Source organism: Peromyscus californicus, unplaced genomic scaffold, assembly GCF_007827085.1.
Source record: "Peromyscus californicus insignis strain IS unplaced genomic scaffold, ASM782708v3 Scaffold_15__1_contigs__length_86483966, whole genome shotgun sequence".
Classification (NCBI taxonomy): domain Eukaryota; kingdom Metazoa; phylum Chordata; class Mammalia; order Rodentia; family Cricetidae; genus Peromyscus; species Peromyscus californicus.
Genome location: NW_026294447.1, coordinates 70408679 through 70683162, shown reverse-complemented (window position 1 = coordinate 70683162; position 274484 = coordinate 70408679). Strand labels below are relative to the sequence as shown.

The following is a 274484-nucleotide window of genomic DNA, read 5'->3' as shown; positions in this document are numbered from 1 at the left end:
TGGATGGCTGACAGACAGAGGGGGACAGAGGGGGACAGAGGGGGAATAGGAGTCATTTCTTCATGGCTAGGGATGTCTGTCCTTCCGGGGTAGCAAAAGTTTTGAATAAAGAGAAGTATTGGTTGTACAATGTTCCGAGTACAGCAAATGTAAATCGCACCCTTACAGGGACTGAAGAGATGGCTCAGTGGTTAAGATCACAGTGATCCTGCAGACGACCCAAGTTCAATTCCCAGTCCCCAGGAGATCCAACACCTCTGGCCTCTAAGGGCACTGGCACACACATACACACATATACACTGCTGAATGCCTTTATTCCAGCATTCTCCCTCTGCTAGGGAGGCAGAGGCAAGTTGATTTCCAAGTTCGAGGCCAGCCTGGTCTACAGAATGAGTTCCAGGGTAGCCAGGGCTACACAGAAACCCTGTCTCAAAAAAAAAAAAAAAACAGCTGGGCTGTAGTGGCATCTGCCTTTAATCCCAGCACCCGGGAGGTAGAGGCAGGCAGATCTCTGAGTTTGAGGCCAGCCTGGGCTACAGAACAAGTTCCAGGACAGTTACGGCTACACAGAGAAACCCTGTCTTGAAAATCCAAAACACCCCCCAAAACGCACCCCCCAAAGCAAACAAACAAACAAAAAAACCCACACATACACACACACAATTAAAAATAACAAAAATAAAAAAATCTTTAGAATTTGTCCATTTTCAGATGGTCAGTATCAACTATATGTTACATTTCAGCTCAATTTCAAAATATATCTGGTGGGGCCAGAGATGTAGCTTAGTGACGGAGCACTTACCTGGCATGTGTGAGGGCTTAATCCCCAGAATTTTGCACACACACACACACACACACACACACACACACACACACACACACCCCGCAGCTGCATTCCTAGGGCCCTTACCCAGTCCCATGCCTCATTTTCCCCTGGTCCAAAATCTGAGACTGCTATCCTGAAACTAAAGAGTATGAGCACATGTTTATTCCATGCTTAGTTCCTAAGTAAAAGATAATGTTCCTACCAAGTGGGGACGCGGTCCAACATCCAATAAAAGTCCCTGTCTCTGTTACTTCTCTCTTTACGCGGTCAAACTCCCTGACAAAGGCAATTCAAGGAAGAAGGGCATGTTTGGGCTCTCAGTACTGTCAGTCCATCACAGGAAAGTAGTCTCACCATGTCAGCAGTTGATTAGCTGAGAGAGGTGAATGCTGGTTCTCACCTTGGTTTAACCTTTTTATCCAGTCTGGACCTCAGCCTACAGAATGATGTTGCCCATAGTTAAGGTGGGGTTTCCCATCTCAGATAACCTAATGTGGAAAATCCCTCACAGTCATGCCTAGGGGTTTTGTCTCCCAGTGATGTAGTTCTTCCAAGCTGACAGTTAGCATCATCTGACACTCACACCCTAAAAGCTCTGTCTGGAGTTTTTGGGAATACTGGGAAACAGAAGCTCCCCAGGCTTCTTCCCTAGCTGCCACTTGGGTTCTCTTAATGATCAGGGACCAGCTATGGGTCTGCTGGTCCTCAGGCTCTGCAGTGTCTGGGTACCGGCCCAGTGGCCCGGATACACTGACTGTGATAGCAGATAGCGTTTACCTTAGAAGTCTGTGTGAAGTGGAAGACTTAATTAAAATTAAATTAAATTAAATTCAATAGAATTAAAGATTCCCAGGGGAGGGAGGTAGCTTCTAGATGCTGAAGAGGAAGAATTCATCAGAGAAAGGGCATCATGGGTTCAAACCACCCAGAACACAGGGAAGGAGATATTTGGCTTTGGCAAAAACATGGGTGTGAGGGCAGGGAATAGGGTCAGGGCAGGTAAGGAATTTAGGCCCTTGTCCATAGGCCACAAAAGATTAAGGCTGTAGGTTTTATAACCTGGGTGCCTCTCAAGGCTATGAGCCTGGCTGGAAGTTGTGTATCCTGTTGGCAGAGTTGGGTATGGTGGTATACCTCCGTAATGCCAGCACCAGGAAAGTGGAGGCAGGAGAATCAGGGGTTCAAACTTAGCCTTGGCTACATAGTGAGTCTGAGGCCACCCTGGCTCAAATGAGACCCTGTCTCAAAAGTGAAAACAAAAATCATTAAGGAAAAATCCTCCTGTTGCTTTCTCCCAAACTTCTGGGTGTAGTGCTAGCTGCAGGGTGTGTGTGTGTGTGTGTGTGTGTGTGTGTGTGTGTGTGTGTGCGCACTCGCGTTTCCTGGCTACCTATTTCCTGCCTCCATCATCACACCCTGGCCCAGGGATTTTGACACCAGCAGCCCTTCCCCCTTGGGCCTCTGTCAGTGCCTGGAATCAGCCCGCTTTCCTGCTTGACAGCCACACCTACTGCCTCCCCCTCTAACAACTGAGATCTCCTTCACCCTTTCCCTCTCCTGAAGCAGCACTCAAACATCACTGATGAGTGATGAGCGATGTCCCAGGTGCCAAATCTGAAGTCACCTCAGGGCACCTCCTCCTCCTCCTTCTCATCTTATGCAAAACTCCCCCTCTCAGCCGCCCCCACATCCGGGGTCTCCCGCGCCAACCCTCTGCTCCGTTGTCTTTCTGACATTGACGCCTGTTAAAAAACAGCCAATGCAGCCGGGGCGGGGTCTCGCTGAGTAGCGACAATCCTCCTGTCTCAGCCTCCCACGTGCTGGGATTGCAGGGAGGCACCAGCTTGCCCAAGCCTCCTTGATGTTTATCAGCTAGTTCCTGATTGTGGATCGTGTGTGGATCGTGTACCCTGCAGTTTTGCTGAGTTCCGAGTATCCGTTCTAACAGCTTGGTGATGGTCTCCAGTTTTCCTGTATGTATAAAACCACGACATCCTGCAAAAATCCACAGTGGGACTTCTTCCTTTCTAGTTTGGATGTCTGTCATTTCGTTCTCTTCCTGGTTGCTCTGTCGAGAACTTCTAAAAAATGTGTGTGTGTGTGTGTGTGTGTGTGTGTGTGTGTGTGTGTGTGTGTGTGTGTGTGTGTTTTAACCTAAGAGAAATGGGCAGCCTTTGAAAGCCTCACTCAGGAAAAGCTGACTCTATTGGTGTTTGCCTCAGGAAAAGTTTGTTTAGGGGCTGGAGAGATGGCAGTTAAGAGCACTGGCTACTCTTCCAGAGGACCTGGATTCACTTCCCAGCACCCATACGGCAGTTCACAACTGTCTGTAACTCCAGTTCCAGGGGATCTGACACCCTCACATGGACATACATGCAGATAAAACACCAGTGCACATTTAAAAAAAGGAAAAGGAAAGTCTGTTTAAACTAAGTGGAGGCCAGGGAGAGAAGCAGGAGAGTTGTCCTTCCCCAACCCATCACTAATTAAAATGATCTTTGAGACCAGGCAAGATGACGCACACCTTTAATCTCAGCACTCAGGAGGCACAGACAGTCAAATCTGTGTGTGTTCAAGGCCAGCCCGGTCTATGTAGGGAGTTCCAGGCTAGCCAGGGTTACACAGTAAGACCGTGACTCAAAAAAAAAAAAAAAAAAGAAAAGAAAGAAAAAAAAAGAAAAGAAAAGAAAAAGAAAAAAAAATTGAAATGAGGTTAGAGATGGGCCTGATACTACAGTCCTATAATCCCAACTACTCAGAAGGCTGATGCAGGAGGATTAGAGTTCAAAGCTAGCCTGGGCTACAGGAACAGAGAACAGGCTGGACAGATTTATCATCACATTAGAGTTTTACTTATTTTTTTTTAAATTTTATACACATTGGTGTTTAGCCTGCATATATGTCTGAGTGAGAGTGTCGGGTCCCCTAGAACTAGTTAGTTACAGACAGCTGTGGGCCGCCATGTGGGTGCTGGGAATTGAACTTGGGTCCTTCAGTAGAGCAGTCAGTGTTCTTAACCAATGAGCCATCTTCCCAGCCCTGAGTTAGAGTTTTTTGTTTTTTGTGGGTTTTTTTGTTTTGGGTTTTTTTTTTTGAGACAGGGTTTCTCTGTGTATCCCTGGCTGTCCTTGAACTCTCTGTAGACCAGGCTGGCCTCGAACTCAGAGATTCACCTGCTTCTGCCTCCCGAGTGCTGGAACTAAAGGTGTGTGCCGCCGCCGCCCGGTTACATCAGGGTTTTTGTTGCTTGTTTTTTCCACACAGTAAATTATCACTTTCTCTATGCTCTTTTTTTTTTTTTGCTAAGAAGTCAGGTATGGCTAGGTCGTGGTAGCTCATACCTTTAATCCCAGCACTCAGGAGGCAGAGGCAGGTAGATCTCTGTGAGTTCGAGGCCAGCCTGTTCTATAGAGCAAGATCCAGGACAGCCAGGGCTACACAAAGGAACCCTGTCTGGAAAAAACAAAAAAGAAAAAAAAATCAGGTTTAATGGCAAATGCCTATAGATCTAACCCCTCTGAGTTAGAGGTGAGAGGATCAAGAGTTCAAAGTCATCCTTGACTATGCAGTGAATTCCAGGCTAGCCTGGAGACCCTGTCTCAAACAAACAACAGAAAAGTTAAATCCACACAAGGGGCTGGGGAGAGGGTTCAATTGGTAAAGTGCTTGTTCTCAAACACGTGGACCTAAATTCCACCCACATAAATCCACATAAAAATCCACTAACATCCACATTAAAAGTGGGGTGTGGCCGGGCGGTGGTGGCACACGCCTTTCATCCCAGCACTCGGGAGGCAGAGCCAGGCGGATCTCTGTGAGTTCGAGGCTAGCCTGGTCTACAAAGCGAGTTCCAGGAAAGGCACCTAAACCACACAAAGAAACCCTGTCTCGAAAAACAAAAAACAAAAAGAAAAACAACAACAAAAAGTGGGGTGTGTTGGCACACCTGTCTGTAATCTCTGCTCTGGGGAGGCTGAGACGGTAGGATCCCTGGGCCTTGTTGGCCAGTCAGTGTAGTCAAATTCGTATGCTCCAGGTTCAGTGAGAGACCCTGTCTTAGAAAATGATTGAGAAAAGACAAACATTAACTTCTGGTACACATGCAAGTACACACACATACACACACAAGTACACACATACACACACAAACACACACATATTCACATACACACACACACATTCATGTACACACATACATACACACACATACATACACACATACACACACATATTCACATACACACATACACACACATATTCACATACACACACATACACATACACACACATACACACACATGTACACACATACACACACATATTCACATATACACACATACACATACATACATACACACACACACACATACACACACACACCACACAAGTTTTATAGTCTGGTTTTTATCTTTTTTAATATCCTAGGAATTGAGTCAGCCTAATTTACACTAGGCACTCTCCCACCGAGCTGTATCTTGGGCCCTTTGCTTTTCATTTTGAGAAATGACCTCACCAAGTTGCCCAAGCTCGCTTTGAACTGTCCGATTTCTTGCCTCTGCCACCTGAGTGACTGGAATTATGGGCCTGTGCCACCAGGCCGAGTGCTTTTTTGATCTCATCCGTGTAAACAAACACTTTCCTTTAAAGAAATATTTTATGCCAGGTGGTGGTGGCTCATGCCTTTCATCCCAGAATTCTGAGTTTGAGGTCTACAGAGAGAGTTCCAGGACAGCCAGGATGACACAGAAAAACCCCCTCTGAGGCGCGCGTGTGTGTGTGTGTGTGTGTGTGTGTGTGTGTGTGTGTGTGTGTGTGTGTAGATGTGTATGTGTATGAGTGTTGTGGGTACCTGTGGAGGCCAGAGGAGGGCAGCAGAGTGCCCTAGAGATGGAGTTATACAGGCTGTTGTGAAATGCCTGGAATTTGAGTGCTGAGAACTGAGCTCTGGTTCTCTACAAGAGCAGCAATTGCTCTTAACCCTTGAGCCACCCTCCAGCTCTGATGATCTGTTCCTGTGGAAGCTCCACCTCAAGTCCCCTCCCTCATCTCTCTCTGCCATTCCAGACCCCCACCCCCTCAAAGCCCACCAAAAGCCAGTCCCTCCTTGAGGCTGCTCAAGACCATGCCTCCCAGGTACTTAAGGCCTGGTAGCCATATTTGCCATGTGACCCTTCCTCTGTGACTCTTCCCCTGTCTTCCCAAGGCCCCCCAGGATTGCTTTACTTATTCAACCTGGATTTATTAATTTGGTTTGATTGGCTTATTACATCAGGGGTGGCGGCGGAGGGAACCCAGCAACCAGGGATTTAAAACTTACCATTATCCTTTTCTCTTTCTCTGTCTCTCTATCTCTCCTTTTTGAGACAGGGTCTCTCTGTGTAGACCTGACTGTTTTGGAACTCACTATGTAGTGTAGACGAGGCTGGCCTTGAACTCACAGAGTTCAGAGAATTCACAGAGTTCAGAGAGGTGTTGCCTGCCTCCAGCTCCCAAGTGCTGGGATTAAAGGCATGCACCACCACACCCAGCTATTATCCATTTTTTTTTCCTTAGGGCAAAGTTCAGCAATATTAAATATATTCATGTTGCTGTACAACTGATCGGCACCACTTTTCATCTCGCAAACGGAGCTGTCCTCGTTAAGCATGAGCTCCCCGCCCGTCTCTCCACTGCTTCTGGCAGCCACCAGTCCGCACTCTGAGTCCGAGCACTCCGGAAACCTCATACAGGTAAACATACAGACGTCGTCTTTTTGAGATGTCCTCGCACAGCATCCTTGAGGCTCATCTATGTTCAGCACGTGGCGGGACATGTAGGGCGCTTTTGCAGGCATCTGAGTGGATGGAAAGGAACAGAATCAGGGAGCTTGGGAGAAGATCGAGTCAGAAGGAGCGCAAGGAGGTGAGGTATGGGGTTGGAGGGAGCATGCTCCTGCTTTGGCCTTGCTTTCAGATAAGAATGTGGAGGCTTGTGGCAACCATGCTTGGAGACTCCTTTGGAGAATGGGGCCCGGAACGGAACAGGGGCGGAGCTGTGAGTTGAGGACATCCTTATCCCAGGATCATCCAGGAGACCAAAGAGAGGCAAGCAGCCACTTTTAACTCTTTTGTCCCTGTTTGTGTCCTGCAGGGTGCAGACTTCACAGCACCAGGGGGTGGCCTTTGTGGCATCCCAGATGAAAGGCAGAAGGAGTGCAGACACCACTAGGCTGGGCATTCCAGGGGTCTACATTGTTATCTCTGGGGTCTCTTCACCCTCCCAGAAACTGTAAAACCCTTCCCGTCTAGAAGTCCCTTTCCGGACTCCACAGATGGCTCACAGGGCGAGTGAGAATGTCTACTGAAGGCAGGCTGGAGCCAGATCTGGTGCTGAGTTCAGAGGCAAGTCCCACCTTCAGGAGGACCACGCTGTGCGGTAGCTGGCAGTCATGTCAGTCTGAACAGATGTGGTGGTGGCTCATAAAAGAGGCTTGGTAAGGGGGAAGGGTGGATTTTTGGAAAGTGCTGCCCAGAAGAGATTTTTGCACCATATCTAGGAAGAATGGAGGCAGATACCGGCATTCTAGGCTCAGGGAGAGACAGAGCAAAGTCCAGAAGATGAGAACCAGGCTGTGTTCTTCAGAGGGACCTGCCCAGGAATCAGCAGAAATCTGGGCAGCCAGAGCTTGGGTTTAGTGTCTCTGGCTATGGAAGGGATGGGATGGGAAGGGAGAGCTCTAGCATGGAGGCCATTTGGGGAGATGCCTGCTGAGGGTGGGAGGGGTGGATTTTTTATTTTGTTTTATCTTTTTGAGATAAGGTCTCCTGTAGCTCAGGCTAGCCTCAAACTTGCTCCTGTGTAGCCAAGGATAATCTGGAACTTCTGATGCTCCTGTCTCCATCTTTTGAGTGCTGGGACTATGGGCATGTACCCGCTTCCCCCATGTGGTGCTGGGATGGAGCCCAGGGCTCCATAAGCACTCTGCCAACGGAACTCCCTCCCAGTCCCTAAAGAAAAAACTTCAAACGATAGTGCCAGGCAGTGGTGGTGCACATCTTTAATCCCAGCCCTCAGGAAGCAGAGGCAGGTGGATCTCTGAGTTCAAGGCCAGCCTGGGCTACAGAATGAGTTCCAGGACAGCCAGGGCTACAAAGAGAAATCTGTCTTGAAAAATCAAAACAAAACAAAAAGTTAAGAAATTTCGTACAGTGTTTCCTTTCCTTTCCTTTTCTTTTGAGGCAAGGCCTCAGTTTGAAGTCTAGACTGTCCTGGAACTCTTGTAGACAGCCTGGCCTTCAACTCACAGCCCTCCTCCTGTCTCAGCCTCCAGGGTGCTGGGATTACAGGTGTGCATCCCATCCAACTTAGCACTTGGTACTGCTGTAGGAGCCATATAAGTATTCATTTACATACAACACATAGCCATCCTTGCAGTCACCAGAAGAACCTCCCATCCTTTCTGGGTTTTTTTTTTTTTTTTTTTTTTTTTTTTTTTTTTTTTTTTTTTGAGATAGGGTTTCTTTGTGTAGCCCTGGCTGTCCTGGAACTCATTCTGTAGACCAGGCTGGCTTTGAACTCACAGAGATCTGCCTGCCTCTGCCTCCCGAGTGCTGGGATTAAGGGCATGTGACACCAGTGCCCCGCAGGACCCCTATTTTTGCAGATGGGAAAACATCGAGGAACAGCTTGCCCATAGTTGCACAGGAGGAGGGATCTGACTGGAGCTGGGGAGTCTGTCTCTAGGAAGATATGATCTCAGCCTTCCATTGTTCTGTATCCCTGCCCACCTCTGAGTAGAAGTGTTACAAACAGGGCCGGGAGTAGACGCAGCCAGAAATTGGCTTCAGACAGGATGTAGGCAGTGGGTCGTGCTGTAGGCTCCCAGAAGCTGTGTTTCCTTTTACTGTGGTACAGACTTTGCTAGCCTCAGTCTCCCTGTCTGTAAGATGGGGACAGGAACAGGCCCCTCTGTGGAAGAGAGTTTCTTGGAAGGTCCTTTGTGTACTCGAGGATGCCATGTGCCCCCATTTCACTGTGGTGCGAACATGTCCATCATCCCTTCGTTTCCTTCTGGGATGCTTCTGGGGAGACCCTGCTCTCTGGGAATCGCTGCCATTTCTCTGCAGAGCTGGAACTGGCTCTGAAGTCAGCTTCGCTCTTCAGAGAGAGAGTGTGTTTTCAAGGCACAGAGGCTGGAATGTTGGAAATTCAAATGAGCCACATGAACACCTTTTATTTTTGTTCGAAACATCTGAGTCTCCCTGCGGGGGACTCCTCGGCCCAGAGTAGTTTCTCCCTTTGTGCAAGAGAGGATGTGAGAACCCCCCCCCCCCCCCCCCGGGAGCAGACTGAAGCAAGGTTATCAACCTCTCACCCACCCTGGGCCTTGCCACCAAAAATAGCAAGGGCCAGGGTGTTAGCCCTAGGGAGGGGGTGGCTGGGGAAGCCTTTGAACCAGGAGATACCTGGGAGCTAAGGCTGGGTTTGTTAATGTGCAGGAAGGTAGCAGTAGGTGGCCCTGGGTTTTCTTTGGCTCCAGGAAGGCTAATATCATCAGCTCCAATCAACAGCACCAGGGCCTGGGAAGTGAGGCCAGGGCTTAGCTCATAACCTGCTGTATGACACTGGGTAACTCATCTCCTTGCTGAACTTCTGTTCTTTCTTCCACAGCCCGGTCATCTGCAGCGTGGTCACTTACGGATGGATTCCTTCCTCCCGTGGCCTTCCTAGATTCATGCCCTAGAAGTCTTGCTGTAGTACTGATCTTCGCCCCTCCTTGGAGTGGGGTTCAGGCCTGGCCAGTCTGTGACCTGGGCTGAGATCTTTAAAAAGCCGCAAGACTACGTGGTCTGTGAAGACGGTGGGTTTCCTATGACTCCCTCCTGAGGGAGCTGCTTTAAGGAGGGGAGAGGCTGTGAGCATACAGACAGACCAATGGCGCCTTCATGGCCAGGGACAGGTAGATGTTTAACCATCAGGGCAGCTCAGACATGGACCTACGTATACATTTGGGGAAGGGGCTACTGCCCTGCCTGCTAACTCTTGAGCTCTAGGGTAGGGGGAGATCTGGGGCCCTGGGCCTGTAGCCAGGGAAGAGCCTACTTATTAACTGGTATGGAAGTATGTCACCATTTTGACAGTCTGTGTGACCGCATGAAGACTTGGTGTCCATCAGCATGCTTGTGGGGAGGGTAGATTAGAGAAGACTGCTGGGACCTGGGACCAGGTTTCTAGTCATCAGAAAAATGCCTTCTCTTAGAGTGAGGACAGGTGCTGGTCTCAGTTGGCCCAGAGCCCCGCCCTCCTGCCTGTTCTGGGGGTCTGGGGGGAATGGCTTTCTCACCCGGGCTGGGGTGCAATGAAAAGGCACTTCCCCTCTCCCTCCTTCCCACACAGAACCCTTGGCTCAGGGGTTGGGGATTTAGCTCAGTGGTAGAGCGCTTGCCTAGCAAGCACAAGGCCCTGGGTTCGGTCCTCAGCTCTGACAAAAAAAAAAAAAAAAAAAAAAAAAAAAAAAAAAAAAAAAAAGAGAAAGCAGAACCCTTGGCTCTGTGGCATACTTAGGGCAGGAGGTTGCTGGGCAGCTGCCAACCACAGGCCAGGTGGCCTTAGCCCCGGGATCCTCGTTGTCTCTTTATTCAGTCTTTTCTCTTTCCTTCCCAGCATGGCTATCCCCCTCTGCCAGAGACCTCATCCGCTAAGCAAGGACTCTTCTTGTCTTCTTCCTTCCTGGCCCCCAGAAAACCTCGAGATGGAATTAGAAGGTTGAGGGGTAGTGGGAACAGGTGCAACTTAAGGGCAGCTGGGGGGGGACGTTGGATTCTTGGTGTGGGGGGCCCCTGCACTGCCGGCTCCTCCGACTTCCCCGTGCAGCAATTTCAGTTTCTATTTTAAACAGTTTGGGTTGGTTGCTTCTCTGCCTTCCTGCTGGGGGTTTATAGTGAGGAAAATAATTGGTAATATTTGCACAGATGTGCTGGCACCGCAGCAGCTCATCACAGGCACCTTTACCCAGGGGACTGCCCCAGCCCCAGCCCCCAGTCTCTCTGCCAGCCAGAGGAACCAGCCTGAAAGGGAGGAACAGACAGCCCCGAGCCTAGGGCAGGAGGCACAGGCGGAACAGGGAAGCGGGAGGACTGAAGTGCCCCAGGCATGCCAGAGGCAGGTCTCATCCGCAACAGGGGAGTGTGATTGCCTGTGCTCCAAGGACTCCAGGACAAGCCCAGGCTCCACAGAACAGGCCCTTCCCAGCAGGGGGAGTGGGAAGCCCCCAGGGCCCTGCCTCTCATCCCACTATCTTTGGTAGAGCCTAAATTTGTATCGGAGGGTAGGGATGGAAGTGAAAAGGACGGGAAGAGGATGTTTGTGTGGTGGGAACCAGAGACTAGGGTTGAAAATAGTAAATCAAACTAGGTAAGGGTGGTATGTGCCCATATGAGGCAGCCTGAGAGACATATTGAGATTCTGTCTTGAGAAAGAAGGGAAGAGAGGAAGGAAAGGAGGGAGGGAGGGAGGACATAGGAAGTCAGTCATATGGTTCCTTTTCCTTCTTCTCAAGGCCTAGAACAGCACACTGGAAGACTGGGAAGGAAGTGAGCGCTGTCTGGGCTGTGAGGCAGACTGCCTGGTTAGGACTGGGACCTTGTACCAGCCAAGAGAAGGAATGCTACCTCAGGGTGAGCAGAAATGGAAGAGAGTCTTCCTAGCTCCATCCTCGCCTCTGGAGCGACCACGTGCTGTGTGCGGTCTGCATGGGCCTGTGTGTAGGTGCGTGTATACGCAAATGTGTGCACATATGGTGCACAGGCATAGGTATATGAATGTGCAGGTGTGTGTCTGGGTTTGGGTTCCCTCAGAGCTGACCCCGAGAAACACCCAATGGGGAGCTGTTTCAGGCGGTGCAATAGAGCAATTGGGAGGAGAGGGAGGGAGGGAGCCAATGAGGGCCAAGCTACCAATGAACTGCTGCAGTGAGAAGCAGAAGAGGTCCTGCTGGGGAGCCCTGAGAGCCAGGGGGTGATATGCCTCACCTTCCATCCAAGGGGCAAGACATCAAAGCTACTTATCCACCCATTCCCATCAGGCATTGAGTGAAGGCAGCATCACCTCTCCAGGACTGTGAGCTGGACCTGCCTCTGGCCATCTGTCACCTAGTCACAGTACGCAGAGAGGGCAGAGGGATCCGGGTGGATGCTGGCACATGTGCTTAGTGTGGGGATGCGGTGATGTGACACCCCAGGGACCTTCAGGTGGCTCCCTTAGGGGCTGGCCTCAGCGGAAGAAAACTGGCTCATTCAAGGTCACACTCCTTTCTGGGTGGCCCAGTGACTGATAGATGAGAGAGCAGCAAGATGTGGCTCATTGCCCTATCTTGTGTCAACCCTGAAGAGCACCCTAGCTCGACTCTGGGTTGGTCCAGACGGTCATCATGGACTACATGGCAGCCTGGCCTCTCGCTATTCCCAGACCAGCCACCTCCCTTCCACAAACACACCCTACATACTAATTTCTCTTCTAAGATCTCTAGCTCACGCAGTACACATGGTTGTGTGTACAGATACACAGAGCTGAGTCTTATATATGGACGTCCATAGGGTGTGGGGCATGCATAACACAATTCCCCAGGACCTTCTAGACACAGTGACTTTGGTGCCAGGCTAGCTCCTCTGCTAGGGGCCTAGGACTAAGAGGATACTGGGGATTTGGTGCCGAGGCTAGAACCTGAGGCACAGATGACTTCCTCTCCACATTTCCCAGGAGCAGCTCTGGGGACGGGAGATGTGGAAGAGCCAAAAATGGATAGCAGGGGGATGGGACCATTGGCATGCTGTACCCTGTTTCTACCCTTGGTAGTTCCAGGCAGCTGTGTAGAGCACAGTCACACTGGTTGTGCTCTCCCTTCCTGCCCCCTAATGCTCTTACACATAGGAGAGCTTTTTTTTTTTTTTTTTTTTTTTTTTTCAGGCCTGCGTCTTATCTCACCTCGCCTTGCATAAGTCAAATGCAATCCATCAACCTACATCCCGGGTACCCCGGGTCGAGCCGTCTGAGGGCAGCATTGGCCTCTGGCCCCTTTTCTTGAGGCCCATATGGACATGGGGTGATGGAGGTCAGCACTGGAGGATCATGGGATACAAGCACAGGACAGCAAGAGGCCTAGCTGGCACCAGGTATTACAGAAAAGTTTATTGTCAGGATAAATAAAGACCGTATGGGGACATTAAAACCGCCAGTGCAGGGGGTGGAGCGTGGACAACACCTGCAGTGAGGGGAATGGGGAGGGTGTGGGAACCAAGGACAGTGAGTGGTAGAACCAGAGCGTGGAAATGGCCAGGTTCCCCAAATCGTGCACAAGAGTCCTGCAGGCTGAATCCCGGTGGGCCTGCCTTCCCGCTCCTCCGAGTCCTTTGCTCTTGATGTCTCTGAAACTGTCATTGCCTTGGGGTGGAGGGGCTTGAAAGCAGTCCTGAGTGGCAATTATCGGTGAAGGTGCTCAGGGGCCGTTACCACCATTACCCCATCGTCCAAAGATGGGAAAATGTCGTGGGTGGAGAGAAAGGCTTGGCCTTCCTGCTTAGGTTGATGGAGGGTTTAGAAATGGCTGCACAAAAATTACTCCAGACTGGATAGTCCAGGCAGAACCCTATTAGCCTGGGAACCTCCATGGGAGGCTCTTACACACCCTTGCCCACCAGCATGGAGAGTTACATAGAAGTAAATCCCTTAGGTGGATTCTGCTAGTCCTCCTAGACTTTGCTCAGGGGACACCTCCTCCCAAGCACTGCTGACTGCGCCACCGTTCACATCTGTCCATGTCCCTCCTCTGTCTGCGTTTCCCACCTCCCAGAGTCCCTTCTCACTATTGTCCCATAAGCCTGGATCCAGGACCCTGCCCTAGCTAGGGAGTAACAACACCCTTCTCAGTCTCCCCTGCTGTGGGGTACCATCTCAGGGCCCTCCCAGCAGAGCCCAGAAAGGATGGGAGAGTGAAGAACAGGGGCAGAGGGAGGGGGCCACGTGGTCCTGCGGTATCCCAGGCCTCCATCCTCTCTGGCACTGCACTTGCCTTTTGTGTGGAACAGAAAAGCCCCCAGCAACCTGCTCTTAGCACAGAACTCACCAGTGCCATCTCCACCCTGGGAGATGCCGCAGAGTATCTTCCACGCTAACAAGGGAGTACCCAGAGTCAGAAAGAGCAAGGGATGGCTGGGGCCCATGGAGCTCTTTCCTGATTGGTGGATCTTGGGCATCATGGGGGGTGGGGTAGCTGCTCAAGATGTGTAGAGGGGAGAGCCCCATGGGCTGAAAAAACTGGCCACATCCTTTGTTTCTCGGGCACTCCTTTTCCTCCCCGGAAGCTCCTGCTTTTTCTCTGTGGGGAAACTGGCAAGGAGGAGAACTGAGCTGCCTGTGAGACCGAGGCCCTGTAGGGAATGGGCAGCCTAGGCTGGGCTAGGCCTGTTGGACAACCCTGCCTCTCCTGCTTCCCATCCATACCAGGCCTGCTCTGGGACGGGGAGTAGTGGGCAAGAGGGCTGTGTAGGCTGCAGAATGGGAGACCTCCCCTCCACAAACACAGGTTCACCTCAGGGTCAAGGCTCTCCATAGAGCACACAGTTCCAAGCCTTACACCTTCCTCTGGCGGACCGGGAGAGCCAGGATGAGGATCCTACTGACCACTAGCCATGGCCATTCTGGGACATGTAAGCAGCCAGAGCCACCACCACAGCCACATAGAGACCGGCCCCCACAGCGATGGAGAGGGTGGCCAGGAAGAGGGCCCGGCGGGAAGTGGTGCTGGCCAGGCGGAAGTCCCCTTTGGAGATGGCCTTGCTGGTCTAGGGAGACAAAAGGTTGACATAAGGCAACATCCTCAGACCCAACAAAACAGCCCAGTCCACCAGGCCCTTCCCGTCCTGCAGGTGAGTGTCAAGTCCTCCAGCTGAGAGAGTGGCCGGCCAGAGAGGCACCCCGGAGTCCCCTGTACACTTACCCCCTGGGAGAAGTAGAAGGCAGCGATACCCAGAGGCCAGAAGCAGCACAGCATGGAGAAGAGAGTGAGCCCCAAGTGGTCCCTGGGAGGCAGGGTGAGGAAGGTGTCTTCACTTTCGCTCTCCGTCGAGGTTGCATCACTCTGAGAGAGAGTGGGGTTTGGTAGCAAAAGCCAGGGTCTCACAAACCCTGTCAGACTGAGAAGAGTTAAAAACACACAGTTCTTTTGCCAGCCGCTAATCCCTGGGACCCAGAGGTGGAAGGAGATCATTGACTCCCATAAGTTATCATTTGACTCCCACACCTATCCTGTGACCATACATCCAGTAAAGTAGAGCCAGGTGGTGGTGGCGCACGCCTTTAATTCCAACACTCAGGATTAGAACTCTGTGAGTTCGAGGCCAGCCTGGTCTACAGATCGAGATCCAGGAAAGGCACCAAAACTACACAGAGAAACCTGTCTCAAAAAAAAAAAAAAAAAAAAAAGAAAGAAAGAAAGGAAAGGAAAGAAATAGATAGATAAATAATGTAGGTTTTGTTGTTTTGTTTTATGCAACAACAGAACAGGGAAACAGGCATTATCCAGTGGGCAGATACAGAGCAAACTCTGCTGTTGAGAGCCAAGGCTGGTCTTATCACACCGTGTCATGTGACCTGGTGAATGGTACCTTTCGGAACTTCTCGCCACGGAAGAATGCAAGCCTCTGAATGTAGAGATGCTCATCACAGGACAGAGACTGGCGAAGAATGGAAGATGAGAGGCCTTCTCAGGGCCCAAAGACCAGGGGATCAAGTTAACAAATGATCGAAGGGCTCACAGTGAAAGACCCTGTCACTTTACAAATCACCTCGTAGAACATATTAAATTACATGGAAAATCAGGTTATAAAGCCACATACTTTGTGGGAGAGAGGCAGAGAGGAAACCTAATCAGCCACCAAAATAATCACATTATTTTCAAGTGATTAATAGTCACTATTTACAATGATTGCTATTTATCACTTGGGTTGATAAATAGTTAACTCAAATGAGTGTCTTCCTCCTCCTTCTTCAATAGCATATCATGTAGCCCAGGCTAGCCTTGAATTCACCAGGTAGCCAGAGCTGACCTTGGACTCCTGATCTTTCTATCTCCACCTCCCAAGTGTGCTTTCTTTTTTGAGACAGGGTCTTACTGTGTAGTGCAGGATGTCTTTGAACTTTATATAGACCAAGTTGACACCAAATGCCTCACCTTCCTGCCTCTACCTCCTGAGTGCTGGGATTAAAGGCATGTTATCACGACCAGTTTAGAATCTACATTTAAAAAAAAAAAAAACACAAAATGCTACTTACCTCCTCCTCCTGGCTGTCCTCCTGGCCCTGCAGCTCCTCTTGAACTCCATAGGACACAGTGTGGATAGTGACATCCTCCTCAGTTTGACCAGGTTCTGAGCCCTGTTCCGTGGGCCCCACTGGGGGCTCCCTGGCCTCGGTGAAGCTGGTCTCACAGCTGCCTACTTTGGGCTCTTTGACCTTGTCCTTCCCCAGGAGGCAGCTGGGCCGATACCAAGCCTCCACGGCCAGCTGTAGGGACCCCGGGTCTAGGAGCTGGTGGGTACGAGAGGGACCAGCACCTCCTAGGAGGTAGGAATAAAGCTTCTCTTGGCAGGACCAGCTGGCTGGGGCCTCCGTATAGGGGTAGGGACTGTGGAGGTGGGTGGGGCTCCTCGGCAGCAGGGGGTTCTGTAGTTCACTCAGGCTCTCCATGGTTCTGCCTGCAGTTGCCAGGGCGGGGAGTCTCAGTCCACCACTCAGTCCTCACGGAACCTGTTAGGAGAGCAAGACAGGTAGTCACTGGATACGTGGCCTGGAGTGGTTAAACCTGTGAACATCTGTGTCCCAAGTTGGCCCTAAGCCCGGCTTTGCCATTTTCACTGGTGGGACCTTGAGCTCGCTATTGCTCAGAGCCTCAGTTTCTCTGTCTGTGAAGTGGGGATGGTAGTGGTACTCACTTCCGAAAGATGATTCACTCATTTTCTTACTTGGCACGTGATTAATCAGCACTAGCTATATGCCAGGCTCTGGAGCAGATGCCGAGAATACAGCAGTGAAAGAAGCAAGTCTGGGTGAAAGGGAGAAGTGTGTCTGCCTGTCTTCAGGGGTCTAATCCGGGTGCAGAAGACGGCTGTAAAACAACTTGTCTATCCCGAAGAAGGACAGCACACGGCGGCACACAGACTTCACTGCAGTGGGCAGAACCGACGGGGAAAATTTTGTCTTGAGATGTGGAGAAGCCAGCTTACAAGGTGAGGGGAATGCTGCTGTAGCCTGGAACTGAGTGCCCCCAAAGACCTAGGCGTTAAAGCAGTGATTCTCAACCTGTGGGTCACAGCCCCCTCACAGGGTCGCATATCAAGATATCCACATAACAATTCATAACAGCAGCAAAATTACAGTAACAACGAAGGAATTTTATGATTGGGGGTCACTACAATATGAGGAGCAATATTAAAGGGTTGCAGCATTAGGAAGGTTATGTTAAAGGCTTAGTAGTCCTTTGGTGTATGTGAAGATTGAGGAAACCTTTAAGAGGCGGGGCCTAGTGGGAGATTTTAGGTCATGGGGGTGTGGCCTCGAAGTGGATGGCTGGGATGCTGGTCCCTTGGGCCCACTCAGACTCCTGACCTCTATAAGGGAAACAGCTCTCTGCATTTTAAGCTCGTTGTGATGCTGGCAGCTTCAGCGCACGCGCAAAGCGTCACTGTAGATTTTAAGCTGGAACCCCTGAAGGAGTCAAAACAGGCCTTTATTCCTCTTAAATCGATTGGGTATTTTGTTGCAGCACCAGAAAGCATATTTCACACAGAGGGAGGAATATCTGCGGAGGTCCTGTGGCTGGACAAAGGACGGCGGGGATGAGGGTCAGAGAGAGGGCTGGTGTGGCTCAAGGTGCAGGCGGAGGGCTGAGGGTCAAATGTGTAGCCTTGCCGAGGTCTAAGGGACTGTAGAAATCAGCGGGAATGATGGGTGAGATTTGGTACCCTAAGTGTTTTTCTATGCTTCTCATGCAGGGTGCATTGGACAGGGTCTAGTCCAACCGTGAAAGCATTATGATGCTTTGTGTATATTAAATAATTAAATATTTATTTATTTATTTAGAGACAGGGTTTCTCTGTGTAGCCCTGGTGGTCCTGGAACTGGCTCGGTAGACCCGGCTGGCCTCAAACTCAGGTATCTGCCTGCCTCTGCCTCCCGAGTGCTAGATCAAAGGCTTGAGCCACCACTGCCCAGCTTTAAATATTTAAGATTAATATTTACTGTCTTTTACTTATGTGTATGTATATGTGTGTGCAAACACACAAACCCTTGAAGAGGCTAAAAGAAGGTTCTGGATCACCTGGAGCTATAGTTACAGATAACTGTGAGCCGCTGGATGTGTGTGCTGGGAACTGAACCCTGGTCCTCTGTAAGAGCAGCAAATGCTTTTAACCACGGAGTCGTCTATTCAGCTCTCTCTCACACTCCCTGCTGCCACCCATTTATTTATTTGTTTGTTTGTTTTTCAAGACAGGGGTTCTCTGTGTAACAGTCCTGGCTGTCCTGGAACTTGCTTTGTAGACGAGGCTGGCCTTGAACTCACTGAGATCTGCCTGCCTCTGCCTCCAGAGTGCTGGGACTAAAGGTGTGAGCCCTCATCACCCAGCTTTATTTATTTTTCTTTTCTTTTTTCTTTTTCTTTTTTTTTTTTCTTTTTGGTTTTTCGAGACAGGGTTTTTCTGTGTAGTTTTGGTGACTGTCCTGGATCTTGCTCTGTAGACCAGGCTGGCCTCGAACTCACAGAGATCTGCCTGGCTCTGCCTCCCGAGTGCTGGGATTAAAGGCATGCACCACCAATGCCTGACTCATTTATTTATTTATTTATTTATTTTTATTTTTATTTTTTTTTTTGTTTTTCGAGACAGGGTTTCTCTGTGTAGCTTTGCGCCTCTCCTGGAACTCACTTGGTAGCCCAGGCTGGCCTCGAACTCACAGAGATCCGCCTGGCTCTGCCTCCCGAGTGCTGGGATTAAAGGCATGCACCACCAATGCCTGACTCATTTATTTATTTTTAAGACTGGGTTTTATTATATTGCCTAGGCTAACTTCGAACTCACTGTATAATCCAGGCATAGTGGCTTATACCTATAAACTCAGCGCTCAGGTTTGTGAGACCTTGTCTCCAGACAAAACAAAGCAACAATAAAACCCACCCCCAAACAACCAAATAATTAGAAACTCACTATGTAGCTGAAACTGGCCTTGAAATCTTCCTGCCTCAACCCCCCACTTTCGGGGTGTGCACGAACACTCCTGGCTCGTTGGTGGGTGGAGTTTACTGTGTCTCTAGGTAAACTGAGGATACTTGGAACTCCCTGATGATACAGGCCTGTAATCCCAGTTATTTGGGAGGCTGAGGCAGGAGGGCTGCCAAGTGCAAGGTCTGCCTCAACTACAGAGATACTGGGAGCTCAGTGGTAGAGTTGGAGAGACGGGGACAGGCGACGTTACCAGGTCTTGGTAGCAGATGGGACTGGGGGCTGAAGGAGAGCTTATTCTCAAGTCCCACCACCCCACAAATGTAGTTTTAAGAAGTGCACTTCAGGCTAATCTGCCCTCAAGGTAAACTGTGAGCTTGGAAAGTTCCTGCAAGACCTAAGGCACCCAAGGGTACTGAAGCCTGCATCTGTACACTCCGCTGAAAGTGCACACATGTGGTGATATATTGTGTACCTAATAAGTTTGTCTGAAGATCAGAGAACAGAACAGCCACTAGATTAAACATAGAGGCCAGGCAGTGTTGGCACACACCTTTAATCCTAGTACTCAGGAGGCAGAGATCTGTCTGGATCTCTGTGAGTTCAAAGCCACCCTGGACTATATGAGATTGACTCCGTCTAGGAGAGAAACAGACCCAGGCAGTGGTGACACACACCTTTAATCCAATACTTGAGAGTCACATGCCTTTAATCTGAGCACCGGGAAAGTTGAGACAGGAAATGATATGAGTGGGCGGAGAAAGGTATACAAAGTGTGAGGAGACAGGAACTAATGTCTTTCAGCTGAGGAAAGCTCTCAGGCTGAGGAGTCCTAGAGGTAAGAGGTGGCTTGTTCCTTTGTCTCTCTGATCTTCAGGCAAATTTATTAGGGTACACAATATATCACCACACACACACCATCCATATGCACGGATTAAAAATGCACTGAAGGGGGCTGACTTCTGACCTTCAGCCAGCTGTCTATCTGGTAGCTGGAAGGTTGGCTGAAGGAAGGAGAAGAGCCACTGAATATATCTGCAACAGATCCACACACTCAGGCAGGGAGGGGCAGGTATGGAGAGAGTGGGCTGAATCGGCCTCAGGAACTTCTGTGAAGTTGCGGGGTGGTTTGGGTGTAACTTGCCCTGGATTTTGGTCTGCAGATTTGGCTTTGATGACTCAGGTTAACTTCATGACCCCGATTTTCATCATCTATAAAGGCCAGATAATGCTGGTGGTGACGCACACCTTTAGTCCCAGTACTTGGGAGGCAGAGGAAGGCGGATCTCTGTGAGTTCAAGGCCAGCCTGGTCTACAAAGTGAATTCCAGGACAGTCAAGGCTACACAGGGAAACCCTGTCTTGAAAAACAAAAAACCCAAACAAAAAGCAGATGATATATCCCATGAAGATCTGTCTTGAGGATCCAAAGAGGTGGCTGAGGTGACATGTAGATGATACATGAGGAGAGGCTGCTGTCCTTTAAAAAATTTTTTTTGACTTATTTATTTTATGTGTATGATATGTATACACGTGTGTAACATATGCATGCCTGGTGCCCACAGAGATCAAAAGAGTGTGTCAGCTCCCCTGGAACTGGAGTTATGGATGGCTGTGAGTCACCATGTGGATGCTGGGAACCAACCTTGGGTTCTCTGGAAGAACAGCAAGTACTCTTAATCACTGAGCCATCTCTCCAGCCTAGGAGGCTGCAATCCTTATTTCTGGGCTGCAGAACTTGTCCTCACCCACTAGGCCATTTCTGATCTCCCATGATCTCCCAGATGCCACTCTGCTAACGATAGAAGGTAAGTATGGGGAGAGATTTCTGTTCCCAGGGCTGAGTTTACTGGATCCCATGCCCGGTTCCCGCCCCATCAAGCATTCGAAGTCAGTGCCTGGAAAAGGGTCATTTCTGCTTCTGCCCCCAAGGGACATGGATGGATTCTAGAAAGATGGTTCCGAAGTAACCCAAGGCAGCATGACTCCAGGAACAGGTAGCAGACAGAGAGGGAGTACCTGGAACAGAGGGGCATCTGGACGGGAGCAGGGCACTGAGGGCATGTCCAGAGGATGCTAGGTTCCCCTGGCTGACCCACCCATGGGGAGGACATGGGCTGATGTCTACATGAGGGCAGAGGAAGGAGGAGAGGTTGCCATGGTGCTGAGTCCCTGGGAGTGGCTGCCTTGGACCCGAAGCTGGAGGAATGCCTCATGAAGGATCCCAGAGTGCAACAGACAGGGCCGTGTGGCCCAACAGTCCACCTCCCAATGCAGAGAGAGCACCAGGGATGCAGGGCTGCCTCGGGGCCCTGCTTACCTGTCACTCTGCTATGATTTCCATGTGGTTGCCACGCAGCTGCGACAAAGGTTTCCTAGTGTAGCGATGGGGCATGAAGCTTGGGCTGGGAGGCAGGTTCGGAGCACAAAGGCAGGACCTCATCCTTCCTCCCTGGGAGTCCATTCCTGCTCTATGGGCCTCTTCTGGCCTCTCAGTTTCCCTGAGGGGTTTGGAGGAAGTGGCCACAGAGGGCAACTGTGGTATTAACATTTTATGATTCTATAGTGCCATGGAGCCCCAGGAGGGGGCCCCTCTTTGAACGCTCTGTCAAAGTAGAGGAGGGATGAGCACACTCAGAGCCCAGTGAGGGACACCATCATGATTCCCTGCCGTTGCCCAGTGGGCAGGTCCAGTGAGGCGAGGGAAAGGCAAGGTCTCTTTTGGGGAGGTAGGCAGCAGAGCCCTGAAGTTAACTCAGACTTCCCAGCTCCACCTGTACGACCCTGGTTCCTGCCTTAGGCCTACCCATCTCTCTGGGAACCAAGGACAGAGCTCCCAGAGGACCCTCGGTCTCTCTTCAAATGTTCTTAATGGATAGCCTCTGGATCTAGGGCCTCCAGGGTGTCCCAGCCAAAAGCAGTGTTGTCACTCTCTGTGAAGCTGAGGTGTGCAGGGGCCTGGAGGAGGAGTGGGCAGCCCCAGGGCATTTAGAGCAACTATATCTATCAAAGTCACCCCTGCCCTAACTTCTACCTCACCGGGAGGCCTTGGCAAGTCTCTGCCCTTCCCTTTCATGCCCCGCCCCCACCCCCTTCAAAAGAGATGGAGAGATGCCTGGAAACCATAGGGGCATTTGTAATTCCAAAGCAGGCAGGAGCAAGTGACCCCAGCTCGTTCCCTGAGACAGGAGTCAGCCTCTCTAGTTCAGACACCAGCTGAGTCTCTGCAGTCCGGGTCACATCCAGCCTTGTCTGGACTCCCTCCTTCCTCGTGCTCTGAGGGGTTTCCTCCCAGGCCCCCCCCCCCCCCCCCCCCCCCCCGCGCGCCCCCACAAGCAAGGCTTTGCAACCCTTCAATCACAAAGATGTGTGGTTTCTATACAGTGGAAAAGCGAGAGGTCGTTTGACTGTCCAAGAACTGGAAACAAGTTCAGTAAATGATGGCACCTGATCCAGGGGTACAAGGCCTCTGGACAAACAGGCTCACAAAGAATAATGACTTGAGAAAATGCTCATTGCCGCTCCAGTGAGAAGGGAGAAAAGCAATCGGTGCATGCAGTCATCTCCACTCTGCCAAAGTGTCAACAGGGATTAGCTCCTGGGGTGGAGGCCCGGGAGCCTTCACATTCTTCTTCATGCCCTCTTTTTTCTGTTTCCCACGTTTATTTATTTATTTACAATGAGCATATACTTTTAAAAACTACTTTAAATCAGAACAAAAATAATTAAGGGCTTAGATTTCTTCCTAGCCAGATTGCCGAAAATCCATTGAAAGTTGTGAGCTCTTGCTGGTTTTGGTGGCTGAGCGCAACATTAAAGCCTTTCCCTGCCCATATTCCTGCCTATGTATACTTCAACTTTTGAAAAGTCCCTGGTGGGTGGTTGCAGCCAAGAGTCACAGATCTTTATACAGGTCCTGTCTATGCCTCTACCCCCACCCCTCAACTACAAGGTCAATAACAGAGCTCATGGCCTCACCCCAGGGACCCTACTCTGAGTCCTGATTGGGAGAAAGGATAAGTGGGTCACCAAGTCTTCTGTGCCATTGGCCTGGCTGGGCCTTTGGGCCTGATTTTTAGATCTGCCTCCCCAGGTTCTTGTTCCTCAGGGTGGGAGACCAAAGCAGTGATAGGTCAGTGGCCATCTCAGCTACCTGGTCTTCCATGGGCTGTGTGTGCCTCCTCGACTCTGGTATGGTTGCTTGTGTACTTGTGTGTGAGTGCGTGCATGTGTGTGTGTGAACATGTGTGCTCTGCTCCAGAGGACAGGCTCAAGAAGGCCTGGGATTCTGAAGTCCCTATAAATGACACGGGTGGAGTTGTGAGTCTGAATCCGCAAAAGAAGAGTTGGGGAGAAGGTGTCTCTGAGAACGCCAAACCCTTGGGGTGTCTCCTGACTGAGGACTAGCTGAGCCCTGAGGTTGAGGCTTTGCATGCACAGACCGAGGACAGGAAACCATCCAGGGATCCCCCAGAGTCCAATTACAGCCTCCTGTGATCACACAGAGCAACAGTAGACCCAGAAAATGTACGGCAGAGCTAGGAGGGGCTGACGAACAACTCAGCTCAGCCGCCGCTCCCTGGAAGAATTCTCCTCGGGAGAAGAACAATAACTCACACTTACTGAGCTTTTTAACCACGTGCCAGGAACCAAACAGCTCTGAGTGCTCATTTTGACTCTATAATTCTGATGGGAGCATATAACAATAGGGGGTGGTGTCGGCGGAGGGCTTTCTCTTCCAGCTGTGACAGCCTGTGAGTGTCACGTTAAACTGCCAACTAACAATAGCTGGGAAAGCTGGGGTGGAGGGGCAAGAAGGCCTTGAAGAATCCCCAAGGGTACCAGGATTCAAAGGGTCTCAATACCAAGATTCTGGGGGGAAAAGGGCACCCCAGAGAAGTGAGCCTGAGCTTCACTTTGGGGCCCTTCCTGCGCGCATGCGCATTGCTAGCTGCTCACCAGTAGCCTCAGGGTATGTCAAAGAAGGAGGGGCCTCAGTGAACAACCTACATTTTCAACTGGCAGCTCCATTGGAAAACACTCCAGAAACAGGAGCAAACCAGAACCAGATCAGCCCTCACGAGGGCTGAGGCCAAACTTGGAATCGGCCACCCCTCACTGGATGCTGGTGACCACCTGCCCAAGGCATTGCTGTCTGTCTGGGCAACAGCTGTCCTTGGGCAGTGGTTCTCAGCCCTCACAGTGTGAGACCCAGTATTCTGCCTCCATTAATTATGGCTCTAGAATGGGGTGTGGCCAGTTTATGGGGTGCTGGGAATCAAACTCAGGGGCTTGTGCTGCTAGGCAAATACTCCGTCAAGTAAGCTACAGCCTTAGCCCTAACTTTATTTTTTTTTTCATGTAATTGGAACTTGAACCTTAAGCATATTAGGCAAGTACTCTACCACTGAGCTACATCCCCAGCCCTGTATTTTTTTTAAATTTTGAGACAGGGTTTCTCTGTGTAGCCTTGGCTGTCCTGGAACTCACTCTGTAGACCAGGCTGGCCCCAAACTCTTGAGATCTGCCTGCTTCTGCCTCCTCAGTCCTGAGATTAAAAGTGTGTACCACCACCATCTAGCACTCTTTTTTGGGATCGTGGGTTCCCCAGGCTACCCCTGAACTTTCCATCCTCCTGCCTCAATCTTCTGCAATAGAACAAAACTGCTCACAAAATAACAGAGACAGCCATGTTTTAGTCCGTTTCGATGAAAGTCCAGCTGGGTGAGGTGGGAGATACCTGCAGTCCCAGCACTTGGGAGAAGTAAGTAGGAGAATCAGGAATTTATGGGCATCTTCAGCTACAAATTGAGCTTAAGGCCAGCCTGGGCTACATGAGACTTTACCTACCCCCCCTCCCATCCCCAAATACCCAAAATTCTAGAAAGGCCAACACTGTAGAGAGCAGATCAATGGTTTCTAAGGGCTGGGAGGCAGGGGGAGGACATTCGGAAGGGGCCCAAGGACTTTTCGGAGTGACAGGACTGTTTCTATCTTGACTTAGGGGTGGTTATATGAATATAACATTATATAATATAATATAATATAATATAATATAATATAATATAATATAATATAATATAATATAATATAATATAATATAAAATTCATATGCAAATATAATTTTTAAATTAAAAAGAGCAAATGCATTATTTAAAAAAAGACAACATAAATTTGGTGGTGTATGCTTGAAACCCCAGCATGAGTTCTAAACCCTTGCCAAGAGCTTCAAATACATCAACTCATTTTACTATCTTATACATGGGGAAACTGGGGCCCAGAGAGGTTAACTCAGATCACACAGCTGGAGAGTGGCAGAACCTGCTAAATCTGTCTGACCAGAGTATGTTCATTTAACCACTAAGAAGAGATACATATGTGCGGTGTGTGTGTGTGTGTGTGTGTGTGTGTGTGTGTGTGTGTGTGTGTGATCAAGTTCTCTAGAATCTGCCGCAGGGCTGTGGCCTGCAGGAGGCTTGCTTAGTCACATGATGACTTCTTAGGAGAGGTGCCCTAAAGGACAGTGTGATTAGGAATTGCGACCGTCAGGTTGGGGCCAACCTTCATCAGAACCATGTAACCTGGTGACATCTAGAGTTGACTTATCTTAACCTGAGCAGGTGTTCTGTGTACTTAATTTTGTTGTTTTTAAATGTTTATTTCTCTTTTTGGTGTGTGTATGTGTGTCCATGTATATGTGAGGACATGTGGAGCTTGGGTGCCAGTCCTCACTTTCACCTGGTTCACAACAGGGTCATTTTATTGTTTCCTGTTGTGTGAATCACACTAGCTGACCCTGGAGTTTCCCATGACTCTCCTGTGTCTACCTCCCACGGCCCTGTAGGAATACCGGGGTTATAGACGTGCACCACAACATCCAGGGGTACGTAACAGTTCTGGGTTCCAGGGATTTGAACTCAGATCCTCACTTGGGCGGCAAAGAGCTTTATCCACTGATCTACCTCCCAGCCCCTGTTTGTTTTTGAGACAGGTTTGGATATGTTGCCAAAGCTGGCACAGAGCTTGCAATTCTCCTGCCTTTACCTCCCAAGTTCCACCAGGGCCAGTTCTATGAACTTTATCTTAAAACCTTACAGCAGAGCCAGATGTGGTGATGCACACCTGTACTTGCCACACTCAAAAGGCTGAGGCAAGAGATTCTTGAGTTCAGCGCCAGCCTGGGCTACATGGAAAGACTCTACAAACAAAGCAAAAAGTAACAAAGCTGATTATTATTGCTCCCCATGTTTCATACAAGAAAACAGAAACCCAGAAAGGCTAAGGAACAGCTAACAGAGTGACCAGGTCTGCATTTGAACTCAGGTTTGATCCATTCCAAAGCCTGGGCACTACTGGACATACTTATCAGGTAGGTTCCCCTGGGAGGCAGGAAAATAAGATTGGAGGGGGAATTGGTTTTGGAAGGGTTAAAACCAGAGTCCTCTGTGAAGAGGAGAAATGGGAGCTTTAAGAAAAGATGAGGAGCCAGGTGGCACACGCCTTTAATCACAGCATTTAGGAGGCAGAGGCAGGTGGATCTCTGAGTTCGAGGCCATCCTGGTCTACAAAGTGAGTTCCAGGACAACCAGAGCTACACAGAGAAACCCTGTCTGGAAAAACCAAAAAAAAAGAAAAGAAAAAAAAAAAAGAAAGATGAAGAGATTTGGGTGACTTGGCAGCCCAGGGTGGCTAGCCCTAGGAGGCCTGGATTCCAATAAGTACAGAGCCACTGTGAGAGTCCTGAACTATCAAGCACCTCTCAGGGCAGCAGGAGAAACGCCCTGGCTCCCCTGGAATTTGCTTTGTAGACCAGGCTGGCCTCAAAACCACAGAGATCCACCACTGCCCGGCCGAGAGACACTTTAAACCAAGAGATCAAAGCTAGTCAGGCAGAAGATTAAATTTAAGTGATTACAATCCGGGGATAAGGTAACATCTTAACAGGCACCAACCATACCATCTTCCAGACAGTAACGCATAAACCGTGTGGCCAACGGTGAGCGCTGTGACTTTGGTCGCGGGTGGTACGAGGTTTAGGCTGGATTCATGATTTTTGGCCTGTGAGCAAGAGAGTCCCTAACTGAGCTTGTCTGTCATTAGCTGCAGCTGGCAGAGAGGGGCGAAAGCCAGGCATGGGGACAAGGGCAAGGTGGGCGAGTCACGGAAAGTCGAACACGGCTTTTCGTTTGTTTCAGCTCAGCGCTTAGCATAATTGGCCGTCGCCATCACGACTGTCCCCGTCGGCCCCTCTCTCTTCACAGCGGCCTTTTGTTGTGGTGGTGGTTTGTGTCTTGAGGGGTCTCACATGGTCCAAGCTGACCTTAACCTCACTGTGTAGCTGAAGCTGGCCTGAAAGGCCTTGGGTTTCCACCTCCTGAGTACTGGGAATGTAGGAATGCACCACCATGCCTGCTCCTAACAGTTCTTAAACTGTGGCCTCCTCCTCTTGAAAGCGAAACTGGGGGATGGCAAGATGGTTCAGTGGGTAAAGGCAATCGCTGCCAAGTCTGATAAACTCCGTTCAGTTCCCGGGACCTACTTGATAGGAGAAGAACAACTCCTAAAGGTTGTCATCTGAACCCCACACATGAGCTATGGCAAGGGCATCTTTGCCTCCCAACCCCAATACAATTAATATCGTAAAAACTTAATCAATCAAATCAAAGAGCTGCGGATGTGGTTTGTTCATAGGGCGCCTGCCTGGGTTTCATGACTAGGTAATCGATGGCTACATGTCTTTCACCTTCATTTTGCTCACTGGAATACTCTCTTGGAACCTTGCGCTGTCCTCTAGTAGTTGGGCAGAGAGGCCATGTGTGATGTGAGCAGGGGCTCCAGGAGATAGAACCCAAGGCCATCCTCTCAGTCATCAGTGAGGTGCCAGCGGCGTGAATGAAGCCGTCTCGGGCTCTCTGTGTCTGCCCATCTGCCGCCAGGTGAGCTCTGTCAGTACCACATGGGGTGGATGAACACACAGCTAGCACCGTCTGAGCGTCTGACCCTGCAAAGTCACGAGTACGGTGAGGTGTCTTCTGTTTAATCCACTGTGTTTTGGGGGTGGCTTAGGCAACAACAGATTATCAAGGACATCCTTCTCGGTGCCTTTAATGCCTTTCAGCTCCTGTTCCCGTCTCTCCCCCACTTCACAGCCATGTTTCTGGGCAGCGCCACTGACATGCTTTAGCTCACAGCTTAAAGGCCACTTCCTTGGGGAGGCTGTCCCTACATCCTCAGTTTAGATTTTGGTTCCCTGGTTATCTGCACTCCACTGCTCCACGCTCTTCCTCTCAAAGTGCTTATCACAGTCTCTATTTATATATGTGTGATTCCTTGATTAGTGTCTTTCTCCCTCACCAGATTGTGAGCTCCAGAGGGGTGGGGACTGTGTGTGTCTTGCTCATCCACACAGCCCCTTGCTTGGTATATAGTAGGCACTCAATAGATAACCTTATGAATGAATGACAGAATGCGCTAGCTGTCCTGTGTATCGGAGGCTTCCTGGCAAGAAAAGACTTTCCAGGGCCATAGAAATGCCTCCGTGATTAAAAGAACTAGATGCAGCTGAGCATGGTGGCACATGCCTTTAGTCCCAGCACTCAGGAGGCAGAGTCGGGCAAATGTCTGAGTTCAAGGCTAGCCTGGTCTACAGAGCTAGTTTCAGGATAGCCAGGGCTACACAGAGAAATCCTCAAAAAAATAAACAGACAGACAGACAGACACACACACCACACATGCAGAGAGAAAGAGAGAGCGAGAGACAGACAGACAGACAGAGAGAGACAGAGAGAGAGACAGAGAACTAGATGCTTTTCTGGGGGGCCTAGGTTCAGGTCCCAGTGCCCACATGGCAGCTCACAACAGTCTGTAACTCCAGTTCTAGGGATCCAATGCCCTCTTATGGCCTCTGTGGGTACCAGGCACACAAGTGATACACAAACATAAATGCAGGCAAAACTTAAAAGAAAATACTTTCTAGGATCTGGGATGGAGGGCATGCCCCTGCTGGAGACACACTCAGCTCTGTACAACAAACATGTCTTGGGCAGTCACTTCAGGTCATTTCTCGAGATCCAAAAACAGACAGGGAGTAGCACCTGCTATGAAGAGGGTTGTACAGTACAGACTAACAAACACAAGGTTCATATGGAACGGAGGATGCTGTGCAGCTGTGTACTGAGGGCAAGGGACGGCTGTCCTGAGATGGTGGGAACGAGGGAATGCTGTCATAGAGGGTGACGTGGGCAGTGAGTCTCCCAGGTTGATGGGAGTCACTTAGGTGAGACAATGAGGGCAGTTCGTTTCTCACAGAGGAAACAAACAACACCATGGATGGTGGTAGGGAGGGAAGCCAGCAGGTGTGGCTGATGGAGTAGCAGGGGAGGTGAGAAAGCCTCCCACACCTACAGGCTGGCAGCAAGGAGCCAAACATGGGCATACCAGGGCACACCATGGCCTGGCCTGTGCTTTAGAGCACTCTGGATGGCAGCAGAGAGGAGAAAGGAAGGAGTGGGGGGAGCTGGGTCAGAGTGGAGGCTAGGAGCCCTGTTGAGAGATGATTGGTGTGGGCTGGAGAGAGGGCTCAGTGGATAAAGAACACTCGCTGCTCTTCCAGAGAACTGGAGTTTGGTTCCCAGTACCCACAACAGACAACTCACAAAAAACCTCATGGCTTCCTGTAACTCCAGCTCCAGGGGAACTGACACCCTCTTCAGGCCTCTGTTGGCATCTGCACATACAGACACAGAAATAAAAAATAAATCTTGGAGGGGAGAAGACTGAAACTATTGGGCTGGATGTAATGTACGCCTTTAAGTCCAGCACTAGAGAGGCAGAGGCAGGTGAATCTCTGTGAGTTCAAGGCCAGCCCCAAATACATAGCAAGTTCTAGGCCAGCCAGAGCTGCATAGTGGGACCTTGTCTAGAGAAAAGGTGGAGGGGTTGACTATTGTGGCTTTGGTTTTAGTCAAAATAAATAAGATATTAAATCAACCAACAATGAATACATGAAGAGAATATGTTATATAGCTGGGTGTGGTGGCTCACGCCTGTAATTGTGTTATATAAAATAAGCCAGACAAGAAAGCTCAGAAAACCAAATATTGCATGCTCTATCTCATATATGGAAGCTTAAAAATGGTTGATCTGAATGTAGAGTTAGTGTGCTTATTAGAAGCTGGGAGGGGTGGGTAGGGGTGAGCTGGATAATGGGAACCAAAGGCAGTCAAGTAAGGGGGAATAACTTCCTATATTTCACAACACGGTGGGATGAAAGTTCATAATAACCCATTATACTTTCTATAAAGATCTGGAAGAGAGGGCCTCCAAAGCTCCAGACAAGAAATGATAAGGAACACACACGGAACCCCAGAACAACATGTTAATGAGAAAGGAGGGAGAGGGAGGGGTGCAGATGTGACTCGGCAGCATGAATGGAGAGGAAGTCCTATCTGAGGAGGGGTAGTTGTGAGGCTACATAGGTAAGAGTTGTGGTTAACCAGAAGAGAGGGGGGCGGGGAGTCCAGAATAACTTCAGGTAAGGAGCAATGTGAACAACTGAGACAGAAAAGCTATGGGAACACCCCTGGTTCAAAAGGGCAGCCTGGGCACACAGAACATTTCTGTTTTGTTTTCAGCCTGAGGGCCTGGAGAGATAGCTCAGTGAAGAGCTTACTGTATTTGTATCAGGACCTGAGTTCAGGTCCCTACCCCCCACATAAGGAGCAGGGTCTAGTGGCGTGTCTGTAGCTAAAGTATAGACAGACAGGTCCCGAGAGCTAGCTCACTGCCAGGCAGCCTAGCCTAGCCGCTCAGCACCCGTGAGATAACTTGCCTCACAAATAATGTGGAGATAAACAGGATGGCACCTGACATCAACTCATCAACTTCTGGCCTTCTAGCCTCCACAGGCTTTTGTGCACGCCCTAACATGCTTGCATGCACAGGCATACCACACCCATGCACACACAGAGGCTTATTCAGATAGCTAGATGTGTGATTTTAAAATAACAATAAAAGAAAAGAAAATGTTAATGGAATTCTGCCAAGACAGAATGAAAAGACAAAAGCAAAATGGCACATATATAAGGAGGTCGGGATGGGGAAGGTGAGTGTCAGGTCTGATGCCCGCATAACACGACTTTGTGAAAGACAGAACGAGAGGAGAAAAATATCTGAAGAAGCACCACGCTGCCATAGGAGCATCGTGATCTGATCACTAAAAACTCAATTAAAAAATATAGCCGGGCGGTGGTGGCGCACGCCTTTAATCCCAGCACTCGGGAGGCAGAGCCAGGCGGATCTCTGTGAGTTCAAGGCCAGCCTGGACTACCAAGTGAGTTCCAGGAAAGGCGCAAAGCTACACAGAGAAACCCTGTCTCGAAAAACCAAAAAAATAAATAAATAAATAAATAAATAAATAAATAAATAAATAAAAATAAAGATGCAGAAGAAGAAAGTGTTTTCTGAGATAAAACCAAGAGAATATTTGGACTGTGAAGACCTGCTCTGTCCTAAGCTGGAGAAAGTGGGTGGGGAGAAGTTGGGTGAGCCTGGTTTTTGGAAGTACCTTGGGATACAAGGATAGGATTCTGCCTGTTATCTGATGTATGAAATGGAAGCCCTGGGTAGTGGTCTGGGCTAGAGAGGTTCAAGACCCATCCAAGGACTTTTAGAGAGAGAGAGAAGGGAGCCGAGGAAGGGACAGGGAAGGAGAGGACGGAAGAAGAGCAAATGAAACAGCTGGGGTGCTGTTTTCTTCTTCCGTGGGAAGTGTCTTTGCTGTTGTCTTCCAGGGAGAATCAATCTAACGTTCTGGGCTCCTATGGGCGAGACTCTTCTTCCCTCAACGCACAACCCACCTTGCGGCTGAAATGGGAAGAACTCCCTGGGAAGGCTGGATAGGGGCTCTGCTCTGCCAACGAGTCCATTTTCAGGTGGAAATCAAATCTTCATTCTTGACGAAACAACCCGTCTCTCCATGTCCAAACCTCTTAGGAACAAGTGGCATGTCTAACGACGGATTATAACATCCTTAATCGTCTCACTCCCTGCTAGGTTGGCTGCGGGGCGGAAGTAGGGGTCTGGGGTGAGGGAGGCAGTAAAGGAGAAAGAGAAAATAGAAAGGAGACATAGAAAGAACAGGGACATGGTCCAGTCTTTATTGCTCCCAGCTTGCCAGGGGGGGATCGCCATGTAGAATGCCAACTGAACATTTGAGAGAGAACGTATGCTAGGACAATGAAAGTTTTATGAATTAGGATGTTACTATTTCCCTAAACAAAGCCTGTGCCTTTCTGATTCTATCTCACCTTTCCAGGACCCAGAGATGAATTGGCCTTTGGATTGGAAGGTGATTAATAACGTGCGTGTCCACAGACCTTCTCTGACTCTGCCATTTTTGAATGTCATAGAGATGAGACTCGCATGTGTGTCAGTGTCTCAGCTTCTCTTGCACACACACACACACACACACACACACACACACACACACACGCTTTTCTTTTTTCCTCCTTGAGACAGAGCCTTGTTATGCAGCCCAGACTGGCCTGGAATTCACTGTGTAGCCCAGATTGGCCTCAAGTTTCTGATCCTCCTGCCTTAGTCTTCAAAATGCTAGGATTGCAGGTGTGGGCCGCCTGATTTCACTTTGTATACCCTATTTCTTTTATTTAAAACATAGTCTTCTTTTTATTTAATGTGTATATGTTTTGCCTGCATGTATGTGTGTGCCTCGGGTCCCCTAGAACTGGAACTAGAGACAGTTGTGACTCATTGTATGGTTGCTGGGAACTGAGCTGGGGTCCTCTGGAAGACCAGGCAGTGTTTTTAACCACTGAACTCTCTCTCCAGCCCTCTATACCTGATTTCTTAACAACCATGTTTGATTTATTCTTCCCCCTCCCCAGCTCTCCTCACCCCTACCCTAAATAACTAAGATCACACACACACAAATATACCATTGCTGACTCCCATCTTCCCTCTGGGGGCCTGCAGAAGGGCCAGAGTGGGAGCATCAGCAAGGAGGGAGCAGAAGGGAACACAGGAATTGGGTGAGAGACAGCTTTCCCTGGCTGGAAGAAACAAGGTATTATCTGCCTGGATAGCTAGAGAACCCCGGAGCCCTGGTGACCCTGGGGTAGGTGTGGACACTCGCACATCTGCAGGTGGAGGGCCACAGTATTTCCCTCTGTCTATGAGCAGGGCCGGTTTCCCCGCAAGCCAATCCCATAGAAAAGAAAAGCCCCTTTTTGTGTGCGTTGCTGCTGCCACTGTCACCTTGTGATGGGGGTTAGTGACTGTCCATTAACTCCAAAGAGCTGATTTTTGCCAGTGCCGCACCAACAGCTGAGAGCCAGGAAGCGCTGACGTGGGGAAGGGGGGCTGGTCCCCCACCCTGGCTGGGCACTCAGGGGAAGTCAGGGAGGTCACTGGCATGGCTTACTCAGCTCTACCGAGTGCCAATTAGCTAAGGTTTTTCTGAGCATTGGCTGTGCCTGCCACAGTTGAGGGAAAATGATTGTAAGAACAGCTCATTTTGGTTTTTGGCTTTTTTTTTTTTTTTAAATAAACTAGAATCCTCTCTACAGGGATGGATCTTTCCCGACTGTTTTCTCTTCCAGTCTTCTCCGGGAAGAGAGGGTCAAGACCCTGGTCCACTGCTCCTGGGTGGGGTAGTTTCTGGCCTCTTGGCTTGGAGGCTAAGGTCCTACCACCTTGTCACTCTCTATATACTGCGGCTTTCCTTGAGAAATGAGGAAAACGGGAATGTCAAATGTACAAGTGGCCTTTTCTGCTTCCTCTAGGTTCTCCCACTTCATTCATAAAACCCACTTCATCACAGAAAGGCAATTTAACTTATTTATCACACCAGGATACTGAAAGTGGGACCCTGTATCCAAGAAGAACTAAGAGGTTTGTGGTGTGGGACAGCCTCAAAGAGTTCCATAGAGCACCAGGCCCTGAGAGTCTTCAACCTCAGCGGTTTCCAGTCTCTCCTGTCATGAATAAGAAAGCCGAAGGGAAGGCACCTGCCCAAGACGGGCGGGGGGCGGGGGGCAGACCTGGAACCAAACACCTGGCCCCTGATTTCCAGTCTAACCCTTAGACTCTGATACATTTTCACAGTTCATTTCTGTGTTTTTACACGCAATTACTGAGTCCTTACTATCTTCCAGGTGCTGTGGGGGAAGGGGTGTGGAGGGAAGCAAGGAGATGAAAACAACACAATCCTTGCCTTCAAGGAGCTGTTTTCCCTAGATCTGTGGTTCCTGGGGAAATATAAAAACAAAAACCATGAGTCAGATTCTCGCCCTACATTATCTCCTATAGGTGTCGATGGAGGAAGGGGCAAGAAGTCCTTTTATTTCCTCAAAATGATAAGTTTGACTTCACTGTTTCTGGGACCCTTTGGAGGCTTCAGGCAGAAGGAGCCATGGCTAATCTGCAGCAGGGGTGAAGATGACGATGACCAGATGATCGTCTGCAGGCCTCACTAGGGGATGTGAACACTGAGAGTCGCTCACCGTGGGGAGATGTGCCTCCGAAGAATTCCGTTGCTTCAGGGAATCTCAAGACAGTTCTGAGGGGGGCAGATGCCTAGAGTTCTTATCCTCACTGTAGGAACAAGGAGACTGAGGTTCAAAAGCTTGGATAACTGAGGCCAGCCTTTGGAAGCTGCCGACCGGGGCTTTTTCTACCCTTGATGGTAGGAAATTGAGCTAGGTCGGAGGGTGGCAATGAACCAATATGAAGCCAGTGGTCAGCCCCAGTAGTGAGCTAGTCTTCCTCTACGCAGTTTATTTCCATCGGTCCATTCTGCCACTCACAGAACTCTGCACTCAAGAACTGGAAGCACTTTGCAGGCCTGAATGAGCTCATTCAACACACTCTTGCCAGAAGGAGAGAGAGCACTCCAAATGGAGGCTCTGTCCAGGGTCATCAGCATCCAGGCATATAATAGAAAACCAGACCCAGCAGGCTCCCCACTTTATCCCCTGAACCAAGCAAAACTGGCCCCCTTTCATGAGGAAGAGGGCCGCAGGATAAAGCTGAGGTACCTTCTGGCACCAGTTCTCTCCTCAGAGAAATGGATTAAACAGTCCTGAGGAGATAGACACCCCCTCCCAACTTCCTTGTCCCAAAGGCTATTTCCAGGGCGAAGAAATCTAAGAGCGGAGAGATCACGGCCTCTCCAGTCCCCCTGGTGACCAGGTTTGGATAGGAGAGAGGAGCTGAGTGAAGCCCACTCAGATTTTTTACCAATGTCATAGAATCTTGGTGGAGACTGGGGTACCAGGGAGTCCCGGAGACTCCATCAGCGTCCCTGCAACCAGTAGGTAAGGTGTTTCAGAGCTGTCTCAGATCGGGGTCAAGGCCTGGCGGTACAGGGTCAAGGTGCACAGGTGCCTACCACAGTCCGGGTCCCTCAAGTCCCTCCCAGCGTCACCCTGCAGGGAGGTGAGGAGTGGGGATAGACCTGGCCAGAGCTCTCAAGGAGCTCAAGGACCTGTAGGGGGTTGGAGCTTCATCGCTGGGAGGGCTCCCCCAGCTCTTCCCAGCTAACCGGTGCCTAGCTCTGCGCTCCCGGTGCGCCCCCAGACGGCTCCTTACCTGTCGCGCTGCGGACCGTCCCGCCTCCTCGCGGGGCTCGGGGACCGGGCATGGGCCGGCGAGCGACGGCGTCCCCGCCTCGCAGGCAGCCGCGGTGGAGCTTCCAGGAGAGCTCCCTGCTCCCGGCCCCGCGTCCCTGCCGCTGTCGCCGCCGCTGCTTCAGCACCGCGGACAGCTCCCGCCCGCCCGCCACCGCCCCGCGCGCCGGCCACGGTCCCGGGAGCCCCGCATCCCGGCCCCGCCGCCGCTCAGCGCTTAGCCCCGGCCCGGGGCGGCTCCGTGCCGACTTCAGGGAGCGGCGAGGAGGGTCCCCGCCTCCCCGCCTCCCACCGCCACCGCCACCGCCTCCCTCTCGCCTCCGTGCTCCGTGCTCCCTTCCACGCTCCAGAATCAGCCCACCAGGCACTCCGGACCCAGCTCCCGGGAGGGGCGGGGCGGGGCGGGGCGGGGCGGGAAGTCGGGGAGCCTGGAGGAGACGGCGGCGGCGGCGGCGGCGCGAGGGGCGCGCAGCTGGCACCGGCTTTTCTGCTTCCTGGGGCCAAACCCTCTACCCCAGCCCTTCTCCCCTGCATGCATCTCCCCGCGATGCACGCGGCCCTTGGGCTTCTTAGAGCATTTTGGAGCTCCTCGGCTCCCAAGCTCTGAGTTCTAATTATTGATCAGCCCTAAAAGGAGAAACAAACAAAAAGCATTTATTGAATGCCTACTAAATGCCAGACACCGTGCCAGGTTATTTATTTATTTAGCCAAGATAATCTCATTTAATTTTCTTAACAATTTTCTAGGCACCCTCTGTCTCCCAAATATGGATGAGGATGCTGAGCTCAAGACAGCTTGAATCTGTGGATTTGGCGATATCGGTTCTGTGTTGGGGAGCACATAGGCTTCAAGGACACGCACGGGTCCAAGTTTTGGTGACAGCTTGTTCCTCTCACTGTGTGACCCGGAGGAGGTTACCAAACCCGTCAAATCCCCCAGACAGAATCCACCTATGAGGGGTCATGTAAGGACATGTGTGACACATGCCATCCCATAGGCCCGATGGGTGAGCCATCTCTGCAGTGCTCCCCGGGGGAGGCCTGAGATCTGACCAGAGGGTTCCGACTGACGTGTGTTCACCTCTCTAGGGCTCTTTTTCTGGGCCTCCATTTCAGTTTCTTTCTTATTTAGAATGGGGATAGCTCTCCCATGAGGGCTGTGAATGGAGAAAAATCCTTTTCATGCCCTCCCCTCTACTCATGACAATGTCTTGAGATTCTTTGTGGTACCCAGAGGTTAGGAGAAATGCTTATTCTCATCAAAGGAAGGCAAGTAGGGACAAGCAAAGGAGACTCCAGAGCAGGGGTGGTTGAAGGACCCTGGGAACCGTAGTCTGCACTGATCCCTCCTGTCTCCCATCCAAGGATGCCGCGGAACACTGAACGGTGAGATGTGGACCATCTATGGCAGTTCCCTTTAGCTCCCAGCATGCAGAGAAAGGGCCAGGATCTGGACCTCATCATTAACGAGGGGCCTGGGTCTCATTCCCTTCAAACTGGGCAGAGAGCTCTCTTGGTCAGGGGTCTGTCTCAAGTCTTCCTGCCTCTCCCCACTAGAGTTATGCTAGGAAGGCTGTTGGGCCACTCCGGTGCACACATGCCCTCCCCCCCCTCCCCGCAAGGCATCCTCTCTTGTGTCACTCTGCTCATGTCTAGTCTCCCTACCATAGGAGCATAGGACCCCCTACTTGGCTTGGGCCCTCCCTCTGCTTGTCCCCTCCCCATCCTGGTTTTGCTGAATGCCTGGGCTACTTACTGAATTACTAATTGGAAGGGCAATAATAATAATAAGAAAGCCAGTGAAGCAAAGACAGCATATAAATTTCAAATACTAGCGTTAGTAATTATGAGCTGTTGTCTGGAGGGAAGGCTCGGAGAGAGGACTTTGGTTGGCGGTAAGTCAAGGGCCACGGCCTGGGCGCCAGGAAACCTTAGGTGCTGGGCTTGCTCTGTCACAGACTGTAAATGCAGGCAGCTGCCTGATCTTCCTGTTCTGTGCTTCCTTAGAACTCTAAACCCCTCTGTAGCTTTAAGGTAACTGTAAGGAAAATCAGCATTGTATGAAATTTGCAATGAGGAACAGTTGGCTAATGCAGCAATAAGAACTTCTCCGGGGGAAATTACCTTCTACTACCTAGAAGGTATAGGCGGGACTGAGACTATATCTCTGTAAGTCTCCATTGGATTTTTCTATTTCCTCTCTATATCCCTCCTTCTTTCTGCCTTCATGCAAGGCGATGAAGTTCAGCACCTGAGAATGTAAAATATAAGCCCAAGTCCAGACCTTGGAGGGAGCCACACTGAAGAGTTTTAGAAAGATAGACATGTTGGTCCGTAATCGACACATGGACACAAATGCTATCATGAAGTATATGGAAAGTGCTCTTTGCCTGGGAGAGTCCTAGAGTGCTTCCTGGAGGTAGTGACATCTGAGCTGAGTTTTACTAAAGAATAAGGCATTCTCAAGGCTGGCTAGAAAGGCTGGAGTCAAGAGAGGAGGTATGAGTCAGACAGGAAAACGATAGTCCACCAAAGGGATGATGAGAATTAGAACAAGGCTAAGTCAGTGGGATGGGGAGCAAGGAATGGGTTTATGACACTCAAGCAGAAAGAAGCAGCTGACTGTGGAAGGCCGCAGGAGAGAGGAAGGAAGATCTAGGATTGAGAGGGAGGAGGACACTAGGGGCCAGCCACACAGCCAGCCATGGTAAGATTTACAGAAGCTAGAAAAGGTAAAAGCCCAGAGGCAAAAGGTAGATGGGATAACTTAAGAAAAATCAGCTAGCAACAAGCCAAGCTAAGGTTGGGCATTTACAATTAATAATAAACCTCCGTGTGTGTGATTTATTTGGGGGCTGGGTGGAGGGCCCCCCAAAACAGTAAAAACAACCAACACAGGAATTAAGAAATAACAGTGGGGCTTCCTGCTTCTGGGAAATTGGTACGTTCTGGCAGAGAGCCTCAGAAGGGTAGAAAACTCTGCGAATGCTAGACGATGTTTTGATGGGCTATCCACCCCAGAATTAATAGATTTTCACTGTCATTTTTAATTCATTTTATTTATTTATTATTATTTATGGTTTATTTTTATTATTTTTTTAAGATTTATTTTATTATGTACACAGTGTTCTGTCTGCACACCAGAAGAGGGCACCAGATCACATTACAGATGGTTGTGTGTGGTTGCTGGGAATTGAACTCAGGACCTCTGGAAGAGCAGCCAGGGCTCTTAACCTCTGAGCCATCTCTCCAGCCCCTATTTATGTTTTTTTTGAGACAGGATTTCTCTGTGTAGCCTTGGCAGCCCTGGAACTCACTCTATAGACCAGGCTGGCTTTGAACTCACAGAGATCCGCCTGTCTCTGCCTCCTGAGCGCTGGGATCAAAGCCATGCACCACTATGCCTGGCAATTCACTCTCTCTTGAGTTTCAGGGAAATTTCTTTATGCTCAAACCTTTTCTTCTTGGGCTGGGGAGAAAGTTCAGTGGGTAAAATGCTTGCTGTGTAAGCACAAGAACTTGAATTTGGATCCTCGGAACTTGAATAAAAAGCTAGTTATGGTAGCCTATATCTCTAATCCCAGAGCTGGGAGCTAGAGACTGGAGGATCCTGGCAGGAATGGTGGTGAGGACTCACTGGCCAGTCAGTCTAGCCGGGTTCAGTGAGAGACTCTGAAACAAAAAGAAAAGAAAGGAAGGAAGAAAAAGGTGGAATGTGATAGAGAAAGGGATTCATAATTCGTGGTCTCTTTGGGCATCCATGCCTGCGCACACTCACACACACACACACACACACACACACACACACACACACACACACACACACATGCCCACCACCTGCCTTTCCAACTTATCTTGTCTTTATGGACAGGTAAATGTCCTGGTGTAAACCAGGAGAGGTGAATGAGGCTGAAGAGCTCTAGAAGTCTCTGGAAGGTGAGAGCAGATGTCCTCACCGGGACAGGAGCAAGCAAGGTCCACAGGAAGAGACAGAGGAGCCACAGAGTGAATATCTGGGAGGAGGTGGCCCTGTGTCTTGTTCTCCCTCCACCCCTCTGACAGTCCCCAGGAGAAATGCGACACTGTTGGGCTCTGATTCTGTTGGAGTCAGCTAATCTCTTTCCACCTGGGGACTTCCTTTCACAAGCGTTTTCATGCATAAACGCTAAGTTCTATTTACAAGGGGGGGGGGGGATGTCTTCTCACCGGTTCCCTGGGGAATGTAAATCAGCACCAAAAGCAGGGAGACCTGCCACACTTGCTCTCCAACAAACCACACATTCAGGGAGATGCTCCCCTAAGGGGAAAGGCAAGCCCTGCCCCTGCCCAGTGAGCTTAGCTCCTCCTAGATAAGTTCATGATCAAGGTTATGTGTGTGTGTGTCCTACAGGTCCCGTGGTGATGAGAAGGACAGACTGGAAGAGGACAGGAACAATGGGCATTTGGGCTGTCCATTGGCCGAGTCCTGTGCCCATGGAATGGCTCCAGAAGGACAGCTCTCCTAGAAGGTACATTTGTAGGTGCAAGCAAGTAGTTGGAACTAATTCCTGAGTCTGGACTCAATAGAGAGAACTGGTAGCCCTCACTCCTTCAGAATCAGGTCCTGTGGTTAGAAGCAGACGCCTCAGCAATTGTGTCTGAAGCTTGTCGCTGAAACCTCTCATTTGGGGGCTTTGGAAGTATGATACCAGCTGCTCACTTCCTCTCTCCATGGGAGATCATAAAGCTGAAGATGAGGCCATTTCTTTAGAAACACAATGATTCATTACAGGGAACGAAGATGGGGCGGGGTGTCTCAGTCCCAGGTCTGCCCAGCCCGCCACTGGCCACTGTCCAGCCAAGCAGTGCTCCCTCTAGCCTGGGGAAGGGAGTGCATGAAGCAACCCTGCAAGGCGGAAGAGGAGCATAGCTCACAGTTACAGCCACAGCAGCCTGCACAGCACAGACCTCCAGCACTCCCTCTGCCATCCACGGGCTGCCTCGGGCTATGGAAGCATTTGTTCTGGCAGAGAAGCCGCACTGTTGGCACTGTCTTGCGTTTGCAGAGCAGAGATGCCTGTGTGGAGGCTTGGGGTGTTCGCTGGGTGGAATGGTGAGCCACCAGCTGACCGAAGGAAGCCCTGGCAGGGTGAAACCCTAAGGGAGAGCAGGGAATGCTTCTGATTTTGCCTTGCACTCTGCAGTCTGAGAGGCGTCTGTTTAGCCACCATCCCATTTGATTCTCGTCAACATGCATCACTGATCACGTAGACATGAGGAGGCCAACAAGTCCTAGAAGTTACTCCCAACTTGGAAAAACAGTCGAGATCAATATCAGGCTAAAGGAGAAGAAACGGAATGGATGTGTGGCTGCCCTCCCTCTTCCTTGAAGCCGGAGCCGGACTGCAGAAGCCGGCTTTGACTTGACTGACAGTCCTCTTTGCCTCGGCCTTGAGCAATGCTGAGTGGACCGCAAACTCCTCTCCTAAAAGACCCTGGAACCCTCCGAAGGGCTGACACTCTGTGAAGGAGGAACCAGGGCTGCTCCTGTGTGTATGTATGTATGTATACTTATTGAGATTACAGGTATGTGACACGAGGCCTGGCTTACGCAGTGTTTAGACAAGGCTCACAAGCGTTAAGTCGATATGCCAGCACCATACACTCAGGGAATGGTAAGCAAGGTTGGGAGCCAGCCTGTCTGATGTCAGAGCTGATTTCTTCCCCAATGATTCCTCATAATTCTTCTCACCCTCATCATCGTTTGAGGGACTGGGACATTTAAAGATGGAGCAGGAGGAGAAACAAGAGGAAATAACCTTGAAGTGTAGACGGGGCCTCTGGCCACACAGCCCAGTGAATAGGATGGCACAAGGCCTTGTGTTTTCTACAAAGTCAGGATCCTATACCGGTTGGGTCAAAGGCTAGGGATTTCTTTTTCTTTTCCTTTTTCTCTTCATTCTTTTCCTTTCTTTCTTTATTTCTTTTTCTTTTCTTTTCTTTTTTTTTTTTTTTTTGAGGCAGTGCTTCTCTGCATAGCCCTTGCTATCCTGGAACTCACTCTGTAGACCAGGTTGGCCTCGAACTCACAGAGATCCGCCTGCCTCTGCCTCCTGAGTGCTGGGATTAAAGGTGTATGCCATTACCACCTAGCCTTTTTCTTTTCCTTAAGATGAGGTCTTACTATATAGCCCAGGCTAGCCTTGCCCCAAATCTGAGATCCTCCTGCCTTAGCCTCTGAGAGCTAAGTGTGCCACTATACCCAGTAAGGCTGAAGATCATGTGTGGAGACCAGAGACCAGAGACCAACCCTGAATGTGGTTTCTCAGGCTTCACCCAACTTGTCTTTGTATGTTTTGAGACAGGGTCTCTCATTGGCCCGAAGCTCAGTGACTAGGCTAGACTCTCTGGCCAGCAATCTTCCTGTCTCGGCCTCCTCAGCTCTGAGACTACAAACCTGACCTATGTAGTCAGTCTTTTCAGGTGCGTTCTGTCAACCAAATCAGGTCCTCATGGCCAGTACTTTGCCAACTGAGTCATTTTCCCAAAACAAAGCTGTGGATTTTGATATACTTTCTTTGTGCCTCTTTTTGGATTTTCCCTTGGTGGGTACCCACCTTACTCTCCCAAGAGTAAGAGGATGAGGCCGAGAGGAGCTGTGGGGATCCACTTTCGGGCATACTGACACTTAGTGAGTGACTGGCGTGGACCAGGCACTGTTCTGGCTGCTTTAGGTCAACTGTCTTATGGAATTCTGGCCACCCTGTGAGGCGGATCCTCTCATTATCCCTATTGTGCAGATGTGAGAGCAGAAACATCACTTGTCCAAGGTTATATGGTGTCTGAAGGCAGAACCCAGATTCCAGCTCTGTGCCTCAGTCTTCCACACTGCACCATACTGACTGTGTAAACACTGCACAAAAGACTGACCATCATCTCTGTGTGGTGGCACACACCTCTAGTCCCGGCACTCAGTGGGCAGAGGCAGGAGGATCTCTGTGAGTTTGAGGCCAGCTTGATCTACATAGTGAGTTCTAGGACATCTAGGGTCCTCATAGAGACCCTGTATGCAAACAACAACAACAACAACAACAATACCCCCCCCACAAAAAAAGAAAGATAAAAGAAATAAAACTATCAAGTGGTAACTCTTACAACAGAAAATTTGGAACATAGTAAATGTACAATAAGCCGGGGGATGGGTTTACACAGCTGGTCTGTTGTTGTTACTAAAGTTTTGAGTAAACTGAGATCCTCCTGCTTTTAAGTTTTCTGAGTGTTGGGATTACAGATGTGTGCAACCTCACTCAGCCATATGTTGTTTTTTTTTTTAATTTTTTATGCTACAAGGTCTTACTGTGGAACCTGAACTGACCTGGGACCTGCCACAATCCTCCCACGGCAGTCTGAGTGCTGAGAGAACAGGCGTGAACCACCACAGCCACCTCTAAATGACATTTTACGAGTTGACGATGCCAGAGCCAGGAATGGTGGGTACATTTGCAATCCCAGCACTCAGGAGGATAAGGCAGGGTGTGATATCCAAGAAACAAGGGGGCAGGGTAGGAGGAGAGACTCAGGGAGAATTTCCAGTACCATGAAGGAATTGTTCATGGAGACGGTGAAACAGTTTACCAAATTGAGCTTATACTGTAACTGTAAGTACGCAACTAACACCCTCCCCCCCCCAAAAAAAACCCAAAACTTCGAGGCATGAAAACAATATCCCATTAAGGGTTGTCTCCTAATGGAAGCATCTACAGTTCATCTAAAGAATCCTTTTTGCGTTTTCTCCATTCTCTGCAATATGCCTGCACTACTTTAAAATTATCTTAAAGCTGAAATAATATTCAGCGAGTGGATGGTGGCAACACTAGGTACCCTTGAAGGACTCATCTCTTCTCTCAATAGCTTCACTACCAGCGGGGACAATGACGGGGCTGGGAGGTGACCTCTACCTCTGGCCTGCCTCAGTGGGAGAATTATATTAATGAGGTCATATTTCTAAAGGATAATGCTCTCCTTACGGCCCTAGTGATCCTCATTGGGAAAAAAAATAGAGAAGGCTAAGAGGAAAGCAGTGGGGAGGAGCAGAGTGGGGACATAACGGCAGGAAAAAGGAGGAGGCAAAGGAGCTGGTGGGGAGGGATAGGGAGGAAAAGAAACGGAGCCTTCAGAAGGGTCAGGGAGCTGCAGAAAATGAGGGAGTGATGAGGCTAGAGGGGGAAAGGAGGAGGGGAGGGTGGAGAGAGAGAGAGAGAGAGAGAGAGAGAGAGAGAGAGAGAGAGAGAGATCATAGCAAACTGGTGAGAGATTTAATTTTTTTCATTTGCCACGGTTCCTGCTAAGCCGCAGTGCATTGCCCCAATATTACAGAAACCGTTTTTCTGCAGTTAAATGTTGCTTCCATTTAGGGGAAGCCTTTCTCAGGACTTGCAACTCCAGTCTCTTTCCCAGCAGCCTGGCCTCACTCCCCAGCCTTCACTGCTCCAGCCAAGGTCCTTTCTGGACCACAGCCACTGCAGTCTGCCAGGGACAACTAGATCTATGCTCATCGCAGTCCCACCAGCCCAAACTGGGAGCTTTGTTACCAATGGACATGAGTCAGGACATAAGCACTGTGATTGATGCCCAGCTGTCCCCAACCACAGTACACAAAGCAGGCGTATTTAAAGCTCCCAGGTTCGAAACAAAAACATTGATAAGATGTCATGGAATAATGTGAGACCTTCAAGGGTCATTTTTTTTGTTTGTTCTTTGTTTTTGTCTTTCGAGACAGGGTTTCTTTGTGTAGCCCTGGCTGTCCTGGAACTCACTCTGTAGACCGGACTGGCCTTGAACTCAGAGATCCACTTGCCTCTGCCTCCCGAGTGCTGGGATTAAAGGCGTGCACTGCTACTGCCCAACTTTCATTTCTGAGGTCAACTGTCAAGTGAAAAATGAGGATCAGAGACAAAAGACTTGGCCACAGCCAGTGTGCCTGGCTTTAGGAGGTCTTACTAAGCTCTCTAGAAGGATATTGTTCCATGTCTTCTGGGGCTTGTGGGATGGCACTCACCCTGCTTCCATTCTGAGGGTGCGCACAGGCAGAGGACACCCATGAATAAGCTCTGCTTTTAATTAAAACATTTATTTCTCATTATGTGGATGTATGAAGTGTTTGTGTATGCTCACACCACATTGTGTGTGTAGTCATGTGTGTAGAGGTCAGAGGACAACTTTGGGGAGTTGGTTCTCTTTCCAATTTTTTTGTTGTTGTTGTTGTTTTGTTTTTTGTTTTTTGCTTTTTTTTTTTTTTTCCAGGACAGGATTTCTCTGTGCAGCTTTGGTGCCTGTCCTAGATCTCGCTCTGTAGCCCAGGCTGGCCTTGAACTCACAGAGATCCGCCTGGCTCTGCCTCCCGAGTGCTGGGCTTAAAGGTGTGTGCCACCACTGCCCAGCCTCTCTCTTTCCATTTGGAGTTTTGAGGCTCGAACTTGGGTCATTGGACTTTCATGACAAGTGCCTTCACCCGCTGAGCCATCTCTGGGGTCCTCTGTTTAAGAGGGACCTCACCCAAGCACCCCTGAGCTGATGTCTGCTGGTTCTGGGGCTCAGGCCATGTCTTCTCAAGAACACGGACAAGGGCCTTTCTTGCTCAGCCACGTTCCTCGTGGAAAATTCCAGCCACGGGAACACAGGAGCAATTTCAATGTCTGCATCTTGCTGGAACTTTCAGGCCAAGTGTCCTTGGGGCAACGCAGCAAATATTTGAGGTGTACAGAGTGGGTCCACCCAGGTTTCCACTCTCATGTGCTGCTTCTCACCACGACGTCATCCGCACTGCTTCCATTCTAATGGGTAAGGCCCTCAGCCGGTCTTCATGGGTAGTCACTGATTGAGCAGACAGGGAACAGGGCAGGAAGACCCAAGTCAGGGCCCTGGTCATCAGAGAAAGGAGTGTTTTAGCTGTGGGTCAGAGCACAGTGTAGACACATAGAGGGTAGTGGTAAATCTGGGTCTCCTCACAGTGTTCGGCCTTTGCATTGCTGATGCTTTCCCCTAAGGCCCCTGCTTCAGACATGTGTCTGTCCCCAACTCTTAGCTCAGGGATTTCTTCCTCAGCCTGGACGGGCTGTCCTTTGTCCAGCATCCTGTCAGCCTGTGTTTTCATACCATAGCACTCAGTGCACAGAACTCTTATACCTGACTTCCCCCAATCGACTGGGCATTTGGTAGAAGAATTGGGCTATATCCCCAGTACCTTGCTGATGTCTGATGCAAGTTGACACTTCACAGTTGGTTGTTGAGTAGGGAAAAACTGTATACTATGCTACTGCCTAAAATACATAAGCTCTGAGTAATTTTGTAGCATTCATTCACTTATTTTAGCTCATGCAACCCAGGCTATCCTAAAACCAGGTATAATGGTGGATGTCTTTAATCCCAGCACTTGGGAGGCAGAGATGTGTAGGTCTCTGTGGGTTCAAGGAAAGTCTGGTCTACATAGCAAGTTCCAAGGACAGCCAGGACTACTTAAAGAGACCTGGTCTTACCCTTCCACACACACAGTTCCCCCAGGAACTGCTCTGGAACTTAATAAATAGCCAAAGATGACCTCGAACTTCCAATTCTCCTGCCTCCACCTAAAAGTACAGGCATGCTCCACCATATCTGGTTTACACTGTGCTAGGGATTGAGCCCAGGGCTTTGTGCATGCTAGGCAAGAAGTGTTCTACTAACAGAGATACAGCCCAGCCCATGTACCAGGACTTCATGCTCACCATTTGAGGAATGTGTTTTGGTGTCAAAAGGTTCAGTTTCACTGGCCATGATGGTGTGTGCCTTTAATCCCAGCACTTGGGAAGCAGAGACAGGCAGATCTCCGTGAGTTCGAGGCCAGCCTAGTCTACAAAGCAAGTTCCAGGTCAGTTAGGGCTATACAGAGAAATCTTGTCTTGAAAAAAAAAAAAAAAGGCTCAATCTCCTTTCTTCTTTTTTGTTTTATTGTCCCTTCCTGCCCCTTGGAAGGCTCAGTCTCTTAGAGGGAAGACATGACTTCACTTGGCACTGAAGGAACTGCCTTGCTGTGCCTCTCTCTTCTCCTCCAGGATCCACTCACCGCTTGAGCATGTCTCTTTTTAAAATGACTAGAACAGGCAGGAGTCCTTTGGGAATGTCCTGCCCACTCATAACCTATCTTATCCATTTACCTGGTTGCTGGGCAGGTGAGGCTGGGAAAATGTAGTGGCTAGGCAACATACAACACTTGGGAAGGGAAATTAGCCAGGAGTATTTGCAGATTAAAATGGCAAGGAAGCTTGATGGAAACAAACATTCGAAGTACCTGCCAGGCTTTTAATAATGTCAAAGGAGAAGAGCCAGGAACCAGCTGGTGGAAAAAGATAAGAAACACATTTATTTCCTCTACTCAGGCCACATTAACTGTCCCCCAACCCCCACCCTAAGCCTTGTGTTTTACTATTCGAAAACAATCGGTTGCATTTCCCCGGCAAGCTTCCTTGTGTAAGCATCTCCATAGGTAGGAAAAATAGTCCAAGGCATTAGCAAATTCCTTTGGCAGCTTCCCAGGGGCTGTGTCGCTGTCCGTGGTGCTGATGTCCTGATAGGGCCTCCAGGCCTCCGAGTCTTAGGCTCATCTGTGCCCACACAGGAAAGACACTGTGAGAAATGATAGGAAAAGGCTGAGCTGGCGACCAGGGAAGCCTGCAGTCCTCTGGAAACATGGGCTTCCAGTCTCTTAACTGAACCCCTGGGGTTGGATACTTTACAGGATTTTTCAAAATTTAACAAGGTGTTACGGTATATTGCATAAAATCCTTAGTGAGGCCTGGGGACGTACCACACAATCAAGCAGGTCAATATTTCTCCAGGAAAATGTATGAGCGGTCTCTCCGGTGTAATCAATAAATATGTTAAACACCCTTACGGCTGCTTAGGTCAAGGTCTTCCTCCAAGTGAGCTCACCTTAGACTCGGGAATACAATCGATCTAGATCTCTCTCCTTCTCCTTCCCTATCCCTCCTCCTCTTCCTCCCTTCCCCCTCCCCTCCCCACTTCCTCTCTCCCTCCCCTCCCCCTTCTCCCTTCATGCTAATACTAAACCTAAGACTTCAAGCACACTGAGCCACTAAGACACATCCTAAACTTTGGATTTCAGAATTCTGTTTAAGAGTCTGCAGGTCAGCCGGGCGGTGGTGGCGCACGCCTTTAATTCCAGCACTCGGGAGGCAGAGGCAGGTGGATCTCTGTGAGTTCGAGGCCAGCCTGGACTACCAAGTGAGTTCCAGGAAAGGCGCAAAGCTACACAGAGAAACCCTGTCTTGAAAAACCAAAAAAAAAAAGTCTGCAGGTCAATAGAAGTTCTAACCTTAAAATGGGTCAAGCTGACCTGTAACACTTCCTAAATTTGTATGAAGCAAAACAAACCCTCCCATAAAAGCAAAAATAACATTTTTTATTTTTTTTTTTTTTGTTTTTTTGAGATAGGGTGTTCAGCCCAAGCTGTTCTCAGGTTCCCTGTGCAGTTGAGGGTGACAGTGGGTTTCTGATCCTCCTGAGTCCTGGGGTTATAGGTGTGTGGCAGCACAGCTACCTTATCTGGTGCTGGGGATAAAACCCAGGGCTTTGTGCATTTCAGGCAAGCACTCTACCACCCAAGCTATAGCCCCAGACCCAACTCTGTCTGTTGGTCTTTCCTTGTTTATTTGCTTCTTTCTTGCTTTTTTTTTCTCAAGACAGGGTTTCTCTTTGTAGCCTTGCCTGCTGGAACTCACTCTGTAGACCACGCTGGTCTCAAACTCGAAGAGATCCACCTGCCTCTGCCTCCCAAGGACTGGGACTAAAGGCGTGCGCTGCCGCCGCCGCCGCCGCCGGCGCCGCCGCCGGCGCCGCCGCCGCCACCACCACCACCTGGCTCAAACAACAACTTTCTAAGCTTGTAAATACCCTAGCTAGGAATTGGAGGCAGAGGATGGGTGAGATGAACTAAACCAAGGGAGAGCAGCTTGGGCCATGTAGTCCTCAAGCTGCCCCACCCCCAACACACACTTCGAGAGCCACAGTATAATTTCCCATAAGACAAATAGTGGCTGGAGGTCCCGAAAGCTTCCTGAGTGGTACACAGATTGAAAAAGAAAAGGCCATTAATCCTTCCTTCCACCTACAAGCCTAACAGCCCCTGTCACCGGGTAAGCCACATCTCTCATCCCACAGGCATGAGCACAGCTGGAATTACCGTGATGAGGGAAGGATGTTTTCTTCTGAGTGCATAAAATCATACCGACTGGACAGCACCTGTGGTGCTCTGTAAGCATCAGATGACCTGACCTTTCCTTAGACTACCCCATTAGCTGGCCTTGGCCCGTTTCATATCTGAGAGACTGAGCGTCAGAGGGGAAAAGGAAGCTGGTAAGTGGTGGAAGCTGGGAATGGGACCTGATTAAACTGCCTCACCTTTCCCTTGCATTGGCTTCGTTAGTGAAGGCACCGAGTTGAATATGGGTGGGGACTGAGTCGCTACTTAATCTTGGGCGGTCAGTTTTGTTCACAGTGGCTTTTGAGTTAGCCACACAATAAAATCATAGCATTTTTGCATCAGTGGTGTATCCTCAAACTTTAAAAACTCAAACTAGCTCAGTTAGATGCCGTAGTGTACATCTGTAATATGGACACTTCATAGGGTTGACCATGTACCGCACTTGGTAGAGTACCTGCCTAGCATGCACCCGGCCCCCGGTTGATCCCCAACATGGCTACACTGACCACAGGGACACACACTTGGATTCCAGCCCTGAGGAGGTGGAGGCAGGAGGGTCAGAGAGGATAAATAACACACCCAGTTAAGAAGCAGTGGAATCAGTCCGGGCGGTCGTGGCGCATGTCTTTAATCCCAGCACTCAGGAGGCAGAGCCAGGCGGATCTCTGTGAGTTCAAGGTCAGTCTGATCTACAGAGAGGGTTCCAGGACAGCCAGAACTGTTACACAGAGAAACCCTGTGGGTAGCCGAGACAACTTTCCTTTCTGATTTCTGAGCCATGCCTACACAGCAAGTTCAAGGCCAGCCTGGGCTATACAAGATCCTGCCTAAAAATGAAGGAAGAGCAGGAGGAAGAGAAAAAGTATCAAGTGTTTCGGCAGTAGCCAGATGTATGACCTTGTGGTTTCTCAAATTAAATGCATGGGAATGGGAGTGTAGTTTGGCACTTAGCATTCTCAAGGTCCCAGTTAGCAACCCAGCATTGAAGAAATGAAATGGTGCCCATCTCAACAACAGTATCTATTGCTTTGGGTCCACTCATCTAGAGACAGTTGTTGAGTGCTCACTGTGAGCCAGGCACTGTGCTTAGGCGCTGGGATGCATTATGAGGGAAGCTACCTTAGAGGTTGATGAGGAACAGAAAAGAAAAAATGGCTGAATTAAACAATCATACTAACAAGTGAAAGTGTTGCTGACAAGTCCTACTAATAACGACAGAAAGGTGTCACCAGAACCAGAACCTGCAACAGAGGGGGTCCGAGGCAGTTTCAGGTCACACTGACACTGAGGACTAAAGAGGGGTGGAGGAGATGGCTCAGCAGGTAAGGGCATCCGGTATCAAGTCTGAGGACCTGAGTTCAATCCCTGGGACCCATATGGTGGAAGGAGAGAACAGATGTCTCCTGCACGTTGTCCTCTCCACATGTGTACTAAGGCCTGTGTGCACACGCTCATGCATGCACACACACACACACACACACACACACACACACACACTTTTTAAAAAATGATAAAAAGAATAAAGATGGCAAGGCAAGAGTCATGGTGCGTGTCTTTAATCTCAGCACATGGGAGAATCAGGCAGGAGGTCCTGAAGTTTAAGACAAGCTTATGCTCTATATTCAGAATATGTCTGGACCAAGAAACAAAACAAAACAAGGAAGTGTGAAGAGACCTAACTAAATAAACAGGAAGTGCATATAGCAGGGGGGACCCTAGGATGACTGTGGCTTATAATAAGTTTTGGTTTTACTCAATTACTGGGCAAACCTCAATGAAACATTTCATTATTTTTTTTTTTTTTTTTAGATTTATTTATTTATTACGTATACAGCATGTAAGACTGCAGGCCAGAAGAGGGCACCAGATCTCATTACAGATGGTTGTGAGCCACCATGTGGTTGCTGGGAATTGAACTCAGGATCTCTGGAAGAGCAGTCAGTGCTCTTAACCTCTGAGCCATCTCTCCAGCCCCGGAACATTTCACTATTAGGATAAGAATTTATACTGTATCAAGCTGATAACAGAAAAATAAATAAATAAATAAAATGACTAAATAAATAAATAAATAAGCAGGAAGTGGAAAAGTCCTGTGGTGGAAAAGAAGCCCAGTGGGCAGTTGGAAAGAAAATCAAAACAAGCCAGGAGCTGAGTGCTGGAAGGGGGTAAGCAAGATCCAGGCCATATTTTGTTTTTATCCTAAAACCACTTGGAAAGTTTAATAAGTAGAGGCCTGGTGTGGTCCGCTTCACCTGTAGATCCCTAGCTGACAATAGGTTTGGGGGGAGTAGTTAAGTGACATCAGCTAGGAGGCCGCTGCTGTAGCCCGGATGAAGTAATGTGGCAGCCCGGGATGGAGTAGGGCCACAGTTAGGAGGCAGCTTCAAGAGCTAGTTAGGGAAGATAAAGGACAGGGGTTGGTAGTAGGTTTGATGGGGCAGAGTCGGGGACAGCGGGAGAGGAGTGTCAGACAGGCCTGGGTTTCCTGTTTTGTCAGCAACAGTGGACAGAGGCCGGCACTCCTGGACGCCACCTGCAGCTGCCTGAGCTCTTTCTGAGACCTCTGCTGCAGGTGAAGCAAGGATCCTTGATTTCACCATAGAAAGGAATTTCAGCATGAGTTAGTATGAAGCAGAGTTGGAGTTTATTGAGAAAATATTGGAGGGTTAGGAAGGTGGCTCAGGGGCTAAAAGCACTGGCTGCCCTTCCAGAGACCCAGGTTTAATTTTCAGCACCCCCCACAGCAGCTCATAACCAGCTATAACTCCAGTTCCAGGGATCTGATGCTCTCCTCTGGCCTCTGTGGGCACAGGGCATGCGCGTGGGATACAGACAGGCATGCAGGCAAAACACTAATATACATATAATCCTAATTTTAAAAGATCTGGGTTGGGGACAATGCGTCAGCAGGTAAAGCACTTGTAACCACGAGGACCAGGGCTAGGGTCCCTGGAACCTATGTAAAAGCTGAGTGGATGTGGCAACCACCTGTAACCTTAACACGGGAGGTGGAGACAGGGACTTCCTGGAACAAGCTGGCCAGCCAGACCAGCTAAAATGGAGTGGCTTCAGTTGGGAGATCCTGTCTCAGTATATAAGGTGGGGACGGATCAAGGAAGACACTCAACCTCAACCTACACACACATGTGCATACACATGCACCTGTATCCACACTCCTGTAAACACACACACACATACATAAGGAGAAAGATAGAAAGAAAGAAAGAAAGAAAGAAAGAAAGAAAGAAAGAAAGAAAGAAAGAAAGAAAGAAAGAAAAAGAGAAGGGGGAGGGGAGGGAGGAAGGGAAGGAGGGAGGGAGGGAGGAAGGAAGGAAGAAAAGAAAGGGTTTTGCTGGCATGCATACCTGTTACCCCAGCACTCGGGAGGTGAAGGCAAAAGGATCAGGAATTCAACGTCATCCTTGGCTACCTGGACTACAATCCCTGTCTCAAAAGAAGTGTGTTTGGAGGGGTTAATATACACACACAGACACACACACACACACATTTTTTTCTCCCCCCCCCCCCCCCAGACAGGGTTTCTCTGTGTAACAGCTCTGGCTCACAGCTCTGTAACTGTCCTGGAACTCACTTTGTAGACCAGGCTGGCCTCGAACTCACGGAGATCTGCCTGTCTCTGCCTCCTAAATGCTGGGATTAAAGGTGTGTGCCACTACAGCCTGGCTGTTTTAACGTATTTTTAAGCAGGGTGCTAATAGAAAGAGGCATTTAGGGAAAAGAAGGTTCATGCCCAAGTGTGGGCATGGATTTCTGGAGACAAATCACCTTATATGTCTTGGAAGTAGCCATTTATACAATTTTAGTGTCTTCTAAAGTTAAATGCAGACGGTTGCTAAGGAACTTCTTCATTTTTGGGTAAATGTGATAACAGGGTGTTCCCTCAGGTGCCTTGAACAACATTACAGTCTGGTGAGGTAAAACGTACAGTTCACAGAGGCACCAGGGGCCTAAGGCTTGCCTTTTACTGTAAATAGTTTATAGTCTTCCTTAGGAAGTTCCTAGCGAATTGCAGGCTTAGCTGGCAAAAAAGAAAGGCCGTCCTTGGTCATATACGCTTAGCCTTCAGTGTGGCTCACTGCTACCTTAACACATTTCTACATTAGAGGAATATTGCCTCGACATAGACAAACCTTGCAGCCAAGCGTTAATTGTGCTGGAATTCCTCTCAGCTGGTGAGAGATCCTAAACAGACTCAGGGTAGGGGGGCTTTTCCTTCTCATGCCCCCTTAATTCTCCTTGTCTCTCTCTCCTGCCTCGGTTTGAGTAAATGGGTGGCAGACAGTGCCATTTGTGAGGGGGACTCCCAGAAAAGCAGCAGGTATCAGGCATGCACCTGAGTGACTTTAGCCCTGTCGGCAAGCGGTGACTTTGAGCTACGCAAGTTGATTGTGTACTAGGCAGCTGGGTATGTGGTCTTACGTAGAAATACAAACTTGGGGAAAATTAGCAGAGATGGGAAACAAAGCCGTGCGTATGAAGGCAAGGTCTGGGAGTAGGTAGAGTTAGAGAGGAGGGGTCCCAGCCTCAGGGACCCCAGCATGTAACTGTTGGGCGAAAAGATCGAAAAGGAAGTGGAGGCCAGACCAAGCCGAAGACGAAATCGATGAAATCGTGGGCACAGATGGGAAGGGAAGAGAGATTCATGAGAGAGGGAATGCTCAGATGTGGAAATAGGATGTAAGGTTTAAAAAAAAAAAAAAGAGAGACCAGGGGCTGAGGGATGGTTCAGAGGTTAAAAATTTACTGACTTTTTTTTTTTTTTTTTTTTTTTCGAGACAGGGTTTCTCTGTAGCTTTGGTCCCTGTCCTGGAACTCACTCTGTAGCCCAGGCTGGCCTCGAACTCACAGCGATCTGCCTGGTGGTGACTGTAGGGGGAGCTGCATTTGTGGAGCGATGGAGAGAGAGGGAAAGTCTGCATTCGCCCAGAGCTGTCCCTGCAGGGAGGACCCGGCCTTCATCAGAGAGTGCTGCAGAGGACCTGGTGTGGCTGGAGAATGCTTACGTAGGATGGGAAGGGGTGGAACTTAGGGGCCGGGTGTTTGCTGAGCATGTACTAGGCATTGGGCTTAATCTCCAGCATTGAAAAAAAAGAAAAGAAAAGAAAAGAAAAAGCAACTACTCAGGACGACATGTTCCCCAGGATAAACTGGACTGAGGATGTTTGCCAAAGACCCGGTTACCTGACACTGTTGCTGTCACTGACATGACGGGGGCTTATGGACAAATCTGGAAAAGGAGGCGGGGCGGACAGCTGAGGACGCAGGGATGAGGTGGAAGCTACCTGCTTCAGGCCTCACATGGTCCCAGCACACGGTGAATCTGTGACTGTGTGCAGGAGTGAGGGGCGGGGGAGGAGTGACTCCAGTCTGCCTTCAGGGCTGTACTGCTCCGTGGTGTCGAGGGAAGCATCCCCTGCAATCACTCACATCCACTCCTCGGGCACTTAGAGCCCTTCTGCGATAAACCTGGCAACAAAGTGGTATTTGTGAGACAGAATTTACTTTATAAGTTCAATTTTTGTGCTATGTATGATCAAATCGGTAAGTGGGGAAAGTGAGGCTATGCGGATGTCGCCAAAGAAAAAGTTCCCTCGGCTTCCGGAACCAACGCGTTCCTTTCATTTCCTTTGACTCTGAAGAGAAAAAAACTCACCCAGGTAAGTACTTGCAAATAAAAAGTTTTACTTTGCAATTTGAGATTATTCTTTTCTTATTTATCTCTCTAGGTAGTGTGCTGTGGGAATCGGTTCTCTCCTTGCACCACATGTGTCCTGGGGACTGAACTCGGGCCTGGCGACCGGCACCTTGACGGGCTGAGCCACCTAGGCAGCCCAGTGTTCCTTTAATGAGGAAGAAGCTGGAGGCTCGGAGGGATTAGGTAGGCCTCTATTTTTGGAAACATGAACGTCTGGTGTGAAAGTTGACAGAATCAAAGTGGTGTCACTTGTGTCGAATCTGGAAAAAAAAAAAAAAAGAGGAAGAAGAAGAAGCGCAGCCTGGGGTGTGAAGGAGGGAGGCCCCACGTGCACGCGCCTGTGAGAAGAACTATTATAGAGACTCTCCGAAGGGCTGGGACCCACATGCCTGGAACAGGACTTTCCAAATTGCACATGCCTCTCGTCAAGGACTTTCCAAATTGCAGCTTGCTGCATGAATCACGAGGACGGCTATCCGGAGGCAGGAGAATTCGTGCCTGACGCACTGTCTTTACTAATGAATTGATGTCAACTCCTGAGATAAGACCTTGTGACTAATTTTCTCTTTGTTGCTAAGGTTTCTCTCTTTTGTCTCTATTTACTTTTTTTCTTAACCCGGGGATCCAATCACTGGCCTCACGTGCTCAGCACATGCTCTGCTACAGAGCAGCCCGCCCAGCAGGGAGTAACCCTTCTCTACATTTTCACTGAAAGAACTGGGTTAGGCATGGTGGTCCACGCCTGTGACCTCAGCATTTGGGAGGCTGAGGAGGGTTGCTATCTTGAGTTCACGTCCAGCCTGAGCTACATAGTGAGTTTGAGGTCACCCTGTCTCAAATACCCAAAACAAACAAACCAACCAACAAATAAATAAATGAAAAAGGAGAGATACACTTAGTTAATGAAAAAGAAGTCAGGAAAAACAAAACACAGAAAAGATGGGCAGGGGCTGGAGAGGGGCCCAGTGGTTAAGAGTGCATACTGCTTTTGCAGAGAACCAGAATTTGATTCTAAACACCCGCATCAGCCGCTCACAACTGCCTATAATTCCAGTTCCAAAGGCATCCAATGCCTCTGGCCTCACTGGGCACTGTCCTCGTGTGCATAAAACCATATTCAGTCACACGCACATGCACATAATTCTAAAATAAAATCTTTAAAGAAACAACAAATGGAATGTGCAAGGCAGAAATGATTCAATATGTTATTGATTGCACTTATACTAAATGTAACTGGATTAAGTACGGCACTGGAAGATTCTCAAATTACATTACAGAACTAAGAACCAGGGCTGAGGGTGTAGTTCATTTGGTAGAATGCATACATGAAGTTCCAGGGCTGTATAAACCAGGGGTGATGGTGCACACCTGTAACACATGCAATGCATGTAATACATGAAGTTCCAGGGCTATATAAACCAGGGGTGATGGTGCACGCCTGTAACACATGTAATACATGTAATACATGAAGTTCCAGGGCTATATAAATCAGGGGTGATGGTGCATGCCTGTAATCCCAGCACCCTAGGAAGATAGAACCACAAATTCAACCCATTCTCAGACAGGAAGTTGGGGTCAGCCTGGACCAGAGACTCTGTCTTAAAAAAAAGAAAAGAGAAAGGTCTAATTAAATATCTAATTAAGCCAGGTGGTGGTGGCACACGCCTTTAATCCCAGCACTTGGGAGGCAGGGGCAGGCGGATCTCTGTGAGTTCAAGGCCAGCCTGGTCTAAACCAAAACTACACAGAGAAACCCTGTCTTGAAAAACAAAAAAACAGGGGCTGGGGAGATGGCTCAGAGCATTGGCTGCTGATCCAGAGGACCTGAGTTCAATTCCCAGTAACCATGTGGTGACTCACAACCATCTGTAGTAAGATCTGATGCCCTCTTCTGGCCTGCAGGCATACATGCTGTATACATAATAAATACATATTTAAAAAAGAAAGAAAGAAAGAAAAATAAACAAACAAATCTAATTAAATAATCAGCAAAACATTACCAACTTAATACCATAGACTCAGAGTAACAATTATATGACTAAAAGGGAAAACCCACAGAAGTCCACTGTTGTAGTGGCAGATTTGAACACTTCTTTCAGTGACTGATAGATTAAGTAGACCAAAAAAGAAAGAAAGAAAGAAAGAAAGAAAGAAAGGAAGAAAGAAAGAAAAAAAGAAAGAAAGAAAGAAAGAAAGAAAGAAAGAAAGAAAGAAAGAAAGAAAGAAAGAAAGAAAGAAAGAAAGAAAAAGTGGGAACACATAGGAGATTTGGAAAACGCAAATAACAAGTTTGGTCTAAATTTAGAACACTGCATCCCAAAGTAGCATCCTGGTGAGTCTGAATTAACTTGACCCAACCTAGAGTTGCCTGGGAAGAGAAGCTCAGCTGAAGAGCTGCCGCTGCCTCTGTCAGACTGTCAGTGCACTTGTCTTGACTAATGATTGACATGGGGGGCTCAGCCCAGTCCAGCCCACTGGAGAGATGTTTCAGCAGTTGGAAGCACTGGCCGCTCTTGTGGAGATCCTTGTTCAATTCCCAGTACCCACACCGTGGCTCACAGCCACCTGTAACTCTAGCTCCAGGGGATGGGATACACTCTTTTTTTTTTTTAAAAGATTTATTTACTTATTGTGTATACAGTGTTCTGCCTGCATGTATGCCTGCACGCCAGAAGAGGACATCAGATCTTGTTACAGATGGTTGTGAGTCACCATGTGGTTGCTGGGAATTGAACTCGAGACCTCTGGAAGAGCAGAGAGTGCTCTTGACTGCCGAGCCATCTCTCCAGCCCATATACACTTTTAAAAAAAATTTACTTTTACTTTATGTGCATTGGTGTTTTTCCTGCATATATATCTGTGTGAGAGTGTTGTATCCCCTAGAAGTGGAGTTACAGACAGCTTTGAGCTGCCATATGGGTGCTGGGATTTGAACCTGAGTCCTTTGGAAGAGCAGTCAGTGCTCTTAACCACTGAGCCATCTCCCCAGCCTCCAGACCACCCTCTTCTGATTTCTGCAGGCACCAAGCATGAATGTGGTGTACATTATAAATTCTAATAAAAAATATTAAGATGATCATTTAATCCTAACCATATAATAATATTAAAGATAAATATTCTAAACATTCCTAATAAAGACAAAGATTATCAGATTAGAGTAATAACAAAACAAAATCTAATACCCAAATATATACTGTTGACAAGAAATATTCTCCAGCTGGTCAGTGGAGCACATGTCTTTAATCCCAGGACTTGGGAGGCAGAGTCAGGCAGATTTCTGAGTTTGAGACCATCCTGGTCTACAGAATGAGTTCCAGAATAGCCAGGAAACCCTGTCTCGGGAAAACCAAAAAAGAAAAAACAAGAAAAAAGAAATATACTCTAAGCTGGACCAGGTGACACAGGCCTGTAATATCACAGATTCTCAGGAGTCTGAGGCAGGAGGATTGCAATTTAATGCCTGGTCTACATAGCAAGTTCCGGGTCAGCGGGGGCTACATAATGAGACTCTAGATGAAGAAGGAGAGGATTGTTGTGTTGCAGGAATCTCTCTAGATAAGCATTCTAACACCAGAGTGGGAGAGGGGAGATGTCACTGTGGGCCAAAGCCAGGACAGCTCCTGAAGGGCCTCAAAAGCAGGTCCAGTGTTCTCACTGTATATTCTCAAACCAAGAAGTAGGACGAGAAAGCAAGAAAGATGGGTCAGGGTGTTAAGGGCAACGGGCTGTTGTTTCGGCGGCTTCTCCGTGTCATTCTGTTCCAGGTAGCCAGTGACGTCATGCTTAGAAATGAGCAGTACAGGCAGTGTTTTAAGTAAGTCACGAGCTACACCAGCAAACCAAAAGAGTTTCTAGTCATTGGTCTCTTTACCTTATTCTACTTTAAGAGGAGGAGGAAGATGAAGAAGAGGAGGAGCAGGAGGTTGTCACCATCCAGCATGGGCAAGTTAGTGAGGACCTGTCTCAAAATAAAAAGTAGGAAGAGGGCCGAGGACGTGGCTTGAAGTTCTGGCTTAGTAGGTGTGAGATCCTCGGTGCAATCTCCAGTCCTGCAAGAAAAGAAAAGGGAGGAGCAGAAAAGGGACACAGAATGCAAAGGTATCCGTAGGGTAAAATTCAAGGATGAGCACTGGAGAGACAGAGGCAGGAGGATCGTGAGTTTGAGAGCACCCTGGGCAGCACAGCAAGTTCAAGGCCAGCTTCTGATACACAGGGGTGTCGTAGAACGTTATTCTAAGGTGTGTTACTTTTGTTTATGTTGCATTTGTTTTACTCTGTGAAGCTGTGTTACTCTGCCTGTGTAAAACACCTGATGGTCTAATAAAGAACTGAACAGTCAATAGTCAGGCAGGAGAAAGGATAAATTGAAGGAGAAATCTGGGAAGGGGGAGATCAAGGAGCCAGAGAAGGAGGAGGCTTCCAGAGGCCAGCCACCCAGCCACCCAGCCACCCAGCCACCCAGCCACCCAGCCACCCAGCCACCCAGCCAGCCATGGAGTAAGAGTGAAAGTAAGATATACAGAAGCAAGAAAAGGGAAAAGCCCAGAGGCAAAAGGCAGATGGGATAATTTAAAGTTAAGAAAAGCTGGCAAGGGGCTGGAGAGATGGCTCAGAGGTTAAGAGCACTGGCTGCTCTTCCAGAGGTCCTGAGTTCAATTCCCGGCAACCACATGGTGGTTTACAACCATCTGTAATGAGATTTGTTGCCCTCTTCTGGACTGCAGGCAGAGCACTGTATACATAATAAATAAATAAATCTTAAAAAAAAAAAAAGCTGGCAAGAAACAAGCCAAGCTGGGGCTGGACGTTTATAACTAAGAGTAAGCCTCTGTGTGTGATTTATTTGGGAGCTGGGTGGTGGGTCCCCCACAAGGGCAAAAACAACCAACAACACAAGGGAGACCCTGTCTCAGAATAACAACATTGTCAAGCCTGATAGCATAGACTGTAATCTCAACTGAACCATCTCGATAAAAAAAAAAAATTTTAAGCCGGGCGGTGGTGGCGCACGCCTTTAATCCCAGCACTCGGGAGGCAGAGCCAGGCAGGTCTCTGTGAGTTCGAGGCCAGCCTGGGCTACCAAGTGAGTTCCAGGAAAAGGCGCAAAGCTACACAGAGAAACCCTGTCTCGAAAAAAAAAAACCAAAAAAAAAAAAAAAAATTTAAAAAAATCGTGTTTTGTTTTTATTCTGTTTATGTGTTTGTTTATCGTGTGTATCTCTGTTGTATAGATGCATGTGGTTGCATATGGACATGCATATGTGGTTCCATGTGTGCTGTGGAGTACATCAGGAAGGGAGAGGATGATCTATGGAAATTCTCTCCCACTACGTGGTTCCTGGGGGTAGAACTTAAATCATCAGGTTTGGTGACAGATGTCTTTACCCACTGAGCCATCTTGCCAGTACCCCAAATTTTTAAATTTTTATTTTGAAACAGGGTCTTGCTAAGTTACCCAGGGTGAACTAACTCACTCTGTAGTGCAGGCAGGCCCTGGACTTTTTCATCCTCCTGCGTCAACCTCTTGAGTAGCTGGGATTGTAGGTTCATTGCCTGGCCCAGTTAGAGAGACTGTATACATAAAATATGTCAATCCAAGAGCCGGGTGTGGTGGCTTTCCTTGTTTGCTTGGCTCACAGTTCAAGGGAATGTAGTCCACCAGGGCCAGGCAAGAGGCATGGTCCATGAAGCCAAACAGGAAACAGAGAAAGAGGGAATGCCAATTCAAGACCGACTTTTTCCTGTTTCCCTTTTTATCAGCCCAGGACTCCAGCCCACATTCAGGGAGGGTTGTCCCTCCCCAGTTAAGTCTCTCTGGAGAAACTCTTACAGACTCACCCAAAGCCATGCCTCATCAACACTCCAATCAAGCTGACACAGTTAATCATCACAATTGGGGAAACTGAGGCAGGAGAATTAAAGATTGGAAGCCAGTCTGGGCTGTTTAGTGAGACTCTTTCTCAAAAGAAGCAAATAAACAAACAAACAAAAGAGATGAATTAGTTGTGGAAAGAGATTTAAAGAGATTTGAAGTGTGCAAGCTGTCTGAATAAGATGTTGTCAAAGAATGATCAAGCTGGTGTACTGGTTGGTTTTGTGTGTCAACTTGACACAAGCTAGAGTCATCAGAGGAAGCAGCCTCAGCTGAGGAAATGCCTCTTTGAGATCCAGCTGTAAGGCATTTTCTCATTTAGTGATCAATGGGGGGAGGGCCCAGCCCATGGTGGGTGGTGCCATCCCTGGGTTCTTGGTCCTGGGTTCTATAAGAAGATGGGCTGAACAAGTCAATAAGCAGCACTCCTTCATGGCCTTTTCGTCAGCTCCTGCCTCCAGAATCCTGCCCTGCTTGAGTTCCTGTTCTGAGTTCCTGTCCTGACTTCCTTCAATAATGAATAATGATATGGAAGTGTAAGCCGAGTAAACCCTTTCCTCCCCAACTTGCTTTTTGGTCATGGTGTTACATCCCAGCAATAGAAGCCCTAATGAAGACAGCTGGGTTTCAATATTTCTTCAAGACAAAAAGATATGGATTTTCAGTCCATGACTTGCAACTAATAGAAAATTCCCTCAAAATGGGTACCACAGGGTCTGGAGAGATGGCTCACCAGTTAAAATATGTGCCGCTCTTGAAGAGTCCCCAGGTTTGGTTCCCATCACCATGTAAGGTGTCACCATACGACAGTCTGTAACTCCAGCTGCAAGGGGACCGACCCCAGGCCCTCTTCTGGTCTCTGAGCTCACAGCATGCAATTGGTGCACATACATACATGCAGGTAAAACACATACAAATGAAATAGAAACAAATAAATCTAAAAAGAATGACTAGAATTTTTTTTTTAAATTGGGCTTACAAAGACTGACCATGAATGATTAGCTGGGCTTCACACAACAGGAGCATGAAGTGACATACTCACCTTTGACCCTTGCTGATTTCAGGCTGGGGGTGCAGGTCAGTTGGTGAGTGCTCCCCTGGTGGGTGTGATCCAAACCCACTGGCATGAGCTGAACATGGTGGTGTGCATCTGCAATCCCAGATCTCAGGAGGTAGTTCAAGATCAGCCTCCTGTACATAGGGAATTCGATGCCAGGCTGTGCTACATGAGACCTTGTCTCAAAACAAAATGCCAACCAAAACCAAAACAACAAAAACTAGAAAATTTGCCCTTTCTTCTTTCTTCTCTTTCTTATGCATGCATGTATGTGTGTGTGTGTATATGTATGTATGTATGTATGTACTGGGACAAGGTTTCACTATGTAGCTATATGGCTGTCGAGGAACTCACTATATAGTATAGACTGGCTCAAACTCACAGAGTTCCACCTGCTTCTGCCTCCCGACTGCTGGGAGGAAAGGTGTGCACTACCACACCCAGCTAAAGTGATTATTTCTTAAAAGTTAAGTATGTTCCTGGCAAATGATCTAGACTTCCATTTTTAGATATTTGCTTAGAGAGAGAGAGAGAGAGAGAGAGAGAGAGAGAGAGAGAGAGAGAGAGAGAGAGAGAAGAAATAGATGAAAACTTGTAGAAGTCAATACAAAGGCTAGCTCTAAACTGGACACACCCTAGACATCTATCAGCCAGTGGGTAGATAAGTCAGGGTTCATCCTCAGGAGGAGCTACTAGCTAGCAATAAGGTAGAATGAAGTACTAGTTATAGAACATGGGTGAATTAAAAAATTCATGAGTGGGGGAGACAGATGCCCTCCCCCTAAGGAGTACACACACCATTACTCCATCTATTCAAAACTCTAGAAACTGCAAGATCATCTGTAGTGACAGAAAGCAGATCCATCATCTGGGTAGACACTGGCATGGGAGAGGAACGGGAAGGGAAAAGACAAAGATGAAGCCATTTTGGGGAGTGATGGGTACGTTCATTACCACGATGAGAGTTTCATGACTGTGTAGGTTGACATGCACCAAACTGCTTAGTTTAAATACATGAAATGTGGCAGCTATGGCAAAGTAAAGTCGTTTTTAAGAAAATTTAGGGACTGGGAGATGCATCAGTGGGTAAAGTGCTTGCCATACAAGGGTGAGGACTGGGGTTTGGGTCCGTGGAATCCACGTGAAAGCTGGGTGGGCATGGTGGCCTGCTGTGGGATGTCTTTCTGTATGCTGTGAATATGTGTTGCTATGATTGGTTAATAAAGAAGCTGCTCCGGCCTATGGTGAGTCAGGTTATAGCCAGGCAGGAAATCCAAGAGAGAGACAGGAAGAAAGACAGAGGCGGGAGAGAAGCCAGCCCGCCACCCAAGGAGCAACATGCCAGCAGACTGGTAACACCATGGCCACGTGGCAATACATAGATTAATAGAAATGGGTTAATTTAAGATAAAAGAGCTAGCTAGCAAGAAACTTAAGCCATTGGCCATACAGTTTGTAATTAATATAAGCCTCCGAGTGATTATTTTATAAGTGGTACCACGGGGCTGGGTGGGACCGGAGTAACTTTCGACTACAGTGGCCTCCCTGTAACCTCAGCTCAAGGAGAGTGGAGACAGGGGTCTCCGGAGCAAGCTGGATAGCCAGACTAGATGAGTCTGAGAGTTCTGTGAGAGGCCCTACTTCAGAGAGTGACGGAGGGAACATCCAATGCACATACATGGGTGCTTACACACATGCAAACACACACACTTACATGTACACACATCCAACATAAAAAGGAAAAGTTAAAAAGAATAACTGAGTAGAAACACAAACAAGAAAGGTCAGCTGCAGATGTCAATAAAGTAAAGATTGTCCAGGGTCCCAGTTACTGAAGAGCGGAGCTGGCCCACATCCTAAGCTGTCTGATCCTCAGACCTGTGTTCTCTACTTAAAGTGATGTTTCTCAGCTCTAGGTGTGAGGTACCTACCACCTTCACGGTTTTTGTACAACCCACTATTGTATTTATTTATTTATTTTTAAAATTTTGCTTTACTTTTTAGGGATAGGTTCTTGCTATGCATGTAGTACTGACTGAGCAGGCAGGCTTCAAACTTGTGGCAATTTCCTACCTCAGCCTCCTGAGTGCTGGAATTGCAGGCATGAGCCACTCAGCCTGCCTTTGATGGTTAGTTTTATACATCAGTTTGGTCAGGTTACAGTACTCAGTCATTCACTGGGGCGAATTAGCATGATGCTGTTCTCAAGAAGAGATTAACATCTATATTCCCTTGACTTAAAGAGATTGGCCTTGGTAGTGTGGGTGGGTTTCATCCAGCAAATTGGAAAATCTCAGAGAAAGAAATTCTGCCTTAAGACTGTAACAGAGGGATCCCAGTCTGGCGGGTGTGTCCTACAGGCTGCCAGCTCCTACAGCTGTGTGAGCCAACTCCATGGAGCTGATCTCTCAACATGTTCATATTTTATGGCTCTGCTCCTCTGGCGAACCCTGACTGGCACACCTACGAATTCTCTTTGAGGTAGGATAAGAAGGAGTATATCTCAGCGATTGAGTGCTTAGAGCACTTGCCTAGCATGTGGGAGGCCCTGGAGTCCACCTTCAGCAACACCACGCGTGTGCGCACACACACACACACACACACACACACACACGTACACACACGTATACACATACATACACACGTATACACACACATACATAAACACACATACATACACATATATACACATATACACACACATACACATATATACACATACACATATACACACACATACACACATACACACACACCCATATAGACACACACCCATACACACACCCATACACATACACACACCCATACACACCCATATACACACACATATACACACACACACATACACACATATACACACACACACACACTCCAAGGAAACTAACAGGAGGTAAGAGGAGGCCCACAGGGCCCTCCCTCTCTGACGTCAGAAATGGAAGTGCAAGAAGCAGCAGAACAGGCCTCTCCCCTCTGAAAAGGGCCCATCCACTTGGAGGAATGGAAAGGAGAGAGGAGAAAACAGTCCCCAAAAGAAGACATTCCCAGCGTCACAGTCCAAGAACCAATAGCTTAAGATCCTGGGGAGGACGCTACCGCCTCACGTAGAGGAACCCGAAGTGGGAAAGCACTCGCCCCAGAACTCACAGGCAAGTGGGGGGCAGAGCTGAGGGTTCCCAGTCTTGCTCTCCAGTCAGGGAGTCTCCCACGGACTGTTGTGGGCCCTAGGAGTGCACATAGAATTCTGCAGGATGGAGACAAGCATCGGTTTTCACTATTTGTGTAGCGCGAGTGCACGTGTACATGCATGCGCATGCGCGCGTGTGCGTAGCTCAGAAGACAACTTGCAGGATTTAATTCTGTCCTTCCACCTTGTGGATCCTGGGGAGAGGAAACTCAGGTGGTCAAGCCTGGCAGCAGGCACCTTTCCTCTCTGAACCAGGTCCAAGGGTCGGTATTTTTTGAGACTCTTAGGTGGCTTTCCACTGTGGCTGGTCACGTGAGAGCCAGAGTGGCCTGGGGTTGCATTTCATTTCATTCCCGGCCTCTTCCCCCTCACTCTTACTTCAGTATCCATTCTCAGTGTTCTCACCCCATGCCTTGACAGGGCTGAAAAGTCTAGGTGAGGAGCACTTATCTCCCTGCACTGCCCAGGAATCTGGTGCCTCACCATCTCCTCTAGAGATCCTGCCCAGTGGAATGCAAAAATGCCAGGACCTGGGGCTAGAGAGAGAGCTCGATTGATAAAATGTTTGCCATGGAAGCATGAAGGCCTGAGTTCGCTCCCTCGATCCCACATAAAAACCCAGGTGTGGTGGCAAGCACTTATAATCCCAGCCCCGGGAAGACAGACAGGAGCATCCCTAGACCTCAGCAGGCGAGCCCCGGGTCCCGGGGAGAGTCTGAAAAGTCGAGGTGAATGGCACCTGAGAAACAACAGCTGAGGTGGAGGACCTCTGGCCTCTACATTCGTGGGCACACAGGCGCGCACACACACACACACACACACACACACACACACACACACACACACAGATCCCAGGACCCCTCTTCCTTCTCCACCTGGCCAGATTCTCCCCCCTCCTCTTCCCCCTTCAGTCCTTTAGTGGAGGCTCTGAGCTCCCTCCCAGGTATCCTTCCTTTCCTCTGGCTTTGCAATTCTCTCTCCCGTCTGCAGCTGAATGGAGCCCTCTGTGGACCTGTTCTTTCTGAAAAACTGTTATGACAATGGGACCCCTCTCAGCAGGGCCTCAGGGACAGCTCCCCAGAAGCGCATCTCCTGCTGAGGCTCTGCTCAGCATGTAGTGTCACGGCCTCTAGACTTGCAACCGGGGGCAGCCTCACCCCTGTAATACGGGTGATGTTCCCTTCCTCCCCCTCTGCTCTTTGAGAAACTCCCTAATGAGCCGACTGTGGCAACAACCATGGGGACGGAGAATTGCTCAGTGACATTTTCCGAGTATTTCGGAATTTCCTGTGAGAAGGTCCACTGTGTGCTGCAGAGTAGGTGAGAAGGAAAAACAAAGATGGGGTGGAGGAAGCCCCTCATATTGTTAGTGTCTGTTCCGTACCAGGTCAAGATGCCATCTTTCCACAGGTGACTTGAGAGGGTGACCAAATGCCACGCGGGAAGTACTGTTCCCCCACCCACCGTTATTTGGATGAAAGTGAGACAAGCAAGGTTTAATCACTTGCGGAAGATCACACAAGTGTGGAGTGGAAAAAACCAGGACTTGCCGGGCGGCGGTGGCGCACGCCTTTAATCCCAGCACTTGGGAGGCAGATGGATCTGAGTTCGAGGCCAGCCTGGTCTACAATGTTAGTTCCAGGACAGCAAGGGCAGTTACACAGAGAAACCCTGTCTAAAAAAAAAAAAAATAAATAAAAAAAAGGAAGAAGGAAAGAAGGAAGGAAGGAGAGAGAGAGAGAGAGAGAGAGAGAGAGAGAGAGAGAGAGAGAGAGAACCAGGACTTGAGGCCAGGTTGTCTTAATCAGGGTTTCTATTGCTGGGATGAAACACCATGACCAAAAGGCAAGTTGGAGAGGAAAGGGTTTATCCAGCTTACATTTCAGCATTGCTGTCCATCACTGAAGGAAGTCAGGACAGGAACTCAAACAGGGTAGGATCCCGGAAGCAGGGGCTGAGGCAGAGGCCATGGAGGAGAGCTGCTTACTGGCTTGCTTACCATGGCTTCCTCAGTCCACCTTCTTATAGAACCCAGGACCACCAGCCCAGGCATGGCTCCACTCACCATGGGCTGGGCCCTCCCCCATTGATCACTAAATGAGAAAATGCCTCACAGCTGGATCTCAAGGAAGCATTTCTTCAACTGAGGCTGCTTCCTCTTAGGACTCTATAGCTTGTGTCAAGTTGACACGCAAAACCACTTAGTACACAGGTCTTCAGTTTCTTAATAGTTTCAGTTTCTTCATCTAGCTCAGGCTGGTCTTGAACTCACTTTGTAGCCGAAGATAACCTTGAACTCTTAATTCTCCTACTTTCATACCCCAAGTTCTAGGATTACTGCGCAGCACATACCCAGTGTGACTTTTTAAAATGCCATTTTCCCAGTCAGTTATATTTCCTCCCTGCCAATCTTGTAAGAAGCCACTGGAGCTTAGGAGGAGTGGGTCACGTAGCTCATTCCCTGCCAAGTGAGAGCTGGAACCTCCTCCAGTCCTGCAGCCTGGCACATTGTGGCTCCTGGCACCTCAGTCAGGGCTGGCTGAGAGTAGTGGGTCTGGACAATAGGATTCTAGGGAGCAGAGTTATGCCCCTCCCCTGCAGGTGGCCCTTGGGAGAAGTCACCTAGTCTATGCCACGAGGCCAGATTGAAGGAGAGAGCACAGCCCAGAACCGCTCACCGTGAAGCCTCCCACAGTGGTTCACAGTTTTGACAATGGCCCTGGGAGAGATGCTATCAGGAGGCGTATTTAATGGGTTTGGAAATTGCCTAATTTTGTCGCAACAGTCTGAGTGTTGTCCGATGCATGTTAAGTATCTGGGGCTTGAGTGGTCTTAGGAGTAGGTCCAGGGTGCCCAGGGCCTTTCAGAGAGACATGGCATTAGGAGGGCAGGGCAGGGTGCCAAAGAGACTCTAGGTACCCTGAGGCAGGTAGGTCAGGTGCTGGGTCAGTGTCCTGGCCCTCTTTTTCAAAGTGCCACCCCTAGCTGTCTTCCCTCCTGCTTCCTTAGCATCCATCCTGCCTTAACTGTGTGGGGCCCCTCTGCCCACTCTGGCCACAGCCCTTTCTCCTGCCCTCACCTGAGGTCCCTGTGCCAACTCCCCATGTCTTGGGTCCACAAACCACCCGTATCCTGCCCTGAGGAGCAACTGAGGCTCCTTGCATGCCTGATTCTCCCAAGAGCTGCTCTCCCACCCTCCCTGGGCCGCCTGTGAGCTCTCTCCATTCCCCCAAATGGCCCTTCCTCCTCCAGAGACACCGGCCATCCATCAGCGCTCTGCCTCGCTGCTCACATTCGCTTTCCCTGGCTGTCTCCGGCCTGGTTGTTTATTTTCTCCCTGCTTCCTACTCCCTTTCTCCACTTGCTCCCGGCGAGTTCTTGCAGGCTGTTTACCGGGGCTGTCCTGCAGTGGAAGGCAGGAAAGATTCCCCCAAGCAGAATCCTTCCCCACGCCCCAGCCTCCATACCCGTCACCCAGTCACAAAGAAGACTCTCCATTCCCTCTAAAATTTCCCATCCTGGAGGCTAGGGACTATAGTTTCTCTCAGGGGCAGCTGAGGTCATTTCAAGGGTTCATGGTGTTGTAAATGGTTCTGTTGGAACCTCGAAAAGGCCCATTAATCTCTCTAGGCCACACTTTTCTCACTTATAAACGGAGCTGGGGAGACTGAGGGAGGAGGAACCAGCCGGCATTTCCTGAGGATTGGCTGTATGTCAGGGTCCGTCCTTGCCTAGCGCTTTCGGATACGAGTCCATTTAAGCCAGTTCACATGCTTTGTGCTCGGCAAATGCTAGCTGTACAGACAAGCCCAGACAGCTACGATTGCATCTCCCTGGCTCTCCTCCGAGCTCAGACAATAATTAAACGGGCACTTTTGAACTGCTTTGTCAACAAACATTTCCCACATATGTTCTTGTTTTCTTTTCTGAGACAGGGTCCTCTTGCTGTGAAGCTCCAGCTGGCCTAGCACCCTCCATCCTCCTGCCTCAGCTTCCCTAGTGCTGAGATTGCAGGTGTGCACCAGGCCAGCATGCTTTTTATTTTATTATTTTTTTAAGGTTTTATTTTGGATTGTGTGTACATGTGTCTCTCTGTGTGTATACAGACCAGAAGAGGGCGTCAGATCTCCCGGAGCTGCAGGTGATGGGTGGGTTTCATCCACCTGTTACAGCGCTGGGAACCAAACTCAGGTCCTCCGGAAGAGCAGCAAACATTCTTGCTGCTGAGCTGTCTCTCCACCCCACTGGCTGCTCTGTTGTTGGAGACAGGATCCAGTATGTGACTCAGGTTAGCCTTGAACTCGTTACGTGGCCCACACTGACTCAACATTACAATCCTCCTGTCTATGCCTCCAGAATGCTGGGATTACAGTATCACCCACCAAGCCCAGCTTCATCTCATTGATTTACACGGTTTTCTAGGAAGCAAGTCAGGCTCTGGGGAGCTCTGCCTACTTTCCCCATCCTTCAATCTTCTACCGTGGACTGGACAGCGTGCCTGTCCTTCTCATGGTCAGCAGGGGGCATGGACAGTGCGTGTGATTGCCTTTGGATGGCATGGGTGGTCAGTGTCTTGAGGATGGGATGAAATGTCAGGTGGAGAAGTTACCTGCAGCCTCAGGGTAGTTCTCAGGTGTGCCTCAGGATTGTAGAATCACTACTTCTTAGAGGGAAGAGGGCATGGTGGGGACAGCTCCCAGGCTCACTGCTCTCAGAAACTAGCCACGTCAAAATCATCCTGTGTGAGCCAGGAGTGGTGGTGCCAGCCTGTGATCCTGGTACTGGGGAAGTGGAGTCAGATAGTCTGGAGGAGCTAGAATCAGAGGTGTGTGTGTGTCAGCACAACCAGCTACATTGAGCTTCTAAATACGAGGCTCTGAGCTAAAAGGTCTAACAAGAACAGGTTCATTACTGTCCACTGACCTCAGACCTGCAGAATCAGTTACCCGCCAAACCATATTTCCTACTTCGGTCACTCCTCTAGCCCCTCCCAGGAGTAATGGTTTAGGTCTCAGGTAACTAACTCTTCACATTGTCTCTTCTTGGAAAAGAATGTTCTTAGTGTTGTACAAAGAAACTACCAACCAAAGTCAAAGGAACCTGGCAAGGCAATTTCTTGTTGTAAAAAGGGTGTATCATGACCCAAAAAGGGCTAGCAAGCACACCTGGGAAGGAAGTTCACTTCGTTCACAGGTGGTGACTGTGTTTCCCATTGGCTGGAACTTCATCTCACAGTCTGATGTCATTAGCTAATTCATAACCAGCACAATGAAGGGAGGAAGGGAGAGGTCATCAAGTTCTAGGAAACACAGCAGAACTTTCCGTATACAGACAGTATACCAGGTGAGGGAGATTAAAAGATTGCCATAAAGGTTTTACAAGGTGGGGCAGCTTCATGGAACATCATTCCTAGGCTGGCTAGCTACGGATGCCTTCCTACCCCTGCTCCGGTTCTGCCAACCCCAAGGCATTTGCCCCCTCCCTGCTGTCACGAGCTGAGGGTCAGCCCTCAAGGCTACTCTTTCTCTGGCCTTGTATCCCTCAACTAAAGAAGGAGGAAGCTGATCATGGAGGCACACAGTTGTAATCGTAGCTCTTGGGAGGCTGAGGCAGGAGGACTGCAGAAAGTTCAGAGCCAGCCTGGGCTACGTAGTGAGTTCCAGGCTGGCCTGAATTACAGTGTGAGACCACGTCTCAAAAAAAAAAAAAAAAAAAAAAAACCCAACCATTAACACAGAGGAGAAGCGGAGAGGCCCTGAGAGGAAGGAAGGCTGAAGTGGTGAGTTAATTGCGGAAATGGAGATTTATCAGCCTCAGACAGAGAAGCTGAGGGTTCCTGGGTTACACATTTCAAGTCTAGGAAACCCCTTGTTTGGAAAACTATGACCAAAAGCCCCATTCCTCCAAAGACTAAAAAGAGGGTTCAATTTAGTAACGACAGATCCAGGTTAAACAGAGAAGCGTTAAATGCCAGGAGCAACATGAAGTCTGATGAGCAGATTTTAAAAGTAGGCTAGTGTTTTTGCACATAGGAGAAGATTCCTGGGTGGAAGGGCTAACCTGTGATGCTCTAGGGTCTACATGGGCCATTGCTTGGTAGTGCAAACCCAAGGTGAGCCAGGCTCAGAGCCCATCCTTGCACACGCCCAGCAATGGAGTCTGGAGTCTGACTCTGGCAACCCTTGGCATGTGTTCATTCTGGTGTGGCAGTCTGGCTCCTGCTCCCTGATTGCTCCAGACCTGAAAGAAACCAGAGTAGGGTGATGTTAGGAGAGGGGCGAGGAAGGTCACAGGTGGGTGCTGAAAAGAGGAACAGAGAACAATCTTGGTAAAGGACCTGTCGGTGCACCCCCTCTTCGGGAAGTCCCTCTGCTATCCCAGGCTTGCTTAGGGCTCCCCTCTGTGTCTCCACGACACCCTATGTTATCTCACTCCTTAAGTGAGTTCAAGATGATCTAAGGGCTTTCCATCTGGCTTCACTGTGAGCCCTCTGATGGAAAGGAATGCTTTCCTGAACGCCTTTAGCCTTAGCTACTACTCAGGGGCCTGAGGCAGAGGGATTGCTTGAGGCCTGGAGTTTGAGGTCAGCTTGGGCAACAGTTCTCCCTCCCACTCCACCGTGAGTGTACGTACGTATGTAAGTGCTAGAGATTGAACCCAAGGCATTCTACCACTGAGTTACATCCTTGTTTTTCCGAGACATCGTCTTGTCGTGTAGTCCAAGCTGCCCTGGAATTTGCTTAACCCTCCTGCCTCTGCTTCCCGAGTGCTGGTCTTCCTGGCACACACCACTATGCCCAGCTGAAACCCCATCTCTTAAAACCAAACCAAGCTATGCTCTGCTAATGGCTGTCTTTGTGATAGGGTGTGTATCACGGGATAGAGCTGCACACATGGGTCTTTGCCAGCTCACCTAGGGAACACATGTACTGCTTTGGGGGACTTTGTGCTTACACCATCCCCAGAAGGGACCGACAAAGCACAGCCTAACAAAGCTTGGCTTTTTGGAACCACTTGTCAACAAGACACCTGGAGCAATGACCCAGGGAAACCTCAGCCTGGCTCCACTCAGCCATGGCTTAGCAGTGTAATTGGCATGGGGTAGGGTCTAACATTCCTCTCCCCATGCCTCAGTTTCCACATCTACCAAATGGGGGTGATGATCCCACAGATGCACAGGGTTGTCTTGGAAAAATCAATTGAGCTCTTAGGTGCGCAGGCGGTGAAACATCTTGAGAAAGGTCTCTAAGACTTAGACAGAGGTAAGACGTTATTAATAGCCTCATTATTATTCTTACCCAGAATGCCCAGGGAAAAGCAGCATGTGGCAGCCCCAGCCCCCGCACCCCACCCTTCCATACTATTTCTGTACCTGGAAAGCAGGTTCTTGGAGTGTTCTTCCATGTTGTGCCAGTGTGGGGGCAAGAGAGTGAGTACTGGGTAGATGGACCTCCTCAGGCTCTCCAGCCTGCTGCTCCTTGGGGGCTCTCACCAAACCCTTGGTTAGAAAGCATATCTGTCAGGGGTACTTCAGTGTCTGCAGGGTGGTGGGTGGCATCCTGTCAGCCGCGCCATTTGGTACTGGTGAGGTACGGAGGCGGCCCCTCCCCCTGGAAGACCTGGACAAGTCTCTGTTAACTCACATAAACCCCCAGGGCAACCTGAACTGAGCCTCCCCGGGAACCTCTAACCTACCTTCTTTACATCGGCTGGGTTCAGATTCCAGTCAGACCCAGACATACAAGGAAGCTGCTTTCAGTCCTCTGCATTTCTGAGGGAAAGTGAGCAGCCCAAGGTAGCTCATCTCCCTCCTCCCACATTGCCCAAACCCTGCAGCTCCATCATCCCCTGAAGCCCCCCATACCTGGAGATGGAGAGCCACAGCCAGAGGGGAGTACAGCTCATTTTCTCCCCCCTCACACCGCTCATGTTGATGCTGTTAAACTTCCATGTGCTGCTATCCGCCGGCCCATCCAAGAGCAGGGACGAGAAGCAGGTTGCCCAGAGATGGGCAAGGAATCCAGATGGGTATGATCTGATGGTGACCCCATGCTGCCTCAAGGGCTACAGGCAACATCTGGGTTCTATTATGCTCCCCCACACCCCCAGCCCCCCTCAGGTCTGAGTAGTGCAGGCCTCCCAGCAGAGGACCTGACTCCTCCAGCCCTGGGTCTCATCTTCTAGCCTTCCTAAGGAAGCCTGTGAACACCAGCCTGAGGGATGTGGACTTTCATTGTCTGTGGGAATAACTAAAGCCTTGGGTCAGAGAAGCGGTGTGAGCAGAGGGTAAAAAGCCAGAAGAAAAATCTCTGAGGTCAGGGAAGACTAGAATGTGGAATGAGGTGTCGTGGTGAGGCCCTACCAGCCCTACGCAGGTCTCTACCCACTGGAAGAAAAAACAGCAGCAGCCTGTCTCCCGGGAACAGCCCATCATAGAGAAACACAGTAGCTGCTTTGAGAGGGTCTGATTCCCCAACCCCATGCTCTCCCGGTTTGGCTTAGCTCCCCATCCCCACTTGGCCAGACAGGTCTGCCGCTGCCGACTTAAAACGCTGCCCTCAATTCTATCTTTAGCTCCGGCTGCTGGGAGCCTGAGTGACAGGAAGGGTGGGGGCTTGCGCCGGGGTGGGAAAATTTTGCGGTTCCCGGGTTTGCTAGGAAGGTGGTACCGACTTCGAGGGTCAAGGCCTGTGTAATATTCATCGATGCATCTGTGGTCCGCACCGTGGCAGGTCCAGTGCTCCATGGATGCTGGCTGGCTGGCTGGAAGCCCTGAGGAATGGATGAAGGCAAGGTCAACTGGTCCAGAGACCAAGATATGAACCCTAAAGGAAAAGTGCATGATCTTGGGCATGTGACGGCCCTCTCAGCCTCAGTTTCTTCACTTGTAAAAGGAGACCCGTGAAGTGTCTTCTGGTCTACCTCCACTGACAGCACTGATACTTTTATCTCGTATCCTTGCACACCACCCCCACAAACAGGCCATGCTGTTGGTTTGAAATGGAAGAAGGGAAAGTATTGGCCTTGTAGCGATCTCCTACCCCTTCCTTCATTGCTGAGCTATAACCAACCCTGGCTTTTTAATTTCATGTCTTTATTTGGGGACCGGATCTCTAGGCCTGACTGGTTTCAGATTCACTACATAGCTCCCACTGGTCTTGACCTTGTGATCTTCCCGCTTCCGCCACCACACTGACTCCGATCCTGAATGCTGACCTTCTCACAGAGAATGGCACTAGACAAGGCTCCTGTGGGGACGGAGGGGACAACTGCCGGACTAAACATCTGTAAAGGATTCCTTGCGATCTGTGGAAATGTTTGGGTCGTGTGGTTCTCTCTGGGGGCAACTGCAGAGTTACTGTAAATTCTCATGGAAACAGGAGCAGCAGAGATGCCTGGATTATCTCTTTCTCTCTTCTCCCAGAAGTCTCCTCAAAGCAGAGAGAATTCTTTGAGGAGAACGCTTCCAATGATCAGCTTTGGCCCTAGAGGCACATTATAGTTGTCTTACACTTTTCTCATGAATGTGATTTCCTTTTAGAAACTCGAGTGTCTCCTACTCTGCCCTTCAGTCTAAGAGTCTCGACTTTCAGAGGGATGGAGTCAGGGCCTCTAACAAGGGCTGAGCAGGCCTGGTGCCCGTGTGGGCCCATTTCCCATTTGCTTCTCTTAGTCAGAAGCCCAGGATTTGGGGGCCAGAGGGGTGGCTAAGTGAGGACGAACGTTTATTGCTCTTACAGAGGATCTGAGTAAGTTTGGTTCCCAGCACCTGTGTTTGGCGGCTCACAACCTCCTGTAACTCCAGCTCCAGGGGATCTGATACTCCCTTCTGGATTCTATGGGCACCTGCATTCAGGCTTACACACAGCCATCCCTAGCTCCCCATATACACATTATTAAAAATAAAATAAATCTTAAAACAAACAAACAAACAAACAAATCTGTGGTACAACCACAGAAGAGTCCAGGACTTTTTCCGCCCTGTGTGAGGGACAACAGTCTGCAAAGCTGTTGCATTTGGTCTCTTGGGGAAATGCAGTTCCCGAGTGTATTCAGACTGGGCGGATGAAATTGCCTCTCACAGCAGGTGTCAAGAACAGCCATCAACTGCCTTCACTAGCACTGATATGAAAATCCTCCCTCCGAACAATAGAACACAGCAAGCTCCCATCCAGTCTATTGCTTTTTTTTTTTTTTTTTTTTTTTTTTCCAAATAAGAGAACATCTTCCAAGGAGAAATGAGAAAGGGCTGGGGGGGATTTCACTGTGGAGGTACCCGTGCTGATGTGGAGCCTCGAGGGGACTTGAGGGTCAGCCAGGAGAAGGAAGGCAGTCAGGATCCATGCCTCTCCTGCCAGCTTTGAGGTGGGAGGACCCTAGGGCACGGCAGAGCCTCTATCTGAGGTCCCAAGAGGGGACCTAATGCCTAGCCTGCTGGGAAGCTGCATGCCGCTTCTGTGCATGCCCAAGGTCACTGGCAGGTCCAGAAGGCCGTGTAAGGAAACCCGGCCCACCAAAGTCCTCCTCCTCCTCCTCCTCCTCCACGCTATCCTGAGAGAGGGTGACATGTGTTGGGAGCTTGGGCCAGTTATTTTCTCCACTCTGTGTCTCCATTTCCTCTCGCCCTTCTCCCTGCTCACTTTGCTGCGGTGATCCGATCAGAATGGTGGTAGATGGAAAGGGATCTCTTTTTCTCTCCTTGGAGAAATTTTAATTACATTGGATAATGGTTTGTTGTTGTTGTTATTTATTTATTTTTGCATATAAGGCATGTAATTATTTATTTATTGAACTTCTTTTTTTTTTTTTTTTTTTTTTTTTTTGGTTTTTTCGAGACAGGGTTTCTCTGTATAGCTTTGCGCTTTTCCTGGAACTCACTTGGTAGCCCAGGCTGGCCTGGAACTCACAGAGATCCGCCTGGCTCTGCCTCCCGAGTGCTGGGATTAAAGGCGTGCGCCACCACTTCATTTTGAGTCAGGGTTTCAATGGAGTACAGGCTGGCCTGGAACTCAGTTATGTCGCTGAGAGTGACCAGGTGACCCTGATCTCCTGCTTCCTCTTCTCAAGCGCTAGGGTTATAGAGATGTGCCACCACACCTGGCATTGTTTGTTTGTTTAGAGACAGAATTTCATGTAGCCCAAACTGGCCTTGAACTCCTGGTCTTCCTGGCTCCCACATGCTGGGATTGCAGGCACATGCTACCACATCCAGTAAGGTACTTCTTTCCGAACACTGAATCGTCTTCCTGAGACAGAAGTGCTGATATTCAGCTGTAAATCCCAGTACCAGGGATCTCCTGGGGGAAGATCGGGAGTCCCAGGACAGCCTGGGCTATAGAGCAAGATCCTGCCCCAAAACAAAGTAAGTCCACAGGAATATTCAATGGGCAGGGGGTTCTAGTTGGCAGCCTTCTGCTTCTTCTAGGCTCCTCTTCCTCCTGCTTTTGTCCAGTAAGGCCCCGGGCCACACCTCTCCTTTTCCTGTGGATTTCCCTACTTCCTCCTGGGGAGGACAAGGACATTGCCAGCTTACCCTTCTTTTTTTAAATTATCATTATTTTATTTTATTTAATTTTTTTGCAGCCTATGCTTTGGTCTGCTGCTGGGCTCCCAGTGAGGTGGCAGTTCCCGTTTGGGCCCTGTGCTCCAGCCCAGTCTCCAAGCTATCTGGGATGATTATCCCGCTGTGTGCAAACTGTTATAGGTTTAGGTATGCATCCTACATTATGCCTGACTTACTCATCCGGCGCTTGCCTCGGCTCACTCTGCTCCAAGTGCCGGCCCCCGCTGTAGACAACAGCTTTCTGCTTCCTCCTGTCTGCAACCCATCTCTGGGCCCAACACCTGCAATACCCTCCCTTCCTCTCTGCTAAATCAAGTAAATGCCCTTTGAACAATGTGTTAACTCTCTCCCCTCCTCCGGGAAACCTTCCCCAAATAACCTGTCAGCCGTCTTCCCCCTTCACTCTTAACACCTTGCGGACTATAACAGGATTGGCCTCTCTGCTGCATGTGCGTGTGTGAGTTATATGTCTGTGGGTTTAAATGATAATAATAATAATAATAATAATAATAATAATAATTGTGTGTGTGTGTGTGTGTGTGTGTGTATGTGTGTGTGTGTGCTACAGAGCACACATGGAGGTCAGAGGCCAGTTTGTGGGAGTTAGTTCTCTCCCTCCACCATGTGCAACTCAGGTCATCAGGTATGGCAGCAAGTGCCTTTACCTGCTGAGCTATCCTGCCAGCCAGACTATGGCTGTTAAGTCCTCTAAAGGTCATCCCTTCCAGTGGGACCATGACGCTGGTTCCCAGTGGTGAGTTTGGCATGGGCTGCGGACCAGCTGGCAGCCTGATTGTGAGGAAGATCGCCAGGTCAGGCTTGGTGTATAGGAAGTCGGGACAGCATCAGGTGTGGAGGCTGCGCTGAGCTTATGCAGGGCAACTCCATGGAAACATGGCCCCTTCTAACCCTGCTCTACAGAACTTACCCCCACAAGCAGGACTTGTAGATGAGTTACAGACATGGTCACTGTCATCCCCAGGGCAGCTTAGAGGGCCCGGGGTCTGCGCTGCTGAGGGATGAGGCTATTTCAGTGTACACATTTGGTTCAGAACATAGTCCTGGACTGTTTTGTGGTTTTCACATTCAGAGATGCCAAGCTGTGTGCACATTTGCTGCTCAGTCCGGCCATTAGGCCCGGAGTAACCTTTAGGTACCTCCTGGCCCAGTAATTTCTTTGTTTATTGTTCTAGTTGGAAAATGAAAATTCTTCTCTGCCAGCAACTAATTTACCAAAATAAACAAGATTTCTGCTTTTTCATGACAAAGACCGTCCCTGAATGCCAATCTTAGGGCTGCCAGATTGTGGTTTCAAGTGGGTGCAGCCAGAGGACTCGCAACTTCCAGGTGACAGTTCAGGAAAGAAGAAAACTAGGTCAGGAGGGAGAGGAGAGACGCGGTTCTGGGAGTGCCTGCTTCACCCTGGACTTCTCTGCCGACAAGTCTTCACGCCCTTGGCTGGATGCTTTCCTTGTCCTCACAGCAAGCGATTCTTGTTTTCCCTCTGTCCTCTTTGGTTTTTCTTTCGGCTTCCAAACCATTCCAGTGCCCAGCGGATTGTTTACTATTTCTAATTTTTGTTTACTTATTACCTTTAATTATTTATGTAATGTGTATGGGCGTTTGTCTGAGTGTATGACTATACACTCTCTGTGTGCAGTGCCCATAAGGGCCAGGAGAGGGCGCCAGATTCCCTAGGGCTGGTATCACAGGGTTGTGAGGTACTGAGTAAGCGCTGGGATTTAGAACTTGGTTTCTCTAAAGAGTGCTCTTAACCACTGAGCCACTTCTTTCTTTCTTTAATAAATATTTTTATTTTATAATTAATTTAATTTTACATATCAGCCACAGATTCCTGTCCTCCCTCCTCCCACCCCCCTCATTATTTATTTTTTGAGACAAGGTCTCACTCCACAGTTCAAACTGGACTAGAACTCACTTTGTTAGTGCGGGCTGGCCTCCGACTCAATGGCAATCGTCCTGCCTAAGCATCTTGAGTGCTTAAGATTACAAGTATGAGCCACCATACCTGCTTAACAAAATTTGGACTATCATATTGCCTGCCTGCTTGCCTTCCTCTCTCAGTCCCTCCCTCCCTTCTTTTGTTTACTTTATTAAAAACAACAACAGCAACAAAACAGCCAGGCAGTGGTGTGGCGCACGCCTTTAATCCCAACACTTGGGAGGCAGAGGCAGGCAGGTCACTGTGAGATCGAGGGCAGCCTGGTCTATAGAGTGAGTTCCAGGACAGCCGGGGCTACACAGTGAAACCCTGTCTTGAAAAACCAAAATAAAGAGTTATTTTATGTGCGTGGGTGTTTTGCCTGCTGCAGGTACTGTGCAACACACAAGGATCTGGTGCTGGGGAGCCTGAAGAGGGCATCAGGTTCCCCGGAACTGGAGTTATAGAGGGTTGGGAGCTGCCATGTGGGTGCTGCGAACAGAACCCAAGCCACCTGCTAAAGCAGAAAGTACCCTTACATGCTGAGCTCTCCTTTCTTTCTTTCTTTCTTTTTCTTTCTTTCTTTCTTTCTTTCTTTCTTTCTTTCTTTCTTCCTTCCTTCCTTCCTTCCTTCCTTCCTTCCTTCCTTCCTTTTTTTTTAAAAGATTTATTGCATATACAGTGTATGTACGCCTGCAGGGGGCACCAGGTCTCATTACAGATGGTTGTGAGCCACCATGTGGTTGCTGGGAATTGAACTCAGGACCTCTGGAAGAGCAGCCAGTGCTCTTAACCTCTGAGCCATCTCTCCAGCCCCCCTCCTTTTTCTTTCTAAGTGCGTTTATTTATTGTTTTAATTTTTGAGATTATAATATAATTAGAACATTTCTTTCATCCTTTTTCTCCTTCCAAACACTGCCATATACTCCTTGCTCTCTTTCAAATTCATGGTGTCATTTTTTTATTGTTTAATGCATACATATATGCTCCTAAATATAACCTGTTCAGTCTGTATAATGTTACTTATATGTGTTTTCAGTGTTACTATTCTGACCCGCCCCTTGAAGTCCCGCCCCTTGGCACTGCACTGCGTCCTGACCTAAAAGCCTCATTTAAAGGAAAAAACCCCTCCCCTTCCTCTCTCTCCCGTTCCCCCCCCCACTTCCTCTCCATGAGGTGCGCACACCTCCGCTTTCTCTCTCTTCTCTTTCTTCCTGTCCTTTTCTTTCCCTATCTTTCTCTTTATCTCCCATTATAATAAACTCATTTCCGCGAGGATGCAGCGCCTGGGTTGTGAATGAATGTCCACCTGCTGCTGCCGCCACCACCGTCATGCCCACATGGCATGTCTCGCCTGCCGCCGCCTGCCACTGCATCTGCCCAGCATGCCAGCATGTTTTCCCCCATGTGTGGGACACCCAGGTCCAGCCAGCTGGGGGTCCCCCCCACCCCACCCCGTGCGCTGGCAATATCATAACATCCAGGACTGACCATTTGGTATTGAATAACCCACTGAGGTGCTCTTCCCATTCTCAGCATCCCTTAGTTACTTCCCTTGTGGCTCCCCCCGCCCCACCCCTCCACTTCGGCATGCCTCTTGGTATCCTCCTTGCTCAGCTCACATTTGTGTGTCATGTTGGTGAGATTTTATGGGTGTCGTTCCTGATATTACTAGGAGACACAGTCTCGCAGCAAACTCCCTGATCTTGTAATCTTTCTGTCTCCTCTTCTGCAGTGTACCCCGAGTCTTAGGTGTGGGCGTGTTTTGCAGATGTATCCATTAGGACTGGGCTCCACAACTCTGCATTTTGATTGGTTGTGGTTTTCTGTAATGGCCTCCATATATTGTGAAGAGAAGTTTCCTTGATGAGGGGTAAAGATTGCACTTACGGTTTCAGAGGGCACGTCCGTGACCATGATGGCTGGGAGCGTGACAGCAGGCAGAGGCGTGGTGCTGGAGCAGTAGCTGAGAGCTTACATTTGATCCGCAAGTAGAAGGCAGAGGATGTGTTCAAGAAAGGTTGATTTGTATGTGTACGCATTTGTGTGGGTGTATGCCACGTGTCTTTGTTAGGGTTTCTATTGCTGTGAAGAGACACCATGACCACAGCAACTCTTATAAAGAGAACACTTAATTGGGGTGGCTCGCTTACAGTTTCAGAGGTTCAGTCCATCATCATTATGGCGGGAGCATGGTGGCATGCAGGAAGACGGCAGCTGAAGAGTCCTACATCTTGCAGGCAACAGGAAGTCTGACTGACACACTGGGTGTGTGTGTGTGTGTGGGTATCCTGAGCATAGAAAACCTCAAAGCCCGCTCCCACAGTGACACACTTCCTCCAACAAGGCCATGTCCACTCCAACAAAGCCACACCTCCTAATAGCATGCCACTCCCTATGAGATGAGGGGAGCCAATTACATTCAAATTAACACACCAAGCATGTGTGGGTGCCTGAGGAGACCAGAAGAGGGTGTTGGATTCCCTGGAGTTGGAGTTACAGGCAGTAGTGTGGGTCTGATGGTGGGTGCTGGACGCAGAACTCAGGTCCTCTACAAGTGAGTGCGGGGTGGCGCCAGCTAGGGACCATGAGAAATGATGTTGGGGAGTCAAGAGCAGAGAACACTGTCTCCTTCCTCCCAGCCCCTGCTGGGAGCCAGGCTCTGTGGTCACACTCCTGTCTCTAGGAACCTCTGTGGTTTAGGTCCCTAGTCGGCTAGTGGATTAGGAGATAAGTGCCCCTCCCCCAGGCCTCACACACCTCTTCCAACTCCTTGTCTTCTCCGCCTGCTCCTGATGGCTTTGTTGTTTGGGTATCTCTCACAGGATTTTATCTATAGGTATGTTATCTCCTTAGATCCCGGGCCAGACAGAGAGCCAGCACTGTGTATGATTTTTTTTTGTTGTTTTTTTTTTTTTTTTTTTTTTGTTTTTTTCGAGACAGGGTTTCTCTGTGTAGCTTTGCGCCTTTCCTGGAACTCGCTTTGGAGACCAGGCTGGCCTCGAACTCACAGAGATCCGCCTGGCTCTACCTCCCGAGTGCTGGGATTAAAGGCGTGCGCCACCACCACCCGGCTGTGTATGGTTTTAAGGCGCCTCGTGTTAAAACAGTGAGGGGCTCATGGTTGCTCCTGGGGTCAAGGAAAACACAGGTAACACTGGAAACACCAAGAGAATCATTTCCTCATGGACAATTCGGGAAATTCCATTCTCTGTATTCTGCTTTCTTTCCACTCTCGTCCCTCCTGAAGTTCCCTCCTCCCCCATTTATCCTGGAATAGTTTGGACACAGCACCTCACGGTGCCTCTTTATCTAGATGCTTCCCAGAGAGACCAGGAAGTGGCTTCCAGTGTCTCTGGAGTGTCTAGGCGGAGGGAGGAATCTAGATGAGATCTAATTAACAATTTACAGCCTAGACTGTGTTGTTTGCTGTGGGCTCGGTTATGAACCACCATGCAGACTGAGCACTATGCGGGCTTTTTTAGTGGGAGTGGCGAGCGGTACAAAATGAGAACAGCTTGCCCTCCAGAGTGCCTGTTCTCTATGCATTTCTGGTATTGCCTGAGCTCTGGAACTTCAGGCTGTTTGGAGTCCTCTGGAATATAGTGATTTGAGGTGCTAATAGAAATAAAGTGGGAGGTGAAGACTGATGCCCACACCCACTCACATACACTGGCACACACACAGATGTCTACATGCACACGCCACACATATGTATCACACACACACAGAGAGAAGGGTGTGTCTTAAATTACCTGTTGGAGTCCTGGCATTAATGTCTTTGAAGAGCTCACCTGAGCTTTCTGGAGATGGGATTTCATATAACCCAGGGTGGCCCTGAACTAGATATGCAGCCCAAGCTAGAACTTGAACTCCTGATCCCCCTGCTTGTACTGCCCAAGGGCAGAGATTACAGGTGTATGCCACGTGGCCCTCTTATCTGAGTTTTGATCATCATAAGACATTTACATTCTATTCTATAGAACTATAGGGTTTTTTATTCATTAAATTTACTCATTTATTTTACATCCCAACAGCAATTTCCCCTCCCTTGTCTCTTCCCATCCCTCCCCCACTCCCCAATCCACTCCTTCTGCCTCCATTCAGAAAAGGGCAGGTCTCCCATGGGCATCAACAAAGCATGGAGTATCAAGATGAGGTAGGACCAAGCTCCTCCCCCTGTATTAATGCTGGGTAAGGCAACCCTGTATGAGGAATAGGTTTCTGGAAGTCAGCTAAAGTGTTAGGGCCAGGCCCTTCCACCACTAAGAGTTCCACAAGTGGCCAGGTGGTGGTAGCGCACGCCCTTAATCCCAGCACTCAGGAGGCAGAGCCAGGTGGATCTCTGTGAGTTCGAGACCAACCTGGCCTACAGAGCAAGATCTAGGACAGGCACCAAAACTACACAGAGAAACCCTGTCTCCAAAAACCAAGGAAAAAAAAAAAAGAATCCCACAAGTAGATCATGTTAGACAACTGTCTGTTACACATATGTAGCAGGCCTAGGGTGGCCTTCACACACACACACACACACACACACACACACACACACCCCACCCCACCCCCGCCCCCCCACCACCACCAAAGTACAGCTATAACAGGGAAACAGAAAGAAAGTGGGTTCATGCTAATGCTATCCCTTCCTTCCTCTGTCTCTGTCTCTCTCTCTTTCTTGTTTTGGTGTTTTTCGAGACAGGGTTTCTTTCTGTGTAGCCTTGGCTGTCCTGGAACTCACTCTGTAGACCAGGCTGGCCTTGAACTCACAGAGATCCGTCCACCTCTGTTTCCCAAGTGCTGGGATTAAAGACGTGCATCACCACCGCTGCCCAGCTCATGCTATCTCTCTTTCTACCCGATCTTCCTGACACATTTATTTACACTCAAGGGACACAAGTGTCCCATGTGTCACAGTTACACTTACTGCCTGTTTCGTGAGTCTAAACCCAAAGAAGGTAAGAGAGCAGAGGTCCGAATTGTCCCCTCTTCTCAGGCACCCTCTACCCCTAACCTTCCCTGGCAGTTCCAGCCTATCAGGACCTTCCACGTTTTAGGCCTCCTAGTCTGGGAATTCCTCTCTCAACCTCCCTTCTTTCTGAGCCTTCCTTAGACAAGGCACACGCCTTTAATCCCAGCACTCGGGAGGCAGAGGCAGGTGGATCTCTGTGAGTTCGAGGCCAGCCAGGGCTACAGAGTGAGTTCCAGGAAAGGCGCAAAGATACACAGAGAAACCCTGTCTCGGAAAAACCTAAATAAATAAATAAATAAATAAATAAATAAATAAATAAATAAATAAATAAATAAATAAATAAATAATTAGCCAAGACTAGGAGCTCAGAAGAAGGTAAACTCTTTCTTATAAATATTGTAGCCAGGAGTGGCAACAAATGCCTGTAATACTAGTACTCAAGGGCTGAGGCAGGAGGATTGCCAAGAGTTTGAAACTAGACTGGGCTACCTAGTAAGGTCTTGTCTCAACAAACAAACGCCAGGGCTGGGGAAATGCCTGCCATGCAAGTGTGAGTGTTCTTGGTTGTTTTTTTACTCTTTACTCTTTTGGGGTCCCGCTACCCATGCTCCCAAATAAATACACGGAGTCTTATTATTACTTATGAATGCCCAGCCTTCGCTTGGCTTATTTCTAGCCAGCTTTTCTTAATCTAATGATCCCATCTACCTTTTGTCTATGGGTTTTTATCTTTCTCTATTCTATATATCTTTCTTTCCTTCTTACTCCGTAGCTGGCAGGGTAGCCGGGTGGCTGGCCCCTAGTATCCTCCTCTCCTTTTTCTTACTCCTCTTTTTCTCCTTCTATCTATCCTCTCTGCCTGCCAGCCCTGCCTATCCTTTCTCCTGCCTTGCTATTGGCCGTTCAGTTCTTTATTAGACCAATCAGTTGTTTTAGACAGGCACAGTAACACAGCTTCACAGAGTTAAACAAATGCAACATGAAAGAATGCAACACATCTTCGCATCATTAAACAAATGTTCCACAGCACAAACCAATGTAACACACCTTCAACTAATATTCCACAACACATGAGGGCCTGAACTTGGATCTCTAGCACCTACATAAAAGGTATTTGTGCCAGGGCAGTAGTGGTATACACCTTTACTCCCAGCACTCAGGGGTAGAGGCAGGCGGATCTCAGTGTTTCAGGCCAGCCTGGTCTACAGAACAAGTTCTAGGGCAGCCAGGGCTACACAGGAAAAAATCTGTCTCCAAAAACCAAAAAACAACAAACAACAACAAAAATATTTGTAACCCCAGGGCTGGGGAGCAGGGAGATCCCTGAACCTTATTGGCCAGTTCAGTGAGAGACCTTGTCAATAAAAAAAAAAAAAAAGTGGAAAGTGGTAATGGAAGGCATCCAATGTTGACTTCTGGTTTCCACATGTATGTGCACAAATGTGCATCCCTATATACATGTGTACCCCCCCAACACAAAAAATAAAAAAAAAACTTAGAGGACAAGAGGTAGGAACGGGCTGGAGAGATGGCTCAGAGCTTAAGAGCACTGGCTGCTCTTCCAGAGGTCCTGAGTTCAATTCTCAGCACCCACATGACAGCTCACAACCATCTATAAAGAGATCTGGTGCCCTCTTCTGGCATGCAGGCATACATGCAGGCAGAGCACCATATATATACATATATATACGTATATATACATATACATATATATATACATATATATATAAAATAAACAAATCTTTAAAAAAAGAGGCAGGAACGGATTTGTTGAATGAAGGACTGGCTAGATGATGCATGGATAAATATTAGATTCAGTATTACATGTCATATTTCCCAGCCATGCTCCAAGCAGAAGCCCAGCCTAGCTCCTTCTCTCTCAGAGCAAATAAATCACCCACAGTGTTCTTCTTTCTCGTTGCCATGGCATTCTGAACACTTGACTGTCATGACCCTGTTCCATTGTATCAGTGATGGCTTGCTGCTGATCTTTTTTCCCTGGACTCTGATCTCCTCCAAGGCAGAGACTTATGTACGATTTTTTTTTTTTTTTAAATCTCCAATACCTAACACAGTTCATGGCACGTCAAAGGTGCCCAGTAAGTATTGGTTTGAAAAACCTCACACTGTCCTGTCCATACAAATTCAACTAGACTGCATGGCAGTCAAGACGGCTGAAGGATACAATTGCCTGTGACTTCTGTGTTCTAAAAAAAAGGTTTCAAGAGGATTGGCTATGTCACAGGTCTGCTTTACAACAAAGTGTCTAGCCCGGCTCTGTGGATTGTAATTCGCCACTGGGTAGGCTGAGGTAGAAGGAGCAGAAGCTCACAGCCTGACTGCGTAGCAAGTTCTAGGGCAGCCTGGACAACTTAGCAAGATCCTGACACTAAAAGAGGGTTTAACTCACTGACAGTGCTTGCCCAGTATATCCAAGGTCCTGGGTTCAGTCTTCAGCACCGCTGAATAAAAACCATTTTAAACTTTACTTTTAATGGTGTGTATATGTATGTCTGTGTGTAGTGATGTGCATGTGAATGATGATGCTCTCAGAGGGGAGAGGTACCCAATCAGCTCCGGTGTGTGCTGTATCCAGGTCCTCTTCCAGAGCAGTACACACTTTTAACCACCGAGATGTCTCTCTAGCCCTTCAACATCTTGATTCCCGAGGTGATGGAATCTAGGTCATTGTTTTTCTTGTGTGTTTTTCAGATTTCTGTGGGTGTGCTCAGCTAGCTCCTCTAATCAACAAGACCCAAGGAGAAAACCCAAGAGACCGAGTCCTCAGGACTCTTGTTTCCAAGCGACACGTGCACAAGCATCCTTTGTTTTATCCATAATGTACTTCAGTGAGGAGTCAGGTGGTGGTGGCGCACACCTTTAATCCCAGTAGGCAGATCTCTGTGAGTTTGAGGCCAGCCTGGTCAACAGAACGAGTTCCAGGACAGCCAGGGCTACACAGAGAAACCCTGTCTCAAAAAACCAAAAACAAACAATACTTCTGTGAGGCATTTAGCTAAAAGGTTAAATGATTTACACAAGATCACACAGCACATGGGTCAGACCCAGAGCCTCTCCTTTACCCTCCTCTGCGGTATCCCCTAACTCCAGGCTTTCTCTGTCAGTCACCTAGAATGGGGACAGTTTTGGGCTTCGACAGCCTAGGCCAGAGGTTCTCAAACTGGGGGTCGAACGATCCTTTCACAGGTTCGCATATCAGATATCCCGCATATCAGATATTTAAATTGCAATTCATAACAGCAGCAAAAATTACAGTTATGAAGTAGCAATGAAATAATTTGATGGTTGGGGGGTCACCACAACATGAGGAACTGTGTTAAAGAGTCGCAGCATTAGGTAGGTTGAGAACCACTGGTCTAGGAAATGCTCCGAGCTCTTTGGGCTCTGTTCCCGCTAAGCCATGCATTGGCAAGCCTGGTGGGAAGTTGCAGGGCTGTCAGGGGCTGCAGACATTCAATACGCCACAGGGGAGACAGCTGCATGAGCCAGATGTGCTTCCTCTCACCCTCTCAGAGATGCGATATGACTTACAGCTATGGAGCCAGGGACATTGCAACACCCCGGATGGAAGCCACATGGAGGGGGGGCTTTGTGTACTGAAGCTGGCGGGGGGGGGGGGGGGGGGGGGGGGGGGGCGGGCAGGGGGGGTGAGGTGGGGGTGGGGAGGTGGGAAGCTGGAGCCAGGGGGCCTTTAAGCCAGCTGGAGATGAGGCTGTGATGTCAGTGAGTCCCAGATGCTGATGACTGGCTGCCTTCCAGAAGATGTGAGCCCCGAACTTGCCTACCTGGGACAGGGCACTTTGGTGTCCTTCTTCACGAGAATGAAACCAAGCCAGCTGTTACTCTTCCCTTCACTTTTAGGGACCAGGCTGCTATAGAGTTAAATGGTCCCATCCAAATGTCAAAGAAAATAGCACTTGACTCCCATAAAGACATTTATATAAGTAATTCTGTGTGCCAGGCATTATGGTGCATACCCGTAATCCCAGAACCTGGGAGATGGAGACAGGAATATTAGAAGTTCTGAGTCAACCTCAGTTACATGGAGTACAAGGACAGCCAGAACTATATGAAACATAGTCTCAAAAAAATAAATAGAAAAAAAAATGCTGGGCACTGAGTTCTAGCCATTTACTCAAAGACTGAATTACAGTCCGTATTTTCAAACTGTTTATAATCAGTAGGAAGGTTAAGCTCACACACACACATTGTACCTCAAAAATAATGTGGTTAAGTGTCTGTCTTAATGGAGGCAGAGCAGAGCAGGCTCCGGGAGGCCGTGGAGCTTGAGAGGTGCCCGGGGTTAATCTGGAAGCCAAAATGCAAGACATGTCCAATGATTCCAGGCTTCTGAACAGCTTCTATGGCTGCAGCCTTCCTTCCCCATCCAGGACAATAATGGTACTAATGTCTGTAGAGAAAGGCCATGGGGACTGAGACTTTGTTAAAGCCAAGGAAGCTGAGGCCCTATGAGGTATCCAAAGTCAATCAACTGCAGAGTTGGCAGGAGAGACAACAACCCAGCTAAAACCCAGTCTGTAAGCAACGACTGCTTCCCAAAGTGAAGTCCTTTCCCAGAGATTCTGGCGGCATCTGTCTCTCCGGTGCTGGGCTGCTAGGCTGTGAAGCCCCTTGGGAGGGGCTGTGACCACCAAACTCCAGTCAGAAGGCCAGGTTAGTCGAAAGAGCACCACACACCTCAGAGTCCTGAATAATGAGAGGAAAGTTCCCTCAACCAAACATCTGGGAGGTGACCCGTCAGTCAAATGTCTTCTCGGCCTTAGTCTCAGTCCCAAGCTTCTCTGGATTCCTAAGGTTTTCCTCACCCTCACAGGTAAATGAGCCATGCCAGTCTGTCCATCACACTCCAAGGCCCAGTGAACCACAGGCGGTTCATGCTCAGAGACCTGGAGGTGACCTTATTGAATTCCTCCAGTCTCTACATTTATAGCGACGGTGGCTAATGACACAGCCACTAAGAAGTGTCCTCTTTGTTCTCCCTTGCCAGTGATTTGAGAGTCTCTTCTCTTGATTGTGAAACACAAGAATATATATATATATATTTTTGGTGGTGGTGGTTTTTCGAGACAGGGTTTCTCTGTGAAGTAGTCCTGGCTATCCTGGAATTCACTCTGTAGACCAGGCTGACCTCAAACTCACAGAGATCTGCCTGCCTCTGCCTGGGATTAAAGGCGTGCACCACCACCACCTGTCAAAACACAAGAATCTTTTTTTTTTATTTTAAAGATTTATTTATTTATTATATACAGTCCTCTGTCTGCATGCATGCATGCAGGCCAGAAGAGGGAATCAGATCTTGTTATAGATGGCTGTGAGCCACCAGGTGGGTGCTGGGAATTGAACTCAGGACCTCTGGAAGAACATCCAGTGCTCTTAACCGCTGAGCCATCTCTCCAGTTTGAAACACAAGAATCTTGTGACCATTGCTCAGATACACTGAGAAGCCCCATCATATTGTGGCTTTTATACTTTGATCCACCTGGCAGAGGCATGAGGGTGCTCGGGGTGCAGAGAGCAGAGCGACACATTTCTCTCACGCTGAGAACAGACCGCTGCCACTGGCCTGCCCTGCTGCTTTTTGATCCAGTACAGCCAGCATCTGCCACGTTCAAGGCCAGCAGCCATCCATTTTGCCTGCCAAGTCCCTCAGTGGCCTGACCTGCTGGCAGGCAGAGTTAAGCTGATCCCTTCACCTGCTGGCTGTTTATCGGGGACATACGGTTTGTAGAGAAGGGCCCGCCAGAGAGAGCGAGATTTTCCCTCTCAGAGCTCCTGGGGCGGAGCGGGGGGGGGGGGGGGGGGGGGGGGGGGGGGGGGTAGTGCTGGTGTGGCAAGACTGCTCTAAACCTGTGCCCTTACTGTCCACAGGGACAAGCACTGTGCTCTGTGACCACTGAGGGCAGCGGGGAGACAGGCGTGGGACACTGGAGGAGCTGGCCAGGCTCTCGCACACATCACTCATCCTCTGGTGGGACCCTCACTCACCCAACGCAGCTCCTCGGTTCCTCTAGGTCTTTTCAGCGACCAAACCCCTGGTCTGGAGAACATGGTAGGTTCCTATGGCAATGGGCCTTTTAGCTGTTTCTATGGCAACCAACACTCAGACGGTCTAGTTGCTAGTCAACTGACAGCTGTAAGTGAATCGGATTCAGCTTACACAAGCTGAGGGTCAGGCCCGGGGATTCTCTGGAGAGGAAAAGATACAACCACCCCAAATGACTCAACTCCTCTCAAGACTTTTAGTCAATATTTGGGGAAACCACAGGCACTTTCTACCTTGAATCACCCAGCACTATCCATCCGCATTTCCAACACACACACACACACACACACACACACACACACACACACACACACACACACACTGAGTGTCTCAGCCTTTCAGCACGGCACACACTAATCTCTATTCCTGCTTCTGTCTCCCCTCAGAGGGCTGCCGGGGGAAGCATTTGTTTCAAATCGTGTTCACCCTACTGACTTTTTGATACACAGCTCCACGCCAGTGTTGCTCTTAGGTACCACAACTTTGTTGCCAAGCCAACCCATCGTGGAAGCACTGTTCTTGGATTCTCTGAAGAAAGTGGTAATCCAAGATCATCTTTTCTTAGCTGACCTCACCCACTTCACGTCCGTTCCTCTGCCTGGGCCGTTCTCAGGGACCATTCTGCTTTATCAGTCTCTGTGGATCATTATCATATTTTCTCCTTTCTTTCCTACCTACCTTCCTGAGACAGGATTCCATGTAGCCCAGGCTGGCCTTGAACTTGCTATGTAGTCAAGGATGACCTTAACCTTTTTTTTTTTTTTCAGAGCTGAGGACCGAACCCAGGGCCTTGCGCTTGCTAGGCAAGCACTCTACCACTGAGCTAAATCCCCAACCCCGACCTTAACCTTCTTATCCTTTAGCCTCTACTGTCTAATGCTAGGACTCTGGGCATGTGCCAGGCTTGGATTATTACTCATTATTATTTGGTGAGGACATCAGCATGCCATTGTCCTTGTGTGGAGATGACAACCTTGGATGTCAGTCCAAGTTTGAGACAGATCTCATCTGCCACTGCATACAGCAGGCTAGCTGGTATAGGCATGCTGGGATTATCGCCAGCATGTTTTTCAAAGTAGTCTTTCCCCCTCATTTTTATTTTAGCTGTGTGTGTGTGTGTGTGTGTGTGTGTGTGTGTGTGTGTGTGTGTTTTGCCGGTATGGTAAGTCCATGCACCATGTGTGTGTAATGCCTGAAGAGGGCGTCAGATCCCCTGGAACTGGAGTTAGAGAGAGCTGTGAGCAGCCTTGTGGTTGCTGGGAACTGAACCCCAGTCCTCTAGAAGAGCAGCCAGTGCATTAACCACTGAGCTGCCAGGTCTCCTGCCCTCCATCTAGCTTTTTAAGTGGGTCCTGGGGATCAAAGGTGAGATCCTCACACTTGTTCGGCAAGCATTTTACCCATCAAGCCATATCCCCAGCTCTCACTGTTTCTTAAAACACACGCACGTGATTTCAAAATCAGGCCCACAGGATTTGAAGATATCCTACCCTTGTTGGTTTTTATTAGTATGAAGATCAGACTATAACAACTAGAGTCCTGAGATTTACCTGCCTTGGAGGCACGTAAGGCAGTGGTTCTCAACCTGTGGGTCTCGACCCCTTGGGGGGGTCACCTATCAGATTTACAGTATGATTCATAACAGTAACAAAATTACAGTTACAGAGTAGCAACAAAAATGTTTTTATGGTTTTTTTGGGGGGATCACCACAACTTGATTAACTGTATTAAAAGGTTGCAGCCTTAGGAAGGCTGAGAACCACTGATGTAAGAAGAATTTCTCAGAAAGTCGGAGGCTGGCATTGGAAAGTGTAGAGCCCTTTGTATCCCTAGGATTCAATGCTTCTGTGTTAATGACGGTGAACTTTCTGTAGAGATGACCTTTCAAACTAATCCTCCCATGGGAACCCTACCTATCTCCTAACTGCAGGCTCCAGCGAGCCTCCCAATGGCTGGTTGGCAAACAATCCTAAGCTGTTGGGTTCCCTCCTGCTCCGATTATAAGGACACAAGGACATGCACTAACAGAGCTTTTTTTTTTTTTTTTTTTTTTCTTCTAATTTTTTTCACATGAGGGCAGAGGAGTATGAAATTTGGGGTTGGGAGCTGTTAGCGTCTATGGAGCTAAAAAGGCAAGAATATTTTGGGAATATGGAGTCGACAAACACAGAACTACATTTCTCTTTCCCCTGGTCCCTCAGCAAGTCCTCCCCCTAAAGAGGATAGCTTTATTTTTTCTGAGGAGACACATTACCTACCACCCATCAGACTGAACCTCCCGATTTTCCTATTTCAGGACCAAAAGCAGGCTAGCACAGAGCCTCACGTTGACAGAGTGTCAACTACATGCCCTTACTCATGGGAGTGTTCACGTGTCTCATTTCACTTCATACCCACTGCACCAGCATTGTCCCTGGTCAACGAGTGAGGAAAATCAAACTGAAGCACAGAGAAATGAAATCATTCAAAGCTCACATTCATAGCTCATTAATCGGCAGAGCCAAAATTTAACTACAGGCAGTTGGAGGTAATGACCTCAGCAGGTAGCTGCTTTTGCGGTTCACAGGATTCTGACTCACACAGCAGCTACATGGGAAGATAGGGTGGGTGGGCTCAGTGTGAAAGGATACACAAAAGACATCCGACAGTACAGCGGGTGACCCGCTTGCCGTCAGTAACTTCATTACTGACCCATTGCTGCCCCCTGGTGGCTTGCCGGGGAAACTCACAGGCGAGGAAAGTCAAGGACCTAGTGCTGTTGGGATTTTATGTATGGGAGTGCACACCTGCATCCCAGCACTTAGGAGGCAGAAGCAGGAAGATCAGAAAGTCAGGGTTCTCGGATACATTGCAAGTTCAAGGCCAGCCTGAGCTACACCAGACTTTGTCTCAAAAATTAAAAGAGTACATGGATTCCATACAGCAAACTGAGACCCACGACCAGACTAGTCACTTCAAGATTTAATCAATGAACTATTTATTACCTGCTATGATGTTTTGTCTCTATCTCTTTGAGACTGGGTCTCATTTAGCCCAGGCTGGCCTTGAACTCATTATGTAGATGGGGTTGGTCTCAAAACTTGCAGCAATCCTCCTGCCTCTGCCTTTTAGTGCTGAGATTATGGGTGTGAACCACCAAGCCTGGATTTTTTTTTGAGGGGGGGAGGTGGGGGTAGGGGTGGGATGATGGGTTAAGTACACAGTTCAGGCTTGTCTGGAGCTTATGACCCTCCTGCCTCTTGTGGGCTAGGCCTCTTTATTTATTTGAACAGGATCTCAGTATGCTGCTCAGACTGGCTTGAAACTCACAACCCTCCTGCCTCCTCAAGCCACCACCTCCCCTTTTTACCTTTCCGTTTCTAGGCTTCCCTGTTAGGGCAGATGATGTCCCTGTCACCACGCCCCTCTGCTCCTCTTCAGGTGTTGCTGTTCACTAGGGAGTGTTTGCTGCTTCAAGCGTGGTTGGTGGTGAACGATTGTGTGCAGTGAAGCAGAAGACCAATGTCGCTTTCTACGGAGAAGGTCTTGCTGGGGATAGAGAGAATGAGGAAAAGGGCCGTTTCCACTGGCTGCCTACCTGCTGTGGACCTGTCTGGAAGAAGCCAGTGACCACAGCCTGAACACAAATGCAAGAACGGCAAGGTAGTATTTATCGGAAAGCTCAATCTCCAGTGCAGAGAGAGGGTACAAGTTAATACTGTGTAAAAACCAAGACAAGACAAGCCCCTGCAGCCAAGCATCATCTTTAATGAAGACTTCCAAAGAACAAGAACCAAGAGCTGACCACAGAGAAGCAGCTAATCAGAGCTCAGTTTCTGCGGCAGAACACCTCTCGGCCAGTGTCTGGACACTGGAGAGTTTGATCACTATTGCTGAAGCATTGGGGCTTGAGGACACTATGGAGACTCAGTAGACCGACTGGCCAGGTGCATGGGACTCAGGAGGCACTTAAGAGACCAGGAACCTGTAGAGGTAATACCCCCAGCTAGAGGGGAGTCTCTTGGAGGCCATCCTTCACAGTGGATCCATAGCCCTGGGTCAAGTTATCTGACATCCCGAAGCAACCTCCTCCCATCCCTACCGACTGTAATCCAACAGCAAACAGCCATGGAGACTACGTTACTCCAGTCTCCCTCCCCCTTCTGAGGCCTCAACAAAGGCTATCGAGAGGGCAAGAGCTTGAGCTCTCAAGAGAGGGTCGCAGATACGTTTTTGGAGGTCGAGAGGCATCAAACAGCAGTCTTGAAATTCTGTTCATCTTCCGCACTGGTTCAATTTCAGGTCTGATTTCTCTTCTGTGTCTTCTCCTCCCTGCAGCAGCCACGGCCCTCAGCCCCCCAGACTCGGGGTGTCACAGAGTCTAGCCTTTGATCGCCACGGGGATCTCCCAGCAGAAGATCATTTGCTTTTTGTCGTCCTGAAGTTCCCACTTCACCACGAGCTTTATCTGGAACAAGACAAGGAAGTGGGAAATGAAACCGGGACCCGATTTATCACCGTCAATCCGAATTCTCTCCTTTTAACTCACCTCATCAGGAAGCCTGATTAGGATATGGCCACTATCGGTGGCCTTAACTCTGAAGAGTGAACCAAGTCATACCAGTGATGTCATCCAACCGAGTCCAGTCTGTCAATGTAAATTTTCAAGTGTAATATTTCTTCCCTCTCTCCTCTTTTCTAAATCTTATTTTATGTGTATGAACGTTTGCCGGAATGTATGTATGTACATTACCTGTATTCCTGGTACTGGAGTCACATACGGTTGTGAGCTGCTTCTTGGTGCTAGGAATTGAACCCAGATCCTCTGTAGGAGCAGCTAGTGCTCTTAACCACTGAGCCATCTCTCCAGCTCCTCCTTTAAGTTTTCTTTTTTCTCTTTTTAATAAAAACAATTTCTTTATTTTTATTTTATGTGCATTGGTGCTTTGCCTGCATGTATGTCTGTGTGAGGGTGTCGGGTCCCCTGGAACTGGAGTTACAGACAGGTGTGAGCTGCCGTGTGGGTGCTGGGAAGTGAACTTGTGCTTTACACTACTAAGCCATCTTTTCAGCCCCCTTCTTTTTCTTTTTTTTTTTTTTTTTTAAAGATATAGTCTTCATAGCTAACCCAGATTAGCTTTGAACTTACTATGTAGCGTGGCCCTAAATTTGTAGTAATCCCTCGACTTCAGCCCCCTGAATCCTGGGATTTCAGGTGGACCACCAGACCTGGTTATCAAAGGTAGCTCTAAAACCCTTCTCTTCTTTCCTTTTTTCTTCCCGCCCTCCATTTGTTGAAACAGAGTTTTTGTTACACAGCTTTAGCTGACCTAGGACTTGCTCTGTAGCTCAGGCTGGCCTCAAACTTCTGGTCCTCCCGTTTCTGCCTCCTGAGCGCTGAGGTTACAAGTGTGCACTACTGACTTCACTCTGAGATCACAGGCATGTAAACAGAGCCTTAAAAAATAAGTTTTACATTTAAGCCAGATGTTGGTGGCGGTGGTGGCGCACACCTTTAATCCCAGCACTCGGGAGGCAGAGGCAGGCAGATCTCTGTGAGTTCGAGGCCAGCCTGGTCTGCAGAGTGAGATCCAGGACAGGCACCAAAGCTACAGAGAAACCCTGTCTCTAAAACACAAAAACAAAGCAAACAACAACAACAACAAAATTTAAATAGCTTCTCACTTATTTGACAAACTTCTATAGGCTTTTCCCCTTGAACTGTGAAAACAGAAAATAAAAGCTCTTAGATTCTTCAGTGTAAAGAGACTTTCTTGTTAGCTAGAAATAAAAATGCCAGAGCACAAAGGATGGTCCAAAGCAATGGTTCTCAGCCTGTGGGTTGTGACCTTTGGGGTGGAGGGTCAAGCGACCCTTTCACAGGGGTCATCTATAACCATGGGAAAACGGATATTTACGTTGTGACAGCAAAATTACAGTTATAAAGTAGCAATGAAAATAACTGTATGGTTGGGGTCACTACAACATGAGGAACTGTGTTAAAAGGGCTGCAGCATTAGGAAGGTTGAGAACCGCTGGTCCAAAGGCATGTGTAACCGGATAATTTAAAGGACAACCACCATGTGTAGCAACGGAGTTTAAGTTAACTTCCTCGAACTGTCCTCCCCACCCCCACCTCAATGGCCTCTCCTCTCCCAGACAGGCCTGGAACTCACTGTATAACTCACTGTATAGCCCAGGTTGTTTTGAACGCACGTCAGCGCTGCCTCAGCTTTTCAACTGCCTGGAGTGCACATGAGCAGGCACAGCTCTTATCCTAAGCTGATTCTGGATTATAGATCTCACATTCCAACCATGAGCTGTGTGGTTGTGACTGTTTTGTCTCCTGAGACACAGTCTCACTTTTGCATCCCAGGCAGCCTAGAACTGTGGAACTCACTAGATAGTCTAGGCTGGCCTTCAACCCATAGCAACCCTCCTGCCTAAGCCTTCTAAGTGTTGAAGTGTGAGCCATTGTTCTTTCTAATTTTGTAATTTTTTAAAGACAGGCCTCGCTATGTAGCCCTGGCTGGCCTTGAACTCAGAGATCCCCCTGTCTCGGCCTGCTGAGTGCTGGGATTAAAGATGTGCACCAACACGCCTTTTTTTTTTTTAAAGATTTAATGAGCCACCAGGACCAGCAGTGTAGTTTTGTCTACAAGTATTTGAGCACCATGTGCATGCAGTGCCCTAAGAGACCAGAAGAGGGCGTTGGCACCCCTAGAACTGGAGCCATGGGCAGAGTCATCCAGGAGCTGGGAATGGACCTGGGTACTTAGAAGAGCAGCAAGTACTCCTAACTGCTGAGCTAACTCTCTGGCCACCCACTTCTAATTCTAATAAAGTAGTTCTTTATTGAAGGGGAAAAAGCAATTGCTTTACTTCCTCCACCTTTCTCTCGATTCCTCTCTAACGGTGACTACTCCTGCTCCCCTGCAGAAAAGCAGACATTCTGCCTGTCATTAGTACTACCACTGTTTGTCACTGCAACTGTCTTCACAGCTTGAGACTTGAGGAACAGTACCATGCACATTCCTGAGAACTTGACTTTGTTTTCACGACTTGTAAATGCTACTGTTCAACTTGGTGTGTAAACTAACAGCTTACGCTGTTTGTCAAGCTAAATGCAAAGCACCTACTGTGGGTCGGGCTCTGACACACACTCTGCATGCTAACTGAGGCTGTGAACTGGTTAGCCATCTACACATCTTTACCATCTCCAACAACCCTTAAACCAGTGGTTCTCAACCTTCCTAACGCTGTGACCCTTCAATACAGTTCCTTGTGTTGTGGTGACCCCCAACCATACAATTATTTTCATTGCTACTTCATAACTGCAACGTTGCTACTGTTGTGAATTGTAATGTAAATACTGTGTTTCCCGATGGTCTTAGGTGACCCCTGTGAATGGGCTGTTTAACCCCAAAGGGGTCACGACCCACATGTTGAGAACCACTGCCTTAAACATAGACTGCTGGTAGTTTTCTTAGAATGTCTGTTACTTGTTACCCATTTCTAGAAAAGATTGCATCTGGATTCTACTTGGCTTCCTTAAAAAACAAAAACAAAACTCCTGCTAAGATCGGTGACACATGTCTGTAGTTCCAGCCCTTGGGAGGCTGAGGCAGGAGGACTGCCTGTTTGTCTCAACACAAACAAACAATTCCAGAACAAAACAACAAAGTAGCTCTTTATTTATGGGAAAAGAGCAATTGCTTTCCATAGTCCATTTTTCTCATGGTTCCTACCTGAGGGCGACCACCCCAGCACTGCCTGCAGAACAGGAAGTAGGTAGAGCAAGGCTGTGGGCTGAGGGAACATCTCTCCAAGGAAATGCTACTGTGGCCCTAAGGGCTCCCGCTCTTTTGTCAAGAGCATGGAGAAACCAGGACCCTGAAGATGCTGTCAAGAAAACTTAGACCTTTTACTATTTGCTAGCTGGCTAAAATTGTTTAACCCTGCACAGGCTTTGGACTTAGGAGCCCTGCCTCTAAATCTAAGCACCAAGACTTCTTGGTAAATCAGACTTGGACTCTGTTTGTAGTACATAACATCAGAGGCTTACAATTCTTCACTTACAAGCCAGAAATATTAACACCACTCCACAGGGAGCTCCTGGGGATTCGGTCTACAAAAAGGGCATTCTTGGGTCCCTCAGGCCTTTTCAGCTTCACCAGAAATGACAGGCCCTTTGCCCCAGTCCCTGCTTCTTACTCCCAGCCTCCGATGTCTGATCCAGCCCCAGGGCCTCCGGTTTGATCAAGTGTCACTTACAGAGGGGTATTCACTCTTCACTGGCAGTTTATTCAGGTAGTTGTAGACCTTGTCTTTCTGGATGGGGCAGCTGATCCCACACTTACAACCGTCAGGCTCAGGAATAGGGAAGAACACTGGGAATCCTGCCAGGATGCCGTATACAGAGGCGGAGCTGTTCTCAGACTGAGTGCCTAGGAAGACAGAGAGCAAGACCGGTGAAGGATTGTGTATCTGCACATCTAAGTCAAGTCATCCAATATTCTCAAATGCTGGATGGCTACTGCAGCAGATCAGAGTCTCTTCCTTCTGGCGTCTCCATTTTCATGCATAACCTGTAGCACCTAGCCCTGGTGCATAGGTTAGAAGGAGCGTACTCCCCATCAAGGGAATCAGACTACCTGGACAAATAACCTTACCTACCAGGACCACTGACTTCTTCTGTCAGTGTGCACTGTGTGTTTTAAATGTCACAGGTTAGCCGGCAGTGACGGGTAATCCTTTACATACTGGGTAAGATTAAAAGAGACCGTCATTTCTTGGTCCCCTCTAGCCTCTACACTGAAGATAAGCAGGAGGGATAAAATTATTATCAGATTAGGGCAACTAGTTATCACAGTTCTCAGGCACGCGTGAAGAGGTTCTAAAGAGGCCACTGCGCTCATGCCTCCGACTATCAGGCTACTGAGACAACGTGCCCCAAGGAACTGGAACTGCCCCTGGAATTCTTCCCGCAAAAGAAGGAACTTGCCATGCAAGAAGGTCACAGGGTTCTGATAACTTGGAGACAGGTCAGGAGCTGAGCTAACAATGGATTACACTTGACCAGGATTGCGTACCTCTTGCCTTCTATCTGAACCTAACCCACCTCGACGCCATCAGGAACGGCGAAGGGCTCACTAAGCCTCTTGATTAGTTCCTCTTCCCAGTGTGACCATATCCAGCAAGTTCCCTTTCTCTGTATTTCACTCTCACCTGTCTTTTTAATTAGAATATCAAGGAGGAGGCTGGGCCTCCCCTGTCAGGCCGCCAGGGCCCAGACCTGTACCCCCAAACCTCCAGTTAATGTTACACGCTGTTGTGGTATTTTGGAGATCCAGGGTACTGGCTGTATTTCATCCTTTTAATTTTTAAATAGCAATTTTTAAAAAAAAGCCTAAAATCCATGTAGCTAGTGGGGGAAGGGTGTGAACATGTTACAGCACAGGTGTAGCGGTCAGAGGACAACACTCAGGAGTCAGCTTTCCCCTTCCACTGTGTGGATTCTGGGGTTCAACTCCAGGCTGTGAGGCTTTGGCAACAGGCACCTTTAGCTGCTGAGTCATCCCACGAGCTCCCAATTTTATTATGCTTTTAATTTATTTATTTTCATTTTCATGTGCATTGGTTTTGCCTGCATTAGCATCTAAATGAAGACATCAAATCCCCTGGAATTGGAGTTATAGACAATTGTGAGCTGCCATGTGGGTGCTGGGAATTGAACTCGGGTCCTCTGCAAGAGCAGCCAGTGCTCTTAACTGCTGAGCCATCTCTCCAGCCCCTTAATTTTATTTTTTTTAAAACGCATTTCGTCAGCATCTTGATCAGACTTTTCATGATCAACAAAACAGCTGAAGAAAAGTATGCATTAGAAACCCTTCACAGGGGCAGAGGGTCCTGGAGAGTAAGTCTGCCAGGTAAGAATACTAGTTACTCTTCTGGACGACCCAGGTTCGATTCTCAGCACCTACATGGAGTTATCCTGGAACTCACTATGTAGAGCAGGCTGGCCTCTGTAGATCCTCTTGCCTCAGCCTCCTGAGTGCTGGGATTAAAGCTTGTGCACCGCTAAGGTTGGCTAGGAGACCCTTTCTAAGACATGCTGTCAGAGAAACGACAGCCTGCGGCCATGCTTCCTCAGCTCTTGTATAATATTAGAGGGACCAGCCTTAATATTATACATCCCAGGGGCTCAGGAGACGGAACTACGAACGGCGAGGACTGTTTTCGGGAAATAGAATCTCAGCACACCAAGCTCTTTAGTCCATTCGCTTTAATTCATCATTCAGTCTCTAGCTTTTTTTTTTTTTTTAAAGATTTATTTATTTTTATAAATATATTATTTATTTATACAGCATGTGTGCCTCCAGGCCAGAAGAGGGCACCAGATCTCGTTACAGATGGTTGTGAGCCACCATGTGGTTGCTGGGAATTGAACTCAGGACCTCTGGAAGAGCAGTCAGTGCTCTTAACCTCTGAGCCATCTCTCCAGCCCCCTCAGTCTCTAGCTTTACAGTTATATACCCAAACAATTACAATCCTCCCCTCCACCCAGGTCACCCGGCCTGAATTCCTGTGTGGTCATAAAGGCAGGTAAGAGTTTCCTCAGGCAGTGATTGTCAGGCTTCCAGGGTCAAATGGAGGGGAGATAAGAATCACATAGAGGAGCAGTAATTGTTAATTATCATTTGCAACCCAAAGGGGAAGTGACTAATGAATTAACTGAAGGCTAAATTTGGGTAATATCTAAGAAGAGGGATCTTATGTGCTCAACTATAATCTTAAATGTGATTGGTAGAAAATGTTAAAAATCTATAAGTTAGCCGGGCGGTGGTGGCGCACACCTTTAATCCCAGCACTCGGGAGGCAGAGGCAGGCGGATCTCTGTGAGTTCAAGGCCAGCCTGGTCTACAGAGCGAGATCCAGGAAAGGCGCAAAGCTACACAGAGAAACCCTGTCTCGAAAAACCAAAAAAAAAAAAAAAAAAAAAAAAATCTATAAGTTGCTAGGTCAATGGGAGAAAATAAAACTGTCTTCTTTTTTCCTGTGGCTCATATCTGTCCAAGCTATCTGCCGGTTTTTTCTGCAGGGTGGGGGAAAAGTGTACTTGGTTGCTAGGCAACCTGTGTACAGCTAGATGCCTCTGGTGTAAAGGGAGATCTGGAACTAGAGGTAAGATTTGGGAAAGGAGGAAGTTAAGCTTAATTGGCACATCTGTCAGACCTTCTCAAACAGGTAGCCTGGATGCTTAAGTCTGTTCTTAGAGAGTACAGAGGTATCTCTGATAAGGTACTTTCCTTCAACTGGGGATGGATCTGGCCGGATGCTGCCAATGATAATTACAGGGAGGCTTGAACTGGGGTTCTGGCTGAGCATAGCTGTTAGCACACAGGTTATCTAAATATTCCTAGAAGTGGTTAGGTAAAGAGTTAGAGGTCTATAAAGTTAGTAAGGATGTAAGAAAGGAGGGTCCGAGCTAAATTGTGTAAAGCTATTACTTAACGTCCACCTGACCTAGGCGGTGTCTCCTTGTGGAATTTACCTTAAATCAGGAGACTTTCGTGTGAACTGTTATTACTGCTAGTCCTTGAAAGTGGCTAGGGGAGATATCTGATTCCAGAAAAAGCCTTTCCTGAGGCTGTTCTCCAAATTCCTGGAATGTGTATGTCCAGAAAGTGATCAGTCCACACTGTTAACTCTTCTTAGGGAAAAATCAATTGGGAAAACTATGAAGGCACACATGATTTTCATAACAGAAGACAGCTGATATATAACAAGCCAAATAACACCAAAAGCTCCTTGGAATTTGGCTTCCTCTGGAGGAATTCCTTGATCCCTCCAGGTAGTGACTTTGCCATAACCAGCTGAGTTCTTATGATATATTCCTGCGGCCCGCAGCACTCAGCCTCAACAGAAAGCGGTCCTTAAACTTTTTTTTTTTGTTTTTGTTTTTTTGTTTTTTTTCGAGACAGGGTTTCTCTGTGTAGCTTTGCGACTTTCCTGGAACTCACTTGGTAGCCCAGGCTGGCCTCGAACTCACAGAGATCCACCTGGCTCTGCCTCCCGAGTGCTGGGATTAAAGGCGTGCGCCACCACCGCCCGGCCCGGTCTTTAAACTTTTTGTGTAAGAACGTGTGTGCAAGTGTTTGTGTGTGAACACACGCCTGAGGCTGCCTCAAGATGCCGTGCGCGCGCCTTGTTTTTTGAGACCGTCTTCTTGGCCCAGAACTTACCGATTTGGCCAGGGTTGGCTGCCAGTGAGCCTCGGGGACCTACCTGTCTCCACATTCCCATTGCTGGGGCTAGGAGCCTGTTGCCAGGACAACCATTCCTGGCATTTTACATGGCTTCTGGAGATCCATCTGAGGTCTCTGTGTTTGTATGGCAAGCATGTTACTGACGGAGCTATCTCCCCAGCCCTCAATTGAAAAAAAAATTTTAAGTGAGGCATGGTGGCTCCTGCCTTTAATCCCAGCACTAGGGAGGAAGAAGCAGGGTGTGTGGGGGGGATCTCTGTTAGTGTAAGGCTGGCCTGGTCTACATAGTGAGTTCCAGGCCAATTAAGGCTACAGGTGAGACCCTGTCTTTGAAAAAAAGAAAAAAAATTTTTTTTTTTTTTTTTTTTGGTTTTTCAAGACAGGGTCTGTCTGTGTAGCCCTGGCTATCCTTGAACTTACTCTACAGACCAGGCTGGCCTCGAACTCACAGAAAGGATATTGCTATTTAATCCAGGCGAGCTTTGAATTCTCTTGCTTCATCCTTCATAGTGTTGTGACTATAGGCACCAACTACTACATGTGGCTGTTTCATTCTTTCTGTGTGGGGTGGACACGGCTTTCACTGACAAGGCTGTGTGTGTGTATGTGTGTGTGTGTGTGGTGGGCATGGCTTTCACTGACAAGGCTGTGTGTGTGTGTGTGTGGTGGACACGGCTTTCACTTACAAGGCTGTGTGTGTGTGTGTGTGTGTGTGTGTGTGTGTGTGTGTGTGTGTGGGGTGGGCATGGCTTTACAATGCCATGTGTATATCCACAGGTGCATACACAGGAGACCAGAGGAGGACATCCTGACTTCTGCCCTCTTACTCTCAGATTCTCAAAGGAGTACTCTGAGATAAAGTCTCTCACTGTGCTGGCTGGTCTTGTGTCAACTTGACACACAAGCTAGAGTCATCTGAAAGGAGGGGACCTCAGTTGAGAACATGTCTCCATAAGATCTGGCTGTAGGGCATTTCTTAGTGATTGATGGGGGAGGGGCCAGCCCACTGTGGATGGAGCCATCCCTGGACTGGTGGTCCTGGGTTCCGTAAGAAAGCAGGCTGAACAAGCCATGTGGAGCAAGCCAGTAAGCAGCACCCCTCCAGGGCCTCTGCATCAGCTCCTGCCTCCAGATTCCTGCCCTGTTTGAGTTCCTATCCTGACTTCCTTCAATGATGGAAGTGTAAGCTGAATAAACCCTTTCCGCCCCAACTTGCTTTTTGGTCATAGTGTTTCGTTTCAGCAAAAGAAACCCTAAGACACTCACTAAACTGGAGCTAGGCTGGTGGCCAGCAAGGCCCCCACTCCCCACCATCCTCCAGCCTCTGTACTCATAGCACTGGACTTAAAGGCATGTGCGCAGCCACACCCAGCGTTTTATGTGGGTGCTGGGATCTGAACTCAGGCCCTCAAGTTTGTGCAGTAAGTGCTCTTACCCAACTGAGCCAGCTCCCCGGCCTCTATTGTTTTTGTTTTTTTTTTAAATAAACAAGCAGAGGGGATAGGGAGGATTAAGAAAGAGAGAGCTCATTCTCTGAGCTTTGAAGCAAGCAGTGCTGAGAACTCTGGCTTCTAGATAGTTCATGGGAGAGTAAACAAAGGAAGCGTTGAAGACAGCTGCTCTGTCCAGGAGAAGCATTTTATACTTGTCTAGATTCTTTAAATTTTTAAAAATTTTATTTTCATTTATGTTTATGTGTGTGTATGTACACATATGTGTGGGTGCCTGTGCAAGCCAGAGGAGGGGCATTGGATGGCCTGGAGCTGGAGTTCCAGGTGGTTGTGAGCTGCCACGTGGGTACTGGGAATCCAACTTAGGTCTTCTTCAAGAGCGGCAAGCTCTCTTAACTACTGAGCCATCTCTATCTGGTGCACAACCTCTGCCTTTAAAGTGTGCGTGTGCGTGTGCGCGTGCGCGTGTGTGTGTGTAGTGTGGAACAATGCACTTGTAGGAATTAGTTTTCTCCTTTGACCATGTGGGTTCTAGGGACTGAACTTAAGTATCCAGCTTGGTGACAAGTGCCTTACCCACAGAGCCATTTCACACATAACCTTTCCTCTCTTTTGAGATAAGGCAGCAGTTCTCAAGCTGTGGGTCGCAACCCCTTTTGCGGGTCAAACAACCCTTTCACAGGGGTTGCCTATCAGACATCCTGAAGAGCAGCTGTTACAATTCAAAACAGCAGCAACAAACAGAACTGCATGGTGGTGGTGTCACCATGACATGACGAACTGTATTCAAGGGTCGCAGCACTAGGAAGGGTGAGAACCACTGAGATGAGGTCTCTCCGTGTGGCCGTGGCTAGCCCGGAATTTCTATAGTGTGAGGCCGCTCCTGGGCTCATGATTCCTCCCCTGCAGCCTGGCTTGAACGAACACTATGCAGAATGTTAGCATTTGTGTCTGTCCTTTCTCCACCTCTCGCTGTCTCGGTCAGGTCCCCAGGGCTGCACTGGAGGCAGCAGGAGCCCAGGATGAGAAGGGTGTCTCAGGACACAGTTGTGGCCCTGGGGGTTTCCTGCTGGGAGACAGCAGACTGCTACCCTGGCTTCAGAGAGGCGCTCACACAGTCCTGACTCACAGCTAAAGTCGGCACAGCTCCCAGCTTTTACGACATCCTTTTTATACGTTGTGAAACTACTCTGAGTTTGTTTTTTGTTTTCCCCTCCCTACTTCCAGCCAGAACTGTAAGTTAAATATGCTTCCTTTTATCAATCCAGTCCTCCAGGTTTAATGGAGAGTTATGGACCCAGATTCTGTCCTGTCCAGCAAAACAGTGAATTCTAGCTTTGTGCAAGTCAGAGAGGAGGCTGACAAATTCTTGACAGCCAAGCCATGGTCCCCTACATTCCTATGCTCATTCCAACGCCTCCCATTTCTACTATGGTTCGGCATGAATTGGAGGTAAAGTCACCACATTTACTCACCGCTAGCGAAGGTGACATTGACGCTGTAAGAGTGGCCTTTGTATAGCTCACAGGGCTGGTTGGGACATGGACTCACATTCACTTCCTTTATAATTCCCACCTTAGAGCCTGCAAAAAAAGAAAAGTGAATTTAAATAGGAGGGAAATTACATCACTGAGGCTGACAGCACCTCAGAAGTGCGTTCCTCTCTCGGGGTACTTGATTTTCTTCTGACTGGCAAGAATTCGGGGCTGGGGAGAAGGCTCAAAAGGTAAACGAAGCACTTGCTGCACAGTATGAGGGTCTGAGTTTGAACCCTCAGAGCCTACGTAAAGCTGGGTATGGCCATGTGCATTTGCAACCCCAGTGTTCTTACAGAGGCATGGAAGTAGAGAAAGGTTAACCCTGTTAGCTTTCCAGTCAGCTAGCCTGTGGGATGCAGCCAGTATAGTGGCGAAGAAACCCTATTTCAAACAAGGTAGAGGCAAGGACCCACATCTGAGACTTCCTCTCATCTCTACATGTGCATATGCACCTCTCTCACACACACACACACACACACACACTCAACACACAAAATAATGCAAAAGTTGAGAATCTTGGTACTGCTAAAATCAATCCTATAAACTGAATGAAAAGCTAGTTGATTTCTTAGCAAAGAGAATACTAACTTATCTAATTAAGAAATATAGTGAGACCGTGTTCACATAACACTGTATTAAAAAAAGCCAGGCATGGTGGCCCACACCTTTAATCCCGGCACTTGGGAGGCAGAGGCAGGCGGATCTCTCTGAGTTCCAGGTCAGCCTGGGCTACACAGAGAAACCCCGTCTCAAAGAAACCAAAAACTAAAAGCAAACAACAAACAAAAAACCTAAAGGCTCCTAGATTCTTGTCTTGCTTTTTCCCTTTCTCCCCCCCTTTTTTGTGGGGATACTTGGGAACGGAACTCAGGGATCTTCATATCTTATCTTAAATTCCTTTAAAAAAAATTCATTTATTGTATGTGTATGTGTACATGCATATGTGCCACAGTGCATGTGTGAAGATCAGGGGCAAACACTTTTAATCTCAACACTTGGGAGGCAGGGGCAGGCAGATCTCTGAGTGTGAGGCTAGCCTGGTCTACAGATCGAGTTCTAGGACAGTCAAGGCTACAAGAAGAAACCCTGTCTCAAAAAAACAAAAAACCAAAAACCAAAAAGAAAAAGAAAAAAAGAAATAAACAGTTGTGTTAGTGGTCTGGGTTAGTTAGCCAAACTTGGTTTTTTAAATCAGTGGTACCTAAAACCCACTGTCTTATGAGTGAGTGGCTTATAGAATTTAAGAGGAACCACCATCTCAATCCTCAATAGAAGAATGGTCCTGAAAAGAGGAAACAGTTCCCTCAAGAGTGGGAGGACCGTCCCTTAAAGCTGAAGTTCTCCATAGTACTTCTGCTTTCCTGTTGGTCACGTTCTCCAGAGCAGGATATAGGAGGCTCACTCACAGAGTCATGAAGTACTCTGGCTCTAACAGGCAGGATCTCCAATCCTAACTAAGTCATTAAACTTTGACTTTTCCCAGAACCAAGCAGAGGAGGAAGAAGCCGGAGGTCAAGACCCTTACAGCTTCAATCCACTCAGGGTCCGGCTGGGACCAGGTTGGTCGGTCGGTACATGCAGCACTTGGACGGCTAAGGCGGCAAGAGCAGAGTTTGAGGTCAGCCTTGTTTCAAACAACAGACACATAAAGAAAAAACAAACTTAGGTCCCAAGCAGGGTTGACTCACCCACTCAAGATGGACGAAAGACCAGCTACACCAACAGGTACAGTAACCCTTCTAGCAGAAGAGCAGGTATTTGAGATACTGCGCTATGAGACCACTCCAACAACGGACCCCAATGGCTTGGGCCAGGGGCCGTGTGCCACGCTGGTGCCAGCCAGATGAGAGACCTGCTTCCCAGGAAGAGATTTCACAGTTCTGACAACTCGTCAGACCACCTTGCAGGACAGACCTGAGCCGACTACCTTATTATTCATATCTCTTGCCCTCGATTTCAATATGAACCTCTTAGAAGTACCTGGAAGATTGATGGGTGGTTCCTTTGTATGTTCTTTCCAACATGGCCACACTGAATAATCTCCTTTCTAGGCTTTTCAGTGTTACTTGCTCTTTTCAAAAAAAAAATTTTAAGATTTATTTATTTATTTATTTATTTATAGGCAAGATTTATCTGTGTAACTTTGGCTGTCCTGGAACCCACTCTGTAGACCAGGCTAGCCTCAAACTCAAGAGATTCGCCTGCCTTTGCCTCCTGAGGGCTGAGATTAAAGGCGCACGTCACCACTGCCTGGCTAGGTTTATTTATTTTTGTGTGTGTGAATGTGTTGCCGACACATATGTATATATTATACATGGTACCCATGTAGGTCAGAAGAGGGCATTGTATCCCCTGGAACTGGAGTTATGGATGGTTGTGAGCTACCAGGAGTGCCGGGAACTGAACCTGAATCCTCTAGAAGAGCAACAAAGTGCCCTAAACTACTGGGCCATACCTCAGGCCCCCTTTACTTGTCTCTTTAACTGGCCTTTGAAATGTGTGGCCAGGACTAGCTTGTCAGGGTGGCCAGAGCCCAGGATTTTACCCTACACACCTCCTTCCTCTAACAGTAGCAGTTACCAGTTATGAGTGCTCCACCCTAGATTTCTTTTCCTCTCCAGTAAAATTATTCAGCTAAGGGCTGCACAGTTACTAGAAATAATATACTTGTAAATACTACTACTTATGTTTAAAAAATAACGGTCAGAAAAGCAAAGGTAATTCAAGCCCCTGCCTGCCACTGGACAGCAGAACGGGAGAGAATGAGAAACAACAGTGTCTGTGACAGGTAGGGTGGCGGTGACAGGTAGGGTGGCGGTGACAGGTAGGGTGGCGGTGACAGGTAGGGTGGCGGTACTTTTCAGCTACTGGAACTGAGGGGGCAGACTTAGGCCTATCACCTGGGTTTGGAGTCTAAGGCCAACTTCTTACTGCATAGCCTCAAGGCAAGTTTAACATCTGAGGCTTGGGGCTGCCCTAAGGGTAGTGAGCTAACATATCCTCGGATCTGGAACAAGTCGTACCACTGAAATCATTGACTATAATCATCATTATTTTTGGGTTCGGTCCAGGAACTGAAACAGCTGCTCCTGGGTGGGGAAGCAAGGCCTCCTCTGGCATGAAAGCTAAGCTTCTCACCTTAAATACACTTCACGGACAACAGTAACGTTTACAGCCAACAGTATGGACTCTGGTCATAAGTTGTGGCTACATGGCCTGCTATGTAGTTTCCAGGTTAGCTTAGAACTGGTCATGGAGAACATGAAATGACAAAGTGAATGCGCTTGACTTCCTCTACCTGGGCTCGCCCTCAGCTTGGAAGGGTCCCTTGAAATTCCCTCTATCATCAAACCCGATTGATGAGCTAGTCCCCTCGGGGTCTGTAAGTGACACTTTGCAGTCCCTATCTCCCAGCTTGCTGCACAGGGTCCACGCTCTTGGCATCCTCTCACTGTGTCCCATGACTGGAGGTCAGGAAAAATAAAGTTGAACATCCGGTGCTCCTGTGGCAAGGCTTCAGTGTCCAGCTCTACCTGCTTCTTCTAAGTTAGGTCACGTGATCTCACAGGATCAAAGTAAAGGGTACTTACAGTTCTTTTGTGTGGTTTTTTTTTTCCCCTCCCCCTACCCCCTGACAAGAGGTTCCGGGACTTCGAATGTCAACAGAACAAACCCCTCAGTTCCCACTGCAAATATTGCATAAGTAAGTAGTTCACTAGCTTCCAGGTCTCACTTGAGTTAATTCCACCCCAGGAGAAGGTGGGCACAGAACGGAACGCAAATCTTTTCATCGGGGTGCTGAAATTTTTACCTTGCATTTCCTAATTCAAAATCTGTCATGGGAACCCCCCTTTCTTTTAAGTTCTTTATGTCTGAGAGTAAAAGTACTTGCTACCAAGGCTGACAACCTGAGTTCAATTCCTGGAACCCACACAGAGAAAGAGGAGATACGATTCCTACACGTTGTCTTCTGACCTTCACACGTATGATGTGCATGTGTGGGTCCTCCTACATACACACACACACAAATAAATAAAATATGAAAAACAAGTTCTTCCCAGAGGTATATACCTGTCTTAAAAAAAAAAAAAAGTAGGCATGGGGGTACATGACTTAGATCCCAGCATTTCTTTTCTTTTCTTTTTTTTTTTTTCTCCTTTTGGTTTTCTCAAGACAGGGTTTCTCTGTGTAGTTTTGGTACCTGTCCTGGATCTCGCTCTGTAGACCAGGCTGGCCTCAAACTCACTGATATCCACCTGGCTCTGTCTCTCAAGTGCTGGCATTAAAGGCGTGCGCCACCACCGTCCAGCTGATCCCAACATTTCTTAATGTAGAGGCAGGCAGATCTTTTTGAGTTCAGGCTAGTCTACAAAGCTGTCTCAAACAAACAAAAACCAACTGCAACATGGGCTGGTGAGATGGTTCAGGGGTTAAGAGCACTGACTGCTCTTCCAGAGGTCCTGAGTTCAATTCCCAGTAACCACATGGTAGCTCACAACCATCTGTAATGAGATCTGGTACCCTCTTCTGGATTAAAAATGTACAGATAGAGCACTCACATACATAAAACAAATAAATAAATTAAAAAAAAATACTGAAGGCCAAAATGACTGAAGGCCAATAGGTCAGAGACTTATCAATCAACCTCCTGCTTCGCTGTAGGATTTTAGACAAGTCAGTCTATGTGCTCTGGTTTCCTTCCTCTGAAACAGATGTTGAAGAATGAGTTAATAAAATTGATACAGTGCCTTCATCTGAGTGCTGGGCCTAAGGCTGACAAAGGACAGGTGGGAGGGAATATCTCTGTGGATAAAGTGCTTGTCTTGCAAGCAGAAGACCTGAGTTCCATTTCCAGAATCCACACGGAAAATGCTGCCCCCCCACCCCCCAGCCCAGCACTTGGGAAGCAGAGTCAGCCTGGTCTGCAGGGCAAGTTCCAGGACAGCCAGAGCTACAGAGAAACCCTATCTCCAATAAACAAACAAACAAGCCACTCATGGCAGCTCACACATGGAGGACCACAGAGCTCCCTGTCTAGCCAATCTAGACTAACTGGTGAGCCGCAGGCCAGTGAGAGCCACCGACTCCAAAGAAGTGGGTGGCCATGTCTCTAAAGAAGTAGATGGTGTTCCTGATGATGATAGCTGAGGGTTGTACTCTGGCTGCCACATGCTTGGGTACACATGAACACACACACATCTTAAAAATAGAATAAGAAGTAAGAAGTTTAACAGAGGGAAAACAGCCACTTTCAACAAGCCTCCTAGTTCAGTGAAATGGCATCTGTGAAGTCCTACCAGGCAGCGGTCCTTATTAATCAACCCAGTTTCACACGCCCACCTTTGCTTTTGCCTCAACAGGAGGTTTGATAACATCTAAGACAAAGTATGAATTCCCTTTAATAAATAAAAAGTATTTATTGAGTTGTTACTGAGTATTGCCTGGATACTGGCTACAAAGAAGCATACTTAACTTGGTTCCCCATTCAACTGTGTGACTTTAGGAAGGCTTACTTAACCTACCCCACCCCCACAGCCTCAATGAGGGTTATCTGAGCGTGTGCCTGTGCCTCTGAGTGCTGGCACCAGAGGCATTGGACTCCCTGGATTTGGAGATACAGGCAGTTCTGAGCCACCCAATGTGGATGCTGGGAATTGAACTCTAGTCTTCTGGAACAGTACGCACTCTTAACCAATGAGCCATCTCTCCAACCCGACCTAATGACTCTTTAATTCAATGATTCACTGTGATCTCCATGTTTCTTTCCCTCCTGCTCACGTATTTTACAAAATCAGTTTTTGTCTTTCACATATCTCTACGCCTTTCCAGCTCTAATCGCCACCCCGCCCCCAATTGCTTCAGCAATTAATTGCATAGGCTTGACTGGATGAACTCGAGATTTCTACCCTCTGTTGTATTTTTTTCAACAGAGTCCCGCGGCAGCGTTGGGAGGAAGTTAGGTGTCATATCACTCGAAATACGAGTTTTATGGGAGACAACAGATCAAGAATCACGAAATTCATTAGCCCAACTGAAACCCTACTTTGTAAATGATGAGAACTGGTTTCTGTCTTGTCAGCAAGAGAAAGGAAGACAAAAAAAGCTTAGCTGGCCAAACTGGGCTACAAAGTGAGACTGCCTCATACCGCCCCCCCACCCCCACCCCCACACCGAGTTTTCTTCAAACGAACAAAGGGGAAAGGTAAGAGAAGATACAAGGAGTAAATCAAAAGGAATTCTCTGCCCATCCCCTCAATTTGTGTTGGATGCAGACCTGCTGTCGACCCTATTGTTTTATGGTTCCACTACACTGCCCAAGCTAGCCATGAATTCGCAACCTTCCGGTCTTCTCCCCGTCCAGTGCTGCGACTACATGCCGGCTTGACTGATGTCCACCCAACAAACTTCAGAGAACTTCAGCACAAGGTTCACCTTGAGAGTGTAAAGATTACCTCAAAACACGCGTTGCAAGGAGAATCAAAGTTGTGCGGGGATGGGGATGGGGGTGGGGGAGTGTTAAGTTTCATCAAGGCTGGTGGTACCTTCGGACTCAACCCATCCCGTTCCACCCTGGGTCCGCGGCTGAGCTTCCACGTTCTACGAACCCGCCCCAATCCAGCCCCCGGGCTCAGGGCTCACCGCAGTCCTGGAAGTGCAGGGGCTCGGCCTGGATGAGGGCGACAAGCGCCAGCAGTAGGATCGTGGCGGCCAGGAAACGCATCGTGGATAAGAAGGCTCCGCCGCAATCTAGGAAGGAAAACGCAGCTGGGGCAGTCACAAGATAAACTTGTCACGGCGGACTGAGGGAGGAGCCGGGTCAGGCCACTTGCGACCAGTAACCCGCGAAGGCCCGCCCGCTCCCCGCCCGGGGCTCCAGGGCGCCTGGCCAGCGGCTTGCCCTTTATCTCCGCCCATCTCTTCCGCTCCCAGGCGAGGCCTGCCGAGATCCCGCTCTTCCTTGCCTGCGTCCCAAGCGATTGGTACCGCCCCGCGTTGGCAATTGGAAGCGTTTTCAGCCAATCAAAGCCCTCTGATCTCATTATCCAATAGGCACACTTGGGGGCGGAGACTCAGCGCAACCCCGCCCCTGCCCCGTCTCCCCGCCTCCCGATGCCCAGGCCAAGGCGGGGATTTGGACCATGCTAGGGGCGGAGCTTACGGGGCAAGATGGCGGCCGCCAGGTCCTTGTCGCTAACGGCCGCGGCGTTCAGGGCGGTCATTCCCTGGCGCCGGGGCAGGTACCAAGGGTGGAAGGTCACTTAGGAAGGGTCTTGGGTTCTGCGCCTCCGGGACAGATGCGAGACGAAAGCTCACGGTGGGGGAGGTGAAGGTTTGGCAGTTCAGATGAAGGTGTCGCCTGGTTTGGGTGCGAGACGACCATGGAGGCTCATCAGGTGCCACTTTGGCCCCTGGACTCATCCTCCTTCTCCGCATCGCAGGCTCCTCGCGCCCTCTCCCGGACTTTTGACCCGGTGGGAAGCGACGTCCTCCATTCCAGAGGCTGGCGAGGGACAGATCCGCCTCACGGACAGCTGCGTCCAGGTAGGAGGCCGATCTGGTCGCGGGGCGGCGGTGCCCAGGAGGGCTCTTAAAGAGTTCCCTTTCATCCACCCCTTTATCACCGCTTGCTTGGCGTTCTTGATCCCCTTTCCTACATTTCAGAGGCTTCTGGAAATCACCGAAGGGTCAGAATTCCTCAGGCTGCAAGTGGAGGGAGGTGGATGCTCCGGATTCCAATACAAGTTTTCACTGGATACAGTTATTAACCCCGACGACAGGCAAGGAGGACGGATGGGTCGCTAGAGGCTGTATAAGAGGGATACAAGTGACCCCAGTTTAAGATACGCTTTTATTCCAAACTTAAAAGCGTTTAAGGATGTTCAGCAACCAATCACCCTCCCCATACTGTGAGGATACAGCAAAGATTTGTCCTCTTGTTTCAAAATAAGGACGGACATTGGCTTACTTAGAGTCCACTGGGTCGTCAGTTGAGAGAGGCTGGACTCGGTTCAGGCCAAGTCCCTAACTATTTCTCCTATTCATTACATTGAGTCTTTTTGCTTCATGTAAAGTCAGCACCTGAAAGAAGTCCTAAGCAATATTTCACGTGTTGGAGAACAGGATGAGCACCTGTGGTCTCGGGGTGTTGTTGGGTACTTGGCGTTTGTGATATTCGTCATTAATGCTTTCCTCTTGTCTTTACAGGGTGTTTGAACAGGGTGGGGCCAGAGTGGTGGTTGATCGTGATAGCTTGGCCTTCGTGAAAGGGGCCCAGGTGGACTTCAGCCAAGAACTCATCCGAAGCTCATTTCAAGTGTTGAATAACCCCCAAGCCCAGCAAGGCTGCTCCTGTGGGTCATCTTTCTCTATCAAAATCTGACCCAGTGACAGATGACCTTGGGATTGCCATCAGTTGTACCAGTATGAAAAACCTGGGAACAGAATTCTGGAGATTTCTTTCTTATCATGTCCCATTCTCACTTTATTTAATTTAATCCAGGAGCGTTTTATTTTACCACTATTAATTATGGAACATGAAGCTTTTACTCTTGGCCACAACACTCTCCCCTTCCCCGGCACAATGTTAAGGCCAAGGCCAAATGCTGTTACCTCAACTTTAATCACTGGTTGGAACCCAGTATAATCTGTAGCACTTCCAAGACTCCAAAGTTTGGAGTTAACTTCTCTACCTTCAGAATTGTTTGTATATATGTGTATAGCTATGTATAAAGCATCATCTTAAACTATTCCTTATTGTGTTTTCAATCAGGATCACAGTTTGGGTAGCTTGAACACCAGTAACCAGAATGAGTTAGAAAGGCAAACGAAATATTCTCTTCCTTCCTTCCATCTGTTATTCTTTCCTTCCTTCCTCCCTCCCTCCCTCCCTCCCTCCCTCCCTCCCTCCCTTCCTTCCTTCCTTCCATCCCTCTTAGACATGTTACTACCAGGCCTGGTTCATTCCTTTTTCTTCTTCTCTTTCTTTCTTTCTTTCTTTCTTTTTTTTTTTTTTTTTTTTTTTTTTTTGTGGTTGCGCCCCTACCTCATTGGACCTAGGTCATTGTACCTGCTAGGCAAACACTCGAGCACAGTGGTTCTCATATCAGTCACATTGGGAGTCACATATCAGATATCCTGCATATCAAATATTTACATTATGATTCATATAGTAGCAAAATTACAGTTATGAAGTAGCAAAGAAAATAATTTTATGGTTGGGGATCACTACAACATGAGGAACTGTTGAAGAATTGCAGCATTAGGAAGGCTGAGAACCACTGCTCCAGCACTTGAATTATATTCCTAGGCTGCTTTAATTTTTCTTTGGAGACAGAGTCTCACAAAATTTCCCTGGCTGGCCATGAGTTCCCTCTGTAGTTCTGGCAGGCTTTGAACTGTCAATCCTCCAGTCTTGGTGGTGTCCCAATCAGTTGGGATGACAGGCCTGTGTCACCAGCCCAGCTTTATTGCACTCATCAAATGTGTTAGGGATTTATTCTTGTGTCCTAGGAAGCCATTTTCCACTTATAGGGAAAATACATTTTATTTTCATAATCCTGAATCTGCTAGGTTTTATAAACCAAGAGATAACCCCTGGCTCCCCAAAAAACAAATTTGGCCAGACCCCTGTTGATACCCGAATTCCTTGAAAAATAGCCTTTCTATTCCATGCCCAAAGAGATGCTTTAAGGTTCTCTGACCATTTAGTAATTGAATTCATGTAGACTATGTTGCTTCACCTACCTTATCTATAAAATACCTTTGGTCTTATGTTTAGGGGAAGTGGTTCCTTCATTATTTGTAGGTAATAGAAGGGACTTTTTAAAGAGTGGTTAAATATAAGGTGACCAGTAAAATTTGGGTTTCATATGTACTACTAATTTTGTGTTAATCTTTTTAATATGTATCATACTTGCGTATGTCTATTAGACATGTATTTATTTGCTAAATCTTCCATTGCAAGCCATTGATCATTAGAATGGGAAGCTGTTTTTTGATTTTTGTTTTCCAAAACAGGATTTCTCTATATAGTCCTGGCCATCCTGGAATTCACTCTGTAGACCAGGCTGCCATCAAACTCAAAGAGATCCATCTGCCTGTGCCTCCCAAGTACTGGGATTAAAGGCATGCACCACCACTGCCCAGCCAAAAGAAAAGCTTTTTTATAGAACATCAAAAAGTAACCCAATTAGGGGGTTGGAGAGATGGCTCATGGGTTAAGAGCACTGGCTGCTCTTCTGGAGGTCTTGAGTTCAATTCCCAGCAACCACATGGTGGCTCACAACCATCTATAGTGGAATCTGATGCCTCTTCTGGCATAAAGGTATACATGCACATAGAGCACTCATATAAATAAACAAATTTTAAAAAGTAACTCAATTAACTGCCTATGTAAACAAACAAAATATATCTACTATAAACTGAGAATAACCTCTTAACATTCAAATACTTCAGGCTGGATCTCACCCTGTAGACTAGGCTGGCCTCGAACTCACAGAGTCCACCTGGCTCTGCCTCCCGAGTGCTGGGGTTAAAGGCGTGTGCCACCACTGCCCAGCAAATGCTTGTTCTTGTTAAGCTATATTTGCTGAGTCTTATAACATTTGATTCTGAAGTATGTAAATTGACTTGCCAGGATTAATGAAGTAAAAATATAAATATAAGGGTAGTTTAAACAATGGCACTAATTTATAGCAATGTATTTCAGTAAGTGGAGAGCTCTCTCTCCCTCTCCCTCTCTCCCTCTCTCCCTCTCTCCCTCTCTCCCTCTCTCCCTCTCTCTCTCTCTCTCTCTCTCTCTCTCTCCATGTGTGTGTGTCTATATAGATAAAATCAAAGTTCTTAGGAAGCAGCCCTGCGTGTACATGTATATCTGAAGCTGCAGGGCTGAAGTTCCACTTTGAAGAATGTCATTGAAGAGGTGGCTCAGTGGTTAAGAGCACTTGCTGCCCTTGCAGTGGACCTGGGTTTGAGTCCCAGAACCCACATGGAAGCTCACAACTGTCTGTAACTCCAGTCCCAGGGGATCTGATGCCCCCTTCTGGTCTCTTCTGGCACCAGGCACACAAACATACTTGCAAGCAAAACATCCATATACATAAAATAGAAATAAATCTTTAAAACAAAAGAATGCCACTAGAAAAATAATGTATAACATTCATCACACATCTGTCTCAAGAGCAGCACGTTTTCAAAACTGTATTTCTTTATAAGTCAACCTGAGTAGTAATAGCTATAGAAACCATCAAGGTGAGTTCCAGATTACGTTGTGCTCCAAATTATGCTGTGCTTCTGGACACCCTGGAGTTATTTTAAGCCTTCCATTTTAATCTCGTGTCTCTAAGAACATCTTTGCTTTAATTGGTTTTCTATTTCCATTTTCATCTTCATAATTGGCACAGCCTGTCCTGGCAAACTTCCAGTTGTTCCCAGCAAAGTCTCATGTTTTCTAGACATTTCTTTATCTGTTTCTCCATCTTCAAGTTCCACTGTGGCGTCTTGATAACCTTCTGCTTCATTCTTAATACTCATCTGAAATGTTAACTTCTCAGCCTCAGGATTGAGTCCCTAAATACATTTGTCCATAGAAAAGATCTCTACGTGACAAGGAGTTCTGCTCTATAATGAGGCTCTCTTTCTTCAAGCTCTGGCAAACCCCAGCACCAGGGCTCTTCACTAATGGTGTTCCTTGTTTCCTGGGTTCAAGCCCAGTGCCCTTTGCATGAACTTCACTCACTGTAGACTTTTGGATAACACGGTCTTGTATTCAGAAGTCGTGAGCCCCACTCCACATAAGAAAAGCTTTTTAAAACAAATTCTAATGATTTTTAAGGTGCTTAGGTGTGACACTTAAATGGGCTACAGAACTTAAAGCAGTTATATCGCAGTGCTGTGGAACCTAGAACTGTTTCAACAAGCATTAGAAAAAGAATCCACACCACTTACAACACCATCAATACTATGGGAAACCGTAGACAGGTGGACTCTGGAAGAGTTATTGGTCAAATGTATCTTCTGCTTGGTTTCCTAAAAGTTTGTTGTAGGGAAGAGCTGGAGAGATGGTTCAGGGGTCAAGAATATTACTATTTTCAGAAAGGACCTAAATTCCTTAGCACCCATATCAGGAGGCTCATAACCACCTTTACCTCCACCTCCAGGGGACCAGACAACCTCTCTGGCCTCCAAGGTCACATTGCACTCATTTGCATACCTCTTCCCCAACATAGTTAAAATCTTTAGCCAGGCATAGTGGCACACATCTTTAATCCAAACACTCAAGAGGCAGAGGCAGTGGATCTCTATAGCAAATTGCCAGCCAAGGTTATATAGTAAGACTATCTCAAACCAAACAAAAAAGCTTGTTAACAGCAAAAACTTGTATTTAATTAATTATATTAATTAATAATTTAAAAATGTATGTAATTAATAATTAAGATCTTCTAGGAAGACATTTTGCCAAAGAACATGGAAATTGAGTTTGGAATCAGAAACATATTTTCCATGTAGGAAAATCTCAGAAGAAGCAAGCTTATCACAGGTGTAGAGGACAGAAGGGAACCCTGGGAGGTGAGCAGATTCCTTAACTGCTTAGGATCGCAGCACGGAAGCACTTGTATATAGATATTACTAAAATAATAAGACTCTCAGTTCAGACTACTAACAGCCTTTTGTTATTAAAAGAGTTTTACTACATTCTAAATGTTACAACCTCCTACTGTTGCCCGGTGGCAGTGGTGTACACCTTTAATCCAAGCACTCAGGAGGCAGAGGCAAGGGGGCCTGTGATTTTGAGGCCAGCCTGGTCTACAGAGTGAGTTCCAGAACAGCCAAGGCTACACACAGAAACCCTGTCTCAAAAACACTAAATAAAAATTTTAAAAATTATGTGTATGAGTGTTTGTATATGTCTGTGTACCACATGTGTGTAGTGCCAGTGGAGGCCAGAAGAGGGTATCATGCCTTGAGACTGAAGTTACAAACAGTTGTGAGCCACCACTGTGGGATGACTCATCCCTAACAGGCTTGAGGGCCAACTGACCCAAACCATTAAAAAAGATACTTTCTGAGAGCCAACCTGGGTCTGCCTAAGAGCCTTAGCAACAGCAACTGAGACATGATCTGGAGATGACCTGGACCAATGAGGGGCAGTCATGTCACACCAGCAGATGCATATTCATCAGACCTTCCCCCAGGGTGGGGTGGAGGGTATATAAGGGTATTACTCTTCCTGAATAAACTGAGCTTGTTGTTTTGACATTCTCCCAGAGTTTGTGTCATTGACTCTGTGCCTACTTAGCTCCCTCCCCCAAAGGGAACAACAGCACAGGACCCTGCCACACACCACAGGGACTCTGGAATCAAACCCAGGTCCTCTGGAAGAGCAGCAATGAGTGCTCTTAACCAGTGAGCCTCTCTCCAGCCCCTAAGAGTCTACTCTTAAGAATATTTTTTTATGGATTATTGATGTAGTGGTTTTAAAATTCCCAAGCACAAGCAGAATAGCTCTTGTTGCTAAATATATTCTCCACTAAATTGCAGTGGCCAAGCAGGCAGAAACAAGGTCCCTTAGAATGCAGAAGCCTGTGTCAGTTGCCATCTGGTAATGGGAGAAATGAATTCTGTGTTTAGAAAAAGGCAGGTTGGGGAAAAACAAGAGCAGCACTTCTTTTATGCATGGATCTTATTTATGGAAGAATTTCTTTCAGAGGACTTAATCCTGGAGGTGGGGATTGTTTGGGTGGGAGCTCCATCTCAACCCCTGGCACCCTGGCATTCCTATACCCAAAGAGTCTGGAATGTTTGGAAGGAGTCTGATGGAAGATCTACCTCAACTCCCCTCCCCATCCCTTTCCCTAAACCTGCCACTTCAGAGCCCACCAAACACAGCTCCTCCCCTAGAGAGGCTCAAGACCACTCCCACAGGGTGTATAAGCGGCATCCCTGAAAACAGGCATCCCTGAAAACAGACACGGTTCTTCTGGTCACTTGGCCTGTCTCCTCTCTGAAGAGCCAGGAATCACCTGCGAGGGCTTTACCCATTAAACCTGGGCTTTTCCAATTCGGTCTGATTCGGTTTGCTGTGTAGGCAGAGAGGCCTTCAGGAGGCCCAAAACCTACCAGGGATACTTCATGAGGCAGCTAAAGTGTCAAGAAGTCTCTTGAGTAATTTACACCCACGGTGTGAAGGGATGATAGCAGCAAGGGACATTGAGCTATTTGGTTGGACTAACAGCATTAGCATTTTCTACAAGCCCTTTTTGACCAAAGGCTCTCTTCCTGGCAAGTCATAAAAGCTTTCAAGTTTTACTCACTGCTAATACATATCAATGGAAAAATCTTTCAGTCATGCTCCACCCCTGGGCCCATTTTTTTTTTTCTTTCATTTCTTGAGACAGAGTCCTGGTGTCTCACCCAGGCTGGCCTAGAACTCATTCTATAGCTCCAGCAAGACTTGATTTTGCAGTCCTTTTAGGAGTTGGTGGGATTACAGCTGTGTGCCACCAAGTCCAATTTACCATTATGGGTTTTGTTTTGTTTTTTTTCGAGACAGGGTTTCTCTGTGTATCCTTGGAGCCTATCCTTGAACTCACTCTGTAGCCCAGGCTAGCCTCAAACTCACAGAGATCCGCCTCTGCCTCCTGAGTGCTGTGATTAAAGACGTGAGCCACCACCACCCGGCTACTTTTTTTTTTTTTTAAGATTTTTATTTTATTGTTTGTGTCTATCTGTGTCAATGTACGTCATGTCTGTGAGGGTACCTGTGGAGGCCAGCAGAGGATGCTGGATCTCCTGGAGCTGGGGTTATAGACATTTGCAGAGTTACCCAAAATGGGTGCTAAGAACCAAGCTCCAGTTCTCTGGAAGAGCAGGAAAGTGTCTTAACCATTCAACCATGGTTCCAGTCCCACTAGACCCCCATTGCTCCTTTTGGTCTCCTTGAGACCAGAGTTTTACTGTGTAGCCCAGGCTGATCTTGTTACACTGTGTCAGTTCACACTGGCCTCAAAGTCCTGGTCCTCCTTCCACAGCCTCCTGGGTGCTGAGAATTACAGGAACCTGTTTCCGCAGCCAGCTCTTCCCATTATTTTAAAGAGGATTTGTCAAGGCCTTAGTCATTGCAGAATTGGCTTCTATGCAAGTCTGTGCCTGAGCCCCTCCTCTCTCTTTCTCTCTGTTGGGGAGGGACTATTGAGCAAGGGGCTCATACAGGCTAGACGGTATGACTTAGCCAGGGTTTCTACTGCTGCGGCGAAACACCATGACCAAAAAACAAGTCAGGAGGAAAGGGTTTATTTGGCTTATACATAGTCCATCATCAAAGGAAGTCATGACAGGAACTCAAGCAGGGCAGGAACCTGGAGGCAGGAGCTGATGCAGAGGCCATGGTGCTGCTTACTGGCTTGCTCACCATGGCTTGCTTAGTCTGCTTTCTTTCTTTTTTTTTTTTTCAAAGATTTATTTATTTATGTATACACTGTTATGCCTGCATGTCTGCCTACAGGCCAGAAGAGGGCACCAGATCTCATTACAGATGGTTGTGAGCCACCATGTGGTTGCTGGGAATTGAACTCAGGACCTTTGGGAGAGCAGCCAGTGCTCTTAACCTCTGAGCCATCTCTCTTGCCCATTAGTCTGCTTTCTTATAGAACCCAGGACCACCAGCCCAGAGATGGCACCACCCACAATAGGCAGGACCCTCCTCCATCAGTTAAGAAAATACCCTGCAGGCTTGCTTACTGCCCATCTTGTGGAAGCATTTTCCTAACTGAGGTTCCCTCCTTTCAGATGACTTTAGTTTGTGTCAAGTTGACATAAAGCCATCCAGGATATAGTATGTTTCATCTTTAGTCAAAATCATATTAATGCAATCAACAAAGAAGACAAAGGATCTACGAGCCTACTTTAGGTTGATATATCCTGGCCAATCTTACTGTGCAATTATACTTTTCAGTTGTCTGATGATAGTGACAAGTGTGTGTAAACTGTATGCATTGGTCTGTCTGTATGTTGGGACTGCTGACTGATTTCTAGAGATTAGGAGGAAATCTGTTCAGAAGAGACTAACAAGGACTGCTAATGCTTGAGACTTTGTTTGGGGATGGTTGCTGTGTGGGGTCATCTTCCATTGGCCATTTCGAACCCTTGCACTGAAATCTTTGCCTGTGTGTATGACAGGAATAACAGATCTGATGGCCGCAGCTGACTCCCAACAGCCGAGCCTCGGAAGTCAACGATTTTTGAAGATGTGGCCATGCACCTCACTAAGCATGCTCGATCAGAAGGCCCTGTACAGGGATGTGATGCAGGGGAGCTCTGCACATGTGGCTTTTCTGGGGTACAGGTCAAAACTAAGCAAACATGCCCTACTAGCTGAAAGGATAATATATGAGGAAAATAAACACTCCTCCAAGCCAGCCCTTCCCTGTGCTGGGAAGACAGGATGAAGGTTTAGTTCCTTAAGCATCTGTTTGCCAAGGAACGAGATTGGACAGCCACGTTAGAGGATGTCAAGTGCGATTTCCTTTGGTAACCATGTGTACTTCCATAAATGTGCTTTGCCGTTCAATAAAGTTGCTCATTTTGATGTGGGGGGCGGGGCAGAAAGGGACTGCTGAAGAAGGTGCTTGGGTGACATTTGCTCTGTGAGAACTGACCTCTGACCTCTGGTCTTTTGTTACAATGCCTCAGAGGAGGAGGGCTGACACCTAGCAGGTGCAATCAGATAGAAGGAATAGGCTAGCCCTCGTCGTGTCTCTGAGCTGATGTTACAGATGTGCCTTCCGGAGGGCCCAATAGTGAGTCATTACAGTTTGTGTGTTTGTCTGAAAGGCAGAGATTTCCTTTGCTTTCCTTGTCCTCTGGGGCTGAAGTCTGCAGTTGCTCTCCCAGAATTCTTCCCCCCTGAAAGCACCACAGAGCTGCTTGATGGAAAGTTGCTTAAGAAATTTAAAAATGATTACTAATTATAAACAACAGGTAAATATATAAATGGAGAGGGCATTGAAGCAATGGCTAGCCAGTAGCTGTATTTAAAAATATTTTATTTTTCTTGAGTGGGTAATACATCTACAAATTTAAAAAGGGGGCGATACAATGAAAAAAATCTCAGTATTTTATTTATCCACCCTGTCACTCTCCCATAAACCATCTTGTTTTCAAGAGTTTAATCCCATAGATATGAAATAACACATGTACAACAGTACTCGTTACAGCATTATGAACAAAGGTAGGCAACGAGATTGTCTGTCAGCGAGGGACTGGCTGAGTAAGTTATGGTTTATCCATTCCATAGAATAGCGTGCAGCTATAAAATGGAATGAGACCATTGATCATTGTTTTGTAGCTCCGGCTATCCTAACTCTCACAGTCCTCTTGCCTCAGCCTTCTGAGTGTAGGCATTATAGGTGTGTGCTACAACACTAGGCAGCGTGAGATAATTCTGTAGGAGCAAGTAGAGAAAAAAAGAATGTAGCTGGATGTGGTGGTACGCACCTGTAGTTCCAGCACAAAGGAAGCAGAGGATCATTGGTTCTAGGCTAGCTGGCCTACCTTGTAAAATTCTGTTCCAAAGGAAGGAAAAAGAAAAGCAGGGGGTGGGGGGTTAGGGGGCCGCATTGTGCAGAACAGCACAGTGTATTATTTCTGTTTTTAATAAAAGGCAATATTTGTATGTGCACACAGCATGTCTAAAGGCTGAACAGGAATACAAGGGGTGACCGACTCTGAGGGCAAGAGCACAGTGCCATCAGGGCATGCTTGGGCAATGGTAGGGCGTTCTCTGAAGGATGGGTGTGAGGTGGAGTGGTGGGGATGAGGTTACTAGCGGTCCACTCCTCTTTAGACAAATAGCAGCACATCTTCCATACTGTTCTACAGCCCCCTTCCCCAGTCTGTCGGGATATCTTTCTTGACAGGGTGTTTAGATTGCCATCATCTTCCTCGAGTATCCCATAGAAGTTGTTTCTAATCTTCTGCTAGTACAAACAGTGCTTTAATAAATAACCTCTCGCGTATGTGATTCCGTATTTGGTGAGAATATGCCTGAATGTTAAAGTTCTAGAAGTGGAATTTTCGGGTCAAAGGTTTAGCTTTGTGCCTGTTATAACCGTGAAAGACATTGCCATAATGTGCTCTTCAGACGCTGTACAACACACGCTTCCAACAGGAGTCATGAGTGTGTCTCAGCAAAGGCTTGCCACCAGCAGTCTGAGCAAACTTTGATCTTAGTCAACCTTTAAAAAGTATCTTCACTATTCTCCCTCTTCCCCTGCTGTGTTAGGAAGGGAACCCCAGGATCTTATGCACCCCAGGTGAGCACTCTACCAACTAGCTAAATTCCCAACTCTCACTGCACTGTAAGTAGCACTTCTGTTAGGAACAAAAGAATACTTTCACTGGTTTTTTGGTCTGCTGAGGATACATCAACTGGATAATGGCCTACAGAAAATTATTTAAGCTTCCTGGGTCTCAGTTTTCTTGCCTGTAAATAGGAATAAAGTAGTAAGTGAGATGGTTGTATGATTAAATGGAATCTATGCACAACACTCGTTACAGTGCTCAGGTATAGCAGGATTCAATAAGTTACATGGCGGCTGGCGATCAGAGCAGCAGGCAGAGCAGGGCAGATTAGATTTAAGAAGTAGCAGTCACCTCCATGTCTTCTGTCACGTGCAGCCTTGTTACATCACCGCCAGTCAGGGAAATGCAGCGAGTCTGCCTTGTCTTAGGATAGTATGGGACCTCCCACACTGGAGCCCGGTCACCGGGGACTGGTGGAACTGGAAGTGGAGAGCACATGCAGGTTCGTTTCTAATCTCACCTTTAGACTGAACCAACGTGGTTCAACACACAGGTACAACAGGAAAGAAACACAAGCACAGAAGAGTCCAGGTGAACATTCCTTTATTCCATCATGCTCCTGAACTCCCAGCTAGCTTGTCTGGAAGTGCTTCTCCTAGAGGGATTCCAGACACTCATTTTTCTGCAGGGAACAAGGGCAAGGCCTTCTGAGCAGAGGCGATCAACACCATTGAAAACGCAGCTTCCTCTGGCAAGACCAAGCCCATCAATTTGGGTTTCACAAAAAGCCCAGAAGAGATTTGGTTCCCGAAGGGAACATGAGTAGCTAATAAAGGTCTTTGGAGATGGGTGCCTCATCTTGCGGCAACCCTCACTACTGGTGCATAGAGGCTATATGGTGGCTTTGAGTAATTTGCCCAAAGCCACTCAGTGTTTTTCAATCTGTATAAATCCTGGCTCCTCCTCTCATATCAGCTCCCCATGGCTTTTGCATTTCTCTCTTGCTGCTTCTCAGGCTCATTTTTCCTCTTCCTTTGTGTTTCTTACACTCAGCAAGTTAGTATTAGTCTTCATCCTCTGAGATGAGGGAAACTGGTCCTCTTCCTGGGGCCACAGACTGTCTACAGGGCGGAGATGTGGCAAAAAGAGCTCACACCAGATTGCCTGGGCGGTTGTAGTTCGGAGAGGTGGCGTGGAGCTATCCCCCAAACTTTTCCAAACCCTGTCTTGCTCCACAGATCGTGAAGGGCCATCCCAGGGCAGAGGCAGCTGCTGTCCCAGTTACGGAATCATCGGGATGATGTGTGGATCACAGCTGGAAAGAGGTGCCTGCATTTTCTGCACAGCCTAAGCGGAGTGGATGAGGACTCTTCTGATGAGCGTCCTACAGTGAGGCCCTGAGGACAGACAGAAGGTAGGCTCTGTCTCATGGCCAGTGGCTGAAGCATTAAAATATTTGTGGTGTCTGAGCCAGGCAATGGCATAGAGGCAGTGAGGGAAGCTCACAGCCAGAGCTAAACTGGAAGAGATTAAAAAAAAAAAAAGCAGGCAAGGCTGACAACCTGACTGCAGAGCCCTGGCCTGATGTCATCCTGCAGTCTTCCCAGCCATGATGTTTGCCCAGCCAGGGAAGCAATCTTAAGTTCCCAGCCTATGGCGGAAGCCATTTCCAGAGAGCTAGCTGCCCCACGGCGATCCCTCACGTTTACTCCTTGGCGGCACAGTGTGGGGGGCCTGGCTCTGCCACGTAACCTGGGGAGCAGTGGCAGCGATAGGAGCCCTCTGTGTTCTCGCAGTGACCGTGTGCACAGAGTGCCGCAGGCCCGTTCAAGTCTTCGCACTCATTCACATCTGTAGAAGCAGCAAAAAAGGAAAGCTGTAGGGTGCGCTCTGTCCCTTAGACCGGGTCCTGCTCCCTTACCCTGGATATGCCACCCACAGGCTGCCTCCCCTCCCCAAACCAGACAACTTAAGGGCCAAAACCAAGAAGCAGTGATGGCTCAGCATGCCCAGGACTCTGCCTTCTGGACTGTCTCTCTTGTGTTGGGGACCATCCATCGAAGGACGTTCCCAAGGAGCTTCCGCAATCACTAGCTTGACACACGCCCACTAGGGGGCAGCAGCGCACTTCCCAGCTTTCCTAAGCTCAGTCCCATGACGGGGGTCATTCTCACTGCTCCAAACTTACCCACACAGGCCATGTGGGCCGCATCCAGCTGGAAGCCTTCAAAGCAGTCACAAGTGTAGCCCTCCCGCACACGCACACAGCGGCCATTCTCACAGCCATTCAGGACGCCACATTCCTCGGCCTGAAGTCCTTCAAAGGAGGCCAGTGGTTCTAAGGGAGGGTCAGAAGGAACAATACTGAGGCCTGTGTTTAGACCCCAGTCTCTCACTAGGACCTACACCCTCCAGTACAAAGGTTTTCACTGTTGAGTGCCAAGGGTGGGGTTGTGTTGGTGGACTTTTTTTTTTTTTTAAAGATTTATTTATGTATACAGTGTTCTGCCTGCATGTATGCCTGCACACCAGAAGAGGGCACCAGATCTCATTACAGATGGTTGTGAGCCACCATGTGGTTGCTGGGAATTGAACTCAAGACCTCTGGAAGAGCAGCTAGTGCTCTTAACTGCCGAGCCAGCTCTCCAGCCCCTGTGTAGATGGATCTTAACAGTCCTAAAGAAAGACACTGAGACCAAAAGCCATACTCTCCTGAAGGTTTAGAGTGACAGCCACACGTGGCAGTGTCGGACCCAAGCCTTTCGGAGTTATGTCTTGACTGACCACGACCAGTCAGTGTCTTTCCCCTTCCCTGTCTGCATCCCTCCAGCAATGTAACTGGCGGGCAGATGGAGGGGATGAAGGGAATAGAAGTGCCTATCTCTTCTCCAGTTTTGCTACACATACCTGAATGGCTGGCCACATAACGGGGCTCAAGTTCAGACGGCTGTAAAGGAGGTTCAAGGAGCGGTGTGTTATCTCCCAGCTGACTGGCCATGTTGGAGAAGGGAGGCTCGGGAACGGTGTCCTCTGGGCCCAGGTAGTTGTAGAAAGGGGCCCCATCTGGGCCATAGAGATTGTAGGGCAGATCATCTGGGCCGGGGCCATACTCATAGCCTGGCCGGAAGTGGATCCCTGCTTCCCGCTCTGCCTCAATCCGAGCCACATTGCACAGTTGAGCATAGACTTCTGTTGGGGAGGACGGGGAAAGGGAGCCGGACTTGAGCTCCAGCCAGCTAAAACTTGGTGAGCTGGTTCATCGGGCTCTTCGCCCAAGAAGAGAACACGTGGGGATTCCTGACCACGCTGGCACCTCTCTCTGTCCTGAGCGACTGGGATGGAGGAGGAAGCCCCTGCTCAAATTGCTCTCCTTATCCTTCCAAGTCGATAGTACCCCCTTCCCAGAGCTATGCCCAGACCTGCGGGTACCCTCTTACCAGAGCTCCTGGGAGGGCACAGAGCACACTGCTGGCTCCACGCCTCGCCATCCTGGCAGCAGCATTCTGTGTAGGTAGTATGGTGCCCGCGCAAGGGTTGGCTGCACACGTCGTTGGTGACTTTTTTCCAGCAGATGTCCATGTGGATGTCATGGTCAGGGAAGTCCTCTGGCGGCACAGACCCCAGAAGAATGTGAGTCCCAGGCCAGGTCTGCGCCCCCTGTGGTCCACGCCCCCACCTCCTCACCTGTGCTGCTGGTACTGTTCACACAGCGTTGCCCACTAAGGTCGAGGATGAGCGGGGGACTGCAGAAGCAGTGGAAGGAGCCCTCTGTGTTCACACACTCTCCATTCTCACAGGCCAAGTCCTGGCATTCGTTGTGATCTGTGGCGTCAGGAAAAGGTGGAGCAGGGTCACAGTGGCCTTTTGACAGACAATGCTCGTAGATGGATTTGCCTAGGGAGGCCGATGAAGACGTCCATACTAGAAGGGCCCTCTCCAGAGACAGAATCTGACGGCATAGAGCTCCCCTCACCTCAGACCCGCCTGCTGCAGTGGGCATCTTTCCCAGGAAGGGGGACTCCCAGCAAGAGTGGGACTGGGGGTTAGCAGGCCCATGTTGAGTCCTCACCCTGGCACTTCCTGCTGGAGGCGTCGTAGTGGTAGCCAGGATTGCACAGGCAAATGTAGCCCGGCACTGTGTTGAGGCATCGGCCGTTCTGGCAGAGAGCAGGTCCGAACAGTACGCACTCATCGGCATCTGAAGGGGGGCAGAGTGAGGCAGGAGAAAGAAGGGAAACAGAGTCAGACGCTCTGCATCCAGCTGTTTGAGTGAGTTGGGCAAGTTGCTTAGGCTCTTCTTGACTTGGTTTCTTCTCTAAAATACTACCTAACCTCTCGTAATGAGGATTACGAAATGCTCATACCCATAAAGCACTTTAAATAGTTCTTGGTACATAGCAAACACTCAAGAAAAGCTACTTTTGTGGCTGGGGTGTTCAGTGGAACAGTGTCTGCCTTGTATGCATGAAGCCATTGGTTTTATTCCCAGCAACTAACTCTCTCTCTCTCTCTCTCTCTCTCTCTCTCTCTCTCTCTCTCTCTCTCTCTCTCTCTCTCTCTCTTTCTGTTTGCATTATTTCCTCAGGACTAGCCTTCGGAATAAGGCACGCACCAAGGAGCCCAGTGCTGGGAACTCTCCAGTGAGAATATGAGCACCCCAAAGTTTCTGCTTTGGTGGGTGAAACCAGAGGGATAGCTACTGCCCTCACCTGTGTGGTAGTGCAGCACCCTCAATCTGTCCCTGTGTCCAGTATGGTGGAGGTGAGGTTAAACTCCAGAGTGCACCCTCTAGACTTGAGGGAGCAGGGAAACTGAGCTCAGGGTCATGTGAACACTCCAGAAGGATCTTGGTTAAAACTTTCTGGCTAAAAATATCAGGGATAGAAAAGCCCCAGAGCCCAAAAGACAGAAACTACCTGGAAGCCAGGGCTGGGTGTAGACCTCCTGGGACATCATAGAGGTCTAGGCCAGGGTTCTACTCGGGCAAGTGGAGTCTGAGGAGGAGGGTGCTGAGGATTACCTGTGTACATGGTTTGTCCAAATGTCCAGGCTCCTTCCACAGGGATGTAGCCTTGACCGCTGGGGCAGAGCTCACCGAATTCAACTGTGGAGGAAGGCATCCCAGCTCAGAGAGGGAATGTTAGTCTCCCTACCTCCACTGTTTAAGGGTCTAGTTATATAACAGAGGCTGGCCCGGAACTCTGCTATGTAGCTCAGGCTTGCCTCCCACTCAGGATCTTTCTGCTTCAGCCTCCTGAGCGCCAGAGTTACAGTCATGTGTCATCACCCCTGGCTCCTTTCTCCATGAGTGTCACACTGCAGACTGACCCTAAGAGTGTTTGTAGCCCTTGAGGCCTTACCTGAGTCCTCAGATGGGCAAGGGTCACAGGCTTTCCCCCATCTGGTACCCTGAGTACAGCAGCATTCAGCCTGGGTGGAGTTCCGGCCCAGGACGCTAGAGCAGGGAGGACCACCATTGTGCTCAGAGTAGCATTCCATGCGGGTGAGGCCTGGAGCCGGGTCCCCTGTTGGGACCTCGGGGATTCTCTGAGCTGTGGGTGACAGAAGCCCCTTATCACTGTCTGTTCAAGACCCCTTGAGGTATCACTGCCATCAAGTTGATCTGTTAAATAGAATGTCTGTATAGAACCTTATGGTGTACATTATCTCATGTGGTACCCTGAGCATCACTAGGCGAGAATACTGTTATCATTCCCTACTACAAAGAAACTGCACCTAAGAAGTTACAATTAAGAAGTTATTATGGGGTGAAATGGGGCTCTGATGCCCAAGCCCCTGATGTTTCTAGTGTCCTATTTGCTCACACACACACCCCCCATGGGTAGTACCCATCCCTAGCATACCATCTGAGCATCCTTCTGATCCCTCCCGCTTCTCAGGGACCCCAAACCCTCTCCCCTCCATTTCTTCTTACAAAGTTCCCCTTGACTTTTTACAGGTCATTGAAGCCAGCTGAGGTCTGGTCCAGCCTGGGGCAAAATGGCAATGAGGAGGGGAGGGTCTAGCTTAGCTCGGCTTCAAGGCCTCCTTCATCCAAAAGACCCATCCAAGGATTGGTTGGATTCAGGGTCTTTATTAAACTCCATCTGAGGTCCCTGGGGGCTACTGTAAGTGCCCCATAGCACCCTGAATTTCTCTAGGTCACCCTAGACCTTCAGTTGTCTGGCAGACGCTGGCATGTGTGGCACTCAGACTCCTGTCCCCTCCATAATCCATTCCTAACCCATACCCCCAACACCGGCCCAATGAACCCCACTCAGTGGCAGGAGCTAGATCAGCGGATGGTGTTTGTAAGGCAGAGTCCTCATGGAAAATGGTAGGAAAGGAAGGGGCCCGAGTCTCCCGGATCTCACCTCCAGCCACCCGAGGACGGCAGTGTCCTTCTTGTGCGTCATACTCCTCGAGGTCACTGGCACACAGGCACAGGAAGGAGCCTTCCACGTTCTCACAGAGTGCAGCCCCACACACTGCCAGCATGAGCTCACACTCGTTCACGTCTGCCAGGCACAAGGACAGACTAGTGTCCAGAGAAGAGGTAGCGAATGCACCCTGCCCCCCGATTCCAGCCCAGCTAGGCAGGTTCTCACCCCTTGCCTCCCCAAAGAGAACCGTACTTGGAAGAAGCAAAAGTGGATGTGAATTAGCAGAGAGGGGGACCGGTGGGCGGGAAAAGAGGGGAAGAGAGGCTGAAAATGGTTATAACAGTGAACGCAGAGGACAGTTCCCTCCTCTGGGGATCTCCTGAGCCCCCAAGTTCTCCAGGGAAGTGAGTGGGGTAGGAGGTCTCTTCCCTCTTGTGCTCGCCCCTTCTGGGGCAGGATTGACCCTTCTCCTACCAGTCCAGCAGCAATGCTAGCTGGAGGGGAATCCTCTTTCCCTTGCCCACCCTTTGGGGCCCTGTCATGGAGCCATGTAAACATGGATGTTTCGGGAGAGGGTACCACCTCCTTTCAAGAAAGACAAAAAAATTGGTAGAAACGAGAAGGGCCCAAGGGCCTTTCCCAGCCCAGACCTTGGGTAGCCCGCAGGCTTCTCACCAACACATTCCCAGCCTGAGGGTGAGGTCTCGAAGCCCTGGTCACAGAGGCAGCGGAAGGAGCCATCCGTATTGTCACAGAAGCCGTGGCTCCCACACACAGTGTCGTTGGCGCATTCGTCTATGTCTGGGGATAATGGAGACTAGGGTAGAGGGTATGCATGCTCTCTCTGTTTGCTGGGAGTACCTACTTATCTGGTCTATTAACACCAAGATTTGCAAACAAACAACCCCTGGACCCAGCACAAGAAAGCTATAACCGTAGCATCCCTCTTAATTTCTTTGTAAGCTTCTCTGTATGGAAAATACACAAATTTCAAACAACTGCTCAAACAGTATCCTCGGGAGAAATTGTTTCTAGTTCAATGCAGGGAAAACCAGATGTCCGCAGCTTTCCTCAGCCCTCCCTCCTCTCTCTCCCTGTTCCTACTCACCAATGCAGTCTCCAGTTGGGGCCATGTAGAAGCCAGGCTGGCAGCCCAGGACACAGCGGTAGGAACCAGGGCTGTTCTCACACCTCCAGGCTCCACACACTGGGTCTTCCTCATCCTCACACTCATCAATATCTGTCCCCAGAGCCACGAGAAGAGGCAGATGTGTGGCTAGGTCACTGTTATGGCCCCACCTTGCTGACATTACAAGCTCATATCCCACAACTTTTGAGGTCCTTGGTCCGTTTCAAATCATTCCACTCATCTCACTCCCAGCAGATTAATTCAGGATCGTTTCCCTGACCCAGCGCGGCTGAGCATTTAAAAAGAGCCCTACACCCCATTCGGGAAGCTCTGAGCACTCAGCCTCCTCCCCTCTGATCCCCAGCAGAGCACTCTGCCTTTTTCACCACAGTGGGGTTCAAGGAGCTTTCTTCAATATTTATCTCCCTTATTCAATTTCAAGATCGTCTATAACCATTGATCCTACCAAAAGACATTGAACATAGCCATTGTTTATTATCTGCTGAACATATTCGGCTTTTAAAACTACGTTGTGTCCTCTGCTGGCACAAAGATTATGATTGTCTTTATTATGTCAGCCTTGGGTCATCAGAATCGCAGTAAATGCATTAAACTTTGGGTTCTGTAGAAAATGCTGCATTTCCTAGGACGCTGTGTTCCATGTTCCAGGGAGCTAAGGACCACGCAGGGACAGAGGTGGACAGAGGTGAGGCAGGGTCCCGTCCAATCCCTACAGTCCTTACCCACACACTGTCCACTGTCTGGGGAGGGCTGGAAGCCAGGATCACACAGACAGTTGAAGGAGCCCTCTGTGTTGACACAATGCCCTCGTGGACATGGGTCTGTGGCTGCACACTCATCAACATCTAGGACAGAGACGGCAGTCAGCCAATGCAGCCATGGCTCTCTTTAGAGCTTGTTAGAGCCCCGAGCTGCTTCCTTTGGACCTCGAGAAGCCGATAGGAGAGTCAAGGAGAAGCTCAGGGTAGGAAGATTGAGGGACAGTCCAGGCCATGCTGTGGGGAGGCTTTAGGGCTGGGGCTCTGTTAGCAGAAGGGTGACACTAACAAGACTCTGGAGAGCACGCACGTCTGCCACAGGCATCACAGGGATGCCCCTCTGCAGACTCCGAGTCCTTCCTTACAACCCCGGATCTTTCACCTCTCCCCAGCCTTCCCATTGTCTCCTCCCTGGGTAGGCTGTGAGCAAACTTCAGTAATGGTATTCAGGTGGGATTCTAGACACAGCCTCTAAGACCCGTGCTGGTGGACCCTAGACACGACCACACTGATGTCTTACCCTGGCATCTGGTGCCCCCCTCAGCACTGACAAAGCCGGGTGCACAGAGGCAGAAGAAGGACCCCTGGCTGTTGAGGCACTCGCCATGAGGAGCACAGTGCTCCTCCTCCCCAGCACACTCGTCCATGTCTGCCGGGACAAGATGAGGAGGGAGCGTCTCTAGGGATGTCCTCACCTCTGCCGATAACCACTGTGCCCAGCTCCTTCCTGATGGGGAGACTCACCCTCACACGTGGTGCCATTGGCCAGCTGGAAGCCCTGGGGACAGAGGCATTGGTAGGAACCTTCTGTGTTCTTGCACTCGCCTCCAAGGCAGCTGTTCTGGGGACCCTCACACTCATCCACATCTGTAGGGCCACACAGGGGAGGAGGCACCTGATGGTGGCACCTTCCAAGGACAGGTTCAAGGGAACTATCTCTAGAGGCCCTATCACCTGCCTGAAGGGAGGGAACCTGGGATGAGGGGACCGGGCTTGCAATGTTTATCTCTATTCCAGGAGACGCTAACCAGGGGGAGAGGATGACAAGAGATGTTTCCATTTGGCCCGGCTCTGGTTGGGCTTCCTCACGCCCCGTCGTCCTGGCCCAGAGTAACCAAAGCCTCCACCCCCTGTCTTGACTGAGAAGCAATGGAAGATACACCAAGGAAACAGATACTGGGGACCTGAGAAGGTAACAGAAACTCTCTTTTGCTTGATGGTAAGTTTGTTTTGAGATAGGATCATCGTGTAGTTAACACTGGCCTGGCCTCTAACTTGCTAGATAGCCAAAGATGACCTTGAACTCCTGATTCTCCTGTTTCTACCTCCTATGTGTGCTAGGATTATGAGCCTAGGTCATCACGGCTGGCCTGCCCCTCCCCTACTCCACCACTTTCTGCCCTTCTATAGATAGCCCGGCTGGCCTTGGACTTTTCATCTTCCTGACAAGGCTTCCCAAGTGTTGGGATTATAGGCATTATCAACATTATTGCAAAGCACAGTGGGCACCCTAGAGCCGTGGTTCTCAACCTTCCTAATGCCACAACCCTTTAATACAGCTCCTCATGGTGTGATGACCCCAACCATACAATTATTGTCGTTGCTGCTTCATAACTGTTATTTTGCTACTGTTATGAATCGTAATGTAAGTATCTGTTTCCTGATGGTCTTGGGTGATCCCTGTGAAAGGGTCACTTGACCCCCAAGTTGAGAACCACTGCTCTAGAATCTTGTAACAGAGAGGCTCAAGGGTCTAGGCCAAGGCCCAAGAAACCCCATGTGTCTCTTGTCCCTTGGTGCTGCTGGGCCCCTGCGGCCTGTGCACCAGTGCCTTCAGGGCAGTGAGACCCGGGTTGCTAGCCACTTTCCTGACTGCTTTTGGGGAGAAGGTAGGAACAGGTGTCCCCCGGCCCACTATCCTAGGTTTAAGGGGGAGCTCTTGTTCCTTCTTATAAATGCTTGGTTAGTGTACGGTGTCCCATCTGTGTTCTCCTCCCAGGGAGGGGTCTCTCACCTTCACAGGTGTTGCCCAGGGGACTGGGCCGGTAGCCTTTATCACAGTCCTTGCAGAAGAAGGAGCCCACAGTGTTGGTGCAGACCCCTGTGGGGCAGACTCCAGGGAAGGCACATTCATCCAGGTCTAGGCAGACAGAGAACTGTGGCCATGGACCCAGGAGGGCAGTCCCACCACTGAAGCCTTCCCTCACAACACCTCTTGCCAGTCTCTGAGTTTGAAGAATACTCTGGGCCTCTAGACAAGGGCAAACCCTGGCCATATTCTATGACATGCAACACCCCCACACACGTCCTTCCGAGAAAGCTCCATGGGTAGCCCTAGCCCCAGCTTACCTCTTTTGAGACAGGGTGTCATATAGCTCAGGCTGGCCTCAAACTCACTATGTAGCTAAGACTGGCCTCGAACTCCTGATCCTCCTGTTTCTACCCCCCAAGTGCCGGGGTTATAGGTGTGCACCATTATATGTAGCTTTAGCGTCTCTCTTGTCTCTGACCATTTGTCTCATCTCTGAATTTGGGAGTTATGACAATAGGAACTCTCTTGGGGCCAAGTCCCCCAAAGTTCCCTCTGACCTAATCTGGAGACCCCAGGATCAACCCAAGCCTAGAAGACAAAGAGATGTTCTTTAAGAGGGAGGAAGGCTTATACTGTCTCTTCTGACCCTGTCTGTCTTGTATTACCTTCACAGGCAGTACCATCTTCATTCACCCAGTACCCACTCTGGCAGGCTGAACAGGTGAAGGAGCCCTCAGTGTTGAGGCAGAGGCCGGTGGGGCATGAGGCTCGGCTGGTGCACTCATCCACATCTGAAACAGGCCATTGAGTTCTGTATGGGATTCTGCAGAGCAGACATGCCAGAGACTCATAGGTGGTCAGGGAGGGTCGAAAGGACGGGTTTGGGCAAGAGTCTTGGGCCTGGTGGGCTGATTCGGAGGAGGCTGCAGGGGTTGGCATGCAGAGGGAAAGATGCTGCAGGCTTGATTCGCCGGTGTAAGAATGGAGCTACATCTTTGTACCTCGGCAGCCCTTTTTGTCCGGCGTGACCTCGTAGCCCGGCTCACAAGAGCATCTAAAGGAGCCTTCCACGTTGATGCAGCTTCCATGGGCACAGATCCCAGGGGTCAGACACTCATTCACATCTGTGGATAAAAGCCCAAGATGGGTCATTGGCCTCCTCTCTTCCCTGTGCTCTTCCCCACTCTAGCAAGCCTAGACCACCTCAATTGTGAGTCCCTGGAAGCAGCCTTCAGAGGGACTGTAGGCCAGCCTCGGAGAGCTGCGAAGCCATGCTCCTTCATTCCATCTAGGCGAAGCAGGGTCATACCCTCCCGAGTGCTCCCCAGCTCCCTGTAGTAACATAGAACACCCCGCCTAGCCCTGGAAAAACAAAGCCACCTAGAACACTAGAAATAGAGCATCCGAGACCCTTGATTCACTCTATTGTGAGTCTGACCCTCTAGTCTCTTACCTGCCACCAACAAACCATGTTCCACACCCAACAAACAGTTTCAGTACATGGGTGGGCAGTGTGGAGAGAGGCCAGGCCATGCTTGGGTGGCTGTGGCTGTCTTGAGGGCCTGGGAACCATCTGCCCTCTTAAGAGTCTCAAAGCATCTATTCAAAACATGGCCCCTCCTGGCATCAGAACCTTTGGGCCTTGTTCCCTGCGGGGGCCGAGGGAAAGAACACTCCTCTTCCCACAGACACGGAGTTGTTTTGGGAACAAGAAGCGCCACTGCTATTTAGCGTGTAGCTTCCTGATGTAGTAGGAAAGCAGAGGGCCTGGTGGCTGGCTCTCACCACCATCCAGCCCGAGACCCTGAAGCTTTCCATCCCGGTCCACAGAAGCCAACCACAGAAGCTTCTGGAACTTTGGGATAGAGCCTCAGAACGGATGTGGCTAAGCAGCCGCAAAGGGCCCCACCCTAGCTGATTCAGAGGGCAGAGTCCCATAACAGAAGCACACCCACGCCATGCTCCGCATCATCCGAGAACCCAACCGGATGATGGGGACAATACCCTCTAAGCCACTGTGCTTCCTGTGTGTGCGCTCAACCAGCCATCCCAAAGCTAAATAGCCCTCTCAGTGCCTTGGCAATCAGCCCTTACCTACACAGCTCCCACTCTGACCTATGTAGCCCTCCTCACAGGCCAGACAAGTGTAGGAGCCAGGGGAGTTGACGCATCTCCCATCAGGGCAGGTACCAGGGTGACGGCATTCATTGATATCTACAAAACAACAGTCCCTCCCTTGGTCATCTCTGAGAAACACAACCCATGGGTATTTCATGTCTGCGAATCTTTGACCCTGCCCTGTATGGGGGACTAGGTGTCAGTTTCCATATAGATGAACACTAGGAAAACATGAGTTGCCCTGTGCTCCCAGCCCCACCTCCCACTCACGATCCTAGAGCAGAGGTAAATGAAAGAACTTAAAAATGGAAAGACTCCCCAGGCCGCTGCAGCAGGCTGTGGGTACTGTTAGCTGTAGGAAGTCAGAGAAGCTGCATGCTTCAGCCTGCATGGTTTGGGATGGTCCTTCATATCGCCCTTAGTGACATCAGGCAAGGTAGGAAGATTGCATTTGCCAAAAGGAAAGGCCCCTGAGTCTGCCCTGCCTGAAGTGCGTCAGGTACATCCGTGGAAGGTATACGTAGCACTGGATGCTGGGCATTTAGGAGATATGGAACTTACTAATCTTCAAAAAAATAGCCTATATCTTCATTTTTGGGTCATGGTATGTTTTTGCTTCTGGGTCCCTTGTGGCTGGGTGGCACCAAAGATTAGTGCTAGCCAGTGTGGTCTGAGTGGATATGAGGTAGGTAACTTGTGAACCAAAGCGCTTCACTGCATGCAGACCCTGAGTGTCTTCTTCCTTCCTTCCTTCCTTCCTTCCTTCCTTCCTTCCTTCCTTCCTTTCCTTTTCTTTCTTTCCTTCCTTCTTTTCTTTCTTTCTTTCTTTCTTTCTTTCTTTCTTTCTTTCTTTCTTTCTTTCTTTCTTTCTTTCTTTCTTTCTTTCTTTCTTCCTTTCTTTCTATCATGGGGACTGGGCATATTCCAGACCCCAGCTATTCTTTTAGTCTAATACCAAAGTAAGGAAGCCTGGGTCAGAGTTCTCAACTGATTCTTGATAGACACAAGACGCTAATAAGATTGACTGTGTCCTCTGTGACTGACTTTGGGGTTGGTTGTTAGTGAAGCAGAACCTAATGCAAGCTGCTCTGCTACTCCCAGCTTTCTTCTTAGAGCAGAGCCCCAGGGAACAACAGTGATGTTAAAATGTGAGGAGTCTGTCAGGGAGAAAAAGAGAGAGGCCGGAAGACCAGAGCAGCCTTAGTCTCCACCTGAGCCAGGGAAGCCTCTCGTGAATGGGAGTGGACAGAACTGAGCCATTAGACAAGCTGATCAAAGGAGGCAGAGGAAAATTCTGGATGGAGTGGACTCCATCAGCAGACAACCTGAGACTGTTCCATGGAACTCAACAGTAGCTAAAGTGGAGCCTGTCACCGGGGGGAGATTCTTCTGCCTAGTCAAGGGTTTGAATTTAATCTAAGGTTATGGAATGCCTTGGTAGATTCCAATATTCTGGTTTGTGTTGGGAACTATTTATTGCTGTATTCCCAGCCCGTGGCTAACACACAGCTGGCACTCAGCAAATGTTTGCTGACCAAAAGACGAAACAGTGTGCCTAAAATAATACGCATTATCTTCTTAGTAAAAGGCTGTTAAGGAGACAGCTAAAGGGATCCAAGGAATGGTCACATAGGGACTAATTTGTGAGTCTGCCATCCACACTCTGGGAGGATGCCTGGGCATCTTTCCAGGGACCAGTCTCTGCGTGGGGAATGGTGAGGGTACGTACCCACCTGTGTTCCTGGCGAGAGTATGAAGTGGGAGTGGGTAGGCAGGAGGCAGAAGCTCAGGGGTTCCTGGGTGAGAGTCAGGGACAGCCAAGGCCCTGGCATTGTCAAGGAGAATCTGCTCTCTGTCCATGGGAACCCAGGGTCCTGGGTATGATGGAAATGTCATTGAGACTGCTGCACGGGCCACTGTCCAGACCTCACAGTCTCTCACCAGAGACTTCAGGTTTCCGTGGACAGAGTAGTTTCTTCGTTGGAGACAGAAGAAAGGGAGAGGAAATTGACTGGGCTCCCGGGGTGATGGGCAGGGTCTGTGGTTACTGATGGAAACCCGGAGAAGTGTACAAACTACATCATTCTTTCAACAGCCCCAGAGTGTCTGCCCAGGGCCAAGAACTCAGCCTGAACTCCCTGATGAGGTGTCTGTCTAGAATCCTTCCTTCTGATGGGACAGAGCCATCCTGAGTAGGGCACGGAGTCGGGACATGACAGAGAGAGGTCCTTACAGTGTGCTGGAGGTGGTTCTGCGCATCTTGTATATGTTAGCTGAGCAGTCCTCTGAGATGAGTGTGGCAATCCCCATTTGCAAACACGAAACATGAATACAACCCAGACCTGTCTGCTCTGGAGCCTGTGCCCTGGATGCAGACGGTTAGCATAAACCTGATCTTCTCAATGTTCTGGCATTTCCTGGTTCATTTCCTTCGGTTTTACTTTTCTGCTTAGTAAGTCCTGATGTTAGATGCACAGTGCTGTGGTGCCTAATGAGGCTCTCTTACCAAGCGCTTAGTGCCTGGCCAGCTGGAAGCTCTGTATTCACTCTGCATTCTCTTGTAAATGCCAAGTTGTCTTGTTTCTATTGATCTAATAAGGACAAGGGGGTGGGTTCCAGCTTGGATCATGCCCAGGCCTGAGTTATAGGTGGAAAGGCACGAAGAGGGGAGCCCTGAGCGAAGGTGAGGAGGCACTGGGGGTGAAGACAGTTTGTTCTACACCTGTAGCTGTGGTTCCCCTTCGCTTAGTCATCCCGGGACTTTGCTTCCCTGGTAAACGAACTGGGGAAAGGTCTCCCCTTCACAAGGTCCACGAGCTCACCCCTTACTTCCAGGACTCTCTGGAACCAGGTAAGACAGGATAGTGTCCGAACCTGCCTACGAGGAGACTAGTTAGCAATGTCCAAGCCCATCTTGTAGCTGTATGTGGGAAAGGGGAGATCTACTGAATCCATCCATCAACCAGCGTTTGTTGGGTGCCCATGCACAGGTTGTCTAGAGACATGGTCCACCCTCTGGGAGTTTATATATTAACAAGCTTTAGCAAGAAGACTAAAGGGGCCAGAGAGATCAACCCTTCCTCTGCTATATACAAAGAGAACACATTTTCCAAGGTGACGGGGCAGAGGTATGTAAAGATGTTCATTCCTGTGGTGTCACATAGATTTGTACTTCCCCGAAACAGGGGGCATTCAGGATGCTGATGTATCACCCCAAAGACAGGAGGACTCAGGGGTTCATAGACGTGTCTCTGCCAGTGGGAACTGGCATAGCGTCAAGGGACTCCGTGGAGGAGAGCTCGAGGGCGAGCTGATGGTGGGTGGTGTGGAGGGCAGCGGCTGACCCACTGTTCTCACGCCTTGCCTTGGCAGTGTCCTTGTCTGACCGTGACGTAGCCCCGATCGCATTCACAGAGGTATGAACCTTCCGTGTTGCTGCATCGCCCACCAATGCACACCCCGGACTGCTCGCACTCGTCTATGTCTGCAAACACACAGGATGGTCCCGAGTCAAAGCCAGCCCTGGAGGGGGGGTCCTGGGGCATCCTTTCCAGCGGCCACGGACAAGGCTGCTAGGTAAGGAAGCCATGCCCGCTGCAGTAGGATTGAGGGAGGGATTCTTAGGTCAGCTGTCGGACTGGTCAGACCCCCACGGCCCCTTGAGTTCTTTTCTCCCAGGGATAGCTACTTCTAGGGCCCATGGGAGCCCTGGCAACTTTCTCCTCCCGATGGGAGGCCTGGGTTTGGGGTCAGCTATCAGTCTACACAGTTTGATCCGAGGGGTCCCAGCACTAGAACAGTGGACACTGGGTCTACCACTAGGATTCTTCTTAAGGATGGACCTTCTTAGAAGGACAGAGAGCTGGGGTTGGGGATTTAGCTCAGTGGTAGAGCGCTTGCCTAGCAAGCGCAAGGCCCTGGGTTCGGTCCTCAGCTCTGGAAAATAAAAAAAAAAAAAAAAGACAAAATAACAGAAAGCATTGCAGGCAGCCAAGGGTCTGTAACGCGTGGCTTATATCATTATCCAAAGCACACGGACCCGCTCCTCGGAGACAAGGGAAGGAGCTCGTATGCAGAGCAGACAGTGGAGAGCTGATGGCTCCCACTCTAAAGCCCGATCTTGGTCAGGCCGCTACCCTGAGTCACACCTTGGCTCCTTGCTACCTCCAGCCCCATTGCAGTTAGGACCGGGCCCCAGCCCTGCAGTATTTACCCAGGCTCTCTGGTATAATCTTAGCTATGTTAGATTCCCTTGAGTCCCGTCTCCAAATCTCTGTTCACACGCGTGCCTCTGCTGGGGGTGTCTTTCCCCTCCTGATGACCAGCCGGGTCCTATTCCCATTTCACACAGTGGCTCAGTATACCAGCTCTGCCCTGTGACCACTCCCCGGCCCCACCACCAAACCCATCAGGGTCTCATCTTTTCCACCCCTCTAGCTCCGGGTCAGATACTTCACAGAGTCCTTGTCAGACTGAATGAAAGGCGAAGAGCTGAGAGAAGTGCCTGGCAGGAAACACGGAGGAATGTTTGTTAGCGTCGCTCAGGCATAAACCAACCGCTAGAACCCAGGGAGCTTCCACCTCAGCCATGCTTCCTATCGCTCCAAGTTCACAGTGGAGCCTCTGGCAGACCTGCCACGTGCACCCTCCTCGGCTCCCATGGAGATGCTGGCCTTCGGCATAGGGCGGACCCAGGAACCTTCCTGGCAACAACTCTCCGGGGAATTCAGAAACAGCTGTCCAAACTCTTAGAAGCTCTACTGCCAACAGCAGAGGAAAAGAGAAGGAACTGGAAGGCAGAGCGAAAAGTGGAAACCTGATGGGAAAAAAATGGGGGACTCCAGAACCACCGCTTAATAAACAGACAGTGCTGGTTTGCAGAGAAAAATGGAGATGGAGAAGTGGGTTCCTGGTAGCCACGCAAAGACGAACCCCAGGGGGAGAAAGCATTCTGGAAAAGGCAAATAAAGTGCACAGTGTCTATGTGACATAACAAAACCACAACACATTAAAAATAATGCAAAAAAAGGGGGGCCAGCAATGGCTCAGTGGGCAAGAGTCAGCCACCAAGCCCGGCAACCTGAGTTCCATCCCCAGAACCCGCATAAAGATGGAGAGAACCAACTCCACATGAACGCTGTCTTCTGACCTCCACACGAACACCCTGACACACATAAAACAAATAAGATGTAACAGAAAACACAAGGTACACCCAAAAAGTCACGAGAAAAAAACCACAGCCACACTTGGGAAACAAGCAAGAGTAAGCAGTTCACAGATGAGGGGACCCAAAGGCCGGAGTGCAAAGATACACACTTACTCCAGGGCAAGTTATATGCAAACCCTTAAATAAATCCTTAATATTTAAATAACTTACATTTATTTCTTCTTAAATTAAGTTAAAACCTGTAATGGTTTAGAATGATCCATTTATACATACGAATCAATGCTAGATTAAAATAATGAAACACTGCTTTGGGAGACGGGCAAAGTTTAGGTAGTGGATGCTAAGTTGGATTAGGGCCTTCAAGTGGCAGCCAAGTCCCAGCGGTCGAAGGACTTAGGCTGACCTCAGGTTCCTCCCGCTCCTACAGCTGGCAGAGGCATCCGGACACCAGGCTGGCACAGGACAGAGCCTCATGTCTGGGCCAGTCCTGGCAATACCGTTCCCTGTAGTCGTAATTTGCCTATGGCCAGCTCCCAGACTCCCAGACTCCCTCTGGCCACAGCACCCACCCAGGCTGCAGGAAGCCTGGAAAGCCCATGTCCCCTGCCTTTCCCCTGGCTCTGCCACCCTGCTCTGAGTACTGTAATACTTGTCACCTCCTTCCCAACAGCCAGATGTCAGAACCATCTACCCTCAACAAACCCTCCTGGCAGCCACTGCCCACAGGGCAATGGCCAAATACTTCAGCCTGGCACCGGAGTCACTTCACAGACGGGCCTCACCTGCCGCCACTTCTGCTAACACACTCTAGTCACCCTGACTTCACCATAATTCCGAGGACATGCCAGGCCTGCCCATCTGCTGGCCTATGCAGAAATGGTTGCCTTTCCCTGGACTACCAGCTCCGTCTACTCCTGCTCCTCCTCCTCGGGTGCCTGGTACCCTGCATGTAAAGGCGTGGACCCTGAGAGGCAAACCATGCTTTGGAGATGGTGTGACTTTGAATCTATGTCCAAAGCTGCTACACCTAGGTGTAGCGTCCGTGGGTGTTTCAACTCACCTTTCGAAGCTTCATTTGCTAAGGCATAAAGTGGGAGTAAGGACTGCAAGGGTTGGAATGATGGGCTTTATATAATAAAGTGCTTAGGGTGGCTCTGGGTATAGTAAGTGCTCATTAAATGGGAGCTGTTATGACTCTACCCCAGATCAAGTACCCCCTCACGGAAACCTTCCCAAATTCTCTGCCATCGTCAGTTACTTGCTCATCTAACTCAATAGTGCCATTATTCTTGCTCGTGCATTGGTTGTCTTCAGACCTTTAGCACAGGACCTGGTACCTGGCCACTCAGTCCGAGCTGGAGTACTCACTGAGTACTCACTAACCTGGTTCCCTCCCGCTCCTGCTTTAAGTTGACTTCTCTGCCTCCTTTCCTCACATAATGAAGTGAGGACTTGGATGCCGTTGGATTCTCAAGGCCAGATCCTTGGAATCAGACAGTGAGGAGATTCTGCCAATGGAAGGACTCATTACTCCATGGCCATGCCAAGGGGTGGGGGCTGTGATCATGGCCAAGCCTCTGACTGGTGCCGGAAGTGTGAGGCCCCAAGAACAGGTATTGCCATTCGCCAAGTGAAAGTTTCCCAACAACCCAACTTCTGGGTCGCCAGGCACTGTGTGGAAAATACGTCCTTATTTCTTTGTGAACTTATTCATAAAAACGTACGGGCACGTTCTATGTTATAAAAGGGTTTGCACCATGTGCTGGCTAGTTTTTATGTCAACTTGACATCAGCTAGAGTCATCAGAGAGGAGAGAGCTGGAGTTGAGAAAATGCTTCCACAGGCTCAGACTGTAGGCAAGCCTGTAAGGCGTTTTTTAAATTAGTGATTGATAGAGGAGGGCACAGCCCATTGAGAGTGGGGCCACCTTGGGCCGGTGGTTCTGGGCTCTATAAGAAAGGTAGCCGGGCAGTGGTGGCGCACGCCTTTAATCCCAGCACTCGGGAGGCAGAGCCAGGCGGATCTCTGTGAGTTCGAGGCCAGCCTGGACTACCAAGTGAGTTCCAGGAAAGGCGCAAAGCTACACAGAGAAACCCTGTCTCGAAAAACCAAAAAAAAAAAAAAAAAAAAAAAAGAAACCCTCCTTATTCTGCCTCCAGGTTCTTGCCCTGTTTGAATCTCTACCCTGACTTCCCTCAACGGACTGTGATTCAGGATACGTAAACCAAATAAACCCTTTTCCTCTCCAAGTTGCTTTTGGTCATGGTGTTTCGTCACAGTAATAGTAACCCTAACTAAGAGATACAGGAAGCCTGCTTACTAAGAGTTGCCTAACTACGGCTAGGCCTTCTTGGGGGAAGGTCAAAGCCTACAGGTGTCCCCACTGCTGGGGACCAGAACTCTTCTCCCAAATGTCCCCCTGTCTGCTGAGAGACCAAGCTCCAATCCTCATGGCTCACCCTCATTCCCCCCAAAGGAAAGCTTCCCTATTACTTGAGTCCTGGCTTTTGGTCCACCATCAACAGCCAAGTCTCTGGCCTCTTCTTGGCTCCAACCACACAATTCCTTGAGGCCTTGCAAATAATGCCATTTTCTGGATCCCTCTTCCTCCCTGTGATCCTAGCATAAGCTCAGCTTGCTCCCAGATCAAGGCCAGAGTGCTGTCTGCTTTCCCGTGGCTCTGGTACTCCCCAGTGGTCACACTCGGCATGCCTGCCTCCCCCCCCCCCCCCCCCGCCACTGTAGGGCCTAGCCAAGAGGTGTTGTCCTATGCCCATCCCAGGCTTAAGGCAGGTCTGGCTTACCTTGGCACTCCTGTGTGTCTCCCAGGATGGCTAGTGAGTAGCCGGGGTAGCAAAGGCAGGAGTAGGAGCCCACACTGTTGACACAGCGTCCTCTTCCTGAGCAGGGGTTCCTCAGACACTCGTTGTCATCTGACCGGAAGGAGGCAGGGAAGGAGGTCACAGAGGCCAGGGTGCCTTTCTCTGGGCATCTGCCAGCAAACTGCCCACACTAGAGGATGGTGCTGTGTAGCATGGGAGGGACAAGGGAGCAGAGGAGGCAGAGGTGGAGATGAAAGCGTCCAAGGCTAAAAATCACAGGCCAACCTGTCAGGACCTCTTAGGAGTCCTTGGGTGATGGTCAGTGTCCCCTCCTTGCCCATTGTCCCCTTACTCAGTGGCTCCACAATCATTTCCTCTCTCCCTCCAGCCCACAGTGAAGGTTTTTCTCCTTTACACAAAAACACTGAACAGAGAGGAATGATACATCTGATGATTTATCTTGGTTTCAAACATGTCCTCAAGGGACAGCCCTGGTGAGGCCTTGATCAGCTCTGCAGGCAGAAACATGGCCACTTCCAGAGGGGTGGGTGGGATGCTAGTTCTGTCTGGGGACCCTTTCTCCTAGAGTCTGATGGCCCTCACAGCCGGGTCATAGCCTAAATTAATGTCTAGTTAGCTGTGTCCACAGGGACTGATTTCCTAAGCTCATGGACCACAGTACCTTACTTGGATCTTATGCAGCCTGGCCTCTTGACTCAGTCTCCACACCCTGTTCCTCTTTGCCCCCACCACTCAGCAGGCACAGGTCACCCTGTAAATACCGGTGCAGTAGTCCTGGCTGGGGTGGAGCCGGTAGCCAGGGTTGCAGATACATCTGTATCCATCCGGGAGGTTCACACAGGTCCCAGGACCACAGATGTTGGAGGCCCCAGCAAAACATGGATCAAAGCCTATGGAGATAGAGTGAGTAGGGGTGATGGCTGAGTGAAGGGTACATGAAGGCATTAGAGCAGGGTGGGGGGAGAGCAGGGACAGGTTCAGGGGCCTCAGAAGACCACTAGACGTCTACCTACCTTTAGTATACCCTCTCGCACCAATGTATAACATGGCTTCGGAAGACTCATGGGACCTGTGCCTGGTCTCTGAACCACCTGAGTACATCCTCCTGACAGAGACCTAATGGCTTCTAACAACCCATACTCTGTACAAATTACCTCCTTACTCTCGCCCTCAATTTGGACACAACCCAAAGAACCAGTGTCACCCACTCTAGAAACTCTTACCCATCTTCACATAGACTGACAGACAGATCTAGTGAATAGGTTACATAGATTGAAGAAATTAGATTATTTTTCTTGTATCTCTAATATTAGAGAAGTACCTGACACTTATGAATGAATGAATGAATGAATGAATGAATGAACCAATAAGGGAACACTGTTTTCATCTGTGTCCACCCTGTTGTCTTATCCTCTATCTCACATACCTAGGGCTCCCTTCCCTGCCTCATCACTCCGAGAGAACCCAGAAGGCTCACCAGGGTGGGTCAGAAGTGACCCAGGTTGGTTCACAGAGGGGCTTCATGGCATTACTAATGTGCACTGAGCTGAATGCCTACAACTTTTTAACCTGGTTCCAAGTGTCTACTAGCAGTCCCCAGCCAGATTCCAAAATGTCCGCTCCGAATGTGAGGTTGGAAGATGGCAGGGCAGCAGCTGGATCGGACACAAGATTGAAGCTGCTGCTGGTGACTTTATCGCCTGCATGGCTGAGGGCCACTGTCGGGCCCAGCCTGGCTCCAGGAATATTTCAGTTATCAATCTCAGTACTCCCCAGCTGAGCCCCACACACTCAGCTCTTCCTTCCTGCTTGGAAGGGGATGCTCCCTGGAGTCTCAGGAGAGGTCCCTTGAGAACTCTCGGGAAAGCCAAGCCCCCATGCCACCTGCGACTTTCTCTGCACCAGTTCTGGAGGAAATCCAGAACTCTAGTCACCTTGACTTCTACTCAAGGTGACCCTCTAGCTAAGAGCACAGCTAGCCCCTAGAGAGGTCAGGCAAGAGGGCACACACATGCACTGAAAACAGTGTGACAATACTACAATGTTAACCTTGCTTCTCTCTTTTTTTTGTTTTTTTGAGACAGGGTTTCTCTGTGTAGCTTTGCGCCTTTCCTGGAACTCACTTGGTAGTCCAGGCTGGCCTCGAACTCACAGAGATCCGCCTGGCTCTGCCTCCTGAGTGCTGGGATTAAAGGCGTGCGCCACCACCGCCCGGCTACCTTGCTTCTCTTGAACCAAGTCCCCAGACAACAAGCCTTTGTAGAAGGACATTCCACAGCCAGGTGGGTCTGCCAGGAATCTCCCCCACACCACCCCTCACCACTGTGGCTGATCGGAGGGAGCCAGACACAGGGTCTGGACACTTAAACAACCTTGCGCCATATAACTCTGTTACACCCTTTCCGTGGACAGGTGACTGTCACTGCCAGGCCTCTCACTGGCTCTGTCCCCTCTCACCTCGCCTCCTACTCTATGAGCTCTCATTCTTCAAGAAGCTCCCCACTCCATGCTCCAGGAAGATCCATGGCTTCCCTGGAGTCCTCTGAGTAGGACCATCCCTCCAAGGGATGTTAGTGCCCAGGCAGGGCTCCTGTCTTTTCTAGGTAGGCTTTGTGCCCTCTGTAGGATCAGGCCAGGACCACAGCTAGGCCCGAGTTGCTGGAGACTGTTCATGCGGTTGAAGAGGCAAGAGAGAAACTCCATTCACAGTCCTGCCCTGCAGTTTGGCTCTGGGCAACCACATCTCCCACGGGTGGGGGCGAAGAGCCTCCAAGGGCTACTGCAGCTACCTGGGGGACTCTGTGTCACCGGGACATCACTGGAGGGAATCACTTTCTCTTCCTCTGGACTCTCTGGAATGCCCTGTTCAGGCAACGATGGTGTCGGTCTTCTGGTGGCATCCCCTGGAGAGGACAGAGGGGAGGAAGTGGGCCCATTGGCTAGCAGTGGCCCTTCTATGTTCTCTGATGTTCAGACTCCCAAGAACCAAAAGTGACACCTAGGGCTCCCACCATCTACCCTCTCTTTTGGCATATCTGGTCCCCCTCCTTGTAGTCAAAGAACCTGAGGAGTACAGAAATGGCTGCTTGTCTGAGGCTGGACAGCTCGCTGGAGGCAGAACTGCCGCCCCATCTCCCGATGCCCAGTTGAACATTCTGTTTTCACTTGTAATCCATCTTGCAGTTTACAAAATGGTGCTGCAAGTACAAGCACCCAGTTCCCGTGGGCTGCAGCAGGTGTCACGCCCACATCACGGCAGGGAAAACTCGGCATCCTTGACTCTGAGGCCAGCTCTGGTGAGAGGTCAGCTCAGGGTCAGGAGGTAAGATGAGGCCCCTGGAGGAAAGAGCTCTGGGGCCCCACCAGGCTGCTACTTCAGCTAGGGCCTCCTCTTTGGCCTGATTTATGTGCTGAGTGGCATCATGAGATTAAGAAAGAGTTTGGTGGTTAGGAAAAGATTTGCAAAGCATCATGGGATCTCTTACTAACCGCACAGTCCCTTAGGGACTCAGAGTTCCCGGAAAGAGTGCTCACATGCCATATCACTCACCACCTCTGGTTTGAACTCCCCACGGGGAGTCATTCCATGACTAAAACTAAGGTCTCTCTGTCTTTCTCTCTCCCTTCTCTTCTCCTTCTAGGAGGAACTCACCTGGTATCCGGGCAGGTAGGTGGGGAACACTGGTTGTGATCTGTGTAGAAATGGAGGTTATTTAGGGGGCACATCTTTTACTCCCAGGACATATTTCTTTCTCCTTCACTTACTCCACCTCCTTCCTGTCCAGCTCTCTCAGTTAGTGAGTTTTTACTGCTGGCGTGTATTCTCTAGGCATTTTCTACCCACAGTCTTAACTGATCGGCTCCACTTCCTTATAAGTTGTAGCTATTAAATATATGTCCTCTACCAGCTCAGTGTTGGCCACACAGCAGAACAATAGCACTTATCAGAGCTACGATCCTCATGTCATAGATGAAGTAGCAGATTAATTAGATCATCCAGGGCCACAAGGCCAGTGTGGCAAAGCCAGGAGTCACAGCCACACTTGGTGTCCCTCACCACAGCGATGGACAGAGACAGATGAGGGCACAGGGCAGCACAGAACAGCAGAGGACAGAAGGGCACTGGGACATTGCTGGGACTGTGAAGACATGGAGGGGAAGCTTTGATCTGAGAGGACAGCACGTGGTTTTTTGTTTTGTTTTGTTTTTGAGACGGGGTTTCTCTGTGCATCCCTGGCTGTCCTGGAACTTGCTCTGTAGACCAGGCTGGCCTCTAACTCAGAAATCTGCCTGCCTCTGCCTCCCGAGTGCTGGGATTAAAGGTGTGGGCCACCACGCCTGGCTTCAGCATATGGTTCTTAAGCTGGAAATCAAGGCTGCTGGAGAAACGGGGCATGGAGACAGGTTAGCTCATCACCATCAGGAGATGAGCAGGAACCAACAGACTGGTCAAGGGGTGGAGAAGCAGAGAGCATATTCACTCCTCCAGAGGCTTCCAAGATGCTCAGTCTTGGATGCACAGGGGGATTCTGGGCCCAGGGAAGGGGCCCAAATGCCCTTTCCTCTGTGAAATGGTTTGAGTACTCATAGTCAAGTTTCTGCTGTCCCATGAGCTCCTCACAGAGGGTATGTATTAAACAAGCCCTAGAGCACATGCCAGACTCAGGACCAGTTCTAGGTGTCACGCACAGCCTCGAGCTTGAGTGGCCATCAAGACTAACTCCACAGTTGAATGGGTCCTTGACTCAACTTTGTGATCTCTCCAAGTGAAATCCGGTATATGCTCCATCCTTCTTTTCTGCTCTCCTGAGACTATTCCCCGGGGTCTATGTCATTCTCTACGTCACCCTAATCCAACCTCCTGGCAGGAAGACTCACTCACCTGAGTAGCCCGAGAGTCACCTGGGAAAAGAAGATGACACAGAGTGAGCTCCAGGAGGAGAGGCAGTGACCTTCTGCCCCTCCACTCACGGCCTGGCTGTTTCACAGTCTACACTCCACCCTGCATCCCCAGCAAGATGAACAACACACAGAGTGCAACTCTCTTTATCTGCCTCAGCCTTTCAACTCCCTTTTAGGGCTGGCCACCCCAGAAATCCAAGGCTAGAGAGCATACAGTTAGCCTTGCTCACCTGTCAGTTGGAGAAAGGAAGTCTCCTGGATTCCTTCCAGGTCTCCAGGGACAGAAGTCCCCCTCAGCCAGCCTCATTAGACCCATAACACACCTCCTCCCTCCTGTGGTCCTGATCACGTGGGTTACTCTCCATCCTCCCTGCTCTGGGCCATGGACTAAGGGACAACTTCTAGGAAGAGGCTAGTGTCCCACGTCTATGGCCACCGAGTTCTGTTCTTGCGTCTCTGTCCCAGATTCTTGGAGTAATTCTGGCAATCTCCGGGTTTACTTGGTCCTAACAGCTTCCTGGCCTTCTGTACTGGGTGACCTGGGCATGACCCTGTGGTTCCCAGAGCACTAGCTGGAGAACTCAAGCTCTTCCTGGCCGACACATCCTGAGCCCCAGGCATCTGTGCTGAAGTTACTGTTCTGAACTTAAGGCCTGGGCAGGGAACTGTAAGGAAAAGGAGGATCCTTAGGTGTCTCCCCCAGCTCAGATACCTTTGTCAGGGAGAGTCTCAGTCTCAGTCCAGGAGTCAGTGACTGCCCGGAGTGGTTGCCTCTCTGCTGCCCCAGGCAGAGGTCCACTGATCTTCTGTGTGTGTTCCCTTAAGGGGCTAGCCAGTTCCTCTTCCTCCGCTTTCCTCATGGACAGACGGATGTCTGAGCTTGAGTAGGTATAACCATGGCCAGCAGGGCAGATCTCCCTGAAGGCCTCTGAAAAACCGACAAAGGATGGACTGAGCCATGCCATTCCTGCAAGAAGCCAGGGCCCCCTTCCCTGCTCCTTCCTTCAAGGGGATAAGACAATTGTGGCTACAAGGAGAGTCCCAGAGTCTCCTGGCTCGAAGGGCTCTATCCAGGCTGGGGAAGTGGCCCCTGGATTTGAGGAAGTATCCTGGTGGCCAGGGCTGGGGTGAGGATGGGGTTACCTGTGCCAGGCAGGGGGCACTTTTCACACTTGCTGCCCCAGGCTTTGCCCACACGGCTACAGCAACATATCTGCTTGGTGATCCGTTGTATCAAAGGCAGGGTGCAGGTGTCAGACCCCAGTGACCGGTAGCATAGTCCCTGCTGCATGGAGACTGCTTTGTCCGCTGCAAGAGACGGGGCATGTGGGGACGGGCAGGTGGCCAGTGGGAGGAAAAAGCACAGAAGGCAGTGGGCAGAGGTGAGGTCAGCCGTAGGCACTGAGGCTAGCCTGGCTCATGTCTCACTCTGGGAGTTCCGACGCTCACAAGAACTTTGGGAAGAATGGCCGCAGTGGACTGCTCCCACATCTCCTGATTAGGCCCTAGCTTCCCACCCTTATGTGAGAGCAGGACCTGGGAACAGAGTTGTTTGGCTCCACCTGCTGCCTTTAGAGTGTTTACTAAAGGCTCAGGAATGAGTAGAGAGCAGTGTGCCCTGAGGTCCACAGAGAGCCTCTCTGGGAAGATGAGGCGAGGTGAGTACCAAAGGCTTGCCAGAGAGCTTGGAGGACAGGGACCTTGTCTGGGTCATCTTGGTCACTCGGAGCCATCCGTGTGTCTGATGTATATGGTTGCTTAATAATGCATGCTGAATGGGTGCATGGATGGTTCATTTAATTAAACAACTGAGGTCCGAATCCAGTGTGTAGCTCAGTGTGAGAGCCCTTGCTTAGCATGTCTAAAGCCCTGGATTTCAGTGCCAGCGCTACACATACACACATATACACAAGACAAAAACCAAACCAAACCAACCAACCAACCAACCAAACAAACAAACAAAAACCCCACTGAATCCATGAATCGTGTGGAGCTAAAAGCAAGTGGGTAATAAAAAAATAGCCTCCTGCTTATTATCTCACTAGGAAAAGATATGGCCAACCAGATTGAAAGAGATTTACATCTTTAGAGGGCAAACCAGACTGTCAGAGGACAGAGGAGTGAGGAGAACAGCAGGCAAAGTTGAGAATTAATGATTCTGAGGCATCCCGGCCAGTTCCATTATCCGCTACCTGCTGAGCTACACATCACCCTGGGCCTCGGCTTCTTTATGTGTAGAGTAATGATGGTGGTGTGCCATGGACTGTGAGCACTCGGGCTTACCTGGCATGTGTGCCAACGCTATAGAGAAGGACTTGTTCTCCACAGATGCCCCTCACCCCTCTCCCTCAGGCTACTTCCTGATTGAAGGGCTGAAGTTCATATCCCTGGTCACAGTGACTGGGACAGGGACAGGCACTTGAGAAAGTAGGCCCCCTACTGCTAGCTTGGGACTTTTCTTGGGTTATTAGGAAACAGGGGCCTGTGTTCAGAGAGTCTAAGGCCGAGAGCCTAGAGCATGTGGAGGCCACCACTGAAGGAGCTGGGAAACCAACACAGGAAACAGCGAGACAAGACTCCCGAGGGCATCGTGGGGACCTGGATCCCACCGACAAGGTCACATTTGCCCCCTCTCTCGCTTCCCAGTTAAAGCGGTGGGAGTTGGGCTTCTGTGACCCCTGGCTAAAGACGGCTTCTTCACAGGGTCGTGGGGATGAAACACAGCAAGACACACAAGCATAGCCTGGCAAAGGTCAGGTATGCACACCCATCCATCCGTCTCTGAGCCCTGCATCCTCAGGTGCAGGCTCTGCCTGCAGTGGTCCCTTCCCTTGGGCTCCTGAGGGGACAGGCTCTATCCCTCTGAATCCCAAGGTGGAATATAAGGAAGCTGGACCAGAGGCCCGAGATGGCTTTACTGCCCTACTCAGGTGGCAGGAAGTCACCAGCTTGCCCTCTCCACCTGTGGGGTGGGGAGGATGACTCCTTGGAGGAAGCTGGAGGGAGAGAAAGACAGGGTCCCCCTGCTTCTCCATATTGCTGTATTGGGGTGGCTTCCTGACATTCAGACATGTTGGGTGTTAAGCACCCTGATAAAGAATGCTTTGTTTTGTTTTGTTATGTTTTTGTTTTTGTTTCAAGACAGAGTTTTGCTATGGGGCCTTAGATCTCTGCCTCCAGAATGCTGGGGTTAAAGGCATGCACCACCATGCCCAGCCCGATAAAGGAACCTTAAGTGACCTGGAAAAGGAAAGACTGTAAGGTCCTTGGGGTCTTTTTTTGTTTGTTTGTTTGTTTGTTTTTTTTTTTTTTTTTTTTCAAGACAGGGTTTCTCTGTGTAGTTTTGGTGCCTGTCCTGGATCTCCCTCTGTAGACCAGGCTGGCCTCGAACTCACAGAACTGCCTGGCTCTGCCTCCTGAGTGCTGGGATTAAAGGCGTGCGCCACCACTGCTCCGCGGTCCTTGGGGTCTTGATGACATATTATTGCCACCACAAGCCGACCGCCGTGTTCTCCTATCCTGGATCCCTTACTTCTGGGCTCTCACTGTCCCCTGACCCTAGAGATGTCAGACCCAGACACCCTTTCTACAGGCCACTACCTCTGGGTGGCAGCAGAGATTTGTTCCTCCCATAGCCTTCCCAGACCCAGGGGCAGACACTTTGTCAGCCAGAGAGCTCTGTGAGCTAGAGGTGGCCTTGTTCCTGAGGCCTTTAGGGTGCTCAGGCCTTCCTCCCCAAGAAAAGCCTCATGTGAGCTGTAGTGTCAGCTCTACTGTCTTGGGGGTGAGGAAGGGCCTGCCAGCCTGGACCTCTCTCAGCTGGAAACTACAGAGGTCACTGGAAACAGAGCCGCCAGGGTTTATGTGGGAATATACATCCATCCATCCACAATGCAAGGTCACAACTCATGTATGTGTTCGTGGTTGTAGAGATGCATGCAAAAAGGACCATGGAGTAATGTAAGGGTGCTGGAATACAGCAGCAACACCACTCTACCATGGACATAAAAATATCACGTAGGGGCTGGAGAGATGGCTCAGTGGTTAAAAGCACGGGCTGCTCTTCCAGAGGACCCGGGTTTGAATCCCCACACACACATGGCAGCTCACAACCGTCTGTAACTCCAGTTTCAGGGGATCAAATGCCTCTGCAGACACCAGGCACATACACATAGTCTACAGACATACGTGCAAGCAAAACACCCATACACATTAAAAAGAAAAATCACTTAGCAGTCATGTGACCAGCCATGTTGCTACGCTTGGATAATAGATTAATAGCAGCTATGGCTTAGCCAGACGCTTCAAAGAGGCAACACACACCTTCAAAGACAATGGAACAGCAGAAAGGATGAAATGGTTAGAGAGAAAAACGAAACAGAAAACACGAATCCTGAAAAAGTTCTCAAAGAAAAGCCAGGAGTAGACGTGAGGCAGTAACCTCCAGAGCCAACAGAACACACGTCAGTTTTGTATCCTGGACCAACTCCAGGCTGATAACAGACACTGGCTCTGGGCACGAGGCCATGAGGTTTTGGGAAATTTGCCACTCTGGTTCTGGACTGTGCCCCTGGAGGGCGTCTCTCACCCCTGGCCCCACCATCACTCACATACACAGCGGCTCCTCGATGGATCCAGCATCAGGCCAGGCCTGCAGGTACACAGGTAGCTACCCCTGGTGTTCACGCACTCCGAGTCCTTGCACAGGCCCAGGGTCAGGCACTCATTGATATCTGCAGGGGTGGAGGAATAGCCATCTGACTGAGGCCAGATGGTTGGGAGGGGGCTGCCATCCCATGTTCAGTGTGAGATCTCTCTGTGTGCCTTGGTTTTCTCACTTGCAAAACATGGATCATGATAGTAACCACCCAACAATGCTGATAGAATAATTAAATAGAAAAATTGTGCCAGGTGGTGGTGGCGCACGCCTTTAATCCCAGCACTTGGGAGGCAGAGGCAGGAGGATCTCTGTGAGTTCGAGGCCAGCCTGGTCTACAAAGCAAGTTCCAGGAAAGGCGCAAAGCTACACAGAGAAACCTTGTCTCGAAAAACCAAAAAAAAGAAAAAAAGAAAAATTGCAAACCGCTTCACTAACTGGCACATAATAACCATCTTAGTTTGAAAACTAACATTTGTGGAGTGCCTATTGTATGCTTCATACTCTTTTGGTATTTGAATACATATGATACCCCATTTAACCTTATAGACAGTTTTATCTGGTTCTTATGTCTTCGTTTTATAGATGAAGATATGCTCTAGGAATAACTTGCCCAGAGTGACTCAGCTCTTGGTGACTCTGGCAAGTGGCATGGGGATTGAGGAAAGAGGCAGACAATCCTGTCCGGATTGGAGGGGGGCAGATGGGCAGCTAAGTCCCTTGTGGTTAGCTTTCTTCTAGAGCTCCTGAGCAGTTCTGCAGGGTATGTCTGCAGGGAGCTGAAAGCAGGAGACTGAGGGGACAGTGCTCAAGGGCTGGGGAAGAAGGGGTAGGGGTCTGCAGGAGGGTAGGAAGGCATGTGTGTGGTACCTGCCGCCCCAAACAGGCTGCATGACCCCCCCAAGACCAGCAGAGGCTCCTGTCCCCACTCAGATAAAAAAGGACAACAGCTTTGTCCTGGGGTCTAAACTTCTTATGTTATAAGATGGGAGCTCAAACCCTCATACTCTGAGCTCCAAGTTGGGGGCTCATCTTGGTGACCGTGATGGCCACATTGATGCTGAACGTGAAACGCTTGAGAAGAGCACCCGCTTCCAGAGAAGGATGTAATTTAGGTAGCCCAATGCCTTTGGAACTACCTGCTCATCTTCAGACCTAGAGGAAGTTAGCATAAGATGAGGCCACAAAAGATGGCCACCAAGAGGACATCCTTGGTAGGATGCCCCATGGCAGCAGAGGCACTTGAGTGATGCCACGGAGAGTTGCGGGGGGGGCGGGGGAGTCGGCCCATGTACCTCCAGATTGTGGCCAGACATATCAGAACACAAGCTGATTTGTCTCCCCTGTGCTTCAGAAGTTTCAGGGTTCCTCATCACCTCCTCCAGGGAGCCCTAAAGCATGACACAGTACCCAAGACCCTCCCAAAGCCTGTGGGTGAGCAGGTGGTTCTCACGAGACATGGTCACCTTGTGTGTGCGTATGGGCTGTTTGCCCAGTGTCCCTCAGATGCCTCAGTCAGCCCAAACTATCCCTTTGCTTATCTTTCTGCCTGGAACATCTGCACCTGCTTCAGCTGGGCAATTTATGTTTACCTCTAGTGAACATAAACGTAGTACTACCTCTTCTAGGAAGCCTTCCCTGGTCCTCCCAGCCTGGATTGGATTCTACCAAAGGGTCCCATGCCACCCATCAAAAACCTCTGGTTGTATTTGACTAGGTGTCTGTGTTCTCCTGGTCATGGAGCTGGGTCTTCCCCATCCTGTGTACTTAGCAACTAGCTCAGACTGGATGTGGCACCCAGCTTGTGTACACAAATACGCACCCTGGCCCCGTTCTCTTATTCTCCATCACTTCATTGTGATTTTAGCTCCACTTTGGTGGAAATGTCCTCCTGTTCCCGGGAGACCAGCCTAAGAGTGGATGTGTAGGGTTTCTGGCCATGGTTCAAATAGAAGTGGGTAAGGATGGGTGGCCCCAGCACCCTGGATCTCTCAGCACCCTCACGTTAGTCCTATTGTTCTAAAATTCCTAGGACCAGCCTCTCCCACAGCTCCCCAAAACTGGGGCAAAAGATGTACAATAGAGGCCTCCTAGGCAGTGACAGGTGTTCATCCTTTCTGGGGTGCATGTTGCCTCAGTATTAGCAGATGAAATCATGCCCCCTCCACCACCCCGGCTTCACCCAGCCCTGGGGTCATCCTTACCTTGGCAGTGGCTGAGGTTCAGTCTCTTGTACCCTTTGGGACACTCCAGCTGGCCATTTTCTATTACTGGGAAGGCTGAGGGATGAAGATACAGACAGATGTCATGGGAGGGCCTTTGAGCTCATCTACCTAGTGGTCGCAGTCTGGATGTCCCATGAGCAAAGCAGCCTGAGTTCCTCCAAAAATCTCCCTGGGCAGCTGTTCCGTCTTGCTTTCGCTGGGATCATCCTGGCTTGTCGTGCTCTTTTGAAGACCATATGAAACGAACGAGGCACAGAAAGACAAACACAGCCTGATCTCATATCTGTGTGGAATCTGAGAAAGGCGAACCCACAGAACCGAAGCGGGAAATGGCGGTTATTGGGAGCTGTTTTGGAGTCGGGAGTGGTTTGGGCGTTGGCAGTCTAAGATGGTGAATTTCAGGACAGGTCAGACAACTTGGCAGGTAAAAGTGCTTGCTGCCAAGTCTGACGACCCGAGTTCAAGTCCCGGAACCCACGTGTTGGAATGAGAGAAGCAACTCCCACCGTCGTCCTCTGACCACCACACCCACATCCCGTGGCATGCACACACCACACATCTGCATCATGCATGAGCATGAACACATACAAAACAGACAAACAAATACATGAAAAAAAAACCCTAAAGTTATAAATTTCAGAAGGGAGGAATAAGTTCAAGCGACCTACTATCCAACATAGCAACTATTACTAATAAGGCATTGCATATTTGAAAAATCACTGAGAGATTTTAAGCAGTCTCACCCTTCCCTCAAATAAACACAAAAATAATTGAGCCGATTGGCATGCATATCAATGCAAAGCAATACACATACTTTGTGTCTGTGCATATGTGTGTGTAGCATATGTATATGTTTGTGTGGGTGTGATGCACGGAGGTGTGTGTCCATGTAGGTGCATGCGTAGGATAGAAGTCAATGCTGACTGTCTTCTTTAATGGTTAAAGGTTAACTATTACACAATGTATTCTCATTTCAAACTATCATGTTGTGTAGTATATATATGTATATATATATATATTTCAGTAAGAAAATATTTTTAGAAACTGAAGTGGTGCTTTTTACCCATAATCCCAGCACACAGAAGGCTGAAGTAACAGGATCATCCCAAGTTCAAGGCCAGCCTGAGACCGAGCATAAGACCCCGCCCATCTCATACAACAAAAATAATTTGTTTGTTTAAATACTGAAAAAAAACATTTCTCATCTGAGTTTATACCACCTATATAGCTATACTATTGTATACAGTGTACAGTCTACCACATTTTGCAATATAACATGGTCAAACATGCTTTGTTGGTTTTACGAACTTTTCTATTTGGAAACGATCATGGATACACAGGAGGCATCTGAATGCAGAATGGCCAACAAGGAAATGATATCAGTATTTTGATGCTAACACACATCCTGCTGATTCCACAACATCCCTCTTGTGTCCCAGAGACAAAAAGCCCCTATTGATACCAAATAGGAAAAGGAAAAACATCTACATTGTTTTAGAGTGGCAGTCCAGTGAGCGTGCCCCAGCATCGAGGAGGGAGGAGGGCGGAGGGAGGGAGAACCTGAGTTCATGATTCCTAAGCTAAGAAGAGAGACGATGAGCTGGCTCCGTGGCTCAGCACACCTGCCACCAAGCCTGACAACCTGAGTTCAATCCTGAGGCGCCACATGGTGGAAGGAGAGAACTGAGACTCTCGCTCCAGGGGATCCAACGCCCTCTAGTGGCCTCTACAGGTCACCCAGGTGCACATACCAACACATAGAGGCACAGAGACACAATTAAAGATAAAATGACGTATTTAAAAATTAATGCAATCTTGCTGGGCATGGTGGTTCACACCTTAATCAGGAGACAGAGGCAGGCAGATCGTTGTGATTTCAAGACTACTCTGGTCTACACAGTGAGACACCCCCCCCCCCCCCCCCCCCGTCGAGGAGGAGGAAGAGGAAGAAGACTGATAATTTCAATTGTACCGCTAAGTTTGAGAGTCTTGGTGCTTACATGGGTTTTGTTTTCAGTACTGAAGACAGAGCTCAGGGCCTTGTATTTCCACTAAACTAAATCCCAATTCCTCTTGCCCCATCCCTTTGATTTTTTTTTTTTTTAGACTGCATCTCACCGTGTAGTGCAGGACAGACACAAACTCTCTACCCCCACCTGCTTCAGTCTCCCAAATGCTAGGAATCTAGGTGTGTGCTACCGTCCCCGGCCTACAAATGTTTTTCTAAGCGCACAGCTTTTACTTATTAGCCACTTCTTGGGGGCACTTAGGGTAAGGTTTGTTACCAATGGCAGCAGATAGAATTCTGCATCTCACATAGTCTCCTTAGCCAGTTGGCTTTGGCTGTGCATGTCAGGTCACATGCGGTAGGCCATTTTTTCCACTTTGTGCTCTGGCTGATGACAGGTCATTATAAGAAGTGTTGATGCTGTGCCTCTTGGGATTGCTTATGATTACGTCATTAGCAGTTTCTTGGGACCACAGGGTCTTAGCAGGGGTTTTCTGGAGTCCTTCCTCTGCGCTGTCAGGACTGATTTAGTTAATGCCAGGCAAAGAAGTCCAGGAAGCAGAGCAATAAGAACCACAGTAATTGCAACATGACCAAGTCAAACACGTGGAGGTGCCAGTTGCCTGGAAACCCCACCCCAGGACATGTTGCATGCCAAGCATGACATGTGACAGTCTGACATCTGGACAGATCAAGTGTGGACATACACTAACCAGTAAAGCTTAATGTTTTCTTCACTGCTAAAAATATAAGTTGAGGTTCTAATATTTAATGACAAGACCCATCTTCTCTGAAGTTTACATGGGACTGAAGGTCTGGACTAGGACATCCCTCAGACTGCTAAGTGTGGATTCTGAAACACTGAGAGGGAGACAGAAGGCTGGGCTTGATGGTATGTGTTGAGGACAGAAGGGAGGGAGAATGGAGGACACTGTCAGGAGAAAGGCGGAAGGCTGGCGGATTGAACGCAGGCAGCAGACATTACGAAGAGCAGAAGGTGGGAAAGAATAACACAGAGTACATGCCAGGGGCTGAGGAGTGATGCCAAGTTAGCGAGGACACTGGGCCACGCTGTCCTGTCTGGTTATCGCAACAGTAAATGTCAGGAAGGCTTTTATCCCCATTTTCCAGAGCAGAAAAGCACAGCTCAGGGAGGTAAGAAGGCGGCGGGAACTGAGACAGGGTCAAAGGCAGACTTCTGCCACAAAGGCCAGACAGACAGACAGACAGACAACACAGAGAAAGGAGAGGAAAGCAAGAAGAGGAGGAAGAGGAGGCGAGAAGGGGAACACCTTCTCAGGTAGGTTTCAAGATGCCAGAGGCCAGGGCAGCATGGCCTCCTGGATGTCAAGAGGGAGCAGAAGAGAAGTCAGGCGGATCTATGCTTTCTGGGCAATTGGGACAGGGGTGGGGGGAGCTAGACTAGAGCTGTGAACAAGAGGAGCACCAGACGCTGGAGCCTGAAGAAAGCCGTGGGAGCCCAGGCTTTGTATGCTGAGAGGACCCGGCCACAGTCACACAGAAGCGCGGGCTGCCTCCACAATGGAGACCCTGTACAGCACACAGAAGCAGGGCTGCCTCTACGATGGAGACCCTGTACAGCACACAGAAGCAGGGCTGCCTCTATGATGGAGACCCTGTACAGTCACACAGAAGCGTGGGCTGTCTCTAGGATGGAGATCCTGCCCTGGAAGGAGACTCTCCTCTCACTGGGTTGAAGAGGAAACAGTGGATTGACAGTGCTTCCTGGAGGCAAGCTTCTAGAGAGAAATAACTGCCAGCCTCTGTCTCCAGTGGATCTCCCAATTTTGGCCAATAGCCTCCACGTCAAACTAAGTGTTTCCATACATTTCCATACCTTTCCTCAACCTTCCAGAATGACCCAGAAGGGCTAGTTCCCAGCTTCTGTGAAACCAAGTCTGGCATCAGTCCTGAAAAGAAAAACTAGCTTCAACCTCCTTGGGAGAAGGAGCAGACGTTCAAATGGCCACGAGGCCTGGGGTGACAATTCAGCAGCCACCTCACTGTGTGACTCACAGGGTGAGGGAGGCGGGTGTCCCTTCCGAATGTCCCCAGGGTACCAGTCTTCCCTGATCATAGCATTTAACATGTGTTGTAGCCACTAGCCTACTTATCTGTCTCCCTCCCAGAGCATAAGCTCTGTGAGGACAGGGACCCCATCTGTCCTCCCCAGTACCTGTAGCAGTCTGGATATTCAGACCAAATGGAAACAAATAATAATAGCAAATCTCGAAACAGACTTGCTGCAGACGAGGCCCTATTGTAGAGGCTTTACATAGCAATGTCTTTAATCCTCATAACAGCCCTTGGGGGTGCTTAGTAGTCTCGCCCCCATTTCACAGATGAGCGAATAAAAGCAGACAGAAGCTAGAAGTATGCTTAAGGTCCAGCCAGTGGAAGGATGGAGCTGACATTATGAATGCCGGAAGGCCGGCTACAGAGCTGAAATTCAGAGCCACCATCTACCACTTCAGATAAACAAAAGCATGAATCCACGGCAAACCTCAGGGACTGTGCACAGAGAACTCTGGGGTCTAATGGGAGGTAGAGGAAGATATCAGCCCAGCAGGAAGGAAGGCTACCACCATTTCCGGGGACCTTCCCCACAAAAACGTCAGGATGGTCAGGAGGTCAGAAGAGCTCATCAGATGATTGACAAGTGCACAGTATACTGAATCACCACTCAGAGTCATCAGAGGGAAACGTGGAGAGCCACACCAGGTCCAGAATGTAGCAACAGCTCAGAGGAGGAGAGGATTTGTGATCTAGAGATCTGGAAAGAGAAGGAAGCTGCAGGTGGCTGGAGAGATGGCTCAGAGGTTAAGAGCGTTTGTGCTCCTGCAGAAGACCCAGGTTTGATTTCCAACACCAACAAGGAGGCTTACAACCATCTGTAACTCCAGCCCTGGGGATCCAACACCCTCTTCTGGCCTCCCCTGGTACTGCATGCACGTGGTACACAGACTTAGAAGCAGATAAAACACACATACGCATACAAATAAATGAACAGAGAAGGTGGCCACAATGTGACTCCAGTAGACATGCCAAGGACATGGGGAACTTCAGTGTCCTTACAGTTGGTATTCTGACACCTGACAAAACCAAAATATCTCTGAAGGGCCCAGTCAGGATCAACCTGAACTCTGAACATCTGAACTAGGTAAGACAGATGTGGGTAACTTTTCTACTACAGAAAAAGGACTGTGTGGCTCTGGGCATTTCTGGTCACTGCCTTTGCCAATCCCTGATGCTTCCTGTTGCTAACAGGTGGGGCAAAAGAACAGAGCACCCATGACTGCAGTCTGTCTTGCCCTGCTAATTCCATACCTCAGCTTCTGGGACTCCCAAGGAGTCTTAAAAATAAACAAACAAACAAAAAACTAATTGCAGAGACAATTTTGGCTCTGATTCCCCAAGCAGAGCTGGGAGGAGGCAGTGAAGACATGTCTGGCCACAGGGCTATTTACACTATGCCCATGTCAGCCCGTGATGACAGGTACGCATAGTGGGGAAATATGGAAGGTGCCTGATGCATCACTTCCCCAGAGAATAGACTCCTGTTTGGCCCGGGAGGCCAAGCTTGGGCTTCTGAACTGGCAGGAGGCTTGCCCCAGCTTTGCGCACCTCAGGCAGGGGGGTGTGCTGGAGTGAAACTTCACTCCTCTGGTAGAAGTGGTGTGGGAGCCCACGGCAGCCAGATGCACAACTCATTCCTGGCTTCACCCCAGTTTGGAGACTATTTCTTACTCTCTTTAGCCTGTAGTTCAGCTATAGAAGTGGGGACGGAAATTTAGTTTGCAGGGATGCTGTGAAGATTCACTTGGCTGAAACAGTGAATGTTGGCTGGAACTTCAAAACTGGCTCAGTCCCAGGAGATAGTTCCCCTTTCCCTCCCCTGCCCCTTCCTTCCCCTGGGCTACCCTGCTTCCTCCCTCCCTCCCTCCCTCCCTCCTTCCCTCCCTCCCTCCCTTCCTTCCTTCCTTTCCTCCTTCCTTCCTTTCCTCCTTCCTTCCTTCCCTCCTTCTTTCCTTCCTTCCTTCCTTCCTTCCTTCCTTCCTTCCTTTCCTCCTTCCTTCCATCCTTTCCTCCTTCCCTCTTTCCCTCTCCCATCCATCCTTCCTTCTCTTCTTCTTTCCCTTCCCCTTAAGGTGCTTTCCATCATGGTGTTTTACCACAGCGACAGAAAAGTAACTGATATGGAAGACGACAAGTCTTCCTCATGGAACTGTGGCAAACTTTAAATGAGCACATGAGTCTATGAGCACAACAGCCACTACATCTTAGCAATGATCATACTGTCCACGAAGTGCCATGGCTCCCCTCAACGAGAATGGACATCTCCCTCAAAGATGGCCCCCATCTGTTTCCTCAGAGAGGCAAGAGGGCCAATGTCACTGCAAATAGCGAGGTGGAGAGGGCTCTGGGCCGACCCTGGCTCACACGGAGTCTACCCAGTCACCCATGCTCCAGTCCTTCCTGGAGTAGGTCAGAGACGCCACATATCACAGTCCTGTCCCCTCAAAGCGTGGAGGGAGCTCACTAAGCCTGGGACACAATCCCCAGGAGGCTTCAAGTCCTTTGGAAGAAGCTCTCAGAACGCCACCCAGCCACAGATTATACTTTCTCAGCTTGACTGGAATTCAGTAAATCCCATTTCCCTAGGACAGGAGACTGGTGTCTCAACTCGGGTTCTGGAGAAGAGAAAAACGCTACCCCAGTACAGTTGTTCCCCAAGCTGAGGTCCTCTGGCTTTTAAATGCCCAAGTCAGAGCTCCAGAAATCCACCTACAGACAGTGAATTTCAGAGCACCAGAAGTAGGAGTCAGAAAAAGACAGACCTAGGCCCCAGGTCCTTCTGAATATTGGATATGGTATTCCGTGACACCTGGAAGCATCATCAGGATTCACTGCAATACGAAGGCCTTCTAGATCTCTAAAGAAACAGTTGCCAGGGGTGATGGTGACAATACTCTCATTGCTGCTGGGACTTGCCCTAAGGCTCTCTGCCCCAAATCTCCACAAACCCTCACAGACCCAACTTTCCCCAGGCCTGACATCACAGACTACTCCCATAACACTTCTTATGGGACAGAGCTTTCATCCTATGAACTATCAATAAATCTTAACCACGCACATAGGCCCTCATTCTCTCAAGTCAAGCTGCTTCTCCACCTCCAAAACACTTGTTCTTGACAGGTATACCTCTTGCAGGAAGGATCTTGGTACCTCCAGACACAGGGCGTTTTATTGCTGGGCATTTGCAGTCTCTGGTAAGTTGCACCCTTTTCTCAGTTTCAAGTTGAGCTCTGCTTTCCAGAAACATCTACCCTCTTACTTTTTTTCTCCTTAGGATCCCTCGGAAACAGCCTCCCTCCTTCTATATAGGGCAATTATTTGAGCATACCTCCATTAACACTTAGGCCTGGGTTACACGCTGCCAACCTGCCTGCCTGCCAGTTTGGATGGACATGATCCTTCATGTACAAGTCACTCATGAAATACGAGGCTGGCGTGCAGACTCCCAGGATGCCTCCCAGTCTAGTGCCCTAGGCTGTGTCTCTCGCAAGCAGGTCCAGATCTGGGCCATCTGAGGTTCAGACACACTGTGCTTTGAGTGCTAGCTTTATTTGTCCTCACCCTGCAGTCTTCGAGGAGTTCTTCAGCCTCCTTGGGGCTGCGTTTCCCCATCTGTTAAATGGGCTTCAAGATCCCCAGTTTGTGCTGATGCAAATTAAATGAGGCAATGTAGGTACAGCGACAGTTCAGCAAGTGGCAGGCATTCACGTGATGCTGTCTTTCTGGAAGGACAGAGGGACAGAGTCTGCAGCCCCTGGAGAACCAGGGAGGGGGCCTGGGTCCTGAGGTAAACTCATGCCAGGCCAGGCAGATGGAAAGACATTCTCGTGGCAAACAGCTGGAGCCCACCACGGCCGGTCTGGAGCCAAGTGCCAGCCCCACCCGTTCCAGCAAAGGGGCCTTGGGGTTGACACAGCCAGTGCCAAGCCTGATGAGGCAGCTGCCAACTTTCCAGTTAACCCAGATGTCTGTCTTAGATGGAAACTCAAAAATATGGCCTCAATCAAAGCGACTCTCGAAAGCGGTGTGTTCCCAGACGCTGGCAGGACACTGAAGAGACTCTGGGCTGGGACTTTTTACTGACTCCCAAGGGGTCAGGAAGGCAGGGATCAGGCTAAATCCCAGAGGTCACTGGGGGACATGCTGTATCACTCACTCAGAGGGAGGAGAGAGGAGGGTTCGCAGTAGGTCTAGACCGAATCTTAGAGCCATCTCCTTGAGGAACGGGAAGAAAAGGGAATCGTCTGTGTGGTTGGGACTGAGAATTCAAGGCAGTCCTTTGGTATGTTAGAAAGAGCAACTTTCTACAGTGACTGTCTTCAACAGTCAGGCACGGAGCCTCGAAAGACCGATGTGACCTGGGGGGGAAGCCATGGAGTCCCGTGGGTCCCCGGCTGTCCATCCTCTCGCTGACATCGTGACTTGATGCCGCCGCCGGGGAAGACAAAGCTTTCCCTAGGGGACACAGTCCCATTTTATCAGAGGAGAGAGAAAAGGAAAGGCACCGAGGATGAGAATGCTCTAGAATCCAGAAGTTCTGCTTTTCCTGCCAAGCATCCCCCCAAACTCACTCAGCCGCGTCTTTTGTCCTCGACGACGATGCTTGCACAGTAGCTTGTTTGTCAAGCCACTTAAAGAAACACCCCTGCGAGCCCTGGGGTAAGGTGTGGCCCTAGATGTCTTGGCCAATCGTCAACACAAACAAGGTTCCTGAATGCCTTGCTTGCCCCTTCCTCCGTAAGGTGCTCGGCTGTACTGTCGTGTGTTTGAAATGTTTATGTTGCCCTGGTCTTTGTTATTTCTTGCTCAGTATGCCGGAATGCTTGCCATTCCAGGGTCTGTACCCTGCTGCCCAGCTCGCTGAGCTGTGCCAAGCACTTGGTGGGGGGGGGAGGGAGAAGGTTGGGGCACCACCTGAGAGATGTCGAGAAAGAGCTGAGTTTTGAGTGTGCCTATGGAGGTTCAGTCTGTGTTTTGCACTGTCACATACATGTAGTACAACCGATCCAAAGATCTTCTCCCATGCCCACTGTGGCTGAGGTCCAGGTCCTGAATGGTCAAAGATGGCCAGCTCTACCAGGATCCAGGTCCTTGGTCAACCATTGAGTTAATCTTACAAGACTGGCACACAGCCCAGACCCTGAGTGGGGTAGGTAGGCAGGCAAACAGTCCCCAAAGTGCAAATGTTGGTCTTCTCACTCATTCCCACCTTCCAAGTAAGGATGTCCTTTAGAACTGGTGTTACAGTCACTGTGCACACCGGCCCCTGCTAAGAGGAGCAAGCCAAGGATCTCTCACTGACCACAGCAATCCCTACAGCCTGCATCTCTGCACCCTGAACAAGCAGGGTCCTATGCTCCTGCTTAAATCCCATAACCAGTAGATGTCTGGGACCCAGAGGCTCAACAGTAGATGCTTGCTGCCAAGCCCAATGACCTGTGTGCAGGAGCCAGCCTATACAATGCACTTAGAATCCCTGCATGCCTCACTCCGGGAACCATGTTCCCTTCTTGGTCTCACCTACAAATACAATTCCCTAGGACCGCTAAATTCTTCCCCACCCCTTTGACTGTCCGCCCTAGTCATCATCCTGTGTGTCACCTCCTCTAAGAAGCTGTCCCTGATTCACAGTTTCAGCCGGTGCTCCTGACCCCTCAATGTAGAGACAGGCAAGTTGTATACAGTGGAAAAGCACCGAATCTAATGGTGTCACCCACACTGTAGATCTGCATATTCATGAAGATGGCTCTGGTCATAGGGAAGGACCCTCTTTCCTAATGTGAACAAAAGTGCCCCAGGACTCACCAGTAGCCCAGTGGCACTGTCTGTCCCCACAGCACACAGCACTGGTCCAGATGCTACACTAGGCTACTTCTAAAGCCAACCGACAGCCCATGGGGCTACCAGCTTGGAGACGGGAGGCATTGCTTCTACCCCATTCGCCATGGTCCACTCAGAGCGTTCACACCAAATGTGTCTTCATTAGTGATAATACTCGTGGACTACACCAAAGAAGTCCCAAGAATTGGCTTGAGGAGGGAACACAAGAAAAGTGGCATATGCACACAAAATGTCCCTAGCTTTTTGCAAAGTCCCCGAGTAGACTGATATGTTTTTCCCAAGGTCAGTGTGTCCCTTCTCCCTTTCCTGAGGAGACATCATCATCATCACCACCATCATCTTCAATACACAGCCTCCCCTCAGTATCCATGAGAGATTGACTCCAGAACCCCCACAGCTAACAAAACCTGTGGCTACTCCAGTCTCTAACACAAAATGGCATAGTATATAACCTATGTACATCCTCTCATACAACTTTGAGTCACTTCTAAATTGATTATAATATTTTAAGCATATGTAAATTATGTGCAAATTAGCACTATATAGTTTTTAGGGATTCTGACAAGAAAAAGGTCTGTGTGTAGAGCCCTAACTGTACAGTAAACCAGGTGTTAGGGGTTAGGTGAACAAGGCTCATGTGACTGCTGTCGACACAGGATCCCAGACTGGGGAAGCAGGAGGGAGCCATAGGAGCGCACGATCACCTAGCAACTACTTCATTTTGTGTGGTTTCAGCATCAAGTTCTGTGAAAAGCAAATTCAAGTTTTACTTTTTGGAACTTGAATTGTCCTTCAAATTTTTTTTTTAAATTAACTACATTTTTATTTATTTTTGTGTGTGGGCACGTGTATGTGTGTGAGTGTGCGAGTATCACACAGGGCACGTGGCGGTCAGGGGACAATGCATGAAGTCAGCTCTTCCACCACGTGGGTCCCACATGGACTCAGGTTGTAAGGTTTAGGGGCAGGTGCAAAGCCATCTCACTGGCCCTGCCTGCCTTGCAAATATTTTTGACCTGAGATTGGTTGACTCTGCAGTTACAGAATTGGAGATACGGAGGGTCATCCCTAACAGGTGCCATGTGGTCCCTCTCACGTACTAACCATAGCCACCCCCTCGGGCTGACACTATTCCCCTCCGGTGCCAAACTTCACAAGAGCGGGGGCCAAGGCAGCGAGTGGTAAGGAGGTACAGCAGAGACGACTGTCTCCTGACACGTGTTGGATGGGAAAGCCTCTGAGCCGAGTACAACCCTTTGCTGTTTCACAGAAACACACCGCACTGTGGAACCATCTGCACTTACTTTTAGTGTGGAAAATGTAGTCACGGCTTGTACTGTTGAGTCTGGTGCTGGGAACAACCCCGCTCCTCCCACCTTTGGGCTGTGCTCCAGGCCCCCCACAGAACCAGCTCACAGGGCTGACTGCTGACAGGCAAGAAGAATACGTGCCAGGTCCAGGCCCAGGAATGAGGCCTGGGGGCGGGCGGGGGGGGGAGGGGATGACAACAGGGAGACAGACTGAGTAGGCAGAAGCCATACTCAGGCACAGGCACCTGGTCACCCCTCCCAGACATCGGAATAAGACCTCTGGGAGCAGTGTAAGTGGGTTTTTGCTCACTGAATCCTCAGGACCTGGCATGTAAGAGGCATCCAGCCAATATCTGCTGAGTGAACAAATGAATGAACGAATGTGTGTTGAGATTTACCCAGTCATCCAAAAGGCGGCAAGGAACCGGGGCTCTCACACCCCGAGGTTGAGGGCATTTTCAGACAGGCACTCACCTTTGGTCCAGGAGGGGAGAAGGAGGCCCAAGGCTCTCAGAGAAAGGAGGGAGACATTCTAGGGTCCTGGGGCCTAGGCACAGGTGTATGTGAGAAGATGGAAGGGGTCCATCACTGGCTGGCACCCCTATAATCTACTGCAAAAGTGGGATCCCCACACAGACTATATGGTTGAGCGGAGACCTAGGTGCTGGGCGGAGGGGCTGAGCTGGCTCCTTGCGACACATCTGGAAATATTGCCGGGCCTTGGGAACCCTTGGTGGTGAGGGATAGGGATGGAGCGCTTCCCCCGTACTCCCATAGCCCTCCATCTTGACACCGGTACTCACCTGGTCTGGGTGGGCATGGAGCACATGAGGCCACCCCCCAGAAGGTCCCCACACTGCCACAGCAGTCCTCCTGAGAAGTCAGATCCACCAGGGGGTTCGCACACTGCGGGGGGCGGGGGGGGGGGGGGAGAAAGACCATAGACATCTGTGACACCTGCCGTCCATGCACCAAGGGTCCTAGGCTCAACTCCCAGAAAGCCAGTATTTTTCTGAGTCCAGACTCTAGGTTGTCTTAGACAGCAGGTACTAGTGAGGGCTCTTCTACAGGGGGACTTCCGTGGTCCCCTTCCGTGTGCCTGGCACTGACAGGCACTATACGCAGCTCAGGGAGAAGACCCGGCCTCTCCACATTCAGCATCCCTCCCCTTTTTAGACAGAGTCTCTGTAGCTCAGGCTGGCCTTGAATTCACTGTGTAGCCAAGGATTACTTTAAGTTTTTGATCCTTCTGCCTCTAACTCCTCAGTGCTGGGATTACAGGAGTGTGCCACGATGCCTGGTTTATGTGGTGCTAGGTATCAAACCGGGGGCCTTCTGCATATGAAGCAAGCATCCTACCAACTGAACTGCATCTCCAACCCACTCAGGGACCTTTGTGCTGTGGATTTGCCCATGTGGGAGATGGAACAAGGAAGAGAGAGAGAGAACTACAGACTAGGGATGCCATAGCCGTCCTAGACACCTGAAGAGCTGAGACAGGAGCTTTGTTCTCTTACCTGTCCATTCACTGTGCTCAGGTAACACCGGCCCAGAAGTCCCTGCCGCCTGGACAGCACTGGGGGTGGTGGCCGAGGGGCCTCTCCAGCCTGAGCAGGTATGCTGTTACCGGCCCAGTGGCTGTGGCTTGGGCTGCCAGGGGGCCGATGAGAAGCTCTGGTCTCCACACTGTTCTCATCCAGCACGGGATCCACCTCACCCCGGACCCGGGCCACCTGGTGGATCTGCACAGAGGCCTCAGGCGGGTGGTGAATATGCACCTTCACCAACGAGGGGTTCACAGAGGCTAGGCGGAAGGGCTGGGGTCAGAGCCAAGAAGGGCTTCTGCCCTATGAAGAGTGCCCACCACCCTAGGTCAGGCGGGCTCCAGACTGTGTGTCTCTCCAAATGCCTCCTTCCATTTCTTTGCCTGTTATGTGGGACCAGAACAATGCCCCCCCCCACCCCGAACCCCCAGACAGGAAGAAGTGGTAACTTTTCCATGGCACGCTCTGCATTGAAAGCTGCAAAGTTCTTTCTGATTCTACCTCCTCTGTGACGGTGTGAAGCCCTGAGTACCATTGAACCACATGCAAGCCACAGTCAAGGGACACCCGAGGGTCATCCCACCACCCAGCCATCCCAACTCCTATAGAATTCTGTATATTTATACCTCTAATTTGTCACCTATTAACAGAAGGCGGGGAAATGAAATGCACGCTGAATTCTCCCCCCACCCATTCCCTCCCTATTGCCCAGGCTGGGGGGTGGGGTGCTGGGGGCTCCATAAGCTGCATTGTCTTCCCCAGCACAGGTGAAGGGCACACACACACACACACACACACACACACACACACACACACACACACGGAGGAACTCCGATGGGAGGCAGAAGCATAGGGAATGGCATGGAGACCTGTCCCGGCCTGGCACAGCAATGGCACACCCTACCCGGTGAACCTTGCAGGCTGGCTGCCCCACATCGCTGGCACTCACCGAGCTGGTTGGAGAGAGGCAGCATGAAGGTGGATTGCTTCAAGGGCCCTTCCAGCAGGGCTCTGTGGTGGGGACCTCTCCCTGGAGGCTCCCTGTCTGGCTGTGGGACAGGCAGATGGCAGAACTTCCCTGTGGAGTTGGCTGGACACCAGCACTCATCCCGGCCAATGCAGCGCCCTCCATTCAGGCAGGGGATCTGGCAGAAATCTACAACAACACTCCGAGTGATTGGCCGCTGACCTCCAGTTGGTGACAAGCAAGCAGCGAGGTGAGACACCAAATTTGGGGGGAGGGGCTTGGAGGATGTGGAGCCCCTTGAAATGCAAGGCCTTCCCTCGAAGCCCTTGGAGTGAAGACAAGCACATAACTTGCTTTTCAGAGAAGCCTCCTCATGTCTCTCCTGCCCACCACGATAACCTAGAGCACAGGCAGGGGCGTGCTTCTTCTCTGTCAAGGACTCAGAGAGGTTGTGTGACTTGCCTGGAGTCACACAGCCCGGCTGGGACAGAGCCGGGATCAGATTCACTCCCGGCTGTGATACATAACTACTGACAGAACTAGAGGACAGGAGACTGCATGCCAAGGCGTCCCTGAGAGGCAGCTCCCCCCCCCCCCCCACGCCAAGACCGTCTGTGGGAAGGGGACTCACAGATACGGAAGCCAGACTTGGGGTCATGCCCATGGCCACCCTGGCTGTACAGGGTGGTGGTGTCACCCTTCTCGCAGCTGTTGGCACAGCGACCACGGGCACAGGTCTGCTTGCAGATGGTAGGGGTGAAGACGACCTTGATCTTCTTGATTTTCTCCGTGAGGTTCAGCCCTGCAGAGAGAGGGCTTGGGTCCTGGATAGAGCCAAAGCATAACCTTGATCTCCAGAGCCTGGTGCAAAAGGCCCTTAGGACGAGAGGTACATCTCACAGCACCTGCTAAGACCTGGACACCAGGTCTGTGGTCAAGGTAGGGCAATGTTTTCAAGAAGTGCCCAGATAGGCCCCCTTAGGCTCATGCTTCGTGCACACTGATATGTGCTGCCGCGAGAGGAGCCATTCAAAACTGCACTGGCAATTCTCAACTATCTAACAGAATATTTCATTTTACCGTTGGACTGAGGCAGAGCCATATCCAGGGCGCCCTTCATCACACAGCCAAAGAGTGCAGACTTAGGCTTTGAGCACAAGGGCAGAGAGTAGAACACAGTTCCGGCTGGCAGAGGGGGTTGGTGGTTCCCAGGGGAAATAGAGGAAGATAAGGCCTGAGGAATGGCGAGAATCAGGTTTGTGGGGGGAGGGATCTGGTTACCAGCTTCATTTAGCAGGGTGTGGCGAAGTCAGGAAAACACCAAGGAGGAAGCGAGGGCGGCAGGCAATGGCGGTATGTGTGGTGACAGGTGTCCGGAAACGCTGGGGGTTTCCTAGAAGCAGCAGCTGGCTGCATGGGTCCAGGGTTGGAGTTTGCAGAAAGGGTAATGTGGAAGGGCATGAGTCAGGGAATTGAGGCCCCAGCTGGACATGGAGGAAGCAAAGGCAGACCAGAGATGACAGAGCAGGAGACGGCAGACTGCCGTCAAAGTCGCTAGGGTCCAGATGGATTAGTTTGACACTCTGGAACTTGGCACAAAGCGAGTGCACCAATACTGTTTGTTGGCTGGCTGAAACAGTGAAGGACAAGGTGACAGCTCTGTCCTCTGAGGGTGGGGGCGGAAGCAGAGGTAGGGCAAGGATGGGTCGGATTTAGATCCTCTCTGCTCTCCTAGGTTCAGATGCAACCTTACCCCAAGGGGGTGAGAGGTGGTTCACATGTGATGCTGGCTGGGTGCCATCTCTCAGCTCAAGTCCTGGTCCCGAAGGCAAGGCGTTGGAAGTCAGCTGGCCATTGGCACCAGCGGCCGGGTAACGCCGAACGGTCCTGGACAGCCCTGTGTGCTGCTGTAAGGGGCGGGTCTGGCTGAGGCCATTCAGGGTCCTGTGGAGATGACCATGGCCTGGGGGTTTGCATCCCAAGAACGGCATCTCTCGGCCCTCCATCAGCTAGCTGCCCTCAACCCAGCACTTGCCCTAGAAGAATGCGCTCCATTAAGGTGCCGTCTCCCCACCCAGACATGGCTGACTCTAGATGTTATGTGCCCAGATAAAAGGACCAAGGGTGGCCCGTCTTCTAAGGGGGAGGGCCTACCCCTATTGGAATATTTACGAAACCCAGCCTCTCTGGGCCTCAGGACCTCTGACTACAACATGAAGCATCAGACTTTCCTGTGTAGTTCTGGCATTCTGGGAGTCTTGGAGAGCCCACTCATGGGCCAGCCCAGCACTGAAACCATGGTCTGTGCCCAAACCCTGCTATTCCCAGGAATGTGTGCATGCTAGGCAAGCACTCTATCACCGCTACATCCCCAACTCCATTTAAATTTTTTTTTATTTTGAAGCTTGGTCCAGGCTGGCCTCAAATTCATTGTCCTCCTGCCTCAGCTTTCCCAGTGCCGGGATTACAGGTTTGCCTCACCACACCTGGCCCGGCCACTTCTCCATATAAGCCTCTATGTAAATCATGTGAAATGGGCGAACAACAAATAAATATGTACAGATCATTCAGGGGCAGAGTCTAAGATCTATCTCCCAGTTAATTAATATAAAAATAATGCAACGGCCATGTTCAAAGAGAAAAAAAGAGTCCATCATCTCCCATCCCAACACAGCAGATACTTTCACCTATTTTTCGACCTTTGCTCACATATATGATTTTATAAGAGTATCATCAGCTGTAGATACAATTTAAAAATTTTTTACTTAACATCATGCTCTACTCCATGCAATTACACACTTCCCCCCAGATTTATCATTTCCCATGCCCTATGGCTGTTGATCTGAATCACAACTCAGAGACATACTCCTGTTGCATTTTTAGATGGTTGTTTTTCACTGTGGAGAGTCCCACACGTGTGATATATTTTCTCCTGTTAAAATATTCCTTTAGGGTTGACGAGATGGCTCAGTGGGCAAAGGCACTTGCCACCAAGCCTGACCACCTAAGTTCGATCCCTGGGCCACACGCGGTGGGGAACAGGCTGCTGCAAGTTGTCCTTTGAGCTGCACGTGCACACCATGCGCCCCCACAAACAAACAAATAAAATAAACGTAAATTTTACAAAAAATATTCCTTTGGGGGGGTTAATTGCTCCATTTAATTGTTTCTTTCTATATGTTTGATTTTTGTGTGTGTGTGTGTGTGTTTATGTGTGTGCATAGTTGTGTGAAGGTGCGTATGCACACGTGTGCAAATGTGTGTGGAGGTCAGAGTTTGACACTGGGCGTCTTCCTCAATTACTTTCCAACTTATTTTTGGAGATAAGTTCTCTCACTGAACCTAGAGCTCGCCAGTTGGGCTAGCATGGGTGGTCAGGAAGCCAATGAACCACACAGAGCAAACTCACGTGTGCAGATGGTGATGATGATGATGATGATGGTGATGATGATGATGGTGATGGTGATGATGATGATGATGGTGGTGATGGTGGTGGTGATTGAGACAGGGATCTCCTGTCTCCACTTCCCCAGGGCTGGAACTACAGGTGTGTGAGCCCATACCTGGCTTTTGTTTTCCCCCCACGATTGAACTCAGCTTCTCTCGATTGTGTAGTAAGCCCTTCAGCAACTGAACCATTTCCCCAGCACTCAGTTTTTAATAACTACTTTTATTTAGCCATTGTACTTTATGTGTTTGGAAAGCTTTTAATAATAAGCATTTTGAAGACAGTTATGACATTAGGATGAACTCAATTCCTCAGGCTACCAAGACGGTATCCAAGATTGCAAACATCCTCAGCTGTAATATATTTTGGTGTATTGTTTTCTGAAGGGGTCACATCAAAACATGCAAGTGTCACAGTCCATACATGTATCAAACATTACATGGAACCCCATTCAGAGATATAATTTTTATAGGTTTTTTTTGTATCAGTTAAAATTTAAAAGCAGGTTTAAAACTGAATAAAGTGCATAAATGTACCACACAGAGCACACACTCACTAGAGTAGCCTATAATAGTAATAATTGTTGTTGCCATCATCATTATTGAGAGTCTGCTATGTAGCTCAGGCTAGCCTCATAATTGTATTTTTCCTTTTCAGAGCTGGGATTACAGGCATGTGCGGTCTGCTACTTCCCGCCTTATTTTTAAGTTTTGTAACACATTAATTGAATAAGCATAATAATGACATGTCAGTGTTGCTTTTCTCTCCTTTTTAAATTTTTAATTTAAGAAATTATTTTTGTGCAGGCCGTGGTGGCACATGCATTTAATCCCAGCACTCGGGAGGCAGAGGCAGGCGGATCTCTGTGAGTTCAAGGCCAGCCTGGTCTACAAAACTATTTCTAGGATGGCCAGGGCTACACAGAGAAACCCTGTCTTGAAAAACAAAAGACAAAAAAACAATCAGAGCAAAAAAAATTTATTTTTGTGTGTATATGTGTGTGGCTATGTGTGGGTATATCCATGTGAGTACAGGTGCCTGCTGAGGCCAGAGGCATCATATCCCCTGGAGCTAAAGTTATAGGGGATTGTGAGATGCCTGTGGGTGCTGGGAACTGATCTTGGGTTCTCTGTAAGAACAGCATGTGCTTTTAACAGCTGAGCCATTTCTCCAACCCTCCCTTCATAGATACTTCTGAGGTTGAAATTTTGTTTGTGCATATATTTATTGCTTGTTCTTTGACAACCCTTTGAATTGTTTATCTCATAAACTTGAACAGATCTTCCACATGTTTGTTATTGGACGGCCTCTACTGTAAATACTCTAGCATTCTGACAGTGGTATGAGAGCCACTGTATACAGAACAACATCTGGACCATGGTGGGTGTGAGGACATGTGAACATGGAAGCTGAGAGGGGCCAAAGACTCACCCAACATTATAAAACAGCTAAACCAACACACTGGGATTCCAGATAGACCACCCTGACTCCAGAGCCCGTGTTCTGTGTCAGCCCAGACCCCAGTTGAAGTCAGCCTGGACTGAGGGGTGATCTGCACTTGTCAGGTCCTATCCCATTTCTCCCCATTGGATCCCATGCCCTAATAGGATATGGTCTGGGACCCTTGCTCCCTCTTACTCCAGAGCGGTCGGTTCCATGTGCTCAAGCCATGAGCACTCTGCTGATAGAAGCTAGACTTGGACACTATCAGATCCTGGTTACCTCATCTATCCCAGGCCCTGCCCCAGGCCCTATGGCAAAGACCTTGGCTCCTGGGAACCTCAATGCTGCTCTTTTTAGAACCTTCAGCAGCAAATTCTCTTCCTGCTTCCAGAGTTTGGGGGTTGGAGTAGGAGAGGTCCTGTTAGCCATGAGGAAGTTCTAAGAGTGATAATGGTCTGGAATTGAGACCCAAACCTCAGGCCCACTCCTCTCAGGAGAAGGTCAGCACAATCTGATACATCAAAAGCAAAATCCTTCCAGTGCTTCTGAGAGAGACTGCCCAAGAGAGCTGTGTGCAAGCTGGTGCATCACTAGACGCTTCAAAGATCTTCAGGGCCAGTTGAATTACTTCTCAGAGCAGAACACTGGGCAAGCAAGCTGGACTCCCCTAGTCTTAGAGAGGACCTGGATGCTTAGAGGAGAAAGGACAGGTTTGGAACAGAAGGACCAGTGTAGCCTTTGAGCATATTGCTTAGCTCCTCTGAGCCCAGCAGCAGCAGCAGCAGAGTTAGAAATACCTACTTCACGGGGCTGTGGAGAGGACCGAGAGAATAGGGAGTCCATGCAATTACCTTACTAATACAAGTGAGCGTTCATAAGAGGAAAAGCATGACAGAATTTTCAAAGGGACAGAAGAGTTAGCTACCGTTTGGACTGAATAGCACCCCACCCTCAGCCCCACCCCAGTGAGGAAATGTGACCCAGTCACATTTAAAATTCTTCTCCACTTAAAAGGAAGAAGAAAAAAGACCAAGCATCCTTACACATAAAGGGCCAAGTGTCTAATCTCTTCTAACACATTTTTTTTTTAAACGATCAGGGACCTCTTCTGAACCCAATCCATTGTCATCCACTGATGTGACAGGGAGAGTTAAATGACAAAAATCCAAAAGGTCGGCTGACTGAGGCTTACAGCAAAGTAAACAAGGAAGCCCCAGTTCAGCAGGGAGAGCACAGGCATAAGCTGCTACGTTCCATGTCCACCCCATCCACATTCACTCTCCTCTGGAAGCACTACTCTGTCTAGTTTACATACATAGCAGTACTTAGGGCTCCTGTACTGTTTTATTTGAAAAGGGTCTTTGATGCTAAAAGGAAAACATTTAAATATCAACACATGGTATGCAGAATAGCTCTGGGTGCTGTTGCTAAGTACCCAGCACTGAGCCAGGTGCTTTAAGTACCACACCCTATCCTTGCTACTTTAGAATGAGGACAGTAAGTTGAAGAATAACATGGGTACTATACTTCCAGTGAGGATAAGCTCTCGTTGGGCATGATAGTGCACACCTTGAATCCCAGAATTTGGGGGGCAGAGGCAGTGGGTCTCTGTGAGTTTTAAGCCAAGGCTATACAGTAAGCCTCAAAAAAAATTCTCCTTCCTACTGGTCTGGAAGGAACTGTAAACAGTGGGCATGAGAGTTCTGTGTATGTGTAACTACACTTTTAAACTTTTTATGTATATATATATATATACACATATATATTGAATTCTTAGACAATGCTTTATACATCAGGCAGTATATTTATTTTTAATAAAACCAAATCCTTACTCTTTCCAGAAACTCTATTTCATAAATAAGGCAATCAAGGCTCAGCAAAGGTGTGGTAAACGTGTGGAAATGTCTAGAACCCAAGACGGACTGTGAGGATAACAGAGTCGCAGGGCTTCAGATGCAAAAAAAAAAAAAAAAAAAAAAGACCTTACCTAGTAGAGAGACTCCAGAAAGCCTCAGAGGTCGGAGAGTGACATCCGAACTTGTGCGGAGAGGATGGATGGGGGTGTGGGATCTGGAGATGCGTCGTGAACATGGAAAGAGTGTGAGAGGAAAGGAAGAGGGAGGGTGGAAACACACGGTAATACAAGGAAGCAGGAGAGACTGAAGGGCAGCCATGGTGAGAAGGGCAAAGGAGGGGCTAAAAAGAACAAAATATGACGATGGATGTTGCCGGTTGGCTTTCTGTCAACCTTACACAAGCTAGAGTCATCTGGGAAGAGGAAACCTCCATTGAGAGGAAGCCTCCATCAGACTGGCCTGTAGGCAAGTCTGTGGGGGTATTTTCTTGATTAATGGTTGGTGTGGGAGGGCCTGGCTCACTGTAGATGGTGCCACCCCTGGGGTCCCAGGTTGTATAAGGCGGTGGGCTGAGTAAGCCATAGAGAGCAAGCCAGTAAGCAGCGTTCCCCATGGACTCTGCTTCAGTTCCCGCCCCCAGGTTCCTGCCTTGAGTTCCTGATTAGGAAAAATAATGTAAGAAATGCACGGAGGTGGGACTCATCTTTAGTGAGCACAGAACGGAGAGGACCGGGGAAAAGGAAGCGATGGCCATTTAGTACCCGGCGGGTGACGGGCATCATGCTAAGTGTTTAACACCATTCATCACTCGCTCACTCAAATAACTGTGATCAAAAACCTCTGCTTGGCCCAAACCACCTTAAAAAAAAAGTGAAACAACAGATGAGCAAGTGGGGTGTGTGTGTGTGTGTGTGTGTGTGTGTGTGTGTGTGTGTGTGTGTGCAATCATGTCACAGACAAAAGAGAAATTATCACAGTATCTAAAGAGAGGACAGGCTCTGAAAGAAAATCCACAAAAGGGAAGAATAAAAAGCTCAGAGGAGGAAGTCCCAAGTGCTCGGCCTTGCTGCTCAGGAGATGTACAAATGAAAAATTACCCTGAGACAGCATGCTTTAATCCACCAGACTAGCAAAGCTCCCAAAGTTTAATGACATACGTGTTGTTGAGACTGCAAAAGCAGGCTCTCTCAGCTGTCGCTGGCAGGAGCGGAGCTGAGAGAGACCTCAGAGAGCGACCGGACCATGCCGGCTCTTGGCACAGGGCAGCAAGGCTTTGGGCCTGATGGTCCACCTCTGAGACTGGTCTGCCGGTAAACCTGTGTTGGCGATGCTGCTGCCCTCCTGACCCTACGGAGCCCGCTGCTTCCCCTTAAAGGCAAGGGTGGTGGCCAATCCCTTAAACCTGTGACTTCCGAGTCCCATTTTTGGCCAACGGGAACTACCTGAGAGGGTCTCCTCACCATGACTACACAGCTGATCGCTGCCCCCAACGGGAGGCCACAGCCCCCTTCTCTCAAGGTAGAACAATTGTGAACGCTCCATCCTCGATCAACCCAAAGCTTGGTTTCCTGGGGACTCCTGTCCCTGGCTGGCTGTCTTTACTGTCCCGCTCTTCTCCCCTCTCTCCTTGTAGCACTTCACCTCTAAAGGATCTGTCCCAAAACATGCGTTCATGTCCAAAATGATGCAAATATAAGGCTCTTCAGAGCAGCACTGTTTTGAATTAGCAAAATATTTTGTACGGAATAGAAGTAATTGAGTGACCTCCAGTAGAGGAGCAGTTAAACTAGAGATGGCCGCAGGATGGAGCCAGGTGTCTTAACAGCTCTTTCATATCAGGAAGGAACACTCTCTAAGACATATTGAAATGTGGAAACACAACGGCCCAAATCCCACCTCCTGGCTGTTTTTATACAAGCTGTGTCCTGACAATGGTCTTTACATTTTTAAACGGCTGGAAAAATAGTTAAAAGGCTGTTTCTTGACATGAGAAAATGATATAAAATTCAAATGTAAGTCTCCATAAATAAAGCCTCCCTGGAGCACGGCCACTCACACTGTCTGTGGCTGGTTTTGCTCTTCAGCAGCCCAGTTGAGTGGTTGCAGAAGCCATATGTCACAGGAAGCTGAAAATATTTACCATGTGGCCTTTTATGGAAGAAGTTTGCTGACTCCTGGTGTAGGGGGGGGATGTAAAGTTGTTAAAAAAATTACTGAAAATACAGATGCATGTTGTGCATATTTATAAAGCAGCCTTAGAAGGAAACCCTGGGAAATTAATAATAGTGGCTGCTTATGAGGGAGGGGCAGGAAGTGGGAACTCAGGTTACCTGGTAGGAATGCTTTTTTTTTTTTTTTTTTTTTAATTTTTTATGTGCATTGGTGTGAAGGTGTCAGATCCCCTGGAACTGGAGTTACAGACAATTGTGAGCTGCTATGTGGGTACTGGGAATTGAACCTAGGTCCTCTGGAAGAGCAGCCAGTGTTCTTAACCCCTGAGCCATCTCTCCGGCCCCCCATGAAGGTTTAATGAACACTTCACTCTGTGCAGGGCTCTGTATCAGTAATACACATCATGTGCATCCTCTCATGTAGGCCTCTCTATAACCTGGTCCCCAATTTATGCACATGCTCCCTACTTTGTGATTGAAAACAAACAAACTAGAATGTATGGAAGGTCTTCGACCTGCAGAAGGTTGCAGGATTCGTGATGCACAGAAGCCAGGTTACTAAACCACTTCATCCTAAATTCCCTCTCCTTTGTTAATTATTACCATTTTACAGATGAGGACACTGAAGTTTTGAGAAATAAAGAACAGGTTTGGATTCATATTCTTGGGCCTCTTACACCCTCCTATAGGCCCCCAGGAAGCACTTATGGGGCTGGAGAGATGGTTCAGTGGTCAAAAGTCACACATGCTGCTCTTCCAGAGGACTCAAGCCCTGTCCTAACATTCATATCAGGTGACTCATTGTCACCTGTAAGTCTAGCTCTAGGGAACCCCACACACTCTTCTGGCCTCTTTGGGCACCTGGATACATGTACACACACACACACACACACACACACACACACACACACACACACACATCAAGTAAATCTTTTTTTTTTAAGAAGCACTTATACACGCCTATTACTGGTTGGGTACTGGGTCCCTAGGATGACAAACATCTTTCCCTCTCAGATCCACTGGAAGCTGGGCAAAGTGACCAGCACCCAGCAAAGGTGAGGAGGCTGAGCAGGAGCCAACATTAGTCTCTAGGCTCTATTGGTAGTAGAAGAGAAGGGAGGGAAGGAGGCCAGATAGAAGGCTTCGGCTGCGGTGTGGGCTACGGGGGGTCTGGGATGGAAATGTTGGGGCTCAGATTCCTTCTGTTGACCTGTTTTTGGAAGCCGAGACTCACGTGTCCTAGGCTGCCCTTGGATTTGTTGTGCTGCTGAGGATGATCTTGAACTTAGGACTCTCCAGTCTCCAGCTCTCAGATGCTGGGGTTACAGACTAGGAACCCAGATTGCAACCCAAGAGAAAAGGGTAGCAGGGCTCCGCTCGCCACGTGATATGTGTTTAGTGCCTCAAGCTCAATCTCAAGGCAGAAACCCAAGAGGCCAGACTCAGACCGGTCAGTGCTGCAGCCACAGTGGAAGTGTGTGGGGGGAGGGTGTGTGTGCAGGGGGAGCTGATCTCGCCAGGGGAGAGAATGTCGACCAGGGGCCCTTGCTGAGCTCAGGCCCAACTCTGCTAACACCTCCCACCGTAAGGGGGAACATCTGCTAATGAACAGCACGGTCTCAGCTTTAAGTTGCATTCCGAAAATCCTCCAGCCTTTGGCGCCTGTTTCTACTTGTTTGCTAGTACACGACTGAACAAATGAACAAGCAATAAACTAATGTTAACGGAAAAATGTAGCAACAGATCATCACACTTCACTCACTAGTCCAGTTCACTCTTTCCATGGCGTGTGCGTGTGTGTGTGTGCCTATAGCTGGGTGGGTTTGGGCTTTCTGTTTTTTTGGTGTGAGGGTTTGGTTGTTGTTGGTTTTTTTCCACAGACACACAGGCGATCATCTTAGTTTCTACTAAGAAAACTGTTTCCAGCTAATTCCAATCATGAGATTAACTGTATCGATGGCTCATGGTATTCCTTGAGACTCCCACGTGCTCTGATACCTACACAGGTTGAGAAACGTAAGAGTGAGGAGAGAATAAGAAAAGGAAGAGCCAGGCGGTGGTGGCGCACGCCTTTGATCCCAGCACTCGGGAGGCAGAGCCAGGCGGATCTCTGTGAGTTCGAGGACAGCCTGGTCTACAGAGTGAGATCCAGGACAGGCGCAAAGCTACACAGAGAAACCCTGTCTCAAAAAACCAAAAAAAAAACAAGAATCCATTGGGGTTGGGGATTTAGCTCAGTGGCAGAGCGCTTGCTTAGCAAATGCAAGGCCTTGGGTTCGGTCCTCGGCTCCAGAATAAAAAAAGGGAGGTGGGCAGGGAACATGGCCTAGCTTTGAGGCAAATCAGGGGAAGAGGCTATGCACGTGGCCGGAAGGTGACAGCCAGAGAAGGGGACAAGGAGAAAGCAGCAGAAAGGAGGTGGTTACAATGTTCTTCTGCTTCATGACTGCAGGCCCAGTTCCTTGCAAGTTAACATGTCCTGGATCCTGCCCAGTGACTCTGGCTTCCGGAGGATCTGGGCCCACGAAAGGCCCCAAGGGGAAGTCTGGCAGATCACCGTCCTGTCCCCTCCTGGCTGGCCAGGCAAGCCTCACACCCACACCAGGGTCAGAGGGAGCCTTGCCATGCCTCCAGGAACCTAGATAGACACTCAGGGGCGGTTTTCTCAGTGGGCAGTTCCTAGGTGGGAACCAACCCCTGCTGTTGCGTGGTGTACACTGAGGCAGTCATTTCTGTCGCCTATCCTGAAAGGCTGAGAGCCCACCCTCCCTAGGTGTCCCCCAGGTGTCTCAAGGTCACTCCGGTTGCTGCATGATGTATCCATTCATCCAAGCCTTCGGCCTCACTGGTCAGCCCTTCTCAGCCCAGCTTGGCTGCCTGTGAGTCACACTCCCTGCCCTGAGGCTCTGGGCCTCTAGTTCTTCCCATGGCCACGCCCAGGTCTGAGAGGACTGTAGGTCTGGCTCACCGACCCCAGAGGATGCCCCGGCCAAGATTTGGGTTAGAGGTGCCCCATGGGGAGGAGTCCTTCCTGGCCAGAGCCCCTCCTTCCTCCCCAGCAGCTGGGGGAGAACACAGCATTTCCAGAAAGGCCCGTAAGTACCAAAGGGAGGGAGAAGGTCTGTGTGTCCTGTGGGATGTTGGGGAAGGGGACCCCTAACCCCTGGCTGAGGTCACATCCCTACCCCAAGGACAGCCCTGAAGCAGGTGTTGCCTCAGTTTCAGGGGGGCTCCAAATGCTGAAGATCCTTATCCCTCTCCTCCGCCGACGGCAGAGCATTTTTAAGGCAAGCAGTCTATCTTGTAGGTCATGCCCTCAGCAGGCTGACCATCTTTACTCTTCTGCTGCCTGGAAACCAGGCTTACCCTTGGGGTGCCTCGGGGCAGAGGTGGGAGGAAAAAGTAGCCCGAGGGACTGTCCAGTGCCCAGGAAATGCCCTTCATTTTCTACCCAGAGTGCCCAAGTGACAAACTTTTCAGGCAATGGGCATTCCATTCTTCTCCAAGAGCTTTCAGCCTCTTTCTGGGCCCAGCAGGACCACCCTGGAGCTGAGCCAGGGACACAGGAGAGTAGGGACTGAATCTTATCCTCTATATCTTATGCAGACTCAACACATAACTGGGGACCCAGCTGCTGCCCCCAAATATTGATGACATTGAACTTCAAACTTCTTCATGGTTCCCCTAGTTGTCTCTCCACTGGAGCCATCCATCCATCCATCCCTGGAAAGGCCTTGTTTCCCAGTCAGGGCCTTGTGTCATCTGGAAGACTTGTCAGCTCATAGGGAACCGAGATCTCATGAATTCATAATTCAACCTGGCCAAGGTGTGCTTATGATGTCCTTGAAAGGGCACAATCCCATTGGGCACTGTGGGAAGGGCACCTGGCCTACAGAGACAGGGAGGCAGGAGGCAGGGGACCTAGTAAACCTGTTGCCACAACTGAAGCTCCTCACTTCCCTCAGGAGGATGCAGCACAGCACCAGGGTATGGCGACCAGAAGACGGGCTAGACTTTAGCCCTGTTCATCCTGTTACTTTTGAGGCAGGGAACCACACCAACATCAACGCACAGTGGCCCAGCGACAAGGTCCCGCACGTGAGGCTGTCAGAAGATGCCAAGAGAAGGAAAGCAGGATGTCCCAGGGGTCAGGGAACGCATGGCTGAGTACGCTGTCCAACCCAAGTGCCCCAGGCCTCCTAAGCAGATGTGGTCCTGAGGCTGGAGCTTCCCAGAGCTGTGGAATGTGAGCTGGAATAGGGAGTGGGAAGGGCAGGGAAAAGAGTGACCACCGAGGGACAGATGCAGACCGGTCAGGTGGTGATGTTCCGTGGGGAACAAGGACTCTCTGGTCAAGGGGAAACGGGAGGAATCATGCGCAGAGCTAGCTAGAAGACTGTCCTCTACTAGAAAAAAAAAAAAGTGGCCTCCTTCTGGGCTCTGCCAGGCTGTGCTGAGCATTTCCCATATGTTAATTCATTTAATCATCATTAAAGTCAGGACACTGATCTCCTGCCTAGTTTATAGGGAAGTTAGGCAAGTTGTCTAAGGTCACACAGCCAATGAGAAACAGAGACAGGTATATACTGATGTATAATGCTGTGTGAATCTACTTTGCATCTGAGGTATAGAAGACCTGGTCTGGACCTCATCTTATAGAACTCAGCGTAAAAGAGAAGCCTTGAAGAGGTGTTGTGCCAACCCCCCCCCACACCCCAGGAACTAATAAGAAGATAGGTCCCTTAGCTGCTCCTGTTGTCCACACTGCCCGGGGATGCCCCCTCCCTTCTCCTTCCCACTGGCGGCTCTTCCAGATTGCCAGGAACTTCTTAGAAGCGAGGCACGAGGCCAAGCCATCCCAACACTCTTGTTACTGAAAAGGAAGAAAGAAAGACAAGGCGGAAAGACAGGAGGATGAAGGGAAGGACAGAAGACAAGCAGGCAAGCAGGCTGTCCCTGGACAAAACCCTGCCCGTGTCTGTTCAAAGCTCAGCCCCCTTTTGAGCATCCTCTCCTGCAACTGGCCTGAAAAATCCACTCAGGACACACAGAATGCATGGCAGGGGGGTGAACAGAAAGTGGGTTCACACCGGAGCTTGTTTAGTTTGGACTGTCTTTTGGGAGATGAGACGGTGGGAGCTGTGGGAGCAACTCTCTCGTAAGATGGGTTGTCACAGGGCAGGCAAGTGGGAATGCTGAACTCAAGGATCAAAGGTGTGGGCAGCCGTGTTGCTGGAGACCTGCTCAAGGCCTGGGCCTCCCTGGGCTGCCGGCACAGGCCATCTGCTTACGCTGTAGGAAGGTCACTGCTCTCGGATCCCGGGACAGGAAACCAGATGAGCTGAGGTCAGGCTGTAATGAGCTCCGTCTGAGAGCATTTCCTCCTCTGGCTGTCTGCTGTCCCAGCCTGGGTGGCCGAGGTGAGCCATGGTCCTCTCTGAGAGGCACAATTCTCCCTCCAGACTCCATTTTGATCAAACACAGTAGTTGTCCCTTAAGGCGGTTTTGATTTCTGCAGTTTCATTGATTGCCGACTGCAACTACAAAGATCAACCATAGTCTGGAAATATTAAGTGGTAAATTCCAGAAATAGCGCCTAAGTTTTAAATCCCATGAACCTTTCATCACCTCTTCTGTACTTTGCCAGAATGTGAGTTGTCCTTCTGTGCAGTGTATACACACTCTATATGCTACCTTCCAGTAAGCCATTTAGTAGCTGTTTCAGTCGCCGGGTTTCCCATCATGGTGTCACAGTGTTTGTGTTTAAATGACCCTTGTTTTACTTAATCCTGGCCATGGAGTATAACGGTGTGTGCTGGCAACGCCTATGTGCCAAAGAGAAGCCATAAGGACAGGGAGATGTCTCCGTCAGTAAAATGCTCACCACACAAGTGTGAGATCCTCAGATCCCATGTAAGAAAAAGCCAGGTAAGGTGCTGTGCACTTGTAATCCCAATACTGAGGGTGCAGAGACAGACAGGAAGGTCACTGGGGCTGACTGGGCAGCCAGCCTGGTCAAATGGGTAAGCCCTGTGTCCCAGTGAAAGACGCTGTCTCAGAAAACAAGGAGGACAGCTCCTGAGATGTGACAGTCAAGGTTGTCCTCTGGTTTCTACAAATATAAGCACATATGTATACATGTACCCCCAGACACACACATACACAAAAATATAGAAGGGAGAAGCCACAGATGCTATTGAGTGAAACGCGAACATTCTTGATTTAATAGCTGCTAGGATCTACAAGGCATCTATCCATGAGATTACAAAGAGGGAAAAAATATTAGCACTGATTTTTTTTGTCGCATCTCAGACTGCAAAAGGCATAGCCATCTTTCTCCAAGGAAGGGGCCCTGGAAGGGTGCAGCCTCACTGGTGACTCGGATCCAGATTCCTACAAGTAGCTCTGATGTAACCCGGCACACATGGGTGGACAAGGGAGGCAGTGGTCAGAGCTGAGGCGCCAGGGTGAGTGCTCTGTGTGGGCAATCGGCTGGGAGCTCCAGAGGTTTTGATTTATAATCTTTGTTTTGCAAGGCTCGGGGATTTTTTTCCCTTCAAGAAGCACTCAACTTCCTTGAATTTTAGACCTTTCACAAATATTTTTTTAGGAGAAATGAGAAGAAGAAAAGCCGCCACCAAATGCCTGCTGCAGCTATTCACTTCCACCATGAATCAGAAACACAAAACCACAGCTCTGTGGCTCACAGGGGAACTATGCATTTTCACAGTTCATTACTGGGAGTCATTTAACCATCGTCAGTGTCATCAGCAGACAGACAGGTGGACACACACACACACCTAGAGGACATCCCTCTAGGTCTTGAAGGCAAGAGTCCTGGGTTCGCATACCTCTCATTCTCTCTTTCTTATCCATTTCGAAGAAATTACCCGGTTCGGCTTAGGTCTCTCCCTTAGGCACTCCCTGGGGGTGGAGTTCACATATGTGTGTGTGTGTGTGTGTGTGTGTGTGTGTGTGTGTGTGTACACGTGTGCATCAGATGGGAAAGAGTACTGACCCCGTGAATGCCACACATAGAAATAAGTATATATTTTAGAATCTTTTTTTCCCCTCTCTTTCTCTGTTATTCTAACACCACTGGACTTTGCTGAAGCAATTTTCACCTGGGAAGCGCTCACTGGTTTTTCTGGCAGTGCCCAGTGAACTAACTGATGGCAGATTTACAGATTGAGTAGCTGGAAAAACTACTGGGCCCATAAATCAGAAACTTCCTCCACATGCCTGGCAAGGGGTGAAACCTGATATAGATGTGAAAGCCTTGAGCTCCAAAGGAGAAGTCTTGGAGCCTGGGAAAACCACCAGGACTATGGAGGCACCAACCCCCTGCCGCTCTCCACCCAGGCCATGGTCACACACACACACACACACACACACACAGACGTGCTCCCCCAGGGCTTTGCCCACCTTTCCTCTCCTCTTGCCTCTTTGATCCTTAGCCTCTTCCTTCCAAATGAAAATCCTCGAGGCCTTAAGTCCACCAAGTGCAAGTGCGTTTCGAGTTAACGCGGGTTGCCCTCCGTGTCCTCACTGTGGAGAGGCTGAACAGCCTGCCCACAGGACACTGTGAGGCGGCTCCGTGTGTTCGAGGCTCTTCTACCTGCCTGGGTGGCCCCCTGACATCCCTCCCAGGTCACACTAGGCCCTGGGAGGCTTCCTCACTCTGTGTGCTACCCACTGGGGAATTCCGGGAAGCGATCAGAGGAGGGAAGTGAACGGAGGTCCCATCCTCTCACAAGCACTGTAGGCTGGCCCCTGAGGCAGCCTCGCCCTGCAGCTGTGCTACTCTGGGTCCTAGCAACTGCTTCTCTGTCCCTTAAAAGGAGACTTGACTTGGCTACCCAGTTCCACGCCCTCCCATTTTCCCCTCCCCCACCCCCACCTTGTTAAACAGACCCTTTATTAAACCGTACACACAGAGCTCCCTCCGCCCTCCGCGGGAACTCCGGATCCAAACAAGAAACACTCCTCACTGTGGAGTGCTGCACCCTGAACTGTGTGACACAGCACTTTCTCCTGGGTCTGTCATCATTCAACCCATAGCTCCGTGCGGTCAAGCATGAGCCTCAGAGAAGCGGAAAAAATGCCTACCACATCCCACAGCTGGCGAGCAGAACCATACGAAACTGTGGTCTGTCTGACTTAGGAGCCGCACTCTCAACCCCTGTGCCTTCTCGTCCCCAGTTTTGGGTTAGGTGGAAGCCATAAAGCACCCCAGCTTCCTCATTAAGACTCCAACGGAGGTTAGATTAAAACAACAACCATACTACATTCGAAAGACCCACAGTCTAAATTCTGCATTACCACAACCCTAAGGGTCAACCCTTATCCTGACACCACACTGAAGGCATAATGCCAAGCTCACTGTAACCAGCACACTACCGTTACACTGAAATAACATCACCCTAACCACAACCCTAGTCCTCCTAATCTTAGCCTGAAATCCCCCACCTTAGCCGGAAATCTAGACCCACTATTAAAGTGCAAGGAACTCTGGGGACCCTCTCTACTCTTTGCTCCCAGGAGTTGCCTAACTTGTCCTCATTTATACTCCAAGGGCACAAGTGATTAAACAACATGTGTACAACATCTACTCCCTACCTAACACTAAGCTGGAGACTTTCATGCAGGAATCACAAGGACAGTCAACAGTGGGGGTACAGTGAGTCTTGATGGTGGTGGTGGTGGTGTGGTGGTGGTGGTGGTGGTGGTGGTGGTGTGGTGGTGGTGGTGGTGGTGATCTGTAGCCTTCACCACTGACCTGCAGGCTGTAGGCCAGTAGGAGGCCAATAGTTTGACTCTCAGCATTTGTAAAGGGCTGGGACTGGGCCTTGAAGAATCCTTGCAGTAGTTTGTGATTAGACTGTCCCTCTATAATCTGTGTGTTAGAGGCTTGATCTCAGGGTGGTGCTATTTGAAGTTGGTAGGATTTTTTGGAAAGGGTAGGGGGTGAGGGACTAATGGGAGGCCCTTCAGTCACGGGTGGGAAGAGATACAGCATCAAGGGGGATCTTCCTCTTCATCTTCTGCTTCCTAGCCATGAAATGACCATGCTTCACCACACTCCCTCTGGCTTGGCAGCCAGAGGTCTGAAGCAGTGGATCTGCTCCATGTTGGACCAGAATTTACAAAACTATGAGTCAAAAATAAACCATTTCTTCTTATAAGTTAACCACCTCGGGTATTTTGCTATAGTGATGGAGAGTTAAAACCAAAGCTATGCCGGAGACCTGCTAGTCCTCAGCTCTGAGAGGTCTTAGAAAGGAGAAATACCCAGATTGCATCAGGGATTTGGGAGTCTCCTTGGACTAGATGTCCTCATTTGGACTTACAGGTGGGAAAAGGAAGAGAGGATTATGGGAAGTATAATTTGACTGTCTGCTCCCTGAGGGTAGCAGATGGATTCTGGGAGACTCCTGGTCGTTGCTCTTCTGAGCAAGCTGAGGCTTGCCTCAGCAACCTAGACATGTCTGCTCTGGGTCAAGTATAGCAGGAGGAGATCCCTTCCATCGTTCTCAAAACTGTTCCCTGAACCCCAACCCAGTCAAAGCTGGATTACCTGACCTGGAGTACATCTGGGTTTCACTTTGTAGTTCTGGCTGATCTGGAACTCTCTATATAAACCAAGTTGGCCTGGAACTCACAGAGATCCACCTGCCTCTGCCTCCGGAGTGCTGGGATTAAAGGCGTGCACCACCCGACAAGCCCAGTCTTTTTATATTTTACACAAGTGCACCCCAAGGCCAGTTCTGCCCTGCCCAGGGCTGGACTCTGTAAGTCTCAGATATCTCTGTTTGCTGGTTAGATGCTAACATGACAGAGGCCCAGAAATCCTTCCACCATTCAGGGAGTCTAGAGAGAAACTCGGGGGTCAAGTCCAGCTGAAGAAGACTAGCTTGAAGCAGCATGCTTTTCAGGGGAAATGGGAGACAGCGGCTTCCCTTCTCACCTCTCCTGGGAAGAAACCAAAACTAGAATCACACATCAGTTGCATTGGGCCACAGGCTGTACAACTGTGCCGGACTAGAGCAGTGTTTCCAACCACCGGGTCACTAGGGAGGGGGTGGAGGGTCAAAGGACCCCCTGTAAACCTTCAGCTGGCCTTTCTACACTTGGACAACTGCCTCTGCTAACAGCAAGGAAGTTCTCAGCTGAAATGAGAGAGAGAGAGAGAGAGAGAGAGAGAGAGAGAGAGAGAGAGAGAGAGAGAGGTATCTTTTCCAGAGCAGTAAGTCATTGTACCTGGGAAAATAAACCCTTTCCACTGACTTATCTTCTCTCGTGTGTGTGTGTGTCTCTCTCTGTCTCTCTGTCTCTGTCTCTCTCTCTCTCCCAACGTTTTTCTCTTCTCTACTCAAGTCCTTGTGGCTTATGGCTACCACACTAAACACTGAAGTCAGATACCACACAAAGCTCCCTACTCAGCTGGTCTCGTTTCATCCTCCTGGCGATCCTATCAGACAGAGACTATTGATTCCGAGAGATTAGGATGTGTACCTAGTGTCACACAGATGGTGAGTGTAAACTCAGAACAAGAGTCAAGGCTTATCTGAATCCCAAATCCAGGCACTAGCATCCAGGATACTGAAATGTGGTCTATAGACCAGCACATCAGCTAACATCACCTGAGACCACGTAAGAGACGCTTGCTGCAGACTGTGGAATCAAAAGCCGTGTATTGACAGGTTCCCAGAGGTCAGCTTTGAGGTTAGATCCTTGTCTAAAGCAGTTTCCCATAGCCCACGTGTCTCCTGTAACCAGCCCCATCTCCTGAAGCCCTTGCTCAGTTGGTACGCAGGTGGGCAGGCCCCCTGCCCAGCCAGGGACAGCAAGGCACATTGGTCTCCATGGACATCCTGCCTGCTGCTGTGACTTTCCAGGACCCTCCCTCTCATCTACCTTTAAGTGTGCATCTAAATGGTGCACATGTCCTAGCCTCTGCCTAATGCTCTTCTGAAAGGGCTTTGGCCGTCACAGTTCCTGAAGGGTTGTCCCTCCCCAGACATCTCACCCTCCCTCCTACTCCTAGAATGTCCTCTGGGTCATGTCACTCCTTTGTCTGGACAGGCAGAGCCTGTCCAAACTGCTATCAGGACAGAGGCCAGCAGCTGCTTGAGAAACCTGGCCCGGTTCACAGGAAATGTTTAGCACTACCAGGCATGCGGGATTTGGCCTCTCAAAGCAAAACACAGCTGGGTGGACAGCAGCCGGCAGTGGGGTGCTGAGACATGCCCAGATTTCATGCATGGAAGCCTCAGGGCAGAAGGGGATGGGACTGGCCTAGAGGACGCAGTGCGTTAAGGACACCACAGTATCGTCTGGCCTGAAAGTCTGTGGAAGTTGAGGATGGCCCCACGGTGGGCCAAAGACTTCACTCAGCCTTTAGCTTCTGATGGTTCCTACACCAAGGACAATATCCCTAGGATACAAAATACACATAACCTAGACTTCTCACCTTGCACCATTCATTTACAAATCCACTGAGCACCTATACTGTGTCAGGCATGGTGTTAGATGTCAGGGGCAACGCATTCATGCACAAGCAGGAACAAGTAGCCTTGCTCTCCGAGTGGTCCCACTTTAAGGAACAATGAACGGCCTATCTGGAGGAAGTGTGAAAGTGATATAGAGGGAAGCATGGTCCACAAGCTGGCATCTGGCATGTGCCCTCACGTAGGCCTATCTGCCTGGGGCTCACAACCTATAACAACCAGTGCAAGGGCCAGGCCCCGCCCACCAGCTCACAGCCAATCCCAGGCCCTCTGTATTGTGCACCCAGACCCTTGGCTTTGCCCTAACATCTGCAGGCCTTGGCTGTAGATGACTACTGGGTTTTGATCTGGAGCTCCCTAAGCCTCAACTTGAGCTCACCTATCCTTTCTCCCTGTTTCTGGCTGCCCTTGGAAAGCACATATCTGGGTGCTCAGCCCCCCAACTCTCCTAAGCATGCCTTGCTACCTCAGAGTAGCCTGCCTGGGGCTCCTGCTTTCAGTTGCGGGGTAGCTCCCGCCTCTCCTTCCTCCTCTTCCTGCTACTCAGCGGGTCTCTCTGGACCTTTCCGACTAAGGACCTGACCTCAGCGGTCAGCCTTCCCCTCCTCCTGGTTCTCTTGGCTCCGAGAGGGCAAATCTGTTTTCCCCTTAGTTCAGCAAGACAAGCTGGGCTGCAACATTTCCGAAAGAACTCCCTAAGTAGATGCGAACGGAAAAACCAACCTAGACGGCTCAACGCAAACAGCCTCCTAGAAAGGGACCAGTTTACAAAGTTCAGATTTCCTGTCCTAAGCGAGAAAAAGGTCTAGCCAGATTTGGGGTGGGGGAAAGGGCAAGCAGGGCAGGGATCGTTGCCCGTCGACTCCCCTTGCTGATTTTAGCCTATTCACTTTCCCCACATGCGCCTCCTCCTCCCTCTAAGAGGAGAAGTTTGGAGGTGAGTGAACAGAATGGGGTTTCTTTATTCTAGTGAAGGAACATATCAACACCATAGAGAACACCGGAGTTGAGGGGGGGGGGGGAGTGAGAGGGGATGGAGGAGGGGATGGGGTAAGGATAAAGGGGGGATTTGTAAAGAGCTGATACACGAGCTCAGTGCTATTCCGAGCACATATAGTCACTCATTTAATCCTGACAAATCCGTGACATAATTGTTAGGTTTGTTGCCTCCTTACTGATGAGTGACTGTCCCACAGCCCCCCACCCCCACCCGCCCCCAGAAGGAGACTTACCTGGCTGGTGGTGGTGGTGCCGGCAGCTGTATTCTGGTCACAAGACTTCCTCTGGCTTCGCTGTTCCTGTGAGGGCTGGGTGCCCCCGCCACTGAGCGTCTCGGCACAGGCCTGGCATTCTGGGGGTCAAATTCCTCCTCAGGGATGACTTCTTCACAGCGTGCCCCGCGGAAGCCAGACCGGCAGACACAGAGCTGGGGCCTGCTGCAGGAGCCCCGGTTCTGACAGGGAGGCTGGCACACAGCTGAGGAGACAGGAAGAGAGCGATGACAGCAGGGCCAGGGACCATAAGGCCGTGCGCCACCCACCAGTCTTACATCCTAGGGGCTTCTGCCCCAGGGAGAGGACCTGGCCCGGCCTCTCACGGACATGGAAAGCCCAACACCTAGCCTTAGAAGGCTTCTGGGACCATTTCTCTCCCTGCTACCCACAGGTCTCCAGGCTGAGTATGGCTTTGAGTTTTGGACAAGAGTTATTTGTGGAGTGGGCTCTCAGCACACCACCAGAAGGGACCCTGAAGGGAAAAGGACCACCTGGCATCCTCTTTATGCTTAGATGCCCACTCCTATTGGGCTACAGAAACACCAAGTACAGACTTTTTTTCTTGTCTTCTAATAGCTTCAGAACTTAAAAATAAAGATTGTTACTGAGTAAATTATCAAGAAATATTGAATGAATGAGTGAATGAATGAATGTCTTTATAGGAAAGGTTTGGCACTAGTCTAAAAGCCAAATGTTTGTTGTTTGCCTGTTTGTTACGAGCTATACAACCTAGACCTCACTGAGCCTATTTTCTGGAGAATCACCAGGGTGGGCTGAGGAGGGTAGGGGAATCTAAGGGCCTCTAAGATATCACCCCCAATCTGTCTGTATCCTCTGATAACCCCGCTCTTTATCTCCAACTCAGGAAGACAGAATTCTGGCTTGGGCATTGGGATGATTCTGCCCAGTGGGTCCTAATCCAGCCTAGAGACAGGGTGGAGGCTGAAACTAGGTGTTTTCTTGTAAGCTGGTTCTCAACCTGGGGGTCAAACGACCCTTTCACAGGGGTCACCTAAGACCATCCTGCATGTCAGATATTTACATTATGATTCATAACAGTAGCAAAATTATAGTTATGAAGTAGCAAAGAAAATAATTTTATGGTTTATGGTTGGGTGTCACTACAACATAAAGGGTTAAAATGTTAGGAAGGTTGAGAACCCCTGCTCTAAGCCTTCATTATGAGCAGCTGCTAACCCTTTAGGGCATGACTTCTCTCTTCACTGGCCTTTCCCACCTTACAAAGGCCAAAGACAAACCCAATGATCTGCAGCCACCCAGAATCCCCTGCTGAGGTCCCCATTGGGGTACAAAGCCAAGCCACTTTCTCCAGGACCTCCGTGGAAAACAGGTGTGAGCCCGTGATCTAGGTCATTCCGGGCATTCTAAAACAAGGTCTCATCTACCTGCCTTTCACTCACTCAGGAAGTAGTTGCGGAACCCTACTGAGGGCTCCACCATGAAGACTAAATCATCTTTCACACGGTGTTTGCACTCCAGTGAGGGAGAAGCCAGAAGCAAGAGAACAACAGTATGACGTAGCGTCAGGCGGACAGAAGGGTGATGCGGTGTTCCAGGCCATTCAGATGAAGTAGCCCAACACTTCACTGAAGAGGGAGGAGTAGCAGTGGGAGTGAACTGGAAAGATCTGAGCAGACTTCCAGAGGCAAGCACATAGTCCTGGAGGCTAGAAGGAATGTGGCATGCTGGGGGAGGTGCAAGGGGTCCATGGAGGTTACAGGCTGGTGGGGATGAAGGGAGTAGGCAAGGTCATTCAAGGTTGGGGAGGAAACAGAGACCTTGTTGCCTCAGTCATTCTAAGTACATTTTAGAAACCACCAGACGCATGGCTACTCAGACCACATGCCTCGGGGAAGGGTTCATGGGAAATCCCTCTGAAAGGAATTCCATATTCCAACCACAGGCCAGTTTAGATGAAACTCTGTGATGGTATATTTTGGTTGTTAGCGTGACTGGATCTGGCCAAATATAAGGAGGTCCACTGCTACCATCTAGGTAAGTCTCCTCCTGGGTTAGAGGGAGATAAACTACTGAGCACATTTGTAAGACATTTTCTTGATCCAGTTAAGTTGAAGTGAGAAGACCTGAAATGTGGATGGCGTCTTCCAGCGGCAGCCGGATATAAGGAGGCCAAGGGAAAGCTTTATTCTTTGCCTGCTTGCCTTCTGTTGTCTTGCTGGCAGGTTCATCGACCCTGCTGTGTCTTGAGCTCATCTACTCTGCTGCTGCTCCCAATTCTTCACAGGAATCAGAACCCAGTGTGGACTGAAGACCTGTGGTTCTCCAGGAACCCTCCAGACCTTCACTGCTGGATGGGGACCACTGAGGCACCCAGCCTCGTGGATTGAGCTGCTACTGGGCTGTCAATCTCTTCAGTGTGAAGATAGCTGTTGTTAGACCACCCCAACAGTATCATGCAAGCTAATTTAATAAAGCCTTTTAATATATGTTCATTCTATTGGTTCTGTTCTCCCAGAGAACCCTGGCTAATATACTCTCCAAAATTCTCGTCCATGCCATCTCCCTTTGGGAACCTTCAGCTTCTTTACCCCAACTGAGGACCTCCTAACTCTGGCCTCTCGAACAACACTTGAAGTCAACCCACTGTGGTTGAACTTGCTTTCTGGCTTCCTACCTGGCCACTTGCCTAAGAGCTACCATTCCCTCAAAGTCACCTCCCCATCCCCGATGACCCATCTTTCAGTGGCTGCCTCCCTGCTCTTTTGAACAAAAAGCAAAAGCACTTCCTGAGCATGCCACTGACTGAGCTCATCCGCGGATGGGTTTCTCGGTTTCATGTGTGGTGTCTCAGTATCCCCATCTAAACAGTTAACCCTTAGGAAGGCAGTGATCTTTAGCTCCTAGCATACAATAGCACAACCATCTTCTTCACTCTGGCAGTTACTCTCCAGTGGGTGCTGACAATACAGAATCTCATTTAATCCTCTCCACAATCCTTTGCAGCAGGTATGATTACAATTTCTATTTTACCCATAATGGCTATGAAAGTCATGGAGGTTCAGAGACTTGCCTAAGGTCACCGAGCTAGATAATGAAGGCAGCGTTCAATCTTTGACTAAACAGCCCATCCTTACTCTCACCCACCAACTCCCAGTAGGACCTGTGTGGCTCTTTTTCCTACAACCTCTGAGCCCTGGCTTGGAACATGATGAGACAAAAAGGATGCATTGGCTTCAAATTATGCACCAAGGGGGTCATTGGAAGGAAGCCCAGCCCTGGGGAAGATGCACATCCCAGGTTGGCCCTGGTAGGTAATGGAGGCTCCAGGCCCATTTGCCCTTCTAAAGAAAGCCACGTGATAAATTTCAAATTTTGAGGGAAGATGTGTGCCAGCTCATGCATCTGCATTGGTAAGTATTCTTTTCAATGTACTCACAAGGTCAGCTATACTTATACAGAAAGGACACACAGGTCCAGGGGGCAAGTGTTATGTTGGCCAGAGCCTCTAACTCGGGCTGGTTTGAGTGATGGTTAGGGAAGGTTTCCTAGAGTAAGTGATGCTGACCAACCATTCAAAGGATGAGATGATTGGAAAGCCTGCCCATCAAGGTATTCAAGGGCCAGGTACCCAATCGATAGGTAGTTAGGGGAGTAACAGGAAGACAGCTGAAGGACTCTAACCATGAACTGGATCCAAGGTATCTTCTTTGGTTCCTCGGTGCCCTTTCTAACAGGTCCCTGGTCCCCATGTAAGCAGGTAATTCCAGAGAATTGTAAGTCAAATCCTTCCCCAAACACAAACTGCCACCCCAAGATCTTAGCCAACGCCTAAGACATCATTCCACCTCTCCAAATATAACTAGCTACCACCTGCCCACCTGCCCAGGCCCCTATATGCTGAGGACAGCTTAGCAGGCAAACGCTGAGGAAGGCAGATATGCCCTGGGCACATCTTGAACCTGGTTTTCTTTTAGGAATGGAGAAGCCATGTGGGCCCACACCTCTCCTCCAGCAGAGACCCCAAACCTAGCATGCATGAAAGGAGGGTCATAAAGCTCCCACCTTTGAGCAAATGATACTTGCGTCAAAGGTGGGCTGTATTTGTTTGTTTGTTTGTTTTTAATTTTTTGTTCTTTTTTTTTAATTTTATGTGCATTGGTGTTTTGCCTTCATGTATGTCTAGGTGAGGTTGTCAGATTCCCCTGGAACTGGAATGATAGACAGCTGTGAGCCACAATGTGGGTGTTGGGAATTGAACCCAGGTTCTCTGGAAGAGCAGTCAGTGCTCTTAACCGCCAAGCCATCTCTCCAGCCCCCCCCCCCGAAAGGTGGTTTTTGATGTAAGATGGCCTTGATTCTCTCCCTCCCCTCCTAAGCCTCAAGGATGACCCATCCTTGATGTTAACAATAACGTCTTTCACTCTCTGGAAATCTGAGACTCCCAGCCCTGCAAGCCAAGCCCCTGTGCCTTTTCCCACTGCTCGTTTCTGGTTCTGCCTTCTTCCACAAGGCTGCCAACTTCTGTGAACACTCTCTTGACCAGTACTGAGGGTCTGGAGATCGGTGAGAGCAGCTACACACAGAGGAAACCCCATCTGGTGGGGGTCCTGACATTTCTGGAAGGTCTTTTCTCAACCAGGAATCCCATTCTGTGGAGGACTTCGGTTGGTCCGATGGACGGCTCACAGGGAATGAGTGGTCAGGAGGGAAACTGGATATATCATTTTCTCTGTCTATTATCTCACCATAAATAAAAGTCTTGAGACTTCCAGCTGTGTTGATAGATAAACACCCTCCTGGGAAGGTGACCTTGCCCAGTTTGCTGAGGCAGACTGTCCGTATCAGGAGGGTCTGAGGTTTTGAACCAGCTCTTACCAGCTTCCTAGCAGCCTGTCTTGTGTGGTTTCCATTCGTCACGTGACACACTACAGTGTCTAATTTGCTCTGAGCCAATCACATGTATTATGAGACTGGATCATGAACTCTTTTCTTCCCTACAAAGGCACCGCTAAATGGCTCACATGGGTGGCTCCCATCGGCTGTCTAAGAAAAGGAAAATTCCGGCAGTTTTTATTTTTATTTATGTTCAGTGTGTGTGTCTACAGTATGGACGGGATGCAAGCATAGAGGTCAAAGGGCAACTTTGCAGAGTTGCTTCTACGTTTTCTTGGGTTCTGGGGATCAAGAGGTCATTAGGCTTGGGTGGCAAGTGACCAGCCTGGGAGCCATCTCTCAGGTGTTTTTTGATATTGTACTGATGCATAAAATCGGTGACACTGTGAGAGCTGGGGGTCAAGAACGACTGTGCTTGAAGGAGACTTATGGAAACAAATAAGCCCAGATCTCAAAACAGATCAGAAGCAAACTGGCCATCTCAGAATTGCTGGTGTCAGGGGCTTTCTACAAGCAGCAGAATAATGCACCTGAGGAGAGGCAGCTCCAGGCAGGGCTGTGACATCTGAAGAGAGAAAATTCCAACCTTGGTGAACTTTTGTTCTTCCCCCTCAGACAGGGTTTCTCTGTGTAACAGCTCTGGCTGTCCTGGAACTCACTCTGTAGACCTCGAACTCAGAGATCTGTCTACCTCTGCCTTTCGAGTGCTGGGATTAAAGGCATGCGCCACCATCATCTGGCGGTGGACTTTTATACCCACCTCAAACACCCTATTTTTCTTATTGAGGAGAGATTACACTTTGCATTGAAGAAATTAACTCCGTGGGCGTTCTAAGGTTCTGACGGGTCTTTGGTTGGTTACTGGTGGAGAATTCTCAGCACTGGCTGTGGTGTCTCGCCAGCCCTCTGCAGGCTGATTCACTAGAAGGTGCACATCAAGCCTCTCCTTATCGGAGGACAGCACCTTGTGTAGCCATTCGTAATGTGGACTCTTCTGGAACCCTGGCTTTTCTACCCTCCCCTGGCACTCTCTTCTTCACCCAACATTAGAGACGTGGAGAGTTTGGCTCCACAGAGTTAGCAGGATATGCCAAAGGAGGGGAAGAAAGGCAAACTCCCGAAATTGCTATGAAAGCAGGAAATGGGCGGAAGCACTGTTCCCAGACACCCTCACCTTTTTGGCTGGGCCCCCACTACCTCCACTCAGCTCCAAAAGTTGAGCAAAGGTATTCTCCGACTTTCCACACAGAACACATACTTTTGGGAGGAGACCAAACTCAGACCTGGGGGAAGGTTCTAGAAACAGCGCCCACTGTGTAAACGGATGCTACCCTCCCTGTTCAGATCCATGATGATCAGCCTCTTGTTAGCAGGGAGGTCAGGAGGTGAGGGGTCAGAAGGATATGGTCTGAGCCAGCTCAGCCACCCCTGACGGTGTGACCTTGCTACTTCTTGACTCTCTGAGATGCTTCACCCCACACTCTGTCTTGTTCAGGAAAGAGGCTGCTGATTCCCCTCTCTGCAGATCCTGGCAGAGGACACCTCTGAAACTGCCCATCCAGCACGATTCAGCACTGTAGCCGCAAGTTGTATGTGGTTATTGAAGTGCAAATGGGTTGGATTGAGATGTCATACAATTTTAAAACACAGTTCCTCCTTCTCATCAGCCACAGCTCAAGTGTTTACTAGTCACATGTGGCTTGTGGTGACCATGTTGGACCGGAAAATATAGACCATTTCCATCATACCGAACATTCTAGTAGTTCACACACCAAGCTAAAAGGCAGCCATGAGTGGGGGTAAGATGGCTTTTGAACGTCTTAGCCACGCCCCATTCCCCTCAGCCAGGCCTAGGCTAATGTGCAGAAAGAAATACATCAGGACAGACAGACGGCCCCTTCTGTCTCTCCAGATAAGATTTGTCATCACTTCTTTCTTCTGGGTCTCAGAGACACCGTCCTTCCTGTCTCTCTATGACCTGTGAGCTGAGACCCTGGCTTTAAGACACCCTCCCCCCACCCCAGCTCTGCTTCTTCTATATTCTGCCTCCAGGGACCAAACAACCTGTCTCCTGTGCTAGGGATCTCTCTCTCTCTCATGCCAAAGCCTTTACAGATCTGACAGTTTCCAACCATCCACAACACTTGCCCCAGGCTCTCCCTGGGCACCTCACCTTTAGAATGTGTTTGGCGGGGGGGGGGGGGGGGGGGTGGGGGGGGGGGGCACGGGACGGGACGGGGGACGGGATGGGACACAGCTCTTTGGCCCTAGAGCAAAAGACCCTAAGAATCTCTCCGGCTCACATCCCCCAGAACCCTCTGTGGTCTCCTCCTTTCCACTGGAAGCCCATGAGGAGGGCATTACCTGTCAGACCCTTGGGCCTAGGCCTCCAGGCTATGGAGAAGTCAGGGCCCCAGGACTCATGGCTTCGCTCCGCTCCCACCACAGCTGTGCTGGGCCACTGCTCTCGGGACTTCTGCAAACAGTACCGGGGCTCAGCGGCCCGCCAAGCGCCGGGCTCCAAAATAGCAGTTGTATTCACATAAAAGCCTCTAATGAGAGAAAGATGCCATTTTTGGCCCCTTGCACACTCTCTGCAGACGCTGTCTGGCAGGCCAAGTGGGCCTCTACTGTTTGGCGGCCGGAGGGGAGGGAAGGGAAGGTGTGAGTCAGACTTTGGCCCCAGCCTCTAGGCCTGGACTGCCCTGTTAATTGCTTTAACAAATGCTGAGATGCTGGGCCACTTGGAGGCTGAGGGCCAGGGACTGGGGCAGAAAGCAACCCCAGTTCCCACCAGCCACAGCAGGCACACGGAAGGAGATTTCAGGGTATATCCATCCTGCAACCTTGATTTAGCTGTGAGAAGCTTTGGTGGTTTCGGTCCCAGCAGGGGCCCCCGGAGATGAGGAACAGGACAAGCACCATCAGGGATGAGCCTGTGACGAGCCTCTCCCTGGACTAAGCAGCAGCAAGGGTGTAAAAGACAGTTCTATGGTTGACATGTAGCCATCTGCCCCTGGTACCCCCAGCTCACGGCAGAGCATAGAGGAAAGTGTTACCTTGCCATCATAGACTGTTTGAATCCTAACCATGTGGGATGCAGGCGCCATTACCACTGGCAGACTGTGTCCTTATCTAGAACATGGCTGTGCATCTACTATTTAATTGCTGCCTAGAATGGTACAGAAGATAAACTCTGTCCATTCCTTCATGGAACTTCCAAATTAACCAGAAGGGTATCAGAAAACAAACAACAATGGAACAGAAGGCCGGAAGTCGGGATGTGAAGATATGGATGGCAACAGTTAGGGGGCCAAAGATCCAGAGAAAACAAGACTGAGGAGCAAGTATAAGCAGAGTGGTTGGAGGCCGCCTCTCTGAGGGAGGGGAGCATGATGCGGAGACTGGAAAGATAACAAGATAGGAGGCCAGGCACACAGGCAGCGAGTGGAGGCAGAGCCGGGGGGGAGCAGCATTGACCGTAGACTAGAGGAGGCGCATTCCCAGCAGCCAGGGCTAGATTATGTGAGTCAGGGTAAAGGCTAAGAGCCAGGCTGGAAGGGACACTGGTTTGGGGACCCCCACAGCAGAAGGCAAGCTGGTGCATTAAGGGGTAACAGAAAGAACAGCCCGTAGACCCCTGCAGATATCCGGAGTAGATCGCCACGGAAGCCCGAGACCAGAGAGGCATCGCAGGAAGAAAGCGAGGCACAGACAGCCCTCATGGGACTTGGGAAGAGAAAACAAGCAGGGCTTGGCAAGGAAACGATGACAAAGCATGAGGAAGAAGGAGGTGTCCCATGTGGCCCTAGCTATCCGGGGATGCCATTTCACACTAGGGAGAAAAACTACCTCAGAGGGGGAGAGAAAGCATTGTGCTCATTTTGCACAAGCTGGGGGTCAGGACAGTCAGGGAGGCAGGCCATCGTAACAGATCCTGAGCAGGCAGCAGAACTCAGGAGCCTGAGGTCAAGGGAGAAGTCTGGCGCGGGGGGTGGGTGTCTATAAACACGGGCTAGTGGCCCCAAGACAGTGTCTACATCTATGAGAAAGCAGGCCACTCCAGGGGCAGTGCAGCCGGAAAAAGAGGGCTGCGAATGTCCTGGGAAACTGTTGTTCAGTAGCAGGGATAGAAGCCATAGTCAGGGGCATGCCTGCCGAGGACACACTAGTGTGTGTAGAGGGGACCAGCACCTGACTTCAGGAAGCTCCTGCCTCAGGACGTCTCATGATGCAAAAAGCCTCATGGGGAAACACATACCCACCAGGAAGAGCTACAGTACCCTATACAATGTCGTCTGGGGGCTGTGCATTTCTTATTAGCTGGGTCTCTGTTGAGCTCACGTGATTCCTTTTGCCTCCCCCCAGCTTCCTCCCCACCATCCCCTAACAACTTCTGCATAACTGTCCTTCTCACATGTGAGTCTTCCACAGGTATGCTATGGGTGGAGTCAGGCAAGCACCCCGAAGAAGCCAAGGGGGGCCCAGGAAAAGAGAAACAGGGTCCTTGTGGGACTGAGACAAGAACCAGAAGGAATATTGTCCCAACGCCTACCACACAAGGCAGAGGCTCCGGACCAAGAAGTCAGGAGCAAAATGCACACCCAGGACTCCATCACCAGGTCCCCTGAGCAGCAGGGAGGGTTTCTGGGAAAGCTGACAGGAGTTTGTGGCCCAGGAAAGGCACTATGCCACACAGAGGTGCTGCATGCTGGGGGCAGTGAGATAACCCCCGACCTTAGAAATCAAAGCCAACAATGCAGGCTCTGTATAAATGAAACGTTTGACCTAAGTCGCCTCATCTGTTCCTTGTAACTCTGGAAGGAAGCAATTATTATTAGTCACAGGGCACAGAAGAGGACACCCAGACACAGAAAGCTCCAGCAGCTTGTCCATGGCCACACACCCACCAAGTGGGTCTCCAGCACAGGCTCTGGTGACTGAACTCCAAACACCATGTGCCTAACCGTGTGCCAGGCTGTCTGTAGAGTTGCTCATTTAGCAGAGAGAATGGGGGGTAAGGGCTGGCCCTTGGGAGTCGGAGACTGGATTCATGCACAGACTGCTGAACCCCCCACTCCCTGGCTTGGACAACTATCCAGATTCATCTGCAAATGGTGGAGGGTGGGGGGATCAACTCTAGCCTCAAGAGTCACTGTATTAAAATTCAGTAATATATGAATTTCTGTGAGTTTGAGGCCAGCCTGGTCTGAAGAGTGAGTTCCAGGACAGCTAAGGCTACACAGAGAAACTCTGTCTCGAAAAACCAAAATAAATAAACAGATAGATAGATAGATAGATAGATAGATAGATAGATAGATAGATAGGCAGGCAGACAGACAGACAGACAGACAGACAGATAGATAGGCAGGCAGACAGACAGACAGACAGACAGACAGATAGATAGACAGACAGATAGGTAAAATCAGTAATATAAAGGACTTACGATAACCTGGCACACTGTGAGAGGTATGAATTGTATTGTTGTTAATCCCAAAGACAAGCCTGTATAAGCTGTCACACACTGTATGGCTAAGATTGAACTAAAAAGAGAAAAAGTTAGTTGCCCAAGGATCTAAACCTGGGGTTTAACCATCCATCTCCTTAGATCTGAAACCAGAATCTAAAGCATAGACTCTTAACCTCAAACCTTACTGCAAGAGTTGGGGTCTAGAGACCGGCCCCTCCTCAGCCACTGCAGGGGACTGTCCTCCCCAGAGAGCCCCAGACCCTGTGTCCTCAAGTCAAGATAGGAAGGCTGGGGGAGGTCCTACAGCCCCTCCCCCAGACGTGTGGAGACGGGTGAGCTCAGGTGAGAAAACCGAAGAATCTCCCCCAAAGCAGCAGCTATAAACAGGACAGCCATCTCACTTCCTACCGCCCTTCCCCTCAGTCAGCTGCCTCCACAAATACATAAACACATGAATCATGCAGATGAGCTGGCAAGACCATGAAAAAAGGCAGATACCAAGACCAAGGGAGAAGACGGTGGCCCGATTCCAGACTCCACCAAGGTAGAGGGAGGAAATGGGGATACAGCAATGTGGCAGCCAGAGACATGGCGGCAGCTCCCCAGGTTCCCATGGCTTTGGGGGAGGAGAGTAGGGGAGGTGGGAGAGTGTGCGGACTGAGGACTTCTTGCTTCCATGAGAGAAGAGAGAGGCCAGGAATAAGGGGCAACTGAGCCAGGACCAGCACTTCTGCACATGGGTAGGTTATCAAGTCCTCGTATGTGAGGAGACAGAAGAGGAACTAAGTCTCCACATGGTTTGGGGGCCAAGACTGAAACGGGGTACGTCACACACTCCTCCTTATCTGTTCTCATCTCCCACCTGCCTGGAAGGCACCCCGTAGGTGTGAAATTGCTAGGACAGAATCCTGAACATTCTCTGGCATGGCATCTCCCCATCCCTCGGGGCAGCTGCGTAGAGGGGAGAGGGCAACGAAAAGCCACTGGAGAAGCGCAGACCCAGCTGTCAGGGTAGGGAGCCAAGAGCACCACATTCTACACAGCCCTGGGCCCAGTTATCCAGGGCCAACACCCCGTTGCTCACGTGGTTCTCATTAGGCTCATTAGCAGCAAAATAGCAACAAGCAAACAGCATAGGGACCCGCTAAATACCACACAGCCCTTCAGTGGGCAGCCCACTTCAAGTAGGGAAGGCCAATCCTCCAGAGAGCTGACAGCCCACAGCCTGGTCCGAGGGTAAGGGGACAGGTTTTGGGGGTGGTGCAGCAGAACTGTTATGCTGGACAGGGAAATAATGGGGTGTGGGTACCTACACATCCTCCAGCAGCACCTTCTGAGACAGGAGCGTGCACCCACGCTTGGTCTGAGACGCTCTGCACTTACCCAACCTCAAGTTTCCAGTGTTAAAACTACAGTTTGGCAAAGAGGAATACTGGAAAATCACAAGTGAGTTAGGAAACAGGCTGCAGGCCGGCAGGGCCGAGTGTGGCCAGGCCCAGACCCCTCAGGCATCTGGGTAGAGGCCCCACCCCCTGTGAGGCTGCCTGTTCCAGTCAACCCGAGCAACTCTCTACCAGCCAAAGGCTCCCTGCAAAGGCTGAGCTCTCTGGAACATACCAATCTCCTTGCCCAACCTTGAACTTCAGACATCTCCAGAGTCCCCAGGGACTCTCAGAGTGTGGTCCCTAGTCCTGCAGCATCAACAGCCCCAGCATGTACAGCACCCTATCCTCGGGCATATCTCCTAACCAAAGCCTTAGTTTCCTTGTAGGTGGAGAAGCTTAACTGTGATGTCTGTGAAGAGTCCGGCAAGGTGTTGGGCTATCCTAACATCCAATGCTTAGCTAGTAGCAGCCCCAGGAATTACACTATCCTCCCCAGAGTTCCAGTGCAGAGTGAGGCCCAGAAGAAAGGATCAGGTACCTGGTAGCAGGGCGTGAGTAGCATCCTGGAGTCGGGCTGTCTGATTCCATTCTACTTTCCTCCATTGCCTGACTTATTTTTTCATCCACCAAGGGGGAAGGTTCATCACAGTTAGTGAAAAGTGGGTGATACCATGTAAGTATTGGCTCTTGACTCTGCCTCTGACATTAATGGAGGCATGGGTCATGGCTCTCAGCCTAGAGGTCACGACTCTTCCTGTCTCCATCCTTGGTCTGCACATAGCTAAGAGGATTTCTTTCTTTCCCAACATTTAAGACAGTTAGGCAGCCTTCAGAGTAGTCTGAGAGAAGGCTGTTCCAGACACCAACTCAGAGGCTTATTTGATCATCCTAGTACCATATTTGCCTGATAGGCCAGGGGCCAGTGCAGAGGTGGATTCCCACAGCCCACCGTAAGACTGGTGTCCCCAGAGGTATATTCTGCAGACCACAAACATGGTACCAACACAGTGGGCCGGGAGGAGAAGGAAATGTAAGAAGTTTAAAACACAAGCAGGAATCTGCCTTGAGAAACAGTCTCCATTTGGAGGCATCTCTAAGTCTCCCTTCCACGACACACTGCCTCTTCTCCGAAGACCAGCTGCATCCCCAAGAGGAGGCCAAGGAAGACCCGTCTGCTCCTGGTCCTGGCATCCTCATCCAGGTCTCCCCTTTAAGAGCAAGAGGGGTGGATGGGACAGGAGGCACTCACGTTTGATGCAGTGGTTGGTGCTGTTTGAGGTCGTCCATCCTGGGCAGCACTGTCCCCCGCAGACATTTCTCCTGTGGAGTCGCCAGAGCAAAGTTAATATGAGGATGCTCAGAGCTGGGACTACTCATACAGCCCCCTTTAGGCAGGGATTGGGGGGAATACTTAGAGGCCAGGAAGACTGTCCCCATCTCACTTGGAGGCCACCTGGTCCAGGAATGAGGACTGTGGTGTGATGAAGACCAAAGTTGAATCTTATCCCTGCTGTTTCCTGTACACCTCTGGGAGACCTCAGTCTGTCCATCTGCACAGTGGAGATAATGCATGCTTCACCGAGTGACTGTGATGATGTCTAGCACCCAGGACACAGAAGCCAGTACAGAGCAGAGCACGGTAGCATACTGAAGGGAGTTCTAGGCCAGCCTAGAACTGGGCAAGACCTCATCTCAAACAGTTTACACACACACACACACACACACACACACACACACACACACACACACATACACATACCACACACACACACCACACACACACACACCACACACACACACACACCACACACACACACACCACATATACACACACATACACATATACACACACACACACACACCACACACACACACACACACACACACACACACCACACACACCACACATACACACACATACACATATACACACACACATACACACACACACACACACACACACACACACACACACACACACACACACACAACAAGGACAAGATGGTAAGCAAGTTCAGAGAGATTCAGTCATTTGCCAAAGCCACATAACCATCGAGTACCAGAGCCCAATTCAAATCTAGGTTGGCAGGCTAGACTGGGTAGCAAAGTGAGAGAGAGCCTGCCTAGCATGTTGGAGGCCCTGGTTTCTATCCAGAACACCAAAACAAACAAACATCTCTGAATTGGTCGGACTCTACACCAGGCTCCAAGTCTACAACGCCTCTCACCAAAGCCACACACTGTGCTCCTTGCCTCCAAATGCTGACAGCACGGAGGTCCTGTATAGATACAGTCTTAAGGATATATATGCCAGTCACCATCCCACGAATTCAAACCAGGACGAGTAGACCTGGGCAGGCTCGTATGTCATCAGACTGAGTGCTAAGTGTGAGACTCAAAAAACAGGGCTCTTGGGTCACTGTTCAAGAAAGGCTCCCAGGGCGGCAGCAGTAGGAAGAGGGGACATAACGAAGCCACCTCTGTCCAGGAAGCACTCTTTTCATTTGGGAAAGACAATGGAATGTAGTTTATGGGGGGCGGGGGGGGGGGCGGTGCACCTGGCTCTGACACCTTCATGAGACCTTAACTTTTGCTCAAGTTGGAACATTCACTCCACTCGTTCAAATGTCATCCTCAGAAGTCTAGAGAGTGCCACCAGCACCAGAAGGTTCTCCAGCCCAAGCTCTCCATCCGCAGACCCCAGATAACCAGACAAGGGAAACGCCCCAAGAAGGAGTACTCCGGAGAAGACAAGACAGGCGAGGCTGGCTCTGACTCACTGGGCCCAGTCATAAGGAACAGAAACGAAACAGGGTTAAGTGGGAGGGAGAGGTTGGGGGGCCAGAGGCTGGAGTGGGTGGCCGTTCCTGGGATCTTTAGGGCCAAGATGACGAGCATCTGGTGCCGCTTAGGAAATTGTTTGACATTTGAGTGGACCCCAAAGCTTGTGCGGTTGTGGGAGTCATACAAAGAATTCAAAATAAATTCCTAAAGCCTGCAAAGGCTGAGGCCCATTCCTGGCCCTTGGGCCCAACATTGTAGGGCACGGCCTCCCAGGGAGCTTTCAGAATGTCCCGCTGGCCAAGAGCTTTGTCTTGCTGGCTACCTCCTCAGGCACCATCCTGGTTCCATAAAGTTCTTCTCCCAATCAAGGCCTGAGTCACCAGACCCCAAGGAGAGAGCTGCCCCCCACAACCCAGGCCCAGGGCTTTCAAGCATATACCCGGGGAGAAGGGGAAAACAGTCCATCATTTGGAAGCCGCTACCCCTTGTGGTAGCGACAAGCCACTTTGTGGGCTGGAAGGTCTTTGAGAGAAAACAGGCTGCGTGTTCTGGGAGTTTTCTGAAAAACCAGCGCCTGTGGGAACCCAGCACAAACCAAGGAGCCTACTCGCCTTGGAAGTCATAGCACAAATCCTGCCCAAGAGGGCCCTGAACCACGCATCAACCCAGATGCCCTCAGGATGGCTTTACAGCTAAGAGTTAGGAGGTCAGCGGTCAGGTCTGCCTTGCCTGCCTATAGAGGGGTCCTAAGGGATGTCAGGGCCAGAGCAGAGACTGGCCAGAATCAGAGGCTGTCAGCAGAAGGGATGGGATGGAGCTGGAGGATTACCTAAAAGAGATTCAGATACTCAGTGGTCATCTCCGAGGATACCGCAGGCCCAGCCAGACCAGCTGGGAGGTGACTGCATCTGTCTCATGCGTGCCAGACTTCCAGATCTGACATTAGCTCCCTCCTATAAGGCTCCCCTGACAAGAGTCTGGCTCCCCCTGCACTCACCACCATTATTTGGTAGTGGTGGCTCCTGCCACTGGGGTCCACTTCTGTCTTGGGTATCTCAAAGGTTCGTTCCTTTGTCTCCTTGCCTCTGTAGGCTGACCCAGTGCCTAATACATGGTGTCCATTAAATGCTCCTGTTAGTCACCCAATCCAGGGCTCCCTCAGAGATGGGCTGAGCAATGCTAAGGGTAGGAAAGGGGATGTTAGGTTTATATGACAGGCGGACTCAGCAAGACTGACTCACGGCGAAGAAGTCGTTTCCTGTTCCATGATTTTTGTAACCTACTCGGGCAGGTGAGCAGGTCTCCATCTGAGGCTACGTCCTCATGCTGGATCCTGCCCCTGGACACAACCAGTCCACTTCTCCACAGAAAGAACAGGCCCCAAGGTTCAGCTTCTAGAACAAGGGGTGGTACCTGACCAAAACTGAAAAGCTTCTTTTTTTTTTATTTCAAATTCTCCTGCATTTCTTTTCTCTTTTTGACAAATAGGACTACTTTTAGCTTGCAATAATGATACAAAGTTTCCTTTTAATTACGGATTTATTTATGCAGAAAAATGAGTCAGGCTCTGTTTGTAATGGTAAAAAAATGTAATTCATCTAAACATCCAGAAACAGGACGATGGATAAATAAACTGTGGTATATTTAGACAAGGGAACAATATACGACAGTTAAAATGAATACATTTGAGCTGTATATTATTATAGCTAAGTCTCAAGTGCCTAATGAGAAAGGAAGAACATAGTTAGGGGATACAATATGCTATCATTTGTCTAAGTTTAAAATACGCAAATATCCAAGTTTAAATTATGCAAATATCCAAGTTTAAAATATGCAAATATCTATGTTTAAAATAGACAAATATCTAAGTTTAAAATATGCAAATATCTAAGTCTAAAATATGCAAAAATTTTAAAGTACAATATTATGTATTTTATGGGTATTTACATCTGTTGTAATAGTATAAAACACACCTTGGAAATATTTAAATCCAAAGAGTGGTTTACTTCAGAAAGAGGGAGGCAAATTTATAGAAGAAATTTCAACTTAGAAAGAAAACCTGAAAGAAAAATAACTTGTGAGCTCTGTTACTTATAATACCTTTTAGTATCCATCTAAATTTTCATAATTTACTTCAAAATATATGACATGGAATTCTGTTACTTTAATAATGTATTGATGAAGAAAAAAAAGCTGGCAAGGTGGCTCATTGGATAAAAGCCCTTGCCACCAACCCTTACAGCCTAAGTTCAATCCCTGGGACCCACTTGGTGGAAAGAGAGAAAATAAGAGAATACGAAGAAAATACAAAGATGCTCTGCTATGAGGCTGGTTCAAAAGACACTGAGAGCTGGGAAACAATGGCTTAATAAGTCCTCTGTAGACTATTACATAGCTACACTGCTCACCTCTACACCTCAGACACTTAGCACAGTGCCTGGCATATATTTTTTTTAAAAAAAATACCCACTACATCAAAATTCCCATAAGGACAGGACTTATCTGTCTTGTCCACTGCTATACCCCCAGGGTCCAGCATAGTGCATATTGAAGGAATTCAAAAGTTAAAAAATTAAGGAAAAAAAAAAAGTTTCAACTAGCAATGCTGTGCAGTTAAACATCCCACCAGCAGATGGCACTTGGCCCCTAGCTCTGACTTCCACACAATGGCCAGGATGGACACGGATTAAGGAAGTTAAGAAATTATTTTGTCATTCAGCCCCTCCCCAGGGGATGAATAGTATGCCAAAAGAACTTATTATCTACCAAATGTGCAGGAGACAAAAGTGAGGAGTCAACCAGCACAGGTGTGTATGTATCTGTGTATATAGCAGGTGCCTGTGGGTGGTACCCAGCCACTTACACACCTGTGCATATCCGCCAGCTTGGTCTTGGTGACAGTCTGCTTTGCTTCACTTTATGACTCCTAACAGCACCTTCCAACACACACACACACACACACACACACACACACACACACACACACACACACACCCCTAAATGCCTGCAGTATAAACTCCCCTATGACGCCCAAACTTCATCTCTAGCCTAAGCCCCTGGCTCCCCTATAAACAGGGTTTCATTCCTGCCCCTGGGCAAACCCCAACGGTGAAAAGCCCTTGTTCCGAGGCAGTGTTAAGTCAGCCTGACGTGGTCATCTCCAGGTGTCACTCTGGTCCTTCTCATCTCCTTCCTCATCTGTTTTCTACTGAGCCCCCGCCCCCCCCCCGGGGGGGGGTGTCCCAAGTCCCAGTGTCTCATCCCTGAGCCTCTCTACTACATTGTACTGCTCCATTGCACTTAGCAAACACTTCCAATACCTTTAGAAACACGTTCACCAGCACATACTGCTCACGCCTCCAACTTGATTTTAAGTAATTGAGTTGCCCTTCCAGCAGGAACCACGCTGTGTTCTGTGGTTCCCCGCCTCCTTTCACATGCTCAGCAATATGTAATCATGCAGTTGCCCGCACAAGTCAGGCAAGCGGAGAAAGCTGAAACGGGGCAGGTGCCCCATTAACTCTCCTTGAATGGTCCTATATAGGAGCCACTTAGAAGCATGCGGATCTGCGCCCTGCAGACTTTGGGCTAGGCCTCTGAAGGGCAGCAGGGAGTCCATTCACACTCGGAAGGCCAGCTATGTGCAGGCGCTGATCTGATGGGAACACAGAAGTGAACAAAACCCTGCTTTCATGGAACTCGTATAAGTCTGAGCACATAAGCAGAAATAGAAATATATAAATGAGTGCTATAAGGAAGCATAAAATGGGGAGGGGGCAGAGAAGGGATGACACACCATGAATCCTGCTGAAATACGGGAGAAGAGCGCTGCATGCAGCCAAGGAGAACAGTATGTGTAAGGTCCAGGAAGCAGAAGATCCTCCGTAGTGGAACTAGGGGTACAAGCATCGGGACTCTTAACCTGGGACTAAAACCAGCAGGTAAATCAGGCTCAAACCAACGGCTGCCAGAGCCCCTCCTAGGCTTACCCTGCCCAGTCGGGCACTGCCAGGTTATTGCGCCCTCATTCCAGAGACACCTGGATACTCAGGCAAGATCCCCAACCGTTGTAATTCTAGGCAGGGTGTTCTTGGGCAGGGGAGGGGGCCCTCCTTCTGTGGTAATAGAACAGAGTCCAGGGGCCACAGCGAGAGGTGCAAAATAGGTGCAAAAAAGTTGAAGAGTTGGAAGGAGTTGGAAGGAGGCTCGGCCTTAAAAAATGTACAAATAGTGCTGACACAGAGACTCACTGGCACACCCAGACCCCGTCCCTCACACAGCGTCGGGGCAGCCTTCCCCTCCAAAGAGCTCCTAAGTCCTTGCCTAAGCCCTCTGCGTGTCCCAGCAGCCCTGAGCCCGGACCATACACTTGTCTCGGCGCGCCGGCTTCGCTGCCAGCCCCTTCCAGGAGATGCATCTGTCTTCGCGCCTGGGTGTCCCCACCCACCCCCCTACCCCCTCGTCCAGATCCTCCACCTCCTGGCTCCCCGCGCCAGCTTAACCTTCTCTGGGCCTCAAGAACCCAGAGCGCCCACCCAGCTGCCTGCTCCCCACGGCCTCTCAGATCCCGGCAGGGCTGCCAGTCGCTGAGCTGGTTAGCCCAGCACAGAATGAGCTAGAAACGCACAAGAACTTAACGTCGGGGTTCCGGGTGAGCTGGTGTCCACGGGAAAGGATAGTAGATTTATTCTTTCCCCCAAAAACTTTTTGAAAGCTGGTTCTGAGCCCCGGCTTCGGAACCTCGGAGCCGTTTCTCTCCAGTATTGAGGACAAAGGGACACAAGTCTCTTCTGTCCCGCATGCCAGTGATGGCATGACCGTCCTCCCCACCATTCCCCCTCCAGTGCTCACCCGGTGAGCCGCCCCTGCCGTGCCGCCGCGGGTCGCTGCGGGGTCACCGGGCGCGCGATAGAAGGCGCGGCCCGGGTTGCTGGATGCTGCTGGCCCCGGGGACTGCTTCTTCGGGTCTGGACAGGTGGCTGGACTCGACGCAGCTGTTGGGCACGGGATGGCCTCCTGGCCTCGGCCTCAGCCTCGGCGGGCCTCCTGGGGCTCCGCTGGCCCGGCTGGTTCCACTCCGAGGGCGACAAACCGGAGACGGGCGCATCAGGCTCCCGGAATAGACTGTACACCTTGGCTGCAGCCGCTGCCGGGTGACTGCCCACGGGGCGCCACAGCCGATTCGCATCCCTGCTAGCTGGTTCATATCTCCCCACGGAGTCCCTCTGGGCATGACCCGGCCCCATCAAAAGAGCCAGGGCAAGTGGCAGAAAGCCCCTCCAACACATCGGCAGGACGCGTCCGGAGCAGCGGGCGGTGGGGGTGGTCGGAGCTCTCATGGCGCCAGTGTGGCTGCAGAGCTGTGGGCACCCGAGACCTCGCGGGAGATGCTCTCCACCGTTCGCTCCACGGACCGGCCTGGAGGCTTGCCCCTACCCGTCTATGGGGGACTCTGAAGCAGCCGTCTGGGGCCCGGGGGTTCCTGGGCAAGGACTGTATGGCGTGAGCTGCCTGGGCTGCGCACCGAGCCCGTATCCACTGCACCTTCGCGCCCGCTCCCCGCACTGCAGCCGTCTGAAGGGGAACCGGAGGGTTTTATTTTTGGAAACCACCCCCTGCTTTTTCGTCCCTTTTATCCACGCCATGCCCCCTCCTCGGAGGGACAGCTCGGCCCCCTTATTACGGGAGACAGGAATTCCAGCAACACCCACTTTGGCACCGAGAAGCGAGCGGGCGGCGAGGGGATTAACCCGTGAGGAGCTGCGGGCGATGACGCAGGGCAGACCCGGGGGACTGGAAGGACAGATGGGAGTTTGCCTGGACAAGCGCACCTGAGCCGCCGGTCTCCTGTCCTGAGCAAGCTCAAACTGTCCACTTGTCCTGGATGTATTTCCTGCTTCAGATCTCATGGACCCAGATTTGGAACAAGGCTGCTTCTCTGGCCTGAAGGAGGCTGGGGAAGGGACCCAGACCAGAGTAATGGGGACAGAGCCTGAGGCATACGCGCCTGGCCCCGTGTCGCTTCCTCCCCTGGCCTCTGGGGGCGCTAGGCGAGAGTGCAGGTGTCCCTGGGGCAGCAGCCAGGAGCCGGACGCCTATGGGGCAGGTCAACTGGGGGGGGGGCGCGCGCCCCCTAGTGGAGCTGGCCGCACCCTTGGCAGCCCTGCCTTGTAGAGACATGCTCTGCCAGCCTTCTCAGCTCCTTGATCTTAATCAGCTTCCTGTGGCGTCCAGGCTTGGCCTGGGCCTGTGGTGATGATGGCTGCCGCTGGAAGAGGGAGCCTCTTTTCACAAAGGTAGACATGGAGCCTCTTGAATACGGTGGCTAAAGAAGCGCATGGCCGATGAGGGAAATGAAAAACAGGCCGGTGGCCTTTGGCTCTTACCCCCTGGACTCTTGTCACAGCCCCTCATTCCTTCGAGAGATTTCGCCTAGTGGGACTGGATGAGCCTCTGAGTGGTCCCTGATGGGCTGGGTTCGTACATCGTGTATTGAGGGGGACAGCGATGTCGGCTACCTCCCATGCAAGCACCTTCTCAGATCTGCTGTCTTTCTCACCCATGTCCGCTGCCCCAAAGCCTAAAAGCCTTGGCAGGGTGCAAATATGGCTTTCCCGGGAATGTTTTCACAGCCTACTATCCCTTAGGGAGGCAGAATGAAAGAGCAGGTAGAGGGCACCACTTACAGCTTCCCGTACCAGCCTCTCTCCTCCCAGAAGCCTCAGTAATATCTAATTGGAGAAGAAAGCCTGAATACTTGACACTGGCCTACAAAATCCACCATGCCCAGCTGGCTCTCTGGCCTATCTGAGCTTATTCTTGCTCAGTATTCATTAGACAGCATCTGCCCTGGCCCTCTCCACTCTGCAAACAGTCCACCAACGTGTCCATCTCCCGCCACCTGGAGGGAGTGTTCATCTCCAGGGGGTCTTCAGGATGGACTCTTCATTTCAAATATCACCCCCTAGAGTGGTCGAGAGCACTGCTCAGCTTCCCAGGCCTGTGAAGAAATACCCAAGGTTACCCACTTACAAGGAGAAATCATTTCTTTCGGCTCACATTTTCCACCCTCGCTGGTTAGCTCCATTGCTTTGGGGCCTGTGCTGAAGGAAGGCAGAGGAAGCAAAGAGAGAAAATAAGGGGCCAAGGTCCCAACTGTCCCTTGGAGAGCATGTCCCCAGTGACCTAACTTGCTTCTCCTAATCTCCACCTCCTCAAGGAGTGTTACAAACTAGTCATCAAGCCTTTGACACATGTCCTTTGGGGAGAGATTTCAGCACCAAACTGTAACACCATCCCTGAACCTCCCTGGTTTAGAACAGCCCTCGTACCTCCAAGTCACCACGGTCTCACACACCACCACCCTGCTTTATCCTCATGGCTTTACCGAGTTGAAATTATCTTACTATTTGTTGACTGTGCAGTTGGCTCAAGAGACAGAACCCGACACCACCCTGCTTTATCTCCATGGCTTTACCGAGTTGAAATTATCTTACCATTTGTTGACTGTGCAGTTGGTTCGAGAGACAGAACTTAAAGGAGGGACAATCAGCTATATTCCTGTCTCCCACCACATAATAGTGAGCCTTCCTTCCCTACTTCTTTTTTTTCTTTCTTTTTTGGTTTTTCCAGACAAGGTTTCTCTGTGTAGCTTTGCACCTTTCCTGGAACTCACTCTGTAGCCCAGGCTGGCCTCAAACTCACAGAGATCCGCCTGCCTCTGCCTCCCAAGTGCTGGGATTAAAGGCGTGTGCCACCACTGCCCGGCTTCCCTAATTCTTTTTAAAAGATTTTTAAAAGTACTTTCGATTATGTATAGGTGTGTGTGCCTACATACAGGCATGTGCACGTGAGTGCAGGGGCCCTTGGGGGCCAGTGGTATAGGGTTCCCTGGAGCCAGAGTCATGGGTGGCTTGTGAGCCACCTGATGTGGTTCTAGGGACTGAACTCTGGGCCCTCTGGAAGAGCAGCAAGTGCTCTTCACCACTGAGCCATCTCTTCAGCCCCATTCTTCTCTGCTCTTAATACAGCTCAGGCACGGTCCTTGGCTTGCCTATTCCTACCAGATACAAGAACTAAGATCAACTTTTAGACACTAAAGAGCCTGCTCTTGTTCAGGTCAAAGGCTCATCCAATTTAGTCAATATCATATCCAATTTAATTCTCTTCCTCTCCCCTCTGCTTCCCCACCAATAAGCTGCAGGCCTATAGTGGGGAGAGGGGGTGGGGTCTGTTCTTCAGATTCTCCTTCTACATTATGGCTCTGCTGGGTCAATGTGCCACAGGGGGTGCCAGAGAAAGAGTAGCAAGGCCTTATTTAGCAGGTGCCCAAGCACTGGCCATCTCTTTTATATGGGCTGGGGGTGGGGGGAGGGGGTTGGGGCTTCCACCCTGAACTGTTATAGCAAAGGAGTCTCTAACCAATCTCCTGAAGACCCTGCATCCCTTGCCCCAACAGACATTCCAGCACTTGCCAGGCCAAGCAGTGGTAAGGAGGCCACTTACTTCCCTACCATGTAGACCACCCTAGCCTCACAGTCACAATTCTCCATCGGGAACTGGATGAGAGTCTCTTCATATATGTGCTTGCTCAGTTCCTAAAGATGTTGGGACCTCCCAAGAACCTTTTTGCTGTGCCTTGGCACATGGGGGTATCTGTAACGACCAGTGACTGTCTGGGTACCAGAGGAAGGACAGCTGGGAGGAGTCATAGCAGGCTCCTCTTCTGGCAGGTGATGCTCCCCTTCACTCAGCTTGCATTAGGGGTGTCCTCAGGGAGACCTCAGCCCTGTCTACTAAGGCAGCCAGTGTTTCTCTCCCCGGTGACTAACTGCATCCTTTTCACTGTAGACAAGAACCAAGGCAGTTTGTAAAAACCTGTTCTGCCTAAGGTATCCTGCACTTCTCTTCAGAATGTCCTGTTGTTCCAGGCTATGCCATTTCAGTGGACATTCTGTGTGTGTGTGTGTGTGTGTGTGTGTGTGTGTGTGTGTGTGTGTGTGTCTGTGTCTGTGTCTGTATGTCTGTGTGTCTGTAACTGTGTGTACATGTCCATGTGGGGGTGCACATATGTACAGTGGCCAGAGGTCACCCTTGGGTGTCATTCCTCAGGGGCCATCCCTATTGGGTTTTTTGGTTGGTTGGTTGGTTGGTTGGTTGGTTGGTTGGTTTGTTTTGAGACAAAACCTCTCACTGGCCTAGGCTTGCTTACTGATTGGCTAGGCTGGTTGTCCTGCAAGTCCCAGAGATCCATCTGTCTTGGTCTTCCCAGTACTGGGATTAACAAGCACATGCTACTGCTGTGGGGATGTCTTTCTGTATGCTGTGAATATGTGTTGCTCTGATTGGTTGATAAATAAAGCTGCATTGGCCTATGGCATGGCAGGATGGAGCCAGGCAGGAAAATCCAAGGGAGATACTGAAAGGAGAGGCAGGGGAGACGCCATCCTGCCGTCCAGGGAGTAGCATGCAATGGCACACAGGTAAAGCCATGGAACACATGGCGACATATAGATTAACTGAAATGGGCTGAGTTTAGTTATAAGAGCTAGCTAGCAAGAAGCTTGAGCCATAGGCCATGGCCATACAATTCGTAATTAATATAAGCCTCTGTATGTTTATTTGGGTCTGAGCAGCGCGGGACTGGGCAGGACACAGGAAAACTTCCAGCTACATGCTACCATGCCTGGGTTTTTTCCATTGCTTGTTTGTTTGTTTGCTTGTTTGTTTGTTTGTTTTTAAAACTGGGTTCTGAGGACCAAACTTGGGTCCTCAGGTTTGCAGGCAAGCACTTTATTAACTGAGCCATTTTCCCAGCTCAGCATCAGCAGACGTGCTAAAGCCACAGGAAGAGTCCTGTTCAACAATCTATAAAATTGTCATCTTATTTCCCCAGCTACTGTATCTCTAAATGAGCTGATCTGTTGTCCACTGTCTCCCCAGAATGTAGAACAGGGTTTGAATCTGGCAGGCAGTCAAGAAATACACCTCCACGGTGGCTTGGGATGATTGACAGAATGCCCCACCAACCAGGGAGGACTGGTATCGCTAAGCCTATTTAAAGAGAGGAAAAACTTGAGCTCTGGGTGATGGCTCCTGGTCCACACTCTCATGTTTCCTGTCCATGGGGATGAGTGCCCCCTCCATCCCCAGGATGCTCAGTTCTATCCCTTCACCGTGACACAAGCCTCAGCCCGTGCTGACTCTCCCTGGCTAGAACGGATGCCCATCTCTGCAGTCTAGGCCTCCCCCTTCTACCTGTCCAGTGCCTTCAGGGGCCCTCCTCTGCATCCCCCGGTGCTCACCTCACATCCCCAAGTCCTTCTCAAGGCCAGAAACCTTGGCGTCATCTTGTCCCTGAGCTATATTTTCCTCCTGTGTGTCCAAGTCATTATTACTGCTCCGTCTCCCCAGCCTGAATTTCTGGAAGTCTGCCGCCCATTCAGCCTCTCACTGCTCGCCTCAGCCAAAAGCCTCAGCAGACATGCTTCCCTCACCACCGGCGCCCCTCCCACTCCTCAGTGAGTACAAGTGGTCCTTGGAAATCCCCACCCTGTTCTCCTGGGGCCCACAGCCCCAATAATCTACGCTAAAGCTTGGCATCTGCTGCCCATCTGAGCTCCACCCTCCTGTCCCACCTCCGTTGCCTTCCACGTGCCTGTTCTCCCCCCGATCCTCCCCACCCCCCCCACCCTCCCCTCCCACCCTCCACTCCACCCCACCCCCGTAACTGTTGGGACCTGATGACATAACTTTCCCAAATCCCTTCTCCCGTTAGCACTTGAGTCCTGGAGTTTTACTTCATTTGGCTGTTTCAAGCTGTCAACATTTGTGACACTTGGTATGGCCCAGGCCCTGGGTTAATCGTGCTGTGTAGATGACTCATGCAGCCAACCTATAGGGCATCGTGACTGTGATGTCCACAAATGTAAAGAAGAGCACTGAGGCTGGGGACAGCTACCAGCTGCCCAAGACCACAAGGCCACACAACTTGTTGACAAGCAGCAGATACAAGGTTCAAATCTGGCTCACCTAAGCTCAAGCTTTTAAGGCCCCATCCTCATGCCTCCATCCAGAGCTCCCATCACAACTAAGCAGGACCCTCCCAACTACCCCGCCCCCACTGTTATGACCACTAAAGGACTTTCAGTGCATAGTTTCAAGTGCCTCCCCCATGCCTGCCAACTACAATTTAATTCCCTAAAGAACTGGGGTGACCAGAATAGTCTGCTGCCCTGAACCCTGTCTGCCCAGTTAGAGAAGGGGTTAACTGTTCCCAGCATGGCCCCTGACTCACCATGTGTCACTTCCCTGTCACTGATGAGGCAGGAGAATGCTGCTAAGGCTGCTCACGCATCTGTGGAATCTATGGCAGGAAAGCCTCTCTGGAGAGCCCTGAAGAGTTACTTCTAAAGGGTCAACATTGGTCAGGACCCTGCCCCACCGAGGGGATGGCGGTCTGCTGGACAAACAGGGCAACCTAATTGCTTTCCCGTGTCTTGCTGGAATGGTGCTGGCAGCCAGAGAGCTACCAGAACCTGAACGAATTTGGTAAATAAGGACCAAAAACAAGGACCGCATTTCTGCTTCTTTGCTGAGACCCAGACTCGCCACAGAATTCCAAAGATTTTTCTTCCTTGGAAGCCACTGGACCTCCAGCTCTGAATTCCTCTCCCCAGGAGAGCCTGTTCCCCTGCTCAGAACAAATAACATATTTCCTGGTTAATTGGAAGTCAGGAAGGCTTGAAGAAGGGTGATTGGGTCCCCAGCCTTCTAGAGAGGTCAGCGCATGGGCTCAGTGTCCTTCTACAGACGCCGGGCAGCTGGGACTCCTGCCTGGCACAGCCTCCATCTCAAATTTTGAAGATGGAGGTGGCAGGGGATGGCCTGGTGTTGCTGCTCCTTATTGATGCCTTTTTTGCCCAGAGAGGTAGGTTGTCAGGGCCAATCTGACTCGTACGTACATCACAGCCTGGCATCCCTACAAACTCACAACCACTGGGCCTGATCTGCCGATGCCTGCCCCTCCCAGGGAGTATGGTATGCTGGCTTAGTGGTGGCAGCCATGCAGCCGAGGTCAAGCAATCTGGCCTAACGTTGCAGAATGTTCTGGAAGGGGTGCCTTCCGTGAATGGAGCTCTCAGTTCAGGGCTCCCCTTGGCTCTTATTTTCTCATCTGGAAAGGGAGATAAGGATGCCCTTTCCTGCTAGTCCCTCCTTCAGGGCAAATTATGCTCTGTCACTGGGAGGGGACTGATTACTGCTGTGCCCCAGCACGTGTTAACACCATAAATGCACTCGCACTTAAAAAGTGCCTGGCTCTGTGCTAAATGCCTCACGTTCATTTCCTCATTCGATGTTCACAATAATTCTGTGAAGGAAGTGTTACGTTTCACCGTGTAGTCGGTGAGGTGAAGACGCAGGGAGGTAAAAATGACGTATCCACAGTCACAGCTACAAGCAGCTACGTAGTGACTCCCTCCTGGCTTATCTGGCCACAGGCACTAAATCCACACCAGCTTCCAAGGGCAGGGAGACCGCGCCGGCCACGATTCTCTGGGAGATAGCAGCCCTCCGCATCTGGGGTACAGTAAGGATACTGATGGCCCCAGAACCTCTGTCAGTCCCAAGCAAGGTCCCCCTGTCAGGCCTGTTGATCAACTAGGACACTTTGTGTCCAAGCAGACCAAGGCCATCATGGTGAGTTTCAGAGACCCTGATTCCACCCACCAAGGAGAAAGAAGGAGGTCACGTTCAGCTTCCTTTGAGGAGCTTGCCGACGTCGATGGCCGAGGCTCATCTTGCCCTCAGCTTTCTCTTTGGGGCGGGGACAGGAGAGTTACAAAATGGAATGCCTGTGCAGCTACCAGGCAGGCATTGGAATCTCCAGCTCACAAACCCAGAAGGGTAAAGTATCTTGTTCAAGGTCGTACACGCTAGGAGTCCAGCCAGGATTCATCTACAAAGTCTGAATGGCCCCAAAGTCCATAATTTTTCCACTGTAGCACACTGCTCTTGATCCAGGGTATCCTGCAAAGATGTGAAATGGGCCGCTCTTCAAAATAACTGACTCCGTTCTGTTCCCTTCATCCCCAGGCTCTGGCATAAGGGTGAACTGGTCTGAAGTCTCTGCATTTAGTACCAAAGTCAAGATGTCATTTCCTACTTACATGCACATTTTCCTTCAGTCTCTAACTAGAGCAGAGTCTTCTAGAACTCCTGGGATCTGGAGCATAACAATGTCCTCCTCCTCTTTCTTAGCGTTTTTGCTGTTGTTGTTATTGTTGTTTGTTTGTTTGAGATAGGGTCTCACTGTGTACCCCTGGCTGGCCTAGAACTCACCGTATAAACCAGGCTGGCCTCGAATTTACAGAGCTCTACCTGCCTCTGCCTCTTGAGTGCTGGGATTAAACCGGCTCCCCACCATACCCTGCTGAAGTACTATTTCTTGGGCAGAGGCTCCAAAGCCCTGAATCACAGGGGCATCTGGAGGCCTCCTTTCATCCATCCCATGAGACCTCGGGGATTTGTGTGCTCCCCTAGGGTGAGGCGAGAGCCGGAACACAAGAGTCTCAATCTCCAGGGAGAAAATAAGGACTGGTGGAGGGGGACGGACCTACGCAGGCTTCTGAGGTGGCTGTGGAGGAATCTGAGGACAAGACTGACAGGGAGCAGCTGTCCTTGGCTGTCATTAAGGCCTCCTAGCCTATTCCCATCTTGGCCTCCTGCTGGGACAGTGACACCCTGAGGGGTGAGGCTAGTCGGAACAGAGAAAAGGGACCAAGATGGTTCTTTCTCTGTGGAGGCTGCCAGGAGCCTTGTCAGCCATTCTATCCTCTAGCACAAGGAAGAGGATGCTGCCTGCTCCCACGAGGTCAGCCACAGGTCAAGAGTGGGGACATTCGTGATGTTTGCTCTGTCTCTAGGGACTCAAGGCCTTAGGGACCGACCTGGATCCTGAAAGTCCCCAGGAAAGACCACAGACACCGGGCTCTTGCGGGGAAGGGAGAGGTGCAGCCAGGGTCCACTGGCCCAGCCAGTCCCCATGACTCATCCCCTGTTTCTGTCCACTCTGGTCTGAGCGCCTTGGCCAAGGGGCTTTGAGGAGGTTGTAACACAGGCTGGCCTCTTGCCCATCTGGGCTCAGCAGACAAAAATTAAAGATCTCACCCCTCAGGAACTCACACAGACAGCAGAGGCATGCTCAGTGTGCTGCCTCAGAGACCAGACTTCAGGCCAGCTAATGCTAGTTGCCAAGGAAGAGGGAAAAGCCTTTGGCTCCACCCCCTCCTCTGCACCCCCCCCCCAAGTCCAACATTGAAGCCCTGAGGGCTGCTCATTCCCTTCTCACTCCCCTTAATGTCTCAATCTGAAGGTGGCAGTGCCAAGCAGTATTTCCTCAGGTTCCCCCTCCCCAGCCCTCCCCACCTCTGCCTGAAGACAATACTCTGTGTCTTCCAAGAGAAACAGACTTGTAATTAACTCTCCATACATTTCTGGACGCATAGTGCAGATTATGTCACCCCCCTTGCTCAACAACCCTCAGTGGCTCCCCACTACTTCATTAATCAAGCCCAAACCTTTTACTGGGACTGGCCCATAAGCTTGTCTCATAGCAGACCCTTCTCTTCTATTTATGCTGAAACTCCCCATCCCCACCCCCCATTCTTATCCAAATACCTTAGCACACGTAATTTCCTTCACCTGGAATGTTCTGCTCTTGATCTCAGAGGCCACCTCTTCCAAACATTTCCTAGATTGCTCCTTCCATCTGGAAAGCTTGCTGCCTCCACCAAGCCTCTACGGCTCTCAGAGTTCTTCATTAAGCCCTGTGCGTTCCAGTCCACGGCTGCTGGCACCGGAGGAGAGGAAGAACATGGAGCTAACCTCCACATAATCATTTACCAGCTTCACGGCATGAGCTAAGCGACTCTTTGAGCCAGCTTCCTCCCCAATAAACCAGAGACCAAATGGATGTCTTTCTATACACAGCTCCTAGAAAAGGCAGCTATGTATTGCCAGTGACACAACAGCCCAGACCACAAGTGACTGAACCAGGTATGAGCTGCCACCCTGAAAGCAGTGTCTTCATGGATTGATTGGCGACCTAAGACTTCTATGGTCTGACTCAAATACAGACATCGTGGGATGGATGGATCATATATTCTCTCCGAGAATTTGACTTAGGCGTCAGTCAAGGCTCTGAAATACAGCAGGCCAGTCTCTGTTCTCTAGAGGTTACATTCCAGCAGTGGTCATATAGCCAGAGAACGATAAAACCAGAGAAGTATAGTGACTGGCTAGTCACTAACACAGAGGAGGCTGGAGCTTGGGTCTCCAGGCTTGGGCGCGGTCTAGATTAGTTGGCTCGTGTTGTAGGCGCTACAGGTACACAGCCCTGAGCTGATGCTCTGAAGACAACTAAAGACCCCCACACCCCGTGCCAACCATGCAGAACACTTGGGCGGCTTGGGAGCAAAAAGCTCTTCGGTTCCAGGTAGTTCAGGCCAAAGTCAGATGGTTCCAGGAAGCAAACATCCTTGGTCTGATCCTGCATCTGCCTCTAATGGGACTCCCTGACCTGCCCCTCCCCCGACTCCCTGGGACTCAGCTTTTTCTATAGATAAACAAATTCAAATCCCTGTCAACACTAAAATTTATATTTGAGGAGTAGACAGACAAGGACTATGGAGCCAAGAACTGTAGGATTCAGAGAACGTGCCTGCAGGAGCGAACTTCCTTAAGGGACTAAGCAGCCAAGGCTGTTAACTTACAGTTCAGGAAACTGAGGCCCAAAAGAGGGAGACAAGCTTGTCCAAGGTCCCATGACTGATTCTGGCAGCACCCAGCCCTTGAATTAGGGTCTCCTGACTCCCAAGCCTTTCAGCTCTTTCTCTTTCAACTCCCAGGGAAAGCAGGGAGCGATTTGACCGTCTGGGTATGGGAGGCCAGGAGTCGCCGAGCACGTCAGAGTGCGGCCTCAGGGCCTGGGAATCTCTCTGCTGGGGAGTACATGTGCCAAAGCTGCTGGAGGAGAAGAGGGGTGAAGGGCCAGAGAGGACACCGCGGAGATAAGCTGTCAGCATCCCACTCTTCAAGAGACAGGGAAGGGTCTGTGGTGACAGAGGAGAAACAGCCCCATTTCTGGCTCTCCGTGGAGAGCTCGGCCACTGACACTGCCCACTCCTGTCTTGCTGCTGAAAACTTCTGCCTACGGCTGCATCTCCTGAAGTGCAGTAGTTCCCTCAGGCACGCTGAGATGTCCCTACACACCTGCTTCTGTCTGAAGCTCCACCCATTCGACTAGGCTCACAATGCTCTCCCTCTCACTCCACAGAGTTTTTGAGGACCAGGCACCATGCCAGGCACTGGGGACAGACAGCTAGGGCACCTTCACCCTCTGTACATTGGTAAGTATTAGTCTGAATATGAATTTTCCCCATAGGCTCATGTGCTGGACACCTGGTCCCCAGCGGGTGGTGCTATTTGGGAAGGTTGTGGAAACTTGAGGAGGTGGTTAGCTGGAAGCAGGTTCCTAGAAGCACGCCTTTGAAGATTATATCTATTGCCCCCGGTCCCTCCCCACTCCACCCCTTTCTCTTGGCTTCCCACCTACCATGAGGCGATGAACCTCTTCTGTCCTATGTTCCAGCCGCTACGGTGATCTGCTTAAGTGCATGGGACCAAGTGGCCCTGACAGAACCATCTGAAACTGTGAACCCAAATAAACCTTCGCTCCTTGCAGTTTTTCCCTTGGGTGCTTTAGTCACAATGACATATGGTGAGCATGCCAACCGGGGAATTAACACACATTAACGGTTTCCTGAAAACTGCTAACCATCCAAGGTTGGGGTTGATGAGGGAGTGTTTCTGGTAAGCTCGGGTCAATAAACAGAGGTCTTAACTCTAGCACTCTCCTGCTGTGGAATATTTAACTACGTAAAGATGCGTTATAGTTGTTTAGGCTACGGAATATTACTTTAACTGTGTAAAAGTGTGTTACATTTGTTTCTGCTGCCTTTGTTAATGATGTAAAGATGTGCTGCGTTTGTTTTACCTGGCCTGCCTAAGGCACCTGATTGGTTTAATAAAAAGCTGAACGGCCAATAGCTAGACAGGAGAGGGATGGGTGGGGCTGGCAGGCAGAGAGGATGAGTAGGAGGAGGAATCTAGGCTCAGGAGAAGGAGGAAGAAGAAGGAGGAGAGAACAAGGGAGAAAGAGAGGGACACACTGGGGCCAGAAACCAGACAGTCACCAGCCAGACAGGAGAAGAGTGCAAGTCAGACATACAGAAGGAGAGAAAGGTAAGAAGCCCCAGGCAAACGAAGATGAAGAGAAACAGGTTAAGTTGTAAGAGCATGAGATAAGGCCCGAGCATTCGTAACTGATAATAAGTCTCTGTGTCATGATGTGGGAGCTGGTTGGTGGCCCAAAAGAAAGCCTGCTACAGTCTCCTTTCAGAAAAAGGGACCTTAAATAAACCTTAAAAAAAAAAAAAAAACAAGGACTGGACAGATGGCTCAGAGGTTAGGAGCACCGGCTGCTCTTCCAGAGGTCCTGAGTTCAGTTCCCAGCACCCACATGGTGGCTCACAACCATCTGTAATGAGATCTGGCGCCCTCTTCTGGCCTGCAGACATACATGCAGACAGAGCACTGTATACATAATAAATAAATAAATCTTAAAAAAAAAAAAAAAAAAAAAGGAAAAGAAAAAGGGACCTGTTCCCCATCCTAGTCACCAGCCATCCATGGAGTGCGCAGACCGTTAATCTGGGCTCTTACCGCCTCTGGACGTCTCCAGTAAATAGTAAGGAGTCGGTGCTGGTGGGGAAGACGCTGGGTGTCTTTAATCTCCAGCAACATACTCAGTCATCCTAATAAACACCAGTGGACACAAAGCCAGGGAGCTTGCCATACTCAAAGCAAGCCCGATCCTGCCTCCAACCAGCCTGCCCCACGGAGGGCTCCCCAGGTTTACAGAAACAGGGAGAGCTACCAGTGCTGCGGGGTGGCCTGGCCTCTGGCTCCTGCAGTGGTGACCCAACACCCAGACTGTGTCCCTTTCTTCTTCAGCCTGTTCCCAGATACCTCTCCCTTGGAAACCCTGTCTAAATCCACATCCTGCATCCTGGACCCCTATCCGGGATCCTGGACGCTGATTCTGCACCTTTGGACCCACATCCTGCGCACTTCTCCACTGGGCCCCTTTTGGGGACTCAATCTCAGGCTCCCGTGCCCAAGCAAGTCTCACTCCTGCTTGGCTGCAGGTCCCTCTGCAATCTCACCTGCTCCTGCTGACACTGTGTCACGCCTTTGGCGGTTGTGCACACTCTGCAGCTTCCCTCACCGCCTCACTCCAAAGACAGCTAAGCCTGACAGGCCATGGGCAGCACAGCGAGTCCCCCAAGCCACTGTTTCTTGAGCATCCCTTCAGTGGGCACGCTGAAGAATAAGGTTGAGGATAATCCCTACCCCCCTAATCCTCCTCCCCACCCCCTCCCCTGTGCTTACAGGGTAGAAGAGAAGCAACGATTGCTTAGTACATGAGTTCAAGGATAGAGCGCTCACCCGTGGCCGAGAATATTGGGTGACTGGCCAGGGAAGACTCTGGAGAAGTCTCTAAGCTGGGCTGGGAGGTCTTGGCCAGGAGAAGGAAAAGAGGGAGGATGAGGAGGAAGCATCCAGTGACCACCAGAGCCAGGCTGGTGAAAATCAGCACCACGCCCTACCACACCCTATTTCTTCTATTTTTATTTGGCTAGATGGGCTGGCAGCAGGCCTGAGGGTCCTCCTGTCTCCTCTCCCACACTGGGATTGCCGGCACGTACCACCACACCTAGCTTTTTAAACACGGGTGCTGGGGATCAAACTTGGGAACTTAGGCTGTGAAGCAAACATTTTACCCACTGAACCATCCTTCCAGATCCATCATTTCCTTCTTCAGCAGGGTTCCTGGTCAGCAAATTGCTGCCACGGTTTAGTGATACTCAGATGGCACTTGACATGGATAGTCTGAAGGGATGTGAGGCCCTTGGTAATGCTGTTAGAGGATGATTAGCTGTCAGGTACCTATCCCCCACAGCAAGGGATGGATGCAGGGCACCGAGATCTGTGCTCATGCTTGAGATGGGGTGGGGACCAGCATAAGACTTCTCACAATTAGGGAGCAGGAAAAGCATTTTTCTTGGATTTTTCACATGACACAGAACTGAAGGAATAAATGATAAAATTGGATGCTAAAAATAAGATATGAACTGAACTAGATAAATTGAGAGTCAATAGAGATAAGTGAAAAGCCTTGCATCTTGGTCCAAGGAGGTCAGTAATTAAGTGAAGAGTGGGAGAAGTTTGCTTTGATAGCCAGTCATGTGAAATGACCTGAAATTGGTGGAGGGGAGAGGGGGGGTCATGGTGGGGGTTACAGAGACTGTTGAAAAGAGAAAGCCTAGTTAACCAGTGGTTTAAAAATAAACTAGCAGCTGGGTATGGTGGCACATGCCTTTAATCCCAGGAGTCCAGAGGCAGAAGCAGGCAGATCTCTGTGAGTTCGAGGCCAGTCTGGTCTACAGAGCGAGTTCCAGGACAGCCAAGGCTACATAGAGAAACTCTGTCTCAAAAAACAAACAAACAAACAAACAAACAAACAAACAAACAAATAAATAAATAAATAAATAAATAAATAAGAAATAAATAAAATAAGGACACCTTCTAATGGATCTAGTACTTCTTTTATTGCCTTCAGGCCTCAGAACACAGAGACTGACAGTGTTCTCCAAACTATCCAGATGCAATGGAAGTTTTACACTACTATACTATAATAATGGCATATTATAAGAGACATGTCTAAGGGGAGGTGGCCAAATGGAGATAAATGCAACCCAGAGGAAGGACTGAGAGGCCAGAGAAGAAAACTGTTTGTGAGCAGATTCTGACTACACACAAGTGTTTGTAGACTCTTGGGCAAGAAGGAAACTCCCTTGTTCTGGGTTTTACATTAGTCAGAACAGGCTGACAACTAAGGCCAAGTGTGGTGGCACATGCCTTTACTTCCAGCACTCAGGAGACGGGGGAAGGTGCATCTTTGAGAGTTTGAAGCTAGCCTAGTCTACATAGCAAATCCCAAGCCAGCCAGAGTTATAGTGAGACCTGTCTAAAAACAAACAACAAAATAAAATAAAATAAAACACAACAAAAAACAGCCGGGTGGTGGTGGCACATACCTTTAATCCCAGCACTTGGGAGGCTGAGCCAGGCGAATCTCTGTGAGTTCGAGGCCAGCCTGGTCTACAGAGCGAGATCCAGGACAGCCACCAAAACTACACAGAGAAACCCTGTCTCAAAAAAAACAAAAACAAAAAAACACAACAAAAAACGAACCAGGGCTAGGTGTGCAGCTTAGTGGCGGAACCCTTGTCTAGCATGCTTGAGGCCAGGGTTCAATACCCAGCCTTACAAGTTTGTTCTTGCCCTTGTTCATATGAGCCTCAGGGACCTGGATCCTCCCATTTACAGAGTTCCAATATTTTACAGGTCCTTCCTCTGTAAGTGGAAAGGTGGAGCCTCAGCAGAACCTTACAATGAAGAAAGACTTCAGGAGCCGTGGAACCAGCTGCCTTCCCCACCAGCCACCCCATAATGCTCCCGGGGGACGGGCTGTTCCATTTTGCCTTCTCTGCTGTACCCTGAAAGAGTCCCAGGGCCCAAGGAGTCGGAGATGACGGCATTGCCACTGCCACGTGGGCTAGCTACTCTTCCTTTGCTGGGACCGCATGTTTAGACAAAGGCAACTTAAAGGAGAAAGGATTGATTTGGGCTCATAGTTTGAAGGCAGGTGAGTCATGGCGGCAGGATCTTGTAGCAGCTGGTCACTTTGCATCTGAAGTCAGGAAGCAAGGAACGATGAGTGCTTCTGCTCATCATCTGTTCTATGCAGTCCGGGAACCAAGCTCAGGGGACAATGTGGGCCTCCTTCAAGGCAGGTCCTCCCACCTCCAATAACCTAATCAAGATAATCCGTGGCAGGAGTTCTCCAAACCAAAACTAATCTAAATAATCCAGAAGAGGTGTGCCTGCAGGCTTCCCTCCAAGGTTGGTTCCAGACCTCGTCAAGTTGACAGTGAACAGTAACCGTCCCATACACAAACATCACCAGCAGCACAGGCCAGCTGAAAGCAGTGTTTTTCAAACTTCTAACCACAATTCACAGCAGGAAGCCCATCTTACAGCATGGCTGGACACACAGGGACACATAATAACTGAAATGAGGCGTCCTTGTTCACTGGGAGGCATATTCTCATGCTTTCTATTACCTCTCTTCTGTTCTGCATTTTAATGCCGGTCGTGACTCACTTCAGTGATTTCACAGCCCACAGAGGGATTGCAATGCTCGGCTCAGCCCTGGAGTTCCAGACAGGAGTCAGGAAACTTGGGACAACCCCAAAGGAAGGTGTGAAGCAGCAGCCAGGGTGGGCAATATATAGAACCCAAGAAGAAAGGTCTGGAAGCCCCTCAACCCAGAGAAAAAGGAGACATAGGGCACTTTATCAGGTTTCCATGTTTACCAAGACATCGTCTCTATGTGGTTTTCTTGTAACTGAGGCTAGTGTTAAGGCGTGTTGACTGGAACTGAGTGGGAAAGATTTCAGCTCACAGAGGATTAGCATCTGAGTGTGTGAGGGGCATGAGGGCAGTAAGAGATGTTCATGGTAAAAAAAGGTTCATGATATTTCCCCTTGTTCAAAGTGAGGTGAAGGCAGATGTATCTAAAAATCCTGGTTGAACTCTTGTTAATCTAGGATGATTTTAATATTTCCCTAAAAGACAAAGGGCAGGCATGATGGCTTGAGGGGAACTCGTCCAGACTTGGAGGGGGGGGTTCACCAGCACTTTTTGTTCACCCTGTCCAAAGCCTGCCTGTAGACCTTCATCCTGGCTCATGTTAGCTAAAAATGCCCAAGCAGAAAGACCCCAGACAGAGAGCCAGAGTATGTAAGACTCGAGAGAGAGAGAGAGAGAGAGAGAGAGAGAGAGAGAGAGAGAGAGAGAGAGAGAGAGAGAGATTTCAGTAGAGTGGTGTCAGGGAAGTCAGGAGGCTATATCTGTGTACCAAGCTGGGTAAGCCACAGTAAATGACCAACCCAAGGAGAGCAGAGTCATGAGCTCAGAGTCAGGAAGGAGGCAGGCCTCGCCCATGTCACACCTGCAGTAATGTGCTGAAAGCAGGTGGAAATTGCCCAACATGTAAAGGGCAGCAAAGGAAAGCTCTTCCCAGCACCAGCAGGACAGGGGAAAACAAGCAGAGCGGCAAGAGGGTCCATCCCTTCCTCCGATCCGGCGTCCTCAGCAGAAGCTGGAATGTAGAAGGTGAGGGTTGCTCAGAGGAGTCTGAGATAGACCTCCTGGGAGTTAGGCATTAGAAGTCAAGGGACTCTGTTGCAGTCAGAAGGGTCCAGGAGTTTCAGGGGTCCTGGGTAACCTTAGGGAGATGAGAAGCTCCAGGGAAGCCATGAGAAGAGACACTGAACAGAGGCAAAAGCTGGGCTGAATGACGGCAGAAGGCATGGGTTCTCCCCGCGCCCCGCCCCCTCCCCAGGGCAGCACAAATGGCCACAAGTATTTGCAGACTGTAAACACCAAGAGGGCCAGGGCTTGTCTGGATCTACAGGGCTCTGGCTAGGACTGATGGACAAGAGCCCAGGGTAGGGAGGAAGCCAGAACCTGGCATTCTCTGTGATGACTGCCCCAGACCATGGGAGAAACTTTGGGAGACCCAGGGACAATCCAGCAAATCTCACGGAGCCAAGAGCTGTGCGCCACCCCAAATAAAGATCTGGGACGAGCTTGTGTTTATGTAGGAGCAGGTCACCTACGGGCGTTTTCTCCCTTTGGAGCTCAAAGTCCAAAGCCTCAGACTAGCATTTCCGTTTGGACCCTGGACAGGGTGATCTAGATATATAAGGGAGACAGCTTTACCTCCCAGCACCAGGGTGCAGCTAGGGCAGTTCGATAAATATTTATGGTGCATGCCCATTACTGTCTCACATGTGGGGTGACCCTCCCAATGGCTTCCATCTGGACTTTCACCCTCCCACTTCTTGCTTGTATGGAAAGTTCCTACCGGAAGCAGAGCCTATAGATCCAATCTGACCATCTCTCCAGCACCAGGGTAGTGAAGCGTTCAGGCCAGAGGCAGGTTAGACCAGAGACACAAAGGCCTGGCCTCAGTTCACCCGGCTGTAACATGAGGGGACTCAGCCCTCTGGCAGTCACAGATTTCAGTGTTTACAGCCCTCGGTTCAGCTTGTGGTTGCTATGAGAATAGCCCCATCCAGGCAATAAAGCAGTCAGCGGGCTGGGGTGCGATGCTTAGCCTACGACCACCTTGGGCTGTGCCGTCTCCCCACTACGCCTCTCCTATTCTCAGACAATCGTTCCTTTCCCTTCAGCAGACCGCCCCTCTGTTTCCTAGTTCTTTAAACGAGTGGCCATTGCCTATATTTGCCACAAGGCGCATAGCCCAAGCTGGCCCAATTAGACTCTCTCCCATGACTTGACTCTGATGCAGATAAACATTTCAATGGAATCATCCAATTTGCAGCTCCCCCAGAAAGACATGGCCCAAGGAGTCCCTGGAGCTGAGCACAGTTGCTGTCTAAATTCTGGTTCTCTTGAATCCTCCCTACCTTCCTCCCTCCTTTGTGGCCTGAGGGTGGCTTAGTTCTCCCATAGCACTCAGTGGAAGTAGGAGGCATGGTAGGAGGCTCTGTTTATTCAACAAGACGAGGGGTAACTCCACAGTAGGGTGTGTGCTCAGCAATGACAAGGCCCTGAGTTCAAACCCCAACCCCAAGAGGAGAAAAAGACTGAATCAGAATTCAAAGCATATCAGTTATCTGAGACACCTGGCTTAGGACCTTATACATTATAGGTGTTCCATTGCATGGAATCGGATCCACCCCCCCCCTTTTTTTTTTTAACTTATTTTTATTTTATGTGTATGGGTGTTTTGATTGTGTGTATGTTGGTATAGCACGTGCATGTCTGGTGCTCAGAAGAACCCTTGGAATTGAAGTTATAGAAGGTTGTAAGCCACCATATAGGTGCTGGGAATCAAACCCAGGTCCTCTGGGACCAGTGCTCTTAAAAAAAATTTTCAAGACAGGGTACAGGGTTTCTCTGTATAGCCCTGGCTGTCCTGGAACTCTCTCTATAAACCAGGCTGACCTTGAACTCAGAGATCCACCTGCCTCTGCCTCCTGAGTGCTGGGATTAAAGGCGTGCACCATGACTGCCCAGTAGAACCAGTGGTCTTAACCAGTGAGCCGTCTCCTCAGCCCTCTGAATCAGAATTTTGAAGCCAGTAACTCCACTATGAACAAAGCTTAATGAGTATCAGGGGACACCACTTGAAGGAAAGACATAAACAGCTCTGCAGACCCAGTTCTGGGACCAAGCAATTCCCGTTATATACAAGTGACTGATGCATCCAGGGAGATGTGGCCAGGGCTTGTATCAGGGTACCTGAAATATCTTTCACCCCTTCCCTGTTACTATCCCCAGAAGAGTAAAATTGTTTTTATTTACTCTATAGTGGAAAGGACGGATGAGGATGGTTTCCTGGGGGGGGGGGGGGCAGGGGGGATGTTGGGCAGGCAACTGGAGGGTCTAGGGGTATAGGGAGTCAAAATGATTTACAGATGAACTGTGAGGAAGAGAAAAGCAGGACTTGGAAGCTGGGATACAACGGAGTGCGAGGCATGGCTGCTCTGGCTGCAAGTTACAGAAGCTGGCTCTAGCGAGCTAAATGGGGCGGGGGTAGGAATGGACTGGGAAGATGCAGAGTACTGAGGGAGGCGCTCCCCAAGGCCTGGGAATGCCAGAGACCAGGGCGGCTCCGGGACTCTGGTGGCAAGCAACCATAAGCCATCTGTCTTTGGATGGTGCTAAGCCTCGGTGGTTGGTAGTGACTCCCACCCAGATTCGAAGTTCTCAGGGAATTCTGATGAGTGCAGGGTCCACCCTTTGGGAGTGGAGGGACAGAAGCATCTCATGGCCTGCAACACCATTAGGAATGTATGGAATTGGGGAGGTGGGGCTCCCTAAAGGAAAATTGGTTTTCTGTTCCCCAAAGAAGGAGAAGGAGTGCTGGGCATATGCACACAGCAGATGTTCACTCCACATGGGATGTCAATTGAGAGAGGAGGGAGATGAGAGGGGTGGGGTATGAGAATTTCCAGGATTCTCCAGAATCCGCCACGGGGGCCAAGGCTCTTGCTCTAGCCCTGGATTGCATTGCTCTCTCCCTCTAAAAGAGGGAGAACACTGTTTTTGTTCTTGACAGCTTGATGGAATTGTCCCGTTAGCTTCCAGTCACGGTCAGCTTCTGCTAGAATAATTACCACCCACCTGTTCTCCAGGCAAGAATTCACAGCCAGTGGATGCACATCTGGCCTGTAAAAGACATGCTTGGAAGTCTCCCAGGCTGCTTGGAACAGGCTGGGGACAGCACAGGGTCAGCCACTGACTTGAGAGCCAGGAAACAGCTGGCCTGAGAGCCATGGTCACTTGGCCTGACGGTTGCCCACCCATTCTCTCTGCAAGGTAGCTCAGTGGATAGGGATAGGTGTGGGAAGGGTGGGCCCTGCCCTGCTCCCCCAGCACACCCATTTCTCCAGGCATGAAAGGGGGGCTGGGTGGTCTTTTGGGGAATGCCTTGATTTTTTTTTTCTGACCATTACACTGTCCACATCACTCTCCTCTAAGCATTTCAGAAGCTAAGACCAGTGGTAGTGCACGCCTTTAATCTAAGAACTTGGGAGGCAGATGTAGGGGGATCTCTATGAGTTTGAGGCCAGCCTAGTCTACATAGCAAGCTCCAGGACAGCCACGACTACATAGAGAGACCCTGTCTCAAAACACAAAACAACAACAAAAGACCTAGAGTTGTTCTAATGGGAGCTGGGGGCACCAGCAATTTGTTGGTGGTAGAAGCAACTTTTTTTTTTTTTTTTAATGAATGCAGAACCAGAATGGCCCCAAAAGCTGAGAGCTTCTCAACCACTGAGGCAGGTTTTTCTACTTTGGCAGCAAAAAACTTGGTTCAGTGTTCCATAATTCAACCAAGATTTTTGTGGTGGTTGTTTGTTTTTGTTTTTTGAGACACAGTTTCTCTTTGTAGCCTTGGCTGTCCTGGAACTCACTCTGTAGACCAGGCTGGCCTCGAACTCACAGAGATTCACCTGCCTCTGCCTCCCAAGTGCTGGGATTGAAGGTGTGCGCCACCACCGCCAGGCTCAGTCAACATTATTGTGTTGGAAGGTACAATGACATGCAACCCAGACCTGGTCCCTGTCCTCATGAGCTTACTTACAGTCCAGTAGGGAAGACAGATGGGGGCGGGGAGTACCCAGATAACTAGTTCAACTTTCAAGAGAAGTAGAGGTAGGAAAGAGACGCATGCAGCTAGGTGACCCAGAGCAGACTTGGGGTTAGGAAAGGCAAAGAGAGACATCTGAGGGTAAATCTGAAGGGTACCAAGAAAAAAAAAAAAAGACAGGGATATGAGTGAGTCAGGCGAGAGAGAGCAGAAGGAAAATCCCTGGGAGGCGGGCTCTGTGTTCCCAAACAAGCAGACAGTGTGGGGGTGATGCTGGAGGGACACAGGGACCACACCACCAGGGCCTTACAGCCCAGATCAGGAAAGTGAACAGGAAACGTGGGGACTCCGGTGGCTGAAAAGGGGTCCACCATGACCTCCTTGCCTTTCACTACTAATCAGTCTTTGAGGCACCTTGGTGGAACCACAGGCGTAATAGAACATAGCTTTAAAAGTCACTATTCTAAAGTTAGACCTTGTGTGAGGTACATACTTGGGATGCTAAGGCAAGAGATAACAAGTTTGAGGCCAACCTGAACTGTAGACCAAGACTTTGTCTCAAGAATAACAAAAACAAAAACAAAAAAATGAAAACCACTGTCCCAGCCCTGCTTACCATTACAATTTTTTTTTAGATATTTTCCTTTATGTTTATAAATGTTTTGTCGATATGCATGTCTGTGCATCACATATGTGCCTGGTGCCCAAGGAGGTCAGAAATGGGTGTTGGATCCCTGAAACTGGAGTTACAGATGGTTGTGAGCCACCATGTGGATGCTGGGATTGAACTAGGTCCTCTGTAAGAAAAGCGACTGCTCTTAACTGATCTTTCCCGTTCGCCCTGACAATTTTTAGACAAGATTCCTGAACTTCACCAGTGGTCCACCCCAGTGCTGCTCTGGGCAGCCAGCTCACCAACCTCATCAGGGCCAACATGATGTCGGGACAAGTTCCCAGGACACTGCACATCTTAGCAGTTCATGAATGGCAGGAACAGTCTCAACAGCCACCCAAAGCTGTGGCATGGGGGAGGGAACCCGGGATGAGATGCTACCCCCTGAAGTCCTATGCTGGGAGAAACACTGACCTTCTCCACCCTTGCCTGTCCCCATCACTCACCCCAAGGCATAGACAGGCAGCCTGCCAGGACAGCAGACCCCATTCAAGCTCCAGCCTTGACATTCTTCTTCACCCGGGGGTCAAGGTCAAGTGCAGGGTATTTTCCCAAGCTTCAAGGAACAGCGGCGCCTCCTGATAACCACAGCTACTACTTGTCTATCAGGACAGTCAAGGCTGGAAAACAGAGTCGTCAGCTGGACCTCAAAGCCAGGGTGCAAGGGAAAGGGGTCTGGGGAAGAGGGCCTGGGATAGATCAACAACTTCAGTCCCAGGAAGTAGAAATCTTCAAGAGTCTGAGCTAAGGCTCTGTCAGCTACCAGAATAGGCTGGAATCTTCTGACCCAACCCCAGGCAGTCCTCTTCTAACTAGCCAGGGTCTGGCCTCTCTGGAGACCCCTAACTGGCCTGTCTGCAGCTACCAGCCTGGAGACAGCAAGTAAAGAGCCCCAGACTGGAGACAGCTGGAACAGGCATTACAGACCCCTTCACAGCCTGCAAATGTTCAAGGACCCAGCAGGTCTGGCTGGAAGGAAGGTTCTAAAGATCAAGGAGGACCCAGAGGCAATTGCCAGATCATGAAGAGCTGCAGGAAGAATCTCTGGGGTTCTGGAAGGCAGTTTTCATCAGCCAAAGCTAGCCTGAGGCACACAGGCATAATCACAGCCTCTGTTCTTCCCACCTCTCCCTTCTGCCCTCATGAGGCACACTGCTCTGTGAGCACAGAGCACCTGCCGCCCTCCCCCAGGGGAAGAAGGCACAGAACAGGGAGCAGGTATCTGAAACCTTGAATTAGGTCTAGCGGCTCCCTCTCTAGCTGCATGATCTTCAGCAAAGCTCTTGGGCTCTCTGAGATGGCTTCCTTTTCTGTAAAAATGGGATGCAAGGGCTACTGTTGGCTTTCTGTATCCACAGACCCAACATCCTTGGATTCGACTATCGACAGACTGAAAATTGCATCTGGATTGAATATGTACAGACTTTTCCCACTGTCATGGCTCCTTAATAATTGAGTATAACCACTGTTTAATTAACACTTACCTTATATTAGGCATTGTAAGAAATCCAGAGGTGATTTCAAGTAGGTTCTATGCCATCTGATAGAAGAGATTGGGCTTCTTGGGCTTTTGGTATCTGCAGAGGGTCCTGGGACCAATCCCCCGAGGCTACAGAGGGACACTCAGGGGTGTAGAAACAACTGGATGAGGAAATAAAAACTTACATCACCATGGTTACTCCTAACAGGGATAGGAAAGAAAATAAGGACCTTGAGAGGGAACCTTTGAGTTCCAAAATGGAGTACCTGATGGTGGGGCTTCTAAACGTTCTCAGTCCCGTTAATAGGTTAAAGGTCATGCTAGATAGTGGGCATTGAGGACCTGGGATGGGAAGGTCATTCTCTTTTAAGAGGAGAAAGGAGAGAGGAAGTCAAATTTCACAAGGTATTTGAGCCAAGAGCCTGGGCCGACAGCCGCTTCTCTGAGGGACGGCTGGTGTCCTGTGCTCGGGGGCCTCTGGCAGTCATCGCCCAGCTGCTGTCTTCCTCATCATGGCTGCCGCCTGGCTCGTCCACACTGATGCTAAGGGCCAGAATGAATTCAGAGTCCCCAAGCAGACAGCTGCAGCTCCCTTCCACCTCCAGCGGCTGTGGAGGACTGGATTGGGTGGACTGCAGGGAGTCGGCTGGAATGGCAGCTCCTGGGGGTGGGGACTAGGATTCAGGAACCTCAATGTTTGTCCTGCAATGTGGCCAGCATTCTGGACACCGTACAATAGTGACCAGGAATGTCTTTGCCCGGCTTTGGAGCTCAGCACTTCTGTGTATTATCTCATTGAATCCCCACAACCGCCTGACGCAGCTGATGGCATTGTTATTCCTAGTTTACAGACAGACATTGAGGCAAAGGATGATACTAAGCAAGAAGCTCATAATTTGTTAAGAAAACAAGACCAAGAGGTGACACTCTTGATTGAGAAAAGAACGAAATAACTGTTTACCACAGTCCCAAATAGCTCACTTCTTGGTTTTTCTTCGTTGACTCTCTTTCCCCATATTTCCAGTGGCTGGGCACAAAAGGCAGCCCCTCACTTCCTGTTCTTGGGATGGACAGACTCACTTTCCCAGAACTCAGTGAGGCATGGTCAGAATTTTTCAAGAGAAACTTAACCAGAGGGCTGGAAGGATGGCTCAGTGGGCAAGGGTGCTTACTGCTCAAGCATGAAGACCTGAGTTCAAATCCCCAGCATCCACATTAAAAGCCAGGTGTGCCACAGGCCTGTCCCCCTAGGGCTGGAAGAGGGGACATACACAGGAGGATTACTGGGTGTTGCAGGCCACCACCCTAGCTGTAGATCCATGAGAGACCCTGTTGAGGAGGATAAGGTGGAGAGTGACAGAGCTGGAGACCTCCTCTGGCCTCATGTATGAACAGCATGAACACCTCACACATGTGCACACACACACACACACACACACACACACACACACCACATACACTTAAAGGCGTAAAAGCAGCTTATCTAGAAACTTAGAAGAAACAGACAAAATAAAAATATAAAAACCTGGCATGGTAAATGCATTTCTGTAATCCTAGCACTTGGGTGGTTGGGACAAAAGGACGGCAAGTTCAAGGCCAGCCTGGGCTTCAAAATGAGTTTCAGGACAGTCTGAGCTCCTTAGCAAGGTTCTACCTCAAAGCTGACGCATGCGCACACACAGATTATAGGTCTTTAATAGGAATGTAATATTTGGGTCCTAGGATAAGGAAAATGATAGCCACTGGCTGTACTTCTTAAAGTGTGTGTGTGTGTGTGTGTGTGTGTGTGTGTGTGTGTGTGTGTGTGTTCTAATGGTGGTGGTAGGTAGAGACTGAACTCAGATCCTACACCTGTAAGGCAAATACTTTATATCTGAGCTACTTTCCCAGCCCTTTGTGCTCTTAATACACATCATTTTCTTTCATCCTTAAGGATAAGAGATCTGGATTGTTATCCTTCCTTCCTTCACAGATATGGAGAATGATGCTCAGAGACGCTAGGCCACCTGGCCCACTCAAACTGACTGGGAGTCAGACCTGCATCTCCCTCTCCCAGTCTCTCTCCCTCCCTCCTCTCTGTCTTTGCAGTGCTAGGGATTAAACCCCTGCGTGTGTTAGGCAGGTGTTCTGCTCCTGACCTGTATCCCTACCCCTTGTTTCTGTTGAGATAGAGTGTTGCTATGTAGCCCAGGCTGGCCTCAAACTCGAATCCTCCTGCTTAAGCCCCCTGTCTGCCTCTACACCTGACTGTGTCTGCTCTCAAGACCCAAATGAAAGAGATGGTGACACCCAGTGACAGGTCTTGCTCTAGACCTCATGTCCGTTCGTGGAAAGAGGTGAGTGAGCCGCTCAGGTCCCAGTGGAAGGGCTCAGGCCAGCACCACGGCCCTTCTGATGGTCAGATTTTCCCAGGAAATAGGGAGTGCTTTTCTCTTCCAGTTCATCGGACGGTCCTCCTAACTGCTAGCCAAGAGAAAACAAGGAAACCAAACGCCATGCACTTCCTCTTGTCCTTCATTTCAAGTTTCCTCAGGACATGTTGCATTTCCACATTCTATTAACTGTGAGTTCCCAACGCCTGAAGTGCTGTGAGCGGAGCCTCTAAGCCAGGGCCTGGCATCCAGTCAACAGTCAACGCATTATCCTGCTCATCACCTAGAGGCCTCTTTCTTCAACCACATCAGCAAGTCCCCTGGTTCTCGTGGTCCGTGCCGCACACAGCAAGGCCTTAACTGGAGCTAACATCAGTAGTTACTGATAAGGAGCAGTTATTGAGTCCATGCACTGTCTCTTTTAATCCTGATAGCAATTCCGAGATAGAGACATTCTTTCTGCTCTCTCCCGTTTACAGAAGATGAAACTGGGCTCAGAAAATAGGAAAGAAGGACACAGCAAGGATGTGCAACTCCCCAGGGCCAGGGCCAGGATCTGAGCCCAAATAGTCAAGCCAGAAGCCTGCACCGTCTGCCCTGCCCTGCTGTCCGTGAAGATTCGACAAGAACACAGAAGATCAAATGGTGGAGGGAGATGGTATCGTGCTGGGGGTGGAGGGGAGGATGGCTGGAGGGAGCGTGTCCTATTGTACCCCGGAAGGAGGACAAAAGAAACAAAAGAGGGGCTGGAGAGATGGCTCAGTGGTTAAGAGCACTTCTGCTCTTCTAGAGGACCCAGGTTCAATTCCCAGCACCCACATGGTGGCTTGCAACTGTCTGTAACTCCAGTTGCAGGGGACCTAATACCTTTGTCTGACCTCCTTGTGTACCACGTGCTACATATGCATGTATATCATAGATATGCATGTGATACATACATATACATATATATACACACACATATACATATACAAAAAATTTTAAGAGCAAAGGAAAAAGAGAAATGTTTTAGGGTAGAAAATGATACTTGTGTCTACTACAACCCAACCATGGAACATCAGAAGATGGCCCCTCCCTAGACCGTGAGAGCATGCTTCTCTTTTGAGGCACGTTCTTGGCCAACTGGTCTACCCAAGAAAGCACTCGGTACCTCAAGAGCCTGAGGGGGTGGGAGCTTCATCAGGTCTTCTGAATCAGGGTCAAACAGAACAGCAAAAGAATCCCTAGGAGGTGAGGCTACCTAGCAGGGGGGACCCTGGGATTACTGTGGCTGATAATAACTTTTGGTGTTACCCAATCACTGGGCAAGCTTTAGTGAAACATTTCACTATTAGGATAAGAATTTGTACCGTATCAAGCTGATGGAAGAATATGCTGGCTGTATTTTCAGGAGGGGAGGCTAAAATCTTTTTAGATTATGGATTAGCCTATAGAAAAATGTCTGCCGTAAATCAAACAGTGAAGGGGAAGATGAATAGGCATCTCACTTACACAACTTAAGTAAAACATAGCTCTCTGAACAGATAAAGACAGATCTCTTCTGTATCCCGGAATCTAATCAACATTTATATGTATAATTCAGCTATCATTTGGCTTAAAAGGGCTTATTGGGAAATGTTATCATTTATACTATTTTCTACAGAGAAAATATTTTACTGTTTAAAATAACCCTGGACTTTTAAATTATAACCTGTTTTTATGTTTAAAAAAAAAAAAAGAATCCCTAGGAGGCAAGGGGCAGGGCTGGCCAGCGTCCAGTTGGCTCCATATGAACTACAAGTCTGGCCTTCATGAAGCTGTGTTTGGTGCCCTAGCAGGAATGGACACAGAGGGACCCATGAGCCTCAAGACTGCATTAGTCCTCAGTAACTAGAGGCAGACGCTTCAACCCCACAGAAGCCACAGTCACTGGTGGACGGGATGGGACACAATTCAAGGCTGGGCAGCTGATTGCATAATATAACCACAACAGACACAGTCAAAAGTTCACATAAGACACACCTGGCATGTGGCAAGCATCCTTAGAGGTTCAGCCAACCTTCTGTGACCCCCATCATGGGATCTCACTTGTGTGATCAAAATCTGTCAGCCAGACCCCTAGCTGCCCCGTTTGTCAACATGCGCATCTTCCCACTCTGTACTCTTTTTGTGAGTATATGTGACAACCCATCCATGAAGTCTCAGTAAACAAGGTGAGGTGATCACCTGCAGGGACCCTGATGGCCTGTCCTGCTTCTTCCTGGGATGAAAACCAACAGTGACGTCAGACGCACTGAGAGGTCACGAGGAGAGGATGCTCTGGGAACCCCGTGGCTGTGCGGAGCGCTGGATGAAGAAGGGATGTCACAAGCACTTGGAACAAAAATGCATCGCTGCAGATCACGGCTTCAGTGACTGGTGAAGTGCCAGTGGTTCTGCAGCCTTATGACCATTTTTGCACATATGTAGATACTAATTAGTAGAAATAACTTGCCTTTTCTGTGTTGTCTGACTCCGTGTCTGTGGATATTCTTACATCCTAGAGAGCAATGGAGGATCTCTAGGGAGCAACATGTCATCACTATCACTTCTTGTCTGGAAGCTGCTCAAATGCAGGCCTCAGGGAAGGCTGGGCCGCTCGCTGCTGGCGGGCTGAGGTCTGAAGGGGAACAAGTGTGCTCCCCAGGCCTAGGCCTGGCTGTCACAGGCACCAGTGGAATTTCTGAGTATGTCTGTAACTCTGCACCTGTCCCTTTTCACTGAACCTCAGTTTGGCCCAGGCTAGACAGGCTGTAGCCAGAGGCAGACTAGAGAGAACTGGCCAACACTTCTGAGACCCGGGCTGAGGCCAGAAAACATTCAAAGCCTGGGGTTCCCAGAGCTGCTAAAGAATCCAGGTGATAAGCCCAGGCTTCAGCCACGGGTGCTCACAGCTCTCCACACACAGCTCTTGGGCCTTTTGTGTGTGTGTGTGTGTGTGTGTGTGTGGTTGTGTATGTGCAAAATTTGCAATCCCACTACAGACCATGCCACCGTTACTCACCATGTGGTCTGTGGACCACCAGCAGGAGACGTGTGTGAGAAATGCAGACTCTCGGGCTTTCCCTACTGGATCACAATCTGTATATGAAGATGATCCCTGGTAATCTGAAAAATGCTTAGTTCTGAGCAACACTTAAAAGCAAGGCTAATCCTATCAGCTGTCTAAACACTCAGCTTCTAAGTCCCATGTGTTCAGCAAGAAGTAAGCACTCACTCAGGGTGTGATTTCATCTGCTATTTTGAAATAACTGGAGACTTAGTGAAAAGTTGCGAGAATTAACCCAGGGCATTCTCATACACACCACCCAGCCTCCCTGAATATTAGCGGCTTGCATGGCCACGGTCCAACTGACAGATGAACAGCAGGAAGTTAACCTAGGCATGAGACTATTAACTACAGTACAGACCCTTTGCAGGGCCATCGGCTTCCCCTCTGGGGGCCCTTTTTCTGCTCTAGAACCCTCATGATGTCAGTTGTTGAGTGTCTTAATGTCCTACACTCTGTGATGGTTCCTCAGCTGTCTGTCCTTGTCTTTTATGACCTTGACTCTTCCAGTGATGACTCTTCAGACACTTGGCAGTCTTCACTTGGGCGTGTCTGATGTTTTCTCCTAATCAGACTGAGGTTCTGCCTTTATTTGTTTGTTTATTGTAAAAGCCACTGATGTGGTCCTAGACGCTTCCCAGGACACCATCTCAAAGGGTACAAGATGTCAGTATGTCTTAACACCGGGGATGGTAATCCTGATCGTTTGGTTAAGCTTGTGTCTGCTGATTTTTTTTTCCCTGCTCAGTCTAAAACTACTACTACCTTTGTCTCTTTAATAAACATCTCAGAGGAGATATCTGGGGAGTCTGCAACTCCACTGACTTCATTTAAACTGTTTTCCACTGAGCCTCGTACCCTGGTGGCTCTTTCCTAAAACCCTTATTGCTCTTGTGTTTGTCTAATGGTGATTTTGAATTTCCCCCAGCCCCTGTATTTATTAATGGAATTCTAGTAAAAAGGTAGTCTTTCTTCATTCTAAAACTTCAGTATTTATTACAGTAATGTCTTGTGGGCCTTTGTTTGATCCCGTGGCTTATAACCTGATAGACCATTACCATTATTTTATTTTGCTGCTTAAATGGCTTCCCCGTTTACTCCTGTACGTGGGTTGCTGAGTCTCTCTGCAGCATGCTCCTCCTTTGCTAGGAACTTCCTTGTTTACTTCCTGACTCGTCTTGTTAACAAAGCTCAAATGGAGAGAAGGGAGGTGAAAAAAGGAGACAAATACGGAAGATCATCGTCCTACCAGTCCCCAGCGTGGAGCTGTAGATGAGTCGGTTCTCAGCTGGGAAGAACAGGTTCAGATGCCTCAGAGGATCTTGCCTCCACTGCTCTAGGACCATCAAGGAAGGCTGGACAGACTTCTAACCTGAAGACAAGGCGATGTTCCTGGGGAAAGTGAGGACTGAACCCGCTTCCTGCCCCGCCCCCCGTGACCCCACCTCACCCCCCACCCCGACATGCACTGTCTACACCTACCAAGCAGTGTGCAAGTGCATACTAGTCCACGTAGCAGAGCCAGGTTCCCGATTGTATGACCTCCCTGTGCCTCAGTTTCCCCAAACTAAAATGCAGGTGATAATGTAAGCACTTGTCATCGACCTGAATCATAACTGACTTTTAAATGTGTAAATTGCTTAGGACAATCTGCGGTACATATTGATTGTTTAATCAATAACTATTACCTGGGGAGTCTGGCATTCCTAGCATTAGCCTGTACTGTTGATTCCATTCAGTAGATATCTATCAAGTATCCACACTGTAGCATGCCACACTGAGCCCTACGGTTTCAGCAGGGAACAAAAGAGAGGACATTGCTCTGTCATAGCGAGAGCGCCCTCACTATACCCTTCTGGAATAGAAATAGTCTAAACTCTATTTTTTTTTTTTTTTTTTTTTTGAGACAGGGTTTTGTCTACAGCCCTGGTGTGGAGGCCCACAAAGGTTTCCTGGTGAGATCTGAGCTTGCTTTACCCAGCAGAGCTGCATTAGAGGATTGCTTGACCATTGCATTGTTACTAGGTGATTGGAAGGTGGGGGGGCTACCCACCACGCCCACATTTCCCCAGAGTGCTCTTGAGTAGGAGCAGCAGGAAATACTAGATAGGAGGATTTAGGGGGGCGGGGAGACAAAGACAGAAAATACAGGATAGCCTTGAGAGGACCTGGAACCTATTCCAACGGGCCCTGTCTCTGCCCCAGGGTATTTATAGGTATGCCAAGGGGTGGAGCCAAAGACCACCCCCCCCCACCCCAGCACAGCCAAGTGCAGACCATCTCAGACACCTGCACTCAGGCCCATGGTCCGATCATCCTCTCTACGCAGACCTGCTGGGTAAAGCCACGAGGAACCTGAAAATGGGCTCCCACAGGAAGGGACTACACTTGGCTGAGCTAGGGGGAGGTCTTTTGCTCCACCTCATGATCCAGGCCCTCTCGAGGCTATCCTGTGTTCCTGTTTCTCTCCCCTCTATCCTTCTATCTAATATCTTTTATCCCTCACCCCTCAAGAGGACCCTGTTGTAAAATGTGGGAGCCAGTCTCCCAGCTGAGCTCCCACACCCTGGCTGTTCTGGAACTCCCTATGTAGACCAGGCTGGCCTCAAACTCACAGAGATCTGGCTGCCTCTGCCTCCCGAGTGCTGGGATTAGAGGCGTGCGCCACCGTGCCTGGCTCCTTTTTTTTTTAAGACAGCAGAGGGAGGAGGGAGATAGAATAACAGCGATTTTGTCAACCATTTAATTCAAGCTTTAGCCAATCAGAGCACTGCATTATGCTACGGCAAGGACACATGACCCAATCAGCATCAGCAAGACTTGCTTCCTGGGTCCTCATGGTAAGGAGCCTATGAGCTTAGCCTGAAGACCAAAGCCAACATCATTATTGTGGAGCCAGAGTGAAGAGAAGAGTCCTGCTGCTCTTGCCCAAGCCTCTAAGTCAAGAATATGTCTGCAAATGGGCATGGTAGTATTTTTCTTCCTGTGCCTGTAATACTAGCAATCAGGAGGCGGAGGCAGGAGGATTGGAATTCAAGACCAGCCAACTGTGAAATGAGGCCTGACATTGTCCTATGGTCTGCTTTTCAGTTATACAAGCCAATAAATTCCCTTCCGCTGCTTATGCCTGAGTCCTGAGCTCACTTCAACCTTAGGAAACTGATACTTGAGCAGTTACTGTTCCCAGTGCTTCAGAGTTCTATGCCTTGGTCACAAATGTACACCACACACCACACACACATACCACACACACACACCACACACACACACACACATACCACACACACACACACACACACACACTATAGTTCACAGCCCACCTTTGACTTCTCTCCGGCTTGCCTTGCCCTTTCCCAAGCTGCTCCGCCCAAGCCACTTCCTCCCAGGCTACTCAGAATGAATTCCCAGCCCCCAGTTTGGCCTCGGGTGGCCTTGCCTTCTCTCTCTTCTTCAGGGACCATGCCTGCTCTCAATCAGCCAGCAGGAGAATGCTGCCCCCAACCACAGAAGGCTCCCATTCTAGAGTGTTCCCCTGTACCGTTACCTCATTCCCTGTCTCCGTAACCAGGCCTGGGCAGATTCAAGGATGTTTGAGCCCTCCCACCTCTGTGCCCAGTTAGAAAGCTATCTCCTAAGGGCAGATTAGGGGAAACCAAACTCCCTCGTCCTCTGGGAATATTCCCACCTCCTTCTCCCAGGGCTCAAACATTTAGTGTCCAAATCACTTCCTCATACACTGGTTGTTGACATTTCTTGTGCTGTTTTCCAACTTCTTTGATTGTAAGACTTGCCTCTTTGGACATGGTACCCAGTAAACAATGAGGAAATGATGGCTGAATAATGAGCGGTTGTGTAAAGGGTGAAGTGAGCGGATAAACGAGCAGATGAAGACGAAGGTTGTGACAGGACTCGGGGAGAGCAGCAGAAGGTGAAAGAACCCAGGGAAGGAGCCGAGAAAGTTCATGGGTGGCAGGATGGGGCAGCGATCCTGACAGAAGGTCAGGAGCGCCACAAGTATCCCAGGCCTCTCAACTTTGTGTTTCCATTGAAAAACCAAACCAGGGCTGGAGAGACGGCTCAGCGGTTAAGAGCACTGGCTGTTCTTCCAGGGGTCCTGAGTTCAATTCCCAGCACCCACATGGTGGCTCACAACCATCTGTAATGAGATCTGGCGCCCTCTTCTGGCCTGCAGGCAGAGCACTGTATACATAGTAAATAAATAAGTAAATCTTTAAAACAAACAAACAAACAAACAAACAAAAACACCCACCTAGGCTAGCTCTGTACTCATTCCTTGTTTATAACACAAGTGCCATTTCTCAAGGACACTGTGCATCATGCTTTGACTAGTCGTGGCACATGAGGGCTCTGCTTTCTCTCATATCGCACTCCCTAGATGGAGGAAGGACAAGGCGGCTGAGTCACCAACATACTACATATAGCCTCTCAGGCAGGATCTGGGAGGTCCAGTGAACGTGAGGTGCCTCCCAGCAAGGGCTCCAAGTCCCTTGCAGGTCAGGGCCACGGGGACTCTGTCCCCCCCCCACAAAGATTTTCCTTCTCTCTGTGCCACCGAGTCCCATGCCTGGTTCTACCCTGGCACTGCCTGGAGCCGATGAGACCTCAAACAACCCAAGAGAGCTTCGGGTGACTGCACGGATTTGCAGCTACAAATGAAAAGCCACGTTTTGTTTTGAATGGATTGTGCTCTGGCAGGAAGGCCTGGGATACAACTCCACCGAGAGAGGATGCAGATGGGAAGCAGATGTGGGGATGTTGCAAGGCCTGCTCCAGCGCCTTAGGCCCACCTTTTGGGATGCAGGCCCTCTGCTGTAGAATGCTGATGGGCATGGCTGTGCCTGGACACTGTGGGAGCCCCAGCTGTCACCCTCGCCTTCTCGCCCTCCCACTCAGGACGAAACCTTCCTTTCCTTGCATCCTTAGAAGACATGTCTGCTCTCCCTGCCCTCTCCTCTGCCCCCGCCCCCTTACCCTGTCCCTTTATGTCACTTGCCTCTCTTACCCTGTCTCTCTCTCAGACATTCTGTCTGTCCCCCAAGTCTCTGCCTCCCCCTCCTCGGTCCTGGCTGCCTCCCAAGGCTTCTGCCCCTACCCTCCATGCTTGGATAAATCTGCCAATCAGCTTGAATCCCCGGGGTGAGGAACAGGAAGAACCTGCCAAGGGCAGACAGCGACCCCAGTTCCCTGAAGGAAGCCGTTTCAAGCCAGCTAGGCCTGGGCGGGCTGCGGCCAAGAATTTCTCACTTACCCTCAGGGCTGGATATTTAGTCTGAGTTGGGGAGGGCAGGTGGCAACCAGCCTGGAGCTCCTAAGCCTGCAGGAGTCCCGGCACTCTCCCAGCTCTCCATCCTTAGGTTCCCCGCTCTGCTCCGTGGGACACTGCTCTCCCCATCCTGGCTTGGGCCCAATCCTTTCCAGCATTACAGAGAGGTAGCACAGCTGGGTATTGTGGTCACTATTTCCCAAGGGCACAGGCCCGGGTGAAGGGCAGGCAGGACAGGAAGAAGTGTATTTTGTATACCCCGCTGCACTGCTAAGCAATCCTTCCCTTTCCGCCCCTGCAAGGCCCCAGCCAGCCTCCAAAGGCACACGTGCTCGTTCCTGGCGTGTACACAGCATACATACTTTATCCAATTGATACTGGGCTCCATATTCAGTTGTCTTGTTTTTCTTTATGTTCTGCAAGCCCTCTTGGGTTCTCAGACAAGACCTCAGGACCATTTCTAGCACATTCCAGGGGCCACCAGTCATCTCAAAATTTGATTTTGAACTCTTGAGTGCTACTCAACTTTTGAGAAGAACTTGAGAGACATATTGAAAATCGTCTAAAAACAGCATGTTGCCATTCCCAGAAGACTGAAACCGTGTAGAGGGACATTTCACAGAGGCTTCTGTGGGTGTGAGTGAGGAGGCTGTCAGAACACAGCTGGGGCCTCTCCCTTGCACTCCCCAAGACTCTGCTCAAGAGTGTTCTTTTCTCCAGCAAGCATTTGCTCCAGGACCCATGGACACTTCATGGTCCCCAGGACTGGGCTGTACTATATCATAAAATGTAGTCTCAGGAGCTTGATCTCAGTGTGGCACCTAAGCTCGGCTCTGGAATCCTTCCTGCACTGAGCCTCCATTACACAGGTATCTCACACACTGCTAGGCCATGGTTTTGAGTGGCAGGTAAACCAGCAAGCACATCTCTCTGCTCATGAAGAAGATGGGCAGGTGCCGACACCTGGATCACAGTCAGGGGAGGTCTGGGAGAGTCCCTGCCGCTGAGGGGACCTCAGAGAGGTCACAATAGCCACCTCTGAGATGCAGTTTCTTCACCCAGTAGAGTGGGAGGTAGTCACAGGACACAGCTAAAACCATTAGTTCATGAGACGGCAGATGGCAGAGGCCAAGTTCTCTGCTAACCTGTCCCCAGATCCCCGTGGTATTGCAGGATATGCAGTTCACTCCCAAGAGCCGGCCCTGCATCTTTGTCAGCGGCCTGCCTTTGGCTGTTTGATTCTGCTTGGGTGACCTGTATAGAAGGCAGGCAGGTACCTGGTAGCTTACTTCCCTGAGCCCCAACAGGCGGCCCCCAGGGACTCTGGGAGAAGGGATGAATGCCCAGTCTCCAGAACTCCCTACAGACAGAGCCGTGTCCCCTCCACAGCTCGTTGGCTGACACTGTACCCTTGCCTGACCTCCTTCTCCTCCCACCCCACCCCTGGGAAGATTCCTAAGAAACTGTCACTTTCACACAAACCCTTGTTTCTAAATCTTTGCCTGGGGAACACAATTCAGGACACTGGGAAATCCTAAGGAAAACTTAGGATGTGTTTCCTAAGCTATGTGGCCCTTCTTCCTGTAGAGCTATCCTATGACCAAGGCCAGTTCTCCCAAGGCTGTATGGAATCAGTCACAACACACTGGCCACCTCACTCCATGGACATCTCTGCTTCTTGTGCAGACAAAGGCCGCAGAAGGTGACAGCATGGCCTGGCAGATACCTCTCTGCCCTCAATTCAGGAAACTGCTGGAGCTATTGGCCTCTGGATTCTGTGTCCTCCCTCCAGGGACCGGCACAGGATACCAAAGGGTAGTATAACATTCATACCCGACAACCGTCACCTCCTTCTGGTGCTAGACACCCCAAGGCCATGCTGAACTTAGTTCTCCTTTTCCACATGGGGCAGAAGCAGTTGACAAGGGCCAGATGCAGAGGCTGGTCTGGATATTTTTTTTTCCTGGTCTTTGTGATGTTTATGGCACTTTCCAGCCTTTAAACTGTGACTTGTTGACGTTTTTTTCCTTGTTCCAAATATTCTCTTTCTTACCTAATTTCTCTGATTCTCTCACCATAAAGATGACTTTCAAAATTATAGAAGCTTGAGGCAACCTAAACTCTTACTATGTTTCGATCACCTGAGGTTTGGAAGACTTTGTCAGACTTTATTCTACTTCCTTACATTTCAGTCCTTGTTTCTCTTCTCATTTGTTATTATTCCAGTGTCGGATATCACCAGATGGATGGATACATTATAGCAGGCCCATTTAAAAACATGCCTAATGTCCAGCCTGTAGCCTGCAGCCAAGGAAAGTTAGGAATACAGTCGAATGGAAGTCCATAAGCTTACTTAACTTTGAGATTTATATATTTTGTAACTAGCTTGCCTGCTTCTTACAGGTGATCCTTCTAGATAACCATGTTACATTATGGTGTTAAAGGTTGGGCACACCTGGGAGAGAAAGTAAATCGAAGGCCAGTGAGATGGCTCAGTGGGTAGAGGCACTTACCGTACAAGCCGGGTGAACCGAGTCTGATCCCTAGAACCTGAATAAAGGTGGCAAGAGGAAAAAAAAAATGCCTAATTCAGATTCCTTCAGTCTCTAAATGTCAGAGCCACCCATCACCGCCTGATACAGAGGAAGGCATGGCAGAGTAGAATTAAAGTGGAATCTGAGAACCTCAATTCTTTTTTCAAATATTAGCAAATAACGTAAAATATCTAACCTTGCTGAGCAGCAGTGGTGCATGCTCAGAGGAGGCAGAGGCAGGTGGATATGTGTGAGTTTGAGGCCAACCTGGTCTATACAGTGAGTTCTAGGGACAGCCTGGGGCCAAACAGAGAAATCTTGTTTCAAAAAAACAAACCAACAAACAAACAAACGAATTATATATGTATATAATGTATATATGACCTTGAAAAAATTCTGACTTTGGGAGCAGCTTGCATGAACAAGGAGCCCTATAAGCCTCAAAAGCTTCCTAGGAAATTGGCCTCTGGTTCTTGGAGTTATTGTGCATTTTGGACACACAGTGTTTTAAGGTCTGAGGGTTTTAGGCACATCCCAAATGTAAAAAAGAAGTATGGCTGTTCTGTTCAGGGATCTTCTTTCCTTGGTGCTCCTCAGTTGTGGCAGGAGGACCCTAGAGCATATCCAGGTGATGCTGAAGAGAAACTGGAAATGGTCACCATGGTTACAGTTAACAGCCTACTGGGCTTCTGACATTGGTCTTAATGGCAGGAGGTACCTGGTACCCACAAGCCCAAGTGTTCCTCTTCTTTTGCATGTTTTTGTTTTAGGTGACCCCCCCCCACTTCCGACACTTCCTTTTCCAAAGTTTCTTCTTCTAAAACCATTCCAGGTTTATCTTTGCTGAATGGAAGACAAGGACAAGAGCAATTAGCTCTGTCTAGGACAGGCCGGGGCTGGAGCCCAAGAGAAACCAGAAGTGGGAGAGCAATGCTAGCAACCAGAGACGCTTGCGTGGGTTACAGAACGTTTCTCACCACCATTACGTCACCTGCATTTCAGGCTCCCTCTGCACTGTACATTGTAGTACATGTTAGAGTTGCTCTTTTCTAGGTAAGTGAGAGACTCAGCCATCCATGTAATCGTGGTTCCTTATCCTCAATTAAAATTCAACACAGTCTAAGAAAGTTGTGGGTATTGGCTTACCATTGTAAGCAATTTTTTAAAGAGGACAAGGGGCCACAGTGTAACTCACTAGTGGAACACTCGCTGGGAATTTCAAGACTCTGGGTTTGATCCTTAACACCACAAAAAGTAATATAGGAGGCTGGGGAGAAAAGCTTAGCAGGCAGAGTGCTTGCTGCTTGAGAATAAGGACTGAATGTGGATTCCTGCCTTCCACAGAAAGTTGAATGCACCAGTGTCTGTCTATAATTCCACTGCTGGAGAGAAGGGAACAGATCTTGGAGGCTCACTGGTTAGCCTATCTAGCCAAAATGCTGATCTCCAAGTCCAATGAGAGACCTTGTCTCAAAGAATCAGATGGAGAGCAGTGGAAGAAGAGAGCTGATGTTGACCTCTGACCTCCACATGCACACACATGCATGCACCACACACATAAGTACTAAGAAAAATATAATGCCTACCCCATCCCTTTTGGGTTGAGACAGAGTCTTACTATGGAGTTCAGGCTGACCTAGAATTCACTCTGTAGCCCAAGCTGACCTCAACTCAGAGTGATTCTCCTGCCCTGGCCTCCCAAATGCTGGCTGGCATTTCGGGCATGAGCCACCACACCAGTACCTACCTTTTAAAAAAGAAATGTCAAGACACTCTTTTTCATGGATTCTCTAACCCTTCATATCCTCTGACACAAGCTGGGTTTGGAGGTTGAGGACGGACAGTCCCAGGAACATTGCTCGAGGAGGTGCATAGTGGAAGTCATGAATTGAGCTTGTTCAGACATTCACCAATAGCCGGCCATGCATGCAGAGGAACTGTCCCAGGATCTGGGGGCCCATCAGACAGGCCTCCCTGAGCACTCTCTGGCACTTCATGTCTCTTAGGGAAAAGAGTCTGATTCAACATAAAAACGGCTCTGGCAGAGTTCTAAGACAACTGGAAAAGGCCTGTGGCCTGTCATTGCCCATGTGGTTTGTTCTCAGTGAGACGAGAGAGGATTGCCAGGGTGAGCTGGTATGTCATGGAGGCGCCCACATTTCCAGCCAAGTGATGGACTTGGCTTCTCCCCTTGGCTTTGAAGCCGCAGCCCACGGCTTGGCCAGCCCTTGGCCTTTTGCTTTTCTTCCTTTCTCACAAGGGCCTGGAGCTGGACACTGGTCTAAGGCTCTTCCCCAAACATTTGGGGATTGAGAGATGGAGGGATGTCCGAAGCCCTGGAAGGAGCAGTAGAATATGCAAGCACTGCCATGAATGGGCAGTAGCCGTCTCAGGGATGCAGGGTGGCAGGATTGGCTGGGGACATGCCCACCAGGCTGGCTCCCTAGGGACCCAGGAATCAGAGGCCCACACAGTCTGCCACCTTGCTCGGAGGATGAACAGCAAGCACTCTGGCCGATCCCTTGCAGGGATCCTCTGGACTTGGCTCTCTGCCCCCAAGCCACCTCACATGAGCTTGTGTGAGGTGAGGTGTTGGAACCAAGCTGACACCAAGATTCATCTAATAGGCATGTAACCTTGGATAGATTACTCCTTCGTGCCTCAGTCTTCTGCAAAACGGAAATACTAAACACCTTATAAACATAGTGAAGATGAACAGAGTTAATACAGGTCAAATGTTAAGAACAGGGTCTGTGTGGCATAAACACACATTAAATGTCACCTATTATTATACCAGCTCTGAAACAATTCCTTTAGGTTATCTTCTGCTACTTAGCAATGGACTGAGATGGGGGCAAGTGGTGGAGACACTTAGAGCTTCTGCCTCATGAAACCTTTGAGGATGCTGTGATGGACAGCTCCTCTGGCTGCTTCCCTCCCGGAACCCAGCTGCAGGCTAGTCTCACTGTTGCGACTCCCTTGTGTCTGTCTGAGCGTGTGAGCCAGCCGGGGAGAGGTGTTTAATGCCCCCATTAGCACCTCACTGCTTGCTGTGGGCACTAACCACCTCAGCTGGCTCCCACTGGACTGGCTGCGCTGCCTCTGAAAACTAGTTCCTGCCGTGGCCCAGTCTTCCCCAGCTAGTCCCAATTCCTTCCCCCAGCTAGCCCCAATTCCCTTTACCCAGAAGTGAAACAAGTTACTGGCTAGATTCTGGAGGCATAGGTGCATTAAAAACAAAAACAAAGACAAAAAACCCCACAAACTTCCAATTCCGCTCTACCATCTGAAAGAGAACTCAGGGCAGCTTCATTCACCCAGAACCTTCCTTCTCTCCTCCCTTACCCAACACCTGCGGACATGCCTTCACCCTCACTCCTCATGGTTTAGTAGTATGCAATCGGGCAGGGAGGCAAGGGCTCAAATTTGAAGCAGATGTTTGGGATGATGAGTGAAGTCGGGGTGGGGACAATAGGAAGGATGTGGACCCTTCTAGAACAGCTTGCTCTGACCTGCTGCCAAGGCTGAGGGAAAATGAGTGAGTGTTCCTGGTTAAATACCCAGCTATTCCCTGTGCCAGGCTTTCCTGGGCCTCAGTCCTCAGAGGCTCTGGCTCTGCCCCCAGAGTTCTCCATGTCCTTGTGCCAACCACTATCTTGGCCCCCTGTTCTCACTCCACCAAGCCCCAGAGCCCAGCCTCACCTCAAAAGTCAGGGCTGGAGTTCTGCTTCCTTTTTCCCCCCTATAGCTAATCCACAGTGACATTTTTTAAACCAAAACGTAGGATATGCTCTGACAAGAGAGATTTGTGCTTGTTCCTCGTGTGAGAGGCTGTCTGGAAGACTTAACTGAGATGCCAAGGCAATAGAATTTTCAAGGTTCTGGGGCAGAAATAGATGAGAACCATTGTAGAGTCTGCAGATGGATGGCTGCTACCCGACCCCTCCCATCATGTCCCCAGCAGAGTGGCACATGAGCCTTCCTGGATTCATTCAATACGTCTGTCACCTTGAGCAAGACAGAGTACCAAATCCATTGCTAGGGCTGAGGAAATATGTTGGTACTATCATGAACAAGGTTTTGAAGAAATCCCTTTTAGGACAGGGAGCACAGTGAGCTGGTATTCTTAAGGCCGAGTTCAAACGAGCACCCGTCTAGCTGTTGAGGGAATCAACCATGAGCTCTGCCCAGCCCCCAGAGAGGAACAAGATTGGTCACAGCACACAGCAGGGAACTCAGGACTTGTCTCCTGGGCTTGACTAAGACTAAGGGAAAACTGGAGTGAAGTTCAATGTTTCCACCCATGGTGGCCATAAACCAATGTCATGGCTCTTTGTAGTGTTGATTCACTTCTTCGTGCTTTGGGGCTCATTGGAAATGGCTCTGTCTTTCCTCTGCCATCCCAATTATTCTAAGTGAGCACAAATCTGTTTGATTGCTATTAATGTTGAAAATACTCCCTTTCCCCATTCATCCAAGATTTTAATTTCATTCACTGAGCTGCAGGCAACGGGCCAGTTCCTTGCTGCCAAAGTCAATACCCAGGTCTTCTGTGTCTGGGAGAGCAGGTTAAGAGAGAACTGGCCCTAAGATCACGGAGTTCCCTTCCCCAGCCCGGTGCAGGATCTGTGAGGCCGGAGACTACTTATGGTTCAACGAGAACTCGCCCCTTGGGTCGGTTTGAGCCCATCTTTACAAGAGTTCTTTCCTCTCTGAAAGTCAGCAGGGAGAGTAATTTCCCTTTGTTAAAGGAGCTAAACATTTCACTTGCAGCTGTAACTGTATGATGCGGTCTCCAAACACATAAAAAGCAGCAGCCCCCATCCCTGTGGAAATAAAGCAGAATGTGAAACATGGAGACATGTGGCCCCGAGTGTGTGTACCTGAGCCTCAGGGAAAGGGCACAACACTGTGAGGCTCTCACAGGCATGGGCCGCCTCCTACCCAGGGTCTCAAGCTCTCTGTGGTGTCCCATGTACAAAGAAACGTTTGCTGAGATACAGATCTGCACAGAACTAGAGGGGAAGGGGGACCACGACCCCGGCGATGGGAGACACCAGATTCCAAGTGGAGAGTCTTTAACAGAAGTTAAAGGGCAACTTGAGAGCACTCGGAGTCCCTAGGACTTCGGAGACCCGAAAAGGACGACACATACTCTTCTTACACAATAACACAACATTTTGCCTTCAAAACAGCCAGAGAGCCATCAACCTTCTCCAGCTGGCTTGCAAATCCTGATATCCCCGACTCCGCTAATGGGCAGAGGAATGTCTTGGCAGCTTTCTCCGAGTGGGAGTTCTGGAGAGAGGGAACACTCGGCCTGTAAAGCAGAGAAAGCTTCAGACTCCACCTCAGACAAACCAACAGTGCAGGTGAAGATGACCACGTTGCCAGCCTAAAGGTACAGGAACCCCTCACAAAGACCAGCCATGCTTATAGCTTCAGTAGATTCATGGTGTTGCTGGTGTGTCGGGGCAGGGGGTGTCTCCCGTTATTCTGGTACTCTTGAAATTGTATGCTTTTCAGTGAAGCGTGCTCCAGGAATGTGGCCTTTACCAACTGGTGCTGTTTCATATAAAGTATAGACAAGAGATTTATTCAAATGAGTCTTTCTCTGCAGACAGTCACCAGAGATAAACAGAGTACTGTGTCTGACCTCACTGTAATCATCCCATTTGCACGTGACTAAGGATTTTCCACCAATGTAGAGATAAAAATAACCCTAGGACCCGCCCGCCCCCCCTCGGTTACATCCTCAGGGTGTCTCGTGTTCTTTAGGCAGGACTCACTTGAAACTTGGCAGCCTCTTTTCCCACATTATTAGCTCACAGTTCTACAAAAGTTTCTCCATGCAGATTTTAAAGCCATGACCACTATTCGCTTGCACCTCTTAAATTCTCTCCAACCTGGAGTAGGGCCTTCTCTTCATCAACCCAGATCACAGTGACTAATAGGTAAACCAAGGTATAAAGTGTTCATCTGTCACACCCAGTACCAAGTAAGTGTGAGGCAGGCAGGAAGCCCTGGTGGCCTAATGTCTGGATTCTATGTCTAAACTAATCTTCAGGAGATAAACCAAAAATGCCAAGTTTGGGTTCCGAAAAGAAACATACCCATGCTCAGACAGAGTTCTGGAGCCAAGCATAGCAGCACACACCTTTATTCCTAGCATTCAGGAGGGAGAGGCAGGAGAACCTGTGAATTCTAGGCCAGCCTGTCTCAAATTAAAAAAAAAAAAAAAGGGCTACCGAGTCAGAAATACCAGTGCAGTTGACACGTTTGGAGATAACCGACTGCTGAGTCATTAATACCACACTTATATGCTACTTGATAATGTCCCACTGACTGTCACAGAGAATTACGGTCATGTCAGATCAGGCCACAAACAGGTCATAAACGCCAAGGATTATCCAAGTAGCAGTCTCAGAACATACGATTAATCAGGTTCAGCACCAGGAGTCTGGGCTGGATTCTCATGGGACCAAGACGGTCTCAGAGAATTCTTAACACCAGCTGTGAAGACCCAATGGAAATAGCACAAGGATGGTGGTGGCAGCTAAATATGTAACCACGAAAACCTGAGGGCTGTCAGTGTTAACAGTGTTTACCTCTGGAGGGTGGGTGACTTAGCCCTGTATACTTCCTCTTTTACTATTTTGTTTGGGGCTTTGTTGTTGTTGTTTGACACTGAAAGGGTTTTTGTTTTATGAGGCAAGGTCTCACTGTGTTACTCAGGCCATTCTCAAACTCCTGGGCTCAAGTGATCCTCCTAGCCCAGCCACCCAAGTAGCTGGGACTACAGGCATGAACTACCACACCCACCTTGCTTTAACTGTTAAGATTATTTTTTTAAATGTATGTGCCTGTGCACCATGTTTGTGCAGATGCCTACAGACATCCTGGGTCCCTGGATCCCCAGGAATTGGAGCTACAGGTGGTTATAAGCTGCCCAGCGTAGGCGCCAGGAACCAAAGCCAGGTTCCTGTAACAGCAGCAAGCATCCCTAACCACTGAGCCATCTCTCTACCCACCCTCCCCCACCCCCCTTTTTTTCTTCAAGACGGGGTTTCTCTGTGTAGCTTTGGTGTCTGTCCTGGATCTCGAACCGTAGCCCAGGTTGGCCTCAAACTCACAGAAATCCGCCTGCCTCTGCCTCCCGAGTGCAGGGATTAAAATCATGCGCCACCGTCACCTGGCCTAGCCCCCTCTTTTAACTATTGACCTTCTGATACAGAAAACAACAAATTAATGTTTAAAGATTATAATAGATTTCCTTTGGTCATATCAAAGTAGCTTTCTCCTCAGGCCCTGAGCACAAAGCCTTTCCCACTGGGTTGGTATCTATAGCCAGGGTTCCAAGTGCACACACTCTCCACAGCAGACTGTTCCCGCTTCCAGGGGGGTCACCAGTAACACAGAGAAGCCTCTCTGAACATTTTCCTCCCCATCTTCCATTTAAGTTCTGCTCCCCGCTCCTACTCAAACAGTCACTCAGTGCTCGCTTCCTGTAGGTGTTTTATTTACTGTACAAAATATTTACATCTCCAGCTGCAGACGTCCAGACCGGGCCTGACAATGTGCAGCAGAGTTCGGTCTCTGCCAACTTTCTAGAACCACACCGACATCCTCTTGGTTTTCATTTCATGACTTGTCTCCTTCAAGGACACTGAAAAGCCAAAAGCCAGGGGAGCAGCTAGCCTCCCAAGGGCCTATGTCACAAAGCATTAACAGAAGAACTGGCTAAATAAGGACTAGGAATAGAAAATTGCCCAAGAAATAACACATCTTTTTTTTTTTTTTTTTAATCTCTCCAACATTCTGTATGTCTTCCCCACACTGGCTAATGCCAAAGCAGTATTAGAAAAAAAGGTAAAAGAAACTGCAAAAGAGAGCCAAACTGCTTCTGAATAGTCGGGAGAGAGTACACTGGAATAGAAAACCACACAGTACTAAAGGGTTGTTGTTGTTAGAGACTCCGGTGCCTAGGAGACTGAAAAAGTGCTATAACTAGAGCCTAAAATGATAGGTCTAGCCAAGAATATAAACTCAACCCCCCTGGTAATCTCTAGAGGGGTGCTGGAGCCGGGATTACAGAATCCAGGACAGGAACAATTGCCCCAAAGAGCCAAGCCAGCCCATGTACCCCAGCTGGAAGCCCCAGAGGAGGCCTGAGAGGCAGCAGGGGGATGGCTAAACCAGCTTGGACACGTTCCATGGGGAAAATGTGGGCAAGCAGCAGCACCTTGTCCTGGTCCCTGAGGAGAGCAGTGACCATGTGGCATGGAGGGTCCTGGGGTGTAGAGGCCCTGATGCCAGGTCCTAAACCCCAAGAAGTGAGGTCAGCGCCCACGCCAACAAAGGACAAATAATGACTGCAAAGGAGGTCAGGTAGGAATTCTAGCAGCTCAGGAGGGCTTGTTTCTCATGATCCCTGGGAACAGGAGAGCTCAGACATACTTCCAGGAGGCCAAGTCATAAGAACTGCCTTGCCTCGGGATTCTGTGTACCTGCTGGTTTTGGCAATAGAGATGGCTTGTAATATTCTGAGTGAGTACCCCATCAGAAACGGGAGCTTGTAGCAAAGCCTTGTTAAAGACAGAAACTGGGAAGTCCATGTGATCTTGAGTCTTATGTTGTTTTCATTCAAACACTAATGAAAAGAGATGTCATCATCTTCCAAGAGACTGACAAGTCCTCTTCGATCACACATAATGGTGAACCCAATATAGCTTCCTCCCTCCTGATTCCCCTTCCTGAAACTGATGAAACCAAGTACCTGGAATTGCTAGGTATTGACTGCTGCTGGATCGCCACCATGTCTATCCCCAGTGGCCTGACCCAGGACCTGTGACGACAGTTCTTCTGCCTCAGTGCTACCAGAGACCACCACCAAAGAGTTGGCAACCTATGTTTACTGTCCCAGTCCTTTGCTCCCAAAATTCTTCCAGCGGAGTGTTAAAGACAGCTCTTAACAGACCACATAAACTGGAGATCAGTGGTCATGCCGCGTCGTCCGTCAGTGCAAACAGCAAGCTCAGAGAAATGCATCAGTAGTCTTCAAGCCGTCCACATGGCTGGACACGGCCCTTCCCCGAGAGAAGCGCAGCCAGCACGGGAGGCCACGGCACAGCCACCCTTTACATTCTTCTCACTGTTTTTCTCACCGGCTCAAGCTCAGGAGAAAGCTTAGCACAGTCTTTATGGAGTGGTGATCATCTTCAAAAATGCCCCCAAGGAGTGTCTTCTCCAGTTGTCACCACAGAGACCTGAAGTACTATCAGTCCCCATCAGTGCTATGGCCTGTGCCGGCCACTTTCTATCTGTGCTTCTCCTGGCTACTGATGAGAAGAGGTGATGGGTTGTCCAGGAGAAGGGATCATGTACCAGTCTGGTCAAGAAGTGAGATCAAGAAGGGATTTCCAAAGAGCAGAGGGTGCTGGAACAAGGCATTGCTTAAGGGTCTCAGCATGCCAGCTTTCCAACAGAATTGAGTCCTCCATGTCATCCATCTCTCCCAGCCACTGAGGCAGATCCAGCTACAGAGATCTTCAAAGGACCAAATGAAATGACAGCAGCATGGTCCTTTTCTCATGACTGAGTGGTGTTCAGATAGGTACCACGTGCCCAAATGGCCTGTGGTAAATGTGGACACAGAGTGGGTGAGGTAAGAACAATGCTTGTAGATGGCAGAATACTCCAGACACGCGGGAGCATGCAGTCTCTCCTGGCTAATGGGTATGTGTGTTAAGGTCAGTGGTTATGCTTGGTAACATGTACCCAGATGCTCTAGAGAGTATGAGCCAAGCAGGTGGCAGAGGAGCGGTCAGAGCATGCCAAAGCCCTCGCAACCCTCACTGATGGCCAGCTGCAGCATCCTGTGTACCTCTTCATATGAGTCATATGTAGGGAGGCACAGTTGGTTAAAACTGGAAGAACAAGAAGGAAAATGATTAATTCACACTACAAGAAACATGAGCAAGGGCTAGAAAGAGACTCTCCCACCAGGGATGCTTTGGGCAGCCAGACACCTACCATGTGTGTGCAGTAGGAAGAGTGCTGTGGGTCGGAGCAGCGATAATCTGAAATGAGGGACAGAGGGCAGCAAAGCCTCCAGGCGGAAGCTGAGAGGAGCCTGTTGTGAACTGAAGTAGCCGAGCCAATTCCTCCTGGGTCAGACTGGAAACCACAGTCCAAAACCACCTCATGACCTGGCAGGAAGGACAAGGTCACACAGGGTGTGCAGCATTTGATCCTAAGGAGTTGATCCTTACGGAAGGAACAGGATACTCTGGGTAGGCACATGCTCCCATTTACAGTTCTATGAGGCATGAATAACTACCTCTGTAAGAATTGACACTGTCACAGGGTCAGATGAGCAATCACCAATTGATTGCTTGGCTCTGTTTACTTGCATTTCCCATTTACGGCCCCAGTGGCAGTCAATGCAACAGTTTAGGGACCCAGGCTCCTTTCAGCTTGGGTAACCACCTGTTTTCCCCACATGAACCCCTTTGTGCCAGTCAACATGTCAACTTCTTTGACTCCTCTAATTTTTTCTTCTAAAACCTTTCCTCACAAGATGATACCAATCCAACTGTAGAAAGTTTAGCCCATTACCTTTTCTCTGAAATGCCAGGAGCCATCAACCACTACAGCATGGGCTTTGAAGTCAGCTACACTGATGTCTCCAGTCCCACACATCAGCAGCTAAAAAGACAGACAGAAGGACAAAGACACACTAGTCAGTTACCTATTGACATGGAAATGCAGAATAAAAGGAACACCAGGAGAAAGACAGAAGAGATCACAGTGCCAGAATAAACTGCAATCAGCCAATGATTCCTAAGCAGTGTGGTCTTTAAAAGAAACAAAACAAAACAAAAAAAGGGCCTGGATATGGGGCCCAGGGGTAGATGCAGTCTAGGGTTGTCGGACAGGCTTAAAGGGGTTTGGCAGGTGGTGGGCAATGTCTTCCCCCGGGTCCCTAGGACTGCTCTGGCCTCTGATACAGCTGCTAGGGGCTGTGGGCCCTAGATCTGCCTGTGTCACAGACTCAGTTACAAAGAAAGGCAGACAGATATGCTTGTAGCTGAGCCCTAGGTCTACTACATCTATATCTCTAGAGTTGGATTAGAAGCTTATGCAACTGGGGGGCTGGAGAGATGGCTCAGAGGTTAAGAGCACTGCTTGCTCTTTCAAAGGTCCTGAGTTCAATTCCCAGCAACCACATGGTGGCTCACAACCATCTGTAATGAGATCTGGTGCCCTCTTCTGGCCTGCAGGGATATGTGCAGACAGAACACTGTATACATAATAAATAAATAAATCTTTAAAAAAAAAAGCTTATGCAACTGAAAAGGTGTTTCTGGTGAGCATGCCTAGTTAAGAATTGCTATGGATTCCTTGTAATTAAAAGAAAAAATTAAAGAAATAAAAGAACTAAGTATATGTTCTAGCAAAGGAATGCCAAGGAAAAAAGGCAAGTCCTTTCCCTTTGATGAAAATCCCCAGCCCCGTTTATGAGTATTTTCTCTCAGGATCTATCTATTCTCCTTTGGTGGACTGAACTTTCACTACTTCCCTTTAGCTCTGCCTCCAGTTGAACAGATAAATTAAAAGGTATGCAGAGAGAGAGAGAGAGAGAGAGAGAGAGAGAGAGAGAGAGAGAGAGAGAGAGAGAGAAACATCAATGACTTCAGAGCCCTAAACATCTTGTTGATGTCCTAATTTGGTTCAAGATCCAACACGTTACTTAGCAGACTATGAGTATCCTTCCAATAGCTATAAGGAATGAAATCTCTTAATAAAGAGACAAAAGAGGGCCAACGAAGCCCTGGAAGCTTCGTTTCGAGACCATGCCAAGCTAACGAGTAACTAGGAGCAGGCTAAGGAGCAACCGGAAGACTGCAGCTTTCCTTCATATGCTGTTACCAATGCTCATGAAAAACAAAACACTCCAGTGTCCCAAATACCAGCACTGGGTAAGAGTTCTATGAGAAATCTGAGACTGAGAGTTCCTTGTTTGGATTTTATATCTCAAAGCACAAAAAGTGATAGACTAATGGAAGGCTCTGACTGTCCTCTGACAGTTCAGCTAACAAGAAAAAGAATTACACAACATCACCTGACACTCACACTAATTGTTTTCCTTACAATTTTAAAGGAATTTTATCTTTTTGTTGTTTTGTTTTGTTTTTCAAGACAGGGTCTCTCTGTAGCCCTGGCTGTCCAGGAACTCCCTCTGTAGACCAGGCTGGCCTGGAACGGATCCTCATGCCTCTGCCTCCTAAGTGCTGGGAAAAGATTTCTAACGGGAAACAGTTTGCAGAAAGGAACTCCTCATAAAAGCTATGGGAAGTTAAAAATTATAACTTTACTGTATGTATCATCTGTGAGGAGCAACAGCAGGAAAGACAAACTGACTTTGTTTTCTGCTGCTGCTGTTAGTGTTTTTTAACTTTATTTGTTCTTATGTCATGTGCATTAGTGTTTTGCCTGCATGTATGTCTGTGTGAGGGTGTCGGATCCCCTCGAACTGGAGTTACAGATAGTTGTCAGCTGCCATGTGGGTGCTGGGAATTGAACCCAGGTCCTCTAGAAAAATGGCCAGTGCTCTTAACCGCTGAGCCATCTCTCCAGCTCCCTCCCTCCCGCCACTTTGTTTTGTCCTTGACTCATAAGGACTTTAATTCAGCTAACTATAAAAATGGTATTTGCTTTTTTCTTTTTTTTCTAATATTTATTTATTATGCATATAGTGTTCTGCCTGCATCCCTGCATGCCAGAAGAGGGCACCAGATTTTATTACAGATGATTGTGACCATCATGTGGTTGCTGGGAATTGAACTCAGGACCTCTGGAAGAACAGCCAGTGCTCTTAATCTCTGAGCCATCTCTCCAGCCCCAGTATCTACTATCTTATAGCTAACTTTTAATTGATTCAAAATGTGAAATAGGGGCTGGAGAGATGGCTCAGAGGTTAAGAGCACTGCTTGTTCTTCCAAAGGTCCTGAGTTCAATTCCCAGCAACCACATGGTGGCTCACAACCATCTGTAATGAGATCTGGTGCCCTCTTCTGGCCGGCAAGCATACTTGCAGACAGAACACTGTATACATAATAAATAAATAAATCTTAAAAAAAAAAATGTGAAATAGTAACACAGACACGCACGTATACACACACACACACACACACGGTGGTTATGGTCAAAACCCTAAATGTAATCCCATCTTGTGGGATGTCTCTTTCACTAGCATATAGTCCATAAGAGACTAGCTTCTTCATTGCGATTTCTCTGGTATCTCAGTACACAATTCACAGTTCACATATTCCTGAATACATTCTATAATCCCCTTAAATGTCATAAGACATTATGAAGACTGCACATGATGTCAATACTCCTTACTAGTCGATTAATATCAATAGTAGTTAATGGATAAATATTAACTACCACTCTTCATAGACACTTGACGTTTTCTGACTTTTGACGTTCTAATTTTTAAAAGCTGAAGAACGGGTCAATGAACAGAAGAGTAACAAAAGTGGACACAGGCTGGAGAGATGGCTCAGCGGTTAAGATCACTGGGTGCTCTTCCAGAGGACCTGGGCTCTATTCCCAGCATCCACATGGCACCTCACAACTGTCTGTAACTCAGGTTCCAAGGGATCCGACATCCTCTTCTGGCTTCTGCAGGAACCAGGCTCACATGTGGTACACAGACATACATGCAGGCAAAAGACTCAGACACATATAATAAAATAAAAATTTTTAAAAGGTGAATCCAACTTTTGCATAATAAAAAAGACTTTCTGGCTACATAGTGAGACTCTGTCCCACCCTTTAGCCCCCCCAAAAGAAAGGACAGACTTTCCTGCCACACCTCTAACAGAAGATACAGCCAGCAGGAGCCCATGAGGCGTGCTCTGAGAGCAGCAGTCGTGGGGCTGGTGAGACGGAGACGGCTAGGAAGGTAAAGGCACGTGCTACCAACCAAGCCTGACCACTCGTGTCCAACCCAGACTCGTGTGGAGGAGGAGAGAGCTCAGTCGACAAGTGGCCCTCTGATCCCCACAGGTGGGACATGCACTTGGGTGTCTCTCCACACAAGGAAATGAAAATAACACAGAACAAAATAGGTCCGAATCCTAAGCACTTACCTCAAGCTCATTCTCATCAAAAATAGCCAAGAGGTTCTCAGGAACCAACTCATTCAAGCCTGAAACAAAAGTGTCCAAGTTAAAGCCATACCGGCAACTACGACGACGACGCAGACATCTTCAGCAAAAGGAGACAGGGTCCCACCTTTTAGGAAATGCTCCACCTCCTCTTTCACTTGACTGGCCAGCCGATACTGGGCTAGCAAGTTCAAGTAGAAGATTTTATTTGCATTGGTGACTGGGGTTTGAGCTCCACCTGTCATGAGTTCTACAACCTGAAACAGGAGGCAAAAGACAAGGAGAGGTTGTGGCTAGGAAACTGTACGATGTCTCAGCCTGGAGTGTCCCACGAGCAGCGGAACTGGACTCCCTCAGTGCCGGCCTCAAGCTCCTAATCTGCATTTGGCTTCTTAACACACTTGCCTCTACCTTTTGTCACTAACCTTCAGGGCTTACAGCGCTTCTTCCACACTCTGCTAGCTGATTTCTAAAGTGGGTGCTACACGAGGTCTTCTCCCATGCAGTGGAGCAGCGGTGATGGCCCAGGAAGATGTTGTGTGTGTTAGCAATAGCTGAATCCCTCCCCTACAACTAACCCACTGATGACCTTTTCCAAAGAAGCTCTTTCATAGCTCTGAAATTCTGAGACGGAAACACTTGTTCCCACACATTCTTCTACCTCCCAAGCAGACAAATGGAAAGAACAATGGCTGCAGACGGAAATCTGGCTTCCAAACTCCAGCCACGATACTAACTTGCTACTAACAGAACTTCAGTCCAATAACTACGTGTTCCTCCATTTGTCTCTCTGCAAAGAAAAGCTGAACAAGCTTCTTGTGTCACCAACAGAATTAGTAAACACACACACACACACACACACACACACACACACACACACACACACCCCAATAAACAACAACGGAGGGGCACTTGAAGAAGTCCCAAGCAGTGAGAACAATGACCTGGAGATCCTGTGTATGGAAACCAGAGTTGTTTCCATAAGGGAATGAACGCCTCCATTTTAAGTGCATTGATGTGAACAATAAATCTTAACAACACTTTTTAGGCCACAGCTAGAAATGCTTATTCACAAAAACCACACCAAATTATAGGAGTAATATAGTATCTATAATTATAGAAAAAAATTCTACTGTCTTAATCTACTGAGAATCCCGCTGGTGAACAACCTGTTGCTGTCCCCAGGGCAAGGACTGTGACCTAAGGTTCTGTTCACTTGCAGCTCGTTACACCAGCTCAGGAAGCCAGGTACAGACCTCACTAGAACAAAGACAGAAAAGTGGCATTCCAATCATTTTCAGTAGTGTTTAGTTCTGGGTTTTTTTTTTTGTTTGTTTGTTTTTTTTTTTTGCTTGTTTGTTTTTTTGTTTTTTTGAGACAGGGTCTCTCTATGTAGACCAAGCTGGCCTCAAACTCAGAGATCTGCCTGCCTGCACGTGTCTCCCAAGTGCTGGGATTAAAGGTAGGTACCACCATACCCAGCTGCCACATCTTTTCAGTCATTGCTACTTTCCTTTTAATTGTATATTGTTAACTAGTTTTGCAGTGGTGGTATCATACCTAATGAAGTTTAGTAATATATTATTATTATTATGACCAGCTTCATTATTATCATTTGATATCTCATAACTCCACAATGTAACAAAAGCACATTTGCAACAAAAATATATCTGGCCAGTAATCTCAGCACTCAGGAGGCCAGCCTGAGCTACACAGTGAGACCCTGTCTCAAAAAACCAAACCAACCAAACAAAAAACCCAACAAGACCAACACGAGGATTTTACAACGTACAGACACTGTGTTAAATGAAGCATCAGCCACCTACATCCCAACTGCTAATCACTGACACAGTCGTCCTCCCCAGCCGGCCTGTGCAATGACACTTTGGTCGCTCTGCCGTCTTTCCTTCCCTGCACAAAGTCCTACTGGTCCTGTTTTAGAGGGGCCAGGGGCGTAGGGGACCCATAACTCCTCGTGGTCTTTATCACCTTATCCAGTTGACCTGATTTGTTATATTTTTCTTCTGCAAAGACCAGCTCCATCTCACTCATGTCATTGTTGAGGATAAAGCAAACTTTGGACTTGTAGAATTCTGGGTCGTCTGTTTCAAAGTACTGAGGAGAAAGGCAGACACAGAAGAAGCACATGAACTCTTTTACCACGAATGAAATTTTAACTGCTTGACATCACTTACATCTTCAGTCTTAAAAATAATCAGGCCAGGGGGCTGGAGAGCTGGCTCAGTGGTTAAGAGCACTGGCTGCTCTTCCAAAGGACCGGGGTTCAGTTCCCAGCAACCACATAGAGGCTCACAATCATTTGCTATTCCAGTTCCAGGGGATCCAACACCTTCTTCTGACTCTGTGGGTACCAGGGATGCATCTGGTGTATGTACATACATGCAGGCAAAACACATATATAGACAGAATAAAAATAAACAAATATTTTTTAAAAATAAGTAAAAGGGAAAAAATACTTTAGAAAATCAGCTCATATGGAAAGATTCCAGAGGCATTGGCCAGACTGTCTTAGTGGAAATGCACACCTAAGATGTTACCTTGTAATGCATACGGAGTCCAATGATTTGGGCCAGGAAAGACCGAGTGAACCGGGCACGGACCAATTGCTTGTAAGCTCCTCCTAGAGAGGACTCATACAAACACTTGCCCACCAGCCGCCCTGCAAACTCATACATCTTCAAACGCAGGTGAGCTGGGCGATTAGGGTTAGGATGCACCTGTCAAAGAAAGAAATGGAAAGGCCTTGGACCATTTTCCATCCATCCTAGTTCTGGAAAGACCCTCCCTCCCAATGCAATGTACTACAGTTTGGACCTGGAATGTCCCAAAGGTGCCCAGAGTGCCATCAATGGGTTCAGGTTACTGGGGTATGCCCTGGAAGAGAGCTGCCTGGTGGCCTTCTCTCCTCCATGCCCCAACCCTGAGATGGACGATCTTGTCATACTCTTGCCACTACGATATGCTGCCTCACCACAGACCAAAGCAACGAGGCAGACCAACCAGGGACTGAAACTTCTAGAACTCTGCAGAGAGATGATGTTTTCTCTTCATGTGCTCATTGTCTCAGGCATTTATTACAGCAATGGAAATCGGGCTCATACCCTCCACCAAGGGAATAAAATTTCAGTTTAAGGATCACAGAGCAGACAACTGAGTAATTGAAAGTGACTGGAGGATGGCTGCTGAAGAACCTTAGATTAGTTTGTGGTCCCAGGATGATTTGAGTACAGGGATATGATGCCTGTCCCTAAATGAGAACTTTATTGAACCACAGTCAGGTGCTCTACTTCTGACACCTCTAGTCAAAGATCTAATACAGAAACCAACTGCCTTAGGCATCTTTCTTTAGAAAATAGCTTCATTATTATAAATGAGTAAAGTAGCCATTACAATATAATGCTCTCGGCCAAATGCTCAACTACTATTTTTTTCCTATTTACAGATGAAATAATGGAGCCAAATAAAAGGGAGGCAACTTGATTAGCTCATTACTAACAGCAAATTAAGAGCAAAACACAAAACACAACTTGTCAGGACTCCCAGGTCAGCTGTGTGAAGCTCTGTGCACTCGGTTAGGCTCCCGCCCCCACCCCCCCAGCCCCCCCCCACCCCCCACCCCCTCCGGGAAGGCACACTCACTAGCGCTTGGTTGTTGTCACTGAACCGGGTGAAGAGCTGACTGGTGGTATCAAACAGGGCTTTGCAGATCAGCTCAAACCACTCCCGGCGAGGCCCTCCCCAATCCAAAGCTGAAAAGTATAATGAAGATTAAAAGTGAGGCTGGCTTCCACCACCTCCTGCTACTTCCCTTCCTTTAGTGACCACTTAACACGCTCACACCCCTTCTCTTCCACTCCCTGGCTCTTCACTGGAGCTCGCCTGCACGGCGGACAGTTTCTGGAACCCTACTTCCTTCTGTAGAATTCAAGGTATTCTGATCACTACGCTAACAGGAACAGAGAAGGTCAGAGATCCCAGGAAATGGACACTCTGGGATCTGCAGTGGTTATTTTGTCCTTTTCGTGTGAACTCTAAGAGCTCACCCACATGTCTGTTCTCCACGCTCCCCCACGCCATGCAGCCAGGCTTCTTCCCTGACTCATAGAAGCTGGGTCTTTTGGGGGTGGAGGGGCTGTTTGGGACTTTTTGAAGAGTGTGGGAGTAGGAAGGAGAATTAAAATGGTAAAATGAAATTTCAAAATCAACCTTCTTCATCCTGGAAAACCACTTCAAAGTTCTTGCTCCAATCTGAGATGGAAAAGTTCCGAGTGGCCTTCAAAGACTAAAACAGAGAGGAAGGAAGCTGTCAGAACATTGGCTAGCATCCCTCAGCTGCTAAAGACCAACCCCAAGAGCGCCACCACTGCTCCTTAAGCCAAGCACTACATGCAGGTGATGTATGACACATAAGTATGCTTTAGTGACATCATCTTTTTTTTTCCCCAGAGACAGGGTTTCTCTGTGCAGCTTCGCGCCTTTCCTGAACCTCACTCTGCAGCCCAGGTTGACCTCGAACTCATAGAGATCTGCCTGATTTTGCCTCCCGAGTGCTGGCATCAAAGGCGTGTGCCACCACTGCCTGGCTCTAGTGACATCATCTTATATGTAAATATACAAATCTCCAAGAGAAATTCAAAATTAAAAAAAAAAAAATCTAAATATAGAAGCAAACCCCGATGATCCCAGCAAACATGAGGCTGAAGCAGGAGGACTACAAGTTCAAGGCCAGCCTGGTCTACACTGTGACAACTTCTCACTGGAGAAAAAACAAATACACACACACACACACACACACACACACACACACACACACACACAAAACCATTTAATTTGGAATTTGATAGTTAAAATTTTTTTCTGTTCTTTTTTTTTATAAACTTCACTTTATTAATGAAAAACCCCTTACAGAAAAGTTTTCTTCAAAAAGATTCAAGTAAGTGATAAGCTATAAACAAAAGAGCTTAAGGAGTCTTGGTTTTCAGTAAAGTACAGACTATCCACCACCAGGCAAGGCCCACACAGGGAGCCATCCACATGGAGTGTGGCTGAGAAAGGGGGTTTCCAGGCACACCTACCAGAGCCAAACACCACAAACACTTTCTGGACAGGCACCAAGCCTTCTCACTCTTAGGGAATGTCAGACCATGCCAATGTCTGTGTGGTGGAGACACACACTCATCAGGTGTTCCATGTCTAGCAGCCCAGAGTGACAACAAGAATGACTTCTTCCTTCTACCCAGGCGTGACTAACAGGCCGCCTCTCTAAGCACTACTTCCACCCCTACACTGTCCAGGAACTACGTCAGCACAGACCAGAAAACTGCGGGGTCCTGAGTCTCCCCTCCGCTGCATGCTTCCAACACAGTGCTCCAACCCAGTATAATAAAGTATATACAATGAAAGAACGAATAAGTCCCTAATATGTTTAAAGGGAGAAGTTTATGGTTCATTAAAAGGACGCATTGCAGAATACAGTCAAATACTGAAGAGGTCCTTAGCTGGAGAACTCGCATATAAAGATGAGACTTTACTTACCGATTCCAACAAGGCGTGTCTGCTGACCTTCAGGGTGACTTTGGAATGAGGTCTCTTCACATGTACCTGCCGAAGCTCTCGCTGGAAAAAGTTCACCTTGTCTTGAAAGGTCTCAGAGCCTCCTGAGGAGCAGCAAAGTTCATCAAGACTTATTACAGACATGCGGAGGAGCACTGCTCTCCAGCTCGACGCCCTCGTGGTCCACTGCCTCCCCGCCCTTACCGATGTTCTTGTGCAGGGAGCGGATGAAAGTGGCAGCTAGAATGTTCCTTTCCTTGCAGCTGAGCTCCACGGGAGGCTGAATACCATCATCCACCACCAGTGTGAGGAGCTTGTGAACAGGATCGGGGCCAAGATATGAAAACTAGCAAAGAAAATTTAGAAAGTGGTTAAGTTCATCTATAAATCCCTTAATTCCACCAAAGCCTTTCAAATGCTTACTCTGCTACACAAACAACAAAAACAAGGCACTGCTGTTTTTTGTAAATAAGTACCTGCCTGGAGTCTATCTCGTTTATCTCATACCTTTATTTAGTGCGTGTGTATGTGTATGTGTACAGGTGCATGTGCCACACAGCACACAGGGTCAGCGGCCAGCCTGCGGGCATCGTTCTCTTCTGCCACCACACGGGTCTGGAGGATGAACTCTGGCCACTAGACCTGGCTTGCACGTCTAGCTGCTGAGTCATCTTGCCAGCCCTTCCCGATGCTCTACAATGTACAGGTCTGTTTGTCTCTTTGTCGTTTTTAGTGTGTGTACCCATGCTGTGTAGGGGGGTATAGTTTTCAGGAGTTGGTTCTGCCTTGCTAAATACTCTAGGCTGCTTGGCTTTTGAGCACCCAAGTGATTCTCCTGTCCCTGCCTCCCATCTTGCCACAGAGCACTGGGGTCACGTGCCACCACATTCGGCTCTTTACGCAGGTTCTGGAGATCGACTCAGGTGGTCAGGTTTGGTTGACAAGGACTTTCACCCACTGAGCCATCTTGCTGGTCCCTTTTCAAGTTCTACTGAACTTATTTGAGTCATAGAAAAAACTGCCTTTAAGTAAGGATCCTGGGCAACACTGCAGACCTTCCACTGAGGTTTAAGAAGGAGCAACTTCTATTCCAAAAGGCCTGGAGAAAGTGATCTTCATAAACAATATACCCAAGCCTCTGGGGCAAAGCTTAGATTTAGGCCCAGAACAATTAAAAAACACAAGTAGAAAAATAAAAAAGAGGAATTTTTTAATACATGAGAACACTCCTTCTCAGCGTAGAACAAGCGTAGAACAAGCAAGCTTCCGCAGCAGAGAGCGCACGTAAGCAGAGCGAGCACACCTGTGAGAGGCCGCTGAGGCCAGAAGGCGGCACTCGAGAGTACTCTGAATCGCTACTGGTACAAACTAGGCAGTTTCCACAGCACACTCCCTGAATACTCATGGCATTCAATGAGGGATAACTTCTTTGTTTGGAAACGAAGAGAGAGAGAACTTTCAGAAACAATGAAAGCCCTCAAAAAGAAAAAAAAAGTCTGACCACCCCAAAGTTGAGCCCAAAAGTTCAACTTACCTTTGTTCCAGGGCACACTCGGAAGGTGTAGAGGCGCCAGGGGATGATTTTCAGGTAGAATTCCTTCACGGAGAATTGCTGGGGACCAACAGAAAATGAGGTGTGTGATAAAGAAGAGAGCCCTGTCTGGGTGTTACAAGGCAAATACCAAGGTCGTGTCTGTATTTTTCATAATACAAAAGGATAATTAGTCAGTACTAAAATAAATCTATCTGCAAGGCAAACTGAAACTCGACAGTCCAATTCCACAGACCCGGGTCATCATCTCAACGCTCAGGTCCGACTCTCATTTTGGGATGCTTGGAATTGGGTGCTCACCTCATGAGCATAAACCACTTCGCCCTGGAACAAGCAGGACCCCTCTCTCTGCCTTGCCTGCTTGCTGCTCAGTGACTCCCCACGCCCACATACAGGAGCCACACCCACTGCTCCCTCCCCATTTGATGTTGGTTTGCTGTGGTCGGGTCTGAGAAGGGTTTGACTCCCTAGTCCAGACTGTACTGGGACTCACGAGGCAGCTCAGGCTCTTCCATGTCACAGTGACCTTGTTTCAGCTTCCTGAGTACTGAGATTATAGATGTGAGCCACCATGCCTGGCCCTTTCTTCCTATTTGGATGGTACTAAGGACTAGGCACGGATGGGGAGTCAGGAAGAAGGCTGGAGAGAAACATGGTGGGGGTCTTACACAGAAGGTCATCTAAATACCTAATTAAGAGGACAAGGAAGGTTCTTCTTACGCTATTTAGAAAAGGAGAAAAGACAGTGCAAGGTTGGTTGGTTTGTTTAATCTGAATGTGTGTCATACGTTTTCCCTTTTTTCAGTGCTTGGGACTGCCCCTCACATGCCACAGGCACGTTCTAGCACTGAACTACACCCCAGTCCCGACATTTTCCCTCATGACTTAAGGACCAATGCTCATTACAGGAAACTTCCAACCACACTAAAGGAGGAAACAGTTGGCCGGTTTCAACAATGACTGATTCAGTGCCGATTCTCTGCAATGTTTCACCCCGCTCAGTTACATCCCTGCCACCCTCCACTACACAGGAAAGTGAGATTTGTAAACAAAGATGGCACACAGAAGAACATTGGAAAGCACAAGAGAATTTGAACCCAGCTTTGATTATGAGATTAAAGGGTGTAATAGGATGTTCCAATAGTCTCATTCTTGTGAGGACTGGATGAAGAAAAAAACACAGTCAAAAGAAAGCCTTTAACAAGGCGCCCTGAGCTCCAGGGCTTGGGAAGTTCACCCTCCTGTCTCTGCCAAGCTCTTCCTTACAGTCTTGAAGCCTGGTATTGACAACCATTTAATGTGGTTTCACATTATCACAGAATGAAAGATCAAATTGTTGCAATACAGCACAGGGGGCCAACAGTGATTCTGATCCCACTGAGGACTTCTTAATGATCAAAAAAAAAGTAGCCTTCTTCACAATCCTGAGAGCTCCACCTTAGACAATCTTCCCCAGAGCACTCAGAGGATAGAACGTTCAGGTACTCAACGGCGCTGAGAGACACAGTCTGGCAGAGATCTGCCCTCGTACAAAGTGAACCCCTGCAGCAGCAGGGGGCACACAACACTGGGAAGCCTCTCTTAGTGTCTCAGAAACTCTGCAAGGAGATGACTCTGCCCCACTGACACTCAGACTCCACTTTATGGTGTCTGTCACTGAATGTTAGTGGCATACAGACTCAGGGAGGGGATTTTAAGGCAAGAAAGGGGGCACCAACCTTTGGTGACACATAGCAGTACACCTTCTTGGGTTTCTTCACCTTCTCGGGGGTGTGGCACTCTGAGGGTGAGTCTTCTTCATCCTCCTCAATAGCGGTGGAGGGCCGGCGCTGTGAGGAGCTCATGTGCATGGGAGGAAGATGCCACGGCGTGCTTGTGCAGCTGTTGGTGTTATAAAGGTAAGCCTCAAAGTAAATGCTCACTCCTGAGGTGGACACATTTCGTTCAACAATATTCTTCTCATTCTCTGAAGTACAAAGAACAAAGTTTGAAATAGGAATCAAGAGAGGACAAACTAACCTACTGATGGTCACTCAGTGTACTACCGGGCAGTAAGGTAAACACGGCTCAAATATCAAATGTCTGTGGGGTGGGTTGGAGAACAGACAGAAGGGGAAGAAACGGGCTGGGGAAGGACCAGGGCACAGCTTTCAACTCACCACTAAGGACTATGATGTCAAATTCGCCATTATTGATGGGTTGGTTCTGGTATGAGATGCAGGCATGGAAGCACCCTCGAGAATGCAGGGTGAGCCGCAGGAACACCTGGCATGTCTGCCGGTTGGATGTCACCGACTTCTCAAATGAAACGTCATTATTCTCTCCTTCTTGAGCGCCGAGCTACAGGAAGTAAAGAGTGACTTGACATGCTTCCCAAGGACTCTCCCTCCTACGGCTCCTTTAATCTATGCCTCACGCTTCCTAAACAGACAGGTACTGTCAGATAAAGACAAGATGGCTCCGAAGTCCGGGGGAAGACAAGAGTTGGGGTGAGCATAACAGACCCTAGTTTTCTTGCACATGGAAAAGAGAAGAAGGCACTCACCTCATGAATGGACAAGCTGTAGTTGTGCTCATCTCTCAGGGATGTGGAATTGTTGGTTGGGTTGTCATACTCATCTCGGGGCACTATTTGCAGAGTGTGTGGTTGACCACAGGTCAACACAAGAGTAGAAAAATGGCACACAATTTTGGTTTTGGAAGGAACCACCATTCCTGAAACAGACAATGAAAGACAATGAAGACCAAGAAAGAAAACAGATTCACAGAAATGAACTGTGGGGACTTGTTTTCTGTTGTTGTTTCTGGGTATGTTTTTATTTTTCTTGTTATTTTTAACCACTTTCTACACCAAACAAAATGGGAAAGAATCTGAAGAAGCCAGAACTAAAGACACAAATACAGTGCTTCAATTTCCCAGAGAGCCTTTGAGGTGAGCCTCACAAGTGAGTGCTTCAATTTCCCAGAGAGCCTTTGAGGTGAGCCTCACAAGTGAGTGCTACAATTTCCCAGAGAGCCTTTGAGGTGGGCCTCACAAGTGAGTGCTACAATTTCCCAGAGAGCCTTTGAGGTGGGCCTCACAAGTGAGTGCTACAATTTCCCAGAGAGCCTTTGAGGTGGGCCTCACAAGTGAGTGCTACAATTTCCCAGAGAGCCTTTGAGGTGGACCTCACAAGTGAGTGCTACAATTTCCCAGAGAGCCTTTGAGGTGGGCCTCACAAATACAGTGCTATGATTTCCCAGAGAGCCTTTGAGGTGAGCCTCACAAGTGAGTGCTACAATTTCACAGAGAGCCTTTGAGGTGAGCCTCACAAGTGAGTGCTACAATTTCCCAGAGAGCCTTTGAGGTGAGCCTCACAAGTGAGTGCTACAATTTCCCAGAGAGCCTTTGAGGTGGGCCTCACAAGTGAGTGCTACAATTTCCCAGAGAGCCTTTGAGGTGGGCCTCACAAGTGAGTGCTACAATTTCCCAGAGAGCCTTTGAGGTGGACCTCACAAGTGAGTGCTACAATTTCCCAGAGAGCCTTTGAGGTGGGCCTCACAAATACAGTGCTATGATTTCCCAGAGAGCCTTTGAGGTGAGCCTCACAAGTGAGTGCTACAATTTCACAGAGAGCCTTTGAGGTGAGCCTCACAAGTGAGTGCTACAATTTCCCAGAGAGCCTTTGAGGTGAGCCTCACAAGTGAGTGCTACAATTTCCCAGAGAGCCTTTGAGGTGGACCTCACAAGTGAGTGCTGAAGTCAGGTGTAGTGACACACTCTTCAACCCCAGCACTTGGGAGGCAGAGGCAGGCAGAGGGCTGAGTTCAAGGCCAGCCTGGGCTACAGAGGGAGTTCCAGGACAGCCAGGGCTAGTGAGACAGGCTGGCAGGTAAAGGTGCATGCTGTGCAAGCATGGGGACCTAACTCTGACTCCCAGAACCCACGAAAAGGTGAAGGAGAGAAAAATTGTTGGCAAAGTTGTTCAGAGGACAACAAAGTTGTCTTCTAATCTCTGTGTTCAGACCTGTCATTTGAAAGTACCCACACTCCTACACACACATACAAATAAAAAATAAGGACTGAACAATGGCAAAACTAAAACTCTAGGGCATGAAAGAGGTGCAAACCTAACAAAATACGTATAAGAACTGTATATTGAGCACTACTAATGCTGTGGACAAAGAAAAACTGATTTTAAAAATAGAGAATTTATTCTTTAAGAATTTCATACATGCACACAATATATTTTGGTTATATTCATCCACACCCTCCCCAACCCATCCCTACCCATCACCATCACATGCCCCTCCCAACTTCATGTCTTCCTTTTTTAACCCACCGAGTCCAGTGAGTGCTATCCCTTGTGCATGGGTGTAAGACCTTCAAATAAATAAAATACAGCATGCTTGTGAATTGGAAGATTCAACACAGAGGAAGTGCTAACTTGCCCAAGTTGAAATACAGGTTGAACACAATTCTTACTAAAATCCTAGAAAAATACTCATAAATTAGATACTATACCAAAATCTGGATAGAAAGGAAAAGGAACTGGAATTAGCTAAAGCAATTCTGAAAAAGAAGAATAAATGGAGAGGAGTCAGTGTAGGCGATATGACAAGGACAGTAATCCAAGCTCTGGTACCGACTGGGGGGCGGGCAGACACATCACCCAATGGTACAGCACAGAGCCCCAGACGGAACACCACACGTGTCCCCAGCTGATCTTTGACAGCGATGTCAAAGCCCGATCTATGAAGGAAAGACAACCCTCTTAACACATGGTCCGTGGGCAGCCAGGGAGCTTCAAAAAGGAAAAAAATCAAAACCCTTAACGTAAATCTCACATACAAAAATTACCTAAAAATGGAGCATGGCTTTAACATAAAACGTGAAATAATACAACTTTTAGAAAAACCAATGGAGAAAAATCTTTAGGATCTGGAATTAGCCAGAGATCTTAGACATTAAAAGCATGATCATGAAAGGAAAGAAAAAAAAGATAGAAGTAAACTTTATCAATATTAAAAATGTCTTCATATCATGGGATATCGTATTAGGATGAAAAGAAAAGTCAGATTTCAAATGTTTGACAAGGGACTAGTGCATAGAATTTGTCTTAAAAGGCTCTCGCCGGGCGGTGGTGGCGCACGCCTTTAATCCCAGCACTCGGGAGGCAGAGCCAGGCGGATCTCTGTGAGTTGGAGGCCAGCCTGGTCTACAGAGCGAGTTCCAGGACAAGCTCCAAAGCTACACAGAGAAACCTTGTCTCGAAAAAACAAACAAACTAAAAAAAGGCTCTCAAAACACAACAGTGAAAATCTCAAAATTTCTAATTAACAAATACACAAACATCATGAAAAGATATTTCACCAAAGAGGATATAAAGCTGTCAAAAGAACAAATGAAATACGTTTATCATCACTAACCACTTGGGAAATTAAATACACATTTATCAGAATGGCTAAAAAATAGTGACAATATTACAATGGTAAGGATGTGAAGAAACGAGACCCAAATGCCAGAGCCACTCTGGAAAAGAGTTTAACAATTTCTCTCTTAAAAAAACTAAAGATGAGGGGCTGGAGAGATAGCTCAGCGATTGAGGGTACCGGCTGTTCTTCCAGAGGACCCGGGTTCAATTCCCAGCACCCACATGGCAGCTCAGGACAGCCTGTGACTCCTGTTCACAGGATGTGGCACCCTCAAACCCTTAAACAGACATACATGCAGGCAAAACACCAATGCACATAAGAATAAATCTTTAAAACAAACAAACAAACAAACAAACAAACAAAAACCCCTAAAAATGCAGCTCTTTAATCCTAGCACTCAGGAGGCAGAGGCAGGTGGATCTCTGTGAGTTTAAGGTCAGCCTGGTCTACAGAATGAATTTCAGGACAGCCAGGGCTATAATGAGAAACCCTGTCTTGAAAAACCAAAACCAAACCAAACCAAAAGAAAAAACCCTAAAGATTTGATTATCAAATACCTTGGTAATTACATTCCAGGGCATTTCCTTGAGAAATAAAAACTTACATTCACACAAAAAAGATGTACATGAATGTTAATAGCAGTTGTGTTGATAATAGTTAAGAACAGGAAACCACCAGTGTGTCCTTCAATGGGTGAACAGTTAAACAGATACCTATACCACTGAATAGTACCCACAAAGTGGGACCAACTAGATGAATCTCCGAAATTCAGCCAGCTTGAGAAGTTACTCGGTATGAGTCTACCACCCTTCAAATAACCTAGTATAGAAACTTGCTTTGGCTTTGGGACTGTGGTTTGAGACAGGGTCTGGCCAAGGAAGAC

The 274484-nt window shown here is 49.2% G+C and overlaps 5 protein-coding genes and 3 long non-coding RNA genes across 12 annotated transcripts in view; 2 read left to right on the top strand and 6 right to left on the bottom strand.

Annotated features, from left to right (window-relative positions):
• Positions 1-12966: 12966 nt before the first annotated feature.
• Syndig1l (synapse differentiation inducing 1 like) lies at positions 12967-35830 on the bottom strand. Of its 3 annotated transcripts, XM_052739294.1 has the most exons (5): positions 35682-35830; positions 34595-34685; positions 16133-16606; positions 14799-14939; positions 12967-14643 (listed from the first exon to the last, which is right to left on the bottom strand). In XM_052739294.1, the coding sequence occupies exons 3-5, from the start codon at positions 16544-16546 to the stop codon at positions 14485-14487; spliced, it is 714 nt and encodes a 237-aa protein (XP_052595254.1). In that variant the 5' UTR covers positions 16547-16606; positions 34595-34685; positions 35682-35830; the 3' UTR covers positions 12967-14484. The 3 variants fall into 3 exon arrangements, with proteins under 3 accessions (XP_052595254.1, XP_052595253.1, XP_052595255.1); XM_052739293.1 differs by lacking the exon at positions 34595-34685 and having other exon boundaries at positions 35682-35829; XM_052739295.1 differs by lacking the exons at positions 34595-34685; positions 35682-35830 and adding an exon at positions 20719-22092.
• A 33057-nt stretch (positions 35831-68887) lies between these two features.
• On the bottom strand, positions 68888-72350 carry LOC128110560 (uncharacterized). The gene is made up of 4 exons (XR_008218252.1): positions 72158-72350; positions 70846-71025; positions 69395-69598; positions 68888-69038 (listed from the first exon to the last, which is right to left on the bottom strand). It is a non-coding gene; the product is annotated as an uncharacterized LOC128110560 (long non-coding RNA).
• A 20718-nt stretch (positions 72351-93068) lies between these two features.
• On the bottom strand, positions 93069-111516 carry Npc2 (NPC intracellular cholesterol transporter 2). Its single transcript, XM_052739292.1, has 4 exons — positions 111218-111516; positions 104516-104623; positions 97595-97767; positions 93069-93788 (listed from the first exon to the last, which is right to left on the bottom strand). Exons 1-4 carry the CDS (start codon positions 111297-111299, stop codon positions 93702-93704), a joined length of 450 nt encoding a protein of 149 aa, XP_052595252.1. The 5' UTR covers positions 111300-111516; the 3' UTR covers positions 93069-93701.
• A 169-nt stretch (positions 111517-111685) lies between these two features.
• On the top strand, positions 111686-113325 carry Isca2 (iron-sulfur cluster assembly 2). Its single transcript, XM_052739291.1, has 4 exons — positions 111686-111816; positions 112018-112120; positions 112241-112356; positions 112784-113325. Exons 1-4 carry the CDS (start codon positions 111746-111748, stop codon positions 112956-112958), a joined length of 465 nt encoding a protein of 154 aa, XP_052595251.1. The 5' UTR covers positions 111686-111745; the 3' UTR covers positions 112959-113325.
• An 8278-nt stretch (positions 113326-121603) lies between these two features.
• On the bottom strand, positions 121604-210519 carry Ltbp2 (latent transforming growth factor beta binding protein 2). Its single transcript, XM_052739290.1, has 36 exons — positions 209948-210519; positions 203562-203632; positions 190541-190784; positions 170634-170824; positions 169512-169682; positions 168863-169069; positions 167887-168173; positions 167173-167275; positions 155093-155167; positions 152842-152964; positions 149375-149539; positions 148944-149159; positions 148212-148231; positions 146982-147021; positions 146119-146232; positions 144091-144219; positions 143291-143419; positions 138684-138803; positions 135296-135415; positions 134203-134325; positions 133867-133992; positions 133184-133309; positions 131914-132036; positions 131690-131818; positions 131134-131256; positions 130370-130501; positions 129937-130062; positions 129253-129396; positions 128239-128430; positions 127899-127982; positions 126948-127076; positions 126563-126700; positions 126316-126483; positions 125786-126067; positions 125067-125216; positions 121604-124729 (listed from the first exon to the last, which is right to left on the bottom strand). The coding sequence occupies exons 1-36, from the start codon at positions 210433-210435 to the stop codon at positions 124584-124586; spliced, it is 5454 nt and encodes a 1817-aa protein (XP_052595250.1). The 5' UTR covers positions 210436-210519; the 3' UTR covers positions 121604-124583.
• LOC128111090 (uncharacterized) lies at positions 138705-140691 on the top strand. The gene is made up of 2 exons (XR_008218470.1): positions 138705-138895; positions 139757-140691. It is a non-coding gene; the product is annotated as an uncharacterized LOC128111090 (long non-coding RNA).
• A 14331-nt stretch (positions 210520-224850) lies between the features above and the next one.
• On the bottom strand, positions 224851-252585 carry LOC128111088 (uncharacterized). Of its 2 annotated transcripts, XR_008218468.1 has the most exons (4): positions 248631-252585; positions 233631-240437; positions 232593-232766; positions 224851-227447 (listed from the first exon to the last, which is right to left on the bottom strand). It is a non-coding gene; the product is annotated as an uncharacterized LOC128111088 (long non-coding RNA). The 2 variants fall into 2 exon arrangements; XR_008218467.1 differs by having other exon boundaries at positions 232593-240437.
• A 1796-nt stretch (positions 252586-254381) lies between these two features.
• The window catches only part of Arel1 (apoptosis resistant E3 ubiquitin protein ligase 1), a 54004-nt gene continuing 33901 nt past the window's right edge, over positions 254382-274484 (bottom strand). For both annotated transcript variants that reach the window (XM_052739287.1, XM_052739286.1), the window contains exons 6-20: positions 270732-270901; positions 270346-270526; positions 269905-270152; positions 268169-268246; positions 266839-266980; positions 266617-266738; positions 265288-265363; positions 264721-264830; positions 263619-263798; positions 263050-263175; positions 261188-261317; positions 261043-261101; positions 257501-257590; positions 256916-257091; positions 254382-256809 (exon numbers count right to left, since the gene is read on the bottom strand). In XM_052739287.1, coding sequence (XP_052595247.1) covers positions 256707-256809; positions 256916-257091; positions 257501-257590; positions 261043-261101; positions 261188-261317; positions 263050-263175; positions 263619-263798; positions 264721-264830; positions 265288-265363; positions 266617-266738; positions 266839-266980; positions 268169-268246; positions 269905-270152; positions 270346-270526; positions 270732-270901 — 1991 coding nt within the window. In that variant the 3' untranslated portion in view covers positions 254382-256706. The remainder of the gene's footprint in view (positions 256810-256915; positions 257092-257500; positions 257591-261042; positions 261102-261187; positions 261318-263049; positions 263176-263618; positions 263799-264720; positions 264831-265287; positions 265364-266616; positions 266739-266838; positions 266981-268168; positions 268247-269904; positions 270153-270345; positions 270527-270731; positions 270902-274484) is intronic.

Bases quoted from the DNA above. Each gene is read 5' to 3' on its own strand.
- Syndig1l (XM_052739294.1), bottom strand. From the start codon at position 16,546: ATGGAGAGCCTGAGTGAACTACAGAACCCCCTGCTGCCGAGGAGCCCC. The intron at 14,940-16,132 runs GTAAGTAGCATT...ACTCTCTCTCAG, and splicing joins AGGACAGCCAGGAGGAGGAG to AGTGATGCAACCTCGACGGA. The intron at 14,644-14,798 runs GTAAGTGTACAG...TTGTCTCCCTAG, and splicing joins CCTTCTACTTCTCCCAGGGG to ACCAGCAAGGCCATCTCCAA.
- Npc2 (XM_052739292.1), bottom strand. From the start codon at position 111,299: ATGCGTTTCCTGGCCGCCACGATCCTACTGCTGGCGCTTGTCGCCCTC. The intron at 97,768-104,515 runs GTGAGTAAATGT...CTGTCTTCCTAG, and splicing joins CAATGTCACCTTCGCTAGCG to GCACTCAGTCTGAGAACAGC. The intron at 93,789-97,594 runs GTAAGTGACACT...GTCTTGTTCCAG, and splicing joins TGAAGAGTGAATACCCCTCT to ATAAAGCTCGTGGTGAAGTG.
- Isca2 (XM_052739291.1), top strand. From the start codon at position 111,746: ATGGCGGCCGCCAGGTCCTTGTCGCTAACGGCCGCGGCGTTCAGGGCG. The intron at 112,121-112,240 runs GTAGGAGGCCGA...CCTACATTTCAG, and splicing joins TCACGGACAGCTGCGTCCAG to AGGCTTCTGGAAATCACCGA. The intron at 112,357-112,783 runs GCAAGGAGGACG...TTGTCTTTACAG, and splicing joins GTTATTAACCCCGACGACAG to GGTGTTTGAACAGGGTGGGG.
- Ltbp2 (XM_052739290.1), bottom strand. From the start codon at position 210,435: ATGAGAGCTCCGACCACCCCCACCGCCCGCTGCTCCGGACGCGTCCTG. The intron at 190,785-203,561 runs GTGAGTGCCTCC...CTGTCTCCTCAG, and splicing joins CACCAACCACTGCATCAAAC to CTGTGTGCCAGCCTCCCTGT. The intron at 169,683-170,633 runs GTAAGGTTGCAT...CTCTCTCTGCAG, and splicing joins CCACCTCTCACCCCCTTGGG to GGCTGAACCTCACGGAGAAA.